Here is a 284,454-nt window from a genome sequence, read left to right as displayed (position 1 = left end):
ACTAAGAATGATTGTGTAATGTCAGTTTAAAATTTAGTTGTGTTGCTTTTTTTCACTTAGCACTTGTGATTGTTGAGCTTACTCTTTCACTGATTTTCTAGGAGTTTGTAATTTACTGGTTTGTACAAAAACATCTCCCTTCTGGATCAAGTAACAACAGAAAATGCTGAGTCAAGTAATTCTGAAGTTTTAGCAACAAAGGGTTCAGTGACTCATCTTTTTAATTATTATTGCAGAATTTTAATAGTAGCTGTCTTGCATCAAGTAGAAAAAATGTGCTTTCTGGTATCTCCAGGGAGCAGCAGGTAGTGGAAATCTTTCCTGCTGTGAATGAAAGTTGTTCTGTACTTTTGTTGCCTTGCCTTCCCATCCTTCTGGATCTCTCTGCATGCACTGGGAAGTGTGCAGAAAGCAGACTGACAATCTGAAGTGAAATCATGACAAAGATGAATGTACTGCTAATTTAAAATTGCATTTATTGCGTCAGGATTTAACCACCTCGGTGCAGTTCCCTAGAGCTCCTCTGCTCATACAAGGTAGGAGGGAAGAAACCTTTACCTTCCTGTGGTCCAATTCCAAAAGTATCAGACAGAATTACTGTTAAAGAACATGTTGCTGTTCTTGTTCAATAGAAAATTTTGGGTGAAAAGTTTAAGCTTACTTCAGAGAAAAATGGGGAAAAAAATCAGATGTGAATATTCATAGAAGACATTTTTGTTTGTTCAGCAGCTAAAAACTATATATTATATACCATATACTATATATAATATATCATATTTTTGAATCTACTGTAGAGATGCCCCCTTTCATTCCTTTACTTTCAGTAGAATATTTTCCTTTGTCAGTGAAACAGATTTAACATTGTTCTTGGGCAGTCAGCTAAATAGGTCTATAATAATCATAATAATTAAAAAAAAGACCAGTTTTGGCTTTTTTTGCAACTGCGTTTCTGACCTTATACTAAAGGTTTCCTTCTGAGTTTGTATTTTACATGTACTGGAAGTGCTGCTCACCTAAACTTACCTCTTTTATAGAAGTAAAGAGAATAATGGCTTAATCACTGCACAGAGCTGTAAATTCTACTTGTAGATTGTTGTTTTCCATTACATGCTTATGAGACTTCTGAAAGATTTAATTTCTGTGACACAGCCAGTTAATTCTGTGGAGTTTCTGAATCCTTTTGTTTGTTTCCTTTTGTTAAATGCTTTATGCACAGAGTCTTCGTGAAGATCTTTACATTTCATTTTTGTCTTTACAACATGTATGAATTCAAAGATACGTTTATAAACTTTTAAAGCTCCAAGTTGTGTTTGTGATTTCGTGGTTCCTGTGGGCCATATCCAAGGCAAGGTTTTCTGGAAATGGTTAACAAAACAACCTTCACTATGACTTAAACATGCATTCTAAAAACAAACACACAAATTTAGCACTTAGGTAGATTTATTTTGTTAACAGCTACATTACAAAACAACAGGGATTGTAAGCATGTTGACTTTGTAGACAAAACAAGTAAACAGAAAATTCTTATAAAGGTAAGTGTCTGGGCAAAAAAAAAAACCTGGCCAAATTTTCTTCATATAATTTTCGTGAAAGTAGGCACTGGCTAAAATACACAGCACATTCAGATGTTAATATGCTCTCTCTCCATTCATTTTATCTGTGTGTCACCACAAATAGTAGTCCAAAGAATAGCAGATTTATTAAATAATGCGTTTAATTGGTTTTGTGAAGAGAATTCTTAAGTTTATCTTAGAGCAAATGTGTTGTTTTCCAGTGACAGTTGGAATTTTTTCCTTCTATGGAGCATTTTCTGCCCCCAAAAAGCCATGCCAGAATTACTGACTTTCAATAGTGGAAAACACTAACCTGTAAAAGATAAGGCTGAAGATTTGAATGTGCAAAATTATTTGTTATTTTTATATTTCTGACTTTTAATCTCTAAATGTGAATATTAGCATAGATAAGCCTACAGTTAATGTGGCATTTGGCAGTGACTTCTGCTATGTAAAGCAGCTGCTGGACTCAATTATTCTCTTTACTGTTGTCTAGTGGAAAAAATCCTGCTGTGCAATGACTCATGTTTGGGATGCTAGAAAATCCAATCCACTGTTTCACAGAAATCTGCAAGTTAGTGTACAAGTAAGTGTAGATCTTGCCTCAATACTATTACTATGTAACATCAATATATGTCTTACAAGGATTAAAAATTTTAAACTTTTTTTTCCTCCCAGTAAGTAAAATTACTGAGAATTGTCGATTTCAGTGATTTAACTGACTTAAGTAAATTTTCTAGTCCTGGAGCTCATTTTCATGAGTGAAAGGCCTTTTTTTTTTTTGTTAGTTTTAAAACAACTGTGTTTAATTATTTAGGTAGTAAACGAAATGCTAATAATACTTTTATTGCTGTGAATACTTCAAATGGTTGTCTAAGCAGAAAATTGGTTACTGGGGCAAAGTGCTCAGAAATACAATTTAAGTCTTTGTCTTGCTAACAAATATGAATAGGTAGGATGTTTTTGGAATGACTTGTATGGCTTAATTAGTTGGTGTTTTGCATTAGGAGGTATTTCTTTAGAAAGCGGTTATTTATGTTTGATAGTGTATTCTTGGGTACCATCTGCCTGTGTGGTTTTACCTTGCTGAATGGCCAGAATGCTTCTCTAACAGATGGGTAGGATTTTGAGCATGCCAAAGAACCACTAAATGCAATGTGGTAGGGATAGGATCTGTATTTCTTTATTACAGTTCAAAACTGTATTAATTTTTGAAAATGCCAACATAGATTATGCAAACCTGTAGGAAAGATTTTGGCTTCTTTGACCAGTATTAATCTGCACAGGGAAAGGTTAAAACAGTCTTCTTTGTCTTCCAGTTTTCTAAGTGATGTTCTTGATTTCTGCCAAATGCATGTGGTCTCTCTGAGCAGCTTGGAGTAGCTAGAAAACTTGTATATCCTAGGTCCACGTTCCTGTGATTTCCAAATAGCTTGTCACATGCACAGAAAGTACATATTCCTCAGATTTTAAGTTTATGCAGGTGTGAATTGAAATTATACTGTAGATTAGGTGGCAAGTTCTACGGTACCTAAATAGTAAATCTTGGAGGTATTCCACATGTTTTCAAAGCTCACTCCTCGTTCCAGTAGCTAAATGGAAATTAAAATGAGACCTGATCTGAAAGAAGTGGCAGGCTTGGGTATCACTGAGAGATTATATTCATGTAGCTTTTGCAAGTCAAGTATTTCTTCCTTTATTAAGAGGGATTGTACATTCTGCATCTTAAAATAAGTCTTGCTTGAGGTATGTACTTACTAGGAAAGGTTTTACAACACAACCAGAACAAGAGCAGGCAGTGGAGTAGCTTAGGAACACTTCTAGAAATGACTTTTCTGTAAGCCTTCAAATTTTCTGTAGATTCTAGACAATGTCAGATTTTGATTTGACTTTGAGGTGAAGCAAAGGACTGAAATAAGTGCAGAAGGGTTTTCAAAAGATAACAGTAAATCACAAGTGATTTTTTTTTTCTCAGCAGTCTTCAAGAGATTGTAGAAAGAGGCATGTGCAATCCCCTGTAATACTTGACTAGAAGTGTGTTTCCGTGCCTTTCCCCCCATCCCCAGGAGAGTGACAAGGCTGAATGCATAACAAAATTTAGGGCTAACTTTTGCTAGTAAGTAATGAATATTACAGAATATAAAGGATAGTTGTACCATGCAGCCCAAAAGTTCTGTCTAGCTCAGTGATCAAAGACACGGTATGGGGAAGTAGCAGTTCAGGGCAAAAATGCTATTTCTAGTAATCTCCCATTGCTTCAACCACTTGAACTTCCAGATCCTTTTTGAAAAGGATATATTATCTTCATATTCAGTGATCTTCAACAGACTTGTCGTAATGAACTTAACAGTCTGCTGTTGGAACTGTGATACTCCAGCCTCTACAACATGTTTTGGTAAGGAATTTGATAGCTTTAGCAATACACTGAACAGAAAATCTAGCTCCTTTGTGTGTTTTAAAATGAGGATTTACTATGATGTAAAATATTTATTCTATTTGAAGAAACAATAAACAGCTTGTAAGCACTGTCAGTGGCACTCTTGATTTTATAGGGTATCATATTTTTCCTCAGTTGAGGGACTGCTTGCTTAATGATTTCTTGTATACAGAGTATTTCAAAATCTTCATTTGGCACGTTACTTTTCTCTGAAGCTTTCATGATTCTGCAGTACCTTTTCTGAAGCCCAGTGAACAGGGATTTAAAAGTGGCAGGTGGGAGCTTTCTCCTGTCTTGTCAGCTTATTTTCCCTGATAATTCTGAGTAATGACTACTACATTTTGAGCATGGAGGCAAGGGTAGTTGCAGGGATGTTTTGTACAGTTATAGGGTGGTTTGTATGGACTGAGTAAGGTACTGCTTAGTGCAGCACCCTTGTGAAACAGAGTTGTCTGCTTAATGCAGACATAGTCCCCTATGACCTGCTTTTCTGCTGCAAATACACGGAGTCAGGTGGATTTGATTCCAGTTTGTGAGTTGTGAAAACAGGATTTGGTTCAGTTAATACACCTGGACAGTCAGTCCATTTTCTTTCAAAAAGTGCTTTCGGGCTGTTGGATGGAAGATGAAGCTGATCATCAAACTGTTTTTGTTTTAATAAATGCTCTGTTCAAATGTCACTATGGTACACAAAGCAAGGCAAAGTTTAAAACTGCTAGTGAGAGGTGTTTATTATATTGAGATGTAATTCTTTCTCTGCGTAAATTCAGCAAGAAGATCTAGCTACCTCTTACAGCAACAATAGGACCAGATTAGTGCACAAACTTGTGCTGACCCTGTGAAAATAAAGATCAGGTTCAGTCTGTTAGCTTTTTTTTAAGTGGCAGGTCTCTTGATCTGGGGCCAAAGCTGATGCTATCTGCCAGCATTTCTTTTGTTGTTGAATCACAGTGGGAGTGTAGAATGATGCTCTCTCTGTATTTTTTTGGTCATCTTATTCCAATGGATTTATATGGGTAACAAAACACAGCATTTGTAGGATGACTTGCTCAAAGCACAGTACCAGTAAAAGCCAAATGTGAATGGATGCCAGACTTCTGAAATAAGCATCTCTTTTGTGTCTTTAGAACAGAAAGCAGTATAAAAATTTTCTAAGAAAAGAACAAGCTAATGGTTGTCATCTCATTTGAACTGGACTTAAATTACAGTGAAAACAGTAATATGACTCATACCTTTTTTTTAAGTCTGCTTTTGTCCTCATTCTACAGACAGGGAGACAAAGACTCACATTTCCATTTTTTTTAGGACAGGTTTTAAATGCATTTGTAGCAGTGCAGCCCTCAACTTAAAACAGTAGGCAACTGTCCCTGCATGCATGCAGGCATGTAATTACCAGTCACAGATCCATCTTTTTTTTTCTGAAGTTAATCACACAGGTGGTAAGTAAACCAGTTAACCCTTGTTAAACTATCATCAATGTTTAATTCATCATTGCTTAAGTACACAGTTCATCTCTAATGCTGCTTTAATATGAAACCTAATACCAGTAACAGAGGGAGAAGATCAGAAGCAAAAGCTCAGGTATCATAACAAGTATTTCCCATGTGAATAATACTTTTTTTTTTTTTTTTAATTGCTGGAAACAATAGCATTAGCCGGAGCATGTTGTCACAAAAAGTACTTTTACTTCGTTACTGACTCAATTTTGCCTCATTTCCCACCATTTTATCAGCTTTTCCAGTTCAGATAATTTACTTAGTGATAATATTGAGGACAGTAGGAACACACAGCCTATAATAGCGTTTACAGTGGTCAGAGATGTGCTAACAGTACTCCAATGCCATGGTTATCAGTCTTATTTGAGAACAAAAAGAAATGAGATGATATTGAATAAAACGCAGCATAGCAAACATTTGTTCATAAAACTGGGCATGGCTTGGGTGAGTGCTGATTACCTTTCTTTTTACTGCTTCTTCATTCACAAGCAGAGTGCTATTCAGAGCAGAGCTTTGCATGAATTGAAGAACTCTGAGCCCAGGGGCTTGAAAGACCTCAAAAGTCATTTCAAATTCTCCTTCTGGTTAACTAGTTACTAGAATTGATGGAGGGGAAAGCAACTGTTTGGAATGAAAAGAAAAGCAACTAAAATTTTGTGTGCTGTTTCTGTGGGTTATTCCTTCAGTGAAAAAAATGTAGGTAGGGAAATGCTCTCTACTGTTTGTCTTTGCTCCACTTAAAAAAAAAAAAAAAAAAGGGGGGGGGAAATAATAAGAAAATAAGGGTGTGAATATTAGAACTAAGTGATACATGAAAAGGAATACTTTTTCTTTTCCAATAGAAGAAAAAACTTGCATCAAAATGACTTTGAAGGAATATGCTGCACTTTTTTCAAAAGACATTTATACAGGATGGTTATATGTCATAGTTGTTTAATGTCTAGCTATGCTTCTAATAACCATAAGTACAATTATAAATTGGTGTAGTGAAACAAAATAATCAGAGTTTAGAAGTATCTAGAAGTAATGGATGTGTTATATATTGTACATATTTGTTAAAATTATTTCATTATTATAACTTTAGTTACCTCGCAGCTCTTAAACTGAAAAGCAAGTCCTGAATTTCAGTATTGCACTTTCCAAATAGAAAGTGCTCATTTCTAACGTAGAGGACACATGAGATATTCAGACAATATTTTATCCCAAAAGGCATGGGAGGAATCATTCTGTGTTAGGCAAATGATTATTTTGTGGAGAAAATTGGATGAAGTGAGGGAAGGAGAAAGAAGAATAGGGGGTAAAGAAATTTCTACAGAGTGTGGTCCATCCTTACGTCCTCCCTCCCCCGTATTAAATCATGCAAGAATTTTCCGCACAAGAGATTTAATTCTGTCAGTCACCTAATTAGTTAAAGACAAGTGAAGGCAGTAAAAGGACTGTCTCCTTATATTGTTCTTACTTTTTCTTGATATGTTGAAGAAATACTGTCAAGACCCAGAGTACTTCTTATGTATGACTCATTTTGAACTACAGTAATTTATTCTGCTGATTCTTTATCTTGAATGATTATAGAAATTTGCTCATAAATCATTATTCTTCACTAAGTTGTTAGCTGTGCAATAACTATAGTATTTTAATCTTCTTAACTGGGAATTGTCACTATATTGATTTTTGCCTTGCCCTGCTGATAGGGTGATGTGGAAATATGATTACCTTAAATATTTTGTAGTGTTCCTTACAAGTTGGAGGATACGTTGTATTGCATTAACTCAATTTTCCTGGAATTGCAACAGCTCCTTGCATTCCTGACAAGCAACCAAGTTTTGTGAATTTCTAGATATGTCACATCCTTAATTCCAGGATAATGTTATCTGGGAATTATGAGTAATCCAAAATGTTTTCATCCATCATTCAAGAATATATTGCATTTTTAATTAGAAATGTGCTGTTAAAAATATATTTATGAAATAAGATAGTTGGTGATGTTAAGCACAAAATCTGTATTCCTGTAGCTTAATTGTAGACAATTTATTGAAGGACTAGTTTGCCTAAGGCACCCTTTATATTAAATGGAAAGAAAAAAAGGTATGAACTTCTATGGCAGTTCAGTTTTCAAGTATGTTTCTTGATTTTCAAAGACCAAGGAAAGGTTAAAAACCCTTTTGGTGCATCAGTTGAGCCCATGAGGTTGGTGGGATGTTTCCAAGCTCAGCACTTAATTTACCTCCTGTCCTCAGCCTTCATTTGTGCATTCCATGTATGCATAAATCAGATTACAACAATAAAGAAAATGTTTTTCCTCAAGATTAATTTACTTGTGAGTTTGCTGTACGACATTTTCTTTTTCCACCAAAGGCCCTACTTTGTAGCAAAATATTGGGTCAACATTTGCTCTTAATGAGTTGTGATTCAAAGCTATCTGAAATATTATTAAATATTATTTTTACTAGGTGGTAGTAGAAGTACTGGGAAGCCAGGGTGAAAAATCCCTTGTTCCTGATATAAAATTTAAAAGTTATAAACTTAAAACCTATAATTATCTACTGCTGTAACTTTGTGTTGTTTGTTTGTCTGAATATTGCTTTGGCTGAAAATAATATAGGATTTTTGTTTTTCTGCTGAGGGGTCCCTTAGTAACATCCCTTCTGAATTAAGCAATATCACAAGCTTTGGCAAAAACAGTGATAATTTCATCAGTAGGGGGCATTCTCGTATTTCCACAACAGGAAAGAAATACAGCTCCTGGGTTGTTCAGCTGTGTCGGATAGCGTGTGCAGAGCAACAGCATCCAGCAGAGAAAGACTTCAGAATAGAAATAGTAGCTGTTAACTGAAGGATGGAATAGCTTAACACTGTGTTTTCTGAATAATGTCAACTGATATATGCATAGTTCATTTCTATTGAATGATAGGAGTAAATCGAATAATAGAGTATATTATGTTCCTTTCCCTGTACTGAATTTTAAAGGAGAACATTAATTTGGGGCTGTTTAATATTGTGAGCTCATATAACCTCGTTCTCTGACAGAAACAAATTTTCCAAGTATTTTAATGTGTAAATAAATGCATTATCATGCTTTTTAACCTTCCATACAGACACATTACTAATCATCTTTTTTATAGTATTTGTATGACTTGAGTCCCATTGAGAATTCACTGTGCAAATTTTAACATGTTGCAGATTTTCAGTCAAGTTCAGTAAGTTTTAAACCAACATGGAACTGCTTATGCAGATGGAGTTGGAAGTATTTTTGTCTTTGAGGGTCAGCATTTTCTTATCTGTAGTAGCCTTAATTTATAGCTCAGAGATCTTCAGGGAGCATCACACTTTATTATTGATATAAACAATAGTGGAAATTTATATTTAAAAAAAAAAAAGTCCCTTTAATGGTAAGTTTGTAAGCTGACATGTAGCAGCCATGGTGAATGCTTAGTGTGGCATTAAAAAAAGAAAATAGAAAAAGCCTTAAAGGACCTCCAAAAGCCACGTGATGTTAGTATTGCAAAAATGGTTAGAAACAACCTAACAATTATGGGGGAAAAATCATTAGTGAGTGTATATATTAGAGAAATATTCAAACAAAAAGCTTGATTGAATTTATTTATTTATTTATTTTTAATTCTATTGAAGTAGCCATAATATAATCCACCTTCGGACTAAAAGAATGGAAAAATGACTTTTAAAAAATTTAGAATCATTAATCATATTTTACTACTGATACCCTGGTAACAAACGTGTTTAGTTAATCATTTGGCTGTGTAATGCTTAAGTACAGGATTTTGAGTAACTGGAATTTCAGTAATGAATGAGTGACTCTATTGCTTGAACACATTCTGGTAATGTCTTTTCTGTTTGATTCTCATATCTTCTCAATGCTAAACTTACTTCACAGTAAAATATACTCCCATTCACCGAATAACAGACTAAATACTAAATAATAAATACTTACTCCTAAGAATTGTTGCAGAACAGGGGAACAGAGCTGGGGAATGTCGCAATTCCAGCTCTTAAGTTTCAGCTATATTAAAACCTATCTGTCTTTCTCTACAGAAAGCAAAATGAAAACAAAACAAATTGAGCTGAAAATCAGTGCAATTGTTCCTTTATTAAGCAAAACCTGATAGTATTTTTTTCTTCTAAATCCTCATCTGACAAATTTCTTTTGCAAATAAAACCCTAACTCTAACCCTCTAAGCCAAAAGAAATCCCCTAAAACCATAGAGATGAGAGAATGAAGTATAAAAACTGTCCTGTGTTCAAAAGAACTTTTTTTTTTTCTTTAGGTAAAGAACTGGAGTGTTTTTTTATTTTTTTCCTTTTTTTTTTTTTTGAATTACCCACTTGAATTACTTCTTTTAAAAGGTCTGGTATTTCAAAGGATAGGCTATCAGCATTTTCTAAAAGTAAAGGCCATTAAATTTCCTGACAGAGTAACTGGAAATGTAGGCACTCAAAGGCAAGAGATATTTCAAGCAATGTAAGGTCTTCATATTATTTTACTCATATTCTTTCAGTGATTCATACTGTAACTCTGGTGCAGGGCTGCTGAATTTAACTTCTGCTTTAAAAGTAGTGAATAGGAAGCAAGGGCAAGAGTGTCATAACCAATTTTGGACAAGAAATTGAGCCAACATCTCAATTCTTTGTTTGAGTGTCACTTTTTATGATTAATATAGGGGAAAATAAAGTCGCAGTCCTGAAGTTACCATGTTGCCTGCTGTTTTGCTGCTGCTTTTTTTTTTTTTTTTAACATTTTTCTAAAGGTCAGTGAAAAAATTAAAATTTCAGCTGAAAGAGCAACTTCAACTGAATGAGTATTTTGTCTTTGTTTGGATCTACCCTTGGGGGGTGAATGGGAATCATGCTTGTCTTGCAAAAGCATATCCTCTCCAGTGCCATCCAACAGCAAAATATTGCAACCCTTGCATGGAAGTCTCCATATTATTAAGAGTTCTTGCCTCCAGCAGTGCTGCAGAAAATGATGGTAGTGACACAGAAGTGGCTGAGAGGCTGACACTGCATATTAATCTGTGAACAAATGCATCATGGTCAGACCATTGTACAAGTCATTTGAGCCATGTTCTATGCTTTTTGTTCACTGTGCAACTTTATATGTAGAAAAGAGATTATTTAATTAAGGGCTATTCACCTATCCACTGTTTTCTTGCGGCAGTTTAAAATTATTTCTGATGCTCTCTTTAGGTTAAAGGGAAATTATTTTATTGGAACTAGCAAAATTACTTCTTTCACTAATTTATGCTGTTGAATTCATTCACGGCCAAGGCTGTCATCTCTGACTCTAATCTTAAAACTCTGAATTTATACTAAATTTCTGAATTGTTCCCACTTTCTGTAAACTCATTCCTGACAGCTATCCCAAAGTTCCTACTACTATCTATCTCTTGATGAAGGCTCCTTTTTACAAGTCTTCCCTTTCAAACTACTCTTGTACCCTCACTTCGCTTTTTCTCCTAGAGCCACAGTCTTACTGTCTTACTGAAGGCTTTTCTCCTTTCCCTGAGTCTGCCTTGCATCAGATTCCTTTATATTATCCTCTAAATGTATTCTAAAGCCTCTTTTCACTTTTCTCAGCTGCTTTAACATAATCTTCTTTATCTTCCACCCTATCATCTCCCCACCTCCTGTTCCATTTTAAATAATGCAAATAAAATCATTGTGCAATCATTGTACAATGAACAATGTCCCATTGTTCTTTTTCATGTCTGTCTCTAAATTCTTTGATCTTTTCTGTGAGCTTTAAGTGTATCTTATTGTCAGTGAGGCTAACCTAGTCTGGTATTTTGCTCATTTTACCTCTCTCTCATCCTTATTTCCCTTCACCCCTTCCTTTACTTGTGTTAGCATGTTGCCTAGGGCTGTGACTACTCCTGCTACTATTTTTATGCCTTTCCCCATCACACTCTCCAGGGGAGGAAGAGGGGAAAACTATCTTAGTATGTACAAAATAGATTCCTTTCCTATATTTGGATGCTTCCTTCCTTAAAATTCAAGTAGTGTGCCACATGGGACAGCAAATCCTAGCTCTCAATAATAGAAATGTTCCAGTTCAGGGAAAAGTAGGAGTTGGAGATGCTGCCAACTACTTCTGGAAGAAACAGTATTTTCCAGCTCTATCTACCTGTCTGAGTAATGTTGAATTTGGAAAAGTACAGTTTAGCTAGACTTGCTAGTCTGAAAAAAAAAAAAAAAAAAAAAAGACATTCTGGCACTGTTTGCCTTAGACAAAATTTAAAAATACAGGATATTCATGGAGGCAAGGCATTTCTTTGAATTTTGCAAATATGTGTATGTCCTTTTGTAAAAGATAAAACAGAAATAATTATCTTACTTCCAGTGTTGACAGTGCTATCAGTACATACTTTCAGGACAAGGAAGCAAAATAGGGTGATGTTTTATGTGATTATGTGAAGACAAATACCAGTTACAATAATGGTAGGGCATAGATCTTGAAATTTCCACCATTACAGAAAGTTTTCTCCTTGCTACTTGGGACAGTGGATTGATATGTGCAAGCATATGTATACAGGTTGGTAAATATAATTTAAACTGTTTGGTGCATCATATCATTACTTCTGTAACCTGCTGCTTCCAGCAACTTCCATTTTTGAAATTGGAGTAGCATAATGCAGAAATGATTCTTTCATTGCTTAGGCTTCCAGATTCTGATCGTGCTGAATCAAGCTATTCCAATTTCTTGGGGATAATACATAGTAATAAACTCCATGGGCTATGGGGGTCCTGCCATTGGGTATCGACCTCTAACTCAATATCACTTCTATAGGCATAAAATAGAAAAAAAAAAATCCACGTAGATACAAAAGTGGATAACTAGTGAGAGGAGAAACAGACCCCATGTGCAGACCTGAAATAAATATTTGTATAACTAGTGCTGAAATCTGAAGAAATATAATTTTAAATATGTAGGTAATTACATACAAGTCAAGTGGAACTTAACCACAGATGGGGATAAATGCCTGCTCCAGCACTACTTACTGTGGCCTTTGGACTGAATACAATGGACTGATAAAATTGAGTAAAAGGTTTTGGATTTGGATGCTGAAACTGGGTACCAAAACAATGAAGTAATTGAACACATGCTTTTGCAGTGACTGCTGGGGCGACCAATACTTCTGTCTTCAAGGCGGTTTAAACTCTGCGCAGCATGAGGGCCTCACTGGTCTTGCTTTGTGAAGAATGTATTTGCTTTGTCTAATACTCTCAGACATATTTCACGTGTGATTTGACAGACAATGAAAAGTGAGTAAGCCAGACATCTGTGCCCATAGAAGAAAAAAAAAAAAAGGAGAGATGATTATTTTTCAAAATGATTTGTGGCTAATTTCCCCAAAGGAGGAAAAAAAAAAAAAAAAAAAAAGAAACCCCAGAAATCCTATGAAAGCTGCCTTTGTTGTTGTTGTTTCATCTCCATTAAAATGGTTTTAAAGAACAGCTGCTATTGAGATCTCTGCACGGCAATTCCTTTAGGTTTTGATTACCCAAACACAGCAAAATAACACTGATAGATGTAGTAGACTAAAAAAAGTATTAATCCACAGGTGTAAGTGCTGTTTCAGAGACAGACTTGGAAAGTTATTTTGTATTCATGTTCATTTTGTTTCACAGGTAACAACAATAGCGTTTCTTTATTTGTAGCTTTCCAGTCAACATTTTCTAATTTTATTTTAGAAATCTGTTGTTAAATAAACTTATGGGCTAGCTGCAATTCTTACTGCTGTGTCTAACCACCTCCATTTTTACTGTCCTCTTATTTACTTTCACTGTTTTTCAAAGCTACATGTTTTAACTCAAATCCAACATGTTTTTGTACTTGAATTATTAATTAAATTGCTAGATAAAGTAAAATTATCAGGAAATATTCCTCTGTAAGTATGCTTTCTTAGTATTTTTAAATAAAAACCAGAAGTTAATGCTAAATATCTTTGTCACTCAAAATGATAAACAAAAGCTGTAGTTGCTGCAGTTACCCCATTGTCTTAGAGCCTTACCAAAAATATAGTTATTGGTCCATATTTCAGGGGCAGATTCATGTCCAAGAGGTGAAAAAAAATTCTTCAAATATTTTTAGTATTTCAAATATGCTAAGGTATACTAGATGAAGAGTCTAGAAAAGGTATACTAGAGTCTAGAAAAAAAAGGTGACTCAAATTTCATAAATACAGAACAGATTAACAGAAAAAAAATAGTTTTCATTGTAACTTGGTGTAATAAAGCTCTGGATTTTATTTTTAGTGTTTTTATTATATCAAGATAAATTTATCTTTGTATTCGTAAATAGGTAGCCTTCCCATAAAATTTGCCTAAACTCCAAGGACAATTTTATAGAAAGCTGTATTTTTTCAGATGGAACACTGCTTTCCATAACAAAAATTGTGTTCAGATGTTACTTGTGACCATGCAATAGAATACAAACAGATTATATTTTATGTGAAATGTAGTTATAAAATAGAAAAGAATGAAAACATTGATACAGGAGTGGAGAACTGATTCAGTCCTCCTTTTCACAGTTGTCATACATTTGCTAACAGCCACAAAAGCAAAATATATTTCAGCTATATCTCTCTTTCTCATACCTGTTTAGGGAAATGGAGACCAAGAACAGGCAGTGTTGGACAAGCTTTAGTGGATGAGAACTCCAAAACAAAAGTGGAGCTATTTTGCATATTTTTGCAGTTATTTGTCACTTCCAAAGTAAACCAACCTAGTCTTTTTTCCTTTTTTTTTTTTTTTTTTTTTTTGTAAAGGAAGCAGCCCAAGTAGCAGAAATTATTGGATATTTTAACTGTTTTCAGCTCATCTGACAATCTTTTCCTCTAAGAACTTTTATTCACCTCCAACCTCTCATGGTGCTTCTACCAGATAAAGTTTGAATAGCCTCCCTTCAGCCTGGAAGGGAGCGTGTCAATGTCTTTCATCTGAGAAGAGCCACACGTTTGCACTAACAAAGTAACACTCAGAAGAGAAGATAAATACAAAAGAGAGGCTTCCCCCCCCCCCCCCCAAGTCTCTTCTATATTGTTTCTCCACTGCATGATTAGGTTGGGAATTTATTCAGGTGGTGTTGTTAATATCTCCTATTCTGGTTTTATGGAGGAAAGGGTGAGGAGTGGAATACTCTCCTGTTATGGCATAACTAGGCTTTTGCTTTCCCTTAGTCTGCTGATTTTTCCATTTTTTTGATGGGATTATTGCTAAAGCTGCAGTAGTTTCATGTTAAGAAGGAATAAGAAGAGGTAGGTAACAGTCTTCTCAGTGCTGTTAGTTGCTGTGATACCTGCGTAGTCTGTTTCCTTTTGTTCAAGTTGCAGTCCTGGAGCTAAGTGAAAGTATTACTTCTAGCTTTTTTTCTTTTTCAAATCTTATCTTTTTAAATAAATATCTGAAAGTGTGACTAGAATCTACTGTATGGATAAAAAAAACGAGTTAATTTTCCTAATTCCTCGGAATAGTTATTGAGGTCTTTGTAAAATATGTTACTAAGTTTTATTCAAATTGGACAAATTACCCTTGGAACTAGAATATGTAGGTGAGTTAAGGGCCTGAAACACAAGTTTGGAGCTTGGGTACTTCTATTTCTCTTTTCCTGCTGGGCCCTAAGAAGCTGCTGTAGCAAAAAGATCAAAACAAGCTTTATCAAAATGTATTTGTTTGTTCTTCTTGGAAGTTTTATTTGTTTACTGTCAATGTTTTTGGACCTCTTGTCTCAGTAAGTGACTCTGCAACCTCACGCCCCCAGTGGCTATACAAAATGCTACCATCTGGCTTTCATAACACTTTTATCTGTCTCATCTAATAATTCACATCTGTGAAAATATGATGATCAGCACCATGCAGAGAAGGACCTTTTTGTATCTGAAACTGTTGTTATATAAAGTGCAGTAAGATAATATGAATTTTCAATGTGTAAGCTTTTTGCTTTAAATTATCTCTGTAGATATTCCTAGTGTGTGTATTTAAAAAGTAGATGCTTTCTGTCTGAAAATAAAGCAATTTTAGGCTCTAGGAGTAACTTGTAACTTGCCAGTGAAGCACAGTACACAGTAGTGTAGTGTAACTTCAACATTCCCCTGCACTAGATATCTTCTCTACCTCTGTGGATGACAGAGCCAAATAATAACTGTGTAGTTGTTGGCCCTGTCCCTTCTAATTTGAGAAAGCAATGCTGGGAGCAATCCGTTGGAGACATATCATCCATAACTGCTGAGTTACAAATCATCTGCACTTCAGTACTGTCCAGATCAAGAATTTGGTTGTGTTTGTAATTATGCCAATTATAAACAAGCTATAAGTGTTCTTAAAAAAAAAAAAAAAATCAGAATCTCAGATAAGAGCAAGGATAATCTTCAAATCTAGCAAAAAAAAAAAAAACACAAAAGTGTGAAAAGCATGAGGCAAATGCTGATTGTGGCTTAGTTGGTGTAAAATCAGGCAATAGTGCTGTTCTCAGTGGTATTCTAGATATAGGATTCAACTGTTCATATGTCTAGGTGTTTTGAGTACAGTTCAGCTTAAGGGTGGGGGGCGGAGGAGGTGGGTCAAAAACCAGAACACTAATTGTTGAACAGAACGGCCGACTGGATTTCTACAAACCGTTGAGAACATTCAAATCAAGAAAACAGTGAGTCAGTTATGAATAAACATATAGAACAGAAGGTGCTCCAATTTTTTTTTCTTTTTTGGATAGTAATGACGAGGAAACAGAAAGCACATAAATAAGAGGTGATTGCAGAGCATTCTGTTGATGTGGTAGCAGAACTTCAGCTGGAATGGTCTCCAAATATTTTAATTTTGTTCTTATTAACAGCAGACATTTTTTACAAAGAATGAATATTTTTGATAATGTCACTAGCTGCCGTCAGTGTAAAATCCATGTGTACTGAACATTTGCCCATCTATTGGTCTAAAGGGGAGGATAGTATTACTATTGGTTTCTCTAGATTAAAAACACTACAGAATATGGTTTTCATTGGTTTGTACCTCCTGTCCCTTCTCCCTGTACCCACAACAAACAAAGTTTTATTTCTTTTAAAAAAAAGAGAAAGGGGGCTGGGGGGAGCAAAAGAGAGTGATTCCCAAACACTCACTGTTAAGTGTTTTACCTGTTTTTATAACAAGCTTTTCAAAATGAAGCAATTGTAACTCACTACTTTGTCTTCTGATTGTTGTATTATTCTCAGGAGAAAGAGAGAAATCACATCTTGTCATTTTATTTGGGTGAATTTTGTTCTTGATTTTTGGCTATTGTTAGATATTTTCATTTGATGCTTCAGAGGAAAAATATAATGCAATAAATCTTGTGATTTGATGGTGCTTTCTTTGAGTCCCGTGAGACAGAAGAGAAGAGGATGAAGTGGCTTATTCCCATTTCTTTGCACATAGGTGCAAAGCTGGCTGTTGCTTCATGCAAAGAAATATGTCCTAAAGGCAGGGTTGATGCACTTTGTCCATCAAGAAACAAATTCTCTGTCCTCTCTACAAGTTCTGGAGATGTTAGTCGTCATGCACAGTGACTCTTATACCTAGGGACTATGTCTTTTTAACCATATTCAATGCCTAGTGGCTAACCCCTATCTTTTAAAAGCATTTCTTGCACGAATGAAATTGGAGAACACTGACTATAATTTATTTTTCCCTAGCACTGTTGTCTGATTAAAAATTGCATGCAGTTTACTAAAAAAGCTAGCAAAATGCATTGCTCCTTTAAAATGGAGGAGGTTGTACAGATAGAAAAGTGTTGTTGACTGTGCTGCTTAAATGGGGTTGTCGGGTGTGCTTTTTACATCTTGGGTATTTCAATGATCACTATTCATAGAGTAATTAAACTTCTGACATTCCTAGAGGTATTTATCCTGTCTTTAAAGCCTGGAATCAGAGGTACTGATTTCCTCCTAAATCTTCCTAGACCTTTCATTCCCCCAGTGACTTGTACAAGGTCACATGAAGCAGTGTGCGATAATCCAGGGAGTTCATTCTGGGGTCTTCTGAAGTAGAGCTCAGAGTCCAAGTTGCTGAGCCATCCTCTTTTATTGCAAAAAGGAGAACTATTTGGATGAGTTAAGTATTGAAACAGTCCTGAAAATAAACGTCAGTGTTTTTACATTCATATTCAGGAATGAAAATATGTCTAATGTTTCAAAGGTGGAAGCAGTCCTGGGGATTTTAACAGTACTATTGCAGCAGTAATTAAAATATTGTTGAAAAAATATTGAGGAACTTTATTTCATGAAACTGTATTATGCTGCTTGTCTGAAAATGATTTAGTGAGAAGAAAACTATCAGCTCCGTGAGGGGTTTTCAGAGTAATCAAATGATTCATCCACTATACTTCAAGGTACTGAAATCATCCCTCTTTTTCAATTATCTTTCTTTAGGTGGAAGATTGATGCAGTAAGAGAATGAACTGATCTGGTTCAAATCACAAATTGTTTTTGTTTTGAAGCTTTTAACAACAAAAAGAGCAACTACAATGTTATAATCTACTGCCATTATGGAAATGAGGAGAAGAAAAAAAAAATAAGCTGAGCTTGATTCCCCTGATGAGCTCAGAAATCACTAGATTTTTACTTAGATCAACTCTTGAGCCACAAAATAATTATTATAATTGATTCACCACGGAACAGGACTTGAAGTCCAGAATATGTCAGTGAAAAACTGTTTAGATATTTGTTCTTGGGGAAAGCAGAGGAGGGGAAATAAGTAATTTGCTGCTGTATGAATGAGATAGAGAAAATACTCAGAATATTATTCAAATTACTATTTTGCCTTGGACACTTGTAATAATTTCTCAAGATAAGAATAAATACTTTAAATGATCAGTAAAAAGTTTATCTGCTCCAAAATATTGTTTGTTTACATATATGTCTCAGGCTCTTCACGAGGGACAGGCAGGGTAGGCGAGATGGTGGGGTGGCAATGTATGTGAAGCATGGGCTGGACTGTGTGGAACTTCACGTTGGCGATGGCAAAGTTGAGAGCCTCTGGGTAAGGATTAAGGGACGAACAAATAAAGGGGATGTCGTTGTGGGAGTCTATTACAGACCACCTGGCCAGGACGACAACGCCAATGAATTATTCTTTGCAGAACTAAGAGATGCCTCAAGATCAACTCCCCTTGTCCTAATGGGGGATTTCAACTTGCCAGACGTCAACTGGGATCACCACACAGCTGACATGAGCAAGTCCAGGAGGTTCATAAAGCACCTAGATGATAACTTCTTGGTGCAGGTGCTAAGAGAGCCAACTAGGAAAGGTGCCCTCCTAGATCTGTTGCTGGAGAACAGAGAGGCTCTTGTGGGAGACGTGGCAATTGGCAGCTGTCTCGGTCATAGTGACCATGAAGTGGTTGAATTTAGAATTTATGGTGACGGAAGGAAAACTGCCACCAAAACTTCAGCCCTGGATATGGGGAAAGCAGACTTCAGGCTGCTCAGGGAACTAGTCAGCAAGGTCCCCTGGGAAACTGCTTTTGAAGGCATAGGCGTCCATCAGTGCTGGTCAGTCTTTAAGCACTGCCTCCTAAAAGCACAAGATCAGGCGATTCCAAAATATCGGAAGTCAGGCCAGTGGGGCAGAAGGCCAGCCTGGCTGACCAGGGAACTTCTACTGGAGTTTAGGCGAAAAAAGAAAGTGTATGGCTGCTGGAAGGAGGGTCAGGTGACGAGGAAGGAATACAGGGACACTGTTCGTGTTTGTAGGGAAAAAATTCGTGTGGTCAAAGCCCAACTAGAGTTGAAGCTGGCCATGTCTGTGGGAGACAATAAAAAAGGTTTTTTTAGATATGTGACCAGAAAAAGGAAAACCAAAGAAAACATAGGTCCACTACTAGATGGGGAGAGTCTCCTCACAGACAATGACATAGGCAAAGCAGAGATGTTTAACGCCTTCTTCGCCTCTGTCTTCAACACTGATGATGGGCTTCGGGACCCAGGGTACCCTGAGCTGGAGGACCATGACGGTGGGAATGACAAACTCCCAACCGACCCTGAACGTGTGCGGGATTTGCTGCTCCACCTGGATCCATACAAATCCATGGGTCCGGATGGGATTCATCCCAGGGTGCTTAAAGAGCTGGCTGACGTCGTCGCGGGACCTCTCTCAATTATTTCTCAGCGATCTTGGGAATCTGGAGAGGTCCCATTGGACTGGAAGCTGGCAAATGTTGTGCCAATTTTCAAGAAGGGTACGAAAGAAGACCCTAGCAATTACAGGCCTGTCAGTCTCACATCAGTGCCTGGTAAAATTATGGAGAGGATGGTCCTTGAAGTTATTGAAGCGCACCTGGGGGACAATGCAGTCATTGGTCCCAGCCAACATGGGTTCATGAGGGGTAGGTCCTGCCTAATAAATTTGATTTCTTTTTATGATAAGATCACCCATCTAGTCGATCAAGGGAAACCAGCTGATGTGATCTTTTTGGACTTCAGCAAAGCTTTTGACACAGTTTCCCATAGGATCCTACCGGACAAAACGTCCAGCATACAGCTAAACAAAACCATCATACGATGGGTGAGCAATTGGCTGACGGGCAGGGCTCAAAGGGTTGTGGTAAGTGGGGCCACATCTGGCTGGTGGATGGTCACTAGTGGAGTCCCTCAAGGCTCCATTTTAGGGCCAGTCCTCTTCAATGTTTTTATAAATGATTTGGATGAAGAACTAGAAGGTGTTTTGAGCAAATTTGCCGACGACACCAAACTTGGAGGAGCTGTGGACTCGGATGAGGGTGGAAAGGCCTTGCAGAGAGATCTGGACAGTTTGGAGAGCTGGGCGATCACCAACCACATGAAGTTTAACAAAAGCAAGTGCCGGGTCCTGCACCTGGGATGGGGCAACCCTGGCTATACATACAGACTGGGTGACAAGACGCTGGAGAGCAGCCCCGTAGAGAGGGATCTGGGGGTTGTGGTTGACAGCAAGTTGAATATGAGCCAGCAGTGTGCCCTGGCAGCCAGGAGGGCCAACCGTATCCTGGGGTGCATCAAGCACGGCATTGCTAGTCGGTCGAGGGAAGTGATTGTCCCACTCTACTCTGCGCTGGTGCGGCCCAACCTCGAGTACTGTGTGCAGTTCTGGGCACCACGGTACAAAAAGGACATAAAACTGTTGGAGAGTGTCCAGAGGAGGGTGACAAAGATGATGAAGGGCCTAGAGGGGAAGACATATGAGGAGCAGCTGAGGTCACTTGGCCTGTTCAGCCTGGAGAAGAGGAGGCTGAGGGGGGACCTCATCGCAGTCTACAACTTCCTCATGAGGGGGAGTGGAGAGGCAGGTGACCCATTCTCCATTATCACCAGTGACAGGACCCACGGGAACGGTGTTAAGCTGAGGCAGGGGAAGTTTAGGCTGGACATCAGGAAGAGGTTCTTCACCGAAAGGGTGGTTGGACACTGGAACAGGCTCCCCAGTGAAGTAGTCACTGCACCAAGCCTGTCTGAATTTAAGAAGAGATTGGACTGTGCACTTAGTCACATGGTCTAAACCTTTGGGCAGACCTGTGCAGTGCCAGGAGTTAGACTTGATGATCCTTATGGGTCCCTTCCAACTCGGGATATTCTATGATTCTATGATTCTATGTCCCTCCAAGTGCTTTAAGAACTTTAGAGAGAGCTAATTAGGAAACTTTCATGATGCTCAGAGCTCCAGAGCTTCCATGCTCTGGTGGCTGTGCCTTCTTGTCAGTGATGTGGACTGGTACCTGTATTCATTTTTTGTGAATTGGGAGTGTATAGTAATGGTGGGGGGTCAGTAGGTTTGTCATGCAGAAATGGTTTTTGGGAGGCCTTGTTTTCTGGTCAGCCAGCCTTGAGAGAGAAATTGGCTTCTTAGGTTTCTGTGTACTACTGCTTATCCAAGAGGATACAGGTGGTAGAAAATGCAAAATCCTGGTGTGAGACTGGTGGTCTATCTCTGGCTTATATTTGTTACCCTTTTTCTCTTTCTTTCACATAGTGTTATCTGTCACTGGAAAAATAATTTATACAAGAAGAAAATATTGTCCTGGCAAAGATTACTTTCAGCAGCCTGAAACAAGTTGTGTACAAACAAAAACAACAACAACAAACAGTTAAACCAGTGTCTGTAAACTGTTGCATTTGCCTAGCAATGCTCTTGTTTGAGTCAGAATAATTATGTTAATTTTTAATACACATACCACTTCTGCATGGCAAGGTTGAATATGGAGTTCTTTGTGTTTCTACCAGATGACATTTTGCATGCAGTCTTTTCCTTGTATTAAATCCTTTGAGTCAGAATAGGGAACAAAGCTGCCATCCTTCTAATCATCTCTTTTTTGAGGATATTAGCACTAAGTCCTTAAGGTGTTGAAGAAATCTGATTGCCTTACTTGTTTGCTTTAGTAAGCTGCCAATACTATTTTTACTTCTTGTTATAGGCTTTGGTTACTTGAACTGCCCCTTTCTAAATTAAATGGAAGCACTTCTGATTGCAGTTGCTCTTTTTGAATAGAGACAGGTATACTGAACTTTTTTATACGCTTCTCTGCACTAAATTGGATATGTATGAATAGCTTGTCATTACAAAGGTGTAGCTGCTTATAGGACAGACTTCTGCATTTTGACTTTCTCATATGAATTAAAAATAAATAGAAATCAGTATTCTGTGTTTTAATGTTAATAACCAAACCTGAAAGAACAAAATATCAAACTCTAAGTGCTGTAGAGGCTCTTCAACAGTCTGGACCTACGGACAACTTCCAGGAAATAAAAGGGTGTGGGGAGAACCTATTTGAATGTATTTGGCAGCTGGTGGTGCTGGTAAATGAATGTTAATGTATTTCAAACAGAGAACTTTACAGATCTGTGGAAGCTTTTCAACCGTCGCTATTAAGATTTTCTGAATGCTCAGACAGAAGTTCTGCTAGGAACTGTTACAGAAATTAATATTGCTTGTGATTTTGTTTTAAATAGCAATCTTTTGAGTCTGGAGAACTTCCAGGAAATGAGAAGAAAAGCTAAGGTCTCTTCAGCAGTTACACAGAATAGACAAAATAACCTAGGTAACTGGGCTGGTTGCCTTGACACTGACACCAGGCAAGATGATTGAGACTGATATGGGATGCAATCAGACTAATATTAGCAAAGCTAATGCCAGTCAGCATGGTGCTATGGAAAGCAGGCTTCCTGTTGTATTTTCCTGTGAATTAGATTGGGGGTGCTAAATGAGACAGTCTTCACTTAGATTTACTTATGACATAGGGCTTGGATGCAGTGTGAATTTTCTTAAGGCAAATGACAGGCACGCAGTAGTAGACAGTCGATAAGAAAAATTGCAATGAGGTCAGTTCATACTGTAAATGCAGGTGCATTCAGTTATGCGAATATTTTCTAAGTGAGTTCTCTGAATTTTAGCTTTCTGTATATTTGTTTTGTTAATGGGTATTGTGCGGAAAAGCATATAATCACTTTTGGCTTATAGGGGAAAAAAAGGAAAATACTGAAACTGGCACTGTGTGCTTGAGCAATGGAGAATGCAGAACACTACTTGTAAGCAGTGAAGTTGTAGGATGCAGTGCATTAACAATAATCATTTAAAAAACATTTTGGAGACTATATGTGATATATTGACATAGAAGTCTCTAGATAAATATGTCCATAAATTAATTCATAAAAACCATCAGTGATATGTATTTGAACAAATTTCTTTCTAACAAAATAAATGACCTCAATTTTTTTTATTACTGTGTGCACTGTAAGTTACCTTTTCTCTGATGTGTGTGGGAAAGATGCAAATCCACCAGTATTATTTATAACAGCTTTATTCTCTTAACTCAATACTTATTCAATTACTAGGTAACTGCTCAAGCAAATCAGGCACTTGCTCATGCACTTCTCTCATATATACCTTTGTGAAGCCCCAGCTGGACCTTCAGAACCAGAGGTGTGTGGGGGGGTTGTGCATGCTGGGCTTCTCTGTGGCTGCTTGGAGTCGTCTGTTCCAGCAGTGAGATCTGCTTTCCAAAACCTTCAGCTGCACCACATGCTTTGTCTGCCTCTGAAAATTCAGTGCCATATTCCTAAACTTCTATTGTGTTTAGAAAGACCTGAAAACAAGCAACCTCACCCCCAACTTTAGAGCCCTTAACTGATACTTTTCACCAAAAATAAATAAAAAAATAATTCTGTGACTTTTGTCAAACGACAACAGAAATTCATATATGCTGATAGAAAATCAAAGATCTGGTTTTTGTAGTTTGGTTTTTGCTTAGAGGTGCAAAGCTTTCAGAAACATTGAAGCTATAGTGGGTATCACTTTTTTCCACTTCAGACAATGGAAAAACTAACTTTGTTGAGAAAGAAATTCAGTTTGTAAAGCTTTATGCTTAATGAAACTGTTAGATTGTTTGAGGGAAAAATTTCTCTGTTAAGTTACCTATAAATCATTTCACTTTTTTTTTTTTTTTTTTTTGGTTTTACTCCAAATTTTCAATGTCATCTTGGAATTAGTTTTTGAGTGGTTATTACTTGCAGACTGCCAGAAGATGATAATCTGTCAAAAGCTATGTGGAAAAGGTTTAGTGATATCTAAAAGGGAGTGACTCTAAGAAACTTCAAAATCCTTGGGAGCTGATGCATTTAGGATCTGCTTTGTCAGTTGTATATGGAATGGGCAAAACCTCACTGAAGGTGGAATCATACCATTTCAGAAGCTGCTAAACCTTTCGGTGGTTTCAGTTAATTCATTCTAAATATATCATCAGACATATGGAAATGAAATCTTGGCAAGAAACACGTCATTGTGGGTTTTGTTTTGGTGTTAAGTGACAAGAGAAGCCGTGGATGTATACAGTCAAACAAAAGCTGTAGAAAAGATCCTAGGGGGAAAAAAAAAAAAGTCTTTGAGCTAAGTGCTGTCTGAAAAGGGCCTTGGAACTAAGAAAAAATAAATTTTAAATTACTACTCTTTCCCTGAACATGGAGGAATTTTTGTTCCTGTTATGCATTTATGTGAGTGAATTGCATCAAGGAAATTACGTAAACATCTCCCTCTGGATGGAGATGAGAGGGAGATAGGAATTATTTTCTGAAAACAATACAAAAAATCTCTTTTGCAACTCTTAAATAGATAAGGAATGGCTGAGCTTTCCAAACATTGTAGGAATAAGGGTGAACATAATGATTTTAAATTGTACATCAAAGAAGCAAGAGATATTTTTAGATAATAAATGCATTACATATCCAGATTTATTTCATGTATATAATGTTAGTAAATATCCTTAACTGAGCATTGATGTTCTAAGCTTTCACACAGATCAGTGAAGTTTAAGTATGTATTTATGAGATATAGAGCCAGCTGAAGAAACTGAGCTGCCAGAGTCAGCTTAAAATTTAGACAGCTTGCAAAAATGTGAACATCACAATGCATGATATAACATACCTTGAAAACACTTGCTCTGTTATAATGTGAAGTGCAGGTGGATAACTACAAAGATTAAAAAGTGATTTTTATTGAAAAAAAATACATGCTGCTTCTGCAGTCTTTCTGATACATCTGATATGGAAAACGCTGGTGCTGCTTGCAGTTAATTTTGTAACAGTGGACCTTTGCTTAGCTATTTATGGTTATTAATGTAATTAACATCTCCCAAGGCATTGTTATAAACCAGTTTACATGGAAATAGATAGCTGATGCCTAGTGATCAGAATGACAAGAAACCACTTGAATGCTTGAAAACGATTCAATGTCTGGAGAAAATCTGGCTGTCCCTGGAGGTGGAGTGTCTGTGTTCCTGCTGAGCTGTGCTCAGTTGACCCAGGTCTGTTGCCTGGCTAGTATACGTGTATTATGAGAGCATCCAGCAGAGGTCAGAGGAATGCTGAGGGAAAACCTACAGTTCTGTGGAGTACACCACTGAGAAACAAAATCAAAATAAACAAGGTACATCAGGCTGTACAAAACGGTGTTCTGTGGGGTTGTGACTGCCTTGCCCTTACACTGGACTAGTGCAGCAGACAGCTGCTCAGTGATTGAGCCAGGTTTGGCTGGGCAGGCAATGCCAGCCTACGTTTGAGGAGCTGGAACTATAAAGAACGTTCTAGATACCACGAATTGGGATTGGCTCACCTACTCCTAGAGAAACCTCAGTAGGTATACTCTGACTGCTAAGTCCCCAAGGCCTCTCACTACAAAGAGGGAAGACTGCTTCATTAGCTGTGTTTGTCCCCCATAATGTTACTGTGGCCATCAGATGGTAGCAAGCACAACCACCTCATCAGTCACTGTCTTCCTTCCTCATGCCTTCTGACCTATGCCTGCAGTAAAAGAGAATATGGTGTATATCGATGCCAGGCACTAGAGCTAGCAACTGCTATGACAAAATGACAGGTGACAGAATAAGTGGGTGACAGTCACAACCAGTGGACCAAATGGGAGCTGTTACTTGTGAACAGCTGTTCTGTGAAGCAGGAGAGACAATTGGCAGGCCCTACACAGCAGATGACAGAGCTACCATAATATGCAGCTTCCTAGGAAATGAACCCATGTGACTTTTCAAAGAAAACAAAAACAAACAACAGACCCTGTTATTACAGCCAAATGCCATTCTTGTTAAAGCACTTTAAAAACAGAGACAGATTTTTACTTTTCTATTTCTTGGAAAAAGTGCCCAAGTCCCTCAGGCCTTTGTTCTCCTAGAATTAGACTTACCTGCAAACCCATATGATGTTTTATTATATGTGAACATCAGAAGCATGGTACAAATCTGAATTAAGAACTTTCATGGAAGCCAGTTAGCAGTAGTGTAAGCACTCTTGCCTGCAACTAAGTGTTAGATGTTTAATTGAGAGAAAAAATCCACAAAGCATCAGATGCCTTTCTCCAAACACTTAAAATTTAAAAATTCAGTACAGTAGGAGTTATTGAGGGGTGAATCATGCTTAAACGACGTAGTGGTACATTAAATATATACAGTGGTTCTTGCTGCTCAAGTCTTAGACAAATACCAGAGGCAAACCTGCTGCAAAGATAAATGTGAGAGCTCTGTGGCAATCAGTCAAGTTATCACTTCTGATGTCCAGGGCAGATTTAAATAATAGTATGGAGATAAGGCCTGTTATGAATCACGGAGTGGTTTGGGTTGGAAGGGACCTTTTTAAGATCATCTAGTCCAACTTTCCTGCCATCAACAGGGTTTTACTGATGTTTGGGATTGCACTGACCTAGGTACAGTACCTGGTCTTGCTGAACTTCATGAGCTTCACGTGGGCCTACTTCTCAAGACAGCGTTTCCCTAGATGACATCCGTTCCAGTGGTCAAATGGAGGCTCAGCTTGGTGTTCGCAGACTTGCTGAGGGTGCACTCAATCCCACTGTCCATGTTGTTAATAAAGATATTAAACAGGAATAGTTACAATATAGACCACTGAGGGACACCACTTATCACTGCTCTCCACCTGGACATTGAGTTGTTGACTGTAATCCTCCGTCTGTGGCCATCCACCCAATTCCTTATCCACTGAATATTCCACCCTTCAAATCCATCTCTCTCCAATGTAGAGATAAGGAGGTCATGTGGGACTGTGTCCAAGGCCTTAAAGAAGTCCAGGTAGATGACATTGATCAGCCTTCCCTTGTTGATTGTTGCAGTCAATCCATCAGAGAAGGCCACCAGATTGGTCAGGCGTGATTTGCCCTTGGTAAAGCCGTGATGGCTGTCTTGGATCACTTCCCTGTCTTCCATATCCTTTAACATAACTTCAAGGAGGATCTGTTCTATAATCTTCCCAGGCACAGAGTGAGGCTGACTGGTCTGTAGGTCCTCAGTCTTCCTTTCTACCCTTTTTGAAAATGGGAGTGATGTTTCCCTTTTTCCAGTCACTGGGGACTTCACCTGATTGCCAGGACTTTTCAAATATGATGGAGAGAGGCTTGGCAACTCCATCAACCAGTTCCCTCAGGGCCCTGGGATGCATGTCATTGGGCTCCATAGACTTGTACTTGTTTGGTTTCATCATGTGGTCTCAAAACTGATATTCACTTACAGTGGGAGGGGCTTTGGTAACCCAGCCCTTGCCTTGAGGTTCAGGCACTTGAGAGATGTGGGAAGAGTGATTGCCAGTGAACAGAGACAAAAGTGTTTTAGTCATTAGTTAAAAAGTATTAGTCATTCTTTGAAAGATGTACAGTTGCATTTGACTTTAAACAAGACTTTTTTGACTTTAAACAAACTTTTTTGCTCACTCTATTGAGTGAGCAAGGACAGCATTAATGTCACTGGGAATGTCCATTGTGGCATTGAAGTGTCCATGCATGACATTGCGTGGGATTGAGTAGTAATGAAGCAGGGAGGAGGGCAAATCTATTGCCTTCTTCAGTAAATCTATGCCTCCCTAGGAAAAACTTTCTGAAAGGCTATAGGTTGAACTGCTGACAACAGGAAAGAAATGATGATTAAAGAAAATAATCCTTGTCTTTTGATATTCAGAATTTGTACATGAAGCAGAACATCAAACACACCTGAAAGGCAAAATAGATATTTTCTGTAGACTGACATTTATTTTTTTATTTCCTTTCAATAGAATGACTTTAAACAGCCATTTGCTCAGGATTTCAGATGACATTATGCATGTGTTTTATGTATTCATAAAAAGAGAGCTAGAAAAAGATTTTTGAAATTCTATGTGCTCAAACTAAATACAGGGCCATAAAAATTTCTTCTGCATTGAAATTACACATGCTCTTAGCTCAAGCTGTGATTTTGCGATGTCTGAGAATGGTCTGATTAATTTTAAGAACTTATCGAAGTGGAGCATGGATGGTAAGCTACAAAACTAGCCATACAGTAGACTTATTTTCCAAATATTTTTCTTCTAATTGGGAATGTGAACATTCTCCACCGTTACAGATTCAGCTTCCTATCTCACCTGAGGTCATGTTTCCTGTGTTTATACCTGAAAAAGATGGAGTCAGGCATTGAAATGATCATAACTGATTCTTAATTACTATTATGACACATTTAACTAGAGTGATTTCTATTTACCTTTTGCTCTCCTTTAGAGACCTTTTGAGTGGAAGGCAGGTGGGGAATAAGGCTCTTAGGCTTCTGCTCCTTGTTCTCATGAAGTATTACAGATATTAAGGAACTTCTAGCAGAACTAATAAACTATCTTACTAAAGAATTCTGCTTTTCTTGCATCTTTCTTGCTCAGGTCATTGAATCTGTACTGAGATCCAGGCCTGCCGGAAAATAAGTACGCTCCACAGTAACATGCTAAAAGGCACAGAAGGTCCTGAGTGAGTGGTCTTCATGACCTCCCACACTGGCTTGATGGTGCATCTGCATACTGTGCTAGGACATTTAACTGTGGAGACCTGTATTAATACAGCTAAGGTCAGGGGGAATATTACCAGGATGGTCTTTTTCCGGATTGATCCTACAAAATAATTTTTGAAGGATGTCTTGGAAAAATGAGTCACAGGAAAAAATGACCAGGGCAAAAGTGTAACCTTGAACTCTCAGGCTTACTCCTGAAATAGCCTCTACCAACAGAAGTTCAGTTTTGTAGCTTGAAAAAAAAAATCAGTTTGATCGTTTCCTGCTTCTGCAACTGAAGTTGTTATACATAGCAATTATGGGAACAGCGGATGTATAGTGAGTTTTGAGGAGAAGGAGGGAGGTGTAGCTTTATGCAATTGTTATCCTAGAAGACTGTTTTGTCCAGGAAGATTGTTTTCCTTTCAAGCTGAAATAAGAGTGTAAGTTTCTTAGGAAGTGGTATAGCCTAAATTATAAACCAAGAAAAGGCCATCTCAATGAAGTATTCCTGGTCACCAGAAGCATCTGATGTGTGTTCAAATACTTTTTTTCCTAAATTGTTGATCTATATAGTTATGTTAAGTAGGTGTTTAGAGATTCCTCATTGCTCTTTTCAGTTCATTCCCCTGTGTCAATAGGTAAGACCCAATGGGGTGTTCCACCAGATGAAGCCACTGGAGAGACAACACCTGAGAGGTGGATAAGCAGTGGTCCAGGGTCACTTGTCTACAATGTAACTTCCATCCATCCAAAATTTCTTTTCTCCTACTTTGTAATTGTATTTTGCTTTCAACCAGTGAATGCTACAATTCTGTTCTTGTAGAGTTTGACAGTCATTATACCTTCCTAATGGAAGAAAAGGGATTTAAATAGCTTGCTTCCTTATTTAGATACTGCAAGGTTTCTTTATGCCTGGAATTTATGTTAAAATACAGTGACTAATTATAAGTGTGATGTAATGAATGAACAGTTAAATTACAACTTTGTTTTCCTATGATGTAACTAATCATAGTTTAGTTTTCTTGTGTTGAATAAAGACCAGTATAACTTTCTGTTCTCTCTAGAGACTATGATTATAATCTCTCAACTTTCTGTAAACCTTGCTCTTAAGATGCCTGGCATAAAGAATAGTAAAAATATTAGTATTCAGGCTACCTTACATGAAGACACACTTAACAGAGTTAGAAAGGAATTTAATAAGAATATAGGACAGGCTGTGTCAATCAGGTTCAGGACATGGACTGACAAGCATAATGACCACCAAATGATTTACACACATCTGGTCTTTTTTTTTTTTTTTTTTTTAATCCCCTTACTTCTCTATTTTCCCACAGTTGTTACTTCCCAAATCACCTAAATCTCCCCCCCTCCCCTTTTCCCACCTTCTGTTCCTCTCATAAACGTCCTTTGATAATCCCCAAATGCTCATCCTTTGCATCTCATGATGTGTTCCACACCGCTAAAGAGCAACACCCTTAGTCTGAAAGGTGATACAGAGAGCTGCTCCTGATGGTTCATCTTGGTGGGTTTCATAGAGGGACACTGGGGCTCATGGCCGTCTGGCAATGCATGCTCAAATGTATCAGTTTTAATATGATGGGGATCTGTCTCCCTCTTCCAAACTGCTTTGTGTTGAAGGAATACTCAGAGACCATAAAGGTCTAGGAGGCCAGTTTCTGCTCTGTGGGACTGGGTTGTGTACTCTATTCAGACAGAGCAACGCTGAGCCATCGGTTTCTGTCTGCAAGGGCAGTACCATTATGATGGAGCTGTGTCTCCTTCTCTGCCCTTCTCATGGTATTTCCAGTCACATGCTGCTTAAATTTCTGGTCTGGGAGTGAGCATGACAGGGATTTCAGAGACAGCTTCCAGGAATAGGTGTGTATTTTACATTGGACCATGCCTTAGGTTAAAAACAGTAACAACAAAAATTCCACTACTGTGAATAGGGTAAGATGTCTTCTTGCCTCTTGTTCAGACTGGAGTGGTGTTAACTGCGAAGCTGTAGTTGGGCTCTTTCATGGGTTTAGAAAAGAATTGGTGAAGATACCTGTGGGAAGTAGGGGCCTCATTCAATCAGGGTCACTAGCACTGGAGAACCAGAGCTAAGGCTTTCCTAGGTGAGGGCTCTACCCTGTAGGCTCTTACCCAAAAAGTGAATAGCAGGTGTGGAAATAATGGGTGTCTTAGCATCTGGCTGCAGGCAAATGTCATTTCCTTTTTTCCTTATAATTCTATAAAGGCTTTCTGTTTTAAGAGGACTGGGTAGCTGTCTGGATGTGCCCACACTTAGTCAATGAACAAAAAGGAATGCCTAAATTAAGGAAGACTGAGGTTATTCGGAGGAAGGTTGAAATAAACTTGCCTCTGTGTGATGACATCCTATATTCCTCAAACAGTTAATGTCAGGCAGGCTGGATTAGCCCTGGTGCCATCTGTTGTATTGAGTTAGCTTGCACATTTTTTTCTTAAATTGTAGACAGAGAACTGCTTTAAATGAGGTTTGACTGTTCTAGCCCAGATGGGCCCCAAAAGTCTCAGGATAGTGAGAAGAGTTATCTCATGGCTATTTGAAAAATTTTTCTTTTTTAAATCTTTTCAAAAAGTTGTCCAAGATATCCAATGGAACTGGTATTGCTCTGCAGCCACAATGAGTCAAAATAAAGATATGAGGAGAAATACATTGTACCAGTGTTCCTGCCCCCTTTCCCTGGCTATCTGAATCCTGCCACACATCTCAGTATGCACTGCATTTTAATCTCTTTTCTGGCACTGCAACATAAGCCTCAGCTGTCTCAGTAGAGAGTTGAGCCCTGAAAAGACACTGTGTCCTAAGATCAGGATCCTGGGGAGCCTATTTGCAGTCAAAGGCTTTTCTGCAACAAAGGCAGCTGATCTTTCCAAATGTGTGACAGATATTTTTTTTCTTGCCCTTTGTAAATGACAGGTCCCTAGGATTAAAGGTGCTGCTCTCCTATGTGTTTCATAAAGAGCCAATTAATGGTGATTTGTTTGATTTCTATTTTTCTTTCTTTTTCTTTCTTTTTTTTTTTTTTCCTCATAGCTCTTTTCTCATATTGGAGAATAAGAAGGTTGATGAGTCATCCTTTCAGCTTTTCAATCCTTATTTTACCTGTTAGGTGTACAGCTCCTAATAGACTATAGGGATTTGTTGATATTTCTAATAGGGAGACAGGACTGCAATGAAAACATGAATGGCACTGTCTTTCATGGAGTAAGTTTCAGTGACTCTAACTCCCAGAATAAGCATCAATAATTTAATTGATAGTAGACATCAATAATTGGATTTAACTGCTTACCAGGTCCATCACTATATGCTCATTATTTTCCATAACAAGTCTTGGTTTAAACAGCATCATTAACTGAGCAAATTTATTAGCATCGCTTTAGGTCAAAATGGCAGTTCAGCTATTTGGATAGTTCCCTATAGAAAATATCCAAGCAATTTTTTCTCTGTCCATGAGGATAGTGCAGCAGCATGGGTGGTAATGAATATTTAGAATGCTTTTATTAAAAAAGAACAAAAGAAACAGTCCTCCCCTCCCCCCGAAGCCAAAACCACGCTTTCTGACAGCATTCATTATAATTTAATTGGAAGTTTACTGAGATGAATGCAGTAAAGCACTAGGTTGTTCTAAAGGTAGGGGTTAGATTTATCCCTGAAGCAGTTCCAATGGACTGCGGAGCTATGCCAAGAGTGGATTTGGCAAGCTTTCTATATATGTTCTTGAGGCTGTTCAGGGGGATAGTTAAGAGTTACAGGCATGAGTTTAAGCAACAGACTGGAGAGGAAAGTGCTTCTGTGGTGCTTGTGATGATTTATAGAACTCTGTATGTTCCATCTTGGGTGTATTTTCTAAATATCTCTGTAAATAAATATATTATTTTCTGGGGATATTTGATAGTCAGGGAGAGGCTTTACAGAAGCAATGAAAGGAGTGCATATTAACCTTGTAATAGTCATTCTATATTGAAAAATGAATAGACAGTAGAGTGGAGAAAGTGGTCTAAACTGTGTATTCATAGCAAAGCCCCAGCATACTTAACCTTTGAAACAAGTTATAGGACAATTACAGCAATAATACAGTTGGCAAAATTTTCCTTTACGTTCACAACTTCTAATCTGGAAAGCTCTGGGAGCTTTGTGGTGGGTATAAATGACTTAATGAAAGGCTGGGACTGTCTAAACAATAAAGGAGAGCCTATTGTTGTCAGGCAGTATGGTTTCAAAGCAGAGAACTTGGCTGCAATGCAGAAAAAAATATTTTCTTGCCTTACAGCAGCTCTGTGGTGTAAAGGAAAATCACTTCTTGTGTGCTTCTTTTGTCTTTCTGAAAATTTATAATGCTTTTCTTATATCATCATGATCTTCACAGGTTAAAGTCTAAATAAGACTCGATACAATCAATAGAATACCCACCTGCAGAATGTCATGGAACAAGGGACATACACATTGGCAACCTGTTGCTTTGGACACAGATATTTTTGCAGCCTGCTCAATTTCCTGGCTTAGAGGAATCAAATATCGTTATGGTTAAGAATCAACATTGCATATATTTGAGCAAAACACTCTGATTGATTTGAAGCTTACCCGTGATGTGATTTGTCTAACTGCTTTTTTTGATCATTTCTAGACACACTCTTTTTTCTCTTTTCTTCCCTCTGTAATAGACCTGTGACCCTGCTTCCCAGATACTGGCATCTCCCCAAACCCAGTTTTCACTAAGGAGTTAACCTTTTATTTCTTCTCCAAAGCAGCATGCTTCTTTCTGCAAGGTCTCCTTCCCTCCTGTCCGTGCAGCCCTTGAAAGCCCCTGCTGTGCAAGTGCTCTTAATATTGCTGGTTGCTATCCTGAGAACAAGAGGCCCTGGGAACATCTTTTGTACTCCTCAGCCAAGCTTGCTGCAGCTCTCACATTATTGCCTTTTTGCTACCTTGTTATCTGGATCCTTCTTGAGCAAAAGTGTAGCTAATGAGACTTATGTACAACATAATAAAAAAGGGGCTGCTTAAGTCTTTACAAACAAATGTGCAAGCTTCTTTTAACTCCATGGAAAAACTAGGTTCATCTAGAGGCAATCAAACTTGTACGTTTTTGGGGGAGAGGAAATTAAATTCAACACTCAAGCAAACAAAGTCCTGTATTGCTCATGAATTACAACATCAGAATCCTAGAGACATCTACTCTATGACTATTGCTACGTTATTTTTGTAGTAGGTGCTACATGGGCCAGTGAAGAAATTGTGAACTTCTGTGATTGATAAGACTGTTTTCAATATTAGAGTTTCTAAAACTCTCTTGAATGGTTTTCCCAACTTACTGAAGAACACTAAAATCTTTAAAGTGAAGCATATACTTGAGGATTTTTTTTTCTTATTCAGAACTTTAGAATTTTGTGTTTAGTCTTTTTGTTTGAATTAAAGACCGAAGTTGAAATGATTCAGTTGAAATGATTCAATCTATAACTTCTTTTATTTCTATTCTACTTGCAGGTAGGCTTAGATTGTGTTTTCCCTCTCAAGCAAAGGTTTGGATTTCTTTATTGTTCTGTATGAATTTTAAGAGGACAGAAATAATTTTATATTGTTCAAAAATGATCAGTATGACTGAGGTAAATCTCTCTACGAATAAAATGCCCCCATGTAACTAATTACAGTCTTTCAATTGGAATGAATGAATGTTTTCCTCTTATTTTTATTTTCCCTATTCCTCATCAAGCAGGTTGCAAGTAATTAATAAATTGATTTTGGAGACAAGGTCTTTTTCTATTTAATTCTTTGTTCCATTCTTGGAGGAAAAAAAAAAGAAAAAAAAAGAAAAAAAAAACCTGCACAAGCTTCCTTTTTAGGAATTATTTGGGAGAGACTTTCCTGACAATTCTACTGTGCTTGCACAAATATTTTTCAGACAACATTTAACTTCAGATACCTTGTCTCTTTGCCAGGGGTTTCCAACATGCTTTCTCTAGCTGAAGGAGTTTTTCATTTGCTCATGATGTCCTACATAGCCTGTGGAAGTTTGGCTATAGCTTTTCCTGATAGCTTTTCTCCTCAGCCCCAGGCCAGAGAGGAAAAAACACACTAAGCCTGATTCTTCTTTTTGTGCATCCCAGTTTGATTACCCTCTGCACTTCCTTCTTCCCCAAACTATCAGACTTATCAGTCACTCCACTAATTCCTCCCTTTTCACTTTTAATTTCTGGATTCTCTCTGCTCTTATGCTTAGACAAAGTCAGCCTTCACATTGCTCTTTTTCTGTCACTGCTCACACTTTTCTGCCATTTATGGTCACAGTCAAAGTTCAGAAATTGTCCTCTCTGACTTCTCTGCTTGTCATTTGAATTTTCTGCCTCCTCCTGTCGTCTTACCTCCTTTGGTAGTGATCATCCTTCCTTACCTGTTATACCAGATCATTCTGCTGCCTCCAGTTCATTAACAACTGTCTGACAAACTGTTCATTTGGGAGCATTTGAGCCATAGGACACAGCCCCATCTGAGGAGAGGTAATGACCTCCCTGAGTCCCTGTCTGCTTCTTGTCTTTGTGCCTGACTCTACACCTAAATCAGTGTATCTGACACAAATCCAGAGTTTTTGTGTCAGAAATGATCAAAGCCGTCATAATCCTTCTCTAATGATGAGATGAAGTATTTACATGTTCACCTCTGATCTTTATATAAATGGCCACATTTTTGACATTTTCCTCTCATTAAATGGATTTTGCAAGCTAGAGGTTGTCAAAATAAGTAGGACAGCAGCTTCTGGCACCATTTTTTTAAGGTGTTCTGACTTGAATGCCATCCTTAGAAGCACCGGCACAGATATTTGTGTTGTCTTTGGCTGCTGCTCACTCTGAACTGTGCACAGGAAGTTTTTAGGGGAAGGGAAGTCTAGTAAGGGAAGAAAGCCTGCTATTGCATTTCCTTGACAGTTTATGCTAGTGTGTGTGTGTATGTGTATGTAATCTTTGCACTTACCTTCTTATTCTAGGTCTTGTGTGATCCCTGGATCAAATAAGTCTCAGAGTGGGCTGCTGAAGGAGAGTGCTTGATGGAAGTCATGGGTTTGTGTGCACCTGCTCTGAATCTGGAAGAAGGATATGCAATTGATTTTCAGAACTTGCATTATTTCCTTAAAAAATAACAACTCATATTCTTAGAAAATTTGATTTTATTCTGCTACCCTTTAATAAAATGAAGTCTGAGTCCTGGTTGTCCTCAGGATTGTACCACATCCAGCAGCTGTGTGTAGATGTAATGGGTCCAGGAAATCCTCTTGATTACCTAAACTTGAAAGTCAAATTTGTTATGAAACAAAATAAATTCTGTGAGTTTTAAATAAAATACCAAGGCTAGATTCATTTGTGATGGTGACAATGGTGTCCTGTACTCTCCCATATTAAAGGACACTTAAGACCAGGATTGAACCTGTTGGCTTCACATTTTTTGTTGTCAGTCAGAATAGAGATTGAAATGCCAGTTACCTCATTTAAATGAGGATTAAACACGTTTTCCTTCTGAGTTTGCTAAATATTTGGTCTCTCAAGAATATGTGCCTCAGTTCCCAAGTTTAATTCAGTGAATTTCATAAACAGTGAATGAAAGAATGTAAGAAGATATCTCCACAACACTGCATTTCCATTCAAACAAAATTATTCCTGAACTGGACTTGATAATTGTTCTTACAAATAACTATGAATCAACAACTTTATTTTTATTTTATTTTATTTATTTTATTTTATTTTTTATTTTTTATTTTAATTTTTTAATTTTTTATTTTTTTTATATTTTGGTGAATAAGTTGTTTGCCAAATGTTTGTAAATTAAAATATTTAAGGATAAACAATTTTAACAGTTCTGTTTTAAGTACTAGGGATTCTTCAACTGTGACAAAAAGTTGTGTTTTTTCATATTGATGTCACTGAAATTGCTACTGATCAACTTGCTGATATAATTTCTATATTGATATAACTTTTTAATGTTGTGTACAATTTATTCTGTTACTTCTTTAATCTAGAATTCTCTCTTTTTTTGTCATAAAACAATTCTGCAGCCAGAATCAGGTTCCTTTTATCATATTAATTTTGTATTGCAGAAACCTGTTATCTTTTAATAAAGTTCTAATATTCACTGAAACATAATCCTACTATATAATCATACAGATTCAGGTATTAGCACTTCCTTATTACATATTACTTTGAAAAAAAATATGCTTCTGGAAAGAAGAGAATGCCTTACTACCTGAAAATGTACAATAGCTTGTAATACAAATTCATATAGTTGTATAAAACCTCTTGAGCATAAACTAACAGCACCTTAAATGGTTAGAGAAATTCACCTTTCAAAGCACCTAAAGCAAGTTTAATGTTATCTACTGTTTGCATGTTCTGTTGTCTCTTGTGGTTTAATTGTGATTGAAAGTAGTAGTCAGTGAAGCTCTTTATCCTTCTTGTTATGCACAGACAGAATCCTTTGAGGCAGAGCTCACAAGATTAAAAAAAAAAAAAAGAAAAGGCAGCTTTTCAGAGAAAGTAAAGACCTAGTCAACACTGGGAAATGCCGGTCCAGTAATGATGACAAGATAACTGTAAAGAGAGATTATCAGAATAGAGTCTATTTATAGACAGTATTCATCAAGAGCATAATGCACTGAAGGGAAGATGAAATTCTTGTGCTGATAGTGCACACAGTTGTAGCTATATATAGCTCTTCTGTACTCTACAGAGGGTTCCTTGTGAAAGTTGATACAATAAGGGCTTTAGAAATAAGAACCTTTTTGCTGCCTGCAAGCAGGAGAAAGTATGAAACAGTGTCACAATAAAGTTGCTTCTATCAGTACTTTTGAATTGTTTTTTAAGGGCACCATATGACAGATGAAGACTTGTGAAAGTTTTTCACACTCAATTTACAGTTCAAGCATTTCAAGATGTCTTTGGATAATGGCTGTGTCCCCAAGCCTTTTCATTTGCTATTAGTCCCCTTGGCTTTGGAGGAGGAACATCTTGCAGCACTGGTAGTGGTGGTTGAATAGATTTCCATGCTGGAGTCTTGTAACGACAATGTTCCGAAACAGCATATAAACTAACTTGGTATTTTTTAGGCTGTTCATCAAATTTCTCTGGTTAATAAAAGCTTCCTTAACCACAATAAATACATCTAACTTTGTTCTGAAGGTCCTCATGCATGTCCCAAGTCTCTTAAGAAGTCCCACAGGTAGCTGAAGTTCAAATATGTCCCTTAATACTGTAAAGTGTAAGTTCTTGCCAGCTATCAGAGGGATTCCCCTTATTACCTGAAGAATTAGCAAAGAATCCCACCATCCCACTTAATATATATATTATATAATTATATACTTATATATAAGTATATAATAATATATTATTATTATAATTATATTATATTATATTATATTATATACTTAATATTTTATACACTTCATTATTATTTTTATACACTTTTTATACACTTTATTGTTATTTTATCTTATCTATTATTTATTATTATTATATTATTTATTATAATTATTATTATAATTTATTCATTATTATTTTATTTTTATTTTTATACACTTTATTTATTATTTATTAATATTTATACACTTAATATTATATACATATATTATATTAATTATATATATATATAAGAATATTGATGGTGGAAATTAAACAGGTTTTTGTCCTGCTGGATACTATGTTATGTATCCTAAACATAGTAGACATTTCTTATGTTGTGCTAGGCAGTACTGTTTGCTTAGATGTCTTCTTGCTTTTGGAGGTCATGGAAGGTTTAAAAAGGCTGCACCTAACATTAAGCTGCTCTCCTCTTCCCTTAAAGACCCTAATAAAGGAAAGAATCAACAGGGAGAAGTCACTACACACTGTCTCTCAAATAACTTGAGGTATCCCACCCTAAAATGCTGCTGCAAAAGACCAAGTCTCAAAATATTTCAGTTTCTTGAAAAAATGAATAGAAGTGATCAAACTGAAATTGTTGGGGAGTGTATGATCTGATCTGTTCTGCAAGTCTTACATAGCAGTTTGGCTTCCAATAATAAAATGTTGGTATAAAAATTTCTTTTGAATTTAAAAGAAGTATTCAGCATTTTTCTTCCACATTTCTGTCTTAAATGGCGTACATCTTTGTATACTGATTTGGTTAGGAAATAGTGTCTGATTTTCCTCTCTTTCTGTTCAGCCAGGTTAATGTTCATGTATTTTTTTTTCAGTGTTTGCTTTAATTGCTATAGTGGCATGAATTATTCTTAACAATATGATATCTTTCATTAGGCCCATTGTGATAAATTAGAATAAAACACAGCAGGTCAGCGTTCTGCACTGCAATCAATTTTGCAGTGATTGGGTTGCTGACAGTAATATATCAGCAATCTAGAGGATAGAGGAAAGGCTATTTCACAGCTGTAATTGTCAAAGAAGTATGAAAATTACCTGTGAATGCATATGATAACACTTGGATCCAGATGTTCTTTTTCTACTTTATGTGTCCTTACTTTCAAAGATAAAGTTTCAATATGTGTAGTTTAGAGGAATATTTTAATTACATTGTGTGCCTGGTGAAAGGTACAAAGCTATAGTGAAAGGTGAAATTACTGGAGACTCTAAAAGGAAATTTAGTAATTATGTTTTCCTGTTGTAGGTTTAGACTTAACAGGGAAGAATATCTTCATGGCATGGCCATTAAGCACACAAGGTTTTTTGATCCTGTAAGTAAATTCTCGGTTATTAACAGCTGCCTCAGGTTTTTTTTTTTTTTAATTTTTTTTTTTTTGGAGGGGCTAGGTGGTATTTCTGTTCTGTGTTATTATCAGGTTTCTGTTAGTTGTCATTATTGGGAGCAAAAGGATTGTGTCTTAAAGTTAGGTTGGTACACACAGATGTACTGCGAAAAGGACAAGACTCAACAAATTTGAACTTGTTTTCAAAACAGACTCTCTGGCAGTGTGGTAGCTCAGTGTGAGGAAGCAGGTCTTGACCCTGTGTGGGTAGCAAAATAGGGGATATTTTTGTTGTCCTGTAATTAGTCTAAATGTAGTATTAACTCAATATGTTCTTAAATTTTAAGTCGCTGAAAGAGATAACATTATGGTAGCAGTTGGAGGAAAAAAAAAAAAAAAAAACAGAAAAAAAGCCAGAGGAAAATTTAAAAGTAGCTGAGCAAAGAACAATTTCTAGCTTATTGGTACCCAAGTCTTTCGCAATACTGTTTGAGAGGGAAACCAAGTAACTGTATTTGCGGTGCTTTTTCCAGGACTCAGTCATTTACTCCAGGTCAAGATTAATTGTTAATTAATATATTGCAGGATACATACAGAATTGCATTGTATTTGGTGAGTTTGTACCAACAACATTATTCATATCGGGACAGAAAAGAGTAGATAGCAACTTCTCAGAACTTAGGGAATATTGAAGTTCATGTTTAATTGTGAAACCTCAAGTTAATTTTCCCATAAGATTTCTTCATGATTTATTGTGCTGAATATAATTATTTAGAGCATGAGCTAATGAAGGATGATTTTTGTATTTTTTTTTCTTTTTTCTTGCTTGTTGCAAATTTGGGAAAGTGTTTAAACTCTGCTTTTGCTGGCTTTACTACTTTAAAGTAGTAAACTGTATAAAGTTGGTGAATGGTTTTAATTACAAGAAAAATGAGGTGATGATTGCAGGAAACAACATACCACTATCATGTTGGAACTCTAATACTTGTGGAGTCAAACACCAACAATTACTAGGCATGAGTACTACTGTAATATTCATGTAGTCTCCTCCAGTATTTAGTTTCATACCCTTCTCTGAGCCATAGGCACTCAGGGCAATGCAGTATTGGTGTTTACACGGCCCTTCTGCCCTAGCCATAAGGACAAGCAGAGAGGAGCTCTGTTCTTTCTCTCCCTATTTTATTATCCCATCTCAATTCTACTTCTGTTTCTTCTCCAGACAGTAGTCCTCTCCTCTGATTCCCCAGCAAAATCATGTAGCAGAGAAGTGCTCTGTTCATGGGATATAGGTTGAGGTGAGAGGCGTTTCTCATTTCATGTGAAAATTTTAATCTTTTTAAATGACTGGTAAATACTTCTTGATTTCCCTGGTTTATTTTACTTCTATAAAATTCCTTGCCTTCTGTGGTTTTCACTGGCATTGGTTGTTTCTCTCCATTGTTTTTTAGTAAATCTGACTTTGGAAATATCTTGGAGATGGAGATCAAAATTAGTTCACTTTTGCAGGCCTGATACTGCCCACTCATTTTCATAGAAGGACTGAGATTTATACAAAAATAATAAGCAGTTCATGGGTGAAGAAAATTCAGTATTGTTAGCATTAGTAAAACACAAATTAGCATTAGTAAAACACAAATACCTGCATATTCACCTCATCCCTCCATCTTTGTCTGGATAAGTCACATGGCTTACACTAAAATATTAATCTGTGCCATATAATAAACTCCCTGGGATTTCTGAAGTGAAGGATATATGATCAGCTATGAAGAGCTGTTTGCTCATTGTTCTTAAATGGCTTTTGTTCTTAAATGGCTTTGTTCTTAAATGGCTTTTATTTCCCTTTCAGTACATTGTTAGTTTCCTTATGAGAAAGGTACTTTAGATGTTAGATAATGAAATCTGCATTCATTCTCATTACTGAGAGTTAATTATACTCAGAAATTTTCTACATATATGTGCGTGTGTATATGTATGTATATATATGCATGTGGATGCATCAAATTAAGCACCTAAACAACTGTCTAGGTGAGTTACGTACAATAAAACCAGTTTGAATTTGCCAAACACAATGGACTCCCTAAAATGACCTAAAACAAGATTTTATGGGTTAAATCTGGCCAAACTTGTTTGCTTGTTCTTTGTTCGTACTGGCTTTCCATGAGTATTGCATGCATTCAGAGAAATTTTGTTTTCACACCTGATAACACAAATAGGATTGGAGAGAGGGTTGTTGATCGGATACATCAAAGTAGTTCTCTCATGTTCAAAATACATTCAATATAAAGAAGTGAAAAGCCCACATAAAGAAGTGAAAGTCTTTCAGTGAAAGTCTAAGGCACTGTTATTTTATATTAGTTGGTGGTCTGTACTTAAATGCAAAGTAGATCTTCAGAAGGTCCATCATATCAAGAGGTGCAATCTACTGTAGTCTAGTTCTGTTTGTACATTGTAAAAGATGAGAAGTGGTTATATGTATGTATATTTACCTGTATTCTGACAGCTTCCATTTTCCCTGTGTCACGTTTTCAAGATATAGTATGTCAGTGAATCAAGAGGACAGTTGTGTTGATTTGAAATTCAGATTTTTAGGTTTTGGAAGTTTATAGTGGAAGGAATAGATAGTGTGATTAATCTACTCCTTCACTTCCTGAAGCTTTACCAGTTCTATTAGACAAGATACATTAAGGTTTCCAAGGCTTTTACTAAAACCATGTTATAGAAAAAATACCACACTGTAGCTATTCTTCTAAGATAAAGAGAGCTGTCACTTATGAGAAAGAAGAACCCATGGACAAACACTTGAAAAACTCCCATTTGATTTTATTCATAGAGTTGTCCTTTTAAAATTGCAGAAGGCCTCCTTGCAACATCTAGGTTATTACGTTTCATGTTTTTATTTAATTTTATGATTTGCTCTTATATCAGAGGCCAGCTTCTTTGACTGGCAAAATCAAATAATATATTTTCTCTATAATATTATTTTCTATATTTTCTAGTGAATTTTAGTAACTTTTCTGTTTGAATTATATTGAATAACAACTAATGGTATGAATACATGAGAATGTCTTAAAATTAGTTTGTTGGTTTTGATGTTAACTTTGGTTGAGAGAAGCGAAATCTGTTTCAATGACACCTTTCTTTCCTTTTATCTCAGAAACTCCACCTTATATCAACACTGTGGGTTTAAACTCTGATATGGACTGTGACAAAAGAGGTGTTTTTTCCTTTTGTTTTGTTGTTGTTGTCCTTGTTAGTGCTTTTGTTCATTTGCTCATTTTTAACTGACCAGATAAAAGTACTGAATTCTATGTAGTGGTGAGATCACAACATTCCCTATGGTGGGCTGCACATATATTTCTTTTAGAAGCCAGTGAGTACCTGGACAGAGATGAGATGTTCTTACAGTAGGAGATGGATCCTGTCAGAGAACTGTAAGGCTTCCTCTGGAGAGAGATGTGGAGACACAGGTAGTACCTTTTGGCTGTGACACCAGCTCATGAATGGGCTATCCATAACTAGTTTTGTCTTTACAGTGAGTGGGGAAAATAAGGTAGGTGGAATAGGCACACGTAAGAAGTCTGTCACAAGTGTTTCAATACTGCATAGTAACAAACCAGACCTTTGATCCACAAAACAAGGCTGCTTTATTCATTTATACTAGATCTTTGGATGGGTAGATTTGGCTATGGATCACATCCCTCTGATCTTATTTTGTTAGAAATTGATTAAATAGTATTAAAGCAATGGGTTAAGTGTAACTGTTTTAGAGCCATGTGTCTACATACTTCAGTGTTTGTGTAAGTTATTCTTTTAGGACCCTGGGATGGACATGTACAATCTCCTAAGTGTACTCAGCTTTGTGATACCATAATATTCTGTGTAGCTTGTTGTATTCTGTATGTGCTGGATGGCAGGGGCACTGAATGGACTGGATAAATATATTATTTTTATTTTAAGGGCTTGTCCATCTGAAATACACAGCTTAACTTTGTCAGATAGTATTTTTTTTCTGTGAAAAGTGTTAAATTCTTCTTGGAAATGTTTATTAAATGATTGACATCTGACCTTTGGCATGACAGACAGAAATATGTTTTCAGTAATTAGGAAGCAGCATACTGAAGGTAGAATTAGTCTGGATCCTCCCAATAAAGGCATATATTCAGAGGAGTCTATCCAACTGTGTGTGTGTGTGTGTGCATGCATATGTGCAAGTATTTATGTTTCATTTTTTGCATTTCCTAGAATGAAATCCTGCTGGCAGAATTTTATATTCAAAGAAACACTTATTGCTTCAAAAATACATAAACCTTTAACCTCTTATTTTGTGAATTGTTATGTTGAGTGGATTAGATACTTTTTGGGGGTAAATTGTATATTTTGATGTGTCAGATTTCAAGCCACCATAAATAATCTGTCCTGATCTATATGCTCAGCATTTGGCCATTAAAAAGCATTTCTATACATTTTTTGGAAGAAGGTAATATTTCTGTCTATTGTGAAAAAAGTCATTGTCCTTTAATGTACATTTTTTTTTCTTTTCTTTTTGTTAGAGGTTTGTATAAAACTAATGAAATGGCTCAACAGAATTTGTATTTTATGGTTACTCACATGGTAGAAGCTGTATCCTTAATATTAATATTTTAGCCTTGGTTTAAAAGTTTATTTTTGTTGGTTTTTATTTATTTATTTAGCCCATAATAATCAGTACATATTATTTTAATGCTTTGAAAACAGGAGAGTTTTTTGTTTGTTTGTTTGTAAAAACCTTCAAGCTTCAGGTGTGTGGTATTTATTTATTGTTGTGGTTTAGCCAGGCTGGCAGCTAAACACCACACAGCTGTTCGCTCACCCTCCCCCCTCCCTCTCTGGGATGGGAGAGAGAAACAGGAAGGTGAAGCCTGTGAGTTGAGATAAAGACAGTTAATTAAGACAGGAAAATAATAATAATGATAATAATGATAATAATGATAATAATGATAATGATAATGATAATAATAATAATAATAATAATAATAATAATAATAATGATAATAGTATTAATAATAATAATGTGTATGAAAAAGTGATGCACAATGCAATTGCTCACCACCCATTGACCGATGCCCAGCCTATCCCCGAGCAGCCGGCCCCCCCCCCCCCCCAGCTAGCCACCCCTATATATTGTTCAGCATGACGTCAGATGGTATGGAATACCCCTTTGGCCAGTTTGGGTCAGCTGTCCTGGGTCTGTCCCCTCCCAGCTCCTGCTGCATCCCTAGCCTGCTCGCTAGCAGGACAGAGCGAGAAGCTGAAAAGTCCTTGGCTTGGTGTAAGCACTGCTCTACAACAATTAAAACATCAGCATGTTATCAGCGCTCTTCTCATTCTAATCCAAAACATAGCACCCTACCAGCTACTAGGAGGAAAATTAACTCTGTCCTAACTGAAACCAGGACAGATATCCACCCCTTATTCCATACCATTTATGTCATGCTCAGGTTACACTCTTTCCAATACCTTCTAATTAATCACCATTTTCATCTATGATATATAGCAATCATGGTAGTGATGACATACAGTATTATATGATAATTAACATACTACAATTCAACTCATGGGCTATTCTCACCCAGTATTAGGTCCCCTTGAGGTACACACCGCACCTCCCCATTCTTTTGCATTACCCACCAAGTGCATCCAGGTCCCTGAGCAAAAGCAGTCCCACGAATGGGCTTGCCTTTTCTTGAGGCAGGAGTAGCCCAGACTGTTTTACCCAGCATGTTTCTTACGTGCACTACAGGAACTTTATCCCCTTCTACAGTGCGTAACAGGTTTGATTGGGCAGGTCCAGCTCGGCTGGCAGATCCCCTAGTATTAACTAACCAGGTGGCCTTTGCCAAATGTGTATCCCGATTTTTGAATGTCCCAGCACCCATTGCTTTCAGTGTAGTCTTTAACAGGCCATTGTATCGTTCAACTTTCCCGGAGGCTGGCGCATGATAGGGGATGTGATACACCCACTCAATACCATGTTCTTTGGCCCAAGTGTCTATAAGGTTGTTTCGGAAATGAGTCCCATTGTCTGACTCAATTCTTTCTGGGGTGCCATGTCGCCATAGGACTTGCTTTTCAAGGCCCAGGATAGTGTTCCGGGCGGTGGCATGGGGCACAGGATATGTTTCCAGCCATCCGGTGGTTGCTTCCACCGTTGTAAGTACGTGGCGCTTGCCGTTGCGGGTTTGGGGGAGTGTGATGTAATCAATCTGCCAGGCCTCTCCATATTTGTATTTCAGCCATCGTCCTCCGTACCAAAGAGGCTTTGACCGTTTGGCTTGTTTAATTGCAGCACATGTTTCACAATCATGAATAACCTGTGCTATAGTGTCCATGGTCAGGTCCACCCCTCGGTCACGAGCCCATCTGTATGTTGCATCTCTACCTTGATGGCCTGAGGTGTCATGGGCCCATCGGGCTATAAATAATTCACCTTTATGTTGCCAGTCCAGGTCCAACTGAGCCACTTCAATCTTAGCAGCCTGATCCACCTGCTGGTTGTTTTGATGTTCTTCAGTAGCCCGATTCTTGGGCACATGAGCATCTACATGGCGTACCTTTACAACCAGGTTCTCTACCCGGGCAGCAATATCTTGCCACAATGCAGCAGCCCAGATGGGTTTGCCCCTGTGTTCCCAGTTGTTCTGCTTCCATTGCTGTAACCAGCCCCACAGGGCATTTGCTACCATCCATGAATCAGTATAGAGATAGAGAACCGGCCACTTTTCTTGTTCAGCAATATCTAAGGCCAGCTGAACGGCTTTCACTTCTGCAAACTGACTCGATTCACCTTCTCCCTCAGCAGCTTCTGCAACTCGTCGTGTAGGACTCCATACAGCAGCTTTCCATCTCCGATGCTTTCCCACAATACAACAGGACCCATCAGTGAACAGGGCATATTTCTTCTCATTTTCTGGTAGCTTGTTGTACAGTGGGGCTTCTTCAGCACGGACCACCTCCTCCTCTGATGATATCCCAAAGTACTTGCCTTCTGGCCAGTCCATAATCACTTCCAGGATTCCTGGGCGACTGGGGTTTCCTATTCGAGCCCACTGAGTAATCAGTGCAACCCACTTGCTCCATGTAGCATCAGTTGCATGATGTGTAGAGGGGACCCTTCCTTTGAACATCCAACCCAGTACCGGCAGTCGGGGTGCCAGGAGGAGCTGCGCTTCAGTACCGACCACTTCCGAAGCAGATCGAACTCCCTCATATGCTGCCAATATCTCCTTTTCAGTTGGAGTATAGCGGGCCTCAGATCCTCTGTATCCCCGACTCCAAAACCCCAGGGGTCGACCTCGAGTTTCCCCAGGTTCTTTCTGCCAGAGGCTCCAGGTGGGACCATTCTCCCTGGCTGTGGTGTAGAGCACATTCTTTACATCTGGTCCTGTTCGGACTGGCCCAAGGGCTACTGCATGAACTATTTCCTGCTTAATTTGTTCAAAGGCTTGTCGTTGCTCAGGGTCCCATTCAAAAGCGTTCTTCTTACGAGTTACTTGGTAGAGCGGGTTTACAATCAGACTGTAATTTGGAATATGCATTCTCCAAAACCCCACGACACCTAGGAAAGTTTGTGTTTCCTTTTTGCTAGTTGGTGGAGACATAGCTGTTATTTTGTTGATCACATCCATTGGGATTTGACGACGTCCATCTTGCCATTTTATTCCTAAAAACTGGATCTCTCGTGCGGGTCCTTTAACTTTATTTTGTTTTATGGCAAAACCGGCCTTCAGAAGGATTTGGACTATTTTCTTCCCTTTCTCGAAAACTTCCTCTGCAGTGTCACCCCACACAATGATGTCATCGATGTACTGCAGATGTTCAGGAGCTTCCCCCTGCTCCAGCGCAGACTGGATCAGTCCATGGCAAATGGTAGGGCTATGTTTCCACCCCTGGGGCAGCCGATTCCAAGTATATTGGACTCCCCTCCAAGTGAAAGCAAACTGTGGCCTGCACTCTGCTGCTAGAGGGATGGAGAAAAATGCATTAGCAATATCAATTGTGGCATACCACTTGGCTGCCTTTGATTCCAGTTCGTACTGGAGTTCTAGCATGTCCGGCACTGCAGCACTCAGTGGTGGCGTGACTTCGTTCAGGCCACGATAGTCCACTGTTAGTCTCCACTCACCATTAGACTTTCGCACTGGCCATATGGGACTATTAAAAGGTGAATGAGTCTTGCTGATCACTCCTTGGCTCTCCAGTTGACGAATTAGCTCGTGGATGGGAATCAGGGAGTCTCGGTTGGTGCGATATTGCCACCGGTGCACAGTTGTGTTAGCAATTGGCACTTGCTGTTCTTCAACCCTCAGCAACCCCACAACAGAAGGGTCCTCTGAGAGACCGGGGAAGGTAGACAACTGTTTAATGTCCTCTGTCTCTAAGGCAGCTATGCCAAAAGCCCAGCGGAACCCTTTTGGGTCCTTGAAATATCCTCTTCTAAGATAGTCTACGCCAAGGATGCACGGAGCATCCGGGCCAGTCACAATACGGTGCTTTTGCCACTCATTTCCGGTTAGACTCACTTCAGCCTCCAATACAGTTAACTGCTGGGATCCCCCTGTCACGCCATAAATACAGATGGGCTCTGGCCCTTTACAGCTTGATGGCATTAGAGTACATTCTGCACCGGTGTCTACTAGAGCCTTATACTTCTGTGCGTCAGACGTGCCAGGCCATCGAATCCACACAGTCCAATAAACTCGGTTGTCCCTTTCCTCCCCCTGGCTAGAAGCAGGGCCCCTCTAGTCCTGGTCAGAATTTTCGTTTCTGTGTTTAAAGGACTGCCTGCTGGAAGTCGGAGCAGCAAACTTTTCAGAGAACCCCTTTTTCCCGATTGTTTTCTTTTGTAACTCACGTACCTGTGCCTCTAGGTTCGCAGTAGATTTTCCATCCCATTTTCTCATGTCCTCTCCATGGTCACGTAGGTAAAACCACAGGGTGGCGCGGGGTGTGTACCCACCATATTGTCTTCTTTGCACGGATGCATGTTTACCCCTAATAGCTGAGACACTGGTTTGTACAGGTGGGGAAGAAAATAAACTCTCTTTAAGTTGGTGGACCTCTTCAAAAAGTTTCTCCAAAGTATTCTCTTTTAGTTGGTGGCCACTGGTTCATTCGGGGTGGGGGGAAATAAATTCTCTTTAAGTTGGTGGACCTCTTCAAAAAGTTTCTCCAAAGTATTCTCTTTTAGTCGGTGGCCACTGGTTTGTTCAGGTGGGGGGGAAGATAAATTCTCTTTAAGTTGGTGGAACTCTTCAGAGAGTTTCTCCACAGCCGAGACGCAGGCCTGTAGGGAAGAGGAGAGATTTCCTTCGTACTCCCGGAGTTGTTTAGCCATGTCAGCCACTGTGGGATCTTCACCGTCTTTCCAGGTTATTATTGTCAATGTGCTGGCCCATGTTGATGGTGCATTCCGTACAAACTTCCGCCATATGGGTCGAGTACACTGGACTTCATCTGGATCTGTGGATATTTGTGCGTCGTCTAGATCCTTATAAATTACTTCCCGTATGGCTAATTCCCTCAGGTACTGAATCCCCTTCTCCATGGTGGTCCACTTGACTGGTAGACATACAAGTTCTTCCTTGTAGGGATACCTTTCCTTCACAGCTAACAGGAGACGCCTCCAGAGGCTGTGAGATCGTGCTCCATCTCCAATAGCTTTGTCAATGCTTGCATCTCTAGCAAGGGATCCCAACTGCCTGGCTTCCCTGCCCTCTAATTCCACACAATTGGCTCCAGCGTCCCAGCACCAGAGCAGCCAGGTGACAAGCTGTTCACCTATACAGCGACTAAAATCTTTTCGCACATCTCGTAGCTCACGCTGGTATAGGGTTCGGGTAGTTATTGTTGATTTTCTGACATCCTCATCCTCATCTTCATCCTCCTGCACACTTGATGGCCCAGCTTCGTCTTCTCTATACCTAGACCTAGCAGAAGACCGTCTGCGTTCTAAACGACCTGAGTTTCTATACCATTTTTTCACCTTGTCTACAGGGGCAACTTGCACTGCTACAGCTCGCTTCTCTGACCCAGCTACAGGGTCTGCCACAGGGGTTGGAATACCCTCTGCAGGGACAACTTGCACTGCTACAGTTCGTTTCTCTGACCCAGCCACAGGGTCTGCCACAGGGGTTGGAATACCCTCTGCAGGGGCAACTTGCACTGCTACAGTTCGTTTCTCTGACCCAGCCACAGGAGTGAGAGCGGCTGCGGGAGCTGGAGCAGCTGCAGGGGCTGGAGTGGCTGCGGGAGCTGGAGCCGGGACGGCTGCAGGAGCTGGAGCTGGAACGGCTGCGGGAGCTGGAGCTGGAACGGCTGCGGGAGCTGGAGCTGGACCGACTGCGGGAGCTGAAGCTGGAATGGCTGCAGGAGCCGGGACTGGAACGGCCGCAGGGTCTGTCACTAGGTCGATAGTAGCATCAATTGCAGCTCGATAGGCACAAGCCAGACCCCGGCACAACACAGTGATTTGTGTCACTTTGGAACTGCCAGCGTCATGACACCTTTTTTTCAAGCATTCTACCAGTTTTTTAGGATTCTGCAGTTGTTCAGGGGTGAATGTCCAAAACACTGGAGGTGCCCACTGCTCTAGAAACCTGCCCATATCCTCCCACACTCCCTGCCACTTGCAAATATCCCGCCTCAAGACAGATCTCCGGATGAGATTCCTAAGTAGTTGTTTAACCTTAAACAAAACCTGAAGCGCATTCAGGAGACATAACAACAAGAACATGCTGGTCTGAGTATCCCAAGGATATTCAACATCTTGGAGAGCTACCGTAACTAGCTCGGGGGATAAGAGGGTGGTGAAGGAGGAAGGGAGAGTGAACAGGTAGGAAAAATATCTTCCTCTGTCCCCTCCACAGATTGACTCCCTGATGAAAAAAGGCAATAGGTGTAATTGCTAATAGTTTCTGAGATATGGTTTCCGAAGTATAGAGTCGACGACAGTGCTGAGTACAAATACCAGGTTAGAGTCATGACCAGAAATCTCATCATTTCATAAGCCATCGTTACACCACACAGTACCATAACAATCTTAAACCAGGGCCCGGAAAGGATAAACAGCATGACAGGGAGCACATACAGAAAGTAACTTGCTATAAAACTCAATTTGGGAAACAGGCACAGCAGACTTGAGATTAAGGCAATCAACATTGTGACTAGCAACTATTAAGCAGGTTGAATACTTATACCAATTTTAGTTTAACACACTCTGGTCAAATCTGTCAATATCTCAACCCTTCGAGCCCCACCTTGGGCGCCAAATGGACTGTTGTGGTTTAGCCCGGCTGGCAGCTAAACAACACATAGCCGTTCGCTCACCCTCCCCCCTCCCTCTCCGGGATGGGAGAGAGAAGCGGGAAAGTGAAGCCTGTGATTTGAGATAAAGACAGTTTATTAAGACTGGAAAATACAAAAAAAAAAAAAAAAAAAAAAAAACAAACAGCAACATCAAAAAAAGTTTAAAAAGTACACTTTCTGTGAAAGATCTGACATTCCAGAATTGTTTGATTCCACTTCCACTAAGGTTTAAAGGCTTGTGTTTGCATCCTGAGTGTGATAAAAGATGTTTCAAAATTATTCATGCTATGTAAGACTTACCCTACCCCCCCAAAAAAAAAATAAAAAAAAATTCACATTTATATTACTTGCTGCAAAGTGCAGTTTGACAATCAGTGGAGCCAGTCGAACAGCTTGCTGCCTTGAAGAATAGCATGCCCTTGAGATATTTAAAGCATGGCAAGTGATCATCATTACAATATGCCTGACAAAGATGCAAATGTTAAATGGAATGACAGAAGTAAACAGTTGGGAACAAAATCTTCAGTAAAAACATTTGAATACAATGTCTCTAATAGCAGATCAGTTCTGGTCAAGTTACTCTAAAAGTTTTCCATGTCACAGTATTAGTATGGGCATTCCAAACTTATTAAAGTTTTCACCAATTACTTATTAGCTTTTTTCACAGTTTCTGCAGCCAACTAATTAGAAAAATACAGCATAGGAAAAAAAAATGTATATATATATATAAAAGAAACAAGTACTGAAAAACAGAATTTACAGGTATATTCTGTTTGTGGGAGTTGTGTGAAGTAGTTTTGTCAAAGCAAACACCAGAAAGAGTTAAAACAGCTGAAATGGAAATTCTCAGGTTAAGTAGATGCTGTAAAAAAAAAAAAAAAAAAAAAAACCTTTTAAGTATTTCATTTCACGTTATTTCATATATTTTCATATATGTTAACTTTGTTTACTGTATTAAATAATGCACCTAAGGCATACTTCTCTGCTATAATTAGTAAAAATTAATGAGAAATGAAAGTCTTCTGCATTAATTGAACTTGTCCAAGAAACAAGAACAGCATAAGAAAAATAAGCAAGTATTTTTGCAATATATATTATTCTCCCTATACCACCCACATGTACAGTCAGTCCTATTCCCCCACTGTAGATAGCGTGGATGCACAGAAGATAGAGACAGAAGAGGTCTTAAGATAGCATCTGTTTCTTCCACAATCCAATACCTTCCTGATGGATATTTGTCAAGGTTATTCTTCAAAACCTCAGGTGTTTATAATCCAGTACTTTCTACACAATTCATTCATACTTCGTTATACTTAAAATTAGAATGATTTCCCTAATGCTTATATTCTTTGCTGCAGCCTAAACCCGTTATTTCTTGTCCTTTTGAACATAAATTGTTCTCTCTCATTATAGGTGTTCTTAATTTTTTTTAAGACTTTTGTCTCTTCCTAAATCTTTTTTTTTTCAGTATATTATAACAATTTCACATCTTTCTTTCCTTACTTCCTTATGTTCATCTTGTGATCCACACTACCTCCCACATTTTTTTTTACTGAACTGCTACCTGCACAGTTGTTCCTGTGTTTATGCAACTGATTACTGTGCACCTTTCACTTACAATATTCCAGAGTATTTTTTGAATTTGACAAGACTTCTGAATAGTAATGTTAGTCATCACATTTGCAGTCCAGCCCATTAAGGTGTCCTTTGAAGATTTTATGAGTACTCAATTTTACCATCCTAGTAATTGATGAAATCATTAAATTGTTTTTCAATCAGGGAAAGTCTTAAAAGCATCCTACTTTGTATAGTCATCCACTCTTTCCCTATACTACTGAAATTTTTATTATTATTATTATTATTATTTATTACTTATTTTTAAATGTGTTAATCTAGTTTGCTTGTGGGAATATCGTGCAAGTCAGTAACAAAGCTTTACAAAAATATACACCTTTTTCTTTTTCCTATCTGAAAGGCCTGTTACTTTGTCATTAGAATAAATTAGGTTGGTTTGACGTGACTGTTCTCAACAAAAACACATTGGTTTTTACAAATTAGAAAATTCCCAAATACATCATGCTGGCTAATACAAAGACTGTAAAAAAAATGTCGTAAGGATAATAACTGCAGCTTTTATCCAAAAAGTAATTAAAGACATATTCTTAGCATTAGAGAAGCAGCATCCCATTACCAATTATATTTTAAGTAGATTTAAAAATGGTACCAAACTTCTTTATTAAAATGATAATAATAATAATCTGTAGGGAAATAAGATTTAAAAAACTAAGTTTTTCCCTGCCCAAGGATGTTTCTATACTCAAACAGTAGCTACGAACAACAATGTTCTCTCAGAAAAAGTACAGATTTTAGGGCATTCTACCTGAGGTCAGGACAAAAGTTCCTCTTCTCAAACAGCAATGAGCTCTTTAAAATATGAAAATTACTACTACTCCCATTGGACACTACCTTGTATCTTCTGATAAACCTCACCTCTGGTATTCCAAGACTTCTTGATTTATTAAAATTTTAAACCAATAATGGATTCAATTGACCCCAGTTATCTGATGGGACTACCACATATGGATGGGGATTATTATGGATTTTACACATATATATGCATATATATATATGCACACATATATATATGATGGGTTACATTGTCCTTTGGATTACTATGCATTGATTTTTATATCAACTATTTCATAAAGTTTCACCAAAGCCATTGCTGATTCATATTAATGTAAAAGAAAGAGAGAAGACTACTATATTTTTTCTGAGACTGTTGGTTCCTTGCCTGCTTTTCACAAAACAAACAAACAAACAAAAAAACTAATTGAAACATTGGGGGTTTATTCCCAGGTAAACAGTGTTTGCCAACCAATAATGAAATTCAAGATTTATTTTTTTCAAATGTTTAACTCAAATATTTAAATTTTCAGGAAAACATACACAGCTTGGATTTCCATTTCTAGAATAAGACAGCTTTTTTCAGTCCTAACAGCAAAAATACTGCTAAAAAGTCCCTCTTGATTCAGAGATGGAGCATTTTTTCCATTGGCAGAACAGCTAAAAGGGGGGAGGTGGGAGATCTAAATAAAAATGAAGCATTTTCTCAAGCACAAAACATTCCCAACATTCTCGTCTGGAAGCACATACTGAGTATTGAAAAGGAGCCTGCTCTCAGAGACAGAGATCAGAGGCTGGGCTGGACGTACATCATCACTCTTAGCTACAGATGCAACCACCACAGTAAATGCAAACACTAGTCTGTAGAAAAACACTAAGCCATGTGAGAGTGCATGTGACAATTAAAACAAGAACAGCCTTGATTGCAAGATTCACGCTGTTGAGATAGAGTAAGAGCCAATTTTCTTATCTTTCAGCTTATACACTGGTAGTAGAATGGCTTTCAAGGCTGTTATATTCAGCTCCCTACTGTTCCTCTTCAAGTTTAACCACTTCCAACAAACACAACATTTTGCCTGCTCTCTGGAACAGCCTTTTCCTTTGTTTTTAAATCACCACATACTTTCTCTATTTTTTTTTTCAGGTTCGGAGTTTAGTTTGCCTGAATAAACCATTCAACAGCATGAGTGAGAGGGCAAAAAGGGGAAATATTCATGTCTTTATGATTAAATATAAGGGAAGTTTGCCCTCCCCCTCCAACCCTCCTTGCTCAGTCAACAGAGGAAGACAAGCATCCCCGGAGAGCAATTGGGAGTGCCTCCCTCCCTGCAGGGATTACATAGGTGTGTAAATTAAGAGCCAAGTCTAGCTCAGTTAGATGCTTCAAATCTCACAGTATAAACAACCCTCTTTCTCCTCAGAGATGAAAGAGTGCTTAGAGTTGTATGAACAATAAGTAGCTTTACAGTCATTTCAGGAGAAGACTCAGAGTGTTTCACCTATGACATACTCCTGACCAAGTCTATCTGTGCCTTACTGGCATTGAAAAGCAGAATTGTATAAAAGCTGTGTAATCCATTTAGATGGCCCTGTATCATTAAACTAGACTATGTATTTATCTGCAGTATCATATTATAAATCCATCTGTTCAAAAAATCAAGAGCCAGTCACCTCAATTCACTAACATTATTTAGCAGACATATCCACAGGATGCTTTGAGGCTGAGGGGGAGTAATCTGCTTTCAGAGTGGAATACATAAGATACATACAGGCCATCTTTTCAAGGTTCTGTCTATAAACATGAGATATTCTTTTCCCCATTAACATTTCTTGCTGTTTCTAACCCAAATTCCCAGTCAGGGAAGGCACCATCACACACAAAGCGTTTTAATAAAACTCCAGGAATTGCAGTAGATAGTGGTCCTGACCCACAGGTCATACCACCCACAAAGCGGAGACAAAATGAGGGATATATTTGGAAGGATGTAAGCAAAAGAGGATCTATGAGGATTCTGCTATCTTGCAGAATGCCATAGCTACAGCAACAGTGCCTTTTCTAGGGTTTTGAAGGCAATTACCAGTGAAATGAAATCTCAGTTTACACGGGGGACCAAAGTAGCTTTTCCACTCTCAGCTTTCTCCATTTCTCTTTCCCCTATGTCAGGGGAAAGGATAAATCCACCCTTCCTTCCATATTATGCATTGAACAGATACATTTTCTTTATCAGATAATATTGCAATAGATTAAATATATATATACATCAACCTGATAATTGCCTACTGCAATTCATTTTGAACAACAGGAGCAGTAAGTCAAGCCTGGAGGCTGTCAGAAAATTTATGTAAACATAGAAACTTAGATTTCTGTTTTATTAAAGGAGAATGCCAAGGGAAATCCCTTCCTGAGAAAGGCTAGTGAAAACAGAAATGAATGAGATTGAGCAGAAAGTAGGAGCAAAGGGGAGACAGCAAGGAAGAACAGAGCCAAACACTTTAGATTCCTTTCTGTCACTGAGATGAACTGAGCTGAGAACTCCCTGCTTGTAATTTCATTTCCAGTGTTTTGATAAGTTGTGTTTGCTTTTCTATGAGAAGTAGATCAGTTTATGACATTTTCCTGTCCATTCCCTTCTCTCCTGTAACTACTGTCGTTCTCATTTCAAGGTTTCTATGTCTTTACCAAAACAATCAATATATTCTTAACCCACAGTTTTTCTGCTTCTTACATAGAAAGGAAAAAATAAAGCTCCTTAACAGGTTCCTGTGTGTAAAACCCTTCCTCATCCACAGACAGCAACAAACCAACAACCAAGCACAGAAGCTGACTGACATCCATGTATCATAGAATCACAGAATGGTCTGGATTGGAGAGGACCCTAAAGATCATCTAGTTCCACTCCCCTGGCATGAACAGGGATACCTTCCCCTGGACCAGGTTGCTCAAATATATATTAAAAACAGTTTTGTAACTTCCATTCATCCTGTGTTATTGGACTATTTTAGCAATTTTAATAGGAAAAAATATCTGTGAAAATGACTATGAAAATGTCAGAAGATTGGCTTTATTGATTTGGCACTATACATAGAGTAAAATAAAACAACAAACCGGAAGCCATTGTCCATCTCTTTCTCATTTGGAGACATTCTCAGAAACCTTTGGATTTTAAAATGTCATCTGCAAGACTGAAATCAACTGCACATTATGAAGAGCCTTCTGCACTGCACCTTTTACATACACCTGGTGTTTCCATCAACATTTGCTAAAACAAATAAATCAGTTTTCTTTTGAGACCTTGCCAGCCAACCAAACCAAAATTCCATCTCAGGCCCCATATCAATAAATCACAACACTCTTGCAAAATCAAGTCTTGGAGTATCAATAACTAAATTTCAATCTTTGCTATGGGACAGCTATAGAATCGGAGTTTTCAGACTGATTTACCTGAAAGTACAGATGTGCATAGCCATAATATACATGAACCAAGAAAGGAAATTAAAAATAAAAATAAAAAATTAAAAAGTAAGCCAATGAATATATATATATATATATTTTTTTTTTCAAAAGGGTGAGGGCGGAACCATAAGCTTAAGGTACATAGCTATCTTTTTCATAAAAGGCTGAAGGTAGTGGTTCACTGTTAGCAATTCCAGGATAAACAGCAGAGATTACTTGCACAAATAAACAACAAATTTAAGCTGTGGTTCCATGAATGTTCTCTTTAGAATGCTAACTTAGGGATGTCTCAACCTTGTATCACTCACTGTGTACTCTCCAAATACCCTGGAAGCTAGCTAGTCATTGGAATAATATACTCACTTTCCCTCCATTCACAACATGAAAAAATACTCTTTAATACTTTCTAAATTTAAGTCAGTTCAGTTTACCATATAGCCCCTCACCAGTTATTTTTGTATAATTTAACTGTGAGGATGGAAAAGAATAACTGAGGTCAGAAACCTCTTAAGCGTCTCTTACTGCCAAAAACAGCATTCACAGAACCTCATCTGCAAGTAGAAACAGATTAAAAGAGCATTAAGACTAAAAACCTTTTAGAAGCACTAGTAATTTTTCAGTACTTCCCATACACACCTCTTTGCAGACTTTATCAGAAATGAACACCTATCCCTGAGCACACAACAGCACCAGAAGTACCTTTCTCAGAAGTAAAAGCTACTCAAAATGAGAACATAGGGCTAAAATGAGCAGCTCAAGGCCATACAGCCTAAAGAACTTGGCACAAAAGAAAATCCAACCCCACCAAGCCAAAAGATCTGTTGCTTTCCCCCTTGGTTAGCACAGTGCAGACACATCCTTGGTCTCATCCCTTTCTCCATCTCTGTTTCTGTCTTCCCCTTGCATTATACAAGCTCCCTGTGGCAGCCACAATAGCTATTACCCTACAGCATGCTTAAAACAGCAACATTTTATCCCCCAGCTAGCCCCTTGGGGCCAATGTAAGGCACAGATAAAACACAAGAAATATACATTAAGTGCAACTTAATGAGCAATAGCCGCTTGAGCCTCACAAGCGTTAATTGCTACGTACTTCCCAGAGCTTTAAGAACAGAAGTTCCCTCAGGATAGTAAGTTGGCACGAGGTGTTTTCTCCACAATAACTTTCCTTGGTTGTTTCTATTTTGTACTTAGTGCAGTACAGCTGACGAGTAATAGCTTGCTCTTAAGTCAAAACTGTGAGATATTAAATGCCTAGTGACAGTCATTTTAAGTTGCTGCTGTTTCTTTATTTTCCTTTCTCATCTGATTTCATAAGAGAAAATCACACAAGTGTTCCAGAGGGATCCTCTCTAGCAAGTGAGTGGAAAGAGTGCTCTCTCTTTCCAGCTGACTTGTTCTGGCTAAGACACCTCTTAGAAATGAGCTGGAAAATCAAAGCAAAGGCAGTCATGACAATGCTTGTGATCATGTAGTACTGAGTAACTTCTAGAAGCTCACATGGGGAAGAGAGTTCAATGCCTTTATTTATGGCCTGATGTTCCTAGAGAGGTCTACAGCAAGCAATAGATTTCAATACGCATTTGCATTGTCATCAAGCTAAGCAAAAAGTGAGTCATAGATGCATGTCCCAACTCCAAAGGTGACAGTCACACAAAGCGTTTTGTGGGTTGTTTGTTTGGTAGGATGGTTTTATGCTTCATCTGCTCCATGTGATATCCCACTCGAAATGCGGGTGGAGGGGGTGTTATTCAAATTGGTATTAGAATTTGAACTAGAGGGACTAGAGAACTGGGGGACAAACTCTGAGAGAATCAGAGAATTTAACCCACCTGCCCATGCCAAATCTGCTATTCAGCTTCACTCAAGTGACTTCATTTAAACCCTGTCACTATGTAATTGATCATCAAAATTAGTACTGTTTTTAAGGAACATGAAACCCTTCAACAAAAAAGTAAGTTTTTAAAGGTGCAGGTGTGGTGTGAGGTTTTTTTTTTTTTTTTTTTTTTTTTTTCCTCCAAAAAAGTTCCAGAGAGAGAGACAATAGGCCAAGACTTTACATGTGACACACATCAGAAACATTACATCCACAATCAGACTAATACATTTCTGATGCCCCAAGCATTAAATACTATTGGAGTATTATTCAAGCCATCTCATTGCTCGGTTGGTATACTCTTTCCACTGTTCCTCAGAGAAATGAGGCTTCTGGAGCACTAAATTCTGGAAAGTGACAAGTGTCAAACCAAGCTACCCTCCTGCCACTCCAGCAAGTTCCTTCTGTGTATTCCACAGGATGTTTACAGCAAAGCCGCCTGCATGGTGTTCCACTATTTCTGCAATGGAAGTTTTCTTCACCTTATTGACAGGATCTCAAACAAAGGTCAGAAAGACCCTTAAGAACTCAAAGCAGCTTCCAATTAAGAGCCATGGCCTTCAGTGAATAAAACCTTCTTAGTCTAGCTGCTTAAAGCAGCTTAAAGTTTCTGCAAGAGTACCTCAAAACTAGATATAAAGAAGCAATGCAGCTACCAGAATTTCTAATTAGTTAAGTCAGAGACAGACAGAAATGATCAGAAACAATATGGTGAATAAGTCTTCAAGTGTCATCTTGCCCATCATGTCATCAATGGGACATCCTACATAGGGTTTGCCTATTGATTCATGCTCTGTGAGTCAGTAAATGAACTCTTCTGCAAATTCAGGTAAGTATCACACAGAAAGATAGCTTGTGTATAACATATATAACCATTCTGCATGATTATCACCATCTGCTCACATGTAAACAGAAGACAATTTTATATTATAATTTGGGAAAAGGGCTTTTCTCAGCCTGGCAAGACTTCAGGTTATGGGTCTTGACAAGTAAACTTACTTCCCGGGATTCTAATGAAAGCTGTGTCACTTTACAAACCTAATTTCTGTAAGATATACTTGATCATATGCTAGACTTCTGACATCTCAAGGGTTTATTGGCAGATTTATTCACAAAGAGACTGTAAGAATAGAGCTAATTTGCTCCCTATATTGCTGACTTTAATTCAGTTAATATCAGTGGGATGGTTTTATTTTTCAGTAAATCCATAAGGGAATGGCCCATTTTAGCATGGAGATACATATACAATTAAATAATAAGAGCAACGACAGAAACTCCCCCCTCCCTCCCACACACATTGAAAATGCTAGAATTTCATCAGGATCTGGAAAAATAGTGTTTCAAAGTTTGGGAGGAAATACACTCCTGATTTATCCTGATGAACAAAGTAGTCCTGAAAAGACAATGAAACTTCTAACACCTCTTTTGAATTACATACTTCCTCCTTAACCGTTTGCATATTTTTCTACTGAATTTCAAAAGACTTAAAAGCAAAATTAATGTGCTTCATTGTGACTGCCAAGAATATAATTACAGCTCATCAAATGCTGCACAAAAGAAAGACAGAACTGATGTGCACAGTAAAGAAAAATTCCTTTTCTTTTTTTTAAAAAACTCTCATAGAAATAGATCCACCTAAGCACAAAGCTAGTTTGTGTGTGTTTGTGGATTGGTTTTTGTTTTTAAATTAGTGCTCCAGTCAGTTGTACTGTATATTCTTACACTGTGTTTGTTAGCCTGATTTTCAAAGAGATTTCACATTATATAAAGTGGTCTAATAGGGGCACAGAGAAGCAAAAAGCAGCAATCTCTTCTTTAGCCTATCCAGCCTGAAGCAACTGTTTCTTTTATCTTAAGTTCCTTAAATAAATAAATAAATAAATAAATAAAAAGTCATAGCTTAAAAGCCTTGCTTCTGTGGATTTTTAGGATAGCAATGCTTTGAGTAGCATTGTATAAAATTTTTCAGAAACCCATGAAATTGTAATGGTTAAGTAGAGTTCCTGAGAATTGACAGTGCATTCTGAACATAAAGGTTTCTCACTACTTTCTGGAGGAAGGAACACAATATAAAGCTCAGTATGCACAGTCATTCTGCCCACTCTTGGTCTTTCTAGTATCAATAAGCCTGGTCTATAGCATGTATGCACCTAATAATGTCCACCCATGCATGTGTACCTACAGAATAAATATTTATGGCTATGTGTAATTGAACAGCACTAGTTAGACATTTTTGCTTTAACATGTTAGTGCCACATTATTTGAAATTTTTGCAGTTTTGTTAGTAAATTTTACTGCTGGAAGACTTCTTGGGCTGATCCTCAACCCAGTAGTAGGAGCTGGGACTCCCTGTCTATGAGTAATGTATTCCTCTGTTCAGTTTGAACTCCAAAAAGAGTTGGAGAGTTTTGAATGGTTGGGGACGTCTGGATTTTTGGTTGGTTATTTTTGCTAACCTACGAGAAGGACATGGACTTATTAAAGACAGTCCAGAGGAGGGCCACAAGGATGATCAAAGGGCTGGAGCACCTTTCCTACAAAGACAGGCTGATGGAGTTGGGGTTGTTCAGCCTGGAGAAGAGAAGGCTCTGAGGAGACCTTATAGCAGCCTTCCACTACCTAAAGGCAGCCTACAGGAAAGCTGAGGAGGGACTTTTTCAGGGAGCGTAGTGATAGGCCAAGGGGTAAAGATTTTAAAGTAAAAGAGATTTAGAATAAATATAAGGAAAAAAATCATTACTCTGAGGGTAGAGAGACACTGGAACAGGTTGCCCAGAGAAGCTGTGGATGCCCCATTCCTGGAAGTGTTCAAGGCCAGGTTGGATGGGGCTTTGAGTGACCTGGTCTAGTGTGAAGTGTCCCTGTCCTTGGCAGGAGGATTGGAACTAGGTGACCTTTCAAGTCCCTTTCAACCCAAACCATTCTATGATTTTATGGAATACTATAGAAAAATTCTAACCAGGTAAGATAATTAGGCGTCTAACACCACGTTGACTTACAGCATTTCTAAATGAGTCAATAAAAAAGCTTAAGGAAATAAAAATCGATGACTTGCAGCTTTATTATATGTTACCTCCCAATAGTTAAAACGCCTGCTTGGGTCATCAAAGTCCAAGTTTTATTAGGATAAGAATCTGAAACTTAACTTTCTGCTCTGAAAACAAATTCCTGTCCTGATTCAGCTTTAAGATATTCTGAGGTAATCTCTTTCAGTATTATGTTTTGAATTTGTTCTCTTTTATGTAATTATTATATACATATAGACCTGTACTGAGTATGTTCCCCATGGCCACAGGCATCCTTCTTCTGTGACGATTCATAGAACCACTGAAGGCTAAAATTTCAGCCAAAAGTCTATGACTTCAGTGGATATATTCTGTAATATGCTTGCTGAAGGGAAAAAAAAAAGGCTTGTGCTACTCTTTGTTATTTCTAAATTACAAATAGAGGAAGATGTTATATAAATCAGAGAAGGCTAAAACCACTTTAACCAAATTTTCTTCAACAAAATTTCAGATCAGACTGCAACCTTTAATTCGAAGATCAGTTTTAAGAGGACATTCAATATAAAGTAATTAAAAGAGACAGGAGATATGGTTCCCAGATATTAAAGGATTTGATGATCTTCAGGACCTGTCTAGTTTTTCCCTATGAATTACGAAAGATTTCAGAACTACAGTGAGATGTTCATCAGTACCAATAACAGGTACATTCTTGTGGAGAAACACATTAAAAAATAATAAAAAGATGATGGAAACAGTTCAAAAGAAAGAAAAAAAAAACTTTTTTCTCTTAATAGTTTTTTAGCTATGTTAGACTGACAGTTAAGAACTACTGCTACAGACTGCAAAAGCCATTGTTTCTATTTTCAAAGCTGCTAAAAAATCACCATTATCAATTTCTGATTCCTGCAGTATTAAATATCTGATTAAAGAAAAGGTTTTCCAAAGTTCTAGCAATGGTTTTGTTAAAATGATGGATTGCTTCACAGTCATTGCAATGACAACTTCCATTCTTTGTTCTCTATTCTTCAAAACAGAATTATAAATAAATAAATAAATAAATAAATAAATGTCCTGGTTTCAGTTAGGACAGAGTTAATTTTCCTCCTAGTAGCTGGTAGGGTGCTATGTTTTGGATTAGGATGAGAAGAGCGCTGATAACATGCTGATGTTTTAATTGTTGTAGAGCAATGCTTACACCAAGCCAAGGACTTTTCAGCTTCTCTCTCTGTCCTGCTAGCGAGCAGGCTAGGGATGCAGCAGGAGCTGGGAGGGGACAGACCCAGGACAGCTGACCCAAACTGGCCAAAGGGGTATTCCATACCATCTGACGTCATGCTGAACAATATATAGGGGTGGCTAGCTGGGGTGGAGGGGGGGGCCGGCTGCTCCGGGATAGGCTGGGCATCGGTCAACGGGTGGTGAGCAATTGCATTGTCCATCACTTTTTCGTACACATTATTACTATTAATACTATTATTATTATTATTATTATTATTGTTATTATTTTCCCTGTCTTAATAAACTGTCTTTATCTCAACTCACAGACTTCACTTTCCCGTTTCTCTCCCCCATCCCGGAGAGGGAGGGGGGAGGGTGAGCGAACGGCTGTGTGGTGTTTAGCTGCCAGCCGGGCTAAACCACAACACCATCTCAGCAAGATGGATGCTGACATGATAAACTGGATGGAAATCCAGAAGTAAAGCAATTTCCTCATATCACAGTAGTCCTGGGCTGTGGATGCAGTAGGACACCAAGGTCCAAAAGTAATAAACTGAAAACTTCCCTCAGTTGTTGAAATTACTACTTTGCAGGATGCCACCAAAAAACTATGTAGAGCCTGATAGTAGGACTGATAGCAGCAGCTAAACAAATGATTCAGATATTTGGCTGAACACCAGGGCTTATTGAAATTTTTCATTAGGGTTTTTGGAGAACATATCGTGTTTCTTTACTTGTTCCAAGCTGGTCTACATCGCTTGCTTGGTATGAGATAATCTTAACCTTAATGAAGCTAACAAAGGTTTATAGAAGCTGAAATTGCCCAACAGTATAAGAAAAACCTTATAATTGTTGTGCTGTGTATTCATTTCACTGGATCTATATTGCCCCTCTGTAACTTGAATCCTGTTTAATATTGTTTTCATCTTCACTGTTATTGCAAACGTTATTATACCTGAACATACCTCTTACACTTCTGTGGCAATCTGTTTCCTCCATTTTTGAATGATTTTCTTTTTCAGATATTATTGCAGCTCATGAACATGCTTAAAGTGCATGACTTTCTGTATATGATCCTGTGCCATCTGTTTTTTTTTTTTTTTTTTTCCAGATAATAAATGTCTCTGTCTTTGTATATTCTCATTCCCAAATTTGCTTTTTAATGGCTGGCCAACATTTTTTTTTTCATCTTCACCTAATTTCTTATTTCTCTATGTAGTGACTAGTTTGCTTAAAAACAGAACAAAACAAAACACAACATTTATTTATAAAATGTGAGGTCAATTCTTTGACTATTTCGTTAACTAAAAGTTCCATTGTTTTACTTTTTTCATTTTTACTCACGTGTTTTAAAAGCAGCCATAAAATATTAACATAGTTGATATACAGACTATCTTTTGTTGATATTCATTTAGAATTGTTTGAAGAAGCAATAGTAACACAAAATAGATGCTTCTGAGGTCAGGTGTAAAGTCCCCAAAGCTGTATGTCTAGTCATGCTGAAAAGTGAATGAGAGTATCAGCATCAGTAAAGCAGGGATTATGGCATTTTTCTTTATGCCCATAATTCAAGTGAGTTATATTAAACAAGCACACACTCTATGTGGAAAAACATCAGCATGCCTATGACTACTAAAAACGTTAGGTATAAATGCTGGCTTACCTTGACCCTGGGTGTTTACCTGTCAAGTGAGGAGCACGATCTCTCAGTACCATCTGGAGGGTCCAGTTTAGCATAAATTCAAGGTCAGCTTTTCTTTGCATATCTTAAATCAGAGAGATCCGAAAGCAAAACACTTCTCTTGGTCTGCCTCGGATAGGTCTTTGAGTGGTTAATTTAAGTGTCTGTTGGCTCATGAATTAGAATTTTTTAAGCCTTGTGTTGAACTGATTTACAGCTGAGTTATTGCACAGCATTTCAGAGAAACAGAAACCTTACTCTGAAAAAAAAACACGAACTACAACAAAAAATAATAGTAATAAAATAAATGACAAAAACAACAAAAAACAAAACACACAAATTCATAAATTAATTTGTTTCTGGATAATCACTTCTGCTGAATACCTGCATAGATATTTTATTTTTTAGCTGTTGTGGAAATTTAAATGCCGTAACTTTCCATAGGATTTTTTAAATATTTGTAAATTAGTATACTTTAATAGTAAAAGTAACTGATAGGGTGCTTAAATATCTGTGCAGCTCATAGAATATATTTTGGAAAAATCTTTATAATCTTTCCTGTTCTTCATTTACATTTTTTTTTCAACTAAGTGGAAAATTTCACGTTATGTATATATACATACAAATATATTTACATTATTTGAAGTACATCGAACACCAGCATCATTTATTAAAATTTTCTGAAAACTGAGTGAACACATTAAAGACCTGTAAGAAGAAAGCTGTTCTATTCTGGGCTATATTCAGACTAACACAAACCCTTTGCCCCGCAAACATAACAACATGTCTGCTTGCATGTGTGTCTGTGAAATCTGACTCTTGGATGTACAGCACATTGCTGTCTGCTGCAGCATCCCCTTGAGCATATACATGTGTATGTGTGAATATCTATTTACAGAGATTATTAACGCAGTTCCTGAGAGCTTAAAGGTCTGTAGGATCCCTGGTTTGTGGTTGCCAGCCACTTTTTATAGCATGGATCCTCAATTTCCATAGTCTGTTTTCTCCTAAGGGCAGTGGCTGTTCTGCTGTTCTGGAGTAGGTTCTTCTTTGCCTACTCTGTATTAGTGGAGGTTTTTTATTTATTTTTTATGTGTGTGTGTGTGTGTTTGTGTATGTGTGTGTCTATTGAAGAGAGGGGTAAGGAAAACATAGATGAGAAAGTGGTTTGTTCTGTGATTTGTGTGTATAAATGTGCTACAACGTTTCATGGTATTTCTCAGGTCATGTAAAGTTTGATGAAGGATTCTGTTTGAATTTGCTGCCTTGGGCTGTTTGGCAGAAAATCAGCTTCTGTAGAAACAAATCAAAGAATGTATCACATCTTCTATAGCTACCATAATATGAACTTAAAAGAGAAACTGTTTATCTGGTTGTTTGTATAAAGAACAGCTCAGAAGGAAAAAATTGAATGTTGGAATTATTGTTAGTGGTCTTTGATAATGAAAGCTGAAATTCTTTCCTAAATGGACTTTTACATTGTATATTCTTCAAATTCTCCTTGTGACTCTTCTCTCTTTCTCTCTCCCTCTTTAAATGTTAGTCTGTGAATTCACATTAGATAAAAATAAGAGCAAAATTCAAAAACTGAGGCTCTAGTATATCAGAAAGAGGTTTAATGCTACCGATGAGTACAGCTTTACAGTCTCTCCACTTACAAGGGCATATTTAGAGCTTAATGAGCATGGTGTGGTAGTGTATATTATGGGATAAATTTCCAAATAATAACAGAAAATTAGGTTGCTCTTCCCATATGACACTAACAAGCTGCATTGTAGAGGAGGCACTAGAAAGAAGTGGTCAGATAAAACTTAATTTAGGACTGAAAACCTGTACTATGTTCCTCATCATCAATTTATCCTGCACTCTCTGTTTTAATTATTCTGTGATGATCTTTGAAAGTACAGCTGCCATGAGAATGTCAAATGAGCAGATGTACACAATGTACTGATCCATTGAGGACACTGAGGACATTGACCTTCTTTGTGTAAACTCATGTTCCATTTCAATCAAATGTATTGTCACACCACCCATACATTTACAACAGCTTCATAAAAAAAGTCAACACTGGCATATATGACAGACAATTAAACCATCCTGTGGAGTCCACTCACACTGACACAGGAGTAGGTGAAAATCATCAAGTGATAATAAGCATGTAGATTCATTCGTTCATAATATATTGATTGGGGAAAAGTGCAGCTGCAGAAAGTCAATATGCCTGCATACTGTTGTCTCAGCTGGATAAATGCACTTAGGGTCTTCTCATTACTGTAATTACAAAAGTAATCAGTTTTAAAAGAAACCACAGATACCATGTAAATGGGTATGGAATTTAGCAGAGCAGTATCAGTTTGTTGCATCTGAGCAACATCAGCTTTCCTGCAAGAAGGAATCTAAAAAATAGCAGCAGAAAGGCTTGCTGTCCTAGATAAGTTGTTCTACAGATAAGTTTAATAATACAATATAAAAAAACATTAGACAGTCAAATCCAGAAGAGGAAAGAAATGCATAGAGACAAAATAACGTCTGCCAGAACAGGTATATTCTAGTGTCATGCAATCCTATTATTATGTCAGATTCAACTAGCTCTATTAGAAATGTTTCACGTTTGAATTAGAAAGCTTCCCATGTATGCAAGGTAAATAGAATGACTGTCTTAGGAAAACTACAGAAGAAGGTGAAGTGATGGTGGGAACAGAGTATGTTATAAATAAAGCAGGATGTTTTTCAGGTTTACATCATCTTTCTCAACTTCTAGTGAGCAACTTGCAGATATGTTTTTGTTGTGAAATAACAGTTGATGGCTTCAAAATGAATGCAGCTGGGAAGACTAGTTTTGCTGTAGGCTTACTTTTATGTATTTGTGGCAGTGGTGAGAAGAATCTCACCAAAGCTTTCTTCAGAATAAGGTGAATCTCATCATCCTTTGAAAATTTTTCCACCTCTGCTCATCCTTGAATCCCTGGATTAGGGAAGGCAAAGAACAAACAAACAAACAACAAAAACTAATAAAAACACAAACAAACAAAAAACAACTCTGTAACTCCAGTGACATTGTGCATATTATTTGGGGAAAAAGAGGTAATATAAAATCCTTCATAATGAAAAAGGGATGGCACTCGAGAAGACAGTTTCTTGATATAGGAAAATAATGTGCAAGTTTTTATTTTAATGTACATAATTGGCAGCGGTTTCTTATGTAAATGGTGTACTCCAGTCTCCAATGACTCATTAGCAGTAACCAAGCCAACTACCTGTATACGTAAATTTTTTGGTAACTCCTTGTCACAAAAATTGAAATCTAAGATGGATTTCTGATGTGTTGCTACTGATATAGAAAAGTCCTAGAAGAGAGAGACAGGAAAAGAGGGATAGTCTCTAATTCAAAGTTGTCAGTTGATCAGGTGTTTGAATCCCTTATGGAGGTACTTCACAAAAACCCTCAATATTTGTGCCTCATTTTTTTTCACAAGCTTAGTCTTCATTCCCTGGGAACCCTTGTTTTTGTGTGTTTTAGTAACATGTCTTTTCCTCACATGAGAATTTGTTCATACTACCAAGTCAACACTTCTTTTGGCAGAAGACTTATCGTTCTGCAAGAAAACGGACATAAAGATAGAAATATATGCACTCTATAATACAGAACAGACTGCTATAATGAGTTCCCTATCCACCTTCTCCAGCTGTTGCCCTTCTCTCTGATGTCCCCCTTCCAGATGCACTTCTGTGCCCCTTGTATTTCTCAGGACTGGCCAACACACAAGGCGTCTGTATCAGATTGAGTAGATACCTTGGAATAAACTAAAGCAGAGAAATGCTGAAAAAAGTGAATAAAGAGAAAAAATGGACTATCAGAGCTAGTAAGGGACTAGAAAAAAATAAATTCAAGAATGAGAAAGGTGGAAAAAAATGGGGATGCCTGAGATTCAAAGCCCAAACTTAGGCATGCACATTAACAGCGGGCAGTGCTGTACACATTCCTGTGCTTGATTTAGATTAAAGCTGTTTGGCAGTACAGGTCGTGTGAGACCTCTTGCCACCTTTTGAGGATTCAGAGAGTAGAGGTTGAAAGCCAGGGTCAGTTTGCCTTCGGGCCCCCATCACACACAGACAAGGAGAGCTTGGGCAGTCTTATCTGTTCATGTGGATCTGACACAGCACAACTCCATGAATGCCCATCAGGCTGCTCTGAGCTGCCAGTTGCTCAGAGGTCATATACTGTCTCTTCAGCTCACAAGAATCCAATAAACTGCTCCCAGCTGTCCAGGTGCTGGATAAATGCAATGTTACAATAGTAGTGCCATGTGAGTTATAATCTTATCTCAGGCTTTCTCTTGAGTTAGCAGTGACTGCTTGAGATGTAGAGACACCTATTAATGGTGTCTTTACACTACCTGAAAATGCATCAAGGGGATGGCCTTGCTAGTTCTTTCACCTCTTGTTCGTGTTAATGCAATTTGCATGATTATTCCATTTCCATTCTGGCAGGGCTTGAAATCTGAATCAGAAGCTGGATTTTTTTCAGTGTCAGATATATCTGCATTAAAAATCAGTCCTTTGCCCTAGTGACTTATTCTTCCTAAGTAAGATAGGTGTAATACTGGAATTAAATAGGTAATAGGTAAAATGTTTTGGTCTGTAATAGGCTAAATATTTTGTTTATAGAAACTTTATGGTATGAATCTTAGTTGTTATGGGATTTGGGCACAACTTCATATGCTTCCTTTTTTTTTCCTCTGTCATGAGAAATTGTTAAAAATAAAAATCCTCACAATTAAAGCCTTTGTTGAAGTGTGTATCTGCATATGTAAACAAGCTTACAGCACTTGAAAGCCCATTTTGTTGAACTGTATGCAGTGTTAACTTTAAAAGTGTCACAGTATTGCATGGACCAAATAGATGCTCAGTCTGTGTTTGTTTTTCAGTGGTATCTGCCTCTCAGGATTTATTTGGCATTTATAATGATACTTGTTAATTTTTTTTTTTCATTTGCTCTTGGTGATGAGGAAGGTTTTATGAAGAGATTTTTTTCTTTCTGTGGTTATATCATCCAACTTTGCTTTCTCTGGCCTTTCTCACTCAACCTACTGTAGTCAGCATCCCTGCTCCTGCTGGTACAAGCTGTTTTACCAGTCTGCTCCAGACTTCTAATTTCTGAATCTTGCTGTTTATTCCAAGTCCTCTGTTATAGTCTCCTTGTGAGTGAGTGGCTGCAATTGTAATTGGCTTTCCTGCCCTGCCAATCTTCCAATTTCTTTCCTTTTATTCCCATTTTTATCCTCCTATTGCAGCAAAGTAGATTGTATTCCCAATGTTACTAATTTTTGTGAGGGCCTTTATGCTTTTCATTTTCTCAGCAAAGCCTGACTTGGTTGCTGTTTCCTGATGGGATGCCTGTGCTGACTTACCACTCAGCAGCAGTTTCTTTTTCTGCCTCCTGCATTTCTATTTTTGTCTCCTGACATTTTAATCATTACTGTATTTTTTTTTGGAATCACCTAGTGCTCATTCATGTAATTTTCTTCACTTTAGCCCTGTCCCATACACCTGCCACACTTAATTTGCTCTGCAGTTTATTTGACTTCTCACATGGAAATAAGGTTTTATATATACAGCTACTTTATGTAGACTTCTTTCTTCTTGTTTCCAAATGCTTTTTTTCCTAGTGCGGCCTATTTCAGCCACATCAGAGGGGGTTACTTATCCAGGAGAATTAAACATCTGGCCTGTCTGTGAAAACTAGCAGCAGTGAAAAGGAGCACCACTGTAAGCATTTTTATATACATGTTACTGGACAGTAGAGAACCTGTACAGCAGAGAACACTTTAGAAGTGCTCTATGGAGAGATGCTTTCAGTTGGAGCTCACACTTATAACACACATCCATGTGAAATGTTATATTATTTCATATTCATTTTACTGCAATTTATATCATTCTAACAGAAGGTATCATAGAATCATAGAATGTCTTAGGTTGGAAGGGACCTTAAAGATCACCTCGTTCCAACACCCCTGCCATAGGCAGGGATGCCACCCACTAGTTCAGGTTACTCAGGGCCTCATCCAGCCTGGCCTTGAACACCTCCAGTGATGGGACATCCACAACCTCTCTGGGCAACCCGTCCCAATGCCTCACCACCCTCTGAGTGAAGAATTTCCTCCTAACATTTAATCTAAATCTCCCCTCTTTTAGTTTAAAACCATTCCTTCTTCTCCTTTCATTATCTGATTGAGCAAAGACTCACTCTCCATCTTTTTCATAAGTTCCCTTTCAATACTGAAAGGCCGCAATGAGGTCACCCTGGAGCCTTTCTCTTCTGTAGGTTGAACAGCCCCTCTCTCAGCCTGTCCTCATAGGAGAGGTGTTCCAGCCCCTTGATCATCTTTGTGACTCTCCTCTGGACCCACTCTAACACATCAACATCCCTCTTGTACTGGGGGCCCCAGACCTGGATGCAGCACTCCAGGTGGGGCCTCACAAGGGCAGAACAGAGGGGGACAATCACCTCCCTCACCTTGCTGGCCACTCCTCTTTTGATGCAGCCCAGGATGCAGTTGGCCTTCTGGGCTGTGAGTGCATGCTGCTGGCTCATGTTGAGCTTTTTATCCAGAACCCCCAAGGCCTTCTCTGCAGGCCTGCTCTCAATAAGTTCTTCTTTCAGTCTGTACTCATTTCAGAGGTTGACCCTTGCAGGTTCAGCACTTTGCACCTGGACTTGTTCATCCTCATTTGGTTCACGTGGGCCCACTTCTCAAGCTTATCCAGGTCCCTTTGGATGTCATACCTTCCTTCTATTCTATCAACCACACCACTCAACTTTGTGTCATCTGCAAACGTGCTGAGAGCGCACTTAATCCAACTGTCTATGTCATTGTTGAAGATATTAAACAGTAGTGGTCCCAAGACAGACCCCTAAGGCATGTTTTAAGAAGTTGCACAAAGGTATATCTTTCTCAGTTGCTAGTATATATGGAATTGTGTACAATTGCAAAGGAAGATGTCATTAAGTTCAATTATATATACTGGTTTAAAAGAATAATTTGTTTACTATGATAGGGAATGTAGGATATAACCTACTTTCCATGGAGACTCATTTATTTGACAGCCTTGTATTTCTGTCTTTCTTTGTACAAGCTCCCAGAGAGCCTGTACAGCTTTTGAGAACCTTTCGATTCTCGACCTTTTTGGGATTCACAAGCTACTGTTGGACAATTTCCTGCTATTGTGTAAACAAATCATGCCCATACTTAAGTATTCTGTATGACTTATTTATTTTTCATACTTTGAAACGATGTTGTTTGAATGGAGTGTCTCTACTTTGACTCTTTCTTGCCAGAGGTTATTCTACTGACTGTCAATGAAAATGCATAGCATGAAAAAATCTACTGCAACAAGCAAGGATTGCTGTAATCCTTTAGTGCTGACATTTCACAGGCAATGAGGGTTTTTGGGGGTAAAATAAGTTCACAATTCATTCTCTAACTGTAGCTAAATCATGTTTAATTCCTGGGAAATATTAAGGATGGACTGACATTTAAGTATAGATTTCCTGGTGTGTAGGATGAGTGTTCTGCAGGTAACAGCATTTTCTTTGGCTGCTGCATTTCCAATTTCTGAAGCTCTTCAGAGCAGGTTTGTTACTCTGAGTTTCTGATATGGCAATTCTTATTTTTGCTTTGCCCCATCCAGATGTAATTTGCTTCATCATCCATTATTTTCAGTAATGATTTTCTACCCAGAAACACTAGTATCTGAGCTGGGGCCAATTTGATTGAATACTATTCATCAAAATAAAACAACAGGCATCACTGTAATGTTGTGCTATGAAAGATCTGTACAAGCCAGTGTTCTTACAAATGGAGATGATGGCTGATGAGGCTGTAATGCATATTTCTATAGAGGACTGTTACTAGACTTTGGTGTTTTCAGATGTTTTGTTTGTTCATCTTCCTTCTCCTCTTGTGTGTTAGCATTAAATGAAAACATCTTCCTCACAAAGTTTCCCACTAGACAGTTCAGGCAAGAATGAACAGTTCAATACAGCATTTGTGGTAGCACATTTGCCTCTACCAGTCCATACCTCAAGTCATTGCCCAAACAAAATGGTTGCTTTGTTGATTGCTTTCCTTAGCATTGCCTCTAGTGGACACTGTAGCAATAAGATATTTTCTGCTTTCTGAGTTGTCAACAAACTCATAAGGATCCTAAGGACCCCTTGCATCAGATATTAGGATGCTTTCTGAAACCAGAGTAATGATTGAATATGTTCTTCCAAATGCTCATGCTGGAGAGAGTGATAAAAATATCACCAAGTGTCACTCACCTTGTCTAGTTTTTCTCTTTTTGCAGTGTAACAAAAACAGCTATTTTCACCTCTGTACCTTCCCTTCCCAGCTGCAGTCCTGAACACCTGAACATAACTATAGTTAGGCTCTTTCTTTAGAAAATGAATTAAGAAATGGAAATAAAATAATCAAAGTTAATTTCCATTCAATTTCTAACACAATCCTAAGGATCATGGAGGAGGAGATCCAGGTCTGGGCTATCTAAGGAAGGAAGAGGAACAGTCAGTGAAACACCCAAGGAAAGGACTAACATAAGAATGGAATTTTCTGTGAGAAACTTTTAAAAATTTGCATTGAACCTACCTGTAATTTTATGATCCTATTCTATTCAGATGAGCTGAATCATCATTGGCATAATCCTACAGAAAGAAAAAATGTGATAAAGATAGGACTTAATAGCACAGCAAGACTTATGTTTATGACAGTCTTTGAAAAATGTGTTTTTATAGACAGTCAAAATAAAGTTATATAGCTAAGCTGCCTAAGATACACACACCTACAATAAAAATTTGAGTTTGAGTGGCATAAACATGTAAATGAAGTTTTGCTACTGTAAGAGAGAAGTTCTTTTAATTTGCCATGCACAAATCTCAAAAGCCTATAATGAACATAAAGAGGAGTATAAGATTATCATATAACTTAAAATTACTGTGGAGGAAGTTATTCTAAGAACTGTACAAGCAGGAATAATTTAAAATTGCTGTATAATACAAAAGTTCCTTCATCCATAAAAATGAAAACGGTAGTATTTACTTCAGTGTTTCTAACAAGAGACCAGAAAGAAAATCTGTGTAGTGAATCTCCAGAGCAGAAATCTGTGGCTTTCAGCAACCTTTGGTGGATCAGATCCCCCATGGTGGATCTGTAGATATTAAGGGACTACGATTATTTCAAGGATGTCCTAAAACATCTAGCTGAGTCTCAGACATCTACCAAGAAATGACTTTTAATTAGATTCACCCAATGCTGCATTCTTTTTTCTGTTTCGTAGCATATCTTCTGTTTTTAACTCGTGAAAGTATTTATTTATTTATTCATCTATTTATTTATTTTGTGTGTGTGTGTGTGCGCGTACAATGATCTACTGTAGCAAGTTTTGTTTTTCCATGGAGAATAAAACTTTGGTGTACAACAAGTTATTACAATAATCAATATAACAGTATTCCATTCAGTAATCCACATTCTTCTGCCAAGTAGCATGTTAGAGTAGCATGTTACCTAATAGGTAAATCGACCTCAATGTGTCACTTTTTCCCAAACATCAGCCAGATGCAGTTAAATTCTCACTGTTACGATAGCTTCCAGCACTGATGCCTTGTCACCCCCAGCAGTAGATTTAGGTAAAAAGTTTCCCCACCAGCAGAACTGCTGGGAAGGGTGGTCATGCTGGGCCAAACCATCAGTCTTGAAGTTTGCCTCTGTGCAACTAACTACGGGTTACATAGATGTAATCTAAACCAATTTTTAGCAAGAGTTTAAATTAAGAGGTTGACATAAAGGGAGTGGAGTCCTTTTCCCTTACAAGGAAAGGCTAAGGAGCTGGGTCTCTTTAGCTTGGAGAAGAGGAGACTGAAGGGTGACTTTATTAATGTTTATAGAAGTGTAAAGAGTGAGTGTCAGGAGGATGGAACCAGGCTCTTTTCGGTGACATCCAATGATAGGACAAGGGGCAATGGGTGTCAACGGGAACATAGGAGGTTCCGCTTAAATATGAGACAAAGTTTTTTTATGGTGAGGGTGACAGAACAGTGGAACAGGCTGCCCAAGGGGGTTGTGGAGTCTCCTTCTCTGGAGACATTCAAAACCTGCCTTGACACATTCCCGTGTGATGTGATTTAAGTGTTCCTGCTCTGGCAGGGGGATTGGATTAGATGATCTTTCAAGGTCCCTTCCAATCCCTAACATTCTGTGATAAGTAGTTTGTAATGTCTTTTCTTAATGCATTTATGATCAAAGTTAATATTTTATTAGTATAGGGGAAGCATTGGTTTGAGGTTTGACTTTCTAAGATTCCTTCTATTAGCTTTGTTGATCTAAACTTCCATTCAAAAACTCAAATATTGTTGGAATAGTATTTGAGCACTGTGAGAAAAAAATGAAGTAGTTTGACAGAACTGATGGAGGACGTATCATTAGTGGAGACAACACAGTGCACCAAGACATACAAATGGTATTTCTGAGTATGAAATTGTTTTGAGAGTGAAGAAATTTCTCATTTTGTCCAGAAGCTTTGTATTGACTGTCAAGTATATTTCCCAGTGCATTAAAACCTGTACTTTCAGACAACAGTTTTAGTTTCAGTCAATTAATATTTTCTAACATGTCTCCCTTACATGTCCCCAAACTAATTGAAGCTAGCCCCAAGATATTTTGTCAAACAAACAAACAAAAAAATTTGACCAGATCAATCTGACATCATTTCAGTTCAGGAACTGACAAGTATAAACAAACATTGATATCAGTGTCACTGATCTGTTTGAAAGCTGGCTCAACATCTGCTACTGTTTGGCAAAGGGACACAGAATGTACAGATTTTTAAAGCCTTGTAAAATGTTTTCATATTTATGTAATGATTGATATTTCATTGCAATTACTAACCTGATAAAATTCGTCACCGGAGGTGGGAGGATGAGAGAAGCTGAGACAGGCACATCTGCTAGTTTTTTGGAGATCCAACAAACTTTTAAATGAGATTCAGGCTTTGAATTCCTTTCAAGTTTATTTTTGGCCCCAAATCCAGAGAGGATATTAATGGGCTGAAAGGAAGCACACTGTATTGCAATAAACCATATCCCAGAGAGGGCTTTATGATGGGTCTCTAAGCAGTTTCACTAAATCAAATATATACCTTGGAGATAATGAAGGAGAGAGATATGAAGAAGTAGTTGTTTCTTTTTCTAGTAAGTGAATACTACTCTTTATAACACTTCTAAGCTTCTAATAATTATTTAAGGACACTTAAAATGTTCCTTTTCACAAATGATAATTATAGTCTAGTTGTAGTTAGAATGGAGTAAGACTTCTTAAAACACTAGATGTACTGGAGGAGGAAACATTCAGAAAAATACTGTTCATTGGATGACAAAGATTTGGAATGATGGACAATGGTAGACATTTTAAAATGTGAAATGGTTTTATTAAAGCAATTCTTCATTTATTTAGGTTTGAGATACATCATTCTTTAAAACAGACATTAAAACTTTGATCTAATTAGATGTTAACTTCAGTAAGTTTTGCAAAATCAAAATCTCTATGGGAATGTCTGCACTGTACTACAAGATGCAAAATAGATATCCTCAAGCTGACGTCAAAAGTGCTATGAACAGAACAGTACAGTCACCTCACTTTCCTCAGCCAATTTGTTGCTTTGCCTGGGAACAAGTGGTGGAGCTTGGGATTGGAACTGGAATCATTAATAGTATTTTGCAGTATTTCATGGATGAAAATGCAGTCTGCTTGGAGGCAAGTCGAAGATGCCCTGCAAGATTATCTTCAGTGCCCAAAGCATGTACACTTCCCCGTGGAGCTCAAAGCCAAGTTGCTTTGCCTTCTCTGAGGCTAACTGGCCAAATATCACTCATCCTTGTTAACACTGGGGCACCGGGGTTTTTGTTAACACTAGGGTGAGGCAAGCTGTATTGCTATCTTGTTAGGCAACTAAGTCTATAAAACTAGGGCTGAAAAACTTGTTTCTAACTTTACCTGAGCTAGAGCTGTAACAGAAAGTGTTTCCAAGCAGAAGTGTGGGTAAAGTAATAGGATAGCTCTCTCAAAAAGTACAGCCATGACTAAAAGAAGCCATTTTTTTTATAGTGTTTTAGAACAAAGTTTCACTTTGATATGTAATAATGATAAGCAATTTAAATTTACAAAATCAAGCAATCAAAATTGGAAAATGGCTAGAACTTAGGTTACATGTGAATTCCCATGAACATGCATAATTTTTTTTTTTAGTGTGCTTTTACTTGTACCTGTTTGAACCTAGTTTTCATCTTCCACAACTGTATTGTTACTGCTATATGTGTTGCTTCTGTTTTAAAGAATAAAAGTGTTAGTGAATTGTGATACAGAGCCTTCCAATCTTAGCCAAAGAAACATTACTTCCCAACCTTGTTTTGGGAAACCACAAAACCTCTCTCATGAGATTTATCCCAAGTAAATGAATACATTTTAGCTTGAAACAAACATAAGGGTTTGAAAATTTCTATGTTGTGGGCCCAAATTTTCAGCAGTTACATTACTGAAAACAGGAAGGAGTTGGAGTCTCTTTCTATAGCCATTTAACTAAACCTCTCTGCAATGATATTTCCACTTTTGCATCCCTTGTGTGTGTTTATTAATAGAAATGCTATCAAACCTGTCATCTTCTTCCACCACCAAATTTTTTAGTAAAACAAAAATGAATGTTCACTAGATATTGCCAGTCTGTAATGGGGGGAAGGGGAAGATTGGGGAAGTATTGTAATATTGTGATTTCAAAAGGACAAGCAGTTGATGCTACAAGTAAAATACATCTTTCCCAAACATGACACACATCAATTTAAGTTTAATTAACAATAATGGCATCGAGACCATCTTGGTGCTCTTCAGAATATTGAACAGTTGTTGGCAGATGTCTGCCAATACAGCAGCAATTACAAATATTTCCCTGCTGTATCATTTCTATTTAATTCTCTTTTTAAATGAAATCACATAATTTATAGACTCTTCAGGTATGTTCAGGTCTGCAGTCTACTGTGCCATGCAGCACAGCATAAACCAACCTGTTTTCTTAGATTAAATCTATGGTAGTCTAAAAATAGCTCCATGAACATATGCGCTAAAGTACTTCGTGATAACCTTTCTTTTCTCTGAACTTAATGTAATAAATCAAAACTGCAGTGCCAACCACATGCTGTTGTACAGCAGGAATTGCAGTCATACATCACTTCTCAGTGCAAGAAGGAAACTACTGGTATGTCTATAATGTATGATCTGTTGAAAGTATTTAAGATAGGATTTTAAAAGAAATGTAGTATTTGTGAGAAACCTATCCTCTGCCTCATTAAAAAATAAAAAGTATTTTTTAAAAAAAGATAGCTGATAGGAAGGCTAGGGGAGTAACTTTATTTAGAAATTTTAATTGGCTTAAGAGCTTTCTACTTGTAGATCACCTGCTGGATGATTTCTAATGGTTCATTATCTTTTGGTTTACATTAGATGAGATCAAGGTCTGGTCATCAAAGACCACCTCAGGTCACCTTGAGTAATGCACTGAAGTCATTCATGTTCTTGTGGGCTTTCCTTAAGGCCCAAGAACTAGTGGTCAGAACAGATCTTATCATGTCAGATTTAAAGCATATTGGCATGAAGCTGAAGAAACATTACTCTGTTTTGGCATGTTGGATGTGCTCTGTTTGATAGGAAATTATTTGTCAGGTTATGGCTCATGTTCATTAAATGGGTTCAAGCATTTAAAATTTGGAACCAAATTTCTCATGGAAAGGAAACTAAGCCTGTGAGTCTTAAAGAGCAAACAGCTATTCTGCTTAACAGTGAAGGGCAGTGGATGCCAAGGAGAGGTTGTTGCTGCTCAACCTGACGGACTAGAGGTAAGGAGGAAAAGAGGAAGCTCATGCTAATAGCAGTACAGAAATGTGTCAAGGAGGCAAAAGGAGTGGCTGTGCATGGAGGGTTAAGCCTTCAGAGATCTGCAGCTCCCTATTTAACAAGTATTAACAGGCCTTAGCACAATAATAACAAATAGTTATGCATATATAATATAGGTGGTGTGCTTTTTTTTTTTTTTTTTTCCTAATCTTGCTTCTTGGAATGGTAGAAATGAGTAACAAGGTAGCATTCAGGTCCCCAGTTATTTCAGTGAGTTTTTGTCTATTTGTTTTTCATGGTATTAGGCTAAAGCAATGTCCTTGCTGATAACACTATACCTTTGTCTATTTTCTGGAAAATCTAAATCTGCAGTCTGACATTTTGTGAGTGACCGAATGTAGAGTTATACCTTTTAGCTAGCTTGCCTCAAGCCAATTGAAACAGATAGTGCATTTCCTCTTAAATTTCTTAAAGACAATGTTTGTTCTCAGTGATTTTTTATTTTTATTTTTATTTTTATTTTTATTTTTATTTTTATTTTTATTTTATTTATATTTATTTTTATTCTTATTCTTATTCCTATTCTTATTCTTATTTATTTATTTATTTTTATTTTTATTCTTATTTTTTTTTTTTTTTTTAGAGCTTTGAATAAAGTACTTGTATTTTAGATGAAATACTTTTAGCTACACTGGTTGTAGGAAGTATGGCTTATGCTAATAAATTACAGGTAACTGAAAATTTGAAAAAGCATAATTTTTATTCTTTAAATAATGCTCTGCTTGCAGATTAAAAATTTTTGATCATAGAACATATATTGGAATATTGATATGAAGTCTTTGGTAGTGAAATGACTCAATGGTTTATTGTGCATGCTGATTTTCAACAGATATTGATGTTGTATATGCTTTTTTTTTGATTTGCCTTCTGACTGACTTCTTAATCTGGTCTTCAAATATTACCAATATTTTTGTTTTTCTTTTTGATAATGTAGTTGGGAAAAAGCCCTTAACATTTAGGTACTGAGACTTTCTTTTTCCCCCCATTAATCTTTTGTTTTTCAAATGTAGAATACAAGGCCTCTTTTTGTTATGGTCACTACAATGTTATGAGAAATTAAAGTTGAACAAACTCTTCATATTGTTTAGATTCTCACATTGACTATATGTCTAGGAGTTTAAGAAGACTTCTGTAAGTGAACAAAAGGAAATTGGTAATGATTGATAATTAGCTGCCCCCTATTTGAGAGCTGCTGTAGCTCACCAGCAGCCCCAAACAGCCTTTTCAGGCTGACTTTCTCTTTCTTAGTCTGGATTCTGAGTTTAAAGCATTCTCAGCAAGTATGGTGTGCTGCTAGTCTGAACTGAGGCCAGTGCCACGAGGCCAAGACAGAACAGAATCTGCTCACTTGCTTTTACTGTGGTGCACAAAAAGCAGAAATATTGTGGGGTGGGACTGCCTTTTTACTTGTCTGCAGTACCAGCTAAAGAGTGTCAGGAGAAGATCAGTCTTTCTTCTCACCAAGAAATTTGAAGTCTCCAGCTTCTTTCACTAAAGCAAAATATCCATAGAGTTTTGGGATTGAATTTTAGTAAACCCTGGTTGGCAAGCAAATAAATAAACCCATGGCATTACAAGAAAGGGAAGGGTATTTTAACTTCATTGCTCACCTGTTGGAAGAGGATAGTTACTTGAAGGAAGATGGGAGGAACCATGCTGCGGCCTCTTTGACAGCACTAGTGCTGGCCACAGATGAAGATGGGCCATCTCTATAGGGAGTGCCAAAGTTGGCAGGTTTTTTCTCTCCTGTCAGAAGGTCACAATGTAGTAGGGTGATGTATTACATACAACTGCCATATGGCACCACTTGACAGTACTGCTGTAATTAAAAATAACCTCTGAACACCATAAGTCTACTGTGAATTTCAAGAATACGTGCTTTTCACTCTATCTTCTTTGCAAATTTCCCATCAGATTTCATCTGTTGACTTCTTCCACTGAAAGGAGGCTAACTATGCTTTTTACTGTATATATTCTACAACAAATCACTAGAAACATTCAAATACCAAACACAAAAATGAAACATTAATAAATTAATCTACACATCTCTCTAAATATAGCCTATAATCCTTTTAACTGTAAATATTGTCAAGCATAGCAAGAGACGAGGTATTCCACTCAGTATTTAATCCCTTTCAAGATAGATTTCTCAGGTTAGATTTAAGTGCAGCAAGTAAAATGTTAATGCAAGTAATTCTCCTTTTGTTCTCTGTGAATTATTCAGATATGAATATCTGTGGTGTGTAGTTTCTGCAAAGTCACAACAGAATTTTGTCTAGCTACTTTGACAGTCAATCACTAGAAGCTTTATGGAAGTATAATGTGTTCAAGTACTGTAACTCAGCTGATTATGGTAACACAGGTCAAAGAGAAATATTTGTACTACAAAGGTCATTAAGAAAAAGATCGTCATGTGTTATGAAGAAAGAGATGTTTAAAAAATAGAAATATGCTTGGTAAAGTAGGTTATTACACAAAAGCCGTAGAAGTGGATCCTTCTTTGGGTGATACTGCTTAATGATGAAAAAGGGGGAAAAAATAGACAAGATCTTTTTGAAAACCACTCAAAAATGGTGCACTACACAGTTTTACTACAAACCACTATTACAAACCACTTGCTAGGGATGCATAAGGGACCTAAAAGTGATTTTGGACCTGAATTTGGTCCTGAATTATTCCTCTTGGTAATGTTTAATCTTGCTAGTGTCTAGAAAATATTTGGAAGTGAAAAGCTTGTAATGAAATATGAAAATACAACAATATAAAAAAATGTAGTAAGGAAGACAGTGGCAACAGGGATAGTGGTAAAAGGAGGGAAGGTCATGAAGAAGATGTGGTTATTATTTATTTATTTATTGCTATTTTATTGAATTTTATAAGCTTTTCAAGGAACATTACAGAAATGTACAGAAGCTTCCTTAAACCTCAGCATCACTCCAGCATCATCCATCTAGCACAAAGAAAGAAAGGTGTTCTTATGAAAGTGAGTGTTCAGCTGTATAAATGGAGATCACATTGTGGGTGTGATTTAGACTGTGGATCTCTCTAGTAACACAGCACAAGATGACCTTTAAGGAGCAGTCTGGGGGCTGCAAAGAGAGCAGGCTGCAGATCTTAAAAGCAACTAGAAGAAGAGCAGAGGCTGGAAACTTGTGTCAGGAAGGGTAAATCTTCCTGACTGCAAGTTTTCTTCTGCAGCATCAAAGAAAGGCCATGAAGTGCTACCTTAATATAACACTGTGCAAGCTGTTTATGTCAGGCTGAAAAAGTCTTCAGCAATGGCTTTATAACTTTAATGAAATCATTCTACATTTACAAAATAAAATGGAAAGGAAAAAGGAGAAAAAAGTTTAGGGTTACAGAACAAATGTGATGTCACTAGCTTTTGTTCTACAACTAGTACTTGTAAGTTTCTGCATACGCTTTTCATATCCCACATCATCAAAACCATACACCCCATTAAGAAGGATGCTGTCATCTTAAAAATTGTGATATTAAAAACAATTCCAACATCTATATATATTGGACCTTGCTAAAAGCTTTTTTTTTTTTTTTTCCTTATTATAATTTTAGTTTCTTATCAAGATGTAGCTACACTTTTTTGTACTGATAGAGACTCTCATAAATTTATTATTTATATTTGTTATTCATATTTATTATTATTATCATCATTATTATTGCTCTGCATCTTGCTCTGTAGTAGGGATTGTGCATTGTTAGCATTCAAAATCACCTTCAGGAGATGTTCAAATTACCTGGAGATCAGTAGGAGAGGCTGCCAGGTCATAAACTACATTTTGAGTGGCATCAGGAATTCAGTGCTGGAGCTGGTGCGCTTTTCAGCCAGATCACATAATTCTTGATGGAGTTTTGCAAAGCTGGGAGTGTTGGTGGCTAACCAGACACTCAACACCGTGTGAGTGACGTTGTGTATCCCACACTGGTGCCAAAGTAGGGTGAATGTCTGCTTGCACATTAAGTGCTTAGCAAAGTTTGAGGGTCAGTGTGGGCTATTGGAGGGGGAGCTAGCCTGTGACTTAGGAGACCTCAAACATGTTTCTAATTCCATTACTGATATGTTGGGACGCTATCTAATTTCTTTTCCTGCCTGTATTGCTGTTACTTTGGCAAGCTATGTACCCTCTCCATTATAAAAGATGCTTTGGCAGTATGACTTGCCACAAACTATGCAAGTATACAGCAAGTAGTTCATTTGTGTCTTTCTGTTAGTTTCTGAACTGGTATTAACTGTCAAAAACCCTGGAGGATTTTTTGATTTTGACTGTCAAAATCTTTCATAATTCCCCAGCAGAATATTTTTGCTGTGGCCATTCCTGTTTACAGGATTCTGCCTGCATCTCATCAATCCCCACCAGTTCTACTGCCCTTAATTTTTAACACCCACAAATCTCCCTCACAAATTTTTGCTTTCCTGCTTCTCACCTAGTTTCCCTAGCCCCTCTTCTCTTGGAGTAGAAGTATCTCCCACCCTAGGGGCTTGTTGCTGGTGCTTGCCTCTCCTGAGAATTTTTTTTTTTTTTAATGAAGGATTATCACAACAGACTAGAAGCTTTTTGGGTAGGAAGCAAATTAAAATGGTAGCCAAAGACCACCCAGGGCATAGTCCTTTATGTCACTGAGACAGACATGTATAGATTCCAGTGACAAATCCTGCTGTGTGGGGAAAGGATCCACTGAGTCTGTAGACAAGCAGAAAACTACCTGCAGGTTGGAAATATGTGCTCCCATTCCTATAGGCATTACTTCAGTTATCAAATGCAAGGAGCTATCAAAAGAAAGAACTTTAGGAATAAATAAATACATTGTTAGTATCAGCCGAAGTATCAGAAATCTATCTGAATATCTATATGAATAGATATCTATTTGAATATTTTTGAGAATCAAGAAAAAAAAAGTCTATTCTGACAGCATAGTGACTGCATATGTGGAGGAAAGAGAGATTAATTCCATATTACAAGGCCTTAATTGGCAGCCACCTGAGTAAAGTATTCTGTTTGGAGCTAAAAAATATATAAATGCCCCTCCATGGCTAAAGGGTTAATAAAACTTTTCATGTCTTTTCTAAAAATTGCTGCTTACAGAATGAGCTGGTCATGACTCCCATAAAACACACATACAAAGATATACTCCCACTTGGACCAGAAAATAATAGGAAAGCAGTATCTGTGGTGCTCAGGCTGTCTTCACCTGCAGAAAGAACATGTCCTTCCTTGACCTTCAAACTCATGCTTAATTGTAAGCACTTGCAGGGAGAAAAGAGTTTTCAGAATAGGTCAGACAAGGATGGTAAGTATTTTTCAGTCATTCTATACCAGTAACTAATAGAAAAATACCAGCTTTAAGTGATTTTTTAAAATGTTTAAATGGAAAAAGCATAATGAAGGGCCTGTGCATTTATTCAGGGTAGTATCAGTAAAGTAAGCATTATCAAGACATTTGAGCTAGAGTGGTCCAAACCTAGAATTTCTGTTCTATGGGAAATTTGGAGGGGATGGTGTTTGAGCTGTATCAAAAGCATCGAGCAGATATTTTGAAAGCTTTTTAAAAAAACTTTCTTTTTTATTAATTATTTATGTATGTATGTATTTATTTATTATTTATTTAAAATAAAAGTATTTGTCAGTGTACATGCGGCATAGCATATGAAACTTAAAGGCTGAGTTCTCAATGTCCTTGAGATCAGGAATTAAGGTTTAGGGTTCCTTTGGAGGCATTATCCAAATTTCCAGTGTCTCCACAGTTTGTTATCACAAAGATGGAAAACCTATGCTATTCTGTACAGTAGGGGCTACCCTGGAAAAAAAAAAAAAAGACTTGGGAAGCCTGAAAACTATCTTTTTTTTTTTTTTTTTTTTTTGGGGGTGTGGGGGGGAACAACTGTCTATATTTTGTTGAACATCTCTGCCAACTTAAGTATTTCTGCAAGGCATTCCAGGTTCAATAACTCAACATTTTCCAGTTCAGTCTCTTTCACCCGAAAAAAGTGAGTTGTAATTGGCATGCTTTTGTAGAATCTGAGTTTGTCAGAACTTCATGTTTTTGAGTGCATAAAATAAATTGCTGTATCTGTCTTTGAGTTTCTAGTGTACAACTTTTAGACTACCATTTTGAGTGGAAATCTAATTTTTTTTTTTTTTAATGAAAGTTGTATGTGACTTATTTTGAGGCACATCAATATCCCCTCTAGTAGAGTCATGAACCCTAAAGACGTACAAGTAGAAAGTAGAAGAAAGATACCATTTTCTCATTATCTGAAGCAGGAGCTTTGTTGGTTTTAATAAAGAAACCATAAAGCCTGCTGATGGGTAGTAAGGATCCTCTTTAGTGGACTGTAGACTGTATGGTCAAGCAACTTATTTTCTACAGACACTACTAAGGAGGAAAATGCACTAAAGATAGGGAACAAGAGAACATATGATTTAGCAAAAAAGGTAGGAAAACACAGAACTGTTTTTACAAAGGTGTCAGCTAATGAACTAGAATGCAAATTAAACTTTACAATAGTCTAATAGACGTGGTTACCCCCATTGAAGTCTAAGTGACCTGCAGATCTCTCTCATTCTTGTATTGTTTTGTGACAAGTGTTCTTACTAAGGCAAATTGGGCTTTTCAGAACTGAAAATTGTTGCTCTAAAGATTTCAAAAACAGATTTTAATGTAATTTTAATATATGGGCTTGGGGCATGTTTGGGAGCAATATGTGCCTTAAAGATATTAAAAGATAAATAATTAAAAAAAAAAGGAAAGACAAAAAAATATAAAAAAATAGTATAAACAGGATTTTCCTGAAATTAAATGGAAGCTGAGCATCACAGAAAATTTTTCTTTATGGCATCTTCCACTAGGCAGAATTTCATACAAGAATTTCATAATTCTTGTGAAAATAGGGGAGTATTTATTATGAATGTCCATAAAAACATTCTGTCTCACATCTAAGTTACATACAGTGTAGTGATAGTATTTATATGGCAGACTTTATGCAGAATCAAAACAAAACAAAACAAACGAAAAAAACACACAAGGATCCAAGATCAAGAAAGCTATGACTCAAGGGAAAGAAGTCTCTCTGAATAGGTGCATTCTGATGTACCCTAAACCACTAGGGAACTTAAGGTAGGCCCTCTTTTTCTGTCATTGTCTTTCTGTGAGTCATTATCTGGAAACAAGGATGTTGTTGTTGTCTGATTTTTTTTTTCAACTTCAATAAGAGAGGAATTCAGCTGTAAAAACTTAAGCCCTGAGGTTTTCCTCATACCACAGAGAGCTCTTGTATCCATCCCAGCACTGGGATAATGCCTGTAGATTGCTATTGTGCCTTATAGTCAGCTAGCTTTTGCAATCCTCTTTTTATAGGGTGGTGGTGATTCTTTCCTTTGCAGTTTGTCTTTGGCTCGGGTTGTTGATTTAAAGATTTTTCTTGTTATTTTTTTCCCAGCAGGCAGTGAATCATTGTGTGCTATTTTGTTCTGTTTTCCATTGCTCTGAGAGCTTGTTTGTTTATTAATAAGAACAATAACAAACAGAAATGCACAGCCTTTTCATAGTCATTATTTGCAAAGCACGTTGTTCCAGGCTACCTAGTACCTGTGTCATAAATTAAGTCTGTAACACCCACATACAAAAAATGAATAATAAAGCTAGTGTTTGCTTTGCACCAATTTAAAAATAATATATTTACACTCTGTGTGAATCAGCAGCTTTAATATTTGGCTCTAGTTCTGAATATGACAATTAAATTATTTTCTCTTGCACTTTAGCCATTTATTTTACACCGACGTTACTCATGGCAGAATTTACACAACATAAAACAAAACAAGCTCAGGATCAGAAAAGCTATCACTATGGAGAGGAAGGGTTATTTCTAAGGCCACACATTCTGGTTTAAAATACACAATAGTTGGAAAGTAAAAGTGCAAATGGATTCACATCAATATTAAGAATTAAGAGTTCACTCAGGAAAGTTCAGCCTAGAAGAAATTCATAGTCTGGCTGGAGAACTACAATAAAGCTGTAGTTAAAGTAAGAAAAAGAAAGGTTTCTGATGATGACATTTACAACTGAAAAAAAAGAAAAGTTAATTGCTCTTCTGCTCTGCAGAATTCAGCTTAGAACTGGTGTGGCACCACCGAAATAGTGGGAACTTGTTATAAATTCTCTAGATGAGGCTTGCATATGGCTGGGAAGTTCGCTACTGTTATTACTGAGAAAGAGAGAGAATTGTGAACTGTTTCATTGTGGGAAACTTTTGCTTCCCAAATATAGTTTGAAGAACAAATGCCACTAACAGTGGTAGGCAAAACCATGCCTGGGAGATGACAGCTGGCAGATTTCATCACCAAATGGTCTCTGAAAGAACAAGAGGAAGGTCCTGTATCGGATCTATTTTAGACATTTCGCAGGGGCATTGCAGAAGGTCATCTTGGACCAACTGACCACATGTTGAGAGTTTAAATTAAATGGAAAGTAAAAGACTGAAAGGATATGCACATGGCAATCTGAAGTTAGTTGAACAGAAGTTACTGAAGTGTGTGAATAAAGATGAAGCTTTGCATATTTTCAAAACGAAAATATAAAAATTATCTACCATTCATATCCCTAGTTCCAGAACTAATTATTTCATTCACACAAGAAATTTCAGCTATGTTAGGTTACTCAGCATAATCTGGCAAAGCAGATCAATATTGTTGACCAAGTTTGCTATTTAATGTATTCAGATTGTGAACATGAAAGTTGGCTGTGAATAGCTGTAGAACCGTAGAGCTGTAGTAGCTCAGTGATACAGAACAACTGGGAAAATGAATGGTATTTCAAACTCAATTTGAAATTGATAGATAAATGTAAATTAGTCCACCTGGGGGTGAAAATGATCTATCATGGGCTGTCAGCTGATTATGACCCCACAGAAATGAGGTTCAAGATTATAACAAGCAGCTGTATGAATAGTTCATCTTAATATTCAGTAATGAGAAGCAAATAAAGTATTAGAAATTATGATGGAAAGAACACAAAACAATATAAATATTTTAGTGCGTGCTGTAGTGTAGCCAAAGCACGACAATAGACACACAGACATGCAAAATATAAGAGAAAGGAAAGGTGGTTGGAAGAATGATTAAAGATGTGACTTTCCTCTGGTATAGAGAATGAGAAAACAGAGTGGGATGCTTCAGCCTGAAATAGAGAGAACTCAAAAGCGAATGATGCAGATGTCTTTTAAATCATGAGTAGCATGGAAAAGGTGATCAGGGAATGATTGTTCAGAATCTCTTTCAATATTAGTAAAATCAAATGTAGGTAGCAGGAACTCCAGTTACAGAAAAGAAGACCTAGTTTCTGCCAAGATGCACTTTGTATAACCCTGGATCTAACCCTTCTGCAAGCTTTCCCAATGCATTGGCACCCTCTTCCTCTCACCCCCTTCACATACTGCTTACATGCTTCTCTGTTCCCTGTGTTTTTGCCAAAATGTGGTACAGAGGATTTTGCTTCTAAAAAGCTGCTGTGTGTTTGTGAATGCTGTATTTTTATTTTTCTTTAAAGTAACTATTTGCTGACTTAATGCAAGCTGCTGGAGATAGACACTTTCTCCTAATTCTACTCTTCTGTATCTGTGTATTTTGACATAGTTGCAGGAATCCAGAGTAAGCCCAAATATACTTAGATAAACAAGAGTTTACTTTCCAGATCCCCTGAGTTTGCTGCTGATTTGGGGGGAACCCATTCCCATTCTCAAAGCTGTCAGCTTTATTTGTTTATTATTTTTTACCTGGGTGAGTGGTCTGGGGATATATTAACACATAGGAAGATTATACTCAGATGCAGTATTAAATATACTCCCTCCTCACCCATCCGCCAACCCCCAACCCCTATTTAATTTTGTTTGCCATGTTTCCTAAGCTCCTGTTTCTTTCTGGTTTCAGATGGGGCTGAATGGTCTTTCTGCTTCTGCTTGTGAGATGATTGGGGCTGAAAATGCATAGAAGGGAAAATGTAAGGTATAAAATGTCTCTCAAGTATTTGAGTGCCTGTGCTTGCAAGGCTGACTGCAGTATCAGTAAGGCTTGGGCATGCAGTGTCAGCAGATGTACTGTGTGTTTCTGAAATACATTGCCTGCCTTCTTGATTCTGAAAATACCTAACTTCATGAACACTAAAATGCACAGGTATTGTCCTGATGCGTTTTTTATGTCTAATAGCAAGTTAAAGAGCTTCTCTGCTGCTTCTGCTAACCTGGGCTGGTAGGTGTGATGCAAACCTTGTGCAAGTCCTTCAGAGGCTACATTTTCTTCCAGCTTCCACACTTGAAAAGGTTAATTAATTATCAAACTGGCTGTCATAATTCACGCACCTGCTCTCAGACACTTAACAGACACTATTATGGGAACTGCTGTGCTACATAGCTCAGACCGAAGGTAATCCTCCTGTCTTGTTTGTAGGTAGCCTATTTTCATACAAAGCATTGAGTTGGGAATCCTTCAGTATTAGTGCTCGGAAATGCTTTCAGATTTTGTACAGTCCTGTTTCCCACTGCAGCTGCTCACCCAGATAACTTCTGTCCAGCATATCAGAGCACTGTGCAGAGCAGGGTCCCCTGCGTTGCCCAATTTTTGGTGGCCCTGCTCACTTGGTGTTGGAAAGATTCTTCAGCCGCAGGTACTGCTCAGCTCAGAAGGGCCCTGCCTTGTTTGCAAGCTGTCATGGGACATTGGATTAATTCTTCATGATGCTTTTTCTCCCTTTTTGTGGGTGTGTCTGTTTGTGCTATGCTTCGTACTGTTAGGCTGAAAGGTTTCTGAATTTCATATTATCCCCTTATGCTGTTGTGAATACAATGGACCCCTGCCCTCTTTTAGGCCTTCAATTTCTTCTGCGATGTGGATGATTACTAAACCAAGCTCTGTATGATGCCATTTATTTTCAAATGTGCTTTTCTTATCAAGGTGAAGCATGACCAATACTTCAGAATACAGTGAGATAGAGCTCTAGTGAGGATACTGTCAAATATCCCTCTGAGTTTTTAGTCCTCCAGTTTTATTTTTATTTTATCTTATTATTTTTTTGTTAGCAACTAGCTATATAAACAGAAGCTTTGTGATATAGCCAGTTGCTGAAAGGCTCTGAACATATGAGCAGTTGAAAGACTACCTGTGTTTACATACTGGTTTGCATCGGAAATAGGCAGCTTCTCTCCTTTAATGTTCTATAATTTTCATAATAGCTGCTGTTTATTATGATAATTTAGTCATAGAAGAAGTTATTAGGAATATTAAAATAAAGGAAAATTTACAAAAGGCTAACCAGCAATTTTCTTTTTAAAAAATGCCTTTGCCTGTCGTTAACGAGGTGGAATATAGCAAGATTTGCCTTCTCTCTGATAAAGTAGAAGTGTCGCTAGCTATTAGTACACTGTATACATTCACCAGAGATACTGTGGTGCAACATATAGGGCAAACTGGTAATTTTATGTAAGGAAAAATAAGCAGATGATCACATTATTTTTAATCTTCAGTGGCTGGTTGACAAATGTGGCACAGTCATAACCTATTACAAGGCAATGTAGCATTCAGAGACTTACTTTTTTGTCACATTTATTAGATTTCATTGCAAACAAAAGGGGAACAAACAAAAGGACTGAAAGGGGCTTTGTCATTTGCTTTTGGAAAACAATTTCAGATTGATGTGAGTGAGAAGAAAAAATCTTTTAATCCATGTAGTTATAGTTTTCATTTCCTTTCCTATAAGCAAGTCTAATACAAGAACCCCATACATTTTTTTCCACACATATTACAGGTTTTAAAAATCTATTTAACAGCCATTTTCATGGTTAGTGAAATAACACTAAAATTTTCCCTGTAAGAATGTGAGCTATATTTCTTTCTTACTGTGCTGTGAAAAAAATCCAGTAGCACTAGATGTGTGTGTTAAGGTAAAACAGAAGGAAAACTCAGGGTGTAAATGATTGACTGTTGGCCTTTAAGAAAGTGCAGTTAGTCTTTAAAGTTGCCATTTACTGAGACTTGTGGTTCCAGTTTGTCCCTTGCTGCTGCTGTTTTTGTTCTGTATCTGGCTGAAGACTCAAAAAGAAATGGTGTGTGGGATTTGATTGTTTGTACATAGGGTGGTTAACACTTATTAATTTTTTCAGTGAGAAAGGTTATATTTTTAGAACAGGAAGCAAAATCTTTAAGGTGTATCATGAAGAAAAAAAATCAAAATATGTGGATTTTAACTGATTGCATTGTCTTCTGGCATTTTATTAGGGCAAGCGAAGGAAGTAGTAGTCCATTAAAAGGCAGGTCATGCTTGTCCAACATCATCTCCTTCTATGATCGTGTGACCAGACTGGTAGATGAGGGAAGGGCTGTTGATGTAGTCTACTTAGACTTCAGCAAAGCCTTTGACACGCTCTCCCACAGTATTCTGCTAGAGAAACTGGCTGCCGTTGGCCTGGACAGGTGTGCTCTTCTCTGGGTAAAGAACTGGCTGGAGGGCTGTGCCCAGCAGGTTGTGGTTAATGGAGTTCAGTCCAGCTGGCCTCCCGTTACAAGTGGTGTCCTCCAGGGGTCGGTACTGGGGCCTATCTTGTTTAATATCTTTATTGATGTCCTGGATGACGGGATTGAGTGTACCCTCAGTAAGTTTGCAGACGACATCAAGTTGGGAGGTAGTGTCGATCTGCCTGAGGGTAGGGTGGCCCTTCAGAGGGGTCTGGATAGGCTGGACTGCTGGGCTGAGGTGAATGGGATCAGGTTTAATAAGGCCAAGTGCCTGGTCCTGCGCTTTGGCCACAATAACCCCAAGCAACACCACAGGCTTGGGGTAGAGCGGCTAGAAGACTGTGAAGAGGAAAGGGACCTGGGAGTGTTGATCAATGCTCAGCTGAACATGAGCTGGCAGTATGCCCAGGTGGCCAAGAAGGCCAATAGCATCCTGGCCTGTATTAGAAATAGTGTAGCCAGCAGGAGCAGAGAGGTGATCATCCCCCTGTACTCAGCTTTGGTGAGGCTGCACCTTGAGTACTGTGTTGAGTTTTGGGCCCCTCAGTGTGTTCAGTTTTGTAACACCCTAGGATTCATCTGTGGAAATTCTAGTTTTACTTATTTCTGAGCATTTCCTTTGTGATGCTCAATACATCTGAGTTTCCTTAATGCAGTAATTTCTGCAGTTGTCCTCTTGGTCAGTGTTAAGTAACTCTTTTGCATTACTGTGGCCATGACATTTTTTTAGAGAAATCAACTGTAATAGGTCAATCGAAAGTTAAAACAAAACAACCAAAAAAAAAAAAAAAGCAACTCCCCCTCCCAAACAAACTATCCATTATCTTAAGTCATAACTTCCAGTGTCCTAATCAGAATATTTTGAATATGTAAGGCTGATAAGACATCTAGGATAAGTAAAACAGAAAAACTGAAGTAACATGTTTCTTTTAACTTATCCTTATAAGCCATTTAATGGAAATATGGAAATATTAATTCCACGTGAGATTCTGATGATGTTTAATCCTACAGTTTGTTAAATACTAGCAGTTTGCCATTATAATAAATTGTTTGTATGACTCAGTGTCATTGAAACTAAAAATCTTTATATTCCTTTTTCTACTTTGCTTCTGTTGTACTGATTGTGTTTCTTGGTCATGTGTAAATCCTTTGATTGACCATGGCAAAAATTAACAGGTTCCTGAAGAACTAGGGAAAGAGAATACGTTCAAGTGTTAATCTCTTATTATGCTGAGGCTTAAAGCAAGCAATCAAGACATAAGTGCAAGATTATAAACTAAATCTTATATCTTAAAACATATTGTAGATGCTAGTTGTCCTTTTGCACAACTTTTGTGGTTCTGAATTCTGATTTGAAATGACACTCAACTCTCTTAAACTTGATTAAAATGGTTCTTTGAGAGATTTCCAAGTCTGAGAGACTTCTGGTATCAAGGTGCATATGAAATAAAATTCACATCAGCCAATTTCTCTAAATGAAAGGAACAGTCTGTGGCATTTCTTTGTATTTTTGAGGCAGGAAATTGCTGTTTCTTGTTGCCACTGACTGTGTGTGGTAGGAGAAATACAGGGATCCTATAAACTGAGGTGTACTGAGGAGGTCAGTGGGAATGATGAAATGACCTTTTTGCTCATCTTGGAAGGGATAAGACTGATTTTATGTGTGGCATCATCTAATACACTTGCAGCTATGCATTTTTCTTAAAAGGATTTGACTATTTTTTACTATTTGCAGATACTTTGGGAGGTAGGCTTAGGTTTCATATATCAGGTTATCAAGCTTTCTGAGTGAAGAGTGGATACCATGTGAGCTGGTAGAGTTGGAGACTGCTGTGAGATGTTCCATGACTGAGTTGTGGGAGGGAGTCAGGAAACCAAGCACCAGCCTTTTTCCTTTTTCTCATTATGTGCCCCATTTCTGCCCAAATTCCAAGCTGTAAGCTTATCCTTTTAAAGCTGAGGTAAGTGGTTAGAAGCAAACAAGAATGCAGCTATTCACTTTCTGTGGTAGGCTCAGCAGCATTAGATGTCTGCAATGTGTACCACTGAGAGGGGGTTTGGTTCAAATGCTTTTAGGCTAACCGGAGAAAATGTGGAAAATGTTGAGAACACTTTGATTCAGCCAAAACTGCTGTTTGTGAAAGATTTTTTTTTTCTTTTTTAACAAGCTACCAGGTGAAGCTATTGACAGAGCATTCTAAAAAACTGCCTCATAAAATGAAATATTTTGAAATCTCTTATGCAGTTAACAGATGAATTAATTAGAAACTAAATTATTTGTGCAGATAACCAGCATGTGGGTCAATACAAGGTTATCACAAGAGCTGGGTACGAGTAGTGCTTAAGAAAATGTGTGGAATTTGTGATAAACCGTGTTTCTTAAATTGAATCGAGCAGTTATCATAGGCACAATCCAAATGCATGTCTGTACAAACACATCTGAAGGTATAGAAGCAGAAAACAGGTTTAATTTAATGGAGAATCCTACTTTTCCCCATTGTCAGTGGAGGCAACCACGTCATCATGAGAAGGTAATAACACAGGAGATATTAGTAAGAGACAGGTGTACTGCCTGAATCTTGAAGGTTGTTCTACTGCATAGCTCAGTTCAATAACAAATTAGTTCACTAGTGGTGGGCTAGGATGATTCTTTGTAGTAAAATGACCGGGAAATGCAGAAAGAAATTGCTGAGTTAGGGGACGTTATAAAGGGGATAGAAAAGAGAATGGGTGAGAAAGGAACTTAAGTGCACACACACAAAAAAAGGAGGTAAAGAGATATTGGGTAGGATTGTGAATGAAAATAAATATGAGAGAACAGTTGCTGTACAAAATAAGGAACAGTAATGGAAAATGCAAGAAAGAAAATGTAGCAGATTTAGGGAGTAAATTAATACCATGGAAAGAACAATCCTGAGAGAAAAATGAATTATATATATATATTTCCCTATTCTTTGTGTGCGTGTGTGTGTGTGTGTGAAGCTTAGTGCAAAAATGAATACGGTAAGTTGTCTCAGCTGGGCTACTGGATGTTAGGGTAAAGGATACTTGCACTGATGTTCATAATGAGCACCTTTTGAGGGTAACACTTGAATATTACAGTGTTTGCTGCTTTAAATACAGAAATTTTTCATGGCCATGCTGTTTACAGAACTACTGTGTTTGCCTGTCTCCCAGAAATATTGTGCCATTCCAAAAATGCATATTTTCCCATTTGTCCTTATGAATTGCCAACTTGCCTTCAGAACTGATGTTGGTTCACTGCCAGATATCTTCAAACAGAAGCTGCCTGTGGGATTCTTTTCTGGAGGCTTTCATAATATGATTGCGTCTGGGAATTTAAAGTTGAACTGCCCTTCAAATCCAGATTTCTGGTCTTGCTGACTGCCTTTATTCCTTACTTGGTATCAGCTAGGAATGAACATGTCCTGTGCGATTCTTGTCCCCCAGGTGTTTCTCTGGGATGCAGCATGTTCACATGTGTGGTGCCATCTTACAGACTCTCTGGAGTCCAGCTAATGACCACGTATGTTCTTTGATGTTATAACCATTCTAAATGGCATAGCATTTCTCAGCCTTTTCAGGATATATTTGACACTTGCAGAAACAAGGAACTGCTTAGGACAGGTCTCCTTGTGCTATTACTTCTCAATTACTGCATGTACATTTTCTTTTTTCTGGAAAAAAATGTACAGTGGTAAAGCTACAGCTATTTATGCAGTGTTTTTTCTTCTTCTTCTTCTTCTTCTTCTCCTTCTTCTTCTTCTTCTTCTTCTTCTTTTTCTTTTTCTTTTTCTTTTTCTTTTTCTTTTTCTTTTTCTTTCTTTTTCTTTCTTTTTTTTTTTTCCTCACTGTTGTTTTTAAACTTTAAATAAAACTGGTGTAGACACTCCAGAACAAAACACCCAAACTTAATTTCACTCCACTAGCATTTATACTTATAAAGAATTTATGTATTGCTTATGAAATAAGAAAGCAAACACCACTCCCAATTTATGTATATAAACAATACATATACATATGAAGGGAATTATTAAATTATCTTAAAAACAGAGCATGGTAGACAAATAGTATATTTGTGCACTTCCAGTCAACAGCTGGAAAATGGTGAGCCTAGCTTAGCTTGTGTAATTCATTAAGGCAGAAGTCTGAGGGCAGAAGGCTCTGCCATGTTGCCACCCAGCTCCTGGCTTCTCTGCCTGGATGTCATCCCTGCTGCCCCATGTAGCGCAGCTCCTGACTTCTGTCCCTCTAGACCCATCCTCTTGTCCTGCATGACAGTGGGGGTGATGGCAGAAGATTGCTAAAGGTGGGCCAAGATGTTCCCATTCCTTTAAGACTCCGTGGAAGAACAGAATAATGTGTGTTTGCAGAAATACTGCATACCTGTATTTACTAGTATTTGTTATTAATTTTTTAATTTCTGGGATAATCAATCAGCAACTCTCTGTGTAACTGCAATCTAATTAAAAACTGGAATAGAGGAACAATAAGAAACCATATATATAAACAGTCATGTTGATGCGTAGACACTGACAAAATTCAGGCAGCTCAAAATGAAAGATGACACTGTCCTTGATTTGTACCAGAGGGGAAAAAGAATGTGAAAGGACGCAAGTCAGGCAGTGTATTAGCTGGGATTTGTGCTCCTGTGCCATCTCAATGTTAACAATGAACTTAGTCTTTGAAGCTTTCAGAAAAAAAGTCAGAAGGAAGTTAAGTCTGTGCTCTGCAAAAGTTTTAAAAGCTTAAAAGATTACAATCACCAGTTTCCATTAATTATTAAATGCAATTTAGTTTACTTCTTTATTTTAAAACATTTGTTATGAGTTGCGAACATGATTTTTAGAAAGCGTGCTGAAGAACATGCAAATACGATGCATACTGTTCATCTTTAAATATGTAAATCAAAATCCCAATGAAAAGCAGTTGCTCTGTTTACACTGTAACAGTGTAGGTTTCTAATACATTAAATACATAATAATAATAATTAAAAAACTTCAAATTTTCTTTGGGCATTAAATCATGTTCTGGACTAAATAATTTACCAAACCTGTTGTTGTTGTTGTTGTTGTTGTTTGTTTGTTTTTGTCTAAAGGTCAAAACTAGTTTCTTAAGTATATAAATAAAAATCATCAAATAATTATTTCAACCTTTTTTCTTTTACCTCTGACTAAACCATTCCTATTTTTCTCCTTTAATATTCCTCTTGCAATTTACTCAATAGTTTTCATCCCTCTTAGTTTTCTTCTCCAAATATAAAATCCCCAAACAGGGCTGCATAATAAAACATTGACTTAGTCTTAATACTTAATACTGCAATAATAAGACAATCTGAGGATACTGAATGTTATCGGTATAACATGTCACAGTTAAACTATTGATGGATGACTTAGCATAGGACACAACATTCCAGATGTTTTATTTTTTTTAAATAAAATAATACCTTAATTTATTTGTATTCCACCAGCATGAATACATTCATTACAAATTGCATGCACATAAAAGAGAATCAATTTGTAAACTACATAATTTTAACAATAAATAGTATTTTTGATCTAATACATGATGGTAGTGCATTTCTTGTTAAAACTGCAAGCTTTTACCAAAATGAAAACAAACTCTTACTCTCATTATAAATATTTTAAATAATTTGTAAGTACGTATTTCATACCAAGTATATAAAAATAGTATTTTTTGATAAATTAAGAGGTTTAATTTACATGACAAATAACGTGCAACAACTAACCATTCTCTACCAGCTCTGTTTGGTTGATTGTCTAGATGACATGCAGCGATAATTGTCCCTTTGCCTTCACAGAACTGACAAACAGACCAGCAGGACCCACGATCACCTGAAGCAAACGGTGCCATGGATATTGTTTGGGAACAACAGTCAGACGCTCAGTGAAAACCTTTGCTTCGATGAATAAATGCTGCCCATGACAGTTCTTTTGTCCTAGACTTCCAGCTGCTCTGACCCTCAGGGTCTTTGGACTATCACAACAGTCTGTCAAACAGACCAGAAAGCTATATCTGTATACAAAATGCTTTTCATCATGCTTCTAGAATCTAGAATATTCTTCCTATAGTATGAACCAGCAATACCTTTTCTTACTTTCTATAAAACTGAATTTTCACCTTTGTAAGTATCCTTGATCACCAGAGAAAAGGTCAAACAAAGCAGTCATGCGATACTCTCTACATTTAAAACTGGCAGCTGCAGAACATGTTTTGAGTACCACTTTAGTCTTTCTTGTTATACATCTATGGCTTGGTTATCTTTATCTTTAATATCCCTTGTGCTTGTCACAATGTCTAACGCAAAATCTGAGGTCTGTGCAGAAACTACTCCAGCTGTTCGTTCAAGGTCCCATGATCCTGGCAAATTCTCCAGGCTTAATGAGCTGATTGCTCCTTGGCTAAAGCTACCTTCCTCAGACCTGCTGGGCAGCACGAGGTGTAATGATGTCTCTGATGAAGAGCATACTGAAGAAGAAAGAGTTGCTGAAATAGACTGAAGAGGGGTCAAGGTAGTGTCTGAATGGGGAGAGGTGCATCTTAAAAATTGCGAGTTATCTTTCTGAATTACCTGATACTGGGAGGGTGAATTGTGAAGGCCCGGTGTATAGTAAAATTCACTGTCCGTAGAATTTTGAAGGTTGGGTTCAGTTCTTTGGGGGCTGCTGCCTACAGAGGATAGGTCTGTATTCCAAATGTCACATAACGTGTTACTGTGGCAGGGTTGTGCTTTGGTGCAAGTAATGTTCCCGGCTTGCATGTGTGTGCAAGGTTGACGTGGAGTCCAAGCCATTCGAGCCTGCAGGCTTTCCAGAGTCGGACTCCGAGATATGCCATGCATTGTGCAGAACCCTGGTGGCTTCTGGGATGTGAGCAGGTTCTCAAGAAGGTACATCACATTCTTCATATCCTTACTTAACTGTGAGACTTCTTGAGTTAAGGTTGTCACCTGTTACATCAGGGGAAAATAACTCAATATTAAATTATGCAATATACATTTTACAATCACGCCTGAAATACATTTTATCTTATTTTCCTTCTAACATCATCAGGTTTGATGTGTAGTATAGTATCTTTATTTTAAGGAGATAAACTCTAATACACATATACACCCTAATTTAATAGTCAATCCATCTGCCTTTCCACAGCTACGTGCTACACTATCTGCAGCATACTGAAATAGTTAAACAACTCAAAAACATATACAGGAATATTATAGGCTGAATTCACCAGATTTTAAATGTCAGTCTGTCTATAAATAATGGCTTCAAGTTAGACCCAAGATGATTTCCAGTGGCAATGATATTTGCTTCTTGATGAATCTTTAAATATTTTAATGCATCAACCTTTTAGAGACGGTAATTTTACACTGACAAATGATATAAATATTAGGTTTTCTGAAAAGTCATTTACAAATATTTGTGAAATATGCTGCCATCTTCATAGTAAAATAAGAGACCCATACCTGAATTTGCCAGAGATAAGTAGTAGTTACATGAAAGTCTGGTGGACAAGTATTAAAAATAAACAAACAAACTAAAGTATTTGGTGATTTTCATACTGACTTTAAAACTGAAACTGGAATTTTTAAAAGCAAGTTGTTACCGCTAAATATTTAAACAGTAAAAAAGTCTATGAAACAGCTTGCTTCAATATAGCTATGTTTCTGCTTGAAAAATAGAGCATATAAAACAGAGGGAGAGAGAGAGATCTGCAGCATACATTACTTCGTTGTGTGCGTGCGGAAGAAAGAATTGTATTTTCTATTAATTTTTTTTCCCTAATGCTGAAACAACTGTTAGCACACAACTTATTACATGAATTACATGAAGGCTTTAATCTCCCCAAAACCGCTATTTTGAGCTGGGATCAAGTTCACATGTTTTGAATTTATGTTATAAAGTAAACAGAGATCTGAACTCTACTGGGGACATTCTTTAAGACAATATAAGGACATTTTAGGACAATATAAGGGCATTTTGGGACATGAAAAGCTTAACTGATCACTTCAAATGTGTTTGTATTTTCAAATTTCCTTCGTAAGGAAAAAAAATGTAAGAAGTCAAAATCAGCTAATTAATTTTATTAAAGAGAAGGAGGCCTATTGAGAGACAGAAATGAACTTTGTTTCCATGATAGATAATTATTTTAGGTGAAACCACTTTTTTACTGTTAAACTAGAATTTCTTATAGTGATGCTAGTGAAAATAAGATGTTGAAAACAAAGCATGACTGCACATTTATCTTCAGAAAGCTAAACCACTTGTGAAAATTCAAAAAAGTCTAATTCAGCTGGCCTTTCTTTGCCCTGAAGAGAAGACAGTACCAATTAGGTGTCCTACACAAATTAGTTTTCATGTAATCATAAATAAAATTTTCATTTTCCCGAGAACACGTTTCAAAAAAAAATTTTACTGAAAAGACATTTTAGGCAGGGCATGGCTGCATTATGATCTTCCACTGGTATTTACTGCAAACACAAGAATTATAAAGAAAACCTAATTTAGAAGGAAAGTAGGAATCTCTCATACAGCTTCTATACATCCATTCATTTCTCTGAGCTTAGAATTCAAACCCATTATATTGTTTAACAGCTGTTTATTGTTACAGGTGCACTGCCCCTGGAGTAAAGATGCTTAGGGGTAGCAGGTTTTTATGTGTCATGTTACAGAATCCCTCTGCCTCTCTACATCTCTCTTTCTCTCTGTCTCATTACTTAATCATTAAGTTATATAGTAGGTAGAAAATAACCATGAAATCTCCTTCTGCCAGATGAGATTAGGCTTTGAATGCTTGCAAGTTCATTTCAACTTCAGTTCATGTGAGGGATTATAATATGCTAGGAAAGTAATTTGTGAACAAGATTCCTGTGGAGCCAGAGAAGATTCTTGGTACTGTCAGACTGGAAGGAGACATGTTCTGAGATTTCTGCAGTACTGAACATAGGAAGACTGCTATTCATCTTCCCCAAATTATGAATGCTGTATGAAAATATCTTTAACTTTAAAATATCTTGTTTGGTTTAGTCTTTTTTTTTTTCTTTTTCTTTTTTTTTCTATTCCATTTCTGATTACAGAAAGACTTTAAAAAAATTTAGTTATCCTTGAACGTTTCTTTTCCCAGTTCATTGAGACAATACACAAAAAAATCTGTTTCAGTACTTGTAGCATTTATGAATTTGTGTTAGTTATAACTTGTTCTAGTGCTCAGATACTATTTTTGATATATCAAAATAGCTCTTAGAGTGATGTCTTCTTATAAACTTGCTCTTGCACAGTTGTATGTGCTTACCTTATGAACTGGCTTTTGATGTATTCTTTAATAATTTCCAGTAGTACAACAATGTAATGCCCAAAGGTTCTATACCAAACTTCATTAGAAATTGACCACCGTTTAGTACAGTCTATTTAAACAAATAGTGCTAGGCACATAGACAAAGCAAGTACGTCATATTCTGTATCGTTTAAAACATTTTCTGTATTTTAAAAACTGTTAATCTTACTGGATTAAACTTCCAATAATCATAGAATGGCTTGCTTTGGAAGGTAACCATTACATCAGTTATGTTAACAATTTCACAGTGCTTCAGGAAATGAAAAAGAACAGGGATTAAAAGCAAAAGAAATTTTAAGTCTATGAAACAAAAATCTGAGACAATACAGATTCCTCCTGAACAAAAGGCTAATTCCTTGTGTGCTGGTAAGGCTATTTTTTCAGGCATTTAGTTATTATTGCTAGGCAATAGAGCTAGCTCTACAAACGGTTCCCCCTGTGCTAGGCATAGAGCTTTAAATTAATCTGTGAGATCCCCAATATACTTGAAATGCTGCCTTAAGAGTTTCTAGGACTTGAAAAAGATACTGAAATGTTTCCTGATATAGAAACTGTGATTTTTATAGCTTGAGCTTAAATTATCAACAGGGGCTTCTCAGGCTGGTCAAAAGCGATTCACTGGTATCTTTTTAGCAGACTTTGTTATGAAGAAACTGTATCTTTCAAAACATATTTTAAAAGAACAGTCTCTTTTGTTTTGTCTTTCTTTCTTTCTTTCTTCTCTCTCTCTCTTCCTCCCCTGTCCTTCTCCTCTCCCATTCTTCTCCTACTCCTCCACCTCCTCCTCCTTCTTCTCTTCCTTCTCCTTCTTTCTCCTTCTTTCATATGAACTTTAATAACAATGTTTTCTGATGTTTTAACCAATGTAAGTTTTAGTAGTTGTATTTTGCATTTCCAAATTACTTTGACAGTTTCAGTAGAAAGAGTAATTTCCTTTACTACCAGTATTAAACAGTTGTGTACTTTGATTGGATACTTTGTTCCATGTAGTTAAGTAGGACTCAAGGTGACTGTATTTAAGCCTTTCCATAAGTGATGAAAAGTTCTATATAATGTAAGATGATGATTATTTTTACTTAGTTTAAATAATATTTGTTAAATGGATTTCTTTGTTTTCATTCTATATACCATCATGTAATTTTTTGATTTAAAAAAAAGTTTGGTTTACATTTTCTACCAAAATTCCTCTCTCTCATCAATGTTCCTGGAGTGGTCTGGAATAAGCTTTCATTTTCCGATTAGAAGCCTAGTAGAATACATTGCTATTTTTAATTTCTGTGGTTTATTCATCTTTGCAATTCAAACTTCACCCAGATGTCTTCCTGCCATGACTCTTTCTGAACACTCAATTCAAAGACGTGAAGAAGAAAACTTGCTTCTTGAGAAATCAAAGTTGCATTTTGGCAATGCGGAAAAGCTGGCTGCTTGCACTGTCGATGCAGCTTTGCTATTCTGTTTAGTATTTCATTGATTCTTTTATTCTAGTGCTTCATAAAGTTGATGAGACATTCAGTCAGAATGAGTTGCCTTTGAGGCCCAAATTAACTGGCTGGTGATAGCCTGTTTTCCAGTAAGTGCATTGTTGAATGAGTGAGATGAGAATGGAACTGAGGCAGAATTTTCACTGATCATCCATCAGCTTCTAAGTCACCATAATAGCAACGGTGACAGACATTTCTGACCTAATGGCACTTTAGGAATTAAGTTAGTTGCAGAAGAAAAACAATGCAATGCATCTAGTCTTAGTTCAGATTAAATATATGGGAATTGTGCGATGATATGAAGAGTCAGTTTCAGTGAAATAAATCTGGAAGCTTTTGAAATTTGCCTTATCATGTAGAAGTACAAAAAATTTGCTGGTTTCTCTGCCTACTTGCTAGACAGGTCTCTTGTAGTTCTGGGGTAACCAGTCTGTCTGAGTAAATTGGGACACTAAGACTGTTGATATTAGTATTAAATAACTTGAGGACAAAACAGGAAAGTATAAAAGACTTGATAATTTAAGCTTATTCAAGTCAACAGCACTCCTATAAAATTCAGTCTAGAAAAGGGGTCCCAGACTGCACTTTGAATAATTCATGGCTCTTTGTTGTTGGATGTGGATGGCATAGAATCAGTACTGTGTCGTCATGATGGGTGCACAAAGAAAACTAGCTTTGGAAATTACTGCTTCAAGAACTTCAGAAACTATCAAGAGCAAATTCTGTTCAACTAGTTACTTTGAAAGCAAATGGAGGATCACGGAAATCCCATTTGACTGAGAGAAGAGAAGCAGTTAATGTCTACTTTTGAAAGAACAACTGAGATGTTACATATGTTATCAGGAAAACATGCTAAGCAATTTCTATAAGCCAAAAGAGGACAACCATACATTTCTCAAGAATAGCACATAGTGAAACAGGTAAAATGATCTAATTCTCTCTAATTGTAATGTAATATATACCTCATCAGAAGATTACTCAGAAGTTATATTGAAGAATGTAATCATGACATTCTGCTAGACCAGCTAAGAAGATACGACCAGCATACAATCACTGTAAGTTAGATTCATGCATGACCAGAATGGTTTATGATCAATAAACATATTGTTGTCCTTTTAGGACATTTCAAGATAGTCTTTTTAGCTGTCTATCCCAACCTGTTTTTATTTTATATTTATTTTTAATGGCTAAATGGAGTGCACATTCACTGTTAAATATTAGTAATGTGAAATTCAACAGAAGTAAATGTTAAACATCACAGCTGAAAAGAAAATGTCAGAACCGTGAGTATAAATATTCTGCCCATGCAGAATATTACAGAAAAGGGTCTGTGGAGTTTCATTGAATCACACGCTGCATGCTTTAATCATGCTCCCAGAATATATCATCAGCTTTTTTTTATTATTATTATTCAACACAGGCCAGGGGGCTATCTTTATTGGGAACTACTTAGGCTGGTGCAGTTTAGGATCACACACTTTGTAAGAGCCTTAAAAAATCTAACCAAAGACAATTCAAATGAAAATTCTACTAATAAGGAATCTTAGAAAATGTGACGAGCAAAGAAAGTCTGAAGGACTTTCCATTGTTCCATGTTTCCATTTGGCTGGAACAATATGTTTCCAGTGTAAATTGGTTTTAGACAGAGAACAGCAGTCAGCTTTTTCTTATATCTTCTGGAAAATGATAATCTCATATGTCAACAGAGGTTTATATTTAGATGTTAGGAAAATAGATCTTTTTGATACAGGAAGGTTTTGAAATGCCTATTAGAGTTAACAGTGTAATGGTTATCTCCTATCATAGTAGTAATATTTTTGTTATTGTTGTTCAGATCAGCTTCTGGCCCCCAGTTAATTTTTATACCTCTTTGCTTTCACTGTTGATGTCTCAGGTGCATTTCCAGTAAGGAAAAATGCAAAAGAGATACTACAACATATAAACCTTATGCCCTATAGATACTTTATGGATACCTTATGTCCTGCTTTTTTTTTTTTTAATAAAAAATAAAAAAAAAATACTCCTCTCCCCCAAGCTTTAAAGAATCAGCCATTTTTGTTACCATCATTTGTCTACAGCTTTTAAGCTAAAACTAAAAGAAAAAAAGAAAGAGTACTTTACACTCGTCAAAGCAAGAGGTATAGAAAACAGCAATGTAGTAGTTCTTAAGAAATATGAATATCTATGATTAAAGGAAAAAATACCTGAACAAATATCAACAGACCAAAAAGCATGTTTAATATGTGTTTGTGATTTAGAAAGCTTTTAGTTCTTAACACAAATAATTCTAGGCTTTATATATTGTCTTTTGTGATAAATGGACATAGTTAAAATAAAAAATGGGTAGATTGATCATAATTAGTTTTCATCATCAGTAAATGTCATTAGTTCACTTTTTGCCACATCTGTCTTTATTGAAGGATGTTTTGCAAATGTATATGCTTTTTTTTCCTGCCCTTCCAGAGAAGAAAACGAGTTTGATTTTTAGAAACTGGATGCAACATACATTTTATAATATTCTATTTATAAAATTTCTCTAGGTGATCTGGAAAATAATCATTTAGTCAGGATTGTCCCTTTTGTTAGATGAAAGTGAAATATACATATGAATACATTTTCACTGATCTGAATAAGTGTCAAACACTTAGCATATTTTAAGCACTTGCAACTAAAAAAACTAAAATTAAAAATAGCTGAATTTCCACTAAGTATTCCAAAATGCAGCTACATAGAAGGCAATTTTCTAGTATAAAACCTGACCCAATTTATATTTCCTTGTGTTTATTTGTTTTTCAGTTGAATGGGAGTAATGTGAATACTCTGCTCATTATACCGATATAGTACTGTAATTGTGGAATCTACTGATGTAGTAAAATTTGAAATCAGTCCCCAAATGCCTCCTTTAAGCAAGGGGTCAACCTAGCCTCATTCTTTGTATGTCTTGTTTATACATACAAATCCAGGTTTCTGAATAATGTTGGACATCTGACAGCATCTCTACATGGCCAAATGCAAAGCCATGTTTGCGTGCTCTGTACTCTGGGCTGACTGGGCAAGCTGTGGTCTGTTGGCCTGCTAACCACAGTGGTGTAGATCTGCTTCTGACCATAATACTTAGCGCTGCTTTAACTAATGCAGCTGTAAGAGACTGAACAAGAGATGAGTTGGATAGGAAGAACAGGGGACGTGACATCTGAGTTTGTCTGTATGAATTGTGCTAGCTGTATCTTGTATGTCCAAGTATGAAAAAATGTCTTTGTATATTTGAATAGAGAACATGCACATGTGTCCACAGCAAGTCATGAGAGAAAAAATAAGACTAAAATTTGGGTATTTTCTTATTTTTAGCTTCTCTGTGTTTCAAATAATTCAGATTTGTATTTCCTTCCTTCCTTCCTTCCTTCCTCCCTCCCTCCCTCCCTCCCTTCCTCCCTTCCTTCTTCCCTTCCTTCCTTCCTTTCTTTCTTTTCTTTCTTTTCTTTTTCTTTCTTTTTAATATTAATTTAAAGATTTAAAGTGGAAATATTTCCATGCTCCTTCCATACAGTTGCACTCAAATGATAGAGAACTAAATGTGTAGTAGGACACAGATAATGAGATAGTGGTCCACAGGTGCCCCAGTCTAGATTTATGGCCAACTGTAAATCTGAAAATATTTAATTTTCCTATTTTTACTCCTGGGTTCTTTAGTTTAATTCCATGTTTAAATATGATTGTATCAGGGAAATGGCGAGTGTTTAGATACACATAGACTTTGCAGAGAAATGCATTGGAAAGACCAGGTTGGGTGTACACATCTCCACAAAGGAAGGATGCATGCTTGTCCAGCAGAAGACTTATTCCTAAACTCTCAATCTGCATAATCTGGAGTAGGTTTTTGAATCGAGCTTTCTCCAAGTAAGAAAGTGTACCATTCTGTTGTGTGTTCAGTCACAGAATTTTGAAACTGTTGCTTAAACAACTGAATTTCTACAGGAGCAAGAATCTGAACCTAAACTCTCTCACCTGCCACATATTGAACTATGATTGAAGTTGTGTCTTTTTTATTCAATGTTTATTTAGACTAAGTGGAACAGTTTCCACAGGCAAGTAGGAGTTTTCTATTAGGGAATTTGTAATAGGGAAGTCTAGTAGTCCTATTCCAGTTCACTTTACAGTGCTGAACCAGATAGAAAGTCCTTTTTATCAGCTTAGTTCTCAATCAGGCTCAAAATGAGAAGTGAGGTTAGGTTAGGGAGTGAAGAAGCTATGTAAATGGCTAGGCAGCTAATCTGTGGAGCTACAGAATAGGAATTTGGAGCATGTGGAAGTCTCTCTCTCAACACCGAGCAGCTGATTTTGGTGCCTGTCCTTCTTCAAGGAAATTTGTATGTGTTGGTCCTAAAGATAATATGTAACAAACTCCGAGAAGTGAAATCAAGTCTCAGTCTTCTGTTAGCCCCATTCTTAGGTAAAAGAATTTTCTCTTGCATTATGTAGTGAATATTATACACCTAAAATGTTGCCATGGTTCCAATGGATGTGGAGCTGGGTTTGCCTTCTTTTATAGATTTGTTTGTGGGGCAGCTCTGCTAACAAGAGACTGTCTTGAAAGTCTGAATGGGAAGATACATTTTTTGTTCTCCCAACAAACAGCTGAAATGTTTTTAAGCTAGCTAGTGAACTGTTTTAATACAATTGCCCTTCATGAAAGCAGGAATTTTTGCATTTGTTGATTGACTTCTGATTTCCACTGGAAAATGTATTAATGACAATGTTTGCTGCTGTTGGCTACTTGTGACCTGCTTTTTCAATATTTTCCTTTTTAGAAGGAGTCTGTGTATTTTACAAAGAAGCTCAATTTCAAACTCTGCCTGTATTTTGACTACTGCAAAGAGTCTGCTGCTACATTGGTCATATTCTTCCATTAATGATCACCACCAACTGATGGAAAAAAAAAAAAGAAGCATAGGGTCTACAGGTGCTGTTCAATACTTTCTGTTGAAACAACAACAACACAACACAAAAAAAAAAAAAAAGAACAACTAGTATATTCCAGCAAAGCTACTTGTGGGCTTATTTGGGTAAGGGTCAAGTCACTCAGTACTGTCAGTTCAGGTGCACTCTATGTGGGGCATGTTTGAGTACATGAATATATATCCATGTAGAATACGCAATTAAGCAGTCTTCTAGTGATGCAGTTTTTCAATGTATATTTTGATCTATGGGATGACTTGGAGGATAACTGTCTGTCTCTATGGGATTTGCCCCCAGGATGTTACCTGTGACATCTAAATCCATACCAGTTTAGAATCACTCCTTATGCTCTTTAAGTTCTTTGATCAAGCTTTGTAAAAAATCTGCAGTGAATAGGGCATGGCGCTTTGTTCTGAACTCAACAGTTTGACGTACAACCAAGTTGATGTATGCATCGTAACTAACTAGCTGTGCCTGTACTCTTAGCTCAGTACATGTAAATTATCTTACCAAGTTAACTTGACCCAGGATAAAAGATGTTTACAAGCCCAATACTTCATATATGGAAATAAAGAATAATTAGATTAAGCCTACACAAGACGGAAAGGAAAATAAAATAAAATTTGATATTTCTGGTAACAAAAAAGATTAGGAAAAAGAAACAAAGCTGTATGGTTTGACTTTAAAAAGTATATATTTAAATGTTTCCTCTAGTGGGCTCTTAAGAAATTGTCTCTAATATCTTTATATATTGAAAGACAGAGTATATTGTGAACAGATTTTAGTCTTGCAATACAACTGTGCAGTTAAAGTCTGAAGCTTTTGTCTTGTTAACTGAAGTATTGCAGTGGCTGGAAATAAAGAGTTTAGACAGAGAACATCTCTTTAGTGTCAGATTTATAGTAGATTATGTTTGAAACTCTTTGGAGGGATGAATAGAAAGCACAACTGAGCAATACTGGCCCTATATTCCTCCTACAGGTCCATTCTTGAGCATGAATGGAAGTACTTCTGTCTATTTCTATCTAGATTCAGGTAAAGTGATTTGAAAATGACTGGATTTCATTTCTTTCAAGGAAATTCTCCAAAAGCATAGCGTTACTCCCCAAAAAGAAAAGCTGGAATAAGGTGCTTGAGGAAAGACTGAGAGGAAAGAGAGAAACAAAAGCACATGTAGAAGAGAAGAAATCCCAAGAAAATTCAAAATCTAGCTATACTAAACCTCACTTTGATTTTAGCTCCAGCATGTGACACAAACCTTTATAGATCTTTAATTTGGAAAATTAACCACTGGAAGAGCTAAAATTTAGCTGCCCTAAATTTAGGAACCCCATCCAATTTTTCAAACTCCTATATTGCACATTTATCATATTCCCACATTTGCTTAGTTTTCTTCAGCATTTCTTGAATTATTGTTAATAAGCTCCAACTTCCACAGAAGCCCATTACCTCATTATTAAGCCTGCTGATCTGTTGTTTGGTCTCTTCTACTTTGATAACAAGCACTGCAGCACCAATTTCAGCCTCTGAAAAATAATTTAAATGCATGTAAAATGAGAGAAGTATAGTAACTTCTTTTAGTAACTTCTTACAGTAACTTCTCACCATTGGTGACTATAGTCACCAATGGTAATCTTGTACTTGTATATTGCTTTAAATTAAAACCCAGTTTGCACTCGGATCAAATGAAAATAAAATCTTGTATTTAATGTTCACTTTATAATGTGTAAGAAAAGTGTGAATTAGGAAAGTGATCTCTTCAATCTGAAAGGACTGAAATTGACAACCCTGGTGCCAATGGTATGACATGTTAATAGTCTAGAGATTATAGATAGAAGTAAGCTACTATTGGTTTTTTGTTTGGCTTCAAGAGGGACAAAAAATGTCCTTGTGGCCTCCATGCAAAAAGCGTATAACTACATGAAGAGTGTTTACTCAAGTACGTGAAGAACATTTACTTACAGAAGGAAAATGTTGGAAACAATCTGAGCAGCACTAGTTTTGTCACTTCAGCATTAGTCCACTGGTGTCCCCACAGTTCCTCTTTTTTTTTTTTTTTTTTTTTTCTTGCTGACCTGTTGCATTCCTTGTGATGCTATATTATCAAACTTTTCAGAGTGTAAGTCATATAAGGCTGCCTAAAACCCTTTGCTATTCAAGGTTTCACTATGCCTACTTCTGAAACACTAAGTACTTCCACACTCCTTTGCCTCTGTAAGTATCCTTTTAACAAAAATTTAGACAAGTTTGCATATTGCATTTTTTGATGTTTTTAAAAAATTGTTATTAAAATGTTTTGTTATCAGATTTTGTCCATGTGTTTAGTACCTTCCATGTCCAAAAATTTCAGAGCATGAGGCTCCTGGCTGATCCTACGATAGTAAAAATATAATTCATGAAAACATATTACTTCTTGCAAGCTGTTTTATGGTGACTGTTAGTAGGAAAACAACTGTCCTTAGGGACCCTGTTGTATTTTTCCACATTGTTCAGTGTGGTACTGAAATAGTACTGAAAGTACAGGTACATGTTAGATCAATTTATGCTGCTTGTAAGGACTTTTCCTTCTGATAATCAAAGAAACAAAGGGGTACAAAAAGCAGTTATGAAAACTCTTTTCTCTGAAGAGTGATTTCCCAAGCAACATTCACCTCCAATTGTTGGAGATACCCTGGAGTCCTGCCCGAGCTGATCACAGCTGAAGTCAAAGGTTTGGCTCTCCTCATTGTGGTTTCCATCTTCAATCCCATCAACAATTCTTTAAGAAAAAACAGAGTTAAGGGAACAGCTTCCTAAACCGTTTCATAGACATCACATTCATAGATATATTGTGAAAATTACTCATAAAAGGCACATCTTAAAGCAATAGTGAAATTTACATGATATTAAACTTAGAGAAATCTAAAAAATATTGCTTTACACTTACAACATCTTGTGAGTCACTATAGATTACCTTTTCTATTAGAAGAAGGAATGTGAGGTCAAATATTACTAATTGAAATTTCAAAATAGTTGTGACTTTTGCAGTATATATAACAGGTCCTAACAAAGCTTTTATTGAATATAGTTCAATTTCCATATATACAGTAATCCGTAATCTTCTTCAACACAGACTAAAGATGATTCTCTATGCTCTCATCAAGTCTAAATCTCCTAGCATGTAACACACTCTTATATTAGGCTTAATTAGACAGAGCCTAAGCCTGAACAATATTTATGACATCTCTGTAAAACACAGCCGAAGGTATGATAAATACAAATCAAATACATCACAGATTCAATACATCACAGATGAAAGACCTATGTAAATTGAATAGTTCTGTATACATACTATACATATATTCTAATATATATATTTTTATATATATATATATCCTTGTCCTTCTGTTTCTTCACATGGGCTTAGGGCTTTGTGTCATGCTTTAGTGTTCATGATGCCAGCTGAATTTTATTAAATTGCACTCTAATCTTAATCAGCCTCTGGGAAAAGATGAGGCTCAAATGTGGTGCCTTGGCTATTCTGGACTATACTGTTACCTGCAGCTGAAAACCTGAATGATTACTTTGGAATTTGCTATAAAACCTATTTAATGTCATCTGGCCTCACTGCTTCAAAGAGTAAACTTTAAACACTAATATACCTTTTGTAGAGATTTCTAATTATATCAAATGCTAACATTTCAACTGCCTTCAAAGCACACGGGAAAAACTAAACAGGCGTGACTTGGAATTTGTAGCTGCTGTATTCTTTAAAGTGTTTAATGATACAGACTTAAAGGAAAATATATTAGCAAAAATAGCTAGTTCTGGAGTGCTTCAAGACAGGCCTCAGTAAAAATGTAGTGAGAAAGATGCTTATTCATAAACAAGCAACTGGAATGTGGAGTAACAATCTAGTGAATAGAAAACACATGGGCTCAAAACTCTCTCCCCTTTGAGAATTAGCTATTACAGTCCTGAATTTTCTCCTGAAGACAGATATCTCAACTCCTAGAAACCAAAAAGTCAGAAAAGACTAATATGTGACCTCTTCTATCTAGTTGGTCAGGGCCAGAGTACTGTTGTCAATATGGATTTGAGGAGATTCAAATGCATAAATTCTTCCTTCCAGGCATTCTAGGCTTTCTTCCTTTTGATGCTCTACTTCAGATGCAGAATGCAAAAAGGGGTTGGGAAGATTAAGACTGTATCCTGGAAGTTATGATGCTGACTTCTATTTCTTCTGTCCAGGACTATTTCAACGTTTTAACCAGTCTCTGTATGTTTTGTCTACTGCCTTCATTATACCGTCAAAGAAACAAACCTGAAGTGACTGAGAAATTCTTGTTGGCTTGCTCTAGGGAACATGCATAGAAAAAGTTTAAGACAAAGTACATTTTCTTTTGAAAAAGTGAGGTTACTAACCTCCCCACTACATTGACTGGACATTTCAGATCAAAACAGTATCTTACACCCTTACACCACTGTACAACAACAAATAAAAGTGAGGATCTTAATTAAAAGATCTTATTTTCTCTTTCATATTTGCTAAAAAATATTTGAAGCTCTCTTTAAAGTGCTTTTAACCAGTCAGTTTCAATGTTCTAATAATATAAACAAATTTGGGGAAATAATATGAAAGTCTTTTAGCTGAAAAAGTCTGCAAACCACATACATCATGGGACAATTTTCTAGCCTATTAGGATTATTCTGGAGTTATAAATTGTAAATTGAAATAATAAATAATAACACATGTAACAACACTTGTTTCACATTTGCTCTTACAGCCTTGAGTGCCAATGTCTGGATGCATATGTTCAGAACAACAAGGAGCAAAATTGCAGTTCAGCAGAAAATAATAAAGGTGTCTTTCCCCAAAATTACCATTTGTTATGCAAATAACTGTCTGTGATAGCTGACCTGAACCAGACTCACATGAGAGCCAAAGAAGAAATGAGAAAATATCTGTTATGCATTTCAGTTTTGCTCCTGTAGAAGCTATTTTTTCATATATTATTTTTCCTTGTATTGGCAAATACAGGGAAATCAGTTTGTATACTTCTCCTATTTGAAATGTTATTATATTCATCAAATATATGATGAGGGGAAAAGATTGTTATATACTCTTAAATGTATAACTTTTTTTATTGCATCTGTATGGACAGGTGTCTTAAAAATAAATAAATATTGGTCAAGCTATGGTTCTTTCATGTCTACAAAGGAAAGTTGGTGAAAATACCATTCTGCCTGTCATGAATAAAGGAAGTTCTTGAACATGTGAAATACTTAAACTTATAGAAACCGAAACTTGAACTGAATAATCACCTCCTGTTTTTCCTCATATGTCGGAAAAGTGATTTTGATTTTGGTAATGAAAAGAGCCTAAAACTCTTGATTTTTAACAATTAATGATTATATTGCAAGAATTCAGAACTAAGAAAAAATAAATCACCTTACAAATAACATATAAGTATTTTTTTTAAATTATACGCTTAATACCACAAAAAGCATTATATGACTTTATGTCAGAATTCATGGCAAATCAGATTTTCTCAAATCCATGTTTAATTTGCACATAACTTGTATTGTCAGGTTTTCTTTACCTACTGTAAAAAACTCTAAATATTTTCTAAAATTGCTAGGCAATAGTTTCCCATTATAGTTCTCTACTCCAGTAATTTTTGTATTTGCACAGCTGTGCCGCCTTATCATCAACTTGCTTGCTAAATTACTATATCTCTGATGGACTGAGTATGCTTCACAGTGTTACTGTGGGAATAAAGATTATTATAAATGGACAAAATGATACTATAAAACCAGACTATTCAAATAGTCATTTTTATAATTGCTCAGTACTTTCCATTTTTGCTCACAGAAATTCTTTATCTTGCAAAGAAGTCCTAAAGTGTTCAATAGTTTCTACAATGAGAGGACTATTCCTTCTCTGTGGGATGAACAGAATATGGACATACTGAAAAAGTATTAACATATTGAATATCAAAGGGGTTTTTTTTTGACTTTTTTTTTAATTGTTACAGTCATTATATTTCTAATAGAAGTTATGTGATATGGAAGAAAATAACCATTCCTAACTATTACCTTGGACTCAGGTCTGGTGGGCCACCAGCATTCAGTGCTGAAAGGTGTAACTTAAGGTTTTTCTCCTTCCTTTTGGAATAGTAATGGAGCTCAGTTTCATGTTTGGTTCTTGAGGGGTTTGAACTGCAAGCACGAATGGGTGAATGGAAGGGCACTGTTCCTGAGGCCAACTGCTTCAAGTTCCTCCCCAGGTGGTTTTTATTGCTTCCAGCCTTCTTCTGTTGAGAGCAAGTTGTGCTTCTTGTATGGATTGGTGAAAGGGTGATGCTCTCTTCTTCTCCTTCATCATCATCTTCTTCATCTTCTACAATCGAAGGGAGTCTTTTCTTTATATTTCCGTTTCCCTTGAGCTCCGTCTAAATAAGCAGATAAAAGTACTAAGGTCAAATTCAGAATCTGATGTTGCAGGAATGCTTCTCTCTTCAACTATGGCGATATGTATGTACGTGAAAAAGATAAATGCATTAGCAAGGCTCTCTAGTGCCATAGACAGTGAACTCAATGCAGTATGTCTTAGTACCAAGAAAGATCACATGACTAGGTCTTACAAGCCATGTGGCACATATATACTTGAGTAGATTAATCTTGCTTTACTGAGGTGTACTTTCTTCTGAATGTTACTGTCAGACTCCTGGTGTACCAAGGGAAAGAACTGAGGCTGATAATTCCATTCCACATTTTTGTATGGAGCCATTTGGAATGTGTAAATAGCATTTATAACAGTTCAGTTGAAGCCCAGATATCCTCTGCATCCTTAGTCATTATGACTGAAACATCTGCTGGGACAGTAGGCAAATTTCTCAGTTTATACAAAATCACATTAATGCATGAGTAGTGTGACAACGTCAGCTTCAGAACTGAGTCAACAAAAAGCATAGCTACCTTTATAAAAAAAATAAAATAAAAAATTGCTCTGTGGATGCTTGGTGTTGGACCCAAGACAATTAAAAAATGCAGGCTTGGGGAATTTATCTAAATGTTCTAAGCTCCTATCAGTATCTACCTAAATATTTTACAGCAAAGGTTTAATTTGCTGTGTAATACTCACTTCCATCGAGTGAAAGTTTTTCTTTTAGTATCCATTGGTAAATAGTGAATTAAACACTTTCAGTCTGAGAGGTATGAAAAGGTACAAATTTAAAACATCAAAAGACTTGTCTATATTAAAATATAATAACAGCTTTTTTTGTCAACCATAATAGTCATCTGAAGGCTGATATAAAGATCAAATTACACAGGACCTGGCTGTCATGTAGCCTATACTCTACAGAGAATGAGTATTATCCATATTCAAGACTTTGGCTTGCGGAACAATGTATTTAAAATGTGCATGCTATAGTATGATATCCTAGCTCAGCACCTGGAAGAAAAGATCATAATCAATCATAAAATGGACAGTGGCACAACTATCTGCAGGATGCTATTTAAAGACTCATTCTGAAACCAATGAAGTCACTCGGAGTTTTTCCAACTTTGATCTGGCCGTAACTGTGTGCATGTTTCTAAGTCAAGCTTTGCAGATTTAAAATGTGAGCAACATACCTGAGATAGCGTAGACTTGTTTGATAATTTTGATATTACCTGAAACAAACCAAAACACGTAACAAATATATGTATCTGCAAAGTATTGGCTTCCAAGAGCATACAAACATCTTAACCAAAATATTTATGTTGATACAAGAAAACAATCTCATGGTAAAAGATGTATTGAAATAAACCTAACAATGAACAAATGACACTTCTCAGAAAAAGATATTGTCAGAAAATAGGTTTTATTTATATATATATGTGTGTGTGTGTGTGTGTGTGTGTGTATAAATATTACCTGCCAGAAATAACATTTTTCTTTAATAAAAAGTTGGGTTAAAGCTCCAAACCTGTGAATGAATATGGGTAGGTAAGCATATGCCTGGTAAGGTTCAGTGCTACTCTGATGGAATCCCATGCAGGAACAGTGCTCTACTTTGCCCCTACGTTTTTGTAGTTTTAGCTCCTATGCCAGCCTAGTGCATCCATCTAGATGATCAAAGTGTCACATAAGAACCTACTACTCTACTAGGATCTAGAATCTCTACTTTGGATATTTTTCAGTCAGTAATGGGACTGAAGCAAGAAGTACCAATATAATCCCAGGGGATATACATGCTTAACAGCTGTTCAAAGCCATGCAATTTTATCTTATTGGATACGAAGAAGAATGAAACCAACCAAATAAATAAATAAATAAATATTCATGCAATTTTAATTAACTACTACCCATAATCTCTGCAGGAACTGCCTAATACTGTGGGATACAAATGTCCTGTTGTTTATTTAGATGTCCACAACTCGATCATAGGCAAGTCACTAAGACTGCATATGATATTTATAGGCATATTGTAGTTCACCAAGCAGAATTTTTAGAATAGATTTTCAGCTTTCATAAGCCTTGTATGTTGATATAAAAAAATGTTTAACACTCATCAATTTTAAATTGAGAGCATAGGTTTGTTTTTCTCCAAAGAAGTCGAAGAGGCTAAGCTTTTCTTGAAGACATTGGGGCTTCCCAAATACACAGGTGTCAGGTACAGTTTTTGAAAAAAAATCTCTGCAATTGCTCATAAAAGTGAAGGCGTTTGTAATGGTATAGCATATGACTACATATTTAATTTTGCATAAGCAGAAATCCTACTCCTCAACTGCCAAGTCAGTAGCAGGTGTATCAATAAATTTAGCAATAACACTCTAATAACTGCCAAACAGAAAAACTGCAATAACTAGGCTATGTAAATAAAATAACTGCTGTGCTCTTCCTGAGTTAGAAAAAGTGCTACTTGATATTAGCTGAGAAGCAGACCTCAGATACTGCCATCTCCCAACCTGCACTGTAATCTATACCAATTGAAGAAAGATCGTTTCCTTCAAGATTCATGAGAACAGTAAACTGGAAGGGTATTAATATATTAAAGTTAAAAAAATATATATAAAAAAATCAGACTTAGGAAGTACTAATGGCCCACTTTGCACATATGTTCACATGGATTAATTTACAATTCTGCCCAGAACTTTGGGGCCTTGGTTTGTTTGGCATCTAGGCACAGGTGCAGTATGAATGTTAAATAGCAGCCTTAATTAAAACTCCAAGCCAATCCCAAATATTAGCAGCTTAACAAAAAAGATCTCAGAAAGTATGAATTTGCCTTCTCAAGAGTTTAGAAGGGACTTTTCATTTGTACTTTGTAATGTGGGTGAAGATCTCTCCTAACTTGACTTTTTTTTTTTTCTTCTGAGCAGAACTGTTAATTCTGATTTTGTGACTTGGAAATAGACACAAAGAAATTACTATATTGCTGACTCCTGGTGTTCTGCTGGTGTTCAAACAGACCTGCTGGGGTCTTTCATCTGGGCTTTCAGCTCCAGCACTGTATTAATACACTACAACCACATTTATTGCTTGTGCATCATATCATGTCCAAGTAAAAATAGGCTCCTGGACTTTACATCCTAGTAGTTGAAAGCTCATGAAACTAATTTAACTGTGACCAGGCACAATCCTTGAGAGTTAGGCTTTTAAAACTCTACCAGTAACTCCCTTCTCTTTCCCTTCCTGCAAAAATATTGTTCTGTAAGAGAAAAAGTGAAGATCATCAGAAGAACATAGAAAACAAACAAACAAACAAAAAAAAACAGCAGGCAGTAAAAGGCAGTAAATTGAAAGACTTCACCATTCACATAGCTTTATATCTGTAAATACATTGTAGAGTAAATAATTACGAGGAATTGTCTGTTAAAACTTTTTCTTTAGGGTAACGCACTTGTGTACCTTGTTTAGGTGTACCTTGTTTAAAATGTTTATTATTATTATTATTATTATTTAATGTAAAAAGAAAGAGGATGAAAAATAGCTCATATTCTTATCTTTTACGAAGAACTGAAACTGTTAAAGAGTAAAGGCAGCTGAAATAAAATACAAGTATTTTTCCTATTATGTGCAAGGAAAAAAAAAAAAGACCGATGTTCAATGTTAACATGAGCTGTGTGAAATACTCTAAGGGTCTAATTCAATTTTTAATTTCAGCTCTGGTGTCTTGCAAAACCAGTTATTAAAGTTAATTTCAAAAGATAAAACTATAATAGATCATGCATCACAAGCAGAATCGTAACAAATTCTTCCATGTACATAGTCTGAAATCTATGGTCTTGTACTTGTTTAATATGTTAATATAGACAGCTTAAAGATTTAGTAGTCTTTATAATTGCTTATTACAAGCAGAAAAAGAGCATTTTCACAGCTGCAAACACTAGTGGTTTGCTGTCAAAAGCCAGTGATCTAAAGGTTTTTCCAGGGTCAAGAGACAGTAGTCTTTAATAGAAGAATCTTTATAGGGAGATGTAGTCAAACCAAGTCGTTAGCTATACAACAATTCAAGATGAATTCAAATTATAAAGCCCTAAAACCAGAAATATAGAGATGCGGCTAAATTTGGTGTTAATGTATTAAATGTCCAGGTAAGTAATTTTGTATTTTGGTTGTTCAAAAGAGTATTATCAGCTTTTACTGCCTTGATTCTTATTGCCTTCATGAGAAGGAGGAACAAAATAGAAATGTAATTTTACTGATTTGCTTGCAAGACTTGAGTCCTAAACCATTTGAATAATGCTTTGTATCCGAGGGGTCAAAAGGATAAAATACATTTTCAGGAAAGGATTTGAAATTGAACTAGAATACTAATGTTCTTAGTCAGCATTTGGAAGCAGAAAAAAACAAACACAAACACAAACACATTTAGAAGCACTGACAATATGGGGGGTGGAGGGGTAGAACACATGCCATATGTTCTATTCCTTGGAAACTTACTGTATGGCAATGGAAAAGATACAAATACATAATAAGGGATTAACATACCACTGAAAAGCCTAATGCCTCACATGTGTTCAGGCCTCAGTTCTCCATAATCAGGAAATTTTTCAATGAACTATCACAAATCCTTTAAATCACAAGAGTTAGTGTCTCTTAAAGAATCTCTTAGGTTAAATATGATGTTTTTATATCCACATTTACTGTGAAACTCAACACTCCTCCCTATCTCCCTTTTTAATAATAGTTTCTAGAGTTACCTCATCAGATTTTTCCTGTATTTTTCTCAGATTCCTTCTTATCTCTTTTCCTTGCTTAATGGAAAGATAAAGATGACATATTTTTGTGGAAGCAGATGTTTTCAGCATTCTCTGATCCTACTTACAGCACAGAATGTATACTGAATTAAAAGCAAAAGTTGAACAACAGATCTGCCAACAGTACTTTATTCTATGTGACCAAATACTGTGAATTGCTATGAGCTCCTCAGTCTTCTGTTAAGTCCTTATCCTAAATCATTCATATATTTTGAACAAATTATAATAGCCTGTGAAGCTAGCCCAAGATTTTAATAACAGACTGTTAATGGTTAGCTTTTGATAAGTCTTTTTTTTTGAAAAAGCATACTTAATTGCATTCAAATTTCTCACATGAGCTTTCTACGTTTAGCAGAAGTTGTTAGAATTCTAATTTTCGTATATTTCTTTAAAACTTGGAGGTTAATTTCACTTCAGTCATTAGCAAAAATATTTAAAGATACTTTGATTGGCAGGATCTACTCTGTTTCTTGTTCAAAATATAAAATCTGTCACTGACACAAAAAGTAACCTCTTTATCTCCTGCCCCAAATCAAGAATTGAGTAGACAGTAAATGTGGTTGGTATAATTTGTCATTTTTTACTTCTATATTCATACCTCCCTCTCCCCCCTCCCCAAAACAGGGATAAGAAAGTAGTATCCCATTCTGCTCTGATACACGTCTTTCATAGCAAACCATGTGCTAATTTAAACAAACAAAACAAAAACACCACCACCACCACCACCACAACAAAAATTCACACAACAAAATCAGGAAGAGACTGTTAATAAGGCCAGACGAAGACAAAAGGAAGAACTGTTAAAATGGACAATAGACCTGGCACTGCTTGTACATTGTTCTGGCAGTCTGCACTTCTGGAAAAGCTTACAGATTACTGCAGACAAAAGATACAGTGGAGAAAAATTTTCAATATTCCTACTGCTAGATTACATGCATGTAAAGATTTACATAATATCAATAGAAATTACAATGAATGCTAACATCTTTCAGAGCAATAAAACTCAAAAATCTTCCTCTTCTTTAAAATAGTCAGGTATATGCCTAGCCTCATTCAACTTGAAGAGTCCAGACAGACTCATAAATGTTTGCAGGACTGGTTCTATGGATCTATCTGATTAGACTCAAGGTCAGGTTGTAGAAATTGTGAAAATGTTGATTCTAAGTTCCCAATGTTATTTTTATGTTTAAATAAAACTTCATACTACTTATAAAAACAAGTGTATCTAACTTCAGGCAGGCTCTTAAAAACCAAAGATGAAGACAATACAGTGGATCTTGAAAAATATTCTCCTAACAATTTTTTTTTAACCTACCAACTGCCTATTTCCAAACACCCCCAAAGCTGCCCAGCTGTTTTGGCAGCCCAGATCAGTGGGATGAGTGTTGAGGACAGCAACATATCTGGGGAGAGCTTTTAAGAAAGCTCAGAGTTGTCTGGCTTTCAGGGTCAACCTTACAAAGAGTAAGGCAGGGACAGGTATAATCTTTTTACTTATTTTAAAACCTTTTCTTTTTTTTCATCCTCAGAAACTTTTCTCCTTAATAATGAATATTTAACTTTTTGGAAGGTTGTTTGTTGAGTACGTTAACCTCTAGTCAATTCTCCCAGAAGGTTTAAAAGGGCAAGAAGTCATGTCCTGGCATATAAAGAAATCAGCAGAAGTCCAAGTATATAAATTTGTTAAGTAAGAGAGCGACCATAATTTCCTTCCCCTGAGATGCAATTTGTGTTTCATATGGACCCATAATACAGAAAAGAGTGTGTAGTATTTTAGAACTCTTGGCAGCTTTATTAATCATGAATTTCTAAATAGCTTAGAAACTAAGATAACGTAGACATTGAAGAAGTAAAAAACAAAAAACAAACAAAGAAACAAAGAAAAAAAACAACAAAAAACAACTTCAGTTTTCAAAGAAAAAAAAAAAAAAAAGGAAAAGTAGGGTAAGTGACTTAATACCTGAGTTCTGTAGATTTGCTGAACATTACAGCCTTTCTTTCTCTGTTCTGTGTTAAGGGGAGCTCTGGAGAATGGCTATGTAAAATCTTTAACTGTTGGAAAAACATGATTTAACACACTTCACATTGTACAGGATTGCTAGTTATCTAATCGTGACAATATCAAACCCATTAAAACAATTTGTATCTTCAGGTTAGGATATATTTGTTTATTTAATTTTATTCAATTTATTTTTTTCTGAGCAAAAACTTATTTGGTCTATCTATCTTTATAAGTGTGTTGAAAAGAAAAACATAAGGACGTCTGAACAGCTTTGTGGAAATTTTATTAACCCTGAATCTCATTACGTTCCTGTCCAACACCAAAAACTGATGTCTGTGGTCTTTCAAGACTCCAGTGATTTTCAGTGCATCTCCACTGGTCCTATATACCCATTCAACTCCTCACATTCTTGCCAATGCTATCTTTCTGCCATATAAACTAGTCATTCTGCCTGTAAATTTCACAATAAATAGCCTGGAAACAAGAATAAGAGTCTGGGCTTCAGCCTTAAGCCCACTTAGCTGACTGCTTCATGCAGTCACAACCCACAGGGGAAAAAGGATAGCTCAGGAGAACAAAACAAAATCCAGCAGAAATTTGATTAAAAATGTGTTTGGCCTGAAAATAAGATCAATTCCAATACTATTTCTAGCACCATCTACAAAATAGTAGTTTCATAGCATAAGGCTCTGCAGAAAGGTTCCAAAGCCAAAGCTTCCCAAGAAAAGGATCCATCTGTGTCTTTACTATTTCTAATGGATTGCATAATCTCTGCAACTATAAATATGAAGACTATAAATCTATACAGATCTGTAAAATAAGCCTAGAAACAATTCTAGAGATAACATAGATATGATTTCAGACAGGGCAGAGGAAACAGCCAGTGACCAAAACCAAAGCTGACTAATTAATAGCACAGTACTTTGCAACCAAAAGGATTCACTCATTCCCTTTTACCCTATGTATTTGCTGTCATTCTATAAGTGATAACACTTAAGTAATCAATAAGCTTTGCTATTTAGATCAAACATAGAACCTAGTAATCAAAATCTACATCCATAAATTCTTCTTAGGGTTTAGATTGGTATTCTGCTGGGTTGTAGTGTTCCTACTGGGACTGAGACTTTTAAATAGTTCATAAATCTGTCTTTTATGTAGTTTGGAGGTAACCTTAATTTTCTACATACAGCAGTATCTCCAAAAGAACAGTATCACCTTAAGATGTTAATGCAGTTCTTGCTCAGATTACTGCATGCAATAAATTAATGCTTTTCATAGAAATACCACAGGACACAACAGACTACAAAAAAAAAAAAAAGTCAATACTCAACTATCATCTCCTACATGTCATTCATCAGTCCACAAAAACGAGGAAAATATGTCAATTGCTCATTTGAAAATAAAACATTTCAGATGATTTTTCAGATCCATTCACAGAATAGGCTTACCTGAGAAGGTATGAAATAGCAATGGACACAGGGAACATCCAACATATAGTTGTAATATAAAATAAATAAACTGTAAAATAAACTTTTGTTTTCTGCTAAATTTATTTCTACTCTTTTCCTAATCCCCCAGCATGATCACCAATGGAGCCCACCCCTGAATACTTACTATATAGGCAGTACTGCACTGTGTATACTATACTGTATATATGCATATACTGTAGTTATATATTTCTTAGTGTAGTCATTAAAAATGATCTATATGGATCTATATGATTTAGGTAGGAGCTGCACTTTCAACAGGACTCTAGTTACACTTGTGTAGGTAGTTTCTATAGCTCTGGTTTTACTAAGTGAAAGTATAGGTTAAAAAAAATTATCCAATATTTATTTTTATAACAGTAAAATTTTAGATCACATTTGTACATAAATGATTGCTTTTTCATTTTTGTATCTTTTCATATCTTTGAGCAGAGCAGTGTGTGTAGCTGATCTTCAGAGGTTCCTTCCCTCATCTATTATACAAATCTATGATCTTTAAAATTTACACTAAAAATGCTACCAACTGAATAAAATTGAGAATGGGTGCTTGTCTCCATAAGAATGCGTACCTGACACATAAGTTGCACTGATTATATACAGTTTGCTCAAAGACTAGATCATATTTAATTTCACACATTTCTGTCTTATAGGAACTTTTCCATACAAGCCTTCCTGTCATGCTCATTATATCTCCACGTAGTCTGCACCTTCAGGACACGTTCTTAGAGAAAAAAAAATTGCAGTATTTTCCTTTCCTTCGTAAATTAGTCTTAACTAAATTATAAAAAGATAGGTTAGTTACTGTAAGAATCCTTCAGAATTTGAGGCTATTTTCTGGTTGTTGCTAGATCAATGTAAAATAAAAGCAACTATGGGAAAAAAGCAAACAAACAAACAAACTCAAAGCAAACCAACCAACCAAATAAAATCATACCAGTGTAAGATATAAGACACATTAAGATGCTTTTCCTCATTTTTTCCCATGTAGAAATACCATGCAGAAAAATTATAAAAGTTAGCATTATCATATTGTCTTAAGGCATAGTGAAGCATATTAGAAAAAGTGTTGTCATCTAGCATGGCTTTGTAACTAAAATAGAAATATGGTTAACTTCCAAGTCAATACTCTTTGAAAGACAGGAGCATTTCCTGGCTAAAACTCTGTTTGACACTGTTTTATACTCGCTTCATACCACTGTCTAAAAACATCAATAAGCTGCTTTTCTAGCATGGATTTTTTTTTTTCAACATGTAAACCTCTGGTTAAGCTTTATAATCTGATGCAGAATGCAATAATCCCAGGAAGTGAAATGAATGAGAACGGAGAGTGTTCAAAATGACTCAAAAGATAAAATTAGACGTAGTTTTTCCCCTCATTTAAATTTAAAATCTAATTACAATGAAAATTGTTTGTATTTGTCTAGAAATATGCAATTATGAAAAATTAATTATATACATGCATTTAATTGTATTGTTATAAATAATGTATAAATAATTATCATAATTTCTTTCCCTTAGCCCATTCACGGGAGTAAGAGAAAGCCAAAAGGCTTGACATTTTGAGATGGCTCACGTATATGTAATGTAGTCCCAGACAAAACTAAATGGATTATTTTTCTCTCTTCCCCTTCAGCCTCTTCAACATCTTGCAGGATTCATCCTTACAGCCCTTCCTCTATTTGTTTCAGGCTTAAAGTTGAAGATTTATAAAAAATGCAAGAAGTAATGAAAAAATTAAATAATAGAAAAGATGATGAATTGCATGAATAAGTTGTAAGATGAATTTACTAACTAGAACACCATCACAGATCAGAAGAATATCAGAGAGACAAAAATGAAGAGTATAGGTGGCTGTATGCTGTCATTTTTGAAAATATTAGAATGACTGAAGGCTATAGAAGGGAGCCTGAAATATACCAGGAACAAAACAAAACAAAACAAAAACAAACAAACAAACAAAAACAAACAAACAAAAAACACCTTCAGGTGAGGATACTAGCAAAGAAAATAAGAAGCCCACAAAGCCTGAAAGAAAAAAGGCATACCAGCCCATCCTTTTTGAATTACATGTTCCTTTATTACTTTATTTTTGGGTGATGTACCATAGTGAAGGATATATTAGAAACATGATAATGAGATAACCATCTCACTGTCTTGAGGGGCCCTGATTGAGCTGATGGCTCAAAGGCACCACACATCATGTACATCAACAACTGCAAGTAAACAGGCTTTATGAGTTAGCAGGCAACAAAAAGGAACCTGCCTTGCACTATAGCTCCAGGTCAGCCCTGCTCTCATGCTGAATGCAGCAGGTAATTGCCAGGCAGAGAAAGCAGAGGATAAACTGTAAAACTGCACAGGGAGGTGGGTATTGCAACAGAATCAACTGTCTGAAACTAGTATCCACCTTAAGTAGCCAAAGATCCATCAAAACATGCTTAGTGGCATGAATACAGGTAGGAGATTTGTGAAATGTCTTGCAGAGTGTTAGATGACAAAGCTCATTCCCAAACTGCTTCTCACTCACTTAAAACCAGGAATGAAATGTAAAACGGATGAAATGCTCTATATTCCTTGCTCAGATGGTCAAGCCTTTCTACATCTGCATGTAGAGGTAGAAAGGCATCTACACCTTCCCTGAAGGTGTTTAAGGAAAGGTTGGATGTGGTACTTAGTTACATGGTTTAGTGGGTAATATTGGTGGTAGGGTAGGTGAGTAGCATTGGTGGTGGTTGGACCAGATGATCTTGGAGGTCTTTTCCACCTTAATGATTCTATGACTTGTTCCATAGAAATACAGAAGTTGAGCTGCATAAGTGAGGTTGTATGAGTGCTGTGTAGTTCTGCAACGGGGTATTTATTCTGGGAAGATGAAGAAGGAAAGCAAAGAAGAAGAAAAGATTAAAAAAAAAAAAGTAAAACAAACAAACAAACAAAAAAAAAGCATCCTGGCAGTCCCAGAAGCATGAAAGAAAAATCTGAGAAACTTTTAAAATGTAGAAGAGTGCTGAGCAGTATTGCACAGTAGCACTGATTGTACCGCAGTCCATGCATACAGGCAACTAAAAAACCTACTCCACCGAACACATCAGGAGACGTGTCAAAGTTAATTATATGTTTACGATTTTTAAGCAATTTTAGTTTTTGATAGTATGAGGTGGACATTCATTCCTATACTCTACCCTCTGAGAAGGTGAGAGGTTTTCAGACTCCACATCATATGAAAAGGAGAAATGGAAGTACAGTATCCAACAGGAAGAAAGCAAAAAATGCAGAGCTATCAGTGACTTAGACAAGTCATCCTAATAGGAAAAAAGGAATTTGGTCTGTGCAGCTGCCAAGTACACATGGACTATAAAGGAAGGTAGTAAGCAGGAAGCTAAGGTGCTTTATTTTTCATAATAATAATGCAGGTAAAGTATTAGACTTCTGCTGCTCTGTGTGATTTATTCACTTCTATATTCTACCTGTTGTGACAGCTTTTACACAAAAAAAAAAAAAAAAAAAAAATCCTGTTGAGAGGTGTCTCATTTTGCAGCATTTATACCTGTTACGCTACAGGCAGTAAACACCAGTGAGTTACACCTACATTAATAGCACACGATCATCTGCCAGACAAGCTACTGACAAAGGTGAGGGATTAACTGGAGGTATTTTGTTTAAAAAAAAAAACAGAAGTTTGTTTAAAAATGGTAAGTTTTCCTCAAAGTTACCAAACCACACTGATAAATGTCAAAGTAAAGCTTGTTAAATTTTCTTAATTAAACCACTCCTTTCTACACAGCTGATGAGTAATATGGCCAAACCCTCTTCCACATTAAATAGATAGTTGGGATTATTTGGTAAATCTTCTATGAAAAGTATTTATTATGAAAAGCATTTTGCAACATTTTATTGTTCTGCAATGCACAAGCTATGACCTACTCTGGAGTGGATGATTAAGTGAAGCAGTGTAGTAATAGCTGTTTAAGAAAATAATCTTTTAAATACATAGGTTTTATTATAAATACCTGAGAAATCTGTAGGGTTTTTTTTTGGCTCTGAAAGTCAAATGTAAGAATAAGTAATCATGTGACTGAAGTTACTATCACATTTTCTTACTTTGCAGTCTTTGCCAAAATTAGAAGCAATCCTTTCCATAAAAACATGCTGATTTTTTTTTTCCTTCAAAGCAATAGAATTGCAAATAGGATAACTTTGATCTGTTTCTTTAAAACAAAATACTATTTACTATGCAGAAAATAAAGATATATTAAAAAAAAAACAGAAATGTAACTGCCTCCGTTGCTGGTTAGTAATAGATAATCAACTATGTAACACCTCTGACTATATTAGAAAACCGCATTAATAAATTCAACAGAGCTATATTACAATATCTAGAAAAATCATGACCAAAAGGTCATTATTTCATGAAGAAATAATTTATGTTAAATAAGCAATCTACTAGCTGAAAAATAGACTGTGAACAGGCAGACTTTCAGCTGAAATTTGTGCATGAACTCAAAATATCTTTTTCTCTATCCATCTTTTTATATTGTTATTACTATTTATTTGCCTACAGGACCAAAACCACTAGTTGACACACAAAAAAAGAGAGAAGTCTGGAAATAAACCACTTAAGAAATGAAGTGGAATTATACTCTTAAAATATGTGCTTAATGCTTTACTAGAATGAACCAGAAAACTCAGCCTAGAGTAGAATCTGTAGATACTATTCTTCTGAAACTGTGCCTTCTGTTTTATGCTCCAGAGCTTAAAGCTGTTTTCACCTTTAAGAACAAGTGTTTTGGCCAGATTTCCCAGCAGAAAAGGGTAATTTGTTTGGTATTGCTATTAGCAACATGAACTTCATTATATTAAAAACAAACAAACAAAAAAAACACAACTCAAATATTAAATTAAAAAAATTCTAAATACCAGCCTCTCCAAAATACAAGCATTAAGCCCCAATTTGTCAGACAATGCCTTTTATTTGGGGGAAAAAATAAATCTTTGGTTGCCTTTTAAAAACTATTTATTTGTCTATTTACTTATTTTTATTATCAAGGAGCTATGCTGTAATAAGAATGTTCCCAACTGGAGGAAGAATATACCACTTTTCTAGTGCAATCTTTGTTATTATCTCTAATTTACACTGTGGATAGACTCCAACAATGCAGTCCTTCCCCCTATTTTGGAGATTATTCACATTTTAGAGAATAGTGTCTCCTCCTTTGGGGGTAGGGAGAAAGGAAGCTCTCGGTAAGAGACAGAACAGTACTTTTAAAACTACTAAAGAAAAAAAAATATTCTTATTAATTACAAATCATGTCAAAAAGACAGAGTTTTTAATCTTCAAGAATGTCATCTTTTCTTTTAGAAATGGCACATATTGATAGTGCTCTAGTGAGTCAAAGACACGTGTGCCTGCATGCTTCTTATCTTCCTTTGGGACTTCATTACAACTTGAGAGATGGCATAGGTGTCAAGGAGGACTCTTGTACTTTGCATCAGTCTGGCTGTAACCAGCCTTTGTGTGTTTTTCTTTTTCTTTTTCTTTTTCTTTTTCTCTTTCTCTTTCTCTTTCTCTTTCTCTTTCTCTTTCTCTTTCTCTTTCTCTTTCTCTTTCTCTTTCTCTTTCTCTTTCTCTTTCTCTTTCTCTTTTTCCTTTTCTTTCTTTTTCTTTTTCTTTTTCTTTTTCTTTTTCTTTTTCTTTTTCTTTTTCTTTTTCTTTTTCTTTTTCTTTTTCTTTTTTTTTCTTTTTCTTTTTCTTTTTCTTTTTCTTTTTCTTTCTTTTTCTTTTCTTTCTTTTTTTTCTTTTAATGAGTCGTGACGCCTACACTATAGACACTTCTTTGTAGACAAAAGAAATAGTAACAACAAATGGTTACCTAGCCCACAAAAATATTGTGTAAGTATTTACCTATTCTAAGCTTCTCATAAGATAATTAGGATAATTAGGAGTTATGAACATTTGTCTCTCTCTATAATAGAGCAAGATTTCCAGGGCTCACAGATAGCAAAATCATTTCCAGTTTCTTTCATATAATTGTACTTCTTGTAAGAATCTTCTTCTGACTGCCTAGCTTTATCAAATCAGGCATCTGGTCCTCTAGCTGCCTGCTCTGTATACAATCTGTAATATATAATGCAAAATATATAGTTGAGGGGGGTGCTGAAATCTTTATCACTTAGCAAACTATTTCATGACTATGATGTCAGTCACAGCCCTAAAAAAATTGCTTGAAACACCAGAATGCCTGAATTGTGTTTACATCACAACTCCAGCTACCAAATGAATTAGTTTTTCCTAGCTGTGCTGAATTAATTTTGTATGCTTACAAGAATGAGCTTCTCCAGCAAAATTCAGTAAAGAAAACAAAGGACAGAATACATATAATCAACACAGCCTTTTCCTAATTCACATCTTTCTGTGACGTGAATATATAAAAAGATGGTATAATAGTACTGACAGTGTGATTGCACAACCATTAAAGTTTATACTCATAAATCTCTTAAGGACTTCTGTTTTTAGTACTACTATGAGGAACCACTGAAACTTTATCTCTGTATTTTTGTATCTGTTTCCCTTATTCATTAGAAGCTGAAATAGCTACATGATTGCCAGCTCCTGTACTTAAAATCCCCTGAGCTTTTCTTTTAAATTACTTAAACAACTTTTTCAATCTTTCTACAACCAGATAGCTGCAGTTTCTACTTGATATTGGGAGGAAATATGGTTACAACTCTTTGTTTTACTGAAAAGCGGCTGTGGAAATTCCGGACCCTTTTCCACCATTACACCTTACTTGGATTTTACTGCAGATGGAGCTCATCACTATACGCACTTTTAGATGTCCAAATGAGCCAAGAAAACAAAATGAAACCAAACCAACCAAACAAAAACCCTTTTCATAGAAATTTCTGTGTGGTAGGGTAGTTACGTAATTTGGAGGTTTGACACTAGGATCAGGAAACTCATGATTACTTCTGTCACTTTTTGGTCCACTTAGCTCTAATTCAGTTCAAAGTTCTTCAGTTTTGTGTGTAAAGAGTTCAAACAGCACAAGGAAGGGGATAATGGATAACCAAGACTACATTTTTCTGCTGTATTACATTTTAATGATGGCTTAAAGTGTTTGGAAATCTACAACCAAAGGCAGTTTTGGTGGACTGTGACTAAAAAAGCAATAAGGTTTTAGGTCAGGTCTGAAAGGCACTTGTCAAAGTCATGCTATTTCATGTTATTTCAATCTGTAGTTCATCTGACCCTAGACTGAAAGGCACTTGGCAAATTGTAGTGGGGAAATTCATGCTGTATCATTCACTCTGTAGATCACCTGGCTCTAAATACTGCTACTAATCCATTTTCAGAAGCATTAAATTCACATTCAATTTCAAAATTGTATTCATGTAAGACATTCAAGGAAAAACAGAATGAGAAACTGACTTACTGAAATGAATCAATCTACTTTTTAACTACGGAAAAACTCTCCAAACCTAAAACTTTCTATAAAGCTGAAAAAGACATAAACACACACAAAAGTAAAATCTCCCTATTTTATGGTGTTTAGTGTCACAGCTGCCAAATTCTCCCATAGCACCATTCCCAAGACATAATGCTATATTTAAAAGATGTCATGTTTTCATGCACACACATTTTACTTCTGAAAACCTTCTTAATATTCTGTGAGAGTAAACCATCAGATAACTCAGATAACAGATTATCTCTGTGTGCAAGTTATTTATATAGAAGATGTGGTATTTTCTAGGAACTGCACTCCTAGGTGTGCACAGCAAGTAAGTTTTTGACCCGGCAGACTTTGCTATAGCCATAGGCATCTTTCATCATTTGGTGAGCCCTGTTTTTGTACTAGTAAAATTTTTTGCTGCCCTATACCTAATGTTCATCCTTATTGATAAATAAAATGATTGGAGCAGAAATCAGATGCACGTGACCAAGATTAGTTCTGCTGCAAAAGCAATACCAGTGGATAGCCTAGTTAACTCCAGGATGTAGGAGGAAGTGAAACTAATATTAACTGTCTTGTGTTCTCTCAGTTTATATATGCCTGTGACACTGGATGCTAATCAGTCTCTGGATCTTCTTTTTTTCCCCTTTAATTTTAAAATAATAGATTATACCATGAAAATACAGTGCATATCCATAAATTCTGAAAATGTTTTCTTCATTAAAATGCAATAATTTATTTGGTATTTCCTTCAGAGCTTTAAATCCCATATTCTAAAGTGAGCATGAAGAGGGTCTTTACCTCTCTGCACTCACAGAGCTGATGTAAGTTTGCTCTCAGTAGAGAATCTGTGCATCATGCAGGCATCTCCAATTGGGAGGAGCTGTCCTTGGTTTTATAAAAGCTGAATGCGTTTGCAGCTGGTATGATGACCCCCAGATTTGTCAGCGTACAGAAAAGCACGAAGCAATACAGACTAGCCAAGCAACGAGCCACCCTTTATAACACTGAGTTAACTGTGAGCCTATGTTAAATGGAGGATAACGGTCCCACAAGGCATGAAGTTTCTAAGCCTTGCAATAGTTTGAATACTTGAAAATACTTCGGTAAGTCTATCCTGAAGTCTTTCAGCAAAGCATTATCTGAAATTTCTTGTTGGTTATTTGAGCTTTCACATGTAGTTGCTCACTGAAATGGAAAAACACTTCTCAGTTGCAGTATGATGAGAAAAAAACTTTGTTACTTTGAACATGTGAAAACATTCTTAAATATGAAGCAATCAATGTTCATTAGACTGGCACATGAGGTTCTAGAAAAGGTATAGTTAAATACTTTTTTTTGGACACATGCCTTATATAACTGTGAATTGTTTGTAAACATTAGCAAAAAAAATGACAAAATACTAAAGAAGTATGTTCTCTCAAATGAGGTTTTCTATAGAAAAATGAGAAGCAGAGAACATGTTCTCTGTTTATGATCTGTTCAATTGATCAACAATTCATACAGATAATGATTGAATTATCAAACATATTGAACAAGTGATCCTTTTAATGTAATCTATGTATTATTTCTTTACTGTGATGAAATTATGATTACAGGCTAAAGCATGAGAAACACCTTAAAATTAACAATAGCTGCGGAGACTTTTAAAGATACTTACATCACTTTCATGGCCTTCTCTTAGATTGTATGTGAGATCATGCTGTATGTCTTCAACAAACTTGTGAGCATACTCTGGGTAAAGATCAAGCACTTCAAAGAGACCTTTGAGGATAATGCATTGGAGGTCACAGTACGTTAGAGCTTTAACATCTGCATTTGTTTTAATAACTTGATCCCTAATTGATAGGTTTGCTCCAATTAAATCTCCTTTACCTGAAAGAAAAGATGAAAGCAAGCACCTTGAAAACATGAATTCTTGACTACTGTTTTGAATCATAACTCTGTTTAACAACTGCTAAATTTAAAACCCATAGTTACTAATGAATTTTTAAATTAATAACATTCACAAGTATGGCTATCTAAAGACTTTCTCTGATTTTTGCAGGAAGAATGTTACATACAATTAATGGGAGGTACAAAGACTCATTTCTGTACATGTAAATATCTCATTTAAGAGAGCAATCAAGTAAATATGTAAAAAAAACATATTAAATGAGTAATTAATATCAGGTGAAATTTTGTAAGTCAAAAATTGAAGACCATATTTCTCGCTTGTTCTTTTTAGATCATTTTAACAATGACGTGATTAATTGTAGATCCTCAATTCAAATGAAACCTTTACTAAGAATATGTATTATAAAACTTTTGCAAGCTCTGATACTTATAGTTGTATAGCTGCACTTCATGATGTATATTAGTTGTACAAGGTAATAACAAATATATAGACCAATAGTACTTCTGCCAAGAAAAAATATTGGATTCGTAAGCCATTATATTTTCATTTATGGGCAACCGACCACGTGTTGAAGAGCATAAAGAGCAAAAAGCTTGCATAGCATCTGATCTGAGGTATTATGCCCAAAGAGCAGTCATTGAACCAGAGATCTTCCTCTAAGGTTAATGCAGATGGTCTTTATTGAAGACCTGGACAGTGCAATTGAGTGCACTCTTGGTGAGTTTATGGACTACACCAAACTGGGGAAAGTGACTGATATACTCAGGGAAAAGCTGTTATTCAGGGGACCTTAACAAGCTGGCAGAAAAGGTCTGACAGAACCTCATGAAGTTCAACAAAAATAAATACCAAGTCCTGAACCTGTGAGGGAAGATGTCCCTGCAGCAATATGGGCTGGGGTCTGACCAGCTGGAAAACAACTCCTCAGAAAAGAGCATGGGGATTGTCATAGACAAGTTGAACATAAGCTAACGATGTGCCCTTGCAGAAAAGAAGGTCCAAGAGCATCCTGGGCAGCGTTAGTAAGAGTACAGCCAACAGGTTCCAGGGAAGTGACAGGAAACCCTCTGTATTTCACTTTTCAGACTACATCTGGAATATCATGTCCAGTTTTGGGTTTTTAAGTAGGAGACAGAGTGTTGACATACTGGATTAAATCCAGAAAAGGTCATGAAGATGACCAAGGACAGAAGAACATAATGCATGAGGAGAGACAGCTCTGAGCAACTGGAACAAAAGTGGCTCAAACCAGGACTGGGAATGGGTGGCTTTCAGAAGTCTCTTCTAATCTTACATTAGTCTGAGATTAGTGAGTAATAAGTGAAGACTGTAAAATCTGAAAATGCACACAGCATGTGATTCTACCTGGATATTACACAGAAAGTGTTCTTAAAGAGTGTCATCATGCGGCACTTACAGGGCAACCAGGCGATCAGGTCCAGTCAGCATGGGTTTATGAAAGGCAGGTCCTGCTTGATGAACCTGATCTCCTTCTATGACAAAGTGACACGCTTAGTGGATGAGGGAAAGGCTGTGGATGTGATCTACCTTGACTTCAGTAAGGCTTTTGACACCGTTTCCCACACCATTCTCAAGTAATTACAAAATAATACATTTTCTGTTTGCTCATCACATGATGTAATGTTTACATAATCAGATATACTGTAAATCTAAGAAATAATTTACTTTTACTTTTTATTGTAAATATCACTGATTTTTAGATTTCTTTGATTACATAAGCAGATCGCTGGTAAATATTAGCTATTGCTAACCATGAATGTATGGACTTGGGAAAAAAAATATTTCAAATTTACAAAAAATTATTTGTAAACATATTAATTAGAAACTCTTTAGGCATATAAACAGTATTAGTATCAATAATGAATACATAATTTGGGGAAAAAAAGTTACAGTTTTATTTGATAGCAGTTACAGCATTTGATGAAATAATATTAGTCTGAAGGGCACTATATTTGCTCTGGTATATGCTAACATATGCTTGCTTTTGAATGAAAATCATGTAGCAAAGACTGTAGCTAATAAGCTGAAGATTCATTAGAATTACAGCACAAGTGTACCTTTAATAACAACATTTGTTATATAAACAGAGTAATGTAGGTTGTTAGTAGCTCTCTTTTTTTTTTTTTTTTTTTTTTTTTTTAAATTGGAGAACACTCATTTATAAGGGCTTAAGTGGAAACATATTTGTGATAAGAAATCTGGGACATATAGTCAAAATTATGAATTTCTCCTCTTCACGTGTATCTTCTCAATCACTTATGGCTATTATTTGTAAACAAATATAAGATGTATGCTCAAACAATACATCAATGTTGTTGATTTTTTTTTTCCTTAAAATTTTAAAAATTTTAAATTTCATTGTGAGATATCACATAACAGTCTAAAGAGGAACCAAACAGTTGTATTTAATCAGATCATCTCTTATTGTACTGTTGCTGTATTACTTGTTAGTGAGAATGGCAACCAAAACATATTCCACCACAATTAGAATTGTGACAGAGTTATAAAATTGTTGTCTGGGAACTGCAAGTAATCAACATTTTCAGAAAAAAAAATCTGTTCTTTGGAATTTACATTAAATTAGTAAAACGGTTTCTCATTGGGACCTACAGGTATGATGCACTCACCTTCTTCTAGCATTAATTAGGTTTAAATGATGAAGCTCCCACTCACTGGAATGAAACATTATTTCATTGTATCATGTTTATGTTTTTGCATTATGATTTCATTCACTTCTCTCAGAAATCCACTAATCTTTCTTTTTGTTGTCATTGTTACCATTACAAAATGAAGCTCTTATTAACATTTTCAGAAGTGTCTGAAAATGAAATTGTTAATGAAATTGTAATTGTAATGGAGGTGAGTCTTGACCTCTTGCTATACTTAAGCTTATGTTTTTTGTCTAAGCCACATTTTATAGCTTTGATTTATGTGATCCAATAAAATAGAAGCATTCTAAAACTTCCTAATTACAAGAAGTGTTAGAGTGATATGGACTGTCAATCTAATGGAATTAAAGAGTTATGAAACAAATAGGACATGTATCACATTTATATTAAAAAAAAAAAAAGGCCAATCAAATGAATGCTAGTAAAATAAAGGAAATGTAATTGCAGAAGATCAGAAGCTTGCATTATAGTGCAATCCCACAAAACAGGAAGGAAAGCATAAAGGAAATGTTCTTTTTAACTCTGCTTTATAAGAATATTAGAGGTTATTAGAAAGAAGAATATATTGAAATCTAAAGAAGCATTAAGATCATAACAAAATAATTCTTTTATATTTAGAGTAATATTTTACATTTTACTTTATCAGAACACTTCATAAACATTAACTCAGACAAGTCCTTTAGCTGAAGATAAAGGGAAGCTCTTTAATAGGCATTAGACTGAAGCCTATCACTGAAATTTACAGATAGAGATGCTTGACATTAGATAAGCCAAAGCACTCGTCTAGCAAACAACCACTAAACAGAATTTATTAGAACATAACTTCTGGCCTTCTTCTGTTCTAATATACTGAGATGAATTCTGGCAGCATGAATTATCTTGAAGTAACTCTTGGCAGAGCAGAGCAAACAATGTTTGCTTTTCACCAAATGGCTGTCCTACAAGTGGTGTTCACATGCATTTATTAAAGAATGAGATTGGGCTCATATTGCTTGCTTTCATTTGACAGCATTAGTGGGAACACTAACTGCCCACTAATTTTTGTTAACTGTTTAGGAACTAATATCAAATGTCCTCTGAGGTATCAATACTTCTGTCAAATATTGTGGAAAGTGCCAAATTATATCAAAAGCTAGTAAGGACCTACTTACACACAAAGGAGAGAAAAATAAGTGCAAGATAATAAGACTACAAGCAAAATATTATGCTATTATATATATATATATAATATTATTATATATAATATATTATATATATATTATATATATTATATATATATTATATATAATATTATACTATTATATATAATAATATTATATATAAATAAAATTAATATTTAAAGCTCCGTAGGGCAAAAAAATAAAAAAGTTTAAACTAAAAGATTTAGGGATTGCCATAGCAGACTAATAGATGAATAGTAGATTTAAATCAGAATAAATTATTTCTCTCTGTCTCATTAGACTACTAGAATACACTAAGCCATCATTAGTATTTTGAGGATGACTGTGCTCTTTCATTAAGATCAATCTTAACATAGCTGGCTACTTTGGAGGACCATTCTTTCTCTTTGAAGCTATGATCGTGAGCATACCGAGAATCGCCAGCACCGTGCTGTCCTTCAGGACTTCCATGGAACCTGAGCACACAAAATAGATCGCTTGCAGGGCATCTCCCTGCCGGAGGAGGTATTCCCCAGGAGCACAGAAGGAGGTTTTGATATGCAGAGACAGAGACCTGAGGCAACCGCGGCTGGCACACTCAAAAAGAGAGAGCTGCAAAATCTCCTTATTCAAGTGCATCGTGATATCTGAACGCAGCTCATCTGGGAAATCTTTTAAAAGCTGCACCAAAAGAAAAAATAAAAATAAATAGAAAAAGAGAGAGAAAGAGAAATAGGAGTGAAAATATGTGCTACGTTTTAATAAATCTTTACACTGATAAACACTGATAAATTCCTGGAAAAAAAAAAGATTAAAAATATGTCTTTATGCAAAAAAATAATAAAATAAAATAAAATAAAATAAAATACAGTATAAAATAAAATAAAATAAAATATAAAATAAAATAAAATAAAATATAAAAGAAAAGAAAAGAAAATAATAAAATAAAAATCTCAGTGGTCTGTGGAAGAACTCCCCAAATGCACAATTTAACCTTGTTTGAGTTCCCAGTTGTTAGACCAAAAGTATACTCTCTGGATATATAATTTTGTATACAGTAGCATATACTATAAAAACAGCAAAAGTGAACTTGGTTTAGGTTTTCTTTAAAAAGTTTATATAAAATTCATGAATAAGCCTTTTGTATGGTAAAATCTGTGGAAGAAGAATAACTAACTCAGAAAACAAAAACAAAAATAAAAAAACCCCACCTCTATATAGTTCACATCTAAACTTTTAAATTGTTATTATTATTATTATTATTATTATTTATTATTATTACTTTATTTTTTATGGTGTTGCAATTAGACACTGAAGAGGTGGGAAAGAAATACTGACAAAGATGCACATCCAGAACCTATGGAAACTAAAAGAAAGACCTATTTTTGGGTCTTCTTATTTTTATTTAGTTTTAATTCTAGGCAAATTCCTACTGTAGCTTGGCCAACACATAATAATATCTCTCTGTATATTTTACAAAAGATCTGTTGGAAGATGGCAAAATTAAGAGAAACATCTTTCTGCTCAGAGATGTCTCCTGAGAATAATATACAGCCGACCAAATTTGTATATATACATATATACATGTATTTAACCACAAAAAATTTCAGGTGGGGCTTTTAAAAAATGTTGAAGTGGTTTCAAGAGTCAGTCCCTTGAAGCAAAGTATACTGCTTGCTTATGGGCAGAGCTCTGGACAGGCACGCTGCAAGCCTACAACCACGGTGCTCTTTGTAGTCTGAGGGGATCTCATGCCTGAGCAACATAGTCAGCCAACGGTCGACCAATTGTGTTCAGACAAGATAGTTTGTGGAGGGGAATCAAAGCATAAAACACTGATGGTCTCTCCAGAGGCTGCTGCTCTTGTACAATAGTCAATGACTTTCAGTGGGATTAAGGTACAGAAGGTACAGAAACTGAATCTGATCCTTAACCAAATTTAATAACGCTTGGATATCAGTATATCAGTGGTTTTTTTTTTTTTTTTTTTTTTTTTTGTATCATTGGAGATCTTACTAGGTTCCTTCTGTTGCCAGGATGCTGTTGAATATCCCATTTTGTTGTTGTTGTTGTTGTTGTGCACACTACAAGAAGAGTCTATCAGGAAAAAAATGTTCTCAACCCAAAATCTTTCTGCTTGCTTCCACTTTATGTGTAGAGGGCAATGAGTTTTATAATGACAGATGTAACAAGAGCTCTGAAGGGAACAATTCATTCAAATAACACTCCAGCAGAGAAAAAATATTATTTCTCCCACAGTATAGTAATACATAACCTGGATAAGTCATTTAGAACAAGCGAGCAAAGACACAGCCAGAAATCTGCCCTTTGTTTTTTACTGTCATGTCATTTTCTGCAAATTAGTCAGTATTTAAAAATATAGGGAAATGAATAACTTAAGCATTCAGACAATATCTTTCAGGCCAAACCAGTTGTTTACAGGAATGCAAAGCACAAAAGAAAATGAAGGAGGGAGGAAAGGACAGTAAAATCACCCTTCCTTAAAAACAAACAGGAAAAAAAAAACACAGATTTTTTTTGTGTGTTTGGTGAAAGGTAAAGAGCTCACTGGAGTTTTTCTGGTATCATGCTAAAGGTTTCTGATGAATGTCTCTTCAACAGTTCTAAATTATGAAGGACTCTGAATTTTTAATATATAAGTTAATTATATTATATTTTAATATATATTATTAACATACTTAGAAGAGATTCTTCAATAACATTTCCCTCCTGGAACAACACAACTGTATTTTTAGACATGTTCTTTTTTATATGTAATTTCACAGAAAACACAGTATCACAGACAGAAAACGATCCCCTGCTCATTCCAAGTCAGCAGTCAAAACTATGAAACACACACCCCCCTCCCTCATTTGGTTACCTCGTTGGAATCAATTCCATTATTGACAGACCATGTAGTTTGGAAATATTCAAGCATCCTTTGCTTTAGCTGCTGTGGCAGGTGATGGACCCGTATAAAATCCTTAAGATCCTTGGTTCTTGTGTGATAAAGGGACCATCTGGAGTACATCCTCTGAATTATGGCAGTCACATTGCCAAACACCAAGGCATGCATCAGAGCTAGGGAGACAGAAATTATGTGTAATGTGGAGTGACTTGTTGATCATTAAAATGTAACAGAAAATAAACACAATTTTCACAGAAAAGCAGTTTCCTGATTAATAGATAAAATAAAGCTTGAGTATAAGACTCCATGAGAAATATACAACAGTGTTCATATTATTATTCATTTCTAGTTATAGTCATAGGACAGGGCAGAACCACATCTGTTGCTATCTAGTCAGAGTATAATACAAAATAATGCCCAAAACTATAAAGTTTATAGTCTAAAAGACTATAAGGTTTATAGTCTAAGAAAAAAGGAAACAGATATACAAATGTAGGCAGGCTTATTCAGGAAATAATGAAAAACTATTAAACAGTACAAAGACTAGACTCAATAAACTAAATAAATTGTAATATATTTCAGAGAAGTCATGCAAATAAATACAATAACAGAGCATATATGAATCTAACAGGGACTATGTGTAATGGAATGAGATTGTAAACAGCATTTAAAGATATACCATATTCTGGGAAACAAGATGTTAAAAAAAAGGGGGGAAAAAGCTTTGTAATGTATTAAGTAAAAATTCATGTAAAAGAAAAAAAAAAGAAAGATACTTTCAAACTGACAACCTGATTTCTTATGTTGCTTGAGAAAGTCAAATATGGTGTGAAATTGTTTATCAGAAAGTTCTGACATCCAGGAGTTTGCCTGCAATTAGAGACTGGCTTGGGAATAAAAATACCAGAATCAAAATTGAAGAAATGCCTGCAGATACAGTGCATCTGGGTTTGTCTGTGCAGAAATGTGTTTGCTGATTATCAGTGGACAAAATTACTGTAGATTGTCTGTCATGTGGTATTGATCTGAGGTATATAATATACACATTTACAAATTGTTTATTGAAAAAACTATTAAAGAGCTTGATTATTACTCTTAAGGGACATCTAGCTTTATAGTGCTTGAAAGGAAGCAGACAGACTCCTCAGAGTAGCAAAGGAATTGGTTTATAAACAAGACAAACAAGACATTGACCTCGTATGGCAATTTATAGAAGTCCAGGTTAAGCAGAGAGAAACAAGGGGAGCAGGAGAAGGAAAAGATATATTTTGATGGTTAATCATACTTTCTCATTGTAGAAACAGGCAGAAAATTCCTTGGTTTAGAGAGCAGAAAAATTTTACAGGCTGAGTCAAACAAAAAGGAGCTAGTAACAATATCTATGTCTTTATTGTGAAGGGAAGGCAGAAAAATGGAGAAAGCACTGAAGTGTCATGTAGTTTCACAACACAGAATGCATTTTGTTTAAGTCAATACAAGTCCATTAGTAAAAGAAGATAAATGAACAGTACAGAAAGAAAAGGTTCAGATGTGAATATTAGAAAGAAAAAGTATGTATAATTTTAAGAACTGTAATTTTAAAGAAGAATCATCTGGATCAACCAAACGTTGTTACTGATGGTGCAGTGCATTACTAAGTCACTAATGAAGCTTAGGCAACAAAATACAGCAGATTGGTGTAAAGTTAGATACAGGATATTATAGTAGAAATATTCACCTGGGGCTGAAACAATTCAGCTAGATGTAGCTAAACAGACTGAAGATGGTGTAGCACTGTGTTCTAAGAATGTGATATTCACTTTAAAAAGAGGGGGGAGGGATAAAGCAGTGTATGGATGTGGTGTATGGATGCATATGTAAAAATCACTTGTATTCTGGTCAGTCTCCCACAGGCTCCAGGGTTAGGAGGCGAACACTGTAGAGATCTCTGTGATGTTTTTATGGGCACAAATATCATAAAGAATTGTTAATATAGGAGAATCTATCTTTGCATATGTACACTGGAAGACAACTGCTACTGATGACAAGCTATTCCTGTCTGTGACAGCCGTTAGATTTCTTTATTAAAGAATCACAGACCCATCCTACTTTCTGTAAAATAACTATTAATCCATTCTCTAAAATGAAGTAAGACAAATTAAAAACTTCTAGGAACCATATTTCATAAAGTGACCTTAATTTGAATAGTTACTCTAAACTACATTTTTCTTGCTTAAGGGACAGAGGAACACCTCTGATCCCAGGATTAATATTCTGTGTATCCTAGGAATTCTGGTTAAGTTTTAATAAGTACATTTTGCCTCCAATTTTAAGAAGAAATATTACATAGAGTAGGATGTTTTATCCTCACAATAATGGTTATCTTAATTGCAATTTTAAATCTATGCACAATGAGAATTAATACCAAGAGGCAGTGATGCACATTAAAGACAAACATACAAAGTACTGCTAAACCAAATCATGCTACCTGTTCCACCTGAAATTTCATAAACTAATGGCTGGTTTAAATACTGAAAAAAACAAAACAAAACAAAACAAAACATTTTTTTTCCTCAAGACATCATTTTTCACTAGGAAATTTTAAAATTAAATATCAGCCAAAACTACACTTCAAAGCATGCTTTAAGAAATGAAAATATATTATATGTTAAAGTATACAGAGTAGTATTTTGTTCCTAATAGTTTTCAAAGCAGTCTGTTTTGCATTATGCCAACTCCTTCAAGTTTTCCCCCTAGGCTGATTTACTTAAATAGTGTCTAAAATACAGTTCCTCAGGAAAACATCTGCAAACCAGCCTGCTCTGCTTCCTTACCTGGATACATCTTGTTTCCTGGGCCCTCCCTGGTGTAAAGTCCTTCTGCTGCTGCTTCACAGTATCTTTACCTTTCACTTTTCAGTTCCCTCTTACTACATTCAGTCAGCAAGTTCCTCACAATTTATTCAGTGCACAAACACATTAGATGTACCACTCAGTAATATAAGGAATGAAAAAGAAATTTCTATAGCTAGATTAAATAAAAGTGTAGGATACTTTTATAGTCTATTAAGTTTCCGAAAGGTCTACTATGTCAAAATGAATTAAATATTCATCATTGTGTTACTCAGAATATTGCTGGTTTCCTGATATAAATGAATACTTCTTCCTTCATTCCAACACATTTTATGTAGTGAAAGCCCCAATGCAGAGACCACATTGTATTTTAAAGCTGCATAATGTTATGCAAGCATTAAATTAATGAGTTCCCTGTTTTTTCTGACACTGTCAAAATTAAAATGGTACTATTGTTGGATTCATTACATTATTGATGCTCATTTTGAGGACAGGGAAAAATGGCAATAATTCATTGAGCATTTTTAATACTACTGGATGCTGCAGATATATAGTTTACAGGGTATTCATTATGTTCCTTAGTTTCTGAGTGTCAAGTTACCAATTTATTTTTGGCCAGTAAAATTTATGCTGTAAAACTGACAACCAGTGCCTTGCAGACATGCCTTGTAGAAATGCTGGGTGGTAGAAATACCTACTAGTATTTCTAGAACGATTAGGTAACCAGAGAAAATATGAGGGGGCCTTTTGTTCTTCACAGACATTGTGACATCTTTGAGATTTGTGATGTACACACTATGAAACATAACAGCTATTTTTAATTAATTGATTAATTATTTTTGGAAGAAGAATGTAAAGAGGTACCTGCAGGTACCTTCTCTGCACTGTCTTGGGTTTACCAAGATCTGCAGGTGCCACTATCTCACTGGTGTTCCTAGGTACCTCAGCAGGAAAGTGAACCCAACAATAAGACTAGGTAATTAGCATCAGTTACAAATACAGTGAAGAGCTGTAGGCATGACAAAAACACTGCGATTTTGAAGCAAATCTGAAGCAGCGATGTGGTAAAATCTACTTAGTGATAAATAAACTGCTTTTTCCTTATGGAAACGCTTACCTATGGCTCACCCAATGTTTTACCTGGCTCTGTCCTGTCTCCACTGCCTTTGTTCTGGGCTGGGTCCTTCAGATACAGATATACATGCAGCCAGATACACTTTTAGGCTGACATCCTCTCTTTGCCATTTTTCCCAGGGCTGCTGCAGGGACTGAACTGGAGCTGAACTTATTATTTAACTGACTGGAACTGTGCCTGGCATGTAACCAAAATGCAGATATTCCCAGGACACATGGCTGGCCCACACTCACTCACAATAGGAAGAGCTTGCATCTTACTGGGTAATGACTTTTGTTACCATAAATTATCAAAAGCTGGGAGATATGCCTGCTTCAGGTAAGTTATCCAGTTTTAAACTCCACAAAAATATTTCCTTCTTTTTGTCAGTTCAAATTAGAGTTTCTGTTTGTTTGATTTTGAATCAAAACCTAGCAAAATTTCAGGTCATATTTTACTCCCCTCTACTCTGCCCAAACATTTTACATGATGCTTAGCATAAATACCTACCTCCTATCAGCATTGTGCAAATGGAGAAGATCTTTTCAGCATCAGTATTGGCTGAAACATTTCCAAACCCAACACTTGTGAGGCTGCTGAGGGTGAAATATAGGGCAGCTATATAGGCACTTCTGATTGATGGGCCTCCCAGGGTATTATTGTCATAGTAAGGAGACTCTATACGTTTTCCTAGCTCATGAAGCCAACCTGAAAAACAAATCATAAAAAATGACTGTTAAGGAATACTGACATCACGAATACTACACACTCTGTAGAACAATATGTCATTTTAAAATACTTATTTAGAAGACACTGCATTCTTCACACTATTTCAAGAATAAAAACTTAAAAAGAACAGAAACTGTAAGAACTTATACAGCATATAAAGGACTGTTTCTCTAGAGTATTGTTTTTATGTATGAGTATTTATGATAAGAACTGGATTTCTGTGTTGGAATCAAATGGTTTTGAATTGCATATTACAAGTCTAATTAGCTAATTCACAAAACTCACTAAGGCACAGAAAAGACAAAAAAAAATCATCTCCTAATAACACTGCAACAAAAAATTCAACATTGATTTACTTTTTTTCCCATTAATTAATGCTTGGAAAGCTTTCTGAGATTCTAAAACTAAACTGTTATAATAATAATTACATATTTAGAGCTTTTTATATGTTTCTCTTTACAGTAGAAAAGATTCAGACAATAGAACACAACTTACAAACCAGAATTAATTTTCCAAAGACGCTTCAGTAAGTATTTTCTAAATTAATAATTTAATCTTTCTTTTCCTTTCTTTTCATTTTGCTAAATGAATGTATGTGTGCTAGATAAAGTAGAATTAGATGCTGCCTCACAGACATTTCCAAAAATAAAAATAAAAATAAAAGCACAAATAGGAAAAAGTGTATGGTTCTTCTTTTGGGAAAGGAAAACAAACAACCTGAATGAGCTATGAGCTGCATAAATGTAATGATTTATACAAATAAGTTACAAAAAAAAAAAAATCAATTTATGAGCCCACTACTGTATGTTAAGCAGTTTGCTTGGGAGAGTGGGAATCCTTCCCGGATATTCAGCTATAACCATCATAACAAAATATTCCTGGCACAGAGTTTGCTTTTAGAAAAAGTGGTAGGAGTTCCCCCTGTCCTAAGCTAAGAGCTTCAATAATTATGTCAAGTCATGTAAGTACTGAAAGACTGAACCACTTTCTGAAGCTTAACATCTCTCCCAGTTCACTTAGCATATATTTCTTTATTTTGGATAAAGAATGAACCCAAGTATGAACCAGGGGAGCTCCTCTTGTACAGAATATTTGCAAAAGTAGGTGGTAGATTTTAAGAATCTGACTCAGTGCTTCCAAATAAGTTGGGGGAAAAAAGGTTTGTAAGTATTTTGGTTGGATGGTCATACTCAAAGACTTACAGTGAACAGCTCAATGCCTGGGTGGAGATAATGACGAGTGGTGTTCCTCAAGGGTCAGTATTGGGACTGGCACAATTTAATATCTTTGTTGGTGACATGGACAATGAAATTGAGTGCACCCTTAGCAAGTCTGCTATGACATCAAGGTGTGTGGTGCAGTTGACACGCTGGAGGGAAGAGGTGCCATCCAGAGGGACCTTGACAGGCTTGAGAGGTGGACTTACGCAAACCTCATGAGGTTAAACAAGGCCAACTGCAAGCTCCTGCATCTGGGCTAGGGCAATCCTAAGCACAAATACAGGCTGGGCAGGGAAGGGATGGAAAGCAGACCTGACGAATAAGGACCTGTGGGTGCTGGTTGACAGCTCGACATGAGCTGACAATGTACATTTGCAACCCAGAAAGCCAACTCTATCTTTGGCTGCATCAAAAGCAGCGTGGCCAACAGGGTGAGGGAGATGATTCTCCCACTCTGCTCTGCTCTTGTGAGACAGCAACTGGAGTGCTGTGTTCAGGTCTGGGGCCCCCAGCAAAAGAAGGACATGGAAGTTTTAAAACTAGTCCAGAGGAAGGCCACAAAGATGATCAAGGGGCTGGAGCACCTGTCCTATGAAGACAGGCTGAAGGAGTTGGGGTTGTTCAGCCTGGAGAAGAGAAGGCTCTGGGGAGACCTTATAGCAGCCTTCCAATACCTAAAAGGGGCCTACAGGAAAGCTGGGGAGGGACTCTTTGTCAGGGCGTGTAGTGATGGGACTAGGGTTAAAGGCTTTAAACTAAAATAAGGTAGGTTTAGATTAGATATAAGGAGGAAATTCTTCACTGTGAGGGTGGTGAGGCACTGGAACAGGTTTCCCAGAGAAGATGCAGATGCCCCATCCCTGGAAGTGCTCAAGGTCAGCTTGGATGGGGCTTTGAGCAACCTGATTTGGCAGGAGGTGTCCCCGCCCATGGCAGGGAGGTTGGAACTAGATGATCTTTAAAGTCCCTTCCAACCCAAACCATTCTATGATTCTATTTACCCCCTAAAGCAGACTTGTTGAGTCACTACTGCTACCACACAGGGCCATCCTCAACACTACACTCTCTTGCATACTAGCCTACAGAGAAAGCTAAGCCAGAAGGGCTGGGTAATAACAGCATAAGATCAAGTCATGGCTGGTAGAGAGCATTGATTACAACCAGCTATTTTATATTTGTGGCTCCCAATTAACTAAAATGAAAGAAAAGCAAAAAACATAACTGAACTCATGCTGGCAACCCAGCTACAAGGTACATTGTGACGTAAGTAGTGTCAGTGTGTACCAGCAGTAATCACACGGGGCAGGCACAAGATAAGACAGTTGAATTTCATTGAGAGTTGTAGCAAATAATTAGGGGTGTCTATGCACCAATATCTGCTGAACTGTAATTGGCAACAACTTAAGCTGCTGCATACAAATAATCAATACTGTAAGTACTAACACCACAGAAACTTGAAGCAATTAAGCTGTCCCACAGTTATTGTGGTTATATTATTAGGGCTGCACTGACACCTTAGTCTTCTGCTGGTTTGGGTCCTCTTGCTGCTCCCTTACAGTAGTGTAATCTCAGAAAAACATAATTTCTCCAACAATGATATGGCCCTTTATACAGCTGATTTCATTCCTTTGCCTGTATTAGAGAACGTAATCCCATACATTAAAGAGTAGAAAACTAGAAAAATCCCTAACAGAGTTAACAAAAGTCTATCTAAACATAATATACAGAAGCACAATTGTAGAGTTCAACTTCAGCTTTTGAAAATATTCTAAAGTATATCAAGAACTGCAAAACTGACACAAATTAAATATGTTATTTTAAGTAACTGTAACTGATGTGTGGATACTGAAATAATGTCCCTTAGGAAAAAATCTCTTTCCTGGGAATGTTCTAAAAGCCACTGATTCTTGGCCTTTTCATTCCCATTCTTCTGCCCTTTGTTATCTGAATGAATTTCACATTCATTGTTATAAAGGGTCATATCACAACTTATTTCAAGTAACTTTGTACAAAACAGTACCAGTCTCACTTTTAGGCAACTACATTACCATCGTTAGCCGGCAAAGGCAAATGAGCCTGTTTTTTAATTGACAGATACACTTAAACTGGCTTCTCCTTTACAACATACTTTATGAAGAAGAAAAGAAAAAAAAAGAAAAAAGAATAAAAGAAAACCCTAATGAAACACCATCACAAAAGATCCATTATTAGTAGCTGAGATATGGTGCCAAAATATGTGCTTAAAGTGTATCAAACAGTAGAAATCTCTATATGAGTTCTATAATAATTCTACTACTGAAATACCAAATACAATATTAACATGTTACAGTTGCAAACAAACACTTCTAGCCAAGGAAGTCTCTCTGCATCGTTACTCAAGAATAGTTCACCACTCTGTGCCCAGTTCTGTGATGTAATTTAGGATCAGATGAATAAGCTTAATCGGTAAGATGAATGACTTATCATTAAGCTACAACAGTAACAATTAGCAAATGTTAGCAATTGTTAACAATTTCTACAAATGGTTTGCTATGTAAGGAGAAGTTATTTGGTAACTTTCATTAAAGATGGACCATGAGATTTGGAAGAGAAATATAAATCTGAAAGTGAAAACCAGATAAATATATTGCTCTGATCTGTAGATAAGGACATGATAAACAGCTTCTCATTTCTGTCTGTTAGAGATGATTCTAATCAGGACCTTTTGAAGAAATGATATAGAATGAAGTTTCAGCCAAAGTATATATAATGCTCCAATATCTTCCAGATCAGTTATACTTCTGAGATTTTTTGTTGATAGCAATATATTTTTTCCTGGTGGAGGTAAAGACAAGAAACTGTTGTCTGTAAATATTTTCATTACCCTATAGTCATGAGAACAGAAACAATGCCTTTTGCTTTTTGATTCCTGTAGGTAAGAGCTCTCAGCAGATTCTCTGGCAAACTTGGGTAATTAATTTCTGCCCTCAGGGAAGAAGAGAAAAAATAAATATACCTCATAGTCAAAGAGGGAGCATCCTAGAATTTAGCATTATGAAACTTGTCTGGTTCTGAATTAACGTTACCTAGATATAGATCTATGACTTTGAAAACATGTTAAAACATCAGTTAACATAATTAAGAGGAAGGTTTTTCAAAGGGAAAAAGAACACTTGTGTAATCAACTCCTTTTAGAAAAGTCAGTAGCAATTGGGTATCCAGCTCCACTAGGCTACTTTAAAACTTGCTGGAAGAATCCATAGCGAGTCTCATTTATCTGTATCTGGGAAGATATAAATAAATTTACCAGAAGAAATAAACATGAATTTATGCATTTGTAGATGATGTACTTTACAACTAGCTGTAAAGCACATTATCTCACTTACAAGGCATTCAGAAACTCAGTCTTCCCTCAGTTTGGTGCTTGCACTTTATAGAGCAGGTAAGTCACTCCATAATTTATAGATTCATGCTATACTATTACTTAGATTTTCCTTTTATGACAGACGCTTAGTATACCAAAATGTTAACTATGTTAAGTGGTATTTAATTTAAGCAACTTAGAAAATAGTTGCATTATCTAACTGATTAACTACCAATACCATTTATTCTATAAAAGACACACTTTTTTTTTTTCTTTTTTTTTTTTTTTTCCCCTAGTTAGGAAGTAAACCAAAACTCTCTGGTTTATTCTGGACTACTGTGTCAGGAAATGCAAAAAGGTATGTTTGAAGACTGCGTCTTAGAGCATCCCCAAACACCTGAAAGCAGGAATGCTTCCCCCAAGATCCCAGTGGTCATGATGCTGGAACAAGAGTGGGACAAACCTTCTCTCAGCTGCAGCTCCATATCTAATTCAGGGGGCCTCTTGTATTCCTAGGGAACAAAGGTAGGAAGGCCTATCTGCCCCTTCACCATTACCTCTTTGTCTTTAAAGAGTATTTGAACTTCATTTATGGCCAGAACATACTTTGCTCTTTCATGCAAGAAAATAAACAATGTTATGCTGGTATTAGGGAAAGGGAATATGTAATGAATGAGTATAGGGTAAACCTAAAGGATACTGTCCAGTCTGGGTTATCTTTAAGGGCTATGTTTCAGTTTCAAGAACACTTTTCCGATTCATCTAAAAAACTTTGGGGCTCTAAATGAAAACACAAAAAAATGACAGTGGCTTTATTAGATGCTACTTATACTTTATACTTCTACAAAATCACACCTGACAGACTTGGCTATAGAACAGACTTACAACTTCTAGAAAAATCACAGGTTTATCATATTCTAAGTGCTCCTTGTTTAATTCAAACAGTAGAATGGATCAAAGGATAAGAAAAATGGACTACGTTGTGTGTGTCTTGAGTGTATCTTGAAACTGGTGGTTCGTGTGATTTTATTAACACACAAACTAACAGCAGTCACAATCCCAGAACTGTACCTTATGAAATAACAAGCAATAAAAAAATAAAAAAAAAAATATTAAAAAAATCTAGAAATATTGGAGAACAAAACATAGAAAATATAAACAAGCTCCCAAATAGTAAAAAATAAGGAAAAAAAATGCTCTGAAATGGAGCACATACAGCCATTTGATGTAAATAGATTATAACTTTTAACACAGAAGTTTGTGTATGCTATGCCTGCTAAGCTAAGTTGAAGCAAACAGTTTGAGGTTATCCCTGGAGGTCTTTAAAAGACGTTTAGATGTAGATCTTAGTGATATGGTTTAGTGGAGGACTTTTTAGTGTTAGGTCAGAGGTTGGACTAGGTGATCTTGGAGGTCTCTTCCAACTCAGATGATTCTGTGATTCTGTGATATATTACCCCCCAAAAAAATAAATCTTAAGGCAAAACAATTGCTACAATATAAGTAATCCAACTCCCCTCTTTTAGATAAATTTTTTTGTGATATCAATCTCTAAGACAAATTTTATGTATTCTGTACCAAATTTTACTTCTTCCAGTGTGCATGACCCTGCTTTATTAAATAATCATTGCCTCTGCTCCTATGGTGATTACTTATTTAAAGTATTGTTCTAAATATCCTTAAAGTCCTTTTTATCCCTGTCTAGCCAAAATATTTTTGACAAGTGCATTTTTTTTCTGCTATGTCATTTGCATTTTTTTCTAGACAATTAATACATTAAACAGCACCATTCCAACTACTTAATCCCAGAAAACATCACTGTTATCCTTTCATTGTCATAAAATGTATGATTTCTTTACAGGCTTGATCCATCATGGAATTTTGCTTGTTATGTTAGGAGAGGCACACAGATACCAAAGTAGATGGTTTTAGTATTAAAGACCCCCAGTGATGACAGGAGCAATCATACTTCCAACCCCACTTTTCTTAACATTTCAAATAGAAAACCCTACAACCTTGAAAGTGTCATGCAGCTGCAGGTTCTAGGACTGTGTAAACACAGCTGCATCATATATGCCCAGATAGCACAGTTGTACAATAGTAAAAAATAGGGCATGTGTTCTTGCTCTTTTCAAAATAAAGATATTAAATAAATATCGTATGTATAAGACAAAACCTGAGGTGCACCTATATGACATGTCAACAACCTTAGGCTGCAGAGATGGAGCCAGCAGATTAATCTACCATGCTTGGTCTTTATTTTGCTAACACACTTTCCTAAAAAAATTATAAAGTGAGAAAGAAAACAAATTTTATAAATCATAGAATAGAATCATTAAGGTTGGAAAAGACCTCCGAGACCATCTGGTCCAAGCATCCCCCTACTACCAATATCACCCACTAAACCATGTCCCTAAGAACCATGTCCAGACTTTTCTTAAACACCCTCAGGGATGGTGACTCCACCACTTCCCTGGGCAACCTGTTCCAATGCCTGACTACTCCTTCTGAAAAGAAATTTATCCTAATTTCCAACCTGAACCTCCCTTGGCACAACTTGAGGCCATTCTCTCTAGTCCTATTGCTAGTTATCTGCGAGAAGAAGCTGACCCCCAGCTCCCCACTCCTTCCTTTCAGGTAGCTGTAGAGAGCAATAAGGTCTCCCCTGAGCCTCCTGTTCCCAGACTAAACAACCCCAGTTCCATCATCTGCTCCTCATAAGAATTCACCAGCTTCATAGTTCTCTGGACATGCTTCAGGGCTTCTATGTCTTTTTTTGAAGTGAGGGGCCCAAAACTGAACACACTACTCAAGGTGTGGCCTCACCAGAGCAGAATACAGGGGGACGATCACCTCCCTGGTCCTGCTGGTTACACTATTTCTGATACAATTCAGAATGCTGTTGGCCTTTTTGGCCACCTGGGCACACTTGCTTTTCATGAACCCATGCTGACTGGGCCTGATCACCCGGTTGTCCCACATATGCTGTATGATTCCATTCAAGATGACCTGTTCCATTACCTTTCCTGACACCGAGGTCAGGCTGACAGGCCTGTAGTTCTCTGGGTCCTCCTTACAACCCTTCTTAAAGATGGGTGTCACATTAGCAAGTCTCTAGTCATCCGGGACCTCTCCGGATGACCATGACTGCTGATAGATGATGGAAAGCGGCCCAGCAATCACATCCGCCAACTCCCTCAGCACCCTTGGGTGGATCCCATCTGGCCCCATGGACTTGTGACAGTCCAGGTGGAGCAGCAGGTCTCTAACTGTTTCCACCTGAATTGTGGGGGGTTTCTTCTGCTCCCCATTCCAGACTTCCAGTTTGGGAGGCTGAGTACCCTGAGGATAAGTGGTCTGACTAGTAAAGATGGATGTAAAGAAAGCATTAAGAACCTTAGCCTTTTCCATATCCTCAGTAGTCATGTTCCCCCCTGCATCCAGTAAAGGATGAAGATTCTCCTTGGCCCTCCTCTTACCATTAATATATTTATAAAAACATTTTTTGTTGTCCTTAACTATAGTGGCCAGGTTGAGCTTGTAAAACACATTAATTTTCTCAAGAAAGACTCTGATTAATATGATTAAAGTAATTATTAAAGTAATGCCCAAAGGAGCTTAATCAAAATGTTTTTATTTTATGTTATTTTAATTTGTTATTTATTTTATTTTATTTTAGTTTAGTTTAGTTTTATTTTATTTTATTTTATTTTATTTTATTTTCAGTGTAAAATATGAGTCTTAATGGAGTATATTCCTTATTACAATGGATTGAATTATAGCATTTTTTCTTTAACTAGAAAGAGTTAGAGAAAGAACTAGAGGAACATCGGCTACAATCAGAGCTACGTAGTCAAATTTTGTGTAGGGAAATTTTTACATGAAATAGAAATGAAATAGATTTACCTTGGACTGTATGAAGTAGTTTTACCTCAACTGTCTGTGGCTGGATTACTTGCAGTAGGGGCATGCAAGGCCATTCAAGGCATACTATCCTCTGCAACCTTGGGACTGGTGTCCCGGTATGAGCTGTGCTGCTGGGGAAGTGACATGTGATGTCTGCAGCAGGTATGGAGATGAGTGCTTCATATCAATGCATTGCAAAGGCATCTACTCTCCACAGTCTGTAGTATTACCTTTCCTTCATTAACAAGATAATTTTAAATCTAATTTATGTCTGTTTAAAAATTTCCCCCAATTTTGCTATGTCTGTGTCATAATCGTTTGTACTGATCTGGTGCATACATTGCACCAGCTTGCTCAGGTAGTGAAGAGTTAACTATGTTAACCTTGTACAAGGCAGATTATAATTAACCTCTGGGCTCAGTGTACTAAGTGTCAACAGAAGTAAGACACATGGTTATTTCCACAATGGAAACTACCGATCATTTTCCGTGGATACATATAAAAGTTTATACACTTTTACTTAATGAGTACCATATTACAGATAACAAAAAACACCAAGAAATCCCTTTAATGTGCAATCAAATTGGGAAAAAGTTCCCTTTTTCTATCAAGTACGCTACATCTCTTTCTATTAAGTAGATAAAATCCATAGAGGGGAGAGAGGTAAATTTTATAAGAAGATTTCGTGTTTCTGATCTGAGATGTTCATCTCTTTAAAGCATAGTGCATAAATCAAAACATAGTGTGCATTCATGTAAATCTTACATATTTATGTCTCCATGTGAAATTATTAACAGCATATTTTGGGGATCTTGTTAAGGATGGGAATTAAAATAAAAGTAACGTTTCAAAATGAAAAGAAAAATGGAGTTGAGTTTCAAAACCATGCCATTCTCAGAATGGAAACTTGATAAGATATCTCCTCTCCAAAATAATATGTGGGGATTTACAAGAAGCAAAGTTTAGGGTCATTGTCATACTAGAAATTAAGTGGACACTAGGAACAGATAGATGCAATAAAAATGTTGTTTGACTCCTATTGCAGATAGAATTCTGGATAGAATCTTTATTACATCTTTCCCAAATTAATAGATGATGTAAGAGATGGGCATGAGCCAAAATCCAAGACAAAATATGTTCCTAATAATGCTGATATCTGGGACATATCTTTGCATCTATCTCATTTCTTTATCAAAAACATCTTATAAATGTTTATAAATACATGAAGCGTGGGAGACAAAGGGATACAGCCAACCTCTTTTCAGTGGTTTTTGGGGACAGGCCAAGGGGAAATGGCCACAACTGGAGCACAGGAAGTTCCGCTCCAATATGCGGAAGAACTTCTTCACAGTGAGGGTGACGGAGCACTGAAACAGGCTACCCAGGGACGTTGTGGAGTCTCCTTCTCTGGAGATATTCAAGAGCCGTCTGGAGGCCTACCTGTGCAATTTGCTCTAGGGAACCAGTTTTGGCAGGGGGATTGGACCCGATGATCTCTTGAGGTCCCTTCCAACCCCTACAATTCTGTGATTCTGTGATTTATTATGGACCAAATAATAATAATAATAACAAAAAACAAACACTGGATTTGCATATATGTCAGATGAAGTTATAATACTCTGCTAGGCTTTGGGAATTTTACCATTGATTTTATCATCTATGCCATCACCAAGAGAAAGTTTGAACTTGGACACTGAGCAGTCAGAAAAGAAAAATGAAGACGAAAATAGAGGGCCCATGTATGCTCTATTGTTTCATAAAGCTTACAGACTCAAGGTACATTAATTTCTTCAGTTGAAAGCATCTGGTCCCTTTTGAAATGCCTGCCTCAAATTTACCCTTAGCAGATATATTGACTGGTGTTTTTCTTCGACTCTGGTCTAGAGAAAACCATCTCTTTCCCTAGAACCTTATGAAAAGTTTTTAAACAATCAGGAAACATGCAATGAGACAGATGTTTTAGGCTTCTGAAACCCAAGCAGCTTTCCAAACTAAATGTGTACTCCCTCTGGTAGCAGCATTTTTAGATACAAGCTTAACCATTGTCAGGTCTACTGAAAATGAATTTAATTTGAAAAGTGACATCTTATGGAATTCTTTTGTAAGGCTGACTAATACTCTTTGTAAATAAATTGGCTGTTGTATTTCTGATTGAATATATGCTTAGAAGCTATCGTACAAATAATTACATTTTGTAGAGCTTTAACTCATGTAACTAGACAAAGTCATAACAAGATATTGACCGTTGTACTCACTGAAAATGAAGCTTTCATGGTGCAATAAATATTCAATGAACTCAGTAGTTTCAGGATGAAGAGGTGCTCAATCAAGGGATTAAAAAAACCCCAAAACACAAAAAGCAAACAACAAGCCTAAGATCTAATTGTAATATCGCTAATAACAACAAAAACACAGCTGAGCCCATAGAAGTGCCAAAAAAAAATGACAAGTTTTAATTATTTGACAAAACTCAACTCTAAATTGACTGTGAGAAGGCTGCAAATATCATTGCTTATAGTAAGAAGGTAAAATTTATATATCCTTGTGATAAAATTGATGTGCCTTTGGGAATACTGGCAAAATTGCTCCGTGGGAAGCATTTCATCCATTTCATCTCTAGTCATCAGCAAGGTTTGGTCCATTAAATAATTAATATTTTCATTTAAGAAAGCCACAGGTGCAAGGAGAGAGACTTTTTATCCAAGAGGAGCCTTTAATTCAGCCCAATGAAAGTACTACAACATGTTCATGGATTATACTACTATTTCCAAAGTTCCTCTGGTTGATCACTCCAGGACACATTCATAGCTTGTAATTGATAAAGAAATAGGCCTGATTTACAATGCTTGTAATACTAGCATTTTGTAAAAAACATTGTTGGAAAGACACCTTTTAAAAAATACTTGTTTAGTCAAGCAAGAACAGGCTGAAGTTCTGTAGCTTTTCCACCTAATGTAAAATGCTATGTAAACACTGCACAGAGCACAGTGTACCTGAATTACCAACAGCTGCAAACATTTCAAGTCCCAGATTCTTTACAAAACTTCATCATGTGCTTGCATTAAACGTTAACGTTACTAGATGATGAAATCCTAACTTATTTTGACTGCAAAATAAAGTTTTGCTCTTTTTCTGCACTTTTGTTTGTCTAGACAATCTCCTGAGGACCAGTCTAGACACAGTACCACAGTCAGAGCCTCAGATATTTCTTAAGGTGCAAAATATAGATAGTTCATGTGAATTAGCTACTTACATTTTTTCTTCAATGTGTGGATAAAAACTCTCTTTCCAAAGAAGTTATTTCATGTCTACAGCTATAGTGCATTCTGGTGAAAGATGACAGAAGAGATGGGACTGGGATGGGTGGAGACAAGTCTTTTTGAGTGGAGCTCCAAGACAGTCTCCAAACAGTTAGTTGGTGCTCTGCATAACCCTAAAGGTTAATACCAGACTTTTCCTCCAGGACCATTGTCATATGGAATGGGAACTGGAATTATGAGCTTGCCCTGTTTGGTGGTCTCTCCCTGAGGCTGACTGGGCAGGCTTTGGATGGCTTGTCTGTATAACCTCAAGCTGTGTTACTACTCTGCTGCCACATAAGGCTGCAGAATGTGTCTCTGGGGCACTCAACTGATATTCTGTAGATGAATAAACAATCCAGAGAGTTAGACAGATCTTTTGTTCATGATGCTGAGGAACCCTCCAATACACCTTTGCTACAGTCTCCTAGTATAACACAAATATAAATATTTCCTTTACAGTAGAGATGCGTTTATTCCAAGACCTGACTCTATTACACATAAGGTTCTGTTTTAAGATCTAACTAAGCAGATTTGCAAAGAACACATTTCCCTTGATATTTCATATTTCTCTAAACATTTTTGCTTACTGTTGCATATAATCTCCAGTGTAAAAGGTAAGTGCACCTGCATTCCTGTAGAACTAGGACATAAGTTGCTCAGTCTCATTTATCAAGTAGATAAATGTAGAAAAGAAACACACTGGATACTCTTCTCTGTGGTAAGCATGCACAGATCTTCTCTACAGTAATTCATCAGATGGCTAAATTTAGATACATGGGTGATTTATATCCTTCTTGCTTTTGCAAGCCAGCGTTTTTTTCCTCTTCCACACTTCATTGAAAAGATCAAGTGGGGATGTCTGCAATATCCACTTTTGTGACAGTCAGTTATATTTTATTGAAACTTTTTTTTTTTTTTGTAACCAGCAAAGTGTGTGGAAATAGCTCTGATGGCATTGATTTATTTGCAGTGAAGACAAATGACTTTATTCTTAATTATGCTTGTTAAGCAAGAAAAAAGTTTGTTATAAACTAAAATAAATTAACAACATAAGCAAATTAACTCTTTTTTTGTCATCTCATATAATGTTCACTTAATTTTTAGGTTATAGGTAAAACATGCAAGGCTAAATATATAGGTAATTTAAGAAATAAAATTACAACTCTATCATTGGAAATATATAAATAATTTGTAAATCATCTACTTCTCAAAGAGTCTCAGCATTTAACATTGCTGTTCCTTAGGCAAAGTGGATGCTACTGTCATTTTCCAGGCTATCAAACACTTTGCAGCTAAGTGTGGAATTAGAAATGTTAGTGCTTTTAGTTCACTCAGTGAAAAGAGCATGTTTATATATGCCCTCTTTGCTTCCCTGTGCTCCATCAGTCTGTACCCATCTGTTAGAGCTTTTCTTATCTCATATTTAGAATTTAATACCCTCCTGAGCAAGAGCAGCCTTTCTATTCTGTGTTAATTGAGCAATGGAGACGAGAGGGTCCTGACCCATAACTAGGATCCCAGATGCTGTTCCAATAAAATTAACGGTTCTGACACTTTTTTATGCTGTCAGCTGAAGTGTTAGGAACCTGCTTTGCAGTTTTATATGTTCAGAGTCCGATTTTTGAAGAAAAAGGTTAGAGATACTACAGATGATATGTTCCTCTTTCTTTTAAGAAATTATTACCCTCCTCCTTAAGGCAATACGAATCACACTAAAATGAAACATTTGTTATCAAAATATGAAAAAAATACCTCCCAAAACAAACAAACAAACAAACAAAAACCTTAAAGAGCATCAGTTTTAAAGCTGCCAGAAAAATTGTGGATCTACATGTATGCAGTGTGGCATAGTCTAATTATGTAACTCCTATCATAGTTGGTAAATTAATTTCACCTCTGCCCTGATGTTCTCCTCTGCTCAGTTCTCACCACCAAAGAAACTCAAGCTAGAGTCTTTCAGCACTTCATTTATATGGCAATTTCTTGTTCCTAACAGTGAGTTTAATATACTCACTCCTGAAACAGAATCTGTAAATAGACTCTCCTGGAGGCAATGACAGAGGTAATCTATACCTTAAAATCTTTGTAAAACAAAGAGATACTTATTTGCAACAAGAAGATCATATATTTTATAAAAAACAGTGAAGTGTGCTACACTCTCTTTCTCATACTGCCTGTTAGCCAGTGGTCTGCAAGAGTAGGACTGCTTACTTTTAGACTCCTCAGTAAGAGTTATCTCTGCTTCTCAAAGCTAACTAATACAATTGTCGACCCTGCCTCACTCCTGCCACTTCCCTCACTTCAGCAATCAAGGCAATTTTCAGCAACTTCTATCCATTCAAATGCAGCCTCCCAACTTTACAAAACAGGGGCAGATGCCTCAGCACATAAATATTTCCTTGAGTAGGTCTAATTACAAGTGAAAGGATTAATTCAGAGTTGCAACATCACCATGCTAGTTTTCATATGGCTACCCAGCATAATCACACAGGGGATGATATGAGAGTAAGAGGTCAATTCAGGTCATTATAGACTGTTACAGTGTACATGACCTCCATTCCTCCTTGTCTTCTACACTAATAGCATCCATGCTAGTTAGGTAACAGCTAAGTATGCTAACACTCACCACAATCCTATCCTTGCTTGCTTCATAGATTCCACAATATAATCTAAATCTTTTCTTCTGCATTCTTACCTAAGGAGCCATTCCATTGCTTTCTTTGAAACAATGCTGCCCTAACCAGGCAGTCATATGATAAACACTACATTAAATTAACACACAGTAATGTTTCTATTGTTTTACATATCAACTAGTGTTACACAGAAATCCTTCATTTACTCTTGCCTTCTCTTAATCTTCTAATCCTTGAATCAATAACCTAAGTAACATTTTTTTCGATATGATTTTTTCTGCGTATCATTTGAATGAAGCAAGTTGAGATTCAAATACAGTGAGCTTTTGTGAGGGAGAATCTACAACAGGGGGTATCTCACTTCAATGGTATATCTTAACATCATAGCAAAACAAGAAAGCTAGCGTGTCAATAGGAAAGCACTCCATGCGTTTAGAGTGACAGCAGTTCTGAGAATAAAACATCCATATCTACAGACCTGAGAAGTCATTTTGAAGGGTGTGATATAATCCTACGTGTTGGCATTTTTATCTATAGTTACCGTAGATTTGACAATGAAAAATGATTTAGTATAATTAGGTATAATTATTTTACAGAATCTGGCTTGTGTAAAATTTTATAGAATATAGAATGCCATGACCTCACAATCTTTTTTTTTTCTTTTTTTTTTTTTTTCCTGAAAGTAGTTACTAGCTCACCTCAAACTTTGTCAACCAAAGGTACAAAAGAAGCATGAATATTTCCAAGGTCAGTGAAAATGAAAGAGAGTCTGGAAAGAAAAGAGTCTTGAATAATTTCTTCATTTTTTATATGGAAATTATTTTCTACTCTGGTAACAGGAAAACCCTTCTTTCATCAAACTGTTGCTGTGCTGAAGGAAGGATAGATAAATAGAAAGTAGGAATAAACATAATGACACATAAATGACTTTTCTAGATTAAAAATGTAATGAATGTTTGCACTGTAGAAGGAAAAAATATAGCGGCATTATGGGATCACTATGGAATAAAATATGACATTCTAAAACCCTAGGGTCTCTACCTAAAAGATGTGGCTGAAAGAGGCAGTCCACTCAAACAAAATGCAGCTGCTGAAAATGTTTCAAAAGATAATTGTGAAGACTTCTCGTTTTTAAGTTGGATTGAGACATACTAATTTTAACAACTTGACCATGGTCTTTGAAACCAGAGGTAGTAACTTCTGAGAAATTTTAACAAAACATCCTACTCCAGCAATGAGTAATATACACTAATGTTTTAGCAAAGTAGTACAAAGTTCTCCATGAAGTGTAGTGTAATCCCAGAACAAGATGTCCAAAGGAGACGGAGGAGTCTCCATTCTTGCTAGCTTTCATGATTTGAGTGGAATTGTTTTGATTAATTGCTGATGATAGTCCTACTTCAGCCAGCTAGCTGAACTAGCTAAACCCCAGGGGTTCTTTCCAGCCAAAACTCTATGATCAAATGTACAGCATTTAAGCATAAAGAGTCTGATGTAATGATTGACTGAGCAAGGTTTTTATACAGAATATTTGCAAATTTCAAGAAATTACACTCTACAATGTTTCTGTTACAGAAGCTGTGTGGAAAGATCATGGTTTTACTTTACCTTTTGGGACTATTCCCTCATTGGGTGTATACTAAGCAGATTTTCCCCCTGTACATGGCACTGAAATTTCTATTACACTTGGAGAAATTGGTCCAGATACAGTTTTTCCACTGAGATAAAAAATGTTTTGTGGAATTAATGAACTATATGTAGATAATCTGCAGTTAGACACAGCAGGACATTTTCAACTTTGTCAAACCTCAGGGGCTTCATCCACACACCAGATTTTTACTTTTCACTTAAAAATTGTTCAAAATTTTTGTCCTAGGTACAAAACCTTGGAATTGTATTACTGAATACACAAAAACCTCACAATCCTTTTAATGAGGTACTTTCATCGCTATCTTGTCTGGACTGCAAATCCAATGCGGTATGTCAGTCCTGGGGTATTTTGTAATTACTAGAATGGTTCAATCAGAAGGCAAGGTACGGTATGTAAAGGAAAATGTAGCTTAATCAAGGAACTGAGCCTGTAGAAAAGAACAGCAGGGAAGAATGACAGAATAAAACTGACTAAGACTCAAAGCAGCTGAGATACAAATTAACGTTAAACTTAACACAAAGGAAATGTTTCAGTTCAGTTCAACAAATGACACCTTGGCTTGCCACAGCTCTGTCAAACACAGAATGTTTGGGGTTTTCAAATGCAAAATTGAATGATTTCCACAAAATTAGATTTAAGGTTATTTTTAAATTTAAATTTATATTGTAAATCCTGACAAGGTGTGGCATACATAGGTCTGAAATGTGGGATGTTTGTTAATTTAAAACAAACAAACAAAAAATTTCCTAAAATGTATATATTACTTATAAAGCAGGCAGAAAAGTAGGGACACATTTTCAGATAAGCCTTTATGAGACCTATATAGGTAGGTCCTCACCTTGCACAGAATGTGTTTCCACATGAATTTCCAGCATATGGTGAGGTGATTACAAGTGTGAGTATAAACTTATTTGTGGCAGTTAAATTTCTCTGTGTCTATTCTAAAAGGCTGACAAACAAGTAAAAAAAACAAAAACAAAAACAAAACAAACAAACAAACAAAACAAAACAAAAAAAATCAGCCTCTGCTCATATTTATTCCAAAGTGTAAAACAATCGGACAAAAGAAAAAGATTTCTTTCATAAATATTTCTTACCATAAGTTTCTTCGAATCACGTCTCAAATCTAGCATTCTACACTGGAATTATTTTAATTATTTAGGTATTTATCACAATTTAAAGAAATATTTCAAAGTTGTTTTGAAATGATTAAATGCATTTATTCACTATAATTTCTTCATGATTATAATTAAACTATTTTAGTTCTTAGAAGAGGAGAAAGGCATTCTCCTTTCATATTTCTTTCTCAACTGTGTTAGGCTATTTTATCACTGGTAAATACTTCAATATTGTGGTACTTCCTTGTTTTTGTTTGTTTGTTTTCAAATAATATACAATGTAATAAATGCAGTTTGTAATTATTTGTGAGATGGGTGCTTTGAAAATTGTCATGGCTTCAAAGTAGTTGTCTTGCTTTACCCAATTAATATATTCATTAGTTATGTAACACAATCCACAGATTAATTATTCTATGAAAGTTCTGCAAGAAATAACCCAAATTTAGAGACTGAGTCTCTAAGACACTGATGGCCCAGAATACTTCACAAGATTGGTAGCCATCAACCATTTCCTTCATATATTAATTAGAAATTAATTTTCAGCCAGATTAATTCACTCCTCCTGATATCCAAAATAGACAGACAAACAGATGTATGTATATTCCACACACACAAAAAAAGGACCTTCAGTACAGTTTTCGCAGGTTATATAGCATTATAATTCATTTTACTAAACTGAAAATGTCAGCACTTACGCAAGATACAACTGTATCTTTTATTCCTTTTCTTAAAGCCACCTCTCAAAAATTAGAAAGGACTAGAGTTCCAAAGTAATAGATTCTGTTATTGCTGACAACAAAATATTAAAAATACCAGTAATCAAAAACATAATGAAGCAGATGAAAAGATTAAAATCAAACATTCGGGTACAGAGATGGGAGATTGAGATGAACAACTGATCATGGCTTGTGGATGATGTCCTTTGCAATTCAGTCAGCATAAAGTTCATTTTTCCCTGCAAGGATTCATAAATCTACACATGCCATTTCTAACCTGATGAGTGTGTGTGTTTGGAGCAGTGAAGCTAACCCAATATTTTATTCTAGAATACAGATTTTTAGCCAAGAGTCTTAGATATAAAAAGAATAAAAACCTGAAATGAGAATGGAGGTATTCTATGGAAATAGATGTAAATAAGTGAAGAATGCTGTTTAAAGACCTGTTTTTAAAGCTTCTCCCAAAGTAAACATACTTGATTTTGTACAAAAGTATGGGTTATTTATTTATTATTTATTTATTTATTTATTTGTGCTCTAATAACAACCCCTCCATAGTCTGGATGTTATAAGTGATACTGTGGGTGGAATAACAGAAAGTTGCAGATGAATTTCTGGTGGTCAGCAAGGAATTTTTGCAAGACAACTACACAAATTATACCTGACAGCTTTGACTGTCTATGGGAAGCAGCCTCCTGACTCTTGGCCTTCTCCTAATCTTCTCGCTATACTCAAGACAGGTGAGTTTCAACAGCTCATATGGTTCTCACAGAATGAATGCTTTTAGCATTGAGGAAACGTTTTCAATATAATCTGTTTCTTATAGAGACAGCTCTAAAAGTCTTTTCTTATATTTGATAAGAATTTGAAAGGGAATTGCATATAATAATTCAAAACCACAGATATACAATAAAGACCCTTATCTATGCCTTAATCTGATAATTGTTAAACATACAGAAATGAGCACCAGTGCATTGAAGTCAAAGGAATTACAGTGGTAGGATCAGTCAGGAACCTCAACACAGTCGAGCCTCTGTTCTGTGTTTGTTAACTGAAAATTAATCTTATTTTTACAGATGGCTGAAAATCGTGCCATGTGCCATGGTAACATCTGTTTCACCCACAAGAACAAGTGAGGAGAACAACATGGAATATAATAGCAAATAATTTAACAAAGCTTTTTATCAGACATGTTTTTATCGGATATAAGAGTTAAGCTGCTGCACAAAAAGTGACTGCTTTCTGAGGAAGAAAAACTTGCTGAGGTAAAGATCTCTAGCACCTCAAGGCTGTGTCCACAGTGAATATCTTCCAAATACCCCACATAGTCAGTTAAAATATCAACATAAGAGCTATGTAAGAGATGTTGAAGATCTAGATTTTAACACTAGTAAATGTCTCACTCAATGCCACTTCATCATGGCAGTTCATCAATAATATCCCCCCCTGCCCTCCCTCCCCATCTTTCTCATTTTGCCACAACATGGCTTTTTTTCGGGGGGGGGGGGGGGGGAAGGCTTACAATTACAACCACTAAGAACAAAGCACACAAAGCACATATACTTTTCTGTTCTGTGTATTTTCGTAGGGAGAACATTATCACTCCCATTGCCCCAATCCAAATGCAAATTAAGCACCTCATTTGTTTAAATTGGCCAGAGGAAGAGATACAGAGAACCAAATGCTACTCCCACTAAAGTCAATGTTGTGAGATCTGGGCTATGGTGCATATCTGATAGCACAGCAAGGTCCAAAGTACTATGTTACAGCATTACAGTTTAAAATGTTGGTTTTCAGTGTTAGCATGATCTCAGTCTTGAATCTGTGACACAAGCTGAGCTTTTTTTTTTTCTTTTTTTCTCTCCTCCTCAAAAATAGATGCACACATAAAAATAATTTTTCTTTTTAGTCTTGGAGTGGATTTCCCTTCTTAGAACAAACCTGTCCCTATATTTCAGCTGTTGTATGCATTACAGTATCCATACCCAAGGCACTACTTCTTCAGGTAGACACTGGATGAGACACTCCAGTGAAGAATAAAATGTATAGTTTCCAAGAGGGAGACATATTCTGTTTAATGAAAAAGTAGAGGAATGTTATTTTTGTATTATATATTTTTTAATGATGTCAATTACAGAGCCTCCTAATGCTCCTTGAAATGAAATTTATACAAGCCCTACTGACAGAAACTTGAGCCTCTAGCTTCAGTATTAATATAATTAAATCAAAAATTAAAAAATGAAAACCTGCCAACAAAGAATAAGGACCACACTCTACTGCCTTGCCTGCATTAATAAATCTCTAATGCATTATCCAAAATTTTTTAAAAAGTTCCAGCTGAAGCCTTCATACAAGAGAACAGAATACTCTGTGCCTTACAATCATTACCTTTATTATACCCAGAAGCACATTTTCTCCTGTGTGCATTATTTGTTTGTGATTCACTATGATCTCAAAATCTCATTTTAACTTGCATAATCACTTATACCCTAAATCACGTCCTCTCAATATATCCCCCACACAGATGCTGTGTGAATGGTGTAGTAGAATGGTCATTTGAAGTTTCCTTAAGGTTAAAAGAAAGGCTAGTTAATATAATCATCTCTGTATCACCAGAGTGGCAAAGATTATAGCACAGAGGGCCAAGATTTAAGTTCACTATTTCATCAGCAAGAAGCTTGCATACATAGAGTAGTAGGATTTGCACTGACTGAAGGAATTACTTAATATTTTGTTTCAGTTCATGTATGTGATACACAATCTTAAATAAAAAAATTATCAATGCTGAAGTGGTCTTTGCAAAATAATGGCTTTATGCAAGGTATCTGGAATTTTCTGATCTTTTTTGTTTTAACCAGTTTCCAATACTTTTTAAACATTTAAATATTTTAAAACTGTTTCCCTTAAAAACAAAACATGAGTCATAAATATTTAACTTCAGAAATAACCATTCTGACAGATATGGAACTACTATCCCTTTGATTTGCTGCACAATAACTGCATGAGCTTTGCAAGACTCATTGTAGTATAATTTTTATTATACATTTATAGCATCTAAATATTTCAGAGACTATCCATGAAGGTGATAGAATAGCTTTCCAGACAAAAATACACAAACACACATCTGGGGCAAAAAAAATGAAACAAAATCAGGTTGTAAGCTCAACAAATAGGCAGTTTTGCCAGGTGGGAGGCTTAGCTTAAGAGTGCATGAGGCTAAGAAGTGCCCTCATCCTTGCAATGGGGAGGTGCATTGACTGCAGGAAACAAGTCTCATGGTGAGACAAGCCAGTGGGAGGTTGTTAAGGAGCAACTCCTTCCTAGGAAGCCCACTAGAAGATGTGAAATGTGTGGAAACCCAGTTAGAGCATTCTTCACTGAGACACAAATAAGACTTACATGAAATGGCTCTGTTCTGAATAAACTAGGTTTTGTTCTAAAAAGATAGTTGGGACTGCCAGCAGCCCCACCCAGGGGGAGGCAATGATGCAGCCCATCCTCATCACTAGGACTGTGATGGATGCTTTGAAATAGGCTATAATTTGTGGCCTACGCAAGCTGACAATATTTTTTCACAGCTACTTCCCATCAGAGAGACTTTCATTTTTATTATTATTATTATTATTATTATCATCATCATCATCATCATCATTATCATTAACATCATTATCATTATCATCATTATCATTATCATTATTATTTCTGGATTTGCTTTTCTGTTACCAGTATTTGACCAATTTGTGCACAGTGGGCTTTCTTTGTGTATTATCCCCTACAGGTGCAGTCTTCTCTTTGAGAGGTTTGCCCTCTGTGAGGTGTTCGACAGCAGGTTACGGACCAGGTTTATAGAGAAATAAACAACCAACTAGAATAATAATAATAAAAAAAATAAAATAAAAAATAAAAAAGCTTAAAGTAAGCTATGGGCAAACTGGAGAGATTTATTGAACATTCTTTCCTTTTTCCTCTTCCTTGCACAGCATCCTCACCTCATCTGAGGACAGGCACTTTTAACATACTTGTAATTTTCCCTTCAGATGTATCTTTATTAGATATTTAATAGGGTTAAGAGAGAAGGAAGAAATTAAAGGAGATAAGAATAGTAGATAATGATGTTCAAATATACCTCATGAGCCTTTGGCCAGAGGTGTTTGCATCATTCCCCCAACAAACATTTTTCCTTCTAGGAAACTGTCTCACCATCAGATATTGTTTGTTTATGAAACAATCGCATATTCACTCTGTTCCTCTTACAGATAACTTATATAATCTAAATTATTCACACACTTTTAATTACGTTTTTAGTATTTAAAAGCCTAAGGAAAACTAGCAGGGTTTTCTCCTCCCAGTTAATTTTATCACTGGCCTTCTTTCATCTCCTGCTTGAGTTAACACATTATAGATTTTAGGTGAAAGGTAAATACAAGTAAAATTAAAAAAACAGAAAGCAGAAGGACCCAGAAGAAAAAGGGAGAAAAAGGGATGCATAATATTGATATGCCATCTGAAAAATACAGTAAAAGATATATCTCCACAGTAAAGTCAAATGACCCTATATAAGGTTCCTATATAAAGTATATTGTTTTCCCATTGCAATATCACAAAGGAATACAACCCTTAGAAATAACAATAAAAATTAAACAAACAAACAAACAAAAAGTTTAGGATCTAAAGAGTAAATCTGGAATACTCAAAGAAAACGGAAAGAAGTGTGGGTTGGAAACTAAACCCTGAATGTAACTTGACAGGTCCAATACCATCTATCCATTGCCAAACACCTTGTCATCTGTGCAAAAATACCACAGCTAAATCAGCTAAACAATATTTCCGAAGGGATTTTTTATCTTGAATACATTACAGGGCCTATCTTTTTTCACTGTACAGTAAAGAATAATCAGTATGCTTGAGGGAATCTCTGCTAATAAATTGTCTAATTTGCAAAAACAGAATAAACTTTGTGTTCTACTGTGCTACACCATCTGTTTAGCTCTTTCCTATCTAGATCCTCATTTTCCTAAAGATGGAAACACTTTAAAAAATCTAATTGTTTTCCACTTTTTCCATCTTCTTTCCATTTTAACCCTCTTTTCCAGGCTGATCTGAAATTCAGAGCACCAATCTCTTCAGTTAGAAATTGCCCATAGACTGTTTTTTCTTATTGAATGTTTTTGTTACCATTTAGCCACATGTAATTTGGACAACTCATTCAGTGGACGTTTAAAAGAGCTAGTGACCGGAAGGAAGGAAGGAAAAAAGGAAGGAAGGAGAAGGTTCCACCCCCCATTGCTCCTCCTCCCTGCTTAAAACCGATCATTTAAAACTATGCCAAAGAAAGACTTATGCCAAAGCTCAAACACATAGTATTTAGAGATTAAAGGAGAATTACTTTTTCTTATCGAAGTAGATAGAAATTCACTTTTCAGTCTATAAATTTAAAGACTACTTAGGAATCAAATTTTCAAAATCTTGAGAAACACAAATTGCATTGAAGTTATATGACTTGATACAGACTCCAACATTTTTAGTGCAAATTTCTGTCCTTTACTTGTTTGATAGTTAACTTTAAAGAAATATGTACATTCAGTGTACAACCTGCTAACTAAAAATTATGGGATTTAAGCAATTCCTTTTCTCTAAAACCAGCATTAAATAATTGTATATGGTTAAACAAAGGCAAGAAACACTGAATGGTTTATATGTATGTTTTTGTATACTTACGCACACATACGCATGTATATATGTATATGGTGGAAAGAATAACTTACCAATGTCCCAGGTAAGGGGGTTATTCTGTTCCATCTCCCTTTTCCCAATGACATACCAAATGCAAGCCATCCAGTGAGCAAGCAAGGCAAACATGGACATGAGAAGTGTGAGAACAATTGTGCTGTGCTGGGAGTAACGATCCAACTTCTGAAGGAGACGCAAGAGGCGGAGCAACCGCACTGTCTTTAGGAGGTGGACAAGAGAAACCTAGGAGATAAAACAGAGAAAACAACTTGTCAGCTCTTGACTTCTATCACACTATTCTCTTGTTGCAATGAATGGAAACTCCACCCTCTAAAGTTGTATGGATTTTTACTTTTGTTGTGTACGTACTTATTTTAGTTACTTTAGTACTTCTGATTTAAACCATACAATGAAATCCTGAGATATCTTTCCTTTTGAATTTTTTCAATGTAATGTCTTCCTTTGTATTTAACATAAAAAATTGTTTGCACAAAACCAGATTTTTCCCTGCTCTAGAAAAGAAACTAAATTATCAGACTGGTTCAAGGTTCATTTGACTCCTGTGTGAAACAACAAAATAAGCGTCTTCAAACACACAATGATCTTCAGTTTCTGCTAACAGACCAAAAAACAGTAGGCATAACTCCACTTAAATATACATGACATGAAATCAGCTTAATAATTAAACCTGGAAGAGGCAACAACACAAAGCAGATATTTTGCAGAGTAAGGAAGCAAGAGAGGTGAATGAAGACTCAGATGTTTTGTTCAGATTTAAACTTGTGTTCAGGGGCCTGGGTTCCTTTTTCTGCACTGTACTAACTCAGAGTCCAAAAGACTCTGTCAGACAGAGTGCATTAAAACTTCTAATACTAGTTTGAAAATTCCTTACCTAAAAGACTATTGCCTTTCAAGTGTATGTTTCAAAAGCAAAAAAAAATTTCTCAGAACTCTAGGTGTATGAGGATTATGGGCTCTGGCCCCGGAGAAGATGCAGAAATACACAAAGCAAGAAGTCCCTGAACCATCCCATCCTATCCAGAGCATCCTCCAACCTATATCCACACCAGAGCTTGTGCACCTCCCAGCTTTTCATGGAATATTCTTGGCTCATGCTTCACCTGCTTTAGCAAACAATATGCAGATTAGAATACAACACATTTTTTATTTTTTCAAAAACTAAATATGCACAATTTTTGTTAATAGCAAGCATTCTTTCCTTCATTAATGAGACATTAGGATTAAGGTTTACTAGATACTTGGCAAATACAGGATACATACATCTACAGACTGAAAAAAAAAAATAGTGTCAAACTTGACATATCTTTTCATAGCACTCCCAAAGCAATGTAATGAGCTCTCTGAAAAGAAAGTCTCAAAGCATTGTTGGATCAACATCTTTTGTTTATGATAATCCAGAATAACCTGAAGTTAAACCTTTCTGCTTCTATTACCAACACTAATAACCTGAAATCTTCATTTCATAGGTGTGCATTTTCTAACAACTGGGTGCAAGTTGCCTGATAAGCTTTGTAACATGGAGTATTTTAAATTTATTCATGAAGGCTTAATGAACCATTGATTTTATTCCAACCCCAGAAATTAAGAGATTAGGTGGGAAAACTATAAGGAAAAATAAATAAAAAAGACAAGCATTCTTGTTTCTGCTACAGTTTTGATAGTGCAGAAATAATTCTCTCCTGACCTTCATGTACTATTCACTGCCCATATATATTTTTTTTTCACAAGAGCCTTTATATTTTTTCTCATAGACATAGTAGGGAAAACAAAAACAAACAAACAAACAAACAAAAAAACAGAAACATGACACTTGTTTAAATTACTTTGAATTTCACAGCTGTGAGGAATAAGATTTGACATGAGAGCACACGAGCTATTACAGGGTCCTCTCTTCTTGCAATTCTTTTGTCTATTACTATAAGTCAGTGAAATTAGTTATGTCTGGGTCCTTAAGCACAAGAATATTTGCAGTTTGGGGCAGAAGGCCCTAAAATATTCGATGGAATTGCCTTGTTTGTATTAAAATAATTATATTACAAATAAAATACAATTATTCTAATTGAATGTCATGTTCATCATAACAAATGACTCTTTTTCTCTGGCAACACATTTCCCAGTCTTTTTTTTTTTTCCTGTCTCCATTTTTTATCTCACTCATAAGCTTGTTTGAGCTAAACATGGCTCTATTTGTTGCGCTCTTAACAGAAATGGTCCCTGTTCATGACTGACACTCACAGGTGTTGCAGTAATATATAAATATAAATATAGATGGCATATATGTGCTGTGTTCATCACTATGGAGCCCTTATCTTTATATGATTGCTTATGTTCCTCCACAGCACAAACAAATAGTGACAGATGAGGTGAAATTATTCTTTTAATCAGTTTCTCATAAATAAGAAATATCAAAAGTACTGTTACTGTAAGTGCACCCAGTCAGTTATTATCTGTGACTAAATCATTACCATTTTTATTAGGTTACAAAATACTGCTGGGTATATAAATAGAAAATCAGATATCGATTTTTTTTTTTTTTTAAAGTGGATACATTTCATTTTAAGGCCCAAAGACTGCCTCATTCCAAAATAATTTGCTCATAAATTTGAACACAGATGTAATTAATCATACATAATTGCAATGAATTTCCTCATTAGTTATGCCAAACACTCTTCTTCTATTGTGTCTAATCTGTCATTGAAAGACCTCAAATGCCATCAGGCAGCTTTCTGTTCTTTGTCATAAATTTAGAAAGACGAAGTGAGGAGTCAGCACTCATACTTGTGTCTGTGTAGATTTTGCTCTGCCCACAGATATAAAGCCAACTAAATTTTCCATTTGGTTAATCATTTTAGACTAGCTGGGTTAACCTTTTTCTTTCAAAGTGACAGAGTCAGAATTTTATCTAAAACCAACAAAAACTCATTCATAGCATTCTGTGATACTGAGAAGTACTGAGAAATAAAGTTGCTACAAAAGTAGTGAAGGAATTCTCTGCTTGGAAGCATCATGTCCTATGACAAAAAGGAAATAATAAGGAAATGTGATACATTTTAAGTTTTAGTGGCAGTGATCTTTAATTCTTTTTGTCTGCTTGGTTAACGGGCTTTCCTCCAAAAGTGACTTTTTTTTTTTTTTTTTTTTACTGGCTCTATACCACCAATAGTTACTCAGACATGAGCAAATTAAATCATGATGACTAGTGCTTAACAGCCTGTTTTTTACTTCAGCAGCATTTCACAGAACATTTCCATGGATGAAGGGATCCCTTACATCAGATGAATACCAGGATGAGAGAAGCTAGGGTCTCAGCAGGCACTGAGGTTAGGAAGAAACATGCTTGAGGTCTCAGATTGCTGAATTTTTATCCATTAGTGATAGTGCAGAATCCTTGCAAGGTGTAAAGGCAGTAGGACCAATTCTTATGGTTTCACCTTTTTCTTTTGAAATATCTCCACAGATGGCAAGAGACTCCACAGCTTTTTCACACGCTCTAACTACACAAATCTCCAACCAGAGGATGATATATATGTGCCATACATACCCATGTATGTATGGCACTATACCTAGCTTGCAGAATTTAGAGCATCCCTAAAGAGTTGGCCTTTTTGCTGGGGCCTGAACAGCAAAGGAGTGAGATGCTCCCTGATGCCCCTTCTCACCGTTCTGTTGAGGCAACATCTGAGAGTCGATGGAGTGAAAATCTGAGAACAGACATGAGGAAATAGCTTATTAACTCAATAAAGTCTAAAAACAGTGGAATGTGATTCACACCTCCCCCCACTCTTGAAACAGTTGATAGTCATTGCAATCTTGAGGATTATATTAACTGTTGCCTTGTCTTACCACTATGGAAAATACAACATAGTAAGGCACTGTGTTCCCTTTGAGGAATCATACAAAGAACAAAAGAATTAAGTCTGTGAGGGTGAATACAGGGTACAGACTTCTACATTCTGGATTTCATCTCAATTGCCAGAGGGAATAAAGGGTTGGCCCTTGACTATTGTGTATTGGTCATTACTATACAGCAGCTAGCTACAGAAATTGGGCCAGAGCAAATGAAAGAAACACTGTACCTTGGAAAACTTTTAACGAGACATTTAACTCTTGGGGCATACAGGGAGCTATAACTGTCAGTCAATTCTCATTTCTAGATCAACATGGCTATATATTGTTTATTACTTGAGGAGTTAAGTGTTGAGGACTGAATCTATCCTTAATCATCTCATGAAGGATCTACAATTAATCAGTGTTTCTGGATATTCTTAGTCACCATATTAGTGATCTTGTTAGGGAAGAAAAAGTTAAAAGAAATAACAAACAGCAGATATGTGCTAATCATATTATAGTAACATTTGTAATATTGTGACTTTTTAAACTGTAAAAATGATTATTAGATAATGCTTTATTTTCAGTAAGTTATTACAGAAAGAATATCAGTTCCTGAACAACAATAAAGAAGAAATAGATCAGACATGGTTCATCCAATGAAAAAATCATAACAGAAGTTAAACCAACATATTTATGGTGGCTATTCAGTTTTAATGTAAGGGACAAACTGAGACAGTAGTGTACTTAAATAGATTACTCACTGTTTAAACAAACAAACAAACAAAACAACAACAACAAAAAAAAACAAACAACACAGTAATTGAAGAATGTGGTTCTATTAACTGCCTGTTTTTAAAAGCTACTAGCATAAGATTGACAGTTCTTAATATAACAAATGGAGTGAAAAGGGAGATCACTGAAGGAAATGAAACTAAATGAATAAAAACAAACAGGATACCTTACACAGGAGTTTTACTGACTAGCGTTTTGCTTTCTGATACTTGTCTATCCTATCATCTATGTACATGTCTCTAACTCACATTTAATGAAAATGAGATTGAGTGCATCTGTTCAGTGAAGATCAAAATCCTGAGTATTGGAAAGCAAACAGCTTAAAACCCTAAGTCTCTTAATGTGAAAAATCCACAAAATTGAGAAATCTCTGCCAACACTATCTTTCCAATATTAAACTTTCTAATTCTATTTAATTTTGATTAGTACATTCTTACTCTACTACTGTTAATAGGACTATGAGAAGAAAAACCTTTGTCTTAGCATAAGTTAACCAACGCAAATGTAACCCAACACAACTGACATTAGGTGGAATCAACAGACATTGGACCCACACATTTTTCAAAGTGGCTTAAGCATTTTGTAATTAAATACATAAGAAAGCTGAATTGAAACCAAAGCTAAAGTTAATGATCACCCTAATATATATTAGAACACAAATAAATTAGCATGATACTTAAAATTTATCATGCTGTAATTTTTGCATTAGAATGCCTGTCAGTAAAGAGAAAGAAGATTCCCATATGAGTGAAGAATGTATTCTACCGGCCATAACAATGATTACCACCATAACCACTTATGAAACTTGAAAAATTCAATCATTGAACACAGCATAAGAAAGCAAAGGCCACAGAGAATTATATTTGAGTAGAGTAAGCAATAATGAACTAAGTGCAACTATATACAAATTAAGGATAATGGATCAGATATTTACATATATGGCTTTCATGTTAATGAATGACCACATTGACACCCAACCTCATAACACCTTTAATTAACATGTAAGATTACATTCTATTTCTTCCTTTAACGCTCAAAGTAAAAATACTCAACACAGCTGCAAAAGACACCAATGTATTTTACTTCATTCAGTTTTAGTTTCCAGATTTGAAAAAGCAAACAAAAAATTAACCAAACAAACAAAACAAAAGCAAAACACCAAAACCATCTTTTGAAAAAAAAAACACTGTTAAAATAGACTATGGTTAGTACTTACCACAGTGACATTGAAAGCATAAAGAAGATCAAAAGGAAGTGCAGCAATTAAATCAATGATAAACCAGGTAGTCACGTAGTGTATACAAATAGATCTTGCTTCAAATATAACTTGGCCAGACTTGCTGACATATGTTGTTCGGAAATTTAAAATAATATCTGCTTGACAAAAAAGGAACAGAATTAGAGACAGTGATTTCTTTGTTCCGGGACAGCAATCCCCACCACAACATTGATTGTATTATTTTATGCATAGCAAAGACCGGAATCTAAAACAGAAACCCATAAAATATGCTGGTAAGAGATCCATATACATAGAGTTAAATCAATTGATGCACAAAATTGTTCTTTGCAAGAGTAAAAAGAATATTCAAAACATTTAAAACTTGCTGATTTCAAAGGCAGTTTGAATTAAAATAAATACATTCTTCTTTAAACAGTACCATATAACGTACTTTCCAACTATAGCTTTCTTTATGAAAAATGAAGATATGACTGTTGTACATAGAACCTATTGATAATCGTTTTAAGATTTAAAAAACAAACAAAAAAAAAACAAAAAACAAACAAACAAAAAAACTATAAAACCACAAGACATTAATTACTTAAATTAAAATGCAAATTTGAAACTTTCCTTTAGTGATAACTGTCCAGCATAGATGATAAATAATGTCATTCTCAAGGGTAACCACTTGTTTCTCAATAGAAAAGTGCTGAACCCATTTGGAAAAAAAAAAAAAAAAAGGCTTTTGGGTTATGATGGTGATCACAAAAGTGATATGAATTGCTTCATGGCTTGTGCACTTTACATGTTCCTATATAATGTTCCAGGATGAGTGCCTCTCAATATGAGATATAGTTTTGACATGTCTTGCCAAAACACATTAACACTCAAAGAAAAGCTTAGCTCTTGACAACAGTCTCAATTATTTTCATGTCTTACAAGATGAAGACTATAATCTGTCCTCAAGCTATGCACCCAGTTTCTACCAACATTTGTGAGCACTACTTATATAACTTTTACAATGGCAGAAAGAAGTGCAGTGAACCATAAAAGTTGGTGTTTTACAGCAAGATCACTAGTTCACTGCCTTGCAAATTCTAACACCGCATGTTGAAGACCATCTCATTAAAAAAAAAAAAAAGAAAAAAAAATCCCAAGTGTCAGCAAGACGTTCAGAATGTAATTGTCTTTTTTTTTCTTTTTTTTTTTTTTTCTCACAATAATAATTAAAACAAACAAACAAACAACTTCAAGGTGATGGTCTTGGCAACCCAAAAGCCAGTGGTCTTTCTTTGAGGCAGCTTTCTAGATATTAGTTTGGTGTGTAATAGACTTGTCAGCTGTGTAATTTGTAATCTGTGTAGCATATTATAAAGTGTTACGAGGAGGAAACTGCATTCATTATACCATTTGCAGCAATGGCAGCATTGATTTCTTTCTGTCTGTTAGATGATGCACAAGATATGCCTGCAGCTGCTGCTTCTACATGCCGCTCTTGCACAGAGGTGGCAGCTGTTGCTGAAGGCTGGTTCCTGACTATGCACAGCAAGGACTGTGCATGTGTTTGGGAAGTGTTTGTTGCCCCAAAAACAGGTTTCTTACAGCCTCTGGGGAAGGGGAGGTAAAAGTGCCAAATGGAAAAACCTACAAACCAAATCCAGCCTCCTGCCCGCCAGTGAAGGTGAAGGAATAGGAAGATATATGCCTTGTAAATGGAAATAAACACAGAATGTAAGTATTTAATTGGTTCAGTCTATATAAGAAATTTGTTTTATCTTTGGATACAGATATTTCCTTTCCTCACAAATCCATCACAGGTAAACCTGCTCCAATTCAGCAAATTCTTGAAAAAAAGAAAGCTGTGAAGTCCTAAACTATAAGTATACCTCAACATTTATCTCTTCGTAATTAAAAAATGTAACAAACACTGCACATCATGTTAGAACTAAGAAATGGGGAGTAGTAGGGCTGTTGGTTCATCTACTCTTGGATTTCTGGGCAGTTTATGATGCCTGAAAATATTTCTTCCTGTTATACATACATGAAAATGAATATCGAGTATCTGATATAATTTTATCCTGCAATTTTCATTTGGTCAAAATAAAACTAACAGCAAGCATGAATGAACAGACTCTGCTCAGACAGTGAAATGCAAAAATGAGCATTAAAAGTTTTTTTTCCTATGATTTATTTAAAAAACAAACAAACAAAACAAAACACGTGTTTATGTAGAACACACACACACTGTAAATGAAATAATTAAATATTACGCAGCTCAGTTTAAATGAGCCAGATTTTTTCAAATCAATTGTGTTGTGTTGTTCTTGTTATTCTTAGGCATTTTTCTTACTTCTTGAAATTTCCATTCATCGGGGACGTTGTTTTTCATTTCTTACCATGTTTTCTCTTTTTATTTTTATTGTAGTTTTTGTTTTCTGTGCCATTACTTCTGAAGTTGGCTTTGGAAATGATAATCTCCTACATTGTTGCTAGTATAATGAGGACAGCTAGTTTAAAGGAGAGCAAGAGAAGTAGTACCTGAATGGGTTCATTTTAACTGAGTAAATTAACTAAACATAAAACAATCTCAATTGAAAATGCTGCTTCATTGAGGGAACATGAACTGCTACTAGTATATATTAATGCATTTTTTTCATTTCAAGAATTTTATTTCAGAACTTTTTCATGCTTAAAGAACATTAAAAGTGAAATACCTTTTCCTACCTTATGAACACAGTACTCAAATAGAGAAGCCATACAGCCCATGCAGAAAATACTGCTGAAGTCCTATAACAGAGTTTACACTCTTCTTCAAAATAGTTTGAAACTGAAATTCATCCACCCACAAACTTCACAAGTTTCTTACACTTTGTTTTAAAAATAGTGGAATTGCTGACACTGAAATGAATTACTAACTCTTATACATGTTTGAACAGGAGATGCAATCACTCAGTATCTATGACTGTGTATCCATCTTAAGAACAGCAGTATCATTTTTTTTTTCCTTTAGCTTACTTATATAGATGCTTTACTCCAAGTTTGCTGTGATGTGCTGCTAGGACATTGTGATGATGGAAGCTATGAAGAACTGGGGCCAAGGGCCTCTATATTTCTGGGGCAAAAGGTATGAATTCATCTAAAGCACTGCCAAATATTGGTATAACGTTATTAAAGTGTCAGTTTTATCATCTCTTTTAATTCTGGTCAGATTTGCCTTGAGATATCCATTTTGTGCATTTATATTGTTAGATGATGTTGTGAAACACAAAAAGATCTGATGAAATTTGTAGCTGCTATAAAACATCACACTTAATTATGTATACGTGATTTTTTCCTCTTAACTGAAAAAAACACCACCCTCACTCTTAAAAACAAAAAACAAACTACTAAGTTTTAGTTTGATCACCCTAGAAATTTTCCTTATTTTTTTTTCAAAACAGAATCAGAGAAGCACTATAAAATATCTGTTGGATTTTCATTTTCAATATGTAGTGAGAAAAATGCACATTTAATTAATTTCATTGCCAAATACATACATGTATATATATATATATTTTATATACATATTGCTCATGCATAAAGACAGGATGCTTCTGACACATATTTTGCCATTTTACAATAAAAAAAAGTTAATAGTTCCAGTTCTAAAACAATATGTTGTTTTGTGTGTTGTTTTTATGCTCTTTAATGTTGATGGCAAAAGTTGTTTTTCAGATATATTTCATCCTGTCTTCAATTTTCATGTGTTTGCTTCTATTTTGGCAGTGAAATACAGGCACAAACAATGTAGGTATTCTTGTTTTCAAGGACAATTTATGCCTACAAATAGGGAGGCAGTTACTGAAAAATGTATGTTCATATTGTGTAGGACAATAAACACACCACCATCGGCGCCTTTAGATGCAGATATATACCAGCTATAAAAGCATTCTTAACTATACAATTCTTAAAAGCCTCTAAAAGAATAATCACTTAACATGAGATTAGAAATGTTATATGAATTTGGGATAAATTAGCGTTACAATCTATTTAAATGGGGTAAAAAAAAAAAAGTTATTTTTGATTAAAAATCAGTAACCATCTGGACCTGGAAAATATGATCTTATCATACATGTACACTTTGAAAAGATGACAGTCTATGATGTGAACTTGGAAGTGTAAAAGAATTTTTTTAAGACTTCAAGTGTTTTATCAGTATATATGATTTGAACAATTTTTAAGTATGAATTAACAATCAGATCGTTAAGGAAATTCATTAAGCCCTGCTAGTTTAAAAAACAAAAAAAGAAACATATGACAACCAACGAATCAATAGAGCAAACAAAAAAGCTTCCACAAAGCTGTAAGATACAAAGTAAAATGGAAAATGCAACTGAAATTCAGGAAACATCAGCGGTTAACAAAATTACAAGTCTGAAACTGAGTCACCAGTATTAATTTTCAATACAACCTCATAAAATTGGAGAAATGTTAAGGAAATGGAAACTTGCCAGGATAATTTTAATAATTCAGGGGGAAAAACAAAAAATAACCCTAAAAGTGATAATCCAGAAGTCAATAGGTTTGCTAATCTCAGATAAATTGAGGGAGCAGATCCTTCTTGCATATGTTAAATGTGTAGCAATAACAATACACGTAAAAGTATAACTGATGCCATAAGTTAATGAATGACATGAAATCATCACTGTCTCTTACTAAGAAAAATGTCTTATTGACAAATTATCCAGCTAGTTGTTTTCTGCAGCATACTTATACGCACTGAGGTTATAACTCAATTTATTTCATCCTGTATAATTGTAATTTGAAGATTTGCGTTATCCAGAATATTAAACACATAAAACAAAAGCCAAACCTGGTTTGATGCTCAGTTTTAAAATGATGTTACTATGGGTTTGTTTATAAACAAAGCAGTTTCTAGACGATTTATCTTGGATGATTAAGTTTTCAATGTTATGATAGTTTTTAATAGAAAAGATGGATGACTGTGTACCAAGACAAATCCAAACATAAAATCAGCCAAATATCACTATGTAATAGGCAAAATACATTTAAAATACAAGACAGAAAAGGTATTTATAGAAGAAGAGAGAAAGAGAATTACGAAAATTATCTGGACTTCACTTTACTTCATGTTATAAATTCAATTGTTGGTTTACTCTGCTCCAAAATACGGACAGAAGAACTGACCTTTGCACGTTTTTACACATTGATAGACAAATTAGTCAAAATAGGATATACTGGATACACTATTACATCAGTTAAATTCATGTATTCATTTTGGAAATTAAACATGGCCAAGTAAATGATGTGATGAACTTGGATCAGTTGGATTCAAGTTAAATGCCCTAACAATGTAAAACAAACACGGCATCATACTAAAGATATTGTTACATTAATGTATGAAACGCTTATGTACTCATGTAACTTAGGCACATGAGACGGATGTATACACGTATGCAGATGTGCTAGGGAGAAGAAAGGCATGTCTGATTATCATGATTAGCTTTTGCAGCATTGAGTTACTTTTTCTTTCCTTTCTCTTCATAACTTTTTTGGGAAAAAAGAGGTATTTGGACTTTCTCTACATGTTCTTTATGTAGCCTACACTAAGACTGCACAAAGTAAGTTCATATTTTCGAGCATGTTACCAATATATGCAAGAAGCCACCAAGCATTTTTTTCCCCATTACTGCATTACTGAGGGCAAAGAGAAGAGACAAGCAGAGACTTAGCACAGAGACAGGATCACACTAGATCATTCCTTTAAGGTATCAGAAAAAAGATTTCTTTATCATGTGTTTTGATCCATTGCCCAGTTCCACTGCCAGATCTGGGTCTGGAAGATAATTACTTCCCATATTTCACTGACAGAAATATTTTATGCTGTCTTCCTTAATTTGAGGCTAGACTGTTTGCTAAGATCACCTGACATACACTAACTAGTTAACCTATACACTCTTTGTAACAGGTCAAACTATATTTCTGACAGTTTGATCTCTCCCATTCCTCACTTCTACTTATTAGAGGTGAGTCTCCTAAAATAATAAAATGTTCAGTGAAGTTTTTATTGTTTTGGAACTCTGTTGGCACTTTAAAATTTTCAAGACATAGTGCAGAGTCTTAACACAGTGACTTAGACACATACATAAGACTATCTGGTTCCATGGACCAAGATCTTTCAGTCTATAATTAAGTCTTAAGAAACAGTGTTTTCATTCAACAAAATCCTCATAGTAAACAGAAAATATAAATAAAATCAGAGAGAGAAAAAATTTATGCTGGCCTTGCACTCATAAAGCTACAAAAATGTTTTGAAACCACCTGTTGTATTAAAATGTGAAATTAGCATGGTTTCATATGGTTCATAATATACAAGAGGATCCACTCAACTCCACAGGTGCTCAGTAGAGTTAGTTGCATATTATTCACGTTCACAAATCAGCATAGTAGCACCAACAATGTGCATAACTACTTCATGCAGATTTGCTTGATATAGGTAAGAAACAAAGATAAGGATGTTTGTTTCATGAGTTAAAGTATTCCTCAACAGAAAAAAAAAAAAAAAAAAAAAAAAGCCCAATGCAGGTTACTGTTTTGGAAAACACAACAGACAGAAATACTGCACTTTCTCCAACTGGTGTCATGAAACCCATAAAAGTGGTAAAACTTCTCCTTGTTTGTCTCAAAAACCTCCAGTGTGTAGTTATCAAGGTTAAAGAAAAGGATTTGCTTACTTATTGCACATTAGTATTTTTGAGGCAACTAAAGCTTTAAAAGAGAAGGAGATAAATGCTTGTTTTAAACTCCCCTAAGCCATCCAGTACACCAAAGGCTTATCAATTCACATATGGAATTCACTGTTCAAGACTGAAGAGATTAGAGGGTTTTCTGCACAGCACCCCTTTCTGCCTTCTTTTCAAAGCAATTTACCACAACAATCACAGATAATTTTTATGTATAAAAAAATCAAATAGAAAATGGTAAGCGCTTCTTTCAACATCCAACTCATTAGATAAAAATACAGAAGAAGGTAGGTGAGTGTGATCTATCTTTCATTTCCTGGCAGTTTTCTGAGCTGCACTTAGGTGTAAACAGCTTCTTTGTCTGGGCAACATTATTTACAGCTTAACTATTACCGAGAAAGCTGAAGGGTGAGGGGAAGTGCTCCTAAGCCAAAAAAAAAGTATATATAAAAGCACAACAAAATCTTTAACACAAATTTAGAAAGGAGTATTTATTCTGGAAGGTGTTATTATTTTTAGGAATTATATGTTCTGCAGCCTTTTGGGGATTGCTGTTTAAAGAGTGGAAGATGAAAATTTTTTACTTTTTTAAATAAATGTTTTCTCATCATTAAAACTTTGATCAACGAGAATGGTAAGCAAATTGAGACAACAAGTAATAAACATCAACAAATTGTAAAATAATCTATTCTGAGAATACTCATGGAATATTTTATATGTTATAACTTCATTGTGAAGCTTACTGTGCACTAGCTTCCACCTACAGATGCCATTAACCTATCAAAGCACAGCGTGAAATTCAAAACAAGCATCAATAATGTAAAGCCTCAGAGATTCCAGGTGACTTCACATCATCAAAATAGTCCTCTTCAGTGCTGAAATTTCTGAAGTGGTGTTCCAAAGGCCCTAAGATGAGGTGGGCTTTAAGCTTTTTTTTTTTTTTTTCTACAGGAGGAAGGGCACAAATTTTACAGAAGATTACAGCAGTAAACCAGGCAAGAGGGACATTTAATCTCTGAGTTGGTTGTTAAAGCATACATGAACTGACTGTAATATCTTTTGGACAGTAAGTGTCTCAAAACTTTTCTATATGAGGTATGTTTTAATATATTATCATTAAATATGCTGTAACAGCCAAATTCAGCCTGTACATGCTTCATACTTAAGGTTGTATTTGACGTGTTAGTTTCAGACTGGAACAACTACTACAATCCCTTTTCCATTTCATCAGTTCTCAAGATTCTGAGAGCAATGAATAAATCATATAATAAGTATTATTACTGTATAAAAAAATATACTTCTGAAGCAAAGTAACCTCACCAAATTTTTCCATTTAAGTTGGAAAAAGCATCATTTTAAATGATGTTGGATGCAACATAGATCATGCCATGGGCTAAGGAAAACAGAACAAGGGACATAAATAATGTCACTGACATGGGTAATACCATTAAAAAGTTACTTAAAACTAAAGCAGAAATGACATCAAATAATATCATAATTGGTTGACTCACTGTGTTACAACTTCTGAATACATGAAACATCTGTATATTAAAATATTTGATGTAAGGAGAGAAGAAAGGATGAAGCCTCTCTATTCTTTTCTTCATCAGGAAAAGGGATGGGTTCTTATTTCAAGTTAAATAATTCAGTTTCAGTTACAAGAAAGCTAGAGTTCACACAAATGAAATATCAAGATAGACTCTAGACTGTCCTTTTGACTTTAAGAATGTCCTTTAAGTCATGTTTACACTAAAAGATGCCTTTTTCTTCCACATATTTTTGCTTTGTTTTAGAATAGATACATGTGCTTTATTAAACAAACACCTACACTCTTTAAGTCAATCCTGACCTGTGTTGCAGACTTTGGCTTCTGCCCCAATTGCTGTTGTGTGGATGAGCTGGTGAGCTTAACACAAACAAAGTGCTTCAGTCCATAAAGCAACAAGTCACTGTACTGCTGTCAAACACAAATGTGAACTTGGCCTGGCAGCACTCCACAGGGACAACACAAGACTGCCAATTTAAATGGGTTTTGAACAATCAGTCGTATCACCCCACTGCCTCATCCCTGAATATATAAATAGAGATTTTTCAGTTATTTCAGCTCTAATTTCTACCCTCAAGTTATGCAGAACCACTTCATATTAAGAAAAATTTAACGGCAAAACAATGGCCAATAACCCAAAGAAAGACTGCTCTGCTTAGGCTCCTTAGCCAAATCTCTTGCCTCCCCATCTCGTCAGTCTCCTTTCACATGCCTGCTGCTTTCTCATATATCCTCTACCACTGCTCCGTTCCTGTGTCCAACAACAGAAGTTCTTCCCCTCACACCCACTGAACACAAGTGCCAGTTTATTCAGCTCCTTTCCTCTTTTCCAGCCCTGCTCCTGCTTTGTTCTAGCCTGCAGACTGATCACCTTCCTCAACCAACCCCGCACAAGGTAAACCGGAAACCCTGTTAGCCACTAAATCTGTAAGATGCATACAGAGAAGATAACCAGTGGTTGACAAATCTCACAAAACCTTTTGTATAGTTTTGGTATGATCAACCTCAAACATAAACCTTGACCTTGATTTATCTTCTGGTTGGATCCCTAACTAGCTCAGTCTGGATGGATTCTCATAGCCTACTATTTCCACTACTGGCAAGATGTGCCCAAACATACTTCCTTCCCCTCTCCTCCTCCCCCCCACCCTCACCCCAAGTACCAACATTCAAAAATGTTAATTCACATGCAGCTACCATTGCTATTTATATTTTCTTCCAATTAAATTCTCACACTGTATCTACAGCAGTAAATGAAAGATGAAACAGCAGAAAGATGAAACAGCATTATTGTACTGTCTTCCAAATTTGCAGTCATCATGACTACATGCTTTTGTAATATTTTCATTCAGAATTTCTAAAGCCAATACAGTGATCTAACTGAAAAGCTTTAACTTATATCTTTCCTTATTTGAAGGCTTTAATGGCCTTTACTCTCCTGTTAGTGACCATATTTTTGTAAAGAATTTCATTCTGCAGTCATGAAAGTCCATGCTCATGCAGCAATGGTCAGTTCCTATGAAATGACAATGTATTTCATATTTGGGCGTACATTTGCTGGGAACTTGAAGCAAGTCAGTAAGGTGGCAGAACCATTTGGTGACTGTTCTTGAATAAAAGCTTTACCATCCTGTCCCCTTCCAGATTTCTTTTGCAATCACATTCACACATTCCTACTTAGTCATTGGTATAAAAATACTAGTTTAAACTGGTACAGAATCACACAGAATCACACACAGAATCACACAGAATGGTACTCAACAAAACGAAAAAAGACTACATGAAAACAGAGGTTCTACTTAATGCATAATGCAGGTTGCAATCCTAAATGATATAAAAAGGTGAAAACTATAAAATAATATTCACAGAACTATTTTATTAATCCTTAAGATGTTTTCCAGAATAATTCCCCTTTTCCAACTTCAGAAGTGAAATTCTAAAATATGTTTTGTATAATCTCAATTTCTAATCCCTAAAAAATCTAAAATGATCTAATCTAAAAAAATACAATACAATAAAATAAAATATAGATAATCCAATAGTAAAACTTTATTTTCACGCCAGATGAACCTCTTCACCCATAAACAGGATTATTTTACCTGAACCAGCTGATTTTCCTCTGCCCACATTATTTGTTTTCTCTTTAAGCTTTATATTTTAAAATAAATCCTGCTGGGATTAGATATATGATCAAGTTACAGCAGAATAACAATTCAGGATTAGTCAGCTGATTCAATAACTGCCTGTGGCACACTTTTTGATTGCAGCAAATTCTAGGCAATATAACTCATTTTACCTCTCTTTTACTGTGAAATAACTGAAATTGAAAAATTCTGCACTTTAGGGCAAGTAGGATACATATAAGCAGTAACCAGGGAACTGGGTGATGCATGAATTCTCATTAGACTATAGTAATTCAATCCTGTGCTTGAGACCTAGATAATTTAGGCATATTAACCCCATTGATTTTCAGAGTAGACAGTTTCCTACACCTCCTCCCTCTCCTACATGTTACTAATGGCTCTTTCCTTATTTATTTTATTTTTTCTCATATTCCTTTATGTGATTTTATATTGATTGTTTTTAGCTAGCTATACTTTCCCCAAAGCCCAAGATCTTTGATCTATCTGATTATTTGACCTGGTGTTATTTAATTATATATGGTATCAGAATCTGGCCAGAGAGTTTTCAGGGAAGGTTCCAGGAAATATTAGTGCTATATTGATTAAGAACAATTTATTTGTTCCTGTATAAACTCTACTTTTTTTCTTTTCTACTGCTTTTGTAAAACTAAATATTCCTAGTTAATTTGCTAGTTTCAACTTATTTAAATGAAAGAGTAATCTTTCAGCTCATAATGTTCCTTCAAACATTTATTACCACAATTAGTTTGACAATTTTCTTTTAGGTGCTAAGAAGTTAATCTGAGGGAGATAATATTTTTTATGTAGGAGAGGAAAATAATGTTTATTTTACACCTGATGCTTGGAAATCCAGGCTACTATGAAGTCAGGTAAAATTTATGAGAAAAAAAAAATACAGGGATTAAATATTAAACATAGATACCTCTACAAATACCTGAGGGGACAATGTAAAGAAGATGGGGCCAAACTCTTCTTGGTGGTGGCCAGTGATAAAACAAGGGGTAATGGGTATAAATTGAACAACAGGAGGTTTCATCACTATATGAGGAAGAACTTCTTTACGTTTTGGGTGACAGAGCATTGGAACAGGCTGTTCAGAGAGGTTGTGGAGTTATTCTTTGGAGCTATTCAAAACCTGTCTGGATGCAATCCTGTGTAACATGCTCTACGTGACCCTGCTTGAGCAGGGTTGGATTAGATGATCCCTGGAGGTCCCTTCCAATACAAACTCAACTATTCTGTGATTCTATGATTCTGTGATGCGCTCCCAAAAATAATGTCTTTAAAACAACCCACTGTAGCTGCTGAATTATTATTATTATTATTATTATTATTATTATTATTATTATTATTTTATTTATTTTTTAAGGAAGTTATAGCAAGAGCGGAACATATACTAAGTAACAATCAACATAAAATACAGAAATCATGACATGAAAATCTAGACATTTTGGGGAAAGAGAAATAAATCATTGGTACACACGACTGAACTTCAGTTCCATTATATTAGTGCTACCTGATCAAGAGAGAGACTGTTAATAATTTTGCAGAAAAAAACATATATTCAACAAATACTTATTTTCTAATTTATCTAATTTTGGAATGGAGCAGCAAAATATGCTTGTATCATATCAGATGCTAAATTACCATCCAATGTATCCTACCTAAGAGTCAGAGGGTAGAAACATTTTAAAACAGCAATCCCAAAGGCTTAGCAAAATGTCAATTCTGCAGATTGATGAAAAAGAAAACTACAAATAATTAAAAAGAAAAAAGAAAAAAAAAAGAGAAAAGAAAGCCATGTCATAGATAAGTTGTGGATTCTCTTTCCTCCGAGGTCTTTGAACAAGAGCAGATGCTATCAGGAAAACATGACAGCCAAAAAACATAGTGTATTGGAGTTAATACCTGGATGAAATTAATACCTTATATTCAAGATTGAACAAGATGGTCATATTTTTCTTTCTTAGGAGAATCTTTATGAACTGAAAGGTCATATAAAACTATACAAAACTGAAATCTCAGCTGTATTGTGATGACATATGTTACAATGATAAGGAAGAAGCCACCCTAATTTTTACACTGCTAGAAATTAAAGAAATTAAGTATCCCAAGATACAAACAGTAGGTTCCAATGGATTTTTAATCTTAAGAGTAATATCAAAAGTCAACATCATACCACATTGAGGAGCATAATCATTAAATAAAATTACATAAAAAGGTTAGATTTAGTCCTTAAGCAACAGTACATTTAAAATGGCAAAATATTGCTAACGATTATACCTCTTCCTCCTACTTCTCTTTGCATGCAGCCCCCAGTAAAGTTTTCTCCTGGTAATTAGCACTCCAGACTATTTAGGAAGCAGGTCAGTCAAGTTTGTGTGGGCATTCACAGAGGATGAAAACTTCATATCAGGCACATGTTACACCTCTACTCAAAGACCTTTTTAGAGATTTCATGGATTTAGTTGGACAGCTATTGTTAAGATGAATATTGGAAGCATAGTTTAGAGCTACAAATTCTCAAAATGCTCATCACAGGGAAATCACATTCATGTACTATAATTGACTTCTGAAAAAAAAAAAAAAGCTTCTGCTAATGTGGGATCGATATAATTAACAGGTTTTGCTGTATTACACTCATCACTGAATATACTAAGCTGTTTTACTAGTCAAATTTCTCCTACAAAAGGAGTTTGTTCACTATGGTACACCAAAATGCTGATCACTGTACAGAACACGAGGAGTGACGTTCCCTCCTCCAAGGCAGTATTCTGACATATGTTCTCAACCTTGCTCCAGTACAGTCTGACAAACTGACAAAATGTTTACTAATTTTAATGGATCAAGATCTGTTCTCTGGCAAGAACTGGTTCCCAAAACCAAAACCATCTGTATCTTACACACTGATCTGCTCTTCCTCACTACTTGTTCTTGCAACAGAAGGCAATGGGATACTGAGGTCATGATCAAGTGGAAATACTGTTTTACTTAGGTAAATTATCCATTAACACAAAAATCTGAAAGCATTAGTGCTTTGAATGGATGCTGTGGAAACAAAAGTCATTCCTCCAGGAGTACAATGTATAGACAGTGAATATACCAATATATACCAATGCTTTGCCATGGTATGTTCAACCCAACACCATAGTTACAGGCTGCTGTACTCATTACTGGAGGCATGCTGTAGGCATACAGAATGGTTGGCACACAAAAATTAAAATGGGGGTTTTAATGGCAATGTTTTACCATACTAAGAGACCGTGAGCTCAAATCCCAATATCATGAAACAGATAGGAAGACCACAGACTTAAATAATAAAAAGAGTAATACTCCTTTATCTCCTTCCTTGATTTTTAGTCCTTTGAGTTTACCTTTTTAAGTTGGTCTCCTTAACTATGAGGATGTTTAACAGAGATTATGTAATCTCACTTCTACAGTAGCTGATATTGGAACTTGGACTTGGAAAGACTTTTGTGTATTTATTTATTTATTTATTATAAACAAACTATACTCTGCCTTTAAAAACAGACTCAATCCATGAACACACCGAGTAACTGAAATATACTATACTGACTTTTTTTTTCTTTTTTTTTTCTTTTTTTTTTTTTTCCCAAGGAAGATACAGAATTTGGAGACTTGAAATAAAAACAAAGAACTAAAAATATATCTGAAATATGTGCTGCTAGCTCTGCTTTTAAAAAAGCTTGTATTTGTGATTGCTGAAGTGCAAAAGTTTCTACGTGGGCAATTTTCTTAATAGGACTTGAAGAAATATGGTAGAAAGAAGCAACTTCAAGGAATAAAAGAACATCAATCAAATGACTTAACTTTTCACTAAATTCAATGTGTGTGAAGCAGCTATATTTAGTTGTGAGGCACTTCAGAAAAACAGTTGCTGTGGTTTAACCCTGGTAGGCAGCTAAGCATCACACAAACACCCGTTTGCTTCCCCCACTTCCCATGGGATAGGGAAGAGAATCAAATGGTCAAAAATTGAAAACTTGTAGGCTGAGATAAAGACAGTTTAATAACTTAAAAGGAGGGTGGAGGAGAGGGGAGGGAAGGTAAAGAATAACAAAACCAAGGAAAAACAGTGATTCAAAACACAATTGCTTATTACCAGATGACTGATAATTGGGTAGATGCTGAGCAATGGCAACCATGCCCCCTCCCCCCCAATTTTTCTTGCTGAGCATGATGACGTGGGGTACAGAATAACGCTTTGATCAGTTTGGGTCAGCTCTCCTAGTTGTGTCCCTTCCCAGCTTCTTGTGCACCCCCAGTATCCTCACTGGCATGACAGCATAAGAAGCTGAAAAGTTCTTGACTCATTGTAAGCACTGCTCATCAATAACTAAATCATTGATGTGTTATCTATGTTTTCATCACAAATCCAAAACATAGCACCATACAAAATACTATGACTTCTCACTGGCTTTTCTCAGAGTGCACAGATCACTCATCAAAGAGGTGCTTGGCAGAGCCCTGGTGTAACAGTGCCCTCAAACTTATGCTTAATTTTATGCATGTTGTCAATTTTACTATTTTCATTATGGTAACACATGTTCTGAGACATTCATCCAACATTTTAATGGACAAGGGACCATTAAGAGGTGACTATAAACATACTATTTTTCTTTAAATTTAGTGCAGAGATTTATATGCAGCATGCGACTGTCCTGAAAATGCTATATAAACCTTTCCCCAGAGCCACAAATTAAAAACAGAAAAAAGTTGAGAAGCAATTAATTTGGGAAAAATCAAGCTGTTAATGAAACTGGGGAGAAAAAATGGTATGTTACAGTTCAGTATTTGTGGTTACCAGTAATATTAACTATGTAAAGAAGTATTCTCTAAGATTTTAAACAATTTTCTTTGAATATATTTGCTTCAATCCACAGTTTTATTTCCTGGATGATAAAGCTAAAGATCTAACCAGAAAATATCAAATAAAATTGACTGAGAATCTTGCTTTTATTATTATGATGATGATTTTTACCCAGTTACTCTATTGGTCATAGAAATACCATTGCTTTTGACTTATACTAGTATAAGAATTCTGTATTTCCAGTAAAGGATATAAACAGAAAAGTAGCACTGAGCAGTATGCCATCTGTCTTGCTACAAATGAAAACTACAGCAGATAAATCAGATAGTCCCAGCTCTCTTGTGCTCAGATTCTAATAAAGACATTCATAACACAAGCCAGTTATCTACACCTGTGTGAGGTGAAGGATACAACCATTATCAAAGTATCTTAACTTTGAGTCTACTGTTTTCATAAACACAGAGACTCCCAGGTAGATCAAGTGGAATTCATTTTGTATTCCTTAAAATGGAGTCACTTATGACTGACTAGAGTCATGACCTTGCTGCTTTCATACAGGAAAAAAAAATTATCCTCTATTATCTGCATTGCAGAACACAGATTTCTTACTGCAGTGCCTCAGTACCATTCAATATGGATCACTTGCGAGATCGAGAGTCAGATGAGTTGTCATAGTAAGTATAAAAGAGGAAGATTACACCTTAAACACACTGACAAATCAATGTCCAAAGGAGGAAATATAAATACTTACCTATCATGATAGCTGCATATTCCATCAGTAGCAGGAAAGCTAGTTTTATTGTCTACAGTAACCATATCAAAAAGATGGAATAAAGTTTTCTTTTTTTTTTTTTGTTTAATATTTTATTTTGTAAGAAAATCTCCTGTTAAACTATAGACATATAGAGTTGTTCCTTAGCGTTTAAGGAGTTTCAGTCTTTAATTCTCCTAGAGAGGACATAACATTGCTTTTAATGAATGAATAATTACTTTTTTTTTTTTTCAGGAAAAAGAAAAGTAAATTTGAAAAGAATTTTAAAATCTTGGGGTGATTTTATTCTTTTATTCATTTTCTTTCCCTGTTAGAACCTGCCCTAAGTCTTTTCACATTCAAGAAACACATACTCAACTTTGCTTATTTATTTAAAATAACTTCACATGCATATTATCAAAAGATCTGATGGTCAGTGTGACTGCAGACAGTGATGTTACAACAATAAAAACGTTGGGAAAAAAGCTGTGTGACCCTAGCCAGTGATTCTTTTCTATATATGTAAAGAAAGGAATAAAAGGTAATACAAGAAAAGAAAAACCTTTGCTGTAATTCATTTGCTATTAGACTTCACTGTGTTTTCCCTTTAATTCATTGAAGTTATAAATATTAAACAGACCATTGAAATAAAAACTTTAAAGAAAGGAACAGATGCCAAGCTTCAACCACTTAAATTTTATCCCAGTTGTCAGTATAACATATAGACATTGTATATTAGCATTACAGCAATATAAATTTTAATCTTATTAAATTAATTTTTAAAATCTAGTGATTTTCAACTTGTGGTCTGTGGGTCTTCTAAGTGTTTATAAAAGGTAAATAAGAAAAAATGTTACGAACAACACTATTGTAAGGAATTGGGAAGGTTTTAAGCATCCCCAGGGTAAAAAAGAAAAAAAAAAAAAAGAAAAAAAAAAAGAAAAAAGATTTTCAACCTTAAGTTCAAACTCCCTTTTGAGAAATAGCAGGACTACCTGAAGCATTTCAATGTAAATAAATATAAAAATAGATCAAAAGTTCAAGTAAAATCTCAAACTATACAACTAAAATTTATTTTCTTTAAAATCATGAAAACATATGATTTCCCCTTTTCTACATCATATGTTTTGTGAAAACCTTAAAAAAAAAGACCCCAAACAAACTCCAGAGATATCTTACCAATGATAAAAAGAATTTCCACTGCAATGTCACTGACAGTTGTGCTTCGAGTTGTAGACAGCTCATCATGGCCAATAAAGCAAACATTATAAGGTACAGTCACAGCAACATAAAACGTTGCCAGTAAAATAAGCCAGTCCCAGCCAGCTTTAAAAGTGCTAAAATGCAACAATATGAATTTGGATTTTTTTGCATCTGAAACTTTGTATTCTGGAAATGCTGGTTTATCTACAAAAACATTCTGAAAAGAGAAAAAATGTAATGAGACAAAACATTAATTTGATCACACAGACATTTCTTCTAATATAGCTTTTTTTTTTTTTTCCAAAATTACAAAGAAATATGACAGTCAATTTCAGGCAAGAATTAAAATTGTAACATATCTTTCAAAAACACAAACATATTTACATATTATTTTAAACTTATGCACATTCTTTGAGTTTGTCCTATTTTTGGAAGGATTTTTTGCTAAAAACAAATATTACAAATGCTGAAAGACAGATTATTCTTCACTGTTAGTGGGATTTTTTCATCTTGAAAATCTGAATCAAAGAGTAGTCTTCTAATCTCACAATTAAAATGCGTCATAGAATTCATACATCATCTAAAAGCTACATTGGTATGAAATACTGAGAATTTACCTGTAAAATAAAGATTAAAAATAAATTAGAAAATGTATCTGCTGTTTTCAAAAGATTCAAAAAAGAAAAGTGGCAAAACATGTTGAAGAAAATATCCTGAACAAATTAAAATATTTTCTTAGAAAGAACAGATATAGGTTCCAATTCAAATGACTTGAACATTATATCACTAGTTCTGTTGCGGGTTTAGATTAGATTTAGATTAATTCACAATCTCCCTAGAGAAGCATATTTTACAATATTTTTTCTTGTCTTGTCTCTATACTAACATTTTTAACAAGATCTCTTTGTTGCTAACACAGTCCTCACATTTATTTAGATACATGGTTCTGATGATGGAATAGCTTTTGTGAATGTTGGGGCAGAAAGAAGATTAATGAGGAATGGAATAAATAGAATCAGAAGGGGATGGAATCTTGCAAACTATTTCTTCCTCTGTTGGGTGAATTCTGACTAAAAAGCAATGATTTTCTGCCAGACAAGCTAAAGCTTTGCGTACATAAGGACATAATACTGCAAAATGGGAATAAACCTATGGAATGTAATAGAAATTGCTGAAGACAAAATATCCTTCTTATGTTTATTTTCAGAGCTGTGGAGAGGTTGTTTCAGACTAGGTCTAGCCTGGTCCTGTGGATTGGACAGCTAGTTGGAGAGTCCTGGTTTAGTTTCATATCAAGGTATCCAGTTCACATGCCCTGAGACTGCTATGAACCAAAGCACAATTAGTAAGAATTCTTTTGAAAATTCCACTCTGATCTAAACCAAAATACTGATGTAGACCCACCATAATATGGCTCCAGAACTGACTGCCTTCACCGTTAGATAATGCCTAGCTTTGTCCTGAACCTTGAGTCTTTATCATCTAACAAAGGTCTCTGCATAAAAGACTTCAGTGCAACAAACAAGTTTTATAAATACTTAGCTTTCATCCTCCAGAGTTTAACAAAACCACTTGCCCTGCTGGAAAGCAGCATGTAGTTCATGAACTGTCTTGTGTTATTTACTAACAAAAATCTTGCTCACTGTCTTTGTGCCCCCAGTTAATGCTGTGCCAGTAATGAAGAGCCTCACAAAACAATATTGTGTATTCAGCAAGCTATGATTGCTTCTGATCTCAAAGTTACTAACTATGAATATAAAAAAGACAACTGCATGACTCCAGACTTAATTACATTTGCGTTGTCTGTCATAGCCTTTCTGTCTGTGCAATTCTTTTGAAATACTGATATCCTTGCCTTCTCCATTGTTGGTTCTCATTCATGAAGCTGGGGGACTGAATTCTTGTTACCATTGGTCCATTCTTAATCACAAAGAAGAAAATGTTCCTATTATGAATTTGAATTCAAACCCTTAAAAATAAATTCACTAAATGAAGTAAATGAGTGCTTAATACACACATTTTAAACCAGTATAATATCAGCTGCACAAAGATTTTGACAGTACAGGAAAGTCATCAAAGGATATTTAAAAGTCACATTCCTAAAAATATTGCTGCACTATCAAAATATCATTGGAAAATATTCTGCAGCTTTTTGTTGTTAAATTTTTACACTTCTTTAACATTTAATATTTTAAAACATTTTTAACATTCTAAAAATATTAACATTTTAAAACTTCTTTTCAACATTAATCTTTTTTTCTTTAAAATTTTTTAAATAATTAACATTTTTTTATCATTTACAGTTTACACTCAATGAAAGTGACTGTATGCCCTCTGAGACATACACCAGCTATGTATTCTCATGTTCTTAGTCCAGCCAAGATTTTTCTGCTATTAATTTCTAATGTAGTAATGTCTAGAGCAATGTGTCTGTACTGCTGCTTAATTTTGGTGACCAATAAAAGGTGGTGGAACAACTAGATTTTCAGGGTGTTCATGATACACACCCTTTATCTACTTTTTCCAGGAGAAAAAAAGGAGACCATTTCTTTCTTGTGGCACTATCACGGATTTTCGAAGGTGTTTAATAAATATTTTTCTCTCTAGTTCAGAGACCATGGGATCACCAGCAAATGGAGTCAGGAGACTGTATTTTTCTGGTCTGCTTTGTGACCACATGTCTCTCAGCATCTCAGTCCTCTCTTTTTAACTTGGAATTCCTTGACACATTCTGTCTTTTTACTTACATTTTAAATTTTTGTATAAACATATGAGAATATAGGCCCTAACTTGAAGTAGAGTTTTTTTTGATGCTAGTGAAAAACAACAAATAACTAAATACTGTTCTGAGATTTTAAGAAAAACTTTTTCTGAGAAACAGTTCTGAGAAATTTAATAATGGGATTTTCCTGAGGTAAATGAATGTCTATTTACAGTATAGCTAGATACACTGTCTTGTTATATGAAGTGTAAAAAGTACAGTAGTACGTAGAACTGCACTTAAGTTTGCTTTACTCCTCTTGTTATAATATGATTAGGACATTTCAAAGGTAACTACTGACCTTTTACAGCACTTTTTTTTCTTTTCCAAAAAAAGAACAGTACAAAGAGTACATTAAAAAAAATTTACACCTACATTATTAATTTTTAATTTGTTCTTCTCTCTCCTTTGTAGGTGTCCAGAGATATGATAAAGGACAGCTCTACTCCGTCTTCGAGCTGAATCGAAATGTGACCCAGCTCTTCCTCTTCCTTTCCATTTTTCTGTAGAACAGAAGTGAGAGTCCATTAAACATCAGAAAATGACACTTCAGCCTTTGAGAGTTGAACCATTGACATTTTAGAATGTGCTAGAAATAAGATTGAATATACAGATTATACACACCTTTTTATACACCTATATATACATTTTCTTGGTTTTACTTAATATTTTGCAGTTAAGAAAACAAAATCCCTCTCCTGAAGGGCAAATAAAAGTCACTGTTAGGTTTTAAAAGTCAAATGTCTTCACTCAATTCAGACGCAATTAATTCCATCATATGATTTCATAGATAAGTTTACTGGTTCAGAAGATGAAATCGTGATTACTGACAAGCATCAAGAGTGCCTAGGATTAACCACTTCAAGGCAAACAAACAAACAAACAAACAAACAAAAATAACAATTTACTTTCTCCTTTTGTGGTCTACTTTACAAAACTAAGACTTGTACTTGGCCTGCATTATATCAGAATGTGTTAATTTGCAAGCTTTCTCATTAGTAATATTCAAATTTTAATTTGAGTCTTTTAGATTTCTAATTTTCCTTCCACATGGTCACTGTCATAATCATTTGACATGTGTTTTTTTTTTGTGACATGAAATCTATTAGGGAAAAAACTGGATACTGTTTTGAAAAGATTTTATTATTTTTTTTTCAGATATCTGTAATTGTCAGTCATGGGAAAAAAGATTGTTCTTGCTTATACAGCAGTAAATTCAAGGTAACTCCACTGACTCTGACGGAATTACAGAGAATTGACGCCAGGGTAAATGAAAGCAGACATTTTGCAATGTGTCAGGATTCAGAAAAAAAGAAATTGTGGGAATAAAGGAAGAAGCTGCCTGTCAAACAGGTTTAATTAAAGTCAACTCAATGCATACAAATTAGGGAGAAGGGGGAGCAGGGGGAAAACAAACAACACATTCAGTACAGTCTGAAATTAACAAGAAAAATAGCTACATCTTGAAACCTGCCTATGAAAATCAAGAAAGATTGGGATTATAGAAAATTGGTGCATTTTTGTCTCTACAAAAAAGAAGCATAAATAAAGAAAAGCTATAAGAAACAAAACTTTCTAAACTTCTTAGTGAAGAATGCTTCATTTAATTCATGCAAGAGACCTCTCCAGATGAGGATTTTTTACATGTCAGTGAGGAGGAGAAGGGGTAAAAAAATTAAAAATATACATGTTAAAAAAGCTGCACTGCAAAACGAAATTACTCAAAAGAAAGCTGGGGAAGGTGGAAGAAGAAGCCCCATACTTCATACTGCAGTTTCCTTATCTCCATTTTCTGTCTACAAAGCATAAAAATGCCAGAAACAAAGAAACGTAAGACAAATTTGGAAAATGCTCAAAAAAAACCCAAAACTTTTTTCTTTTAAACTTCCATCTCTCAATTATCAAACCATTTAAAACACAAACTAAATTTTTAAAATGTTCTTAAATTGTGGGTGAGTGCAGACTGCTTATCCACTTCTCTGAGCAAAAAATCTGAATTTGTTGAATTGGGTCTCCACTGTAGGGTTGGATAGCTGCACATATTTTTGCCATTTCAGTTTAAAATCTTCTTTAACACTTGCAGGCTTCCTTTTCTTAGCTTTCTCAACCTAAATTGTCATGCTAGATGAAGCCATTCAATTTACTCTGCTGCCTCTCCAGGTGGTCAGTAACGCATGCTTCAGACATGCTATCAGACATGTTGAGAAAGCAAGAAAATATCTTTGCCCAGTTTTTGGCAAGCAACATTTTCAGGACTCTTCCACCAAATGTTTTGTTCTCACAATCCCTTGTATTTAATACCTCTTAGGTCTTTAACCTACAAAGCACAAGATAGTCTACCCCAGTATGTGGTGGATACAACAGCCTATGTGCATTGAGATCCATGCTGAGTCACATTGCATAAAGCAGGCACAGTGCCTTCAGGCAGAGTTTCTTTGAGTACTTTCAGCAACCCCAACAATGCAAGGCTTTTGTAGCATAGTAGTCCATTCAAGCAGGTCCTTTTTCCAGAATAACATACAATATTCAAGACGTGGATACACAGTCGCTTTATGTAATACCAAAATAATGCTGTCAGTTTTGTTCCTAATGGCTCCTAAATTTAGATTTGCCTTTTTTTTTTTTTTTTGTTAACCCATTGAACACTGAGCTGAAAACTATCCACAACTCCAACATCCATTTCCAGAATGGTAAACATTACTACAGACATAATCAAAGTATGTACAGTCAGGTAAGACTATTTTTTCCTATGTATTACTGATGCTGATTTTACACTTTCTGTCCACTCTTTAAATAAAAGTTCCTTATAAGATTTTCAATTTTATGTGCCAATGATCTTATAATATTTTGGTTTAGATGGATCCCATCTCTCCTACATAAGTTTAGCATTCCAGCTAATAAGAATTCTGTATTCATTAACCTACTCAGGCTGTGGGGCTTGATATGGCACTTAGAATGACAGTAGTCGTATGTTTGCACAGCCAGTTACTTCTATCACAAACTGATTCCATAATTTCTAAAGGATTAATGCTACATTTATATTAATAGAAGCCATTCAAGTCCTAGAGACAGCAAAACAAAGATAGAAAAGGAAAGTGTAGAATTCCTTACAAATTACTGATATTTTTTCCCTTAAGCAGAAAAAAAGATTTTTTATTGCTGTTATTAAAAGTGAAAAAAACGAATTCCCTAAGCTGATATGATGTCATCAGACAATGTAATTGTTAGAGCTATGTTCCAGCTCGTAACATAAAACAATGAACGACGTTTGTGAATTCTCCTGCTTCTGACCTTTTCAGTACCTTTAGGAAAAGAGGCAATCCTGATCCCAACTAAACTACTTTTTTCACCAACTGTCTTGATGTGTGTGCAATTATTATCTGTAAACTTCATTCTTTTCCATACTTAATTTACTGATCAGTATTCTGAAGGAGATAATTTTTAAATACCAGTAATAAACAGCTGTATATTAAAAAACAAAACAAAACAAAACAAAACCTGCTATGTACCTGACAGATTTACTTTTCTTTCAATGGATGTTAGACAAAAAGACACCACAGTGAATCCAACCAGCAGAAAGGCACTTTAAATGCTGCTGTTTTATTTTTATCTTGTGCTTAAAATCAAAAGGATTTCTCATCTCCCCAAGTACTGTAAGAAACCAGTGTTTTAAAAAAAGCTGTTTGGGGGTTCTATTGCCTGGCACTTTTATACACTCCTTCCTTTGTGATGATAATCCCCCCCCCAAATAGGTGTTAAAAAGGATGTATTGCAATTTAGTCTTAACTCCCCTTTTACTTGATGAGAAATGTGGTAATATGTTTTTTAACTCTCTTGATGTCCTTTAATGCCTTTTTTTTTTTTCTTTAACGAGATTAGCTATAGCAACACAATCATCACATATGACAATCTCGGAAGTCTTTTCCGAGAAAAGAAACTAACAACAACCCCTCTCTGCCAATCTTACCACTACTCTCATAACAGCTTGAGAACTCATAGACTTGTCAGGCACATGAAAAGCACCAGAAAATGCAAATGCCTTTGTAGCCAATGACTTTTTTGTTTTATAAAAACATGATATATCAAGCTTACACTTAATAGAAAGTGGAGGTTTAAGTCTTTTCTTGTCCTTTTGAAAAAAGTCACAAATTCTGATATGCTCCACTACGCTTGTGCTGCCTTAACAACACAATACAAAAGAACCTTATTTACTGACCAAATTCAAACCTAACCTATGTCTGCTCTCCTTCAAATCACAACTGAGTAGTCAGAGCATAGCACTGGATATTCCTTGGAAAGCAAATCCATCCCATACATTCAGATACATGTTAATCTTGAGCCATAGACTCATGCAATCTACAGTAAGTAACTCCAATGTGACCCAGAAACGTTACACTCACTCCATAGTAGATATGCTGTGGCATGAGGCAGATTATGAAATTGATGTCTTTTCATAAAGTGAACCTGCTCAAGCCATAAATGTTGCACACTACTGGCAAAAAAAAAAAAAAAAAAAAAAGCCTCATCCTTGATATTTTTCTTATGGCATTAATTTGTATCCCTCTGAAACAACTACATTCACATTTTTCCTCAGGTTATGTATTATTACTAAAAAAAGAAAAAAATAAAAAATAAAAAAAGTAAAAAGGAAGGTGGGGAGTGGGGGAGGGAGAGAGGAAGGGAGGGAAGGAGGGAGGAAGGGAGGGAGGAAGGAAAGATGATTTTGAGGAACACAGGATAAAGCAATATGAAAAGATTTTGAACAAACAGGAAAAAAAAGTCAAAAAAAGAGACTGTAAGGAAGGCTGGTATGAGTTTTTCTAGGTTTTTAAAAATCTTTCACTAACTTTAAGGTATTATTCTCCAGGGTACACCACACCAGCAATTGTCAATATAGAGAAAACTGATACAAACCTGCTTTGTTATTAATGACAGAATAAAAGCACTACCATGGGCAATATGCTGCAGGAGGTCTGTTAGTTTCATGACATATTCTTTCTGTCAACAACAGTCAAATATTCACAGAACTATTAGCTGTATGGTGGATCCAGGTTAGCCTCTAGCCACTTTTTTCCTCTGTTAACTGATTAACTGATTCAATGAGAAAACGTACTTAATGCACATACCAGCTGAAAAGTTCTAAATATTATTACAAAATATTTTCAAAGGGACTAATTTTTACACAGAAACAAATGTATGATCTTCATCATTTTAATATTACACCTTCAGAGAACAATAAGAGAAAAGAAGCAATGGTATACGTTACTCCTTGTCTCATGGATTGGAAAGACTTTTAAACAGCAGTAAGCTTAATGAGATAAGCTGCTGATTCTTCCATCAAGAAGAATTAGGAGGTGGAGGAAATACACACAAAGACCAGGGATTTCTCTTTCTCTCTACCTCCACTTTGGTTGTTGAAGGGTGTGCATTCCCAAATAAATACATTTTTTTATTTTTATTTTTTTATTTTTCCCAGAAGCTGGTATTTAGACATATTTCATAAAATTCAGAATTGAAACAAAAATAAAAATCGAAGTAGGTGCATCTTTCTTTGGCTACTTCTAACAATAGATTGAGATCCAACAGAACAAGGAAGATAAACTGATTTTAAGCTATTTCTGTTTGTTAATATTACTGCCTTCTCCCAGGTTTTACCTGAAAAGTTGCAAAATCACTAATAAAATAAAATACTCCAACTCAAAAAAACTATTTCATAACTGCATTAAAATAGTTTATTCACCAACCCATTACTACACATTTATAAAGCGTTATCTCACTAGGGGAAATGTTGTCATTTTGATTATGCCACTAAATTTGAAACATATCTTCTAATTTATCTGAAGTGACTATTGATATGTAATTATACAGAACAAAATTTATTGTTAAATAATTTTTGCTGGGTTACTAATTTTTCAGCTTTTTTTTTTTTTTTGACATCTTTTATTTCCTGATTCTTTAAGTCATTGAGAAACTTTTCATTGACATCCACAAGTGTCTCCCTGTACATGAATATAATTTAAGGCCATAAATTCAACGAATTTAAAGTGCCCCATTCTATCCCCCCTTTTAATTCCATGATAATGGAATGATTAATGATTAATTAATGAAATGATTAATGATTAATTCACATACTTTACTTACTGATATTTTGCCCCCCAAAGTGTTTAATTTAATATATTTTTTATTTCTAATCTGAAGTGGTGGTAGTTTCACACTCATTGATGTTTTTACATATTAATTAAATAAATGATTTGCACAGAAGTGATAATACAGTATAAACTTGCTCATTTGGAAGGTTAAAATGAGAATAAAATCACCTGAGTAATTTCTACCTTGTAATGAAAGCAAGAGTTTTGACAAATAAGGACTTGTTTTCTTAATACATTTATCTACAATTCAGAACTAGATCAGTCACCTATAAAAGCATTTTGTGGACAGGACAATTTGTCCAAAAGTAAGGCATGGGAGAAAAACAGTTGTTTGTTTGTTTTGTTTTGCTTTTAAAGTTAGTTTAAAGGGCTAAAATGCATGTAAGTTCAAAAACCTGTCTGTTTTTATGTGGTCAATGAAACACCTAACAAACTCTGATTTCTTCTCAAGGAATGAAATTTTCAGAATATGATAATGACAGGTGATAAAACTGTTTTACAACCTTAAAACTGTCTTTGCTACGGCTAGGCAGAACTTGCTTTTAATAGACATTACTTACAGAGTCCTTGTAGGACCTCAAAGTCGCTCTGAGGAGCCACTGCATGAACTACATTCAGTATAGCTGCAAATATAAGTGAATTCTGCAAATGTTCCTGCTACCCTTACTTGTGTTTCTGAAGACAGAGTACATGTACAATACACTTCCTAGTTCACATAGTCTCCTAATTAATAAAATGTAACAACCAGGCTATGTCTAGGTCTGTGAAAGTCTTAAGTTTATTTACAAGGTTCTGCAAAGCTAACTCCCTCCACCTATCCCCCAAAACACAAACCATAACATACTACACACACAACTTTGAAGATCTCTTCTAATTGGCAATGCACATACTGAACACATTTGTGGTTTCTTCCGTGACGTCTGCTGTCAGTTTTACGTTTGAACTAGCAAACTCTGAAAGGAAAATCTGAAGATATTTTCCACTGTCTGTCCTCAACATATTCCAACAACCAGAAAACCACCAAGCTGAAAACCAAAACAAACAAAAAACTCCTACAAAACTCATCTTTTGATAACTTGTCTTTTAAAAATCTAGGGATGCTTGCATGAGTTTATCCAGGAAATAGTGAGTCAAATGGTTGCTAATGCATTTATTCTCTCTCCCTTCCAAGATATTCTCCAGAGCACATGCTGCCTTCTCAACATCTCCACATTCATTTGCTTAAGAATGAATGTTTGCTTTTATTTTTTTTTTCTCTCTCTCTCTCTCTACATATACTGCAAAGGACATTTCTCCCTCACCTCCAGTACATATCCTTATGTCTCTAGGAGCTGCTAGAATAAAACCACCATTTACTTTTAAAACGTGGTATAATGCTAAAGTAATGGCCATAAAGTTCAATACTTCTAAGGGTTCAAGACTCAAATACAACATATTTGCTTGCATAGAGAAGGTGCAAAGGTATATGCTCACACGTATCTGAGGAAACAAGGAGCAGAAAGACAGCTCTATATGCATCTCCTAGGTGTTTGCACTCATGCACTGTGCAAGAGGAAGGCAGGTTCTCCTTACTGAGGACAAGAGATTCAGACTCTTCCTATTCTGATGGTCAGCCAGGAACAAAGTCACCCTTGAGAAGATGTAAGAGAGTCATTGCAGAACAAGGGTTTCCACTACACGTGGTTCCTTTGAGCAGAGGAGTCAAACTATTCTGCTATCTCACCTCCTGTATTGACACAAGTGCATGATGTTCCATGCATCCTGAAACAATTCTACCCACTTTAAGTAATGAATATCTAGGTGACAGTACACCCCCTTCTAAATACCCTGCCTCCTGACAGGCATAATGTGTTTTAAAACTAAATTTTGTGCTCTGAATATTCACTGCTGTAGCTTGAACTATCAAGAAGTAGCTCAGAACAATTAAGCAGAACAAATCAACCTGCACGTTGCAGAATTTATTAGAAGAGACCACCCTTGCCCTCAGCAGACATTTTTTTTACACAAAAATACGGAATGTAAAATGGTTGGCATACGGTATTTCACTTTGGCATACTGAAAAGAACCACCACTCCCTCCAACAAACAACGTGTAATCAAAATAAATCTGTCTTCTTAGAAAGAATTAATAGGAAGTCAGAAAAGGCTCACTATTTAAACCATAACACTGCAGCTTAGTTTAATCCATGGTGGGAAAAGGTGTCCAGCTTTTCATTCACAATTATTACTGGGATAAGAACATCTTTTTCAACAGGAAGGCTAACCTGGCAGGGAAGCCTTTCAACTAGGAATGATTGGAGGAGAATATGATGACATATTTCCTGGGGGGGGGGGGGCAGGTAATTGGGAATAAACCCATGCACTAGGACAGGAGGAGGGCAAGCAGTTTGCCAGGCAAAACCTGGAGGTTTTGGTAGCTACCAAGACGAGCATGGGCAAACAATGCGCCTGGTGGTAAAGAAAGCCAACAACACTGTGGGCTGCATTAGAAAGAGAGTTGCCAGCAGGTTAGGGGAGGTGATCTCCTCAGTACTAGTGAGATTCATCGTAAATGCTGGTTCCAGGTCTGGGCTCCCCTTTAACAGGACAGAAATGGACACACATTAACACAGTGGGTCCAGCAAAGGGCCACAAAGATGGCTAGGTGTTTGGAGCATCTAACACATGAGGAGATGTTGAGAGAGCTGGGACTGATCAGTCCAGGGCAGAGAAAGCCCAGGAGGAAAAATAGTGTGCATAAATACCTGATAGGGGGAAATAAAGAGGAAGCCAGACTTTACTTAGTGATACCTAGTGAAAGGATAAGAGGCCATGGGCACAAACTGAATACATGAAATTCCATTTAAACATAAGGATTTTTTTTTTCCACTTTGTAGACAGTCATATATTGGAACAGGTTGCCCAGAGAAGTGGTAGAGTCTCCATCCTTGGTAATACTCAAGACACATACTAAGTGACCTGTTCTAGCTGACCCTGCTTTGAGTAGGTGATGGGAATTGGTGTAGACATTCTCCAGAGGTTCCTTCCCACATTAAATATCAGGTGACTCTCTGGTTAATATTTATTACATACATTTTTTTATACTAATGCTGGAGTATATTTCTACAACAAACTTACAGGTGGGGCAACAAATGCAGTGCTGAAACCAAGCTGACAATATTGAAAAGATGAGGGCTCTAAGAACATTGCCATGAAATAGGGTGCATGAGATAGCAATGGAGGGAAGGATGGTAAATTAAGTTTTAAAGCAAAACAAAACAAAATCAAAAACATATAAGAGTTGCTGATTGTCACAGCACCTCTTAAGGACTGTCATACACAAGTTTTTCCCTTTATCTTATATGAAAGTTTCAGGACAAAGTCTTCTCTAATCATTGCATGATAGGACAAATTTCACTGGAAACTTATACAGAGGAAGAAAAGAGAAAATCTGTTAAATTTGTATTTAAAATGAGACATTCAAAAGAAAAGGTCACAGACAGTGTCTGACATTTGGGCTGAGTAAAGGAAAATCAGGCAAAAAAGTGGACTTTTGCAGTCACGTTGGCACAAAGGAGCAACTGAAGTTGTGTGAACACGAGATAAAATAGATAAATGTGCTGCAGAAAATCAAAGGGAAAATCAAACCAATATCTCCTTATAATAGAACCATAAGTTAAATCATGGTTTCAACATGAGTAACAAGGGAAGTAACAACTAGGGATCAGGAAGAACAACCAGGATCAGAGTGTACCACACAAGGCAGACAAACGTCATTAGTCAAAAATTTATAGCAATTCTTAAAACTCAAGCTGCCAACACAGAGCAAAAAACTGAATGGGCATTTGCTGGTGTAATGCAAGTCTGCACGAGTATGTTCACAGTCAGAACATGGTTGGGATCTAGAAGGAATATTCATTTTTAAATGTGTAACAGCAAACATGAGTTAAAATCTGCTTAGATTTTCAATTTAACATGAACCCACATCAAAAGCTGGAGACCATTTTAATCCATCCTAAGCTAAGCATTACAGCTACAAAATGTTTAACAGATAAACAATAGTTAAATAACAATAATCATCATCATTCCTACACCTATTTCAAACTATCACTGGTATATTAAATGTGATTTCTCAGTGTATCCTGAAAATTTGCATCTCTCATAATGTAAATAATTAGCCTTTAGAGAACAGATGTTCAGACAATTTCTCTTCTGCATGATCCTATACCATGTTTTAATAAACAATTTTCCTAAAACTTTCATAAATGTAAGGTTTCTTGTCTAAAGAAAGAATTAGATAAAATGTATTATATATTTTAAATATTTTACTTCAACATGAAGTGATTGGTTGAAGTTGTATGTAAGGGGAATCTGCAAATATACTTGGTATTTCTTTAGGGACCCAGGAGTTGGACTCAATGATCCTTGCGGGTCCCTTCCAACTCAGATATTCTATGATTCTATGATTCTTCCATCTTTCAGCTCAGAAATTCTGAGACATATTCTCTGTAAAAAATGAAGAATGTAAAATCCCTCAATTATTCAGGGTTGAAAAGTGAAGATGAAATTATTTGTCAAACTGTAAAGAGGAGGCAGACATTGTTAGAATAAATATTGAATTAAGAATTTTCATCAACGCAGGGAAACATAACATTTCCAATTTTGAGTACTAAGAAGTTATAAAAGAAAGCTGCATTACAATTCCTTGTAAACATTATTTTTATTGAAAAACTAATATTAAAGAGCAGCAAAAGTTGAATACAAATTGTTAGATTTCCAAAGAATAAATTAATATATGATCTGGAAGGACAGATCATATATTAATTTATTCTTTGGAAATCTAACAGGTCTCTGATTTAACAGTGTGCATGAGAGAGAGTTCAAGTAGCTGTGACTCTCAAAAACTACATTCTTATCAATATTGGTTTCAATTCACACAAACCTTCCTTTTTGTCTTCTGCAGCAATCTTCACTTTTGTGTCTGTTATATCTTTGAAAGAGGCCAGAAAGAGTACTACATCTCCTTTCTCATTCTTTATAGGAACAATATCCAATAGGCACCAGAATGAAGACCCTGTAAGGATAAAAATGAATTTAATTCAAACAGCTGTCTTTTAGCAGAGAGAGGAGAAAAAAAAAGAAAAAGAAAAAAAAAAAGTGAATCACTAAATCTACAACTAATGCAATTCTAAAAAAAAAATATCTTATTTAGGAGGTCAGTTGTCAGGAAATCACAGATGTTCAGCTCATGTAAATCTGTTTGCATCATTCGTTGAAGCTCAGTAATACTGCTTTCTCTGGAAGTAAGGCATTAATTTAAATGCAAAATTTATCTGTGGGGATCATTAATAGAATTTAATGAAACTGCTTACTCCTCTGATACCATGCTTTCCTTTGAACTCTCAGCTGATGTTGCTTATTTCACTGGAATAGCTTTCACTTTGTTAACTTGACATCTGAAGCTTCCAGGTTTACAATAAAATCATTTTACTTTAATCATCTTGCTTGATACTCATTAAAATCTCTTGACAGGAGACCTGATAGTCAGAACATCATTTCACTAATTCAAAGATATTTAAACTAATCAGACATCAGACTTAGAATAGAAAGTGTAAATGCTTGATTCAAAGTAACTTAAGCTAAGAAAGAATTAACTCCTCGCATCTTACAGGTAAGATTTATAATACAAGAAATCTTCTGTAAAATTAATATCAGCTATCTTACTATATATAAAGGTCAGCTCGCTAAGGTGTTAATTAGACAACACTGAGATTGCCAATATTTTTAATTTTTGCCAACCTTTCTCTTCCCAGATCTGGTAAATAATTGTACCACTTTCAATAGTTATTTTCACTGATTTTGTTACTTGTCATATTTGCAAGGTATGTTGTTCAATTCCAGTGGAAACATTTATAGGTCTGCCATTAACACAGATGACTTGGAACAGAAGATAATGAATGTTATGTGCTAGGAGTATAATGGAGATTTCAGCAAGCACCCTGGATCCCAATCCCATCCATTCTGGGACAATTCAGCCCAATGCCAGGTTTTGTGTTTTTCAGTTTTTGGCTTCCTATCTCCAATTATCCTTCTCCTCCTATTATTTGCAAGATGTATAATTACTGTTACAGCATTTTTGTTTTTTTTGTTTGTTTTTTAGTTTTAAATTACCTTGTTGGAGATTTCTTTATGTTTCCATATTCATTTTCATCCCCAACAGACTGCTATTAGCATTCATTTACAAGCAAAAGTATATTTTCATTCAAAAAAGAAAAAAAGAAAGAGTTCCTTCAACCACTGCTGCCACTACTGCCAAACTATCAGCTATGCTTTGGAGATGTCCTTTGGAAGAACAAGCAGATTAGTTATTTTATCCTCTATTCTTCCTTCTGAACTCTGCAGTCTTGAAAATGAATTGAACACACCAAGATCACAATTCATCTAAGTCAAATTTTCAACTGGAAGTTCTCTGTCTGTTAAAAGATGTAGGTAAGCATGGGGGGTGAAACTGCAGCTTTCCTTTTGAAGGGCCTCCGAAGATGAAGGTGGAGAAGTATGTTTGAAAAGAAATTCATCTGTTCTTCTTTATCCTGGTTAAACTTCTCAAGAGGCAGGCTTTGAGAGTAACAATACTGGTTGAGTCACCAGGTAACGTTTCCACTCAAGGAGTTTCCACTTTAAAGTAGAGATAGGGAGAATTGGGAACAGAAGGAAAGTAGATTGGGTAAGGACAGAGAAATTGTGTGAAAACAGACTGACTTTATATTAGGTTTAATCATTCTCATTTTGAGGTTGTAGAGAGAGAGCATCGAAGAAGCCCTATTAAAAGAAGGTAGAACTGAAACAGAAGCAATATATTTCTACTCTTCCCTCTTTCTTTTTAATTTTCCATCCTTAATTCAAATTTATACAGACATAGCTTGTTTTATCAAAACTTTTGGGAAAAATTGCTTAGTGCTCTTACTGTCAGAAATGTTATATAGAGCCAACACCCTATCAATCTGAAGTGGTGTATTCAAAGACGAGAAGTAGCATTAAGCTATTTTACTTTATGGCTTAAAAATAGAATCACAGATATCTACAGAGTATTATTATCTACCTCTTAAACTATTCATGTTCTTTCTTTTAAAATTGTATTTTGTGCATTCTAGCAGTAGTTTCAGTTGGACAAAAAGCTGTTCTCAACTGCATCTTCTTAACAATACTAATAGCAGCCTTTTCTTTTAAACATCTGTTGAAATCTCCGGAAGTGGAAGTGTATCTTATTCTTTTAAATTGTTTCATGTCTTTTTGACACACACACACAAATAAACCATCACAGCTGTTTCAGGCAGAAAGTTAGAGATATTAGCTACATCCATATAAATCTAACTCAGTTATGCTAAGAAGCACATCTGATAACTTTATCTGAAGTGATAGATTTGTATGTTTAGGGAAGTAATTGTAACACTGTCCATCAGTTATAATTAGAAATAGAGACAAATACTTTCAGTGTTTCATGTTGTAATGTTTTTTTCTCTTTTGTTAACGTGTATTTGAGTTCTTTGCTGGTGAATACTAGCCACTGAAATCATTTAATGTCATTTTCTGTTTCTCTTCAATCATATTTTCTCTCATTATCTACCCTCATTTTTCTCCTCTGTGAATGTGTGTGTTTTTTTTTTGTTTTGTTTTATTAAGCAAAGCAAGTATGCTTAAGAAACGGTACAAACAACTAAAGAAAACACATATCCGATACATGCTTAGGATACTTCTCCCTCAAAGAGTTCTGTGTTAGTGCTTAGCATAGCAGAGTTGCAGATCTTGACATTACTTATACACTCAACCTTTAGAAGTTCAGAGTTTACTTTTTGGGGGCTTCTGCCATTACTCTGACGTGTGCAAATAGATATGAAATACTCTTCCAGACTAGAGGAGATGACCCAGTTTAAGCCAGGACTAGATCAGTATGTGCTTGCACTCTGTCAAGAACAGAAGTGTGCCACATTTCACTCTAGATGAGCATTCTTGGAAAAATGTACTTACCCAATGCAATCAATTATACAGCTTTTACTGAAAGCCAACACTGTAGAATGCTATAAGCCAAAATAAGAACTTTCTACTCACTGAGAAAAGTAATGCCCTATTCAGTTATAGTTCTTTTGAGTGCACTCATCTGTGAGGAAGAAATTTCTTCCCTGCTTCAGGTGGTGCACACAAAGGTTTTCTGTATTGCCAGGAGTTGTCTATCAAAGACATTTCTTTTGGAGGTTTATTTATATACAGACCTTTATTGCTCCAAGCCACTACTCTTTGAGGAAGAGTCTAATCTTTCTCTTGCATTATGAACTGAACGTTCAAAATATATTTTAATATCCTCAAGGCTTATATAAGCATATCTCAGGAAAGAAGAAAAGAGACCAAATGAAGCATAATCTTATCACAAAGCAACTTGGCTATAGTCCACCTTTCATGTATACATAAAAAAGAGAGTGCTTTATGGTCACTCTCTCACTCTCCATTTCTACCTTTCCTCACTCTGACAGTTAGAAGTCTCCTTAGACTGAAATCAAAACAAAGGCCAACAGGGCCCGGAATTTAAAAGGGAGATTTGATAAAAAACCCTTGCCATCATAGCACCAATAACCTTTAGAACCAAGTATTCCTGTTACTAGAAATTAAGGTCTGCTTAAACCAAGGAACAAACTCAGATTGTTAACCTTATTCATGAGCTATGTCCACCCAGCATACAATAATACTTAACCAAACTTCAACGACAGCTATCCCAGATAAAGCCCATTGCAAGAGTCAGAATAGAAATCTTTGGGTATTGCAGTGGTATTATAGAAACAGAGAGGGATTATTGATGACCAGTTAATGTAAGTCTTTAATGGAATAAAAATAAATAATTTGCCCATCTCCTCTGCTTAATCAATATTTTATCTGTGCTTTTCTGCAGTAAGTATCTTCTTAGTGTAAAAAAAGGAAAGCATAAATGTCTTGCATGTTAGATAAACAAGTCTTGTGACACACACACACAAAAATCTCTTCATTTAATAATTACCATGTTGTATAACATAAAAAAAGCAGAATTAAGCTGCACAAGACATCATGTATCTGGCAGATTTTTTTTTTTTTTACATTGCAGTGCTTGATTTTAAACAGATATAAATCTATCTTTTAAGAGAAAATGAAACAAACAAAAACAACAAAAACCACACAACTTTTTCCAGGGATTTGTTATTTAAAAGACAAAGATAAAATTATTTTTGTATAGATAACTGCAATAACGTATTGACAGGGTTGATACTAATTCTTCAGCTTTACAACATGGTCCTTCCATTTACAGAATTAATAATTGTTAGCAAAATAAAACATTGGCTTATTTTTAAGAAGTTTAGCCAGATTATTTCACCTTTTCTACTGTAGAAAGTGTGAACTTCACCACTGACATTCCAGGATGCCAAAGGCTGTCTGGGGAAGCTAAGCTAGCTTTTTTTGCTAGATTCCAAGTGCCAATGATAACATTTTGTTCTGAATGTTTTGTGATTTTGACAAGGTGTCAACACTTTGTTGAGGAGACCAAAGTGCAAAGAAGCAAACAATTCTTAAAAAAAAAAAAAACAAAAAACAACAACAACAACAAAAAAACACAACAACAACAAACTGAACTAAACTAGAAGGGAATGTAGCTGAAAGAAAAAGTACATCTGTAATCAGAGTACTTTTTACCTTGTAAATACCAAAACTTTGACAATGATCAGTTAACATAGTTAACTCAAGGCTTTGCTACTTTAAGAAAGTGAGTACCTCATTTTCCTCCATTTTTTGCAGAAGTACATACAAAATTTATAAAATTTTCCCTTGAATTCTGCTCCTGTTGATGACAGCCTATGTGCTATATCCTAGAGACAGTCTTTGATCTGACAATATTGCAAGAAAACTAACAAGAAGACATATGGAGTATCAGGTAACTGACACATATGGTCACTGATGATTGTACTAATGCTCTCATAGCAGTAAAAAAAAAAAAAAAGGCTCAAGAATTTATGGCCAACAGATCATGTTTGCAATTAGTTCTCTCTGCAAATTTTAAGAGTCAACTTAAATCCCTTCCAAAAAAAATCTCAAATGAGAATACAGAGGTATCTCATGAACTTGGTTGGGGGAAAGGGAATAGGTAAAATACCTTAATAATGAGGTAAAATTATGGTTCAATATGAATAAGCAGATAACAGTCAATTCTGTGGAGCTGTGTAGTGATTTATAAACTTCCATTAAAAATCTCCCTGCACATCTCTCACATGTGGCAATAGAGCACGTGTGAGATTACTCAGATCTATCACATCTCATCAGAGAATGTGAAAATCCCCTCTCCATGTCTCCCCTTCTTTTTCAGTGACCAACTCCATCCTACACTCTGTTCCCACTACTGCTGGATAACTCATGAGCTATAACTCATAGCTCATATGTCATGTTGCACAACATCTAATTTTGCTGTCATCACTGCCATGATGGAGAAAGGGAAAGGATGTTCCACTAAGAGGAGACATTCCATAGCACATCAGCCTCTTATCCTTGCCTTGCTGCAAACTTCCTATGTTAGTCAGAGAAAGACTTTGCTCACCACCTCAAAATCCGCATTTACTAATATGCTGACAGAGGCTGCCTCTGTTCTGGCAGCTCCTGGTTCGAGTGCTTGACTTTTCCAACCTTGGTGTTCTTTTCTTTTGTATGCAACTGCTAGTAGTCTGCTGTATACATTTTTTACTAACGAATTTATGGACTCAAGTACATCTACATTTTGGATTTGTTTACTCAGCTTTGCTATCTCTCCTTTTATAACCACTTTCTACTATCTTTTCTACTTAATGCAATTCCCTATTTCAAAATCCTCTAGTTACATACGAGTTTTCATTGAACAAAAGCAGTGAAGCTAAGCGATGCCTGTTAAAGCCGCGCATTATCCTTATGTGTGCTCTAATTTCCTTTTCCTATCTCTGTCCAGATTAGAAAAGAAAACTGCATTTAAGCAGATAAGAACTTCCCTGATGTAATACATTTACTAGGTTACGTTTATAACAATTAGCAAAATACACAGGATTATTAAAAAAACTCAGTGAAGTCAACGAAACTCATTCTGTTTAAATGCAAAAGACTCCAGGGCAAATTCCTTGATACCAGCAGTCTGCAACTTACTTTCCCTCCAACTGCAATGATCGTTATTCTGTCACAGTCATAATACTACAAGTCATTTGTCAGCTAACTCCTGTGACAGCAGAAACTGAGGCAATTTATTGATCTAATTAAATATCCAATAAAGTCTTAAAAAATTATCTTAAAATATTCTTGTTACCTTACTTGTTTAATAATTATATGTCTAACCATAGACTGTTTTTACCCAGTATACTGGAAAAAAAAAATCTAAACAAAATATAGTTTCTTCAGTTTTTTCTATGTACTGTTTTGGAAAAAAGTCATGACCGATCCTTCCTGAGTAGTCTTGTCTTTCCTCTGTTCAGATGATATCAGCTTTTTTCATTATTTTGAGTTACACAATCTCTAAATAAGCAAAGTCTGCTTTCCCTTGATTATTGTATTTTTGAAATCTATTGTTAGAATTGTGTTTAGAGCCCAGGTGCATATTCTTTTTGGATTTTAACAATTCCTTGTTCAAAATGTAGACTTAATGACAGCAGCAGATATGATTTTTTAGTCTACTGAGGGGTGTACTTTTGTCACTTGGAAAAAAAAATAAGGCAAAAAACTGACAAATTTTCTTAAGCCAGGATTACTTCTTGGATAAATGTATGTATGTATATATATCCATGCATGAAAAACATGTATTTATACATACCTTTCTCCCCCAGCATCTCTCTGTTTCTCTCAAAAAGCTAACCAATATTTTAAAAATTGTGTCTGAAATTTCTGACATCAGAAGGAAGTGTCTTCCACATTGATCTAAAAACTACCATTTTTTCAAATGAAGTTATCATCTTTGAGCTTATTATTATTATATTCTCTTATAAGGAAACTTCCAAAATTACACAGAATTTGTTGCTTCCTAGGAAGAATAACAACAACACAGTAATACCAAAGCAGACACTAGTACTGGTAAGCTTTCCACTTTTTCGATTCCAAATAATGAGACAGAAAAACATAAAAAAAGATATTTTTGTGCAAGACATTTTCATGATCTTGGTTTTGGTTTCCCTGCCAATGGCAGCCCCTATGAACAGAAGGGTCAGAGTTTACAGAAGAGTAGGTCTCCCAAAGGTGGAAGAAATTCTGGTTGCAGCCTCATGCTTATTCTAAACACTTTCATCAAATGTTAGTTGGAGAAATGGAAATTCTGCTGGCTATTTGTCCACTCATGTTGCAAAGCTCCATTTTAGAAACTGATAATTTATTTTCTATCACTTTTTCCATAAGGTACGGTCAGAGATTGTTTTTGTTTGACTGCTATATCAGTGACTCTATAGCTAATGTCTAAAATTTAAGTTTTATCTGTAAATATTCATCAGCCATTTCAAACAAATTTGAGTATTTTCTGTTGAGCCCATAATTCAAGAATTTTAACCTGCTCTTGACTTTCTGCCCTCCAGCACTTTTCTAGGAGGAAAGGGACATGGCTGGGACCTGATAAAGGGTTGTGTCATGAATCTGGATTGCTATCGTCCTCCTGTCAAGTTTATGGGTTTATGAACGAGGGTTTTGAAACATGCACTGAAAAATTACATAATGCTATAGAGAGGATTAATCTTCCCAGTTCACCATTTGAATCCATGTGAACACATGCTGTGAACAGACTCTGAGCCTTTCCATTGAGAAGAATTACAGAAACCCTGCCAGTTGGAAAGTAGTAGGTTTTAACCTTTTCGTTACTTACCTGCTCTATAAAATCACACTGTTTTTGCAATTCCCCAAGCCAAATCAATAAGATGGTTCAATACACAGTGCTAACATGAACCTCCTGCTGTTCCTCCAAAAAAACCATGGAGATACTGCAAGAACTCATTGCAATTGTTAGCATAAGAGTTGGCAATTACATTCTGCAGCATGATCCAATAAAGGTTATTGAGGACCATGAAAAAATTAAAGAAATGTCAGCAGAAGGGAGGCAGCTGACCATCAGGAGAGATGGCTCTTTGTCCTTTCTTTAAACAAACATCAGCCTAATTCATGTTGAAGTGTGGGGACAGAAGTCAACTTCTGGCTAAGCCTGATTTAAAACTTTGTAAAAAATAAAGCATAACCTATCAGCATCCTCATTGTGACCATAAAAACATAAGAAAATTCGAAGCATAGACTAACTGTTCTGACCCCAGTATCCCACAGCAAAATAAATACCTATGTCTCTTAAAATGCATGTGCAAAAAGTAGCATAATTAGATAAATCTTAAAAAATAAAAACTGCACACAACATAAACATTCGTATTAAGTACAGCTGGAAACACATTGTGCCTGTATGGAAACACAAATCTGTAAGCATTTGTAAGCAGTGAAAAGCCTGTCACTTTGTAACAATGCAATAAGCACCACGAACATCTTATATGGATTTATTTACTTACCAGTGTGCTTCTATGAGAACAAATCTTTTCACAGTGAGTTATGCTTTTAATAAATCATGTTGCTTTTGAAAGAAGCTATTAGCCAATGTCACCATGAGTGCCATCAGAATCAAGTCTCAGCACTGTCAGTTAGTAAGCAGCAGTAAGCAACTTTCTGTTGAAGTCTCATTAAATCATAGCAAAAGATCTCAGATGTTTCAGATCACACTGCACACAGGGGATTTTCCTTTTTTTTTTTTTTTTCTTTTTTTTTTTTTTCCCCTCCCTTCTGAAGGTCAGCCCCTGGTTTTATCTCCTTGCAGGCTTTCACCAATTGTTTCACCCAATGCTCCACAGAGTCTGAGCCAGGGATCTCCAGGGGAACAAACATCTGCCCCATTTTCCCCTTTTGCAGCTCTCACAGCAGAAGCTGGGACTGTCTGCAATGTCTATGTACTTCACAGCTACACGCTGCATTTTGAAAAATGAAGTGTTTGCAGAGAAGAGAAGCTTAAATGTTTCCTGTTCTATGAAAACAGAAGAAAATAAGGACATGCCTTTAGTCTACACACACAGGTATACTGCTTTTTTAAAAAAATAACTTCCTTAATAGCACTGAGATATCCTAAGAATTTAGTATTGAGCTATATGAAAGGGAGAAAAAACAAACAGAAAAGAAATAATGCTTTTATAAAGATACAAGCTATTGCTTATAGGTCATATAATTGCAGTTAGCTATTACCATCAGATTCATTTTTCAGCATTGAAAATTCAGCTCTTCCTGTTTCCCACCACTTCTCCTGTATTTTGTACTATAATTTAGATAATGTGAGCAAATCAGCTACAAATGGTTTTAACTTTCTTGTTAGGCCACATTTTTAAGGTAAAGCAGCAGTGAGGTCACATTTTTATGAACTCTCCTGCCAAAGAACTTGTCAAGAAAGTTCCTGTACATAAGTAACTAGACATCACTGGAAAATTGATGGTTTTGTATGGAAAATTTTAATTTTCTTTAACTGGAAAATTCTAATAAATGTCTCTCCTGTAGCTGCCAGGCTTAACATTTCCCAAAGCAATTCAAGGGTTGTTAAGCAGGGAGTTAGTTCATATTAAAAATGTACCATACAACTCCTATGCTTCAAAGTGCTACAGGATATTTTCAGAGAACCATTAAAGTAGATCTTTAAACTTGATGGAAAAAAAAGGATACCATTTCTGCAAAGACCAAAATACCTTTGTGTGTGTGTGTTTAAAAGAAGAGCTTTAAGAAATCCTTATTTTCTTTAAAGGTCACTATTTTTACTTAAACTTCTTTAATACTTATTATTATTTTTAATAAAAAAATAAAATCATCTTAAAAAAAAAGAAAAAGCCTTGTTTGTTTGCATTATGCAGGTCATTCATTGACTGCAAATAATGTGTGGAGTCTTTGATCTTCTTTAGCCACATTATTCAAATGCATCCATAACAGATGCTATAAGCAATGTCTCACGGCCTGAGGCTAACTTCATTTGCCTGTGGCTGTTATTGTTGCTCATCTGAGAACACCGTTACACCTGAGGCTTCAAATGGCCTTTTGCCCAGTGGTACCTAGTAACTCAGTGAGATGTTCTGTCTTTCACTGTTTTTCAACTCCTATTCTACCCATCTGATATAATATTTTGGTATTATATATTTATATAAAGTATTATATATTAATATATTATATTAATAATACTTCCAGATAAAGGTACAGATTTTTTTTAAACACTAATGAGTAGAGATTAAATACCTTGGTTTAATCACACTGACTCTTGGAATTAGAGAACTGAGAAAATAGCTGTTTCGTGTCTTCTTGACTTTACAAGTTATTTACCAAACCTTTAGGGGTGAAAAACTGCAAGGCAGCTGCCTAATACTTACCTCAGAAAGCGCTTAAATTAGTTTACAGGTAGAAGATATCATAGTGTCCCGCGAGTATCTGTGCTTAAGCCAACTCTATATGCAGTCAAGTCCTAAGGCAACTTGTAAAGGTGGCCCCAGCAACATCTACTCTGTCTATTACTCTTACAGAAGGGATTTTTAAATATCCACAAATGCCAGCTGGGAGGTGGTGAGAGGAGGACATGGACACAATGGATGCCATTATTGAAGCCTCTCACAAATCATTAAATCAAAAGTAAACTTCTCTGATTACACAGTATTTTTACACAAGTTACACCTTCACAGGAAGAAACCAATTTCCTTTCCATGAAGGAAGGTTGTAGCACTACTAAAGTTCATAAGAGTGTGTATGTTAGAACAAACAAGACCAAACCCTTTTTAAAGACTACGAACTGATTTTTGAGACACAGAAAATAAGACTGATGGGGTCATAAGGGAACCAAGGTATGACCTTCTCAGTGATTGAAGATGGAGAGCTTACGCTGGACTAAGTCAGTGATTATAAGGCTTATTGTAGCATCCTCTTAGGCTGCAACAGAAAAGGAAAAAGTCCAATCTGCTCCTTGTTTATACTTCAGTTTGGTGGATCATGAAGACCTTATTTAACTATATGTACTCATTGCTGATAATTTTTTTCAGTGGTCTGCCAGGGAGAAAAAGAAGGGATTGTTTAAACGTAGATCTTTAGTGAAGTGTTCATCTGCTATCAGACTACTCTAAAAAAGTAGATCCCTGGAGTGAGTTCTTCCCTCACAAGTCACTTGAATTCAGAAAGGTTATTTAGCATTTCTGTTATCATAATTGACAACTTAATTTGTCACAGATGTTTTGAAGAAAGTGTAGAAATAGTAAGAGAAAAAAATTAAAACGCAACTCCTAAAATACTTTATTTTAAAACTTTCTGAAGAAAGCAAGTCATACATTTCCTTGTATTTTAATAGTTACTTTTTTTTTTCTGTTTGTCTTCAAAAAGCACTATAATTCTAATAAATAAATAAATAAAATGTAAAAACTGGCTAAGGAACTGAAATAAATACTAAAACTATGTTGAAAAGTATGTTTTTAGTGGGATTTCCAAAAGACATCTCTCTAAAGCTGCTGTATCTGCTGCCACAGTTCTTATACTGTTCTGAACTAATATGGCAGAAATGGGAGGGTACAACCTTTCATCATGGGAAGGTACAAACATTTTATGCTATGGTGAAGATTTGTTAAAATGACAAAAGGAGAACACACATACCTTTATCCATTCTAAGAAGATTGCTTTCTAGTTAGGTGAGAGTACAACAGGTGAGGATCACCCTTCTATTATGATCCAAATCCAAATAACCAAAACAATAAATTTCTTTGTTTCTTACCACAGAGAATTAATCAATATTACTCCTCTACCCAACTCCTTGCATGTTGGTTTTTCTCACTGCAATGAGTGTCAGCTCACATCAGTCTGGAATTCCTATGAAATTGCATGTACAATGGTGGAGTTGCTTTAGTTAGAACAATCCTTTACTGAACAGTTCCTGAGAAAAATTGCTATTAGAATTTCTAGGTACTAGTTAAATAACTGTGAAAGGCCCTATACTTAAACTTACTAAATTCAGATCAAAACTAGTAAGGGCTCTAAATCCCAAACTTGAATCAGAACTTGTGTAGAATGAATAGTTTAATTTAATGATAAAAAACAAATCAGTTTTAAATTGAGTTTAAATAAAAGTCATAATGTTGAAAAATGTGGTTATTAAAAAAAATTAAAAATCAACACATATTTAGTTTTGGAAGTTTGAATTTCTTCCCCACACAAGGAGATACAGATAGAAAAAAAATAAAAATGAAAGAAAACAACAACAATGACAAAAAACATGTTATTTTCAATTACAGACTTCTAGCCTCTGAGTTTTAGATCAAATCCAGGATAGAAAAAAAAATCCTAATGTTGTATCTTTAATAAAGTAGTTATTTAAATTATTGTTTTATGGAGTATTCTGAGGGACATTTCAGTCAATTCTGTAATTCTGTGAGCTCAGAATTATCCCCAAAGCTGAACTTCTGTGCCTGAAGTTATCCCTGAAAGTATTTATTTCGTCTTGTAGCTAGGCCTACAGAGTAAGGTTATACCTCTGAATAGAGGACTAGATAGCCTTACTATATGATACTAAAGCCTTACTGTATGATACCGTAAAGTCATAACAGGACACTGAAATGTTACCCTATAAAAACCAAACCTTACTAGTTACCTGTCTCTCACTGATCTCTGTTCCTGGGGTTACACTATGCACTAACCCCTTTAGCAGGTATTTTCAGTATCAGGTAAGCCTCAAGGTAACCATATATTCATTCTGAGGCCGTTAGTCCTAAAGTTCTTGTCTAAAAATATTGTTAAAACATTTGTCTGTAACACAGACTCCTTTTTTTTCTCCCTCCCTTTTTTTTTTTTTTTCCCCTGCCAATGTTGAATAACCTTAACTGCTTCATTGGTTCATTTTTTCTTCTGATAAAAACTCTCAAAACATTTAGCTAAAATGAGTGATTTACCAAATTAAATGTCTGCACTATGAAGCTCTGTTAAAAACCTAACAAACAAACAGAACAACAACAACAACAAAAAAAAACAACAAACCAAGACTATTTTTTAAGATAAATTTTGCTTTTATTCAAGAACAGTCTCATGTTATTTTAATACCTATTCATTTCTGCTTCACAACGGTACAGAAATACATGAAAATGAAAAATACAATAGACAGTCAAGAAAATTTATTCATACTCAGAAAAAGTCTTGGAATGTCTCCCATTCCAATTATACACAGGGATGCAAGTAGAATAGATTGTGGGAATTCTTTTATCCTAAACAATTTCTCTTTACCTATGTTTCATAAACTTAATTGCCAAGCAAATTGATCTGCAATTTCCTTTACCTGAATTAGTCATACCTATTGAAGGTTTGAAGCACCCCTCATAGTGCAAAGGAATCACAATTTAACCTGCAGGACCAAGCCAGTGAAATGAATATGTTAGCTTTACTTCTTTCATTTACATATATTGAAATCTCTTCCCGCTATGCCCAGTCATCATTCTGCAATACTGGTCAAATGCAGCCCTTATGTTTCTGTAAGATAATTTTTCCCTACATTCAGACATGATTTACAGAGGTAAAACTGGAGAAACTAGTTTTATTGAATAACCTTCCTGAAAAATGAGTGCTGATGAATTCAAAGAAATATGGGAGTATCAAAAAAAAAAAAAAAAGTAGAAAAGTAGTCATGAACACAAAACAACTGAACAGCGACTTTTCTCTTGAATTAGTCAGGGAAAGAGGGGCTGCCTATCTAAATCACTGCCTAACTTTTTGTCATTAAATACCGATTACTTTTAAAAAATAACTTGTAAAAATATTTAATATAGTAGTAATAACATTTTGGGAGGAAATATTTCATTAACAAGGACATAAATAGGATCTATGGAGAAACTACAAGGCTTAAACATATGTCTAGAAATTCTAGCCTTATAATAAAACATAAGGTGATACTCAACCTGTGGATCCATTAAGATCATGGATCATTAAATATATGAGAAGGCTCCTATAGCACAGCTGTGGTTGCAATTCTATCAGAATCTCATACTTAGGGTCACCCTTGGCTAGTGGTACAGTTCAAAGATCACATGAATAATGACACTTTAAACACTTACGGAATAGGTGCACTGAAAGAGACTGATATAATGAAACAAGCTGATGACTGTGTGTCCTGGGTTACTTTCTTCCATGGCTCACTCTCTTTTACTGTGCAAGAGTCCTTATAAATGCCCTACAATAGCAGTGAAAGCTTTAGCAATGCAACTCAAAATTTACTAAAGAAGTCTATGGAGTTGCTTAATGCTCAGAATGTTTTATGTGACAATACATACTTAAATGTAAACTCTATGTACTTACCTATGTTTGAAAGTCATTATGATTGTGTTTATATAGAGTGGCTGCAGAGAATAAGCCACTTGGATCATTCAAAACGGTAAGCATTTTACTGATTGGATTGAAAATTTTACATACCCACTGCCTACCTTAATTTTTGAATTTCGTTTTCATCAATAAGGGGTCAGGACATCAGTATAAGAAAAAAAATTGCAGTGATATACTAAGTGCTGATATCACAGTGCCTCATAATGCACCTTAGGACCCTGAATTTCTCCTTCTACAGTTTTATAACTTACCAGACAGCTAACACAAAATCAGAAATGCTAATGTAAACATAGTTTCAACGTGCATCCAAATGTATCCAAATCTGTTCTTGTAGGTCTGACTATAGACATAGAAAATAATTAAGTGGAAATCAAACTATGTATTATACAGGTTAATGCTAAGTTTCATTCTTTGGGACTAACAGAAAATAGGAAAAAACAAAACAAACAAACAAACAAATACTTACCATCCTTCTTATAGAACATGATTTCTCCTTTGAATTCTATCTTTTCCTCCAATGATTTCTCAATCTGAAGAATCATTTGCTCATTTGTTTCAGCACCAAGTAAAAATTTACAGCTGCAGCTCTTCTGCATGACTTCAGTTCTTGCAAATCCAGCAAGCTCACAGAAGCCATCTGAGCAGTAAACAATAGGGAATCCCTTAGCCACCTGAGCATTTGCAAGGATGAAGTTACTATCTGTAGAGGAACACAAAAGTAAAACATGAATTACACACTGAATTCTACGTCATTTGACATAATACTTCCTTTATCTTTGTCGGAAAGCACAACTGGGCATATATTTACAAACAAAGCCCCAGCTGCCTGCAACATGGCTGCAACTTCTGTTTTTAGACCATTAGTCAGAATGGTCTAACAGATCACAGAGCACTCTCATTTGATGATTCCTCATGCACCATCTTGCCTTATTGCATCTTCAAGCAATAATTTACTACAACTGCCTCCAAGATGGCACATCCAAAGAACACTTGAGCAAGGACTGGTGATGAACATGGAAGCATTGGAGAAGTTTCAGAGGTCCTACATTATGCTTCCACTCAAATTCCTCTCCACTCTGTAGGCTAAAGATGACTTTTATCATCACTTAAACTAATTTCTTTTACAAAATTTTTCTACTTAAAAGTAGAGTTGAGGGACATTTTGTGGCTATGTAAAATCTTTTGTCCTTTATTCCCCCACCAGACTTCATTTTTATTTATTTATTTATTTATTTTGTGAGGAGGAAATTATTTTATTCAAAAGCACTGCCATCTGTTTTCCAGAGCCCTACCATACTTTTTGCATATGTAACAGGCACATAAGAGTCACAATGCTTTTACAACTTAATACATTTTAGAGTTTTAAAGTGTACGTGAAATGCAATCAACATCTTATAAATTTAAGAAAGGTGTTTTGAAATGGGCATCAATCAGCAAAAAATGAGGTTGTAATTTGTGTTCAAATCTTTAACTGTATTTTGCAGCTGAATGGTTTGTTTCCATGCCCTGTGGAAGTGTCTTTGAAGGTTTTGTACTTTAGACGCTCATCCACAGTTTACATCTACAGCTGTTGCACTGTATGGTCTTTTTCAACTGTCACAGAGACACTTTCCAGACAATATATGAAGTTCTCAAACACTTTTTTTTTTTTCCCTGTGTTTCCTTATCTTCAAGTGAAAATAAATAAATAAATAAATACATTTTATGTGAGGAATGTGTCCAAACTTCACATTGAGAGAGGAAAGACTATTTTTTGTCTACTGTTTACTAAGGAATGTATACCTTAGAGCTTGCTATCAGGAGCAGTCTAGTCCCAAGACAGATGTTTCTCATATTTCAGACTTATATGCATGTGGATTCTTGTGTGTATTAAGAAAAAATACGAAATTAATTTAACTAAGTATCTCTTGATAAATATATATACATTTAAAGAGAAAAATTGAACTATTTTAATGAAAAAAAATCAGGTTGCTATGCCTAATTTCCATACAGGGATATATTATTCATGAATGGAGAGACATGGAGATGGACAGAATGCATTTAGTAAAACTGAGTAAAAGTAAGTGTGATTCAGACTTAACTGTCACAAGAGTTTTAGATCCATGAAATTACATCAACTTCAGCTACTTTATTCTTTATTTACCCAAGGGATAAAATACTATGGCTTGTATTGTTCCATATTTTTAATACAATGTTGAGTTGTGTTGGTTTTTTTAAATGTTTTATTTGCTCATGAGACTGCACCTCAGTTACTCCCTTTTTGCTCAAATCTAATTAAAGTATTTCAATAAATGATTGTTAAATTAAAACAGATGCTTCCCCTTTACCAACTATGTACTTTAAAAATGCATTCAGTGCAGTGCTTGGTTTTGCTTGTCATTTTTATTTGCCTAGCTAGAGAATAAGTATCATTACCATTCATGCACTGACATGCTGCTTCCCCATCAACACAAAACTAAATCACCACACTGCCAAAAGAATTAAAATCATACGCTTCCACTGCAGCTTAATGATGGTATTACAGTGAAAGACCTGCAAAACTGTACATCCCAAATGTATTTATAACTATCAAATTAATGTAATCCTGAGTTTCTTATTGTTTAAGATATAATTATGCATTGCAAAGCCATTTGTAAAATTTATTTTATTATTATTCTAATTGTGAACTGCAAAAAGCAGAATATAGGACACCAAAAGGACAGAAAGGATTGGGAGGATGCTCTCTAAGTGTAGGAGTGTTTGAATATCATTACAAACAGGAATACAGTGGACCTCACTAAGAATATCATCTTATGAAAAGTATTAGATGGCCAAACTCTGCTGTCACTTACATCAAAATAAACCCAGAATACTTTATGCTACCTTATCATTCACAGCAGAAAATAATTTACTTCTAAAAGACCAATCCGGTGTTGGCTAGAATAACAGACAATAATTCCTATAACATCAGTGGATGTCTGATAAGTCTTGTCTTGCAAGTCTAATTATCTTACACTTTTTTAATAATGACAATAAAGAATCAGCTTCAGGAAGACACAATCAGGATTATGTTTTTTGTTTTTCTTGAGGTTGAAATTCAAGTCAGATAATTAATGATACAGCTGTAATCCCAAACTAGTAGACTAAAAGAAACATTATAGTACTTATTGAAGCAACATCTTTTTGTCCAATAACCATCTGTATTTCACTGAATTCTTAAGTAATGTTTCTTAAGGGATAATTAATTTTAAATTATTACACAAAATAAATTTTCTCAAATCTATCTTAAAATATTCTGGTTCAAAGTTTATTTACTTTTCATAATCTGGAATCTTTAATATCACTTGCTATTTGTAATGAAAAAAACCACCATAACATATTCAAAACAAACAAACAAACAAACAAAAAATACAACCCAACCTAAGCAATGAGGGTGAAAGGTATATCATTTAAGGCCCAGTGCAACACAAAAAAAAAAATACAGCACTTAGTTCAATGTTCTTCAGAGATAGCTAGATATTAAAATTCAGAGTAGGAAGAATGATATTTTATTTAGAATAATTTATTAGAAATCTATAACTCTTTATAGACTAGAAGTCAGAATTTAGGCTTATCTTTGACCAGTAGACCAGTTGCAATGAGAGATACAAACCTATTAGTCTTTGTATTTTGATATATATTCATCTGTAGATTGCAACACTCCCATAAAAAAATAAAAAAATAATTCAATTCCATATTGATTTTTCAACACATCAACATGAATATTAAGTTATTTCATTCAGATTGATTGGACTTAATGATCAGTGGACATACTAGATTACTGGCAGTACTTTTAAATTTATTTTTTTTTTGGATAAGAAAACACACTGAAGCTAAATTCAAGTTATATTCAGAAAGATGTAATTTTGAGTCTATTGGACTGTTTAAGAGTACAGGGCATTTGCAGGAACAGAGTAGAACTTCTGCCAATCTGCAGACAGCCAAATAATAAATTTTGACAAAACCACAAGTAGCACTCTTCAACTCAGAATTTGTCAAGTGCTCTAACTTTGGGCAAAATAAATCAAATATTCTAGTCATATATCTAAATATTAGCTTTAAATAAAAATACTTGGTTGCATATTCGAGTTTGCATATGACATATAGAGAATGCTTTTTAAAAGCATTTCTGTTAAAGATGAGATAATAAGACTAGACACCAAAAAAAACCCACAATATTCACTAAAGTTTTCTTTTAACAGCAAAACAGCGAAAATGGATGAATACTGAAGGGATATTCCACAAGTATTCATAACAATTTAAAAGCAGATTTGTTTCAGCTACCCTTCTTTTAACTTACCTTCATTTTCTGTAAAGATCACAGAATCACAGAGAATCACAGAATTGTAGGGGTTGGAAGGGACCTCCAGAGATCATCAGGTCCAAAGCAGGTTCCCTGGAGCAGGTTGCACAGGTAGGTATCCAGATGAGCCTTGAATATCTCCAGAGAAGGAGACTCCACAACCTCCCTGGGCAGCCCGTTCCAGTGCTCTGTCACCCTCACTGTGAAGTTCTTTCACATGTTGTTGTGGAACTTCCTGTGCTCCATTTTGTGGCCATTGCCCTTTGTCCTGTCCCCACAGACCACTGAAAATAAGTTGGCCATATCCCTTTGTCTCCCACACTTAAGGTATTTATAAACATTGATAAGCTCCCCTCTCAGTCTTCTTTTCTCAAAGCCGAACAGACCCAGGCCTCTCAGCCTTTCCTCATAGCAGAGATGCTCCAGGCCCTGTATCATCTTAGTGGGCCTCCGCTGGACTCTTTCCGGAGATCCCTGTGTTTTTTGTACCAGGGAGCCCAGAACTGGACACAGTACTCCAGGTGAGGCCTGACCAGGGCAGAGTAAAGGGGGAGGATCACCTCCCTTGACCTGCTGGCCATGCTCCTTTTAATGCACCCCAGGATCCCACTGGCCCTCTTGGCCACCAGGGCACACTGCTGGCTCATGGCCAGATCAAATTACTTTTTCACATGAAAGTTTGAAGGAAGAATATTAGGAGCTTGCATGTCTGCATTTGCTTTGGAAGTAGGACAGACTGAAGTAGGTAGGACATTGGTCAAAAAAAGACTCACATGGTTTCAAGAAACCTCCATCAGACACACAGAGTAAACCCAGAAACAATTAAGCTGAACCAGAACCATGCTATCTCCACCTTCAATCACAGGCTTACCCAGAGTTGCCTTGTTTCAGTGATTATTCTGATACTCAAAAATTGTAATCTAAGAAACAGAACAAATTTATGTAATGTGCCATACAATCCAGAGAGAAAGGTTTGTTAAAAATCCCATGACAGTGTTTTAGAATTGAGATAATTAAAGGAAAAGGTTATTATGCAATTCTCGGCTTCATAATTAACTCACACAATTTATCTGACTGTTTGTAATGACACATTTAAACTCAGCACTCCCTTGATAAATCTTACTGTCATCTTATTTAGGAAAAAAAAAAGACAAAAGGGTTTTTCCTTTAATAGTGTAGCTGTGACTGCTATAAATCTTATCACCGTCCTTCTGCAGTTCTTGTAACTGCTCTTTTAAATCAAAGTCCAGATGGTTTCTGCAAGTCTTCCTCTTTAGGAGTGAAGAGAGCATCTATCTCACTTCTTGTGCAACTGAGAACAGCCAACCACCATTCTAATTTAAATATCAAAAAAATTATGAATTAAAAAGGAAGGAAAAGTGACAAAAGAATTAAAATCCCTAGCAATGAAGGGAGTTGCATGAATAAACAAGTGAATCACATAACCACTCTGTAGAATGGAGAACAGTCCATAATTATTCTGGATGAAAGGAGTAGCTACACGTAAGTTTGATTCTATGGTTCCTCCACAGGCAACTTAACTAGAGAAGTCTCACCCCATTCTCATACTGCTACTGAGAACTTGATCACATTAAGAGTTAAGTATACTTGAGTGATTAAAACAGCATATGAAAACATTTAGCTTTACGTCAGCACATTTAAATGCAAGTGAGTTTTATTAGACTTCAAGCTCATTTACCAGCTATACTTTGAATCTAACTGACACCAGAATGATTTTATAATACATACATTTTCAAATATCGGAGTTTCTCTTGAAAATCTCAGTGAAGTTACCTGTGTCACTAACATGAGGTTAAGATTTATCTAGATCTAGATAAGTCAGAATAAAGTTATTTGTTTATAATGTTACCTCTCCCCACTCTTCGCTAGAAATAAAATAAATAAAAGCATATTCCAATGAATCTACGGGAGTAGAGGATAGAAATATTGCATATTAACCTATATGCATGGAATGATGGACAAAGGACCCATCACTGTAAGCTGTATAATTGATTTAATTGGCCATGTCACTTCAAATAATAGCTACAGAAAGAGTTAATCTGTAATACAGTACAGCACAGAGACATTCAGATAAAATGAGCTTTAGGATGTTAAAACATCTTCTAGTCTTGTTGATACACACAGTTTGCAAGCCATTTAAGATACTCAGTGCTTAAGAATCTCAAACCTAGTCTTCAGTGCCATTGCTGCATCAGGTCAATACTAGATTAATGTCTGCAGCTGTCTTCATGAACCGAAGAAAACACCTATTCCTGAGACAATGTAGACCAAAGAGCAAGATGGACCATGGAGGAAAACCAACTAACAAACAACCACAAAATAAAGCAAAAGGGCACTGATTCTCCCAAAAGACCTCATGCTGAGTTGGGGTATTGGACTCCTAGACAGAGAGGAAAAAAAATAAAAATAAATCATTTGCTCCTCCAGTAGAAATCTCTCTATGTGCTCCTATTTTCACTTCTTTTCTTATTTCTTTTTCATTTGCATCAACCTGAACTATAAGGTGTAAGGGTTGGAAAATACTTTGTTCAACATAGTAGCAACTCTGTTACTGCTAACTTTTCACAGAGCACATTTCAAACAAAAAATCGGTGCAATTGCAATGGATGAACTAGAATAAAGGAGAGGAACAATTAGCAGGGATGACTTTGAAGTTCTTCATAATTAAACTCCACTAGAAGCAGATATTTATATCTTTTCCTGAGAAGGAAATATTAACTAGTTTAAGAAATCTCTTTTCACTTTTTTTTTTTTTTTTTTTTTTAAGATTTACTTAGTATTACACTTTCATATTACACATACACTATGTGTAACAACAATCTAAATCCAGCAAGCACTGAATCAGGGTTGCAATGAAATATTTCTTTTCCCGCTCTTAAGCTGTGAGGTACATGTCACAAATGTACTAATTCTCCTCTGGCAAAAATGGTGCATACTGTATCACTGTGCCTCACCTATACAAAATGATCTATCCTTAGAACAGACCCAGACCCAGGTCTGAATTTAAAGTGAAGGGAAAAGGGACAACAGTCATCCTTTCTCAGCACCACCTGCTTAGTGTAGCAGTTGCTGTCAACAGTGGTCAGCTCAGCGTCTTCAGCATCACTATAACAGATGCATTTTTCTGGCCCTGCAGATGGTGTCAACACAAAATTTTTGTATGCAATTTTCGTTTCCACATGCAGGATACACAAATAACAGTATCCAGACCCTTGTCTTGTCAAAAACACTGGCTGTTCAAATATCACATAATCCTTGTGTTACTGTTACATTCTCTGAATAAGGAGAATGCATCATTTCATGTAAGCACTTAACTATCCTGAAGTTGTTACTCAAAGCGGCTCAGGGATGCTTTTCGTGGATGCTGACTCATAAACATAATTTCTGTGGTGTTCACAATCACTTTAAAAATTGTCGATAACACCCACAAAAATCTCATGCCAGCTTGTGATTTTTACTGTACTGAATTCATTCTATACTTATTTTACTAAAATATTAATGTAGCAAAAGAGTACCAGGGCTCTATGGCTAAAAATGACCACTTGGAGCCTTTGCAGTTTATAAACTCCTCTCTCACTCCCTAAAATTTAGAAAAATCTTGAGTTAATTTTAAAGGTGTGAGGAAGCAAGCTCCCATGCACTTATTCCAGTGACATAAGTTATCAGTAAGATAACTGCAAGAATTTCTTCATGCAGTGTTCTTAGAGAAACAATGGTAACCTAAAATGATGCTATGGAAAAAAAAAATGTTCAAAGAATGTTCTTCTGGCAAATTGACATAAATTATGTTAAAAGAGAATTCAGAAATTGATGAACAGTGTCCAGGGAATGTAATTTCCAAAACACAGAATTTTGTACTAGGATATTTACCATAACAAAGAATGACGCTTACCCTTTTTGAAATGTTGTTTCCTCTTAAATCAAAATAATTTCAAGGATCTCAAAATAGGGCTCACTGATGATGTACTCTTGAGCAAGATCTGTGAATAAAACTTCTTTCTGGAGTGGAAGGGAATGTTGTGAAATTACAGGTGGGGATGTGATTAGGTTGTCATATTCAAAAAAAAAAAACAACAACAAAAAAACACAAAAAAAAACACAAAAAAACAAACAGATCATCTTGTAGTGGGTATCCCAGCTGAGAATGATTTTCAGAAAAACCCAGAGGGAAAAATGCTGAAAACTGTGGAGAAGTTGTAGTTGAATGAAAAAGAAAAGTAACCTTAATGGAAAAGTAAAGTAGGTGCCTGAAGTAGACATAGGCAACTACTTATAATTAAGCTAAAATGGACAGCCATCCCTCAAGTCAGCACCTCCTAATGATTGGTATAGAATAGAGCAAGAACACCTGAGCTTAGATCTACTGATTTATGGAAAGATGTTAATAAGAAAGGAAGAAGCTGATAAGGGAACTTGAAAGTCCTGAGGAGAACACCAGCATAAAATGGTCACAATCTGGAGAAAAGATCCAGATTTAAACTAGAGATGGTCTAGGAAGTTCAAAGCATCCAGGATTTCCTTGCAATAAGTACAGGTATAAATAGGCAGTAAAATCATCAGATTGTTGTTGTTGTTGTTGTTATTTTAGGAAAAAAAAGTAATAATTTGGACTACTTATTGTCTCAGTAAAAGAAAATCAGGCAGAGGAAAAGAAAGCTATCCAAAAATCTCCCTAAATTCAACCTCAGAGAACTTAAACAGTGTAGACAAAAAGAAGCACAACAAAGTCATGGAGGGCCTTAAGTATAATTAGATCCTCAAAAACCTACACCTTTTTATGTGTGCTTGTTTTGTTTTATGTCTCTTTCTATTTTAAGAGGATTAAAGAGGCTAAGTAACACAGATGAAACTTTGGCATTTCTATAGCAAGTGTTATTTTCATTTTCCTGTGAAAAAAAAACAATTCCCCTTCCCACCCTCCTGACCTCCAACCTCCTCCTCCATCCCCCCACAAAAAAATTACAATAAAATAAAAAAATATTACTTACATGAGAAGGCAACTCACACCAGAACACTAGACTGGTTTTCAGTAATTAGTCCAAGATCTAAAATTTCCATATCCCAGAAAAATGTTATCTATTAACTATTCTGCACTTAATCATCATTGTTAGGGAAACAAGTAATTTTTATTTCAGTTTTCTTGGCCAAAACATACAAATTACATTTCAGTTTTCAGCTAAATTCCTCATACTGGTCCAAAAACTTTCATGCAAAATCTTTTTTTGCCACTATACTTGCAAGTCAATGTCAACACTACTTTTGGTCTACAGAAATGAAGTATAAAGATGCTGCAATCAAATGCCAGGGTTATTATGGGAGGTAGCTGGAAGCCTTGCTTTGTCTTGCCAAAGGCCAATCTAAAGCAATTGACTGAGGACACCTTAACCAAATGTCAGCAGATACTTGTTACTGATTGCAAAATTTTTTATGTGAGAAAGAAAAATTTTATTTGCTCAAAAAAGTTTTGAAACTCTTCTGAAACTGTTTGTAGAAAATCTGGTGTTCACACCGTGGATTCGTCCTCTATCTTATCAAGTAGCAGTGGCACTGAGCAAACAGAGAAAAATACTAAAAATAGACAAACAAAAAAACTTTTTAGCATAAATGGTGGAAAGTTCTGTAAATTATGCTCACTGAAAACACCAAAAGTTGAAGAAAGCTGCAAATGACAACCTGATTATACTGCTATATCTCCTATGTGACCCAATGCTATAAATTTGGAAGTAGTTTTGCTGTTCTAGATACTGTTTTGAATGTGAAAAATTATTCAGAAAGACTTAAAATCATTTGGATAATTTAACATGCATTGTATACATCAACAGAAATGTCTTTTCAACCTTTTGAAAAGACAATCAACTTTTACAGTTTTGGTGGCCGCAATTACCAAAATGGTGTTAACCTCTTCTTTAGACAACTGAATCTCAGTGTCATGGTCAGGAGCCGCATCTCCACAGGAATGGTGGAAAGTGATCTCTTCCAAGGGGTTAAACGGAATAAGGACTTATATCTGTCATATAGGAAACCTATGGGACTTCATTCCTTCATGTCTAAGCTAGACTCTCTTAAAAACACAGAAAGTGGATAATATCAGTAAATATGCCACAAAGGACTTCAGAAGAACCCTTAAATATTATCTTCACATAGGTAGTTTCTAAACACTGAGTATATGCACCTGACCTTGCCCATGTCATTCTTTCTTACAAACAAGTCAAAGAGCATCTGTATGTGAGGTACTTTTCCTTACCTGGAAATTCTTAAAAGAAAAGAAATGTACAACTTGTTGTTGCTGTTTTTATTCTAACAAAATAAAGTGAATGAAATGTGAGTCTGACCTCTTGGATTACACTGTGATGTAGGAAAATCACTCAATTTCAGACCACCCTATATATCTAATAATAAAAAATATGGTTATTACACATATTGTGCTCCATGCTATAAAACAACTTAAGTTACAATAGCAATAATAACTCTGAAAGTCTTGGGTGAAGGCTTCACAAAATTTAAAGTTAATAGATAAAAACACAATCAAAAAGTGTGAAACCTAGCCTCTTAAAACAAATATTCTTACAACAGCAGAGAACATATATGGTAAGGAGGACTTATGTAGAAAATGGTAACAAATGTTCTGCAGTGCCTTAAATACCACAGTGTCTTAGTAACGCTATGGGACTACTACTTGCAACCCTGTAAACTTTTCCAACATTGCTGATGCAGTGTTTTCAGAGCCTCTGTTGCATTGTTTTTCTTTTATTCTTCTCATACTCTTATTCTTATCTTGTCACAGCCTTGCACCCACAAGCCACAATAGTGATGGCGTCTTGTGGGAAGCACCTATCACTGGTCTAAGAATGACCTCTTTATTTCCTTTGCTTCCTTATCTCACTCTGTAGAATTTAGCTTATTAGAGCAAATGGAAATACTGCAGACAACAAATTAGATAATAGTAATTTAAGTACTCAGTAAATATTAACCAGTAATATATGCACGCACAAGCTTAACAAGCAGTAAATACATATCACTACAAGCTAATTCACATATGACAGAATCACAGAATAGTTGAGGCTGGAACGGACCTCTGGAGATTATTTAGTCCAGCCTGCCAAACAGGGTCATCCCAGTCAGTGCTAATAACATCATGAATGTGAGCAAAAAATGGGAGGGCTAGAGAAGGTTCTGATGAAAACTGGATAGCAGTACGAGAAAACAATATTAAAAAGCTTTTTATTAATAGCCAGCCAATGCACTGGAAAAACACCCAGACCTCTTCTGGGGATCCTCTCCCTGCTCCTCCCAGCTGACCATTGCAGAGAGTATTCCTTTTCACTTCTCATTCCCTCTTTGTTATGTTACTTTCCTCCAAAATCAGCTTTTATCATTAGAGTCAATGTACTCTGTAAGCTATGGGCTCCACTACTAAACATCTGTATACGTAAGCAGATCTTAACACCTTTTCTGCCATGACAAACTTCCTATTCATTCCTTATTCTCATCCTCTGTTTTCTCATTCTCTGCTCTTGCCTATGCAGGCTTTCTCATGCTTTGTCCCTTTTGCTTTATTTTCCACCCAGCTGAGCTCATCATCTAACCCAATAAAGATGGGCATTTTAAAATTTTTCTTAAACTTGTGTTCTTGTGTTGAAGACCTGCTGGATTAGCAGGCTTCATCCTGCAGTCATGTGAGAGCAGAACATCAGAATAAAAGGGTGGTGGTTAAAGCAGCATCTAGAAGGAGGAGGAGGGATGTTATCTCACCCCTTAGAGGACAACAACCCCTTACATTGGCTTGGATGATTCTTTGTATGGTAACAAGTGTAAGCTACTTTGGGTCAGTGCTCTGTGGTAGGGACCAATTGGGGGAGCTAACACACGATGCAATACTATAGAAATGGGGCATCTTTTAACAAACATGTCTGAACCTGAATGCTGGTGCATTGTTTTCTATATTAATACAGACTCTTGTACAGGAGTTACATCAGTGGAGCCACAGCAGGAGTAAAAAAAAATAAAATGTTCCAGGGATAAATGAATTCTCTCATCAAGGCAGTCATCCAAGCACTAAATAACAAACTAGAGTCTGACACAGTAGTAAATTGGGATTCATTCAGAAGAGGGATAAAAGTCTCCTTTTAGAACACTTCCAGGATTTACTTCTTTTATCTTTCCCTTTCATAAGATAAGACTTTCCATTAGTTTTCAGCCTCAGCTTAGATGGTCAGACCTTTCAGGGGGCTGCCTAAGAATATCTCTTGCTTCAGGAAAACTTGATCACAGGCCTCTCTCTAAGAAAAGAGAGTTTTAATTTCCTATCCTTTTAACAAAGGCTTGAATGTTAAAGTATGCAAGATCCAACTCTTTTCACTCCTGGAGACAGAAGAAATGTGGAGGCAGAACTCTGAAACTTGGTTCTCATTACCATTTTTAGTTACTATTTGTTTCATTCCTCACCATCAGTTGGTGGAGATGGCATCCTTCTGCTGGAAGGATTAACTTCTTCAGTTTTGTTAGATGCCATGTTCTAGGACATTTTATAAGCATATTAAAGACCATAGTCCTAAACTGCCTAAATGATGACCAAACTGTATCTTAAAAGAGGCAAAAAGTAAAAAAAGAAAATAGAGGAATACAGGGAGACAGTTTTTATCAATAGCGTTCTCTAGAAATGGCAAACTAATTATTAAATTAGTTATTAAACTAGTTATTTTACAGCTGTATGCACAAGTCCAATCATTAACCTCTTTCCTCAACTTCATTACTCCACTCCATTAAAGAAATTCCAAAGGGAAAGTTACATGAACAGTATTTTTAGATGTTATTAAAATATTTTTAGTAGTTTAATACCTTTATGAGTGGTATTTTTTTCAAAAATATCTTGTATTTTATTTTTCAACATATAGAACTATTCACTTGATTATAATATTTAAAATTCATTAGAATACTGTCTTAAGGCTAAGTTTTGGGTTTTCAAACTTGTTAAAGAACAGCAATTTACCATCTTTCTAACTCACCAACCAACCCTCTACATGTCAAAGGTTTCCTTAGAAGCAGAAAATGTATTAATCACTTCTCTGGAAATGTTACTAAATAGCTTTTAAGTAACATTTAAACCTGCTTTTAAAAATATTTTATTCATATAACCTTTGCTTTAGAAAGGTTTGTGTTCAAAAAAAAAAAAAAAAGTCAAATAAAACATATATGAAATGAAACAATTTAAACTGATATATTGAAGTTCCAAGTAAAAAGATTTTCATTAAGTATTTTTGTGGCTCAATAAAAAAGAAACCAAAAGTAATAATGATAAGCTACTTCATTTTACCATTTCATATGACATAGTAATGAAAACGTAAAACATCATACAGGGAAAAAAAATCAATTAAGAAAAGAAATAGAGAAAATAATTTCCCAAAGCTTTTGTCCTTCTCAGGGTATAGCTGCAATAATGGATTAACCAACATTACTATTATTATTATTATTTTCAACATGTCAGAAAAGTAAGTATGTTTGGACCTTTGAAAAGTAAAACACCAATGATATTTCAGGAAAGGGTTTTCTTCCCCCTCCCTCCCATCCCAATGGCATTTAGGAGTCCAAAATACATGACATTGACGCTACATTTCCTTTTTCAGAGACACTCTGCAATTTCTTTCAGTTATAGAGGTCATTCATGTCCTCTTCTTTAAACAACTAAGGTTATTGCTTGCCTGTTTACTCGCCTGTTGTGTTCTCTACTGACTTCACAACATCCAGAACTATTACTTTCTTGAGCAGCCTGAGTTCCCAAGAAAGGGGTCTTATGTAGGTGTTTTTTGTTGTTGTTATTTTTATTTATTTATTTATTTTTAGGGGGGAGACATCTCCCTCTGACTGGATTTATGAAATAATTAGAGTAGAATAGAATTGAAATAACATTCACCTCAAACTTGAATTAAACAGAGATCTGAGATTTACATATTCTTGATCTTCAGTCTACTACAGTCAGTAAAAGTTCATAATATGCAAAGGTTAGTCACATCAATCCCTGCCTTCACAGCTCTTCCATTTAGATTTTCTTAAAAAGAATGAGTAACCTTGTTAAGAGTTTGAACTCCTTGATCTTGTCCAACCCTTCAAGAGACACGACAAAAGCATAATCTGCTATCAGCTATATACCTACAATGGAAAACTTAATAACATAGCAATAATCTGTACAAATCTGAGTTTCCATAAGAAGTGAAAAGAACATACAGCATATGTTTACTATCTTCTTTTGCAAAGAGACGCAACACTAAGGATTTCAATTTACAAATACATTCTTGTATAATCAATCACTATGTTTCAATTAAAATCCAACAATGTTCACATATTTCAATATATATTTTGTATGCAATAATTTAGACATTTAAATTCCTTTAATTAGCCGTTGCACCATTTCTTAGTAATATGCCAAACATTTTCATGTTTCATGCTCTCAGTTATGCTGCTTCACACTTGAAGAAGTGGGAGCTGATGCTAATCAAGCCAATATTATTCAGCTGGTAAAATTAATGGCAAAATCTTACTTCACTTTCTGTAACTAAAACCAAATTAGAAGAAACAAATTAACTATTTTTAAAATTATTATTATTATTTCCAAATACAACAGGATTTATTTCTTAAAAAATTAAAAAATAATAATAAAAAAATCAATGTCTGGTCATACATTTGTATTGCTACATGGGTATGTATGTGAGATTTGTATTGATTATGACAAGATTATTCTGTAACTGAGATGTGTCATTTCCTAAAGATTTCTTTTTTCTCTGTAAAATAAGTTAAAAGGAAGTACATTAATAACAAGACTAATATGCAATTTATAAAATACTTCAGGAATATTATAACTCATGAGAAGCCTGTTCCTCAGCCATGAGACAGATGTGTCCTGTTGGTGTTCCACCACATTCAGCACCTCATCCCTCAGAATCACCAAGAGTTAGTTGACCTTATCAGTGACGTTCACCTGTTGCTTTCAACCAAACAACATCCAAGCCAGCCTTGTATTGAAAGTTAGATGAGGTGCACGCATGCATGCTTGCTGCTTTGGGTTTTCTGTACATTTTCTGTATTCGATTTCAAACTCTTGAAATGTTCACAAGGAAAAAAAAAAATCCTTTCACAGGGAGTTACAGCAAGTCTGCTATAGAAGCTCCTTAACTATTAGCTGTGAAAACTAAAACTCAGTTTTACAGGATTTGCAGTTACTAGCCACTGACTTCACTGCACTGTGAGAATATTAATAACCACTTTTCTTATAGCACAATACTTCAACCCTCTTACTTCTCTACCGCAGTACTACCTACATATAACCCCTCACAATTCCTCCAGTTCCTCTCTTTCTTCTTCAGGTCCCTACCTACTTTAGTTTGCTTTGTGTTCTCAGGAAGAGGCAGAGCACATTATCATGACTCGCAAAGACATGCACGCTGGTTGGTTTGCTGGGGGGACAGCAGATGGGTATCTTTCACCTAAGAGGCACGAGTAGGGCAAGTGGAACTGCTGCTGAGAACCAAGCAAATGGCATCAGTCATTTTATACAGCTACTCTCTGATTCTCCTACAGGCCTAGAGCACAAACTTAGTATTTCTTATATTATCCAGTATGTTCCCAAGTTTATTTGGGGGGGGGGGGGGGGCGGGGGGGGCGGGAAAGGGGAAGGAAGGAAATTATAAGATAGCATGAATCTTGTTTCTTGGAACCAGACCAAAAAATATGTGCTTGGCACAATTATATTAGTTTTACTCCATCTCCCAGAACAGTATGACAATATAATAGTGTTGCACAATGAAAATTGGTGAATGAAAAAGGTGAGAATGAACATCTCCAAACAAATCTAAAACAAATCTAAACAAATTAGTTCTCTTGACACAGGTTTAAATTTACAGAGAATCAGTAAGAACAGCATTCTGAGTCAGAGCATGCATGCATATATTTTGCTAACATTGTTAAAATATGCTCTTTTTTTTTTTTTTTTTTGGCTAATCTGAAGGGTTTTTTGTTTTGTTTTGTTTTTGTTTTTTAGTTCACCACTGCACAGTATCTTTGCATGGTATAGGTGTGCAGTGTGCATATTTTGGTAATTTTATTGGCCAGAAGAGCCCAGATCAGATGTCACTCTCCTCCAAGCATATCAAAGCACCTTGGCCACAAGCAGATACTTATTTTTCTTATTTTTGTTCTCCAATCGATAGATGTAAACTATTGCAATCACTCAGCTTTTTTTTTTTTTTTTTTTTTTTTTTAAGTTAAGAAGGTGTGATTTTTGAACCTAATTCTTCTTTTGGGATGCTAATCTTCTCAAAATGAAATGTCACTGTTAACGATTCAAGGATAGCATATCCATAACTAACAAGTAATAGTTAAAATGTAAACTCAAGCTTGCTAAAAACTGGAGATGTATATCCCAGTTACATTCCTTCATGGGGTTCATGACCGAGAAGTAAGACCACTGGTACTGAATCATCCCTTTGTTCCCCTTATTAATATTATTCCCCTTATTTTTTAATTTATTTATTTATTACTCTGATTTCAAACTGCTGCAGTTCAAAAGTTGTCTCTATCATCTTATATTGCCTATCACAATAGAAATTAAAAGGTTATTCTTGTGAGAATATTAGCAACCTAGGATTAAACTCCACACTTTCCTTACCCACAATTATGTCTTAGTGTAGCAGATGCTGATGCTGTCTGAAAAGTTTAAGAGGAGATGACCTAATAAGATCTTGTTTAAGTGAAACATATTTGGCCTTCCATGATGTTTCTTAGCAGTCAGAAACATGCACACCAAAATCACAATATAAAAAACAGACTAAAGCTCTGTTGTTACTACACAAACTTAGAACAAAGAGGGAAAACAAGAAACTGATATACATCAACATTTCCTCTCCTTGATTGTCTAAGAAAACAAATTTATAATGAGAACAAATGATTGTCATTTTAATCAATATATATATTTTTCCAGTTTCAAAAATAGGTTAATCATCTTCATCCTTAAGTATATGTATTTTAAATCTCATTTTCCATGCTCTCAGTTAGTCTGGTGTATCTCCAGGGCAACTCATTTGACAGTAATAAATTTATCTTACTCCAGAAGAGATGGAAATCTGGGAACTTAGATTAAGCTTCAGTATTTTTGAAAAGTATTTCTGTTGAATGCAGCACTTATTTCCCAGCTGCTGGAAAATTAGATTCTGATTTAAATAATATTCATTTGCATCTTATAGAAAATATTTTCTGTGCAGACTCAAGGAGAGACAATAATTATAGGATCACAGTCTAACGATTAACCAATTTTATTAAATTACAATATTGTTATCAAAAAAGAAACAGTGAAATGGTAGCTAAGGCAATAATCATTTTATGTTGCTGTTAATTTTACTGTCAACAAATAGAATTTCTTTCTAAACTTCCACATTCTCTCTTTTATAAACTGTTTTATTCCATTTTTGAACAGATATTGCACATTTTGAACAGATATTTATTTTGCTACTAGTTTTGGATCGTTGCTGTTTCCTTTTTAAAATTCCTTTCCCTGAAAAAAACAATGGTGCCAAACAACATTCAGCTGTCAACCTGAAAATATAGGACAAGGTAAAGAACATGCATTTTTATTCCTTGATAAGTATGTCATCTGCATCTATTCAGGGAAAAAAGTATGGTAGTATCATGAAGTTCATGAAGAACATGAAGTTCAGACTGGATTTTTTGCATTTTTGAGATCCCCCATGTAACCACATACTGAGTAACATCTCTCTTGGTTCAATTTCTTAAAAATTTTTTTCCCCTAATATCTCTAATTAAATCAACACTTTCCCTGACACCAGACCATAATTTATTTCAATTTGTTTACTCTTATGGGTGTCCAACTTCTTTGATTTTGTAAAACAATAACAGCAGAAGAAATATAGAGACTTTGGTCAGCATGGCCATATCCTTCATTACTACAAACACAGCCTTTTTACAAGAAAGGAGTTAGCAGAACTTTTGATTGGTTTTGTTGAGACTTGTGTCTGGATGAAACTGTGCTGCCAGAGCTGAATGTGCTACAGCATAGAAGGCCTTCTGGATGAGACTGACTCTTTAATACTCAGTCCACAAGCCTGACTATTAAAAATTATTTTGCAATTTTAGCAGCTGTTCTTTCGCCAGAAGTTAAGTAAAATAGAATTGAAGTAAACAGCAAATTCAAAACTAATCAAAACACAGAAACAATTATAGAAGATCTGTAGTTTAGAATCAGTGCTCAGAATAAATTACATCAAAATGGGTTTCAGCCTTCCTAGATAAATCACTGGATTCCCCTGGATTATTATATTTGAAGGGAAGTGGGTGTTTGGATGTTTTCTGCTTTCAATGTTTTTTGTTTATTTTGTTGTTGTTGTTATGTTGTTGTTTATTCCACCTAGGAGGGACTAATACTTCTTTGTCTCTTCTGTTTATTTTTCTGCTTTCTGCTTTCTTCTTTTCTGCTTTCTAGTATCTCGCCTCCATTCCTTCCTTGTTCCTTAATTTTGCTCATTTAATTTTTCTGATTACTTGCTCCAGCTCTATTCTGCTAACTCAAGTCATTTTCCATTCCCACTATCAGGAGATTACTGAGTAAGGATGTAAAGGCAACTGAGCTGAAAACCACACACACGCACACAAGTCAATCTTTGTGGACTATATATAAACTTAGAAATTGTTTGTTACCCCAAGCTAACTGTATTGGAAATCAAAACAAGCATTTCAGAGAGCAATGGGAAGATAAGCTTCCTGACAGCCAATTGTTTTATCCACAAATAAAACATCAGTTCTGTGGTACACACACAGGACACGAGGCAGTTTTCCTTAACAATATTTACCCAGTTCCCTGTCTTTTAAGTAGATTGTCATCTTGAAGAAATTCATCAAGACATGGAAAAGCTGAGAAAAGTTGATAGCTTTCTTTAAGCTACAGGAAATGAGACATTTTGCTCAATCACAAGATTAAAAAGTAGAATACCCTTACTGAAGCTGGGTCAAACAGAAAATGTGTCCTTGCATTTCTTCAAGCACATAGACAGAAATAAGTGCTAATTAAATAACCATATCATCATTAGCAACAACTGCTTGCCAATTATTTAAAAGATTTGTCAAATCAGCTAATAAAAACTTAGAGGAATGCAACCATTATCTGCATTAAGTGTATTTCAGCAGAGATATCTAACAACTGACTAAGTCCAAAACAGAAGCCCATTTCTGAGTGATCAGACTGCTTATTATGTAAGTGGAGAGGTAGCAGGCAGGAAAACATTTCAGGTCTAAAACTGCCATCTATTTGTTCTATTTATTCATCCATTTAATTCATCTATTTAATTCTGAAAATGAATGAAATTTAAATGAGTTGTTCAATCAGTTAAATACACATTTATTACATGTCCTACCTTGTCCTACTTAAAAGCAAGGCTTATAGACAGGCCGCTTTTATCAAATGTTGTGTGGCTTGCAGGTGGTCTCTAGATGCAGTATGTAATCCAAGTTTATTACACTACAGAAGCAAAAATCTGAGGGACATCAAAAAGTGTATATAAAAGAGTCACAGCAATGATTGTCAACTGTAACTCAGAGAGCTTGAGACAAGACTGGAAACTTGTGGTTGCTCTGCAGCCCTATGGGAAGGAGCTCTCTTTTAACAGAGAGACAGTTTTGTAAGAAGCACTGGAGTTTAGAAATACAGATTTTGTTCAAAATAATTAAAAAAAAAAAAAAGAAAAAGAAGAAGAAGAGTAAGAAGAAGAGGGAGGAAAAAAGCTTGAATCCCTTCCTAGCTTTTCCCACTGAAGTAGACAGGACAAATTGTATACACCTTTGTCATTATTGCCTTCCTCCTCTGTCTCAATAATCAGAAGCTAAGACACTCATCTACCATGTAGGATTTGTCCCCAAGCAGGTTATATCTGAAGGTACCTGAATTATCAGAGTATGTATTAAATTTCTGTCTTTCAGTCTTTTTTATTCCACATGAAAAATAATATTCCCTGAGTCAGAGAGAATTTCACAGTCACTAATATCTCAGGCTGTTGCACGTTTTGTGAGTAACCACTAACTCCTCTGATTTGTCTGGGAATTTTTTGTAAGGGCTAATGGATGAACTAAATTGTCTCTGGGAGTTTTCAAAGCCCAGTATTCTTTAAGTCTCTCAGTAAAAACCTCCCTTTTTCAAATGGATTTTACTGTGAGGATTGTGTCAGTAAGTAACACAGTAATTCAAGATGGTAGGCATAGGCATTTTTCTTAGCTAAGGTTTCAAAACAGATATTATCCCTCAACTTCAGCCTCTTTCTGATATGCAGACTTTCTGTAAAATAATAGCTACATTTAAAATAATAATAATAATAATAATCTGTTGTCTAACTTCTTTTTTTTCTGGCTAAATACATTAATGCTTATTTTTAGCACATGATTTTTTTTTTCCAAAGACTACAAAAGAAGAAGGTGCTTTGTGCATATAGTAGTGTTCTCATTGATAACAAAGACACCACCATAGTTTCAGATGTTGTAATAGGAAAAAAAGGACAATTTTGCCCTGTAGATGATGTCTTCCTGTGGCAAGGCTGCTATTGTAGGCTCCTTTGTGTCCTGCATGAGTCTGGCTCTCCAGATTCTGGAGTGCAGTGGGATATTTATTACTAAATTCCAAAATTAATTAGCCTGTATTTATAGTGTTTTGAAAGAGAAAAACATCACACACATATTGATGTTACAAGTAATTAAGAATAAAATCTTTGTTAGGATCTGATGTTAATTCCCTGATGCCTAGCAAGCAGCATAATTGTTTCTATGAAGACTGAGCCTTTTGTATTGAAAAAAAATAGAAGATTTTACTAAAACCAGACTTGTATAGCACTGTATTGTCTGCATCTCCTATTCCTATTCTAGACAGTCACAGTTGAGCATTTCCTCAGACTTAAAAAACGTAGAATTTTTTTGAAAATTGAAAGCAACAGTTAATCAGAGACTAAACTTTCTTGATCAGCTTAATAATAAAGTGAATCTCAAAGATTGTGTCTGTCTTAAAAAGAAAATATAAAATATTTTCTGTTCCTGAGGTCAACAGTGCAGCACATTCCTCCTTCATGTAGGTTATTCATTTAGTTTACACCAAACACACACACACAAAAAAAAAAAAAAAAGGGAGAAAAAAAGAAGAAAAGTGAAAAACAGATCCACAAACAAATAAAAAAATATACAGGCAAAAAATGTCAGGGTAACTTCGTTCTTACAGCGTATTGGGAACAAGCCTGCTCCCTGAATCTTTCTTTGGATTTACATGTGAATTCAGAAGTTATTTTGGACCCAGAATCACAGAATCACAGAATCGTCCAGGTTGGAAGAGACCTCCAAGATCATCTAGTCCAACCTCTGTCCTAACACTAACAAAACCTCCACTAAACCATATCACTAAGGACTACATCTAAATGTCTTTTAAAGACCTCCAGGGATGGCGACTCAACCACTTCCCTGGGCAGTCCATTCCAATGCCTAACAACCCTTTCAGTAAAGAAGTTCTTCCTAATATCCAACCTAAACCTCCCCTGGCACAACTTTAGCCCATTCCCCCTCGTCCTGTCACCAGGGAGAATAGACCAACCCCCACCTCTCTACAGCCTCCTTTAAGGTACCTATAGAGAGCGATGAGGTCTCCCCTGAGCCTCCTCTTCTCCAGGCTAAACAACCCCAGCTCCCTCAGCCGCCCCTTGTAAGACTTGTTCTCCAGACCCCTCACCAGCTTTGTTGCCCTTCTCTGGACTCTCTCGAGCACCTCCATGTCCTTCTTGTAGCGAGGGGCCCAAAACTGAACACAGTACTCGAGGTGCGGCCTCACCAGAGCCGAGTACAGGGGGACAATCACCTCCCTAGACCTGCTGGCCACACTGCTTCTTATACAAGCCAGGATGCTGTTGGCCTTCTTGGCCACCTGAGCACACTGCTGGCTCATATTCAGCTGACTATCAACCAGTACTCCCAGGTCCTTCTCGGCCAGGCAGCTTTCTAACCACTCATCTCCCAGTATGTAGCGCTGCTTGGAGTTGTTGTGCCCCAAGAGCAGGACCCAGCACTTGGCCTTGTTGAACTTCATACAGTTGACCTCAGCCCATCGGTCCAGCCTATGCAGACCCTCCTGCAGAGCCTTCCTACCCTCGAGCAGATCGACACACGCACCTAACTTGGTGTCATCTCCAAACTTACTGAGGGTGCACTCGATCCCCTCATCCAGGTCATCGATAAAGATATTAAAGAGGACTGGCCCCAGTACTGAGCCCTGTGGGACTCCACTAGTGACCAGCCTCCAACTGGATTTAGCTCCATTCACCACAACTCTTTGGGCCCGGCCATCCAGCCAGTTTTTAACCCAACGAAGCGTACGCCAGTCCAAGCCACGAGCAGCCAGTTTCTTGAGGAGAATGTTGTGGGAAACGGTGTCAAAAGCCTTACTGAAGTCAAGGTAGATCACATCCACAGCCTTCCCTTCATCCACCAAGCGCATCACTTGGTCATAGAAGGAGATCAGGTTCGTCAAGCAGGACCTGCCTTTCATAAACCCATGCTGACTGGGCCTGATCGCCTGGTTTCCCTTCAAGTGCCGCGTGACGACATTCAAGATAATCTGCTCCATGAGCTTCCCTGGCACTGAGGTCAAACTAACAGGCCTATAGTAGGCCTATAGTAGCCCTATTATAGACCCAAACCACATAGTATGAAGCACATTAGCTATCAGACAGTATAAGATAAAAGGTTGGAAAAGACTTCTAAGATCAAGTCCAACTGTTAACCCAGCATTGCCAACCATGTCCCTAAGCATACTGCATAAGGGACTTGACCATGTAATATAAATCTCTGATGAATCACCTGGCAGTTCTGAAACACTTCTGTACTGCTGTAACCAGCAGCTGATGTGATGCTAGTTATCTGTAAAAAGCAGAAAAGCATATTTCCTCAGCAGATGTGCTGGGGATAAACAGGGACCTCTTCACTCTTAACTTCACTATTTTCTTTCTGCAGAACATTTGAGCCTGGGTAAGTGAAATGGGCACAACCACAGAGACAGGTCAGGAAAGGATGTGCAAGGTGAAACTATACTAAGCAGTAAAGCTGTACATCTCCCTTCAGTATGTAGCAGTAGTTGTAACAGTCCCAAATATTTAAACTTACAGGCATGCCAAGTACAGACAGCACAAGCCACAGTTGGTTGTTCACAGGCACCTATTTTTTATGCCATCACTCTACATGTGGAATCCATGTATGAGTCTTGCAGTCAATTACCTCTTTTGGGAGGGAGATGCATTTTCATATTTGTTCCAAAAAGCTTATATATGTTTTGGGGAAGTGATTAAAAAAATAAAAAGAAAATAAAAAGAAAAAAAATATTCTGGTTTGGTAAAAAGCTCATAGATCTCATTTTCTCCCCTCCTGTAAATTGCTTAAGCTGGAGTCACATGTGCACCAGCAGGTACTAGCAGGCATTTTTACTGACAAGTATATAGTTATCGTGTCATAAAATAACCAAAGCTTTCTGTAAGTTCCATGTATATATGGGATAAATACAGTGATGAACAAACCAGCTGACTTTTATCCCTATTGTCAGTTTCAAGCAAGGGACTGCATTTTGCATCTATGAGTGAAAAAAATCAATTTTTAAACAACTGTGTAAGTTGTATTTGTCTGCAAATTGAGTACATTAAAACTATATATATTAAATAAGTAAGTAAAGTAAAAACAACACCACAAGGCAATGGTTTAGTCTGCCCCCAAATTATAAAGAAGAGGCATAGAGATAAATGGAATATGGGATAAAATAAAACCTGAGTTTATATAATTGAGGCTACTCTAAAAGAAAATTGTCAGCATTCTTTGATAAGACAAGATATTCTAGAGAATCATAGTGGATGTATCTAGATGTTATAAAGTCTTTGACACAATGACCTTAAGAAACATATTAACTGAACAGAAGGTAGGAATTTACCTTAAAAAAAAAAAAGTATTTAAATTCCAGTTTTAATTCCAATATAAGTGTGAGTGGACAGTATTTTGTGATGGAAAAAGAATAAGCATAGACTAAAGATTTTAGTAGATCACCTCATATTACTGTATATTCAACATCAGGCATTTTCACAAATGGTCCTAGAAAAGAGGGATGGAGGGGGAATGAGGAAGCTGTTGTGTCTTAAAAGAGAGTTCTTGAACCCAGAATCTTGGAGGATACTATCAACGCTAAAGGAAGATAGGAATATCTCATATGAAGTAATCCTGAAAATTGGTCTGAGATCTGTAGAAGAGGAATTATATTAAGTAATGCGACTGTGCAATTTCAAGTGGATTTCTCCTAACGTGGTTATTTATAATCTGGAGATGAAAGAAGGAAAAAGAGCCAAGTATGCTGACTGATGATCACAGGATGACTGATCCAAGAAGTCCATGAGACCATGAAAAAGGATTCAGGAGCCCAGGGTATGTGACATGTGACATGGCTAGTAAAATGAGATGTACTAGCACCATTAAACAAATACTACTGCGAATATTTGAAATATTATGTGCAGCTTTGTTTTCATTTTTGACTGAACTTAATAGTGTTAGGACAGAGCTACTAGAAAAATTGGGGAAACTGCAGGAATAAGAAGAAAAAGATCAGAGTTTTGTTTGGCAACATAAAGCCTAAGGAGACATAGCTGTATGTGAGAGAGAGTGCTTGTGACGTGAGTAAGGAAAGATAGGAACTACAAAAACATTGTGTGTTTATTCATGTATTTATGCATTCAAAATTAGGAGAAAATTTCCATTGAAAGCATGAGTAAAGGAACAACACCCTCTCCCAAACAGATCAACACCTCCTTCACAAATCCTGTTTGAAGATTAAGCTGAAAAAAATTAGAAACTACATGATGTGTTGATAGCAAGACACTTGGTTCTGTGACTCAGGAAATTCCTTCTATTCCTGCACTTTTTTGAAACTATTGAATAAAAAAATAAAAAAGAAAAGAAAAAGAAAAAAAGCTAAAATGAAAGTCCTACACTAGGATTTTACACAAAACAGAAATGTTTAGAACATCTGCTCTGAGATGGGAAAACAGATTTCCGGCTGTTTTACTGAGATGAACACTGCAGGGATCCCGGTGATACTCTTCTAATATTTTATTACAAATAAAATATTTTAAAGGTTTGGGGCTGAGCAACCTGTTATTCATGGAAATTTCTTTGTCAGAATAGCTTCAGTCAATTATTTTCAATATCTATGACTTTCACATTTTTAAACACACGGGAAGTATTTTTCCATTTCAGATTTCTTATAATGGCAAAAACATTTCTGTCTTGTCCCCAGTTGCCATCAAGACTGTCAAATTTCAAAAACATTTTCTTTGTAGTATTTTACATTAGAATCTGCTATTATGTGTTCCATCAGTACCTCCTCTAACATCATTAATTTTAGCAAAAGAATGAAAATTAACTGCATCATGTATTAGAAGCTTTGGATATATATAGTCTGTAAAAATACATACAGTAACAACATTCATCTATTTCACTGCTGAGTTATCAACAGCTTTAGCTTTTAAGACCATGAATATTTAATTTCTACCATGTTCACTGTTCCATTTTCATTAATTGCTAAATTCCCGTATGTGTAAACTTGTGTCAGTTGTACATTTTCATCTATAAGGGTGTTTGGAGGTGATATAATTCCCTGTTACTTTAGTCATATGCTAAGAAATCCAATAATTTCTCTTCATCTAGATGCAAAAATATATTTTGCAACTCAGTCTTCAAAGGCTTTATTTATGGAATATGCTAGATTATCTTTAATCTCTATAAAGTATTACGCAAGAATGACAGAAATTGCAAAGTACACAAGAATATAAAAGGTAATCTGCAAAAATACTTGTGGAGTTTAATTTTCATGCAACCAAAAGTGAAATGAGCACACTGAAAGATGGAAACTTCAACTTCTATACAATTTTTGGTAGGAATATCTCGTTATTTACACAAGAGGATCACTCTCCCTTTCAAGTACCCCTTAACCTATTCTGCACTTAAAAGCCAGGGCATAATGAAATTCATTACAAGGACCAGGAGCGTAACAGCAAGCATTTAAAAGTTCATTAGTTTTGACGTGTTATTTCCGCCCATATTATAGTATGTTCTTACAAATTTGTATATCTGAGTCTTTTAAGTTCTCCTTCCCCAAAGTATTTCTGAGACAAAAACAAAACAAAACAACAAAACAAAAAATAAAAATAAAACACCATCACAAAAAAAAAAAAAAAAGTTATATATCAGAAAGAAAAGACGGACTACATATGTAAACACTGTAGTTTTAAAAACGTCCATTCCTCAGACCTTGGTTAAATCTCATTTAAGTGTACTTCATACCTAAACTGAACATCTGGACTCCCTTTATGGTTAGAGAAATGGATATTTTCTGGTCATGATTATTCTCTTTTAATGTACATGTCAAAAATAGGTCAGATGAATCATGCTCTGAAGGTGTCTGTTTCTACCCACTATCTATAAAGAGAGAAGACGGCTCAAATGTAGGTGGGTAGAGTTAACTGAAAGGAACAGCATCTGTCCTATACTCCTCAAAGTCACGGAAAACTAGAGCTCAGCTGCCATTTATAAGCCCGTTCAAGAATCTAAATCAAAACCCATGAAAATTTGGATAATTAATTAAATGAGGGTTGATGTGGGCAGAGGAGTTTGTTTGTTTTTATCTTCCACTAAGTTATTTCATTCCAGGAGGAGTGCACAATGGTTTTCGGGTTAAAAACTAAATAAAATAATAAAAATGTATCTCGTCATATTTTAAAAGTCAAATGTTAAAAGGTGACATCAACGCCAATACTCAGGCATATAAATACATTATTCAGAAATTCTTAACCTTTTTTTGTCACTGAAAATTGGTTTAGCTGCAAGACTTTGAGAAGTTAAGCTCCATTTTTTGCTTGCTACTAAATAAATGTTTGATTACAGAGCATACCAGCATTTCTGTATTCCTCTGTTCCACTACAAAATCAAAAGGCAGCTCAAACACCCCAGCATTTGAGGTCACCTGTGACTTTGCCCTGGAACAAGCATTCAAAGCAGCTGGAAACCAAACTCTGCTAACTACCATGTATGGTCAGGCTTGCTGGTTGACAGCAGCTGCTGCATGTGATTAACTGCAAGGAGGACTCTGTCTTCCCTGGACACTCAACTCATCTCCTCCAAGGGATTCCACACAGGTGGATCGCACAGCATGACACTGGCAATGATGCACTTGAGTAATCTGTAAATTAAGGCTTATTCTCAAGCAAGAGTCAGTGGTGTAACCTGACCCAGTATAGTCCCTTCTATACTTTTACACTTCTTCTAGATAATTATTCTCATGAGTTGTCTTACATGATTCATGATGTTTATAAATAGGGGAAGAGATTCTGAACATACCTTTGCGTAAACCTATTTGCAGAACAGGCTGTGAATAAAATATTTTCTTACAGTGTTAGTGCTAACAAGATAATGCACTCAACTCCAGCTATATATGACCTTGTTTGCAATGTATTGTGAATTATTTTCAGAAAGTTTTTCAAGATAAGTCAATTTAAAAGATTGATTCGAAATAAGCTAGGGCTTTTGATACGTAATAAAGTTACTTTTATAATAGGGAAAAATGCCTAATACATATAAGAAAGATGAGTACAAGAAGTCAGATGGATAGGCTGGACATAGCAAAGAGAAGACAGGACAAGATAAAAAAAATTATTTGGTCAGCATGATATGTTCTGCTAGTAACAAAAGATCAGGTTTCCACCTTGGCTTTCCACTGCCTCCTACAGAATGTAGTAGACTTCAAGGTATGCTGATGTGGCTGAATCTTGGCTTTTCCAGCAGTTTATGAAGTAGATTGGCTACTGAGAAAACATTGACAGTTGTCTATGTCATCATATACATTTAACTCTTAATGCCATTCATGAGATACACCATTAGACTAAATACTGGCTAAATAATTTAAAACAAATACAAAGAAGTTACAACTTTAATGTTATTAATAGAATGTGCATGTTTTTAATATTTCCTATGAAATAATTAAAATACTGAGTGTTTTGAAATATTTTATAGGCTTCTTCTAAATTGCCACCTTCACCTTCCACCTGTACCTGACATTGCAGGTTCCCAGCAGACTAGACTTTGACAGGTATTTGCAATTCTCCCTGATACGGTCACATTTTCAGTTGCTTCCCAGCTGTCTATTTTCTCATTTAAAGTACAGAATTTATGACCACAATTACATCATACACTGAAGCAACTTTATATCAGTACAGTTTTGTAGAGCTATGGCTAATCATTAGAGGTGTTCCCAGGTCTCTAAGAGGTGGCATAGAAATAAAAAATAAAGTAGGAAAAAGTTATTTACTCAGAGGGTGGTGAGGCACTGGAACAGGTTGCCCAGAGAAGTTGTGGTTGCCCAACTTCTGGAGGTGTTCAAGGCCAGGATGGATGGGGCTTTGAGCAACCTGGTCTAGTGGAAGGTGTCTCTGCGAATGGCAGGGGGTTGGAATTAGATGATTTTAAGGTCCCTTCCAACCCAAATTATTCTATGATTCTAATGATGAATTAAAGCCTGCAGCTTGACTAAAACATGGGCAGATTTTTAGTTGTTCTTGATCCAGAGTAAAAAATATGGTGAATAAAAAATAGGTAGATTTCATGATTCACCCATACTGACATGCAGCTATTACTATAAATCCACGGAGTTCACATTGGGAAAAAAAAAAAATCAATGCAGTTCCTGTTGGCTACGCTACTACAGTATGAGATTACAATGAAAAAAAAAAACCTCTCAAATCTTTCTTACTATTAGTTAGTCTTTTTATAATGTCACCATGAGTCTAGTTTTATAAGGAGCAACTTAATTCACTGCAAGACCACACACACTTACAATTCTAGTTGCAGCGTAAGTACAATAGCAGTAATAATTTAAATGAAAGCCTATAGAAAAAAATCCTCTTAATAAAATGAAATTCTAGCATGAAGTATATTACTGTTAAAAATGCAAAGGAAATTAAAGAAATAAAAGCCACATAAAAATTATTACTAAGATTCACAGGTAAATCTGCATATATAGTCCATTCTTATTTTTCTGGTTACATCTCACAAAGCATGGATTTATCATGAATGTAGGGAATATATGCCATCAAGCTGAACAAGCACCTTCTACCTCACCCCTCTGATTGGGGGTTACTCCCTTGTGTGCTTGTATATCTTTTGCTTGCTATAGCCTGTATGTTGTATAACTATGAAATTTGATAGATCAGCACTGAATTCTTTCACAGTGCTATATTATTCCATAGTGCTAACCGGAAATCATTATGAGTAGTCATTTTCTAGTTTATGACTGAATATAAATGCAAGAAGCTTTCAAAAATTAACTTCTCGGCAAAAGCGTTTATACAAGATCATCATCTGTTAGTCTTTGAATGAAATTCCTTTCCTGCTTACTTAAAGTACAGTCTACGATGAGATGCCAGATTTTTGCTGCTGATGATCATATGAACCTTCCTATCCTCTCAAATTCAGAAATCCTATATGGGTCAATAACGACAGCTCACAGGCTTCCAGCCCAAGCAGAAAAGGTGTTTGAAGGGGGCATTAAAAAGTGGAAGATTGAAACTATGTGTCAATATTCAGCAGAATTTCCTTTAAACTGCTCCAACTTACACCAAGGCCACAAAAACAGTGTTTTGGAATCAGGAGGTTGCAAATGGCTGTTAAACAGTGGTGTCTCCATCTCCAGTATTATGATTTCCTGTGAAATAGATAAAAAGATGGTGATTTATCTTCCTTGATTCACACTGAAAGGCTCTGTAAATTCCTAATAAATTTGATACTTTCAGCCATGGTTTTGGTGTATGTTTACTTTTAACACATACTTACACTGATGTAGTCATCTTATATAATTTCTGCTGACACAAAGGGTCAGCATATTAATTTTAGAAAAAGGCAAATCTGTACAGCACATTTCTTTCTGTTTCTCCCAAGAGAATATCACAAACATGTAGACTCTAGGAAGCAGACCAAGAAGTTCAATGAAAAGTATTCTGTGTTCTACAACCAAAAAAACTGTCCACTCCAAGAATCTACAGGATCTAATCTGCCCTGATGGACATGATCAACAGTTGCCCAACAGAAATTGGAATGGACTGCAGCAACAACAGAGGAAGATATGCCAAGCAAAATAACCATCTGTTGTAACGTCCTAACTCATTAATGGATCATAACTACCTTGAGTTCCTGCCTACTTCTAAGAATTCCTACTCTTAGAAGTAATGGAACACCTCTGTAAGGGGTGGAGCTTAAGCTGTTCTCTTCAGACAGTCTGTGGTAGCTCTGTGCAGACTTGTATCATTTCCTTAGCACATAGTGTTTGAAAATAAGGAAACCTCAAGTTAATTAATATATTGCAAACTAATCATAGAACTTAAATTATCTTGTAAATTCAGTAGCATCCTGTAAAATTTTCAAGTCTATGGCAACACTTACGTGCATGTGGATAAAAGCATTTCACATCAGAAAATAAATATCACCAAAGTACAGGAAAGTTTACAGTGAACATTTTAACAACATGTGAATTATTTCCAGTTCTTTGCTTGGTGCAGAAATTCAGAATATTTGATATGATGGTATACAGAGAGGTGTCTAGTGGGAGTTGTGCTGCCAGCCTCTATGGGAATAATATCATTCACTACCCTTTTAAATTAGGGCTTATATGTTGAGCTTGATTAGGAGAAAAGTTTGCATAAAGCTTTCCTTAAATTATTTTCTTGGTCCAGTTACACCATTTATTTAGAACTCAAGTAATAATCACAAGGATTAAGGACACAGTTCAGAAAAATGACAACACCTACATAGCATTACAGAGCAATCCATAATGGCATGGAAACTTCATTTTAAAGAGAAAAATGTCACGAAATAATAATGAAAGAGCAACTTAGAAAAACACTAATGCATTCAAATGGATGTACTCAGACATATTGCTTCTTATCCTTCTATTTGAAGAGCTTTTAAATTTAAAGAGTGAGAGGTTTTATTCAATGTTATAATACTTTCCTACATTACACTATGTGATAATCAGGAAAGCAATAAGTGCACGTAAGGAGACAAATAGAAAAGAAAATGATCCTACTTCCTTCAGCTCAGTGAAATCACAGTGTAATTCATGTAATGCAAGTAGATGTAAACAAGATCCAGTAAGAAAGCACCTGCAGACCTACATTCCGTTGCCTTAACAAAAAAATGGCCTGAAAAAAAGAGCAGCTTCATTACAATCAGATGCTGACTATACAACATGGAGCTTTGCAGGTCCTGGAAACTCAGCAGCACCTGTAAATTTCCCATTCTGCAACATATGAAGTGCAAATGGGGAGGTCATTCATTTCATGTAAATAAAAAACAGAAGCCTTAACAGCAAATGATATAACAATAACATGCAATTCTGAATATATAACCACATTGAAGAAGATGTCTACCTATCTATCTTTTCTAAAAGATTTCTTATTCTAGTCTATTCCAGAAAAGAAACTTATTACTAGAGAGAGTGTTGATCAATGCAGCCAAAGCAAGGAAAAAAAGGATGCCCTCTGTCCTGTTATGGTCATTATGATCAATTACTTATTGTGTGGTCTTTATAATATTGTTTCTTTTCCTTTCAGCTGCTTGAACTACAAGTTTCTCAGGGCCACACCAGTCCCTTAAGACATGCTTGGATTATCTTTACCACAGCAGGTCTTCTTTCCCATTTTATTTTGTGGCACCATTGTAACATATTGCTGGCATTTCTGCCCTGGAGACTCATTTGAATATATCATAGAATCATTACGGTTGAAAAAGACCTTAGAGATCATCTGGTCCAACCGTCCCCCTTTCACCAATATCACCTACTAAACCATGTCCCTAAGCATCACATCCAACCTTTGCTTGATCACCCCTAGGGACAGTGACGCCACCACTTCCCTGGGCAACCTGTTCCAATGCCTGACTACTCTTTCTGAGAAAAAATTTCTCCTAATTTCCGACCTGAACCTCCCCTGGTGTAATTTGAGGCCATTTCCTCTAGTCCTATTGCTAGTTATCTGTGAGAAGAGGCTGACCTCCAGCTACCCACACCTTCTTTTCAGGTAGTTGTAGAGAGCAATAAGGTCTCCCCTGAGCCTCCTCTTCTCCAGACTAAAGAACCCCACTTCCCTCAGCTGCTCCTCATAGGACTTGTGTTCCAGGCCTTTCACAAAGCTTTGTAACCCTCCTTTGGACACGCTCCAGGGCCTCGATGTCTTTCTTGTACTGAGGGGCCCAAAACTGAATACAGTACTCGAGGTGCAGCCTCACCGGAGCAGAGTACAGGGGGACAATCACTTCCTTAGTCCTGCTGGCCACACTGCTTCTGATACAAGCCAGGATGCCATTGGCCTAACTTCTCAAGACTCATAATTCAGGATAGAAAAGTAATCTTATTTCTCTTGAGACCTGGGAAAAACACTCACAGTAATTATCCCTTTGGAAATGCCTCTCTAGTCACAAATTACCTACTAATAAGCATAGCTATTTAGAAATACAAATAAATGGAATTATTCGTTGAAATATAATTTCATATGTATGTTTTGTTAAGGAATGACTTGCTGTGACTGCATGGTTGCCACTCATATTAACATATTTTAATTCTTTATTATACCCTTCACCTACAACATATCCTAATTTGCTACTAAGGACACATGAGCATGAAAGTGCACGCACTCACGATGCCTGGAAGAATTATACATGTTGAAGAAAAGTTTGAGTTAGGGATAGAAGAATAAAATACAAAACTCAAATTCTATGTTTCCTGATAAAATACATTGATTTATTTAAAAAAAAAGAAATGGACAAATTTTAACCAGAGACAATAAGGAAAATAGTTTAACTCGTGAGTAAATCACAGCAGATAGATATCAAGGGTGAGAGGCAGTACTGCAACTTAGTGATGCCAACTCAGTACTTTTTCAAATCTACCATTTGGATCACAGTAGGACATATTAATGACTTACATCTGTAGACATAATTGATTCTGTGATATACCCTAAACATAAAAACTTTGCTTCTAATATATATTTTCTTGATATCTGACATTGATATTCATGCTTACAGTTTCATTTTTGCTTGTCATAATGATGGATGTTCACAAAAAAATAATAATAATAAAATAATAATAATAATAAAAAGACTTCCAAAAAAGCCATGCTACTAATTCCTCTTTTTTACAAAATTGAGTGTTTCTCTCTATCCCCTTACCATTCAACATGAAATAGTGTCTTGTCTTCTCAAGTACAGGCACTGCAACAAGTAGACATTCAACAGTTACACAGGAGTCTTTTATTTTCTACTTTGTTCCCTGATCATTGCCTACAAGAGACAAAGCAGTAATGTGAAGCCTGACCTAATGAGGTGTGTGGTATGAGGAGAAGCAAAGAAAAGCAGGCAGAAGAGAAAAAAAAGATTCCCTTCTCTACTGTCTAGTTTAGTGTGTTCATTTCATTTGCAAGTTATTTTCCTTATTTACAAAAGACATCTTGAACTTAGGCTATTAAATCTTGCACACTTCTACAAAGAAGCTGACAGTAACACATACAGAGCAAGAAACATGGTAGTTTGCTAGACACTAGGATAAGCTCCAGTAGATTAAACTGGATGTTTTCATTAAAAGGGTCATAATTTATTAAGTTTTATATATATGACAGAGGTGGATTCAGAAGAAACTTTTTTTTTTTTTTTTTTGCCTTTATAGGCAAGAATCTCAAAAAAAATGACTTAAAACGTCTGCCTCAAAGTTTATACCTAAACCCAGACCACATTCTGTCACACATGGCATGGAGAAATGAAGTGAAGTGAAAGAGTTTGCCTTGAATTAATAAATTAATTAAAGATTTAATTATGCAGTGATTTCTTGCAGTGTTCTTCCCATCTGAACTGGGAGATTTTGTCTGACACAGACAGAACCACAACATTCAGTTAAATGGATCCAATCTCATTCTCCATGCTTGTCAAACAAATATATCAAGACTGTGCTCACTCATTTATCTCCCACATATTTTTTCGCACATAGGAATAAAAAGAAAATCCTCATATCAAGATGTATATTCAATTGTCTTTACTGGTGGACTACAGAATTTCATATAGAAGTTCATAGGCTAAACCAGGCAGTGGTGAAGGGTTATTTGTGACTCCTGTCTGCTATAGGAGTTATCAGAAATGTTTTGATCTTAGACAAACCCAGCCTATAACTTTTGTAAAGAAAAGTCAGCACCTCTTCTCTAGCAAGGTCTACTATCCTAATGGAAAGACACTGGGGAAAGAACTGACACTTACAATCTGATCTAGATCATTTATTGTAGGGCTTTAAGTTGTTCTGCTGACCTAAGACACTTGCAATTTTTAGCCATTCACCCATAGCATTTCATTCAGTTCCCAAGCCCACAATTTTAAATGCATCCGTTTCTGATCAACAGCTAAAACTGATCAGTATTTCTGATTTCTTAAAGAATGTGTCTGGATCAGGACCTTCATCTAAGTATGTTGTTACTTAATTGCTTTGTTAAACAGAGCAAGAAATGTTTTACAGCTAGGTAAATGGCAGATATTGTTGCTTTCTAAACATCTCTTCTCTGTTCAGTGAAGCAGATCTTCTATCACCTGCATCCGACATACATAATAGCCACTACTGATTTTTTTTTTTTTTTGAACTGAATCGAAACATACTCTCAAAGTCAAACACAGGATATGATGTAAACAATTTGAGATTTTTTGAAGGGGCTTATGATTCCTTTCAATATAGTAAATCTTCCAAGAGAACATTTAATAGCAAACGTGGTAATTATGGGGTTCCTCAAATAATTTACCATCCTTCAATTAGAAAGATATTAAAAAAAAGAAAGAAGATACAAAATAAACAGAACGTTAATGATAACACCTCATAAATACACCTTTGAAAGACTGGTAGCAAACCCCACCCCTCCAAGACTCTGTTTATATTCTTTGTAAAAGTTAAGGCTGAATAGTTATTTCTTTGTCTCCTGTTCGTACAGCATTTATTACATGAAATTAACTCACCAGTTCCTCCAAAGAAAGCTTCATAGCAGAGAGGCAATTCATAACAGCCATAATGGAGTGCTTACAAATTTTCCATGGTTGGAAAAGATATAGGAAAACCCAATAAAGCTTTGCCTGTTGCTCTGTTTGGAATACAAGGTCTCCTAATGACATATCCCAGTGCCATTAGATATGATCTGATACTGTGATGCAAATATTTCACCGTCTCTGTCTCCTCTTAAACACTGTACTTGCCATGTCATTTATGCCTTCTCAACTGCTAGGATGGAAGAGCATCTCTTCTACCCTGCAGCTCAGCATTTCCAAAATTCCTGACTACTCAGAAGAATTTTTTTTTTCCTTCCTCAGCCTGGTTTTAAAATTGTGGTACAAGGTGTAGAAACTCAAGTCCATCTATTTCATGTTTCTTGTACCAGCATGACCCATTTTTCACTTTGAACTGTATAAAAAATATTTTTGTGTTTCACAGGTTCTGAAAGAATTGGCTGATGATGTTGTTCATTAAGGGAATAGGTTTATGGATTTAAATCTATCTTCCTTATTTATTCTCTCATGTTTGAAGATGATGTCAGAAATAAATGAATTTAGTAATTTCTACTAAATAAAGTATAGCAAGAAAATAATGCAGTTAATTCTAAAACCCTTTAAATTCTAGCTAACATATAAGGCAAGTAATTTTTGCAAACGTGAAAGTATGAGAACGTTTAAATATTTTTTAGGAAGTCAATGAAACTGTTGATTATGCTATAATATCAAAACTCTAGTATTACTTTAGGCTCCACATGGCACTGTTTTGCTCTGTTTTTCACAGTTTCCAGTCACTGCTACCTCCCAACACCAGCCAGTGCAAAAGCCCTCCAGTTGCTGCTCATTTCCTCTGCTTATGCCAGGATGCAAGAGCATGGACCTTAACATTTGAAGAGAAACAGAGACTGATTCCATTGCCAGCAAGAAATTAAATGAAATTTGAGCAGGCTAAATCCTGGTACCAGCAACTGACATATTCCCCATTTTCTTCAATGGAACTGTGAAGATCTGTGCTTTGTCTAGCACTTGCATTCATTATACTCGCAGTCTTAAATACACATGATATAAATCAAAGACTAAGTGCAGTGATACTGATTGGGAACTCAGAGCTGCATAATCTTGTTGGCGTGAGGATATGTGACTATCTTACCTGTCAGTTTAGAGATTTAAGCATTTTATTTGGCACTCAGGGAATTTTAAAATAAATTATATTTTAATCCTGTGTAACCAAGTTCCACCAAAACAATAATTAAGTTGTACTAACATAAAACTGGTGTGAAAGATTAATCAAAAGCCAGTAATTCCTAATGTGTTTTCCTATTGCTCCTACTTCATCTTTTGCATCCACATCATTGTTGACAGTTTGCTATTCAGTATAATAGATGTGTCAGTGTCCTTACTTTCACCTTTTTTAAACCAATAATTTGAGAACAGACAGGGCTAGAAGAACCTGTGTCTTCAAATTATGTTGTGTGTATCTCTGAAAAAAAAATCCATTTGGGCTGAAAAGGAGAAGCAGTGAAAGGAGGAAATGAAGGAATGGAAAAAAAATAAAATAAAATTCACTGTTTCTTTCTGCACCAAAATGACAACATTTGTATAATATGCAATATACTTAAAAAACAAACAAACAAACAAAAACACAAAAAAACACCAACTACAAAACAATATAACTCTACTCTTTGAAAATGACATAACTAGCTTCGTTTTGTCCAAACTAATCTTCAGAAACAGTATTTTAATTCTGAACATATCTTTAAGCTTAAACAAAAAGAGGTAAGCTTTTTAAAATGTCATGTAAAATATAAATAGGAAGATGTTTAGATGTTATTCATTGTTTATGACTTTCTACAGTCAGATTCCTCACTGTGACCATACATCCAAGTGGTTGAAAAGAGAATTAGTTATTCCCTCACTTAAACTTTTAAAATGTAAGTTTTCCTTATTGTCTTTCATTTCGCATTTCCAGCCTCTTCTAAAGAAACTCTTACAAGTTGAGCTCAGTTTGCTGCAACTCCAGTTTTCTTAGAAACTCAATTCTTTAACTACGCTCTTCAGTTATTAATGATCATAGTGCCAGGTCACAGATTTATAACTTTTCTGTTCAAAACTGATGAAGCCAGAATGAAACATTTTATGTCCCTTCCTGTGACTTACAAACACCATGTGTAAAAGTAATATCAGGTTCATAGATTAATATTTATCCATATATGACTCCTGGGACCATAATACTTCAGTTTTAGGAAACATAGCAAACAAAACAAAACAAACAACAACAAAAAAAAACACAACACCAAACCAAACCAAAAACAACTAAAAATACTGTATTCAATCTATTTTATGATTGCTTTACATATATCTTGACAGATAATCAGGATGATCATTTTAATTTACACTGAATATGCAAATAGATCTGGCAACAACTACATTTGAAGTGTTCTGTGTTTTAATTAGAGCAGGGTGAAAACCACAACAAATGTGCTTTAATTATTTCCTGAAACTTAAAAATAAATGGGCCATCTCTGAGATTTAGGGAAGGAAAAAAGCTTCCCCCCCCCCCCCCCCCCCCCCCCCCATCAGTGATATATGAAAGAAAATGGAGCTGTCAAGGCTTTAGTTTCTACTTTTTTTTTTTTTTTTTTCCAACTACCTGCTTGACTACAGAAGAAAGGCAACACTACAGAAGCAGCTGATGTTCTTCTTTCATGCTTCTGCTGGGATGAATGGAAGAGAACATGGCAAGAAGCAAAGCTCCACATGGATCATTCACTACCTTAGCCCATCCTCTTCATTTCTGACTTAGCATACGTCACCTCTGCATATGGCTCTATCAAAATTAACAGAATAATTAATAACATAAGGTAATAGATATGATCATTATAAGATGATCAGTACTAAGTTGTTACCTTTCCCCTGAGCCTGTCTTCACCCAGTGAAAATGTGACCTCTTGTCTCAAACATCAACTGAGAGCTTCTTCTCACTTCAATACAAAGGTCGCCGAAGATAGATGAAGCAACATTGGCTGGTTTTGCACAGAAACATATCAAGAACACTAACAAGATATATTATTTTGGCTGTGCTGTGAAGATATTAATCACCCCCAAGAGAGTACAAACACGGTAAATCTCCATGGCTGTTTGTGCAACAATCATTAGACCATGGCTTAAGGGAATGGACGCAGACTCTGGCCCAGTTGTTGTTATTTTTGAAACTGAAATTCATTTAAAATCGTTCTTTGGCAGAGTTTGCTTGCTGGAATTATACTTGAAACACAGACTCTCTGACCTGAAAAAAGATTTTTCCCCCTGCTACAGAAATATCATGCGAGTTTCAAGAAATCATAGCTTGTCTCACTTTGTGCAGCTGGAACCACACACATAATGACTGAGAAGCTGTGAATTTCCCAATCACACTGATGAGCAGGTACTTGGACTCTGTTCTGAGACAGGGATCAAAATTGCAGATAAGTTAGGTGTGATCTCGATAACCACAATGCCTGTAAGCAGCCTTTCTACAGTCTCAATCAAGTTCAAGAGGATGAACAACAAAACAGATCTGACTGTGAAGCCCTTCAAACAATGAATGTGGGTACAAGAACAGTGGTCCGATCATCGGTATTTCATGCGCAAGAAAAAAAAAAGAAAAAAAGTTTTATTTTCAATGTTGTTCTTACAGTAAGCCAGAGAAATAAAATATTCTTTCCCTAACCTGAAGTTGAACTGGCAACTGGCCGTGTCCTGAGATAGCTCCTGTCTCTGCATATTGCTGTGGAAAGTTCCACCAAAAAGCTTTTAAGAGCTATCTTGAATGCTGAGGTAATTAACTACTATAATGTCTAGTGTATGACTCAAAACCTGACCATAGTGAAAGAAAAAACAACAGTAACAACAAACAAGTTAATTAAAAGTGAAATCCCCTAAACTCTGTTATAGTCTTAAAACAAAACAAAACAACAATAACAACAAAAACGATTGGGAAAAAATATATTTCCTGCATTATTAAATAAAGTCCTATTTTGCATTTGTCATGCATTGCATCCTCCTGAAAAAGGGAGAGAAAATTCCACTGAATTTTGAGTATTCAAAATTATATAGAATCATAGAAACACACAGACAAAAGCAAGTTCATCTGTCTCCATCAGCATTTAGAACTGACCCAAGCCTGTTTTATGACCAGTTTGTATAGAAAACTTAGAGTTAACAATTATATTCCTTAAGATCTGTTCTCACAACCTGTTTACATTCTTCTAAAAATTAATATATTAAAATTATATTTAAATCTAATCCAAGGTACATGTTAAGTACACATATTTACTTTCTAAACAAATCTTTGTATCCGCATCTAAATGAAACAAGCTAACAACAACAACAAATGTACCATAGACTTAAAAAATCATGATTTTTTCCTGTTTGGGAACTCTTGTCATAGTTCTAAATTTGTCTGTTGAATCTTAAGCTGAAAGTGACCACTGTGTTATCTATTTATCTTCACTTTAACAAAGATTCTTAAACTTCATTTAATCACTTGTATTCATTATAAACAATCTACTATCTACATAGCTCTCAAAATGCTAACACTACACAGAGATCTGCTCTGTTGATGGTAGGTTGTCTCCAATGTCAACCTGTTATACTATATTAACAGAGATAAGATTATTAAATACATCAGCAACACTGCTTACTGTAATTGACACAGAGATGTTACTCTGTCATTACTGACATTTACCACAGTGCAGAAGATAACCCTAGAATGCAGTGTATACCAAGAAACTGTTTTTGATGTACTCTATAACTGATGCCAAACTTTGTAAAATATAAACAAATTACTAACAGAAAAAAAAAAATGTAAGAAAAAAAAAAAAGCCTCCCTAAACCACTTTGCATATACTTGAATGACTTCCAAATACTACTTAAGTTTAATGGATATCTTCATCCCAGAGAATGTGAACTTTTGAAATGTAGAAGTGAAAAATTCTTCAAAATGATAATTTAGGTTTGGAAGGGAAAGGATTTATAAATACAGTTGTTCCCCCCCATTAAAAATAATAATAATAATAATAATAGTCCTAAAAAATATTTCAGATCTCCCAAGTGCTTTTCTGCTTTTTAAAATTCCCTCGATATTAAAGAGTCCATTATTTACACAGCCCTATTTGAAATGTTCCATGGTAGTGTCTTTATATGAAATTATGTTATATTTATACATACAGAGTAAAAATCTAATAATCAATTTTGATCTTGGTCAAAGCAATACAAACCCTGAGTAACTCAGGAACAGCAAATATTATTAAGTTATAAAATATGGAAAAAAAAGTTCAGCCAGCTATATTAGGAAGAATATCTTTTTTTGTGGTGTAAAAGAGTGATCTGCTACAAAAGTAACATCTAATCTTTTCTCACTGAAATAATGGGAAAGAATATCCATACTACAAAGATCCACTTTTTTTATTATTTTTTTTAAGGGAAAATAAATTGTGCAGACAATCTAGTAAACCAAAATCTTGGGCCACAAACTGGAGGGGAAAAATATATAAAAAAAATAAAATTAAAAAAAACTTATCCCTTAATGCAATAGCCTTCCTCTTCCACCCCAGTAGTAATTAAAGCATATAAAATAAAATTCATACACAATAAGATTTTGACATACACTTCCTGTCAAGGTTGTGCTTAAGTCCTTTCCTAAATCAAGGATTTGGGAAGCAATTTAAACACAAGAGAGGTGATTTGTCATTCCTAAGATGTTCTCTTTCCCTTAGTATTTGAAGTACGTATAGAAACCCATTCTAAATCTCCCTACAGACAGAAGAGTGGGAAGATGCTTGGTGTGATGATAAGGTGGAAGAAAAAACAACAACAACAACAACAACAAAAACTTTGTGAGAGAACCCAGTGCTGATAATAAGGCCACTTATCAAGTAAAACAGATCGCTCAACAGAATTTGAAAGCCAGCAACTGGAACACAGCATAGGCAAGAGATGTGTGCTCCGACAAAATAAGCAGAAAGCCACTTTATTTTCTAAAAATCTAGAATTTTACTTTGCTTTTCAATACGTTCAATCCCAAATGATTTCTCCTCTACTTACCATGCTTAGCGCTGTCTGGTAGAGAAATATTGCTATGTTCAAGAGCCACGTGTACATTTAAACACATTTCTACTGCAGGTTTTGGAAATACAGTAGGCTAATTTCACTTTATTACTGGTTCTTGTTACTCAGCATTGGAAAGCTCTTAATATATAGAGTATCTTTATAATTTTTTTTTTCTACACTATAATTAAGCTAGATGAATAACCTGACTTTACAGAAAAGAAGTAGAAAATGCATGATGTTGCTTTAATTTCCAAAACATGTCTTACCCACCACATACAAAGACAATAAACAGGAATGACTGTGCAGTGATAAACAATTGGAGCAATTGTAGACCTGCATGTCATTAAAGTGAAAGGTACGTCATGATCCTGTTTTTCAGCAGTAGCATACCATAAATTAGACATGGCATCATTTGGTAACATTGGTTGAATATCAGCATAATACGTCTCCTTAATTACGTGCATGCTGCACAATACTTAAACATGTTTTTTTCTCTACTAAAATAAATTTTCTCCATGTCATTTAACAAGGTTGAAGGACTCTAAGACATAGACTCTAACATCATATGTGATATTTAGGTAGTCTAGTCCCACATCTTTGTCTGAGACTTTCAGCTATGTTTTCTGGGATCTCGCTTTGACAATAGTATATGACAATTTTCCAACTCCATTATTCCTAGTTAAAGAAATTAAATTAAGGCATGAAATGGGTGTTCAAAAAAGGGGAAAATGTTAAATAAGGATCATAGTAGATGTTAGACAAATAGCAATACACACTAAAAATAGGCACGTGGGCATGACAATTCACATAGTTCATTACTGCAGGCTTTTCTTTACTTCGGGCTTTTCTTTTAACCATTACCAACCTTCTGTACTTCTGCAGTATCTATTCTAGACACCTTGCATTATTCTTCACGTTTTTTCCCCATCTGTGTTGTTTATAAATATTTGGTACATGTATTTTTGTCTCTGCCCCTTTTTTTTGCATTGTTCCAAACTTTGTATTGTTTAGAAGAAAAGTGTAAACATGAAGATAAACTATCAACATGTTTTCAGGGAGAACACTTTACAGTCAACATAATTTTAGAAAATAATGGAACATATTATCACTGAAGGAGATAATGGACAAAGGGATGTATTTTTTTCATTGAGTTCTTCATATTAAATGTACTTAAATCTAAATAGTTATTGACAAAGTACTCAGCATTTGTACTTGCAAAATGAAATGAAAATCATCTTCTATGACAAGTGAATAATAGTAAGAAACAAGTTGAACTTTTAATCAGTATTTGAGCAGAATAGTTCTTTTTAAATGCTACTTTTTTGCATTTTGATCTGTGTCTCATCTGACAAATATGTTTGCATGGAACATTGTACAAAGCACTGCTAGTCAACATTATTATTTTCAGAAGTGGGATATATGTCACTTTTCTCCTAATTTTACTAATATTGTAGTACCTGACCTAACACTCCATAAATTGCAAGAACAATTATAATTATGGTTTGCATATACAGCTAACAATACCTGGGGATACCCTTTTGTTTCTGTGCATTAGGCAAACCACCATTTAGTCTCCTTACTACATCAGAGTTGCAAAGCTGTGAATCATTCTTACAATTTTTATATTGCATGTGTTTACCAATGTTTTAAAAGGTTACCCTGCAAGTTATGCATGTTTCATTATGTCACAACCATACTTTGTTTATGAAATTTCTGTATAATGATAGATTATTTATACTCTGATATTTATGTCACTTCCTGATCTGAAAGTCTGTATGAAGTTGTACAAGAGACAGCAGAAATTGCAGCATTTAACTACTTAACTTGAAAACCCATTATTAAAAATGGATGGCAAACAACACCTACAGTCTGAAGTGTGTAAAAAAAAAAAAAAAGTATTTTCTCCTACTGCCTTGCAAATAGAAATCTGACTTCACATGGGCATAGAAGCTTTTGAAACATACTTATCTAAACAATAAATCATTGCTAAATTGCAGTGTCCAGTGGGTACTTATGCTTCCTTGGAGTATTTAAAAGCTAAGATTTAAATAAGTGTGAAATTCTGAAGTTTCTCCTCAATAAGTAATTATTTCATTTACAATTCAAAAGATGTATTTATTGGTAAAATTATGTAAGAGATTATTTTTTGTGTTGAAAAACCCTTTAAGTGAAATCTTCAAGATGTATTAAGACGAAGCCTTCCAGTACCACCATTCACATGACTTACACACAAATGCTTAAAGAGTAGGCATGACCCAACTTCTAGAGCTCAAAAGAAAGTAAGAGACTAAGTCCCAGATGGAGGTCTCATTGTTTTGCTCGGGTTGATCTGAGAAGCAGCAGGGTTGAGTCTACCAGCAAGGAAAAAATTAAGCTGTTAATAAAATTGGGCATATGGTAACTGAACCACAGCTGGACTGAGAACCAACTGTGCAGATGGAAAGCATATAAGTCATGGAAGCAGGCATTCCTAAATCTACTTGTCACTGCCCATGTACACCCAACCTCCATGCAGGAGCAAACAGTGCGTCACACATATGGAAAGACAGACTGAATAATAAGAAATAGAAGTAAACCAGAAAATTTCAGAAGTCAAGGAAAGGAAGAAAAAAGAAAATTAGTATTCCAGGGACAAACCTGCCAATAGATCCATCATACTAAGATTTAGCTCCTGAATATGTAGTGTGCATGTATTTCCATCTTAAGCCCTGACAGTCTTTAGCAAATAAAAGGCTCTGGCAATTCATCTATATCTTTAGTTCACCAGTCTATCCCATCTATCCATCACTCTGATTCCAACAAAAGGAGTGTAGAGTATTCACACAAAGAATGATTGTAATTGGCCATATAAGGTAGAAAGAAAGAAAATATGAGTCTTGCAACTTTGTAAGTTCAATGTAGTAATTAGGAAAACAAGAAAACAAACCAGAATAGAATCTCATAAATTTTTGCTACTGTACCAAGATATTTTACTTCTTTTTATGATGTCCTTAAAATTACTTTTTGTTCAGAAAGAATGGATAAATTCAACTGGGAAAAATAATGTATAAGCAGATAATGAAATTATACGAGGCACAAAAGGGTAATAAGTAACAGTAACATCATGAAAAGAAAAACAAAACCAAAACAAAACAAAACAAACATGGAAATAAACCCTTTTCTACAACCCAGTTCTATTTCAACTAATTTGACAATGATAAATGGAGAACATTACAGTAGAAAACCATGCAGCTTCTGAAAAGACAACTGATACCATAACTGAGAAAACTAAATTTCTGTTTAGCTGAGGTTGCATAAACAATGCAATCTTTGGTATTGCTCTATGGATGACATGTAGCAGCAGCAGTAATTGCCCAGCTTAGCAAATAGTCAGGACTATTTCAGAAGTCATCGGATTTTAGTATAACATTACTGCTTTGTTTAATAGGATTGGACATGAGACCTATTGCCAATTTTCTATTATTATGTTAGTGACATTGGCCACTCACTCCAAGAAAGATGTTGGAAACCTTAGGTTTAACCACTATACAATGGATACATATATATATATATATATATAGTAGTTTAACCTAAATCTGTTTGAAAAATATTAATTAAATCAGTAAGCAAAAGCTAAAAACTGTTTCATTTCTGTCTATTTAAGTAATAATAGCAATACTAACAGATTTGGGAAAGAAATAGTTTCTTAGCAATAAGGAATGATATCTTACATTATGCAGGATATTTTTCATCTTCAAAATGTTTTACAAGCTTTCATCAGAGCTCTCTTGTAAGTAAGGCATTTCCCCCAATTTTTCTTTTTATTCCACCCAGATTTCTTTATCTGAGTAAATATTCACAATTCATTATTTCACAGGTTTGATGGCAATAAAAGTCCAATGGACCATCAATGGAATATGTGGATTACAACATTCAGAAAACATGAAGTCTCCTGTACATTTTACTCTGGTCTCTTTGGACTTAACTTCATTTGCCGCTACAGAACCTGTGCAGCAGCACCAATGCTTCCTACCATCCTGGGCCTGGAGACCACATGCTGTACCATGTCACCTCCATGCTCAGTCTTTCAGATCTTTCAGATCATATTGACGTGGCAGTTCATCAGTTCGTGCAATGCATCCAGGGCATGTAAAACACAATAGATACTATACAGTGCTTACAGGTATAGGTTTTATTTAAATTAGAGGATGTATAGGACACATATATATAGTATTCAGACCACACCTCAGTCTTTAAAGCAAACTTATTAAAAATAGACATGATATAAGCTAGTTTGAAATATAATAATAATAATGCTACAAAACACAGACTTGGAATACTTCCAGGTATGAATATATTGGCTGTGTATTTTTACAATATAAAATTAATCATGTGCACAGCTGCAAGTAATATCAAGAGCGATAAGAACAACACTTCCACAAAAATATTTTTGCCAGCTAGAATATTTATTTGTGGAGCTACATTTTTGGCTCTATTAACTAAGATTGGGCTTTCACATTCCTGAGGAACAGTGGAAGACATGCAGTGACAAACAGGTGGTATTTCAATATTTCGGACATTACATAGCTCACTCTGAAAATGCATAGATTCTGGTGGGTGCTCATTGTCTCTTCTGTTTCCCTGCCCTCCTCCCCACTCCACCTCCTTCTGTGAGAAAAAATAAATAAATAAAAATTCTTTCCTGACTCATGTTCTGGACTCATGTTTGGTTTGGTGTAGTTACAGACTATTCTCTTCCACTGTAGTGTTCCAATGGCCTGTGGCATGAGATAAGTGAAGAACCCCACCACTCCTGACCCACCTATGTTTCCTTGTAATTTATGGAGCACAGCTTCTCATACTGAGCTTTTAAATTTCAGTTTAACTTCATTAAGAACTAAGTCAAGTTCAGACCTTGTGTAAAATCAGTACAATGTTGTGAAATACTGTCCACAGTTTGAACTTGATCAACAACTTTCTCTGCAGTTGTAAACTTCTTTGCTTTTCTCTGCGGATGTAAAATTATGGCCATGATAAATATAACCAATAGATTTAAGTTAAAATATCAATACTAACTCTGTTTATCTGAAACAGCATGTTAACTTTGAACTATTTTCAAGGTGTGTTACTGCAGCTGTTAGAACTTGTTGTAATATTTTAATATACATAGCTAGATTTTGGTTTTAGCTGATCAATGACTTATTTTTCAATGGCTTTATGCTATAACTACCTTGCTGTATGGTTTATGTTGCTGCTGAGTCACAAGGGAGAAAAGACCACTCACATTCCCATTTGTCAAACTGCAGACATTTATTCCTTACTTTCCTGCTATAGTCTTTGCAGAGACACAGTTTTCGGACAGCAAAAACACCATCTGGTGCTGCCTGTCCCTTTTCTATGTCTGGCAATCTATTATGATATGAACACACTTCCTAAATGAAGACACTGAAACATTTGATCCTCCAAAATTTTCAAATTGTAAATCAACTTCAGTCCTTAGACTTGACTGAATGTTAAAGGTCAATAGTCAAAAGAATGAAGTCAATTATAAATAATAATGTGCTACAACTTATAAATTGCATGCTAAGTCATCAGTGATAGATGATTATGTATAAACAACTTTGTATTTGTGTATTGAGAACTGTCAGGAGGGCTTGTTTCTTATTACCCAATTTCCACACATGGAAGCATAAATAAAGGCCTAAAAACAGGTCAAGCCAAGCAAACTCTGCTATTTTTTCTCTCTACTTATAAGACTCTGGCACTCCAGAGTCACCAGTTCTGAAAGAAATAGTTGAACCTCACACACTTTAATAACAATTGTTTATTGTGATGTTGATTTTTATGTTATAAATGCACAAAACAAATACATAGTTTCTCCTAAATTTAGATAAAACTTAAAATACTTAATGGCATACAAGGCTATTCAGTTTATGTGGGAACTATTTTAACAGTTTCAACAGTGTGTAGAACAACAGAGAGCATCATAAGCACAGGATATTCTGATACTGTATACCAGAAAATGTTGTTATTGGAAAAATGTTTTTTATGGAGAAAACTCAAAGATTGCATGATTGATTAGAAGTATCTCACAATGTGGTATTCATTGGTCATCAGACCAGTAGTTATTTTAGTATTTTAATATAAATACAAATATGAACTGGACTACGATCCACTGACTAAATCAGGGGGATTATATTCTTCAAGTATATTTTCAGCCATGGTTTAATTATCAGAAAATATATTACATTTATATTAAGTTGGTTACCTAGAATTGCACATACCTAAAAAAAACCCTCCTTATACACAGATTAACTAAATTTCTGGATACAAATTTGACTTCTTTCTCAAAAACATCATAGCTATCCCCAGCTGCATGTTGTGTTCTAATATATGATTTAGCTGAAATTGTGTAAAAATGAATGTTGCTAGATAACTCTAAATGACTTTAAGTGTCATTTATTTCTAAGCTGTTTCAAACACAAAGTATACCAGTTAACTTAGTTAATAATTTCTATTGATGAAATTAGCTCAAGTTCCATCTATTTCACAGATGCATAATAATAATAATAATAATAATAAAAGACAAAAAAAAATAGCCTTGCTTTTGACCACTCTATTTTGTTCTTCTCAACAACACTCTTAAGAGAAAGAGTCACAGTTCTGAGAGTTTTATACAAGATCCTTTCATAAAAGCAGAAAACAAACAAGCAAACAAACATAGATCTTAAACATAACTGGTTCCACTGTTTCCAGATGCGAGAGATTGAGAGGAGCTGTTAGGAGATTCTTAACACAAGTCCTGTGCTGTTATGAAGCACAGTTACACGATCTAGTTTATATTTCTAAGGTGCATCCAAGAAGGATTAAAGATTAGGAATGAAAGAATCCCTCTGCAGTCAAACAAGAGAACAGCACGTTCCCTGGCTCTTTTTGCAAACAATTTAAACCAGTTAAAGGAAAAAAAAAAAAAAAAAAAGTATCTATTTCAACATACCTTTCAGAGCTTCTTTCATCAGTAAGGTCAGTCAAGTGAATCACTCAAGGCCAAAATATTCAATTGACACAAAACCCATCTTAAGTCATTTATGAGGGAGACATTGAGAAATTTGTTAGCTAAAAACGGCGGAAGGCAGTTCTAAGGCATATCTATACTAGCAGGAAGGACAACCACCATATATGACCGTTATACATCTCACCGTTTTAACTGATTCATTTCTTCTCTCACAGAAATAGTTTGAGAATACAGGATCAAGCATTTCTTTTAGGATATTGCAGCAAAATGTGCCTGCCTGAAATTGGAAACCATCGGTGTGTAGTCAGTTAAGCAAACGCTTCTGAGTGTTATAAAAGGTGGTACTAAACTACTATAGATTGTGCTCACTGAGTGTTTTGAAAAACTTTTATTTTTTTTATTTTTTTTTTAATAACAAAGCATATGGAACATATGTAAATGGGTTCCCCATGAATACCTGAATCCCCCCATCTTTTCTTTTTTTAACCCTGCCAGTCTTCAGCAATATTTACCAGGGGAGAAGAGGTCTGAAGGGTGCTGAGATGTTACAATCAGCTTCATAAAACAGCTAGAAGAGAAATTATTCATGCCTAGTTTTTGCAAAGCTTCAGTGTCAGCTTGGCTTTATTGGATTTCAGAAAATTCATATAGGAGCTTAACTCAGGGGGAAACAAGGCTTCACTGGTGGTTTGGCACTAAAAATCATTCATTCTCCTTTCACATATTTACAAGAGCCAAAGACAGAATTTTTTATCTGATACATTAATACATTTAGATATTAAATTTTCAGCACTTGACAAAATTAAGCAACAAAATACTACTTAGAAAAACAATACCAACAAAATGTATGTACAAAGAAACTTTCTAGATCTCTTTTCAATTGAATCCCATGATCACTGCCTATCAGAAATGACCAGTTCAGGTCTAGAGTCTAAAAGTTCACATTTCTCATTACTGAGTTTATCGTTGGAGAACTCATGCTGACATTGTAATTCCCATGTGACACCTATGCAACCAGTGTATTATTTATGGAAATAAAAAGTATCAGTACTTATACAGTTAGCTTGGCAAACAAGTCAGCAGCTGAACACCCCCACAATTTGAGGACAGCTCTCTCATACTTATCAAAAAGAATGTCCCAACTGCCATGAGCTGAGTCAAGAGCTATGCTGGGACAAGGGCAGGATGGAATACACACCATGACACCTCACTGTATTTTGAGTAGTTAAAATTTTGTTTTCAGTAGACTGAAAACAAATTCAGCTGTGCCTCAGAAAATTGAGTCAATACCAGTAAAAACCATCGTTGACTCCTCATGTGCTCCTGAGGCTTCACAAATGTGCCAGAATACAACATAGTAATCCTAAATTTATGAAATAAAAAACTTGTCAATATGGTAAAATATGTAAATTAATTATTGTCACATTTTTATATTAAGCTTGTTTAACAGTCACTTCCTATGTGTTCTCTCTATAAATAAAAAGATTTATGTGGTTTTCTTTTCACTCTTAGTCTGAAGGCTGCATTATTGGAAGAATATTCTGAAAAGTAGAAAGTACATTTTTACAGGAACTTTTTCCTCCCCGGACCTTTAAAAAATATTTAAAATAAAGTCCTGCTGACTGAGCATTACATTAATGTTATGGTGGATACACATTATGAGTACAGATAGAATTCCTCTTTATAGTCACTTTTTCATCATAGTGTAGGTTGTTACAAATCCCTTGTCATGAAAAATCCTCTTCATTTATTTGAAAGTCTGTAACTGAAAACATTCCAAGATTGGAAAAATGGAGCAATTTTCTATTTCTAATGCAAGATAATTTTCTGTGACCTAGATTGTCTAGTTCTTTGTTTTCTTCCTATCTACCTGTATAGTTTAAGCTGAAACATGCTCTGCTAGACTGGGTCTTGTTCAAATATTTTTTACAGTAGTAATTTTGAAAATACAGGATAAGGATGGAAACACACTTCTCACATATGATAAGGCATTCACACGAAGTAACTATCCTACAGAAAGAATTAAGGGTGTAAAATATATCCATTTCAAGACAAGACTGGGATAGGTATGGTGCAAAGGTTGTTTTTGATTGTGGCATACTCATAACAGTAATTCTAGTAGTGGTTTGTACTTGTGGAAATAAGATATATCCCTCATTCTTCTAACTTTTCTATTTCTCTTCAGCTGCAATTATCAAGTGCTTTAACACTATGCATGAGCAACTGAATTATTTACATGCTACTAGAGGTCCTGAAACAATATTAATTATCATGGGTTTTCCTGAGCAATAAAACAGACAAAAATAAGGCTTCTGAGAACTATTTTAAGCTTAAGACATTAGAAGAATTATATAATTGAGCAAAAATTTCAGATTATTAAATTCTGAAATAATTGTGAAGAATTGTAAATGTGTTAGTTCAGAACAACAGGTTTGTGTTTTCTTTTCTCTTCCCATAGTAACACCATATGCTTAATTCTAGGTGTAAGTACAAGGTCATTCTGTAAGCATTGTGGATTTAAAGACAACAAACCCTTAGAACAGCAGCACTGGCAGAAAGAAACAGAACTTCTGCAGATAGAATGTGTTTTATTTCTGGGGATGCTTTTACCTTCTTACAGGGAAGAACTCTTAGCTCTTGACCCTTAATCCCAGCCCATAGGCCTGAATCTCATGCAGAACAGTACCTCTGTCCCTTTCCTGTCAGGTGCCCACCATGTCAATGAAGCTACCAGCCCTGATGTCGATCTATTAATCATATACTAATCTGGCACATGAGCTTCTGAAACAAGTGATGCATTGGTGCTTCTCCACCGAAAAAACAGGATGTCATGTAGTTGGACTGTCTGTCTGGAGAGCATTTGCAACTTTGCACCCTCAACCTGACAGATATTTCTGTGTCATGTGGCCAAAGATGACACTGTTTTGTGTATCAGAGAAGATATTTGTAAGGTGTCTCATGCAACATAGATTCTTTTTTTTTTTTTCCCCACAACCTGTGCACTCACTGCAATGCTTTAGTGCCACAAACTTTGTTTCCCAAGCCTGAAAAAGCTTTCAGCAAGCACTTGCTTTCAAGATCAAGCTATTCTGTCATTATATTTAGTTTATTGTACCATTCACAAACTCTCCTAGGTAGCTGAAAATTAGCAATGACAAATGAACACCAAAACATCCAAGTGCTATGCAAACCACTACAATACACCAAGCATTTAAACAGATGAAATAAAACACCCGTGCTGCACATAGCACTATGTTAAACTTCAATAGCTGAAAATAGATCAACCTAAGAAACACCATTACAAAGATTTTCTCATTAACTTTACTTTAGAGGAATATTTTTATTAGAATAATTACCATGTGCATTTAATTAATTATGAGCAATAATTTTTATGTACCTCTAACTGTAAAAAAGGTTAGGAGACAATACTTTCATGCCAGAAATACAAAAACCTGTTTCTTTCCCTTCATTTTTGCTTATCTTAGACAATCAGTCAGAAATAAAACAGGGTGTGTGAAGGTGACAGAATATGTCTCCTAACCTTTTATTGTACTCCTGGAAGTCTTTTTTTTTGTTGTTTTTTTTTTTGATGACAGTTCATAGAAAATGACATATCAGCCACAGCAGACTGGGGAAAAAGATAATACTACTGCAATTTCCCCAATTAATTCTAACCCCTTTGCTTTACTTGTAATTATTTCACTCATCTCCCAAAACTTAGCTTATTAAGATCTATCCATCATGGTGTGGGTCATACAGTATTTCTGTCACTGAGCTTTCTGGCCTTTGTCTTTCCTCCTTTCAGACCCTGCCTACAGAGGATTCATAAAAGGGAAAAGTGTTTTAAAAAGATGAATAAGGGTTAAAGGTGAATGAATTACTATAACTCCAGATTTATTTATTTATTTATGTGGCTAATAATTCCCTGAACTTGGTCTCCTGCTTTCCTGGAAAAGACACTCCTTGTACTAATCACTTGTCACCTGTAAGACTATCAATTGGACAATTTACCTATAATTTGCACCTTACATAATGATGCATATAGCAGCTGTTTTTCTCTTTCCCCACTCCATTGTGTTCATTGGAATAAATCTTCACAATTACTGTGAATGATTATACCTATTTATATAAAGTGCTTACAACAGTATCCAGTTATATTGCAGGTGAGATGCATACCACATCAGGTTATGACTATTTATCTCTTAAAAAAAATTTTAAAAATAAAATAAAAAAGCCCCAAGAAAAAGCAATAGAAATATTAAAATTATTCACCACAAAGGACATAAACAGAAGGCCTGCAGTTAACCTGACACTTCAAGCAATCATTCTCTGAAGACTCTACTTAGCAGAATGATGAATATGTGAACTAGTTCTCCTAACTAAAATGTGCTTTATTCCATAATTAAAGCAGGCTATCACCTGCATATATGATTGTATATCTCTAAATATATCTGACATACAAAAGGTTGAAAGGTCCACATATATATATATTTTTTTTTTTCTGAAGATACTGTTGGGGTCAAGAGAAAGCATCTCTCTAATATGTAATTATTCTGTTTAGTTAGGATAAAAGGGGGAAAAAAATAAAAGAGCAATTCAGACAGCTCCAACTAAATGCAGGGAACAAAATCTCTGTACACATCTCCAAGAGTTACTACTTCCACTATCTGCTTCGGTTATTAGCACTGAGTTGCAACTGGAAACAAAACTCCAGGTCTCCATCTGGCTCCTGCTCCTAGCAATACGAAAACATCTCGACAGATGCCTGTTTTATTTGCATAAGAATTCTGACTAATGAGTTAAAATGTCTGCAGTAATTTACACCTGTCCATTCTGACTTCTCTTGCTGATTGCATCCTGGAAGTAAATAGTGTTAGTTTAGCTCCAGGCATGGGGTAGTGAATTACAGCAACTCCGTATTGCTTCCCAAGCAGCTGATCTATCCCTGTAGCAGAGGCAGCAATCTGGAGCAGCTCAGCAGCTGTTTGGTCAGATCCATCCACCCCCACAGTGGGAGCAGGAACATCTGGAGAGGGGCAGGACAGGCAGTGAACATGAGAATCACAGCAGCCTCTCCCACCCACTCAAGGGAGCTAGCAAGTGAAGCTCCAGGCTGAGGTATTTTGTCTGCCTACAGCCTCGTAGATCTTTGCTCATGTCTCCTGTCACTGTAGAAGAGCAACTGGATTATCTGCAGTGTTGCTTGAATTCAGGCATACTTATTGGCTCTTTCTACAATGCATTTTAAAGATTCTACAGAGGCTTATCTGAAAACAAAATCCAATGTGAAGGACAGGAGGTGGACATTGCAGACCAATGAGCGACAGAAAATGAGATACCAGTTTCACAATTACTGTATAAATTGTCCAGGGTTAATAAGAAAAAAACAAAACAAAACAAAAAAAAAATCCACTAATAAGTCGTGCAACAAATACAAGTTCCAGAAAAAACAGAAATAGTTAATGCCATTAATAGTCCTTCAAGTGCTCTGAAAACTTAGTTGTTGGTTTTTGTTTTGTTTTGTTTTTCTCTAAGATCTCATTTTCTATATATCGTACAGATTAAGGATACTGTTGTTCATAGATTCTAAAACACATTTAAAAAATAGAAGTTTACAATCGACAACAGAGAAACAATTCCTGATGTATTTAAAATATACCTCCACCAGTTTTTAGTCTGCATTACTTTCCAACCCATTATAAGAAACTGGAAGAGTCTAGAGTGCTGAAATTGGTGAACTGAACAGGAGGTGGCGGGGAAAAAATTAAATATTTCAGACATTCTAGATGTAAATTTATGGTAAACAAAGATCATGTGCTATCCAGTCATCCATGCACAGAAAAAATAAGTTAAAGCAAAACACAGACACCCCCACACACACATTCCATCCCCACCCACCCCCAATCCCCCAAATCCTGTTGGATCCTCATTCCCTTTATAAAGGTGTTGGGCTTTTTTTTTTCTTCTCTTTTTTTTTTTTTAATAAATCAAGTTGCTATAGTCAATTTTTTTTCTTTGTATTTTTCACCAAGTCAGCTAATTATTTCTTAGTTGCTTCCTTCCCCCACATGCATTAGCTAGAATCAACGTGTCAAAACGAAGACTTTTAATTCTTTGGTTTTAGCGGCTAAACATTTACTAAGAAAATAATGGAGACACGTTGACACCCAAGACTGCCAGGATAGCTTTCCATCATATAACTAAGTAGAACGACAACTCCTGAGAAAAGAGAAGACAGTACATTTAATACTCTCATAACCATACTCATTTACAGTAGCATTTCCTGTGCTATATTCTGCGCAGAATTCAAGCTTCCCACAGTGCTACTGCCATTTAGTTCATTCCAAAGCTCTACCCCACTGTTCACTCAGCAATCCCACCAGTCAATCACAGCTTCTTGGCAGCTGCTCCATCCTTTTCCCTTTCTTGGCTAAAGATGACCCGTATACTTTACCACACAAGACTACCCCCTCCTCTACAAATCAATTGTAGCTTCAGTTCATACCATAAGTAAAATTTACTAAATCAATTATTTACTTAAGGTCACTTATAACTTAATTTTTCTAAAGGTTTTTAATATATTTTAAAGGAGAATAGTCTGTTTTTTCAAAATTAATATCTGTCACATTGATACTGGGTGCAGATTCAAAAACAATTATTTGTAGTTTATAATGAATTTGAAGATGAAAATCACAGATTCAAAGGGAGAAAAGTGGCAAATTCTTATATGGATCTCAAAGCTATTGAAAATACTTGGATGTAAATCCTACCAGTCGAAATTTTGGAAAAGGCTTTTACCACACCTCTAAGTGTGCAGAAAATAAATCCTCCAGCTTTTGCCTCAAAATGCACTACAGTGAGGTCACATAGTTGATGTCTGCCTACCTGCCTTCTCCTTAGAGAAGTATTCAATCTAGTACAATGCAAGAGCATATGTCTACTGCACAATATAACCGTATGTCTATAGTACAGTGGTATCGTACAATTGCAAGGCATATGTCTGCCTAGTTCCAGGCAACAACCTGTTGCTCGAACAGATGTAAGGAGTGTAGTGTGCTCTAACCACTGTCACATCCATAACCTTCCAGGTAGTATTGAAAGAGCCAAAATCTTCTGCTGAATTTGAGAAAAGCAAATGTGTAGTTCCACCTCGTACATCAATATCTGTTAGTTATACTTTTCCATATAATTATTGAAATGGCTAACGCATTTCCATAAGGTCAGGTTTCATGAGGTACATGCTTCCCTCTGCTCTTGAGGTGGAAAAGAAAATGTCCAAACTCCTAGTCCTTAATACTGCCTACAGATTGGCTAGCATCATAATTTTTCAGCTCAATAAAGAACAAATCCAGTTTAGTAAATGCAATGACTGTCCAATCACCTCACAAGCTTAATCCATATATTAAGAACAAAGTCATAGATTATGATATCGTGTATTTCCATCTGGAGCTTTAAAAATAAAATAAAATCAACTTATTGCTGATATACTGTTTATATTGTCTTATTAAAGTTCTTTTACCCACCAAAGAAGTTGTTCAATCTTCCACAAAGAATCTTGTTTTCCTTTAAAAGTTCCCTCTAAAACAACATAGTATTCCCATTATATTTCTTATCATTGTTGATTCCAAGATGCAAGAAAAGCCACAATTTATGTATACTTATCACAGGATTTATCTGACATTTAAGAAAACAACACAACAACAATAAAAACCACAAGCTATTTGCATTAGGACAATTTTGTGATTCTAAAAATCAAATAAATGACAAAATGACTGGGTTATAGCTCTCTTTTATACATTTGGAATAAGAAAGTATGTCTAGTCACGTACCAGAACAAGTTATTGAGGGAGATGGAAGGCAAAATGAAAAGGGCACAAAACAAAAGCTGTAGTACGAAGTATTACATCCATGATGTCCAGATAAATCTCTCTCTATTTCTGTTGGTTTAACTTAAAGAAAAAGCAAAATAACCCTAGCAACTCTCAGCCTTTGAAAGTCCTAAGAGCCAGAATCTACACTCCTAGCAGTCATAACTAATGCCTAGAGAAAAACTGATCTCAGTGCAGACACACTGGAAGAAACACTCTTCAACAGGGAACAATTACAGCTTTGTATAATAATGCCTCAAAACTGCCTCATCCTCCTAAAGGAAATACATCTAAACAGTGAAAATTGCTTTCTTTATTGTTAACAAGATCTCTTACATTAATTTTTCTTTATGGTAAAATTAAAAAGTAATGATATATTAAAGGCCTTTATTGAAGAAATGTTACATCATGTCGTGATGTGTTTTTTTTTTCCCTTTTTTTTTTTTTTCCCTCCACTTGTTCTTTTGGCACAGCAAAGGCCTAACCCAGACTTGGTGCATGAACATACTTACATTTTTATTAGCAATCCTTTTATTAAAAGAAATAAAGTTATGGAATCATTTTGTGACAACAGATTTTCCTTTTTTTTTTTTCCCCGCTCATTTGTTCGATCTATAAATAATTTTCTCCATTAAAAGCTGTGCTAGATTCTTTTAATTATTTGTTAAATACTGTGAATTCTAAAAGAGCATTTCCTGTTCTGTTGTTAAAAGTATATAAATTAATATTATCTGAAAGACAGACAAGTTTTAGTATTTCTGTTTCGCACTAAGCACTAAGGAAAAGATTTATACTTACTGCATGAATACTTTTAGAACGTCTTCAATAGAAAAATTAAGAATACTTAAGGTCATAACTGAAAAGATTAATCAAGATCTTGGGCCAGACTCCTCACCCATTTACCTAGGTAAGATACTGGTACAGCTTCACTGAGCTCAGGGGGAATAGCCCGAGTCACTAAGAAAGAGACGGACTTTAGTTGTGAACACGTTAAAAGCTATTGGCAAGGATGTGCAAAATTCTACAATACCATAGTAAAACTTGTACCTGAACACTTCTCACTGAAGTCAAAATTTCTATTATTACAGGAATAAATTTCTTATTGGCTCCACTGAGAGCAGAGTTAGGTTAATAATTGTCAAAACTTTGCTTTATTTTATTTAATTTTGACCAAAATGTGACTTGTCAGTTTGCCATTACAAAATTCTGTGAAAAACAGAATGGCAGTTGCTTTACTTAATTTTACAATACTTTTCTTGATTTCTCGATGGTCAAACTCAGCTACAGTTATCTCCTTTCTTCCACTTGTAAGGAACACTTTGGAAATCTTTCAGAATTTCCTTGGCTATTCTGATTGCTGTTTTTATTTTTTTCTTCCTTATGCAGAACAATCCTGTTCCTATCAGATATCACTGGTCTTTATAAAGAAGCAGCACTGCTTTTATTAAGGATAATACAGCAGAATTCTGAATGCTTTTACATCATCTGCTGAAAAATAGTAATGGAAAATAATTAAACTGATCATGAATTCTCAAAAACGTGTTCCACTGAAAAGTGTTTCTTTAAGACCCAGGAACAACTGACACAACCTAGGTGTCTCTTAGGAGATCAGAAAACTCTAGATCTAGTCTTAAGCAAACACTGATAATGGAATAGATGACTGGGGTGGGGGCAGAAGAAAAGTCAAACGACCAATAATTCCTCCCCTTACTTGAAAGGAGGCAAATCATTTCAACATCACAAGATAATGTACCACATTTCTTAAAACAAGTCCTTCATCGAAGTGTTTTTTTCCATAATACAATTGTCTTTGGCTGTCCTTGAAATGATTGACAGACCAGCATTAAGTTTAGGGATGCTCAGAAGATATTTAAAGTTAACTTCAATGTTAAATACGCTAGTATTTTAAGAACAACACCTGTTCCAAAGCTTTTGAACGCTATTATCATTCCTTGGAAACAGAAGGATCCTGAAGCACTTGGCAAAGAGAAAGTCCAAAAGAAGAATGTTCTTATACTGTTGTGGAAGTCTCTCTTCTGTCTACAGGTGAGAATGTTTTGTTTGTTTCTTTATCCCTTCTCCTCTTCCTTCCTTTCTCCCCGCCCCCCCCCCCATCTTCACTATTTATTTATTTATTTTCAGATTGAGTGGGCAGGAAAAAACATTATTTTGGGAGAGAGTTGTTCCTTAGTTGTTTTTTATTCATGGTCATTTTAATACATAAGGATAAATTAAACGAGCTTGTAAAAGTGTGAAAACTCTTGTAGCAATTGCCTATGTTCACCTTTTTCAGGACACAGATAATGCAATACAAGTAACATATTTCTTTAAAAAAGATTCTGTTCTGATGTAATGCATTTATTTCCAGACATATTATTATACATTTATGCATATATACCGTATTTGGTAAGGAGTCCACCTGTGCTTGAGGCAATATTTTTAGTCTATTTCTGTTGTTCTTTTGCTCTGAACTCTACTCTGAACACATTTACTTTATACCCAAAGAGAATGGGGATGTATAAACAAAATATAAACAGACTAAAATATATGTTGAATGTACAAATGCAATATTAAAATAAGATAATTTTATTTCCATATTTATCAGAGAAGAAAATAGTGCCATATATTTAGAACAGGAAAAAATAAATAGGTTTACAGAGTAACTAACTCTAGTTGGAATCCTGAAAAAAAAAATCATATAAGGCTCTGAAACCCTCTAAAGAGTTTTTTCTGTAATCCATTAACAAAGTAATATTCATTCAAATATATGTCACTTCAAACACAATGCAGCGAGAACAAAACTGAATGTCAGTTCTATTAGACTTATATATAAAATCCCACTCAGAAATAATACTGAGGATAATATTCTTGTATTATTCAGGAAAAAAAAAATCCCTTATTTAATGACTCTTCCACTATTACATTTCAAATGTTCATCTTGAATTTAAATACAGATTTTATATCTGAAACAAAATGTATGCTACTAGTCTAACTTCGTTTTAATAAGCATTAACCTAGAACCTTAGACTTAAGGGTAGTTCACTTAATGAATTGCACAGCCTTCTGAATGTATGTCCTGAAGGGATATCGTTCTAACTTCTTTATATCTGCGAAAGGAGAGACCACCACCTGACAATTCAAATGCATTAATACTTTCTCCAGCAATAACATACTCATTGAATAAAACATATTCTTTAAAATCACAAATCACTATAACTCAGAAATTTGAATTTTTAAATGGGACCTGCACAATTGTTTTATTGAACTAGTTCCTTAATACAAGAACTAGTTAAGAAATATGGTCTTAAGATACCTCTAAATCTCTTCACAATTCAGTCTTTAATGTCCAACTTCAGCCGAAGTTAGAATCTGAATTTACTGTGAGCAAAAATCATCCAGAATAAGTCTTAGATTATGAGTTCTTCAGCCCCAACACTTGTGCAGACAGAAGAGGAACATATTTTTTGAGTAGCTGCTTAGTCTAGTTTTTGTTACTTTCAGTGAAGAGCAACAGCACAACACAGATTCCAACATCTGACACTGGGTTCTATTCAAAATCACTTTTTTTTTTTTTAAAGTAACTGAGCTACAGTGAGATACATCATGGACTGTGTCTTACAGGAACAAGTACAGAAAGGAAAGTATTTGCTTTCTTGGTGCTCTGAGCAAAACACAAGAAAGATCTTTTCCTGCATCGACAGTATATTTTTTGTAGTGACAAATATATGATTCATTCAAAACAAAACATTATTTACCTGTCCAAAGATATAAGCAAAAGGGCAGAGTAGTCGGCTTATGAAAACACCAAACAAATGTTTATGGAATAATAGCTTTGGAAATTTCCCTCATGCCAACTAATTGCATCTGTGTCAGAAAGAACTAGACCATCTTTCACTACACCTCCACTCCTTCAGAGTGAGAGGGGACAGCTCACCAGCTTTTCCACTATCACTGTTTGGAAGCCTTTGGCATTAATCAATGATTTTCATAGTTCAAGTCTTTCATTTGTCTGGTCACACACTTTTTTCTTTTTTTTTTTTTTTTTTTTTTTTTTTTTTTTTTTAGGTGAACTTCTCTAATTATAAATTTTGATCAATAACGTTCTCCCCCGAAAGCTCAACTATTGCTTCCCTATGCTTGACACTGTTTCAATTCCTCGTGTTCATTTGGTAGAAAACTACTGGGTAGCACCAGTAGTCAAGAAGTGGCCTCTGAATTTCTTGTAATAATGATGTTATGGTTAAGTATCTCACACTGTCTAGTCTAGAGAGGATTTGACCTGAATGAAATACAGGATTTGATTACAGAGTATCAGAAAATGTCAGTGCCTTATGTCAACGTGGCAGACATTACCCTTTTTTTTTTTTAATATAATTTATTTTTAATGAGATAGAAATCAAATGATGGGGAAGAAGAGGAGGAGGAAGGAATGTAAACAAGCTGCAACCTGGGAATATCATCATATACACCAGCTTTCAGTTCTGTACCAACCATGGTTTATTCAAAAGAGAGAACGTGGCGGAAACCCACGGTGACAGTGGAAACACTAACACCACTTCTGATATACTTAATCTGTATGTTTCCATCAAGTACCTTTCAAGCCCTGGAAAACTGAATCTATGCAATTGGTAAGGACAAAAATGTATTATGAAAACTGCTGTTCATTTACAAAGTTCCACTAATTTATCTTTGAGCAAGTTTTCAATTGGAAAACAAAACGGAACATAGAAGTCGTTCTACAAATAGGGAATTATCACATTTATCACCATTGACAGTGAGCAAGAAGGAATTAACTCAGCATGATCTTCAGATTATAGTGATCATATGAAATTGTTAATAAGGATGTGGAAGTACACAATTTGGAAACTGAATATATTTCATAGACAAGAGATAACTATAGAACTTCAGTCATTTTATAGTATAACCATATACAAAATCACCATTAGTTTAAATATATTTATACATACACACACACAAAATGATGAGGTCATCTGTTAGCTTTGCTCACTGAGAAAGCATCACAAATTTGCAGAAACAACCACCTCTTGTGTGGATTTACCTACTTAAATAATACATAAGGATTATATATACCTATAAAATACACACACATACAAACGTAAAAATGCAATAGAGAATTTCATACTATGCAACCATTTCTTAATGGTTTTCTTAACCTAAATTAGGATGAGAATCAAAAACATCTAAATTTTCCATTCAGAAGTTTTAAATATTAATTTCAGACATTTACAAGCATAATACTTTGAGTTTTAATTATAGCCATATACATGACATATTTGAACATGAAAAAAAGACTTGAAAACAAGACTTTTGTCTTGTAAATCTGGAAAAAAATATATATATATAAACTCTTCTTTTAATAGTGTGGTTTGTCTGTTTTCTTTTCCTTAGAGAGCAATTACCACATAAACCCAAACCCCTTGCTAACAGAGGGGGCAAAAAACATTTAGGTGATCTGGTGGTTAGTTATCAAGGGAAAAAAGAAAAAAGAGCCCTTTGAGAAAACATTGACTTCAACTCCAATGTCAGGAACACAAAAAATAGTTCAGAGTTGTAAGAAGGTGAAATTATAATAACACAAACAGATCCAAGAGCTCTGTCATGAAAATCCAGATATGCAGATCCTTAACATTGTTCTACCATGTACGCAATTCAGGTAATGGCAACTTTGCAGATGTAGATCTCTGTGGCATCCTGAATATCCAGGAGTCACACCAACATTAATCTTTGTCTAGCACTGTTTTGACACGTAAAGCATATGTATTTGTAATGTGTATAACAATATAAAGCAACTGCTGTGAGAATTCTGGACAGATGAAATAACTATCAAACAGTTCCGTTATCTAGGCTTTTTTGATATTTGCAGTTTTTTAATAATGCCATTTATAATTGTTAATTAGAAATCATTGCAATAGTAAAATTGAAAGACTTATTTGAATGAATTTTTGAAAAGTTCTGTAGAAAGCAAAGAATATTTTCTAATATTATCTGGAATCCTTTCTTGCACTGTTGCCCAGAATTAGAATTATCCCTTTTCTGGATTAAAGATGCATTGGTGGATTAGTCTATCACTGATGACAACATAATATATCCTTCCCAGAGGCTTAAAATGAAAGGAGGTCTGTTAACTACAGACTATGTTAAAACAAAACAAAAAGCCTTTTTGACACAAAACTGTATTTTAACACTAAATATCATTGGGTGGAAGGTCAAAGTAGTTTGTGAAACAGTCGCAGGTTGAGTGCCATTTATCAGTTATATTCCTTTCATAGTCTATATCACCTATAAAACTAGTAAAACATGGGACGGATTCCTGTGAGGATTAGCCATCATTATTACTCCTAGCTTTAGCCACCTGAACAACCTCAGTACTACCACCAAGACAATTTAAATGAAAACAAAATGTTTTATTGTTTCTTCCTGATTCTCATATAAGTATATAAATTTTGCAAAACTACTTTTCTTTATTTGAAAAAAAAATAAATCTTGTCAGTTAAAGAATACATATTTTTGTATTTAAATCTGTTTTATGGAAAAAACAAAGCAATAAAGGAGATGAACTGTTTCTGAAGATTTTAAATGTAATTATGATGTAAATTGATTTGCATAACTTCATTTCAAAAAAGACTTTAAGAACATTAAGTTGATTCTTTTTTTTACCCTAACCCTCTAAAAGAGATGTTATTTTGAAGATTGAGTCACATTGGTTTTCCATAGAATAGTGTCATCCTCCACAACTTCTATTATCTTCATTATGTCTGATTGTGTAACTAATAAGAAGTCTTCTTTTGTGAACTTGTGTGAATATTTCACGTGTGAATAGTTACACAATGACAAGTTCTAGATTAAATATTAAACAAGCTTATGCCAAATTTTGAATTTCTACTTACAAAGCAACACATAATTGCCTATAATAAAAACATGACGTGCTATATTTTCTTGAGGTACATAAATACCTAATTATATTATCTTTCTAACGCAATAAAAGAAAAAGTATATCAGTTATTAGCATTACATATTTCTAAGAAGGACAATGGGCCCTGTTTTCTGTTGCTTTAGGAAAGATTGGTCCAGCTGACACTAGAAAGATTAGTGGAATTATTGCTTAAAGAAAGCAGTTACATTTGCTCATAGAATTCAGCTAAGTGATAAACTTCCTGCCACACTTCTCCATTCGTGTCACTGAGAATACAAAGATTAGACATTTTTCTAATTCTTTGTTGTTGAAGTAAAACAGCTGCACATCATCATTAATGTTGTTTGTTCAACTGGATCTTTTTAGAAGAAAAGGGAATTGGTGAAATGTTTGTGTGTACAGCTCACAGGCTGTACTCTATCCTTTGAAATGAAGCCATTGAAAAGGGGGAGGGTCCTGAGCACGAAGCAGGGAAGAAGTACTTTTCTGGCAAATAACAATATCAGCAACAAAACTCCTATTAGTGTCATGTTTCAATATGCAGAAAATAATACCCATGTGATTTAGAGAAAAAAAAGGTGGAGAGGTGAGGGGAAAGGACTTTGAGTAGTGTATTTAAAGGAATTTAAAGGTACATCTAAGTAGTCTTAAGAGGGATTGCTTTATAATCAAGTACCAATTACATACACCCTGAATCACAACTAGCTACATATCCTCAGACTAGCAGAGCAGCTGTAATACAGTTGTATGTTTCTCTGCAATTGATTTCAGTGACCACATATTTTCTTGACACTTTACAACTTTTCAATACAGTAATTATAGTTCAGTGTCTTAATCACACCCTAACTGAACCATTGAGAAAATGCCAAGAGACACATAACCAAAAAGGTACCAAACCAGTTAGATCGCAACGTTTTCACTCAGGAAAGAGCTGAGAGCAACTCAAAACCACAGTTTGTCTTTTCTTTCACTTTGGATCTCTATATTTATTTGTTTAAAAGGAATCTTCCAAACTCCATTTTCTCTTTATTAAAGAAAGAAAAAAAAAAAGGCGAGCCCCATTAAAAAGCAGCAAAACTCAAGACAGAGACAACTTGTAACCCCACGGCAAGCCAACTTCCCGCAGCGGAGGCAGCTCTTTGCCTGGGAGCCTCTGAGCGGGACCAAGGAGAGCGCCACGGGCGGAGCAGGGCGCGGAGCGGCGCTGCCGCCCGGCCGGGCCCTGTCCGCGGTGCTGCAGCCGGACGCTGCCGCTGAAGGGTTGTTTCGTCCTTTCTTCCTCAACAACCTCTTGCACCTCCTGCTGTGCCGCTGCTGAACCCCTTCTACAGGGAGTCAGTTTTTAGGGTGATGTTGAGCGGGGGGAGGAGAAGAAAAAAAAAAAAAACCCCTAACATCCTGACAAAGCCCTAACCAGGTTCTGAAACCTGCTTTTTCCCCGCAGCGTCCCCGCTGCCCGGGAGGAGAAGCTCCAGCCCAGAACACAACTTTCCTACATCGATCCCAGCTCCAGCAGCAGCTCGGCTGCCGGCACCAGCCCCCGCGCAGGGGGCCGGGAGGAGAATGGACCGAGCATCCTCCTCACATGAAAAGCTGAGGATAAGCCGGGCAGGAGAGTAGGAGAGGCTGGGAGCTGCCTCGCCTCACCCTCCTCCTTGCCGGCGTTTGGTACCAAGAAAACCCCTTCCGAAGAAGCAGAAGGCTCCTGTCATCCGATGGGGAGCAGGAGGCTCCCCACTGTACGCACGGCGCCCTCCCTACAGCCCCTTTCCTGAGCCCGCTGCCCCAGCCCAGACTCACGTGTGCCGTCAAACCGGGTGGCGATGGTGTCGAGGAAGGTGTTCTGGGGTGCCAGTAATCCCTTCATAACCGGCATTTTTCCAGCGCGGTGCGAGGTTCCCCATCAAAGTTTGCCTACGAGGGTGGTTCGAGAAGAAAGTGCAGAGGGCGCCCGGGGGAAGGGAGAAAGGAGGCGGAGGGAGGGAGAAAAGAATGGGGAGAGATGGAGGGGGAGGAGGACGGGGATGCCGCCGCCGTCGCGCCGCCCCCGGCGCCGGGAGTCCCCCGCCCGGCAGCCCCCGGTCCCGCCGGCCCCCGCAACCAGGCGGGGCGACCGCGGAGCCCCCCGGGCACCGCCCGGGCCCCCTCTCCTCGTCTCCTGTGGAGAGGCCGCGGGAAGGAGGGCTGGAAATGGGGGAAAAGCAACCTGCATCCACCTGCAGCTGGAGCACCGGAGGAAGAGCCGCCGCCCCGGCGCTGCCAAGCCTTCCTCCGGCCCCCAGCTCGGCCTGAACCGTCCCGTTCTCAGCTCTAGCAGTCAAGGGTGGCCTAGACTTGAAGCACAAGCACCGCGCTTTGTGAGTAATATCATCACAGGATAATGCTTAGAACCTTAGCTTGCTGGAAGGAGAAAGGCAGCATTGACATGTATAGCCCCTGTAGGTGGCCATTGGAGAGGAGGCTAGAACATGGAGAATGCTTTATCAGGTGGATATGTGGTCTAAGTCATTTGCACGTTGTGGCTTTTTATTAAAAAATACAGGGATAGGTTTTTTCAGATTTGTGCGTATTTCCTCAGTCATCTTTTAGAAATTCCTCCCTAAAAAATTCCAGGAAGGAATATAGTTTTTGGCAACCAGAAAGAATGGAGACACAGCCCACAAGGTCTAATGTGTAAACTCGAGGGGAAGGGAAGGAGGAGATGCAAAGATAAAAAATTAAGCAGCAGACACACAAACTGCTTCCACAGCAGGATGAGTGATTTTCTCATGCTAATACCATGGTACCAGATAATACCCCAAGGTACAGTGATAGCTACTACAGTAAGTGAAATGGTAAAATTTTCTCCACCTGCTTTCAGGACCCCAAGAGCCTGGAAAGAACATATGAGAGTACACTCCCTAATCTACAAACTCGCTGTGCATTACAAAAGGGAACCACATTGATCTTTTTCCTGTTTTACAGTATTGCTATTTTTATTTATGCTATTATTTGATTATTCTCCTTTTCGGTAGAGGACTGATTCCCACTATTCAGCATAAGCAGCATAGAGAGAGACTCCAAGATGGACAAAAAGGTGTTCCTTTTATAGTAGATTAAAAAAAGCACCTAAGACACCACCACGAAAAATGCTATAAAATCCATACATCAAAGCCTACCCATGGTAAACCCACCTTGGCTTTGAAGAACACCGTAGTATTTTACTGAAATCACATGAATATCTCTAATTAGCCTTGTACTGGAAATCTGCATGAAATAGTTAATCAAGAGCTCTCAGCTCAGTTTTCAAATGTGGCATATAAGAATGGAGACTGCCTTATAGTCACTATTAGTGTGGAATTCTCCAAACTCTCACATTAGTAGCAGTTTCTTAATTAAATAACTTCATATTCACAGCAGGCTTTTACTTTCATTAGAATTACTAGTTTTCTCCTTAAAATGAATCATTTTAGTAGTGAAAAAAACTAACAATTACTGACATTCAAAAAGATTTTCATGTCCTGCAGTTCTCCATAAGCAGAGCTCTGAAATTAATTTCTCTTTATAGCTTGCCACTTAGTCTCACTGTCAGGTACCACACTACTAGTATCTAGGTTTTGTAAAAGGTACAGAATACTCTCACTGGTAAAATAAAGCCTGTTCCAACACTTAAAAAGTCCAGAAGAGCACGATCAGATTTTTCACTTGTGTAACTACTCAGCAACATCAAGACAAGTGTGAACCTTTGATGTCTGCAAAGGGGTTTGC

At 35.8% G+C, this 284,454-nt stretch overlaps 1 protein-coding gene across 1 annotated transcript; it reads right to left on the bottom strand.

Annotated features, from left to right (window-relative positions):
• Positions 1–97,299: 97,299 nt before the first annotated feature.
• KCNH8 (potassium voltage-gated channel subfamily H member 8) lies at positions 97,300–282,583 on the bottom strand. The gene is made up of 16 exons (XM_035556484.1): positions 282,508–282,583; positions 217,785–218,018; positions 202,863–202,994; positions 192,169–192,296; positions 189,009–189,249; positions 171,812–171,969; positions 165,987–166,194; positions 142,114–142,311; positions 137,632–137,831; positions 135,182–135,431; positions 130,664–130,878; positions 114,452–114,490; positions 112,910–113,265; positions 109,483–109,589; positions 108,281–108,357; positions 97,300–98,010 (listed from the first exon to the last, which is right to left on the bottom strand). Exons 1-16 carry the CDS (start codon positions 282,581–282,583, stop codon positions 97,300–97,302), a joined length of 3,330 nt encoding a protein of 1,109 aa, XP_035412377.1.
• Positions 282,584–284,454: the final 1,871 nt, after the last annotated feature.

This window comes from Cygnus atratus, chromosome 2, assembly GCF_013377495.2.
Source record: "Cygnus atratus isolate AKBS03 ecotype Queensland, Australia chromosome 2, CAtr_DNAZoo_HiC_assembly, whole genome shotgun sequence".
Taxonomy (NCBI): Eukaryota; Metazoa; Chordata; class Aves; order Anseriformes; family Anatidae; genus Cygnus; species Cygnus atratus.
Note: the sequence above shows the minus strand (reverse complement) of the source record. Positions and strands in the feature narration are given on the sequence as shown.

Excerpts from the sequence above, each read along its gene's own strand:
- KCNH8 (XM_035556484.1), bottom strand. The coding sequence starts at position 282,583 with ATGCCGGTTATGAAGGGATTACTGGCACCCCAGAACACCTTCCTCGAC. Across the intron at positions 202,995-217,784 it reads CATGTTCTATAAGAAGGATG|GGTCTTCATTCTGGTGCCTA; the intron begins GTAAGTATTTGT and ends TTATCCTTACAG. Across the intron at positions 113,266-114,451 it reads ACAAGTCTACGCTATCTCAG|ACGGAGCTCAAGGGAAACGG; the intron begins GTATGTTGCTCA and ends CTGCTTATTTAG.